The following is a 288,358-nucleotide window of genomic DNA, read 5'->3' on the forward strand; positions in this document are numbered from 1 at the left end:
AGCCCGGATCAGCCCGCACTCACCCCGCGAGCCGGCGCCCGGCCGCCGAGGTGACAGGCAGCGGGCACTTCCGGTGCGGGTCTCCCCGGGCAGTCGCACTTCCCGGCAGGTCAGAGAGCGAAGGCAGTCCCCGGATGCGCCGCGCTGCAGAGGCCTCTCCGTCGCCTGGGTGTAGGTCGGCTTTCGGTCGTCAGGCAGGCACCGCACTCGCACCCTTCGGCACCCCCCGGCTCCGGGCTCAGGATGTCTCCTCCTGGGGTAAAATATTTCACGGATGGTGTGCAGGATTACTGGAGAGGCCGCCTCGACCGTGGAGCTACTCCTTTATGCTGCCGCCATCGTTGGCTGCTAGCCACGCCCCATCGGAAAGACCTTTCTTAATCCTGTTCTCTATGAGCAAGCCTGTTGAGCGGCTTCAGAGAGATGAGGCAGAAGGGGGATAGTTTGCACCATCCAGGGCGTTCAACATGAAAAGTGCATTCAAGCAAGATATTTAACTCAACAGAGGCAATTGGACATTATAATGAGTACATGTCTGAGAGAGAGGAGAGGGAGAGGGAGAGGGGAGAGTACCAGAAAGAGAGAAACAATTCAAAACAATTAATGCATAACAAGTAAGCAGGTACTCAGCCAGCCATCTCATTCAGCAGGTGTCGGGGTGACGGATTCCAATCCTCTCTTCAGGTGTATGAGGCTCAATCTGCTACAGTCAGGATGCACCTTCCTTGGATGCGTTTTAGAGCGGAGCGTGACTTGTCCCTGTCGTGTTCCTGCGTGAGGGCAGCCACTGCCTGCAGGGCCTGAACTCTGTCTCCCAGGGAGCGGGCAGGTCAGTCCAAGTCTCTGCCCTATTGTGTTTCTATTTAGATTCTGTATGCATTTCCCGATTCATGCCCTTATGTAGGTATAATTCACATTGCCCTTATATAGGCATAGAAATCCATTCCTAATTTAGGCATAGTCCATGCTACCCAAATACAGTCATGGCTACTTACATCCGTTCATCTACGTCACAACGAATTCTTGGAAAACCAGACTCTTAAGCCGTTGGGACTTTCCCCTTGCTTGAATATTGATTTCTCCAAGTACTCATTTATTATGCATAAACATCTATTCCTTAGGGGTTCATTCACGACGTTCATATGCCTGACTTTTATGTCAATACTGACATTCCTAAACACCTTCAAGGTATGAATATACCTTCACTTGCCATGACAAGGCACAGTGCGGTTCGACTACCTACTTGCACGCGGCTCCCCACAGCAAGTCCAGAAGGAAGTCATCTCCCCAACTGACGCACTCACCAGACGCTGTCACTCCTCACCGAGAATCCAGCTCCAGTGTTTCTGACTCCCCTTGCGAGAATCGAGTCCTGGGAAAGAGATACCAGCCTCTCTCATTCTAAGGTATGGAGCTGATTAGAACCGAGAGAAACTTTTGGCAACTCTTGGCATAACTAAACCAGACTGAGACAGCACCTGCTTCTTCCCTCGTACTAGACTTAGGTTAGGTACACTGGGGTCGGATTATTTAGAAGCACCAGATGAGTATTTTAGCCTGTGTTATTTATGTATGTATTTTAACGAATATATGTCATAGCTACACGGCATGCTATTACAGTATTATTTTATCTTACTGCTAACACTGTACGTATTATACTTCGCATTCTGTCTTACGATTGTAGCAGTTCATATCTCTTGCATGAGAAAAAAGACTGGTCAAAAAACCCTATTTATTGAAACGCCCGTCTCCCTATTTCTGTACAAAAACTCTGTAGAAGCGAAGCATGCAGGATTGACTGAGTGAAATAATTATCTATTGTTTTCACGACTCTGAAGATATTGTTCCGAATGTAAGGGAAACAAAGTTGTCATGTTTATGCGGTTGTCAAAGACTAATCCCTTCTTGTTCATTCAAGAAAGTTTCTAGTGACCTCTGAGTTAGCTGGCGCACACAAGTAATTAAGTTTAATGTACTCGATAGAGATATACTGACCTAAGTCCTTTGTCAAAACTATAGTGTATATTATTCCAATGCGCAGAGCCTATTAGGGATATGGGAACTACACTAAATGACGCCCAATGGTTTGGTAAGGCACTAATTTAACGCTAGATTCTGAAGTAACTCAGTCGTGCTTTTCTCAGAGACCCCTATTCTTAATACTCCAATAGACGGCTGGAGTGGGTAGGGATAATATCCGCCATAGTTGAGTAGGACGAAAATCCTCTGTATTAGCTTTTTGGTTTGTTCAATGTTGAAGGATACAGTGTTCCAAAATATTGTGCACCTTATCTTTGTACCCTTGAATATTGCTCTGCAATTTTCATTAAACAAAAATGTCCCTAACCGGAGACAATAACAACAAAACCGGTAGAGCTGCTGCTATCCAAGCCGAAGTAGCTTTAAACTATACAGGTTTTAATGAAACCAATGTGAATGCTATAATCATTCCTCCAAATTGGAGGAGAGCCATCACTTTAAAACTTATAAAACATGGCCTTACACCAAGAGGTGGTAGAGCAGTTTTTGTGATAGAGGCACATGAATATCACCAGACAGAGGTATTCTTTCCATGGATAGTATTTCCAGAATCAAATTCAGTAACTAAAATGTTTCACTTCTACAAAGAAGATGATCTACCAGAGGAATATATTCCTTTCGAGTATATTCAAATTCCACTCACATACCAGGAGCATGAGCTTTGGTTTAAAGGCACCCTTAACCATTTAAATCACATTACCAGGCTCGGTCCACTAGGTAGACCAGGAGCAACATGGCCTATTTTAGCCAGCTATTCACCTGACCCTGACATTGAAGCAATGTCGGACGATGAATTACTTAGTGATATACAAAGATTAGTAGAATAATACAGTTAAACCAAAACTGTCTGAAAGTCCTGAAAAGGTCTTTACTAAAATCACTCCTACATCTCCTAAAAAGAAGTGGGAGAATAGCAAACAAACTTCTAAAGAGAAGCGTTCTCAATACCGAGATGGTTCTCCTCAAAAGGAGCCCTCGAAAAGGAGGTATAACCTCAGGAATAGGGATAATTTGAGAAAACCTGACAGGTATCAAGATACTGATACATGTTCCTCTCGTACCTTTCAGATATCGTCACAGACATCCGAGACGGTCAGATAAAAAAAAAAGAACGCGTGAAGTCCAAAGACGATCAACACGTTCAGAAAAGCAACCACAAACCTCAATTCACCAAGAGGAAGGTAGCAGGTCTAAAAATCAGACATGCCGAAGATCTTGAGGACACAACTCAAGAACGGAGAATGTGCTCAGACAATGTTGGACAGCGCAGCAGAAGTAACAATAGCTCGCCAAAACCTGAAGGGACTTCTGGAGACAGGGGACTTGAATGAGGACATTCAAGTTGAAACTGCAGACACCAGGGTTAGCTCTCCACATAGATTATATGAAATAACACTCCAGATGGAGGGAGACATACCAAGAAAAGTGAAAGCACTCGTTTTGGAGCGACTTTCAAAGGGTTATGATATACTTCTGGCAGAACAGGCCTGGCCACCAGAATTTGTCAGGGAGTGCCCACATGGCAAAGACATCATTATGCCAGCCTTCTCTAACTATGTTCCAGTACATTCAAAATATACAGTTGCCCAAGCCCCAGCATTATACAAACATCATGTAGGATGGGATGAGGATTCACCGCACCATAAAATCCAGTTGAAAAATCAACCAACTGCACAAAGACAGTACCCAGTTAAGCAAGAAGCTAAAACACAGGTCAGGGAGATCTTAGAACAACTTGAATATCAAGTGGTGATTGAAACTTGCACCCCATCAATGAACAATCCTTTGTTTCCTGTTTCCAAACCAGACAATACATATCGTCTAGTTTTGGATTACAGACACTTAAACTCATGTTGTAAAACATTTGCAGTGCAAAATGCACACAGTACAGCATTAATGAATAACATTGTGCGTAAAAAATATAAAACCACATTAGATATTTCTTTTGTCAAAATATTGCTCCTGAAAGTAGGTAATTGACCGCTTTCTCAATAATGGGACACAGGGTCAATTCTGTCGTCCCCCTCAAGGATTCAAGAATAGTCCTGGGTTATTCTCAGCAAGAGTAACAGAGCTACTACAAACTTATGATGACGAGGCATTGTCATATGTCGATGATGTCTATCTGACGGACGATGACCTGAATAAGCACTTGAACAGGGTGAACACCATTATACTTGGCTTTGCCTCTGAAGGGAACAAATTCAATTTTTAAAAATCAAGAAATGCCCATCTCAATGTCCTTTTTCTAGGTTATGAACTTTCAAGTGAAGGCAAAAGCTTGGCAGCCAACTTTTTAGAAAAGTGTGCGCTGCACCAACCTTCAAAAACGCTGAAGAATTTATAATTGATTCTATGTTTCCTGAATTTTGGAAGCACTTACAATCTAAACTACGCAGAAAGGGTTAAACCTCTCTACAAATTAATCAAACCTGATTTTAAAATCACACATTGAAAAAAAGAACACACAGAAATGTTGTGTTCACTCCAAACAGACATGTTAGCAACTAAACATTTACAAACACGCGTAAACAAACGCAACTTAGTGATCAGAATCATTTCGGGTCAATGCGGATTCACCTACTTAACTTTTAACGAAGGTGAAAAAATACCAATCGCATACAAATCACATTTATATACACAAGCAGAAATGAAATTCACTTCTACAGAAAAAACTTCTGACAACAGTTCAAACCGCTGTAGCAAAAGAAAGAGCCCTAGCACAGGGGAAACACATTATTGTCGTAACTCCTGTACCTGCCTTAGAGGCGGTGACAAAAGCGAGCATTCCGAATGCAAAGCTTTACATCCAAGATGGATACAATGGGTTAATTCTCTTGCTTAAACTGATGTTCAATACGTTTTTGATCCTTATTTAAAAACACAAGCATTACTGCAATACGAACAGGAATGTCCTCTGCCTATTGAAATTCTGCCTTTAGAAGAGTGTATACATATAAGCTATACTGACAGATCTGCACAACCCGCTACGGAGGGTAAACAAGCCTATAGTGCAGCATGCGTGATTGTTAAAGGTCGTATGCGCAATGGCAAAGTCAGACCTATGGTCAGGAAAACGCACACTGTTGGAGATTGTACAGCTCAGCGAGCTGAACTACAAGCATTCATAATGGCACTTGAAAATACGGATCGCAAAATCCCCACACCCATAGTGTGCGATTCCTTCTATTGTGTTCAATCTTACAATGAATTTTTACAGAATTGGCTTAAAAATGTTTTCAAAGATGCAAAAGGTGACACAATCAAGCATAAAACTCTTTGGGAACAAGTAGTTCAGTTGCAAAACAGACTACAAAATACTCACGTGATACACACGCTGAGTCATTAACGTGATGGCATTCACGTTGAAGGGAATTCATTGGCAGCTGGAGCCGCAAAAGGGGCTGTGCAAAAGGCTTCCGTAGCTGCAATCACTCGTTCAAAAACAAAAATAGACAGTGAAATAATGCTGGCTGTCAATGCGACATGCAAAGGCGGAGGTGCAGCGTTACCTAAGGGGTTCTACTCAAATACACATATATAATTGATACGAGCAGCATTCCGATTGCCTGAATCCCTGGAGTGGGGTATAGGGTAATTCCAAACATGGAACGTAGGACAGCTTTGATTTACGAAGCACATCTGGGAGAGGGTCTGATACATCAGAGGATCTCTAAAACAATATTAACATTAAAAGGGATGTACTGGTGGCCGGATGTATGACGTTACAACGCATATTTTTACAACGCATTTTTTACAACGCAACATCCATTTCAACGCATTTTTTTAACTACCTTTACAACGGATTCCATTACAATGCATACTACCTTTACAACGCATAACATTAAAACGCATAACATTACATTGCATGTATGGTAAGTATTGGATAGTGTAGCGGTAAAATGTATTATTCTAACTCCAGGGGGTGCAACATTAGGGTAAGTGTTGGATAGTGTAGGGGGAAAAATTACTATTCTAACTCCAAGGGGGTGCAACAGTAGGGTAAGTGTTGGATAGTGTAGGGGTAAAAATTACTATTCTAACTCCAGGGGGTGCAACAGTAGGGTAAGAGTTGGATAGTGTAAGGGTACTATGCGTTATAATGTTATGTGTTGTAATGGTATGTGTTGTAATGACATGCATTGTAGTGCTATGCGATGTAGTGTCATGCGTTGTAATGGTTGCGTTGTAATAGCATGCGATGTAATGGATGTTGCGTTGTAAAAGTTTTGTTGTAATGGTAGTGCGTTGTAAAAGTTGCGTTGTAAAGGTTGTGTCCCCTGGTGGCCAGGGATGAATGCACATATTCACATCGTTGTAAATAACTGCATAAACTGCAATACAGATCGCAGCACAGAACGCCGCCAGATACCTGACCACAGCGTAGCCAGCCCAGTACAGACACAATTGTTAGACAGTATTAGACTATTTACATGCAGGCATCCTTATGGACGAATGCAGTCCCTGAAACACTAAATCAAGGTTTCTTTGATGTGGCCTCAGCGGTCGGCTGACGCTCGAACTGTAATAAAAGATTTGCCAGTCTTTATCGGCACATACGCAATTGGCACATTACATTCTGACCAGGGCCCTGCGTTTAGCTCTCAAGCTTACAAAGAAGCCATGTCCAGTTTGGGCGTTGCATTGTGGTACTTTAGTCCATTCCATCCTGAGGGAAATTCTGTTAGATAAAAAAAGGGACATAAAGCAATCTATAACAGCTAGGGTATCAGGTTCGGGTGACGGGTGGGTTAAACATCTAACAAGTGTCCAACGTAGTCCTAATAACTTGCCAAGAAGTTCTCTAGGGGGTATTACTCCTTATGAGGTCCTATCTGGGACAAGAATGTTGGTCTTGGACCTTGATTGTCACACATCAGTGGTGGAAATTAAGAAATTTGATATCAAAGATCATTTTGCTGTTTGAACTAAGAACAAAACAAAGTAACGTGTTCCTGAAGCCAACCACCACTGGGGAAAAACCACCCGCCCAGCAAAATCTGTCTGGATCATAAAGCTTGGTGATCTAGTCAGAGAAAATATTGGGGACAAGAAGGAATTTGGGCCTTCTTACAGACAACCAGTACCTTTCCTAGCAATCCACCGATCAAGAACAGTGATATTGCCGCCCCTTGCTGCAAAAAAGAGTTTTGTGTGCCTCGACCTGATCAAACCACACTATGTGGCGGATACTAAGCAGTAGGCCAAGTGGACTTCGACAATGTAGCAGATGCACTCCACTAGCTACAATCCAAGAGGTTCAAGCTGAGAGACTCATCACCTTTGAAGATTCTACAGTGAGGAAAAAAAGACTATGCAATAAAGCCACGGAACTCGATCCTCTTGAGACCCAAATAACAGTTCGTCCTGATACAATTGTCTTCAATGAAGTAACAAGTGATCAAATGGTTCCAGCGAGTTCAACAAATGCTGATGCAATTCCAACAATTGACAGAACTGCCTCTGGTTATTCCATTAACTTTGATATGTTTTCTGAGGATCCCAGCGAATCTGAAACGACGCCAGCACAAAGAACTTTCAAAGAACAAGCAACAGACTTTTTTCATCACCTGAAAAAAACGTATCTGGTTTCACCATGGATTGAACTATGGATTGTTATGGGACTATTCTTCTTTCTACTTTGGTTAGCTCTGCTAATAACTCTGGCTATGCTGATAAATGGAAGATATATATTCAAATGGATACAGCAAGTCTAAAAGTCAACTTACTTCTCCAGCCACACCAATCAACCCATAGTGAACAAAGAGACTTGTCATCAGTAAACATCACAGCCGTTCCTCTACCGGATGGTATAGTTTGGGACACACCTGAATATGACATTTTTGGCCCGTCCGAGCTGTTGAAGATTCCGCACCAAATTCAAGATTTCATTAAGTGACTTTATTACCTCTAGTACCTTTTCTGATGATTGGGACTTCGAGACTGTTAATAAAATGATGTCTGATCTAGAAATGTCAGCAGCATTCATAAACCATGAATATTTAGAAGGTTCATCAGACTATGCACAAATGTATTTTTATAACCATTATTGTCACCATTTCTTGCTCAAATCTGCAATACCTAGAAATGTATATATGTATAACCAATGGGAACATTGTCCTTCGCCTCCAAAGAGTAGCTCAAAAACTTTTGCTATGAAATTTCCATATTTTTCAGGGTTCAATTTATCAAATGCTGAATCATTTTATTTTAAAAATGTGAACAAAACGGGAACAAAAAATATGTTGACCAATACAAAACAGATTTATTCTGCAACCTTTTATGCCCAACTGTCTAGACAGGGTGTCGACTTTTCGAAAGACAACATTGAGACAAAAACTGTCTGGGGGTCAACAGATTAGCAAGTGCTGGGGGTAAAAGCTTTGTTTAGAGCCTGTATTATCCTTGAGTAAATTATGTTTTTGAATGACACTGTCCAACAAACGTCTTGCCTTGGGTTAGCCAAGATCAAAGACTTGAACACACCAACCATACCAATACCTGCAAGTAATAGCACTACACAGGGGAGCTTGACGTACATTATATTTTGCATCACAACAGATCCAATCCTGAATGGGAAAAATGGTTGCTTTGGCCCACAGACCCAAACAACTGTAAAGATCTATTTCTGAACAAAACTCTACATTTCACTATCAATAGTCCAGACCCAAGATATGTTCAAAGATAGCATCCTGGGGTAATACCAACATATAGTGTAGGGAAGCTATGCCTTGATTGGCTACAGAAAGCTACACTACAGGATGTAAAACAACACTTATCTTTACTCAAAGATGGTGCAGATCTTAGGGAATTCTTGCTAGGACCAAGAAAACTGCATCACAAATGTTTCATATATGCCAGTATATATGCTGCATATAACGAATTATGGAAGATTACCCAAGCAGAGACTGCAGACCGAATATGAGAAATGGATCCTATTAATTTAGAGAAATCTCTCTCTGTAGTTGACAATGGGTCGACCAGGATATATTCATTGGACAGCATTGTATCGTCTGCCATGGACATCATGGAACAACACTTGGTCATGCTGCAACATGGTCAGTCTCGGTTACATTCTATCATGCTATTAGGCTGGACGTTACAAAACTTGCATGCAGGCTATGTGCCTTGGCGTTTAATCAACACTACGTCACTGTTTTCAGAATTCAATCTCACTGATAAACAGATCCATCTGGCACAAAGAGGAGCATTGAAGAACTGGAAAGATTACCATTCACAGTGGCAGAGAAACCAGCTACTGAATGGATAATACATGGTAAAATCACTCTGCCTGTTACAATTTTCCATTTTCAGTATTTCCTAAAACACATAACAGCAGGCAAATATGAAAGGTTGGGTAAAGAATACATCAAAACATCCTGGGCTTTACCATACACACACAGATGTTGGAGTGTGGGCGTGAAGTGTTTCTTGGTGGTTCAAACTGTGAAAACGCACTAAGCGGTTCTCTCCTTTGCCAGGGTATTAATTTACACAGGCCTGCAATGGTTCCTCCAACAACTTATCCTGTCACCTTGTTCTGCCTGGTTTCTCAGATTAGATAGGACCAGCTCATCAGAGCATTACTAACTCAGCCAGAACGTTACCATCTCCCCCTCCCTAGGGCCTATTTACAATAGGTAACAACATACATCTACCACCTAAGGACAGGGAATTCCTAAGATGCATACCATGTACCTCCTATAATATCAGCAATCGGCGGCCTCGCGGTCCCATACGAACCCAGACCTCTCTACCCAGACGGCAGTATCAGAATCGGTGGCCTCGCGGTCCCATACGAACCCAGACCTCTCTACCCAGACGGCAGTATCAGAATCGGCGGCCTCGCGGTCCCATACGAACCCAGACCTCTCTACCCAGACGGCAGTATCAGAATCGGCGGCCTCGCGGTCCCATACGAACCCAGACCTCTCTACCCAGACGGCAGTATCAGAATCGGCGGCCTCGCGGTCCCATACGAACCCAGACCTCTCTACCCAGACGGCAGTATCAGAATCGGCGGCCTCGCGGTCCCATACGAACCCAGACCTCTCTACCCAGACGGCAGTATCAGAATCGGTGGCCTCGCGGTCCCATACGAACCCAGACCTCTCTACCCAGACGGCAGTATCAGAATCGGCGGCCTCGCGGTCCCATACGAACCCAGACCTCTCTACCCAGACGGCAGTATCAGAATCGGCGGCCTCGCGGTCCCATACGAACCCAGACCTCTCTACCCAGACGGCAGTATCAGAATCGGCGGCCTCGCGGTCCCATACGAACCCAGACCTCTCTACCCAGACGGCAGTATCAGAATCGGCGGCCTCGCGGTCCCATACGAACCCAGACCTCTCTACCCAGACGGCAGTATCAGAATCGGCGGCCTCGCGGTCCCATACGAACCCAGACCTCTCTACCCAGACGGCAGTATCAGAATCGGCGGCCTCGCGGTCCCATACGAACCCAGACCTCTCTACCCAGACGGCAGTATCAGAATCGGCGGCCTCGCGGTCCCATACGAACCCAGACCTCTCTACCCAGACGGCAGTTTATCCTATGATTACCATTACATAAAGGAATCAGTCTCACTATTCATCAGGGGTATAGAATTACAGTATTACCGATCACACAACGGTTGCCAATTTGGATAATGTACAACTTATTCTCTAATTCAAGGGGCTCCTCTCTCCCTTATTCAGTTACCACTTACCTGATCAGGGTTAGCATCTGTTCACATAGCAGCATCTGACTAGAAGAACAGGTTACCCTCTCATACAAGAATACGCAGCACATGTCGGTTCACTAAGAACTGGGGTACTTTATTTCTCATTACAATAAACAATCATATAACACCACACTACAACACATAGCCTGCAAAGAGAAGTGAAAGATTAGGTTGTACACTCTAATAAGAAAGGGTCGACATCACCTTATTAATATGAAGTCTGCACTCAGCAGTCATCTGGGTTCCCTTCTCGTCTGTGCCTTGGTTCGTCTTGAAGTCACACCTCCGCAATCACGGGTACACGGCTGCACCGCTATGCGCTGTTCCCTTCACCCTTCTCCAAGTCACTGGAACCTTCCTCTCATCGGCTACTCTCTTTTCCCTGGCTGTTCTGCTAAGAGAGTATCTGTTTCTCGATTCTTCTCCGCCTTTGGAATGGCGCCTGTCTTCCCTGGAATAAGTAATAGCTTTACTGCTAACGGCTAGATGCCGCCTACGGACTAACTCCACAACTGTCTCGGGCTTTCACTAATATAGAAGCGTGTTTCTTCATGGAAAATTCCGGCCAGTAACCTGCCGCCCACCAAATTCTTGTACCTCCCCGTACCAAGGACACGTTCCCAGCCGGCCGGCCTGATGTTGTGTCTTTGGCATGAAGAAAAATACAATCCTTCGACAAGGGCCGGCCTGAACCGGTTCTCTCCAAGCGAACAACACCTCATAACTAAAACATTACACTTGACCTAGAAGCATCCCAAACTGCCGGAGCAGAAAGAAAGATGGAGTCTCTCCCGTTTGAGGCCTACCAGGCCCGAATTCAGCATAACTCCATGGAAAGTATAATAATACCCTAACTGAAGGACGGATTATCCCTAATACTAACGAATCTATCCCCTAGCCTATGTGTATAAGCCCTAATCTAAGGAGGAGAATACAGAATTATATCAAAGTGCCTTGTAAATAGGCTCTATTCACTACTCTAACCCTTGCACTGGAATGATAAGAGACTGAAGTCACCTTCAATCACCTTTCCTCAAAAGAGGGCCGGGAAAATCGAGCAGAACATTTCACCCTTGACTTCAGTCTATTATACATTCATCAAACAGAACTAACATCTGTGGACGAGTAATATGAAACAAAACTAACTGATCTATGTCTAGTACCAGGTTTGCAGTATTGAAGTAGAGAAGGAATACACTGAATGAAGCAACAGATAGCAATCAGAATGCTAATAGTAATCAAAATACCCCCTAATATTTGACGCAACATATGTAAATCAGGTAACCAATTAAAGAGCCAGTCAAACCAGCCCTGGTCAATGTGTTTTCTAACCTCTTCCGTCAAGTCATGAAGTTTGTCAATATGAGCCTGAATGGATTTCGTATGGTCAGACAGGTTAAAACAACAAAGACCCTCAAAGTCAGAACAATCATGTCCATGTTTAAGCAAAAGATAATCAATAGCCGCCTGGTTCTGCAAGATAGCTCTACGTTCACCCTGGGCGTCTAATAGTATGTCAGACAGAATTGTAGAAGTATGATTAATGGATTTTACCATCCAGCAGCCCATTTTCCCAATAGACTTGGCATTATAGACCGCCAAGGCAGGAACACCAACAATTGAGATAGCTAAACTAAGGTATTCAGATTTGGAATATAAATGCATAGACGAATCACAGTCCTCCTGTAGCATTACAGTATCTCGAATCACACGGGAATTGGCATTAGGATGCGATGAGAACATCAACAAGCTCAGTCTGGTAATGGCACAAGGGCCTCCGGAAATGTTCGCGGGAATATATGGCCAGGATGTATTACCACAAGAGAAAAGCCAACCAGAGGGTAGCAGCATTGTACGATAATGACTGGGGGTAACCACTAAACTCTTACAAGTCATATTATTCTGAACAGAAGTACATAATTTTGGTGATCTTCGGAAGCACAAAGTCCTTTCATGAGCTGTGAATGAAGTAGTACCTTTCAATTTTAAACGCACACACTCAGAAATAGCATTGGGATCACAAGTAAGGAAAAAACATAAATCACCCTGCGTGATATTATAAGTGATTATCTGGGACTGGATCAAGGGTGTCGGATCGGACAACTCAGTACATAAAGGGCAGTATTCGTGTGTAGCAAAATCTCCCAGAAGGACATTAGGACGGGCATTCGATATATTAAAAATATGGGCCAAAGTCTCTAATGAAGCAGGGACAGCAACTAAACAAGTCGCTAGAATGTCAGTCACCAAACGCATCGGTGTTAAACAAAAATGAGGGGCATTAGTCACTCGCTTGGCCAAAGTAGTCCAAAAGTTCGATGACGAATCCCACGCAGCAAAGGAACGCGGTACTCGGGTTCTCAGATCAGCCCGGGTCGATGGGTTCCCTCCTCTCTCGTCGTAGCAGTCCAAAAGGAGTCCAACGCCGAAACATCCTGCAGCAACAGTCCAGAGAATGATCTGAAAGAAAATCAGATACAGGCATTATTCATTCTCGTAGGTAACATTTGTCAGCCGGGACAGCTTCCCAGCTATCTTTCCCTGGTCTCATGACTAGAACAGTATTATCATGACCGGTTGCAATAATCTCAGCTTGTTCAGGGGGATTCTTAGGCGATTGCACCCAAACTCTAGCTCCAGGATTATCCGTGGAACCAAATCCTTTTTGTCCTCGTACAGTTAGCAACGTTGGGGCAGTGCCTTTTGTGATCTCACCACTGAAAACAGGCATTATCAACAATTGAGCAATTCGGTCAGTTTTATGTATCGGTAAATCAACCTCACTGCTATTCAGCAGGAGCACCTTAATCTCTCCCTGATAGTCACTGTCAATGACTCCTCCGAGTACTTGAACACCTTTCACAGCCAGCCCCGATCTAGGGGCGATTAATCCAAAATTTCCAGTGGGTATACAGACACCAACACCGGTTTCAATGATGACTCGATCTTTACTTTTTATAATAGTATCATTCATGGCATGCAGGTCTAGACCTGCCGACCCCGGGGTCGCTCTGCATGGAGCCAGTGCTCCGGGGGTAATTTCCCAGTACATCACAGTGTCACCAATAGAATTGGGCTTTGCATCAACATTCGGAGGAAACAAACGCATCAATGGAGATTCAGCATTTAGAAAGGGACGATTATTCAAAATTAACAGCGCCTGGAACAAACAATCCCTCCAATTCTTATATCTGTCATCGGTCAATTTACGCAGTTGATTTTTCAGCAAACCGTTCAATCTTTCAATCAGGCCCGAGGCCTGCGGATAATATGGTATATGAAACACCCATTCAATATTATTTTCCACACAAAATTCCTGCACCAATCTTCCACGAAAATGGGATGCATTATCAGATTGAATTTGGAATGGGACACCATAATAAAGCATAATCAATTCCAATGTTTTAATGGTATTCACTTGGGTAGCTTGTTTACAGGGGAAGGCCACTAACAGGCCACTGTACGTATCAACAATGGTGCAAATGTATTGACAATTTTTACTCATAGGAAGTGGACCAATATAATCAATTTGCCAAATTTGAGCGGGCAATTTTCCGCGATGTAAATGACCTTTAACAATTTGAGGCACTTTCCGCTGTCTAGCATGCTGACAAATGGGACAATGCAAACTAACGTCTTTGATTAAATCTAAAGGAATATAAATTCCTCGATCAGCGGCCCACCTGCTAGTGGCTTTCTCTCCATAATGTCCTGCTTTCTGGTGGGCCCATTTCGCCAATCCTTCCATATCAGAATCCTGCATGTCCACCAGTGCCTCAGCAATTTTAGATTTTTCATCTGCAATATTATGAAAGAATTTGTCAAGGGAGTCTATTGGGGTATGAGCATCCACATGAAAGATTGTAACAGTACTTTGCGGGAGCATTTCCCAAATCTCTTGCCATAATTCTTTTCCCCACAGTTCTTTTGAATGCAATTCCCAATTATGGGAATGCCAAGTCAGTAACCAAACTGCCAATCCATTGGCAGTAGACCAGGAATCAGTAAAAATATGACATGTGCCAGGTAACTCTTGTTTCAGAACTTGATAGACAGCATAAAGCTCAGCGAATTGGCTGCTCTTTCCCTCACCAGTTGTATTCAGCAATTTTTGTGTGATCGGATTATAGGACACTGCCTTCCAATGTCGTTTTGTACCTATGAACCTTGCCGAACCATCCGTAAACCAAACATGGTTTCTGTCCTCTGCGGACAGATCATCAAATGGTTTACCCCACTTAACAGGGGATTCCTGTACTAAAGGTACGGAACATTCACTCTCCGTCTCAACCGATGGCGCCCGCGCCACCTGCTCATGCAAGGATGCAACTCCTTTTGGTCCCACACGTGCCCTGTCTTGTATGTACCATTTCCACTTAATCACACTTGCCTCCTGAGCGTGTCCAATTCGGTGAGTTTTCGGCGAACTCAAAACCCACTGCATGATAGGAATTTCAGGTCGCAGGACCACATCATGTCCCAGAGTTAATTGCTCGGTATCCACCAGAGCCCAGTAACATGCAAGCAACTGTTTCTCAAAAGGTGTATAACGCTCACCAGCATTAGGTAACTTTTTGGTCCAAAAACCTAACGGTACTTTACTTTTTCCTTGTTTCTGCCACAAACTCCAATTTGCATAAAGGCCTTGTACAGACACATTCAAATCCACATCACCATCGCACACAGGCCATAAATCCAAGGCATACTGAATCGCTTCTTTTGCCAAACTAAACGCATCTTGCTGTGGTTTACCCCATTCAAACGCATTCTTTTTACGAGTGACACGATACAAAGGGGCCAATATTTGACTCAAATGTGGAATATGCTGGCGCCAAAAACCAAACAAGCCAATGAAGCTTTGGGCTTCTTTCCTACTCCTCGGAACTGCAAACTCAAGAATCTTATGTTTTACCTGTGGGATCACTTCTCGGTGACCTTCATGCCAATTAATACCCAAAAATTTTACAGTCTGGGATGGACCTTGTAACTTATCCGGGTTGATTTCCCAACCTTTCTCACGCAGACACTCAAGGATTTTATCTAATTGGGTCTGAACTTCATCTTGTGTTTCACCTTGAATCAGAACATCATCAATATAATGACATATCTGAATTCTCGAATGTACCGGTACCTCAGCCAAATGCTCTGCCACCAGCCGGTGACATATCGTAGGACTATGCACATAGCCCTGGGGAAGACTTCTAAACGTCATTTGACGTCCGTTCCATGTAAAACTGAATTGTTCCTGGCATTCAGGGGCAATCGGGATTGAAAAGAAAGCATTAGCAATATCAATGGACGCATACCATGTACCTGGATGCTTTTGGATTCTTTCAATTAAAGTAATAATATCCGGTACTGCAACAGTCAAAGAGGGTGTGTACTTATTCAATTCTCGATAATCAACAGTCATGCGCCAAGAATTATCACTCTTACGCACGGGCCAAACAGGATTATTCCAAGCAGAAGTAACCGAAGTTATAACTCCTGCATCCACCAAATCCTGAATAGTGGTACTAATCTCTTCATGACCACCTGGAATACGATACTGCTTCTGGCAAACCACTTTTGTCGCCTGGGGAATTTTTATGGGGGGCATTCTTAAACGACCAACCCGTACGGGTCTGGATGATATATAATGTTTAGTTCCAAATTGATAACATCCATCATCCAAATGCAAAGTCATTCCTTTCAGAATGTCAATTCCAATTATGTACTCTAAGAGTGGCACGACTAATACAGAATATTCTTTTCTAGGAATTCTGCCTATTCTCATTTCAAGTGTAGTTTGTACTGCGGGAGTTTCCTTTCCACCTAAACCAGTAATTGTAAAAAATTGGCCTTTAAATTTCTTCGATTTTCCATGAATAAGAGTGGCCTCCGCTCCTGTATCTACCAATGCTCGGGCCCTTTGGATATTACGATGTCTCCAAAAAATTTCAATATCTACATAGGGTCTATTATCTCGGTGAGCCCATCTGTGTACGGGAGCTTGACCTACTTCCTAGTCATTTTTACTGCGTTCTGTCAGCCAGGACAAATCAGGATAAATGTTCTCACGTTTCTCAGGTATCAATATATCATGTTCATATCCATCTCCATTACGAAATGGATTCCTGCCCTCTGTATTGTACCGCGAATTTAGATCGGAAAATCTGTGTCGATCCTCCCTCCTCCTCAACTCAGGGGACTGATCCCTTTCATCTCTACGTCTGCTGTTAACATAATCATCTCTCCCCCTTTCTCTTTCCCCCTCTCGCTCTCTCTCTCTTCCACGTCGAGGGGACGCATCACTTACATATCGTCGATCATCACGACGATCAGAACGCACACGACGGTTGTCATCACCGCTGTCATCAGAATAATCACGATCGCACTCATTTGTCCGCACACGCCGGGCACCCTCCTTTCGGTCTAAACCGCGTTTGCGAAACAAGTCCCACAAACGAGAAGTAGTTTCACCATCAATATCCTCCTTCCTCACACCATCAGCCAAAAGTGCAAGAAACATATCACGTCTAGTAAGCTTATTGTCTCCAGGAGAACGAGTGTCCGACCGGGACTGTCGTTCAGGTTTAAACCAATCACCCAACTCACCGAGCTGGCGTACAGATTCCAGTACCATAGACAATGCATTACCAGTCTGATTGATCAATAAAGTCATCATGACTTGCTTATAAGCAACCGGGGAAGAACGAATAATACGATTCCGCACAGAAGACGTCAACAAACCATCAAGCAATCTGTCAGCAGTACTCAGAAAAATCGCAGTTTTCATCACCTCCTCTTTGAGACGTTGTGCAGCATCGCGCAATGTATACCACGGCTTGTCATTCACAGGCCAATCAGATTCAGTAGGGTACTTTTGATTACAACCCTCAGTTGCCAACTGAAGCAAACTGATTTGACCAGCACCCTTATAATTACGAAAATGATCTTGAACAGTAGAATCCGAACTCAAGGAACAAAATTTCAAAGAATCGCCAGCATCCAACATAATGCCAGCAGCGCCCAGTTCATTAAGGCACACCATCCACGTAAGCAAGGTCTCACCTGCTCGCTGTCGAAATCGCTGAAAAATATCACTAATTTCCTGTTGAGTAAAATCCTCCAAAGAGTCCAAAGGAATACCGTTAGGATTACCGGGAGCCTGCTGCAACTTCCTACGAAAAACAGGATGTACAGAGACCGCAGGAAGAGCATCACAAGGAGCCCGATCAGTAAACTTAGGGAAACAATCTGTATGAGAAGTATCAACACAATGCAAAGAACGATCGTAGTCGCGGGACTCAACATCTGTAGCACAAGAAGCAGATTTAAAAGCCTGTCCGGAGCGAGAAGACTCGCGATTGTTAGACTCCTCATCCGAGGAACGAGAATCACTCGAATTCCAGATATTACCATCCCATTCATCAGGATTCCAATCCAGTCCGGCTTTCGCCACGACCAGTCGCACTTTCCGTTTAGAAACGCGGCCACGACGATTCTTGTATTTATATTGTGCAATCCGAACAGCCGCCCTTTCAGCGATAGTCTGATACGTTTCAAGTTTGTCGGCAAGCAATTTATTTTGACACCGCAACAAAGTATGAGCATTTTGAATTTCAACAAACTTCCGTTCCATTTCCACATGCTCCTTCTGCAATTTCAACAACCTCTCACGTACAAGCCTGTACGCAGACAAAACAATCCAATCTCTGCGACCTAAAATAGGAAGCTCCTCACCCTTCGCTACTGGCGCCTTCTGCAAACAGGAAATCACATCAGCCGGCTCCGCCAGCTCCAGACAAGAATTCCAATTTTCACTCAAACCAGTAGAATCAGCCCACTCGCGGGCCAAGGCCTCATAAGGCGTTGAATCCCAGCCGGGAATATCAACAGGCAACTTAAAAACAGATTTCGACTTTCTCAAAAACATCCTGACAAAAAAAAACTATACACACAATTATATACAAATAATATACAAATGAAACCACGTACGCGCCGAGTACAAACTCAAAAACAACCACAACGCACACAGGTTTCGTAAACGGTTCGTGACGCCAAATGTTCTGCCTGGTTTCTCAGATTAGATAGGACCAGCTCATCAGAGCATTACTAACTCAGCCAGAACGTTACCATCTCCCCCTCCCTAGGGCCTATTTACAATAGGTAACAACATACATCTACCACCTAAGGACAGGGAATTCCTAAGATGCATACCATGTACCTCCTATAATATCAGCAATCGGCGGCCTTGCGGTCCCATACGAACCCAGACCTCTCTACCCAGACGGCAGTATCAGAATCGGCGGCCTCGCGGTCCCATACGAACCCAGACCTCTCTACCCAGACGGCAGTATCAGAATCGGCGGCCTCGCGGTCCCATACGAACCCAGACCTCTCTACCCAGACGGCAGTATCAGAATCGGCGGCCTCGCGGTCCCATACGAACCCAGACCTCTCTACCCAGACGGCAGTATCAGAATCGGCGGCCTCGCGGTCCCATACGAACCCAGACCTCTCTACCCAGATGGCAGTATCAGAATCGGCGGCCTCGCGGTCCCATACGAACCCAGACCTCTCTACCCAGACGGCAGTATCAGAATCGGCGGCCTCGCGGTCCCATACGAACCCAGACCTCTCTACCCAGACGGCAGTATCAGAATCGGCGGCCTCGCGGTCCCATACGAACCCAGACCTCTCTACCCAGACGGCAGTATCAGAATCGGCGGCCTCGTGGTCCCATACGAACCCAGACCTCTCTACCCAGACGGCAGTATCAGAATCGGCGGCCTCGCGGTCCCATACGAACCCAGACCTCTCTACCCAGACGGCAGTATCAGAATCGGCGGCCTCGCGGTCTCATACGAACCCAGACCTCTCTACCCAGACGGCAGTTTATCCTATGATTACCATTACATAAAGGAATCAGTCTCACTATTCATCAGGGGTATAGAATTACAGTATTACCGATCACACAACGGTTGCCAATTTGGATAATGTACAACTTATTCTCTAATTCAAGGGGCTCCTCTCTCCCTTATTCAGTTGCCACTTACCTGATCAGGGTTAGCATCTGTTCACATAGCAGCATCTGACTAGAAGAACAGGTTACCCTCTCATACAAGAATACGCAGCACGTCGGTTCACTAAGAACTGGGGTACTTTATTTCTCATTACAATAAACAATCATATAACACCACACTACAACACATAGCCTGCAAAGAGAAGTGAAAGATTAGGTTGTACACTCTAATAAGAAAGGGTCGACATCACCTTATTAATATGAAGTCTGCACTCAGCAGTCATCTGGGTTCCCTTCTCGTCTGTGCCTTGGTTCGTCTTGAAGTCACACCTCCGCAATCACGGGTACACGGCTGCACCGCTATGCGCTTCACCCTTCTCCAAGTCACTGGAACCTTCCTCTCATCGGCTACTCTCTTTTCCCTGGCTGTTCTGCTAAGAGAGTATCTGTTTCTCGATTCTTCTCCGCCTTTGGAATGGCGCCTGTCTTCCCTGGAATAAGTAATAGCTTTACTGCTAACGGCTAGATGCCGCCTACGGACTAACTCCACAACTGTCTCGGGCTTTCACTAATATAGAAGCGTGTTTCTTCATGGAAAATTCCGGCCAGTAACCTGCCGGCCACCAAATTCTTGTACCTCCCCGTACCAAGGACACGTTCCCAGCCGGCCGGCCTGATGTTGTGTCTTCGGCATGAAGAAAAATACAATCCTTCGACAAGGGCCGGCCTGAACCGGTTCTCTCCAAGCGAACAACACCTCATAACTAAAACATTACACTTGACCTAGAAGCATCCCAAGCTGCCGGAGCAGAAAGAAAGATGGAGTCTCTCCCGTTTGAGGCCTACCAGGCCCGAATTCAGCATAACTCCATGGAAAGTATAATAATACCCTAACTGAAGGACGGATTATCCCTAATACTAACGAATCTATCCCCTAGCCTATGTGTATAAGCCCTAATCTAAGGAGGAGAATACAGAATTATATCAAAGTGCCTTGTAAATAGGCTCTATTCACTACTCTAACCCTTGCACTGGAATGATAAGAGACTGAAGTCACCTTCAATCACCTTTCCTCAAAAGAGGGCCGGGAAAATCGAGCAGAACATTTCACCCTTGACTTCAGTCTATTATACATTCATCAAACAGAACTAACATCTGTGGACGAGTAATATGAAACAAAACTAACTGATCTATGTCTAGTACCAGGTTTGCAGTATTGAAGTAGAGAAGGAATACACTGAATGAAGCAACAGATAGCAATCAGAATGCTAATAGTAATCAAAATACCCCCTAATATTTGACGCAACATATGTAAATCAGGTAACCAATTAAAGAGCCAGTCAAACCAGCCCTGGTCAATGTGTTTTCTAACCTCTTCCGTCAAGTCATGAAGTTTGTCAATATGAGCCTGAATGGATTTCGTATGGTCAGACAGGTTAAAACAACAAAGACCCTCAAAGTCAGAACAATCATGTCCATGTTTAAGCAAAAGATAATCAATAGCCGCCTGGTTCTGCAAGATAGCTCTACGTTCACCCTGGGCGTCTAATAGTATGTCAGACAGAATTGTAGAAGTATGATTAATGGATTTTACCATCCAGCAGCCCATTTTCCCAATAGACTTGGCATTATAGACCGCCAAGGCAGGAACACCAACAATTGAGATAGCTAAACTAAGGTATTCAGATTTGGAATATAAATGCATAGACGAATCACAGTCCTCCTGTAGCATTACAGTATCTCGAATCACACGGGAATTGGCATTAGGATGCGATGACAACATCAACAAGCTCAGTCTGGTAATGGCACAAGGGCCTCCGGAAATGTTCGCGGGAATATATGGCCAGGATGTATTACCACAAGAGAAAAGCCAACCAGAGGGTAGCAGCATTGTACGATAATGACTGGGGGTAACCACTAAACTCTTACAAGTCATATTATTCTGAACAGAAGTACATAATTTTGGTGATCTTCGGAAGCACAAAGTCCTTTCATGAGCTGTGAATGAAGTAGTACCTTTCAATTTTAAACGCACACACTCAGAAATAGCATTGGGATAACAAGTAAGGAAAAAACATAAATCACCCTGCGTGATATTATAAGTGATTATCTGGGACTGGATCAAGGGTGTCGGATCGGACAACTCAGTACATAAAGGGCAGTATTCGTGTGTAGCAAAATCTCCCAGAAGGACATTAGGACGGGCATTCGATATATTAAAAATATGGGCCAAAGTCTCTAATGAAGCAGGGACAGCAACTAAACAAGTCGCTAGAATGTCAGTCACCAAACGCATCGGTGTTAAACAAAAATGAGGGGCATTAGTCACTCGCTTGGCCAAAGTAGTCCAAAAGTTCGATGACGAATCCCACGCAGCAAAGGAACGCGGTACTCGGGTTCTCAGATCAGCCCGGGTCGATGGGTTCCCTCCTCTCTCGTCGTAGCAGTCCAAAAGGAGTCCAACGCCGAAACATCCTGCAGCAACAGTCCAGAGAATGATCTGAAAGAAAATCAGATACAGGCATTATTCATTCTCGTAGGTAACATTTGTCAGCCGGGACAGCTTCCCAGCTATCTTTCCCTGGTCTCATGACTAGAACAGTATTATCATGACCGGTTGCAATAATCTCAGCTTGTTCAGGGGGATTCTTAGGCGATTGCACCCAAACTCTAGCTCCAGGATTTTCCGTGGAACCAAATCCTTTTTGTCCTCGTACAGTTAGCAACGTTGGGGCAGTGCCTTTTGTGATCTCACCACTGAAAACAGGCATTATCAACAATTGAGCAATTCGGTCAGTTTTATGTATCGGTAAATCAACCTCACTGCTATTCAGCAGGAGCACCTTAATCTCTCCCTGATAGTCACTGTCAATGACTCCTCCGAGTACTTGAACACCTTTCACAGCCAGCCCCGATCTAGGGGCGATTAATCCAAAATTTCCAGTGGGTATACAGACACCAACACCGGTTTCAATGATGACTCGATCTTTACTTTTTATAATAGTATCATTCATGGCATGCAGGTCTAGACCTGCCGACCCCGGGGTCGCTCTGCATGGAGCCAGTGCTCCGGGGGTAATTTCCCAGTACATCACAGTGTCACCAATAGAATTGGGCTTTGCATCAACATTCGGAGGAAACAAACGCATCAATGGAGATTCAGCATTTAGAAAGGGACGATTATTCAAAATTAACAGCGCCTGGAACAAACAATCCCTCCAATTCTTATATCTGTCATCGGTCAATTTACGCAGTTGATTTTTCAGCAAACCGTTCAATCTTTCAATCAGGCCCGAGGCCTGCGGATAATATGGTATATGAAACACCCATTCAATATTATTTTCCACACAAAATTCCTGCACCAATCTTCCACGAAAATGGGATGCATTATCAGATTGAATTTGGAATGGGACACCATAATAAAGCATAATCAATTCCAATGTTTTAATGGTATTCACTTGGGTAGCTTGTTTACAGGGGAAGGCCACTAACAGGCCACTGTACGTATCAACAATGGTGCAAATGTATTGACAATTTTTACTCATAGGAAGTGGACCAATATAATCAATTTGCCAAATTTGAGCGGGCAATTTTCCGCGATGTAAATGACCTTTAACAATTTGAGGCACTTTCCGCTGTCTAGCATGCTGACAAATGGGACAATGCAAACTAACGTCTTTGATTAAATCTAAAGGAATATAAATTCCTCGATCAGCGGCCCACCTGCTAGTGGCTTTCTCTCCATAATGTCCTGCTTTCTGGTGGGCCCATTTCGCCAATCCTTCCATATCAGAATCCTGCATGTCCACCAGTGCCTCAGCAATTTTAGATTTTTCATCTGCAATATTATGAAAGAATTTGTCAAGGGAGTCTATTGGGGTATGAGCATCCACATGAAAGATTGTAACAGTACTTTGCGGGAGCATTTCCCAAATCTCTTGCCATAATTCTTTTCCCCACAGTTCTTTTGAATGCAATTCCCAATTATGGGAATGCCAAGTCGGTAACCAAACTGCCAATCCATTGGCAGTAGACCAGGAATCAGTAAAAATATGACATGTGCCAGGTAACTCTTGTTTCAGAACTTGATAGACAGCATAAAGCTCAGCGAATTGGCTGCTCTTTCCCTCACCAGTTGTATTCAGCAATTTTTGTGTGATCGGATTATAGGACACTGCCTTCCAATGTCGTTTTGTACCTATGAACCTTGCCGAACCATCCGTAAACCAAACATGGTTTCTGTCCTCTGCGGACAGATCATCAAATGGTTTACCCCACTTAACAGGGGATTCCTGTACTAAAGGTACGGAACATTCACTCTCCGTCTCAACCGATGGCGCCCGCGCCACCTGCTCATGCAAGGATGCAACTCCTTTTGGTCCCACACGTGCCCTGTCTTGTATGTACCATTTCCACTTAATCACACTCGCCTCCTGAGCGTGTCCAATTCGGTGAGTTTTCGGCGAACTCAAAACCCACTGCATGATAGGAATTTCAGGTCGCAGGACCACATCATGTCCCAGAGTTAATTGCTCGGTATCCACCAGAGCCCAGTAACATGCAAGCAACTGTTTCTCAAAAGGTGTATAACGCTCACCAGCATTAGGTAACTTTTTGGTCCAAAAACCTAACGGTACTTTACTTTTTCCTTGTTTCTGCCACAAACTCCAATTTGCATAAAGGCCTTGTACAGACACATTCAAATCCACATCACCATCGCACACAGGCCATAAATCCAAGGCATACTGAATCGCTTCTTTTGCCAAACTAAACGCATCTTGCTGTGGTTTACCCCATTCAAACGCATTCTTTTTACGAGTGACACGATACAAAGGGGCCAATATTTGACTCAAATGTGGAATATGCTGGCGCCAAAAACCAAACAAGCCAATGAAGCTTTGGGCTTCTTTCCTACTCCTCGGAACTGCAAACTCAAGAATCTTATGTTTTACCTGTGGGATCACTTCTCGGTGACCTTCATGCCAATTAATACCCAAAAATTTTACAGTCTGGGATGGACCTTGTAACTTATCCGGGTTGATTTCCCAACCTTTCTCACGCAGACACTCAAGGATTTTATCTAATTGGGTCTGAACTTCATCTTGTGTTTCACCTTGAATCAGAACATCATCAATATAATGACATATCTGAATTCTCGAATGTACCGGTACCTCAGCCAAATGCTCTGCCACCAGCCGGTGACATATCGTAGGACTATGCACATAGCCCTGGGGAAGACTTCTAAACGTCATTTGACGTCCGTTCCATGTAAAACTGAATTGTTCCTGGCATTCAGGGGCAATCGGGATTGAAAAGAAAGCATTAGCAATATCAATGGACGCATACCATGTACCTGGATGCTTTTGGATTCTTTCAATTAAAGTAATAATATCCGGTACTGCAACAGTCAAAGAGGGTGTGTACTTATTCAATTCTCGATAATCAACAGTCATGCGCCAAGAATTATCACTCTTACGCACGGGCCAAACAGGATTATTCCAAGCAGAAGTAACCGAAGTTATAACTCCTGCATCCACCAAATCCTGAATAGTGGTACTAATCTCTTCATGACCACCTGGAATACGATACTGCTTCTGGCAAACCACTTTTGTCGCCTGGGGAATTTTTATGGGGGGCATTCTTAAACGACCAACCCGTACGGGTCTGGATGATATATAATGTTTAGTTCCAAATTGATAACATCCATCATCCAAATGCAAAGTCATTCCTTTCAGAATGTCAATTCCAATTATGTACTCTAAGAGTGGCACGACTAATACAGAATATTCTTTTCTAGGAATTCTGCCTATTCTCATTTCAAGTGTAGTTTGTACTGCGGGAGTTTCCTTTCCACCTAAACCAGTAATTGTAAAAAATTGGCCTTTAAATTTCTTCGATTTTCCATGAATAAGAGTGGCCTCCGCTCCTGTATCTACCAATGCTCGGGCCCTTTGGATATTACGATGTCTCCAAAAAATTTCAATATCTACATAGGGTCTATTATCTCGGTGAGCCCATCTGTGTACGGGAGCTTGACCTACTTCCTAGTCATTTTTACTGCGTTCTGTCAGCCAGGACAAATCAGGATAAATGTTCTCACGTTTCTCAGGTATCAATATATCATGTTCATATCCATCTCCATTACGAAATGGATTCCTGCCCTCTGTATTGTACCGCGAATTTAGATCGGAAAATCTGTGTCGATCCTCCCTCCTCCTCAACTCAGGGGACTGATCCCTTTCATCTCTACGTCTGCTGTTAACATAATCATCTCTCCCCCTTTCTCTTTCCCCCTCTCGCTCTCTCTCTCTTCCACGTCGAGGGGACGCATCACTTACATATCGTCGATCATCACGACGATCAGAACGCACACGACGGTTGTCATCACCGCTGTCATCAGAATAATCACGATCGCACTCATTTGTCCGCACACGCCGGGCACCCTCCTTTCGGTCTAAACCGCGTTTGCGAAACAAGTCCCACAAACGAGAAGTAGTTTCACCATCAATATCCTCCTTCCTCACACCATCAGCCAAAAGTGCAAGAAACATATCACGTCTAGTAAGCTTATTGTCTCCAGGAGAACGAGTGTCCGACCGGGACTGTCGTTCAGGTTTAAACCAATCACCCAACTCACCGAGCTGGCGTACAGATTCCAGTACCATAGACAATGCATTACCAGTCTGATTGATCAATAAAGTCATCATGACTTGCTTATAAGCAACCGGGGAAGAACGAATAATACGATTCCGCACAGAAGACGTCAACAAACCATCAAGCAATCTGTCAGCAGTACTCAGAAAAATCGCAGTTTTCATCACCTCCTCTTTGAGACGTTGTGCAGCATCGCGCAATGTATACCACGGCTTGTCATTCACAGGCCAATCAGATTCAGTAGGGTACTTTTGATTACAACCCTCAGTTGCCAACTGAAGCAAACTGATTTGACCAGCACCCTTATAATTACGAAAATGATCTTGAACAGTAGAATCCGAACTCAAGGAACAAAATTTCAAAGAATCGCCAGCATCCAACATAATGCCAGCAGCGCCCAGTTCATTAAGGCACACCATCCACGTAAGCAAGGTCTCACCTGCTCGCTGTCGAAATCGCTGAAAAATATCACTAATTTCCTGTTGAGTAAAATCCTCCAAAGAGTCCAAAGGAATACCGTTAGGATTACCGGGAGCCTGCTGCAACTTCCTACGAAAACCAGGATGTACAGAGACCGCAGGAAGAGCATCACAAGGAGCCCGATCAGTAAACTTAGGGAAACAATCTGTATGAGAAGTATCAACACAATGCAAAGAACGATCGTAGTCGCGGGACTCAACATCTGTAGCACAAGAAGCAGATTTAAAAGCCTGTCCGGAGCGAGAAGACTCGCGATTGTTAGACTCCTCATCCGAGGAACGAGAATCACTCGAATTCCAGATATTACCATCCCATTCATCAGGATTCCAATCCAGTCCGGCTTTCGCCACGACCAGTCGCACTTTCCGTTTAGAAACGCGGCCACGACGATTCTTGTATTTATATTGTGCAATCCGAACAGCCGCCCTTTCAGCGATAGTCTGATACGTTTCAAGTTTGTCGGCAAGCAATTTATTTTGACACCGCAACAAAGTATGAGCATTTTGAATTTCAACAAACTTCCGTTCCATTTCCACATGCTCCTTCTGCAATTTCAACAACCTCTCACGTACAAGCCTGTACGCAGACAAAACAATCCAATCTCTGCGACCTAAAATAGGAAGCTCCTCACCCTTCGCTACTGGCGCCTTCTGCAAACAGGAAATCACATCAGCCGGCTCCGCCAGCTCCAGACAAGAATTCCAATTTTCACTCAAACCAGTAGAATCAGCCCACTCGCGGGCCAAGGCCTCATAAGGCGTTGAATCCCAGCCGGGAATATCAACAGGCAACTTAAAAACAGATTTCGACTTTCTCAAAAACATCCTGACAAAAAAAAACTATACACACAATTATATACAAATAATATACAAATGAAACCACGTACGCGCCGAGTACAAACTCAAAAACAACCACAACGCACACAGGTTTCGTAAACGGTTCGTGACGCCAAATGTTCTGCCTGGTTTCTCAGATTAGATAGGACCAGCTCATCAGAGCATTACTAACTCAGCCAGAACGTTACCATCTCCCCCTCCCTAGGGCCTATTTACAATAGGTAACAACATACATCTACCACCTAAGGACAGGGAATTCCTAAGATGCATACCATGTACCTCCTATAATATCAGCAATCGGCGGCCTTGCGGTCCCATACGAACCCAGACCTCTCTACCCAGACGGCAGTATCAGAATCGGCGGCCTCGCGGTCCCATACGAACCCAGACCTCTCTACCCAGACGGCAGTATCAGAATCGGCGGCCTCGCGGTCCCATACGAACCCAGACCTCTCTACCCAGACGGCAGTATCAGAATCGGCGGCCTCGCGGTCCCATACGAACCCAGACCTCTCTACCCAGACGGCAGTATCAGAATCGGCAGCCTCGCGGTCCCATACGAACCCAGACCTCTCTACCCAGATGGCAGTATCAGAATCGGCGGCCTCGCGGTCCCATACGAACCCAGACCTCTCTACCCAGACGGCAGTATCAGAATCGGCGGCCTCGCGGTCCCATACGAACCCAGACCTCTCTACCCAGACGGCAGTATCAGAATCGGCGGCCTCGCGGTCCCATACGAACCCAGACCTCTCTACCCAGACGGCAGTATCAGAATCGGCGGCCTCGCGGTCCCATATGAACCCAGACCTCTCTACCCAGACGGCAGTATCAAAATCGGCGGCCTCGCGGTCCCATACGAACCCAGACCTCTCTACCCAGACGGCAGTATCAGAATCGGCGGCCTCGCGGTCCCATACGAACCCAGACCTCTCTACCCAGACGGCAGTATCAGAATCGGCAGCCTCGCGGTCCCATACGAACCCAGACCTCTCTACCCAGATGGCAGTATCAGAATCGGCGGCCTCGCGGTCCCATACGAACCCAGACCTCTCTACTCAGACGGCAGTATCAGAATCGGCGGCCTCGCGTTCCCATACGAACCCAGACCTCTCTACCCAGACGGCAGTATCAGAATCGGCGGCCTCGCGGTCCCATACGAACCCAGACCTCTCTACCCAGACGGCAGTTTATCCTATGATTACCATTACATAAAGGAATCAGTCTCACTATTCATCAGGGGTATAGAATTACAGTATTACCGATCACACAACGGTTGCCAATTTGGATAATGTACAACTTATTCTCTAATTCAAGGGGCTCCTCTCTCCCTTATTCAGTTACCACTTACCTGATCTGGGTTAGCATCTGTTCACATAGCAGCATCTGACTAGAAGAACAGGTTACCCTCTCATACAAGAATACGCAGCACATGTCGGTTCACTAAGAACTGGGGTACTTTATTTCTCATTACAATAAACAATCATATAACACCACACTACAACACATAGCCTGCAAAGAGAAGTGAAAGATTAGGTTGTACACTCTAATAAGAAAGGGTCGACATCACCTTATTAATATGAAGTCTGCACTCAGCAGTCATCTAGGTTCCCTTCTCGTCTGTGCCTTGGCTCGTCTTGAAGTCACACCTCCGCAATCACGGGTACACGGCTGCACCGCTATGCGCTGTTCCCTTCACCCTTCTCCAAGTCACTGGAACCTTCCTCTCACCGGCTACTCTCTTTTCCCTGGCTGTTCTGCTAAGAGAGTATCTGTTTCTCGATTCTTCTCCGCCTTTGGAATGGCGCCTGTCTTCCCTGGAATAAGTAATAGCTTTACTGCTAACGGCTAGATGCCGCCTACGGACTAACTCCACAACTGTCTCGGGCTTTCACTAATATAGAAGCGTGTTTCTTCATGGAAAATTCCGGCCAGTAACCTGCCGGCCACCAAATTCTTGTACCTCCCCGTACCAAGGACACGTTCCCAGCCGGCCGGCCTGATGTTGTGTCTTCGGCATGAAGAAAAATACAATCCTTCGACAAGGGCCGGCCTGAACCGGTTCTCTCCAAGCGAACAACACCTCATAACTAAAACATTACACTTGACCTAGAAGCATCCCAAGCTGCCGGAGCAGAAAGAAAGATGGAGTCTCTCCCGTTTGAGGCCTACCAGGCCCGAATTCAGCATAACTCCATGGAAAGTATAATAATACCCTAACTGAAGGACGGATTATCCCTAATACTAACGAATCTATCCCCTAGCCTATGTGTATAAGCCCTAATCTAAGGAGGAGAATACAGAATTATATCAAAGTGCCTTGTAAATAGGCTCTATTCACTACTCTAACCCTTGCACTGGAATGATAAGAGACTGAAGTCACCTTCAATCACCTTTCCTCAAAAGAGGGCCGGGAAAATCGAGCAGAACACACCTGCAAGTTTCACCAGCTGCAGTGATTGATCCAATTTTTGGACAACTTTGAATTGGAAGTTACCTTATGTTGAACGATCACAACTGCTGTGGCATGTTGCCAAAAAATCCATATCTAGTCACTGTTTCATCCAGGGTCACTTGCTGTATGCATGTATTGTTTCCACAAGCCAAGACAGACAGGGAGTCACCTCTAAGGCCTTCACTGAACATCTCTTCTATACAACATGATACTCTAAGCAGAATGAAAGCCATTCTTTTGCAAAACACTGTGTCACTGACCTTGACCAAAGGAACCTATGATCTACAAGTCGCAAGGACGTCTGCCGAGATACATGCCCTTTTGAATACAAATGACCCTATACATTCCTCAGAAATGTTGGAACGTATCTTAAACATGTCTGATACGAGCAGTATTGTACACCTATTTAAGAACGTATGTTCAGGACTGTAGCACCTTTTCTAGCAGTCCTCAGAATATTTCCCAACTTTGTGCACTCTGTGTTTGGTGGACTGCCACTACTTTTTGGACTCATTACAGGGATACTATTTTTGCTCCTACTGCTACGATATGGCAAGCCAAATCACCAACGCCACTTCAAGCACCATAGAGAGAGCTCTATTGGAGATGAAGTGTCGTGAGCGCATCATTCAAATTCTAGGCTCTGGGATCAGCCTGAGGTTCCCCGGAGTCTGCCAGAGGGTGTTGGAGTGGTTGATGAGGGCAGAGGGGACCCTCCTTTGGGAAAGATGTGGCACAGTCCATACTTTGAGGAGTAAGGCTGTCCAGGAAATGGCGAAGATCATCTGGGTTGAAGAATTCTTTGGGGATTCCTTCATTGGTAACCCGCAGATGAGCAGACTCGAAGAGGCCATACTTGATGCCCAGTTGTCACACACGAGGCCTAATGGAGAGGAAGGCTTTGTGGCAATCATTTGTTTCCTTTGAGAAGTCTGCTGCCATTCTGATCTCATAGCCCTCAAATGGGTATAGTTGCATGTTCTTTCCTGCGCTTGGTGGTCCTATACGGTGGGCTCTCTGCATCTCTAATGCTGGGTCAAAAGTGAGACCTGTGGGTTTTGCAAACCTTCCACCTTTTCTGGAAATCCAAAGACGCAGGATTGCCCTTCTGGCTCCTGTCTTCCAAGTCCACCACTTTACTTCGAAGGAAGAGAAGTTCTTGATCCCAATCTGGTATGGTATTGAGGCGGTCCTCCACTGCAATAAAACGTGGGGTGAGACAGTCCACCCAGTTCTGGAATCTGGCGATGTCTGCACAAATGGATTTAGTCTCAGTTGTGAGAGCAGAGATGGATGTTTCCATGCCCTCCAGCCATCGGCCCACAGCAGAGATTTCCAAGAGTATCCGCTCAATGGTGGAGTCTGGTGAGGTTGCCATCGTAGGGTTAGGTGGTTTCAGTGCCGCGGAGGTTACACCCTGTGCACCTGAGTTGGATGTATCTGTGAAGAGAAGATGTCTTGCGGGCTATCCTGTCGCCTTGCCAAAAGACATCTCTGGCTCGTCAGTGGCGTTCTTCGAGCGCATGAGCACGTCCCTCCACAGGCATCTCTAATGCAGTGGTCAGTGGGAGTGAATGAGTGTGAAACGGTCAAGGGGGAGAGCACAAGTGTGGTGGACGCATCAGTCCTGGTATGCGGTTGCATCTGGTATTGGTCCGGTTAGGTGGAGGGAACTGGTAGATATTCTGCAAAGGGCTATGGGTATATGCCATAGATGCAGGAGAGTTAAGGAGAGTCCTCTCCCCTGAAGGATTCCAGGTGGTCCGCACTCTGCACCAGGGGTGCCTATGGTGGGCCCAGTCTTGCTGCCGGTTGAAGGTGGGGGCTGTCTTGAGAAGGCCCACAGGGAGGCACCTGGTAACAGTGCCTGGACGGGTCCTTGGCTGTGTCCTGTATCATACTTGTGTATTCAGGCCAATGGGGAGACAGCCTTTCCCGCCATGTAGGCCTGTCGTGGATTACCAGACCGTCAGCAGTGATGGCAGGCAGAGTCGTAAGGGCATCCCATGTGGCAAGCGGGTGTGGATGACTTGGGTAGTGTGGCACTACAGGCGGGCTGAATGATTGCTAGGCAGCCCAGTGGTGGCTGGTCCTTCCTAGGTACTGCCTTCCAGGGCAAAGCCCTGTGAGGAAGCATGTGTTAAGCCTGCTTGCACAAGCGCTATTGTGCAGTGTGCATGGGCACCCACTCTCTGCAGGCTTGCAATCTCTATGGCTCCAGGGGAGGGAGGGCTGTTTGCGGCTCCAGCCCAATCCGCAGTATTAAGTTTAGACGGGGCCACTCACCATGTAGATACTCGAGCCAGTTGTTAGTTCCCTACAGCAGAGGGTTATATCTCTCTGGCGTGTCAATGTACTTCTGTCCCGCCAGCCATCCCAGGGTCAAGTGGCAGCCTCGTGGTGGCCCATCAGGGCCAGCAGAAGCAAGCGAGGAGGAACTGCTCTGTGGCAGAAGGCCCCGCCTCGAGTGGCCTTGACCTGTACCACTGGGTTGTTTGCGCTTGCATTTCTGTGGGACCATGCAGCAGCCAGTCGGGTGGGGGGTGCTGCACGCCATGGGGCTTGGTTGCTCCTGTAGTCCTCTCCGCCTTAGCACTGCAATGAAGGAGGGAGAGTGAACCGGGGTGTCACTTGGTGTTGAGTCTTCATGGCCCCCACTTTCATCGGCTCAGTGTGGAGAGAGAGGGTGCTGACAACTCAATGTGTGGCCATCTAGGGCGGGCAGGGTTCTCTCTGCCCATCAGTTTGCAGCCCGCAGTCCTCCACCACAGAGTAGGCCTGGTTCATCTTGGCTGGGGTGAAATGTGGGCAGGGACACCTCTCGATGCTGTGTTGCTGTGAGGTGCTGGAGTCCACTCCTGAGTTGCCCTGGTGGGAGGTATAGGTCTTTGGCCTATGCTCCTCTGTCTAGCAATATCGTCGGCCCCCACTTCACACTGTGGCCACGGTCTGCGTTGAGTTAAAGGCCATGCTCGGCTCTCAGCCGTGAAGCTTCAGTGTAGGGGCACTTTGTGGCACTGGATTCACCGTTTCTCAACTCCTGAGCTTCACACTACTTTTTACAAGAATGCAGGGCTCGCAGATGGCTCCCAGGAAGCTCCAGCTGCCATCCTGGGCTCCTCACGACACAGAGGAGCCATTTTATTTGTGGCCAGACAATGCCCCCCAACACAAAGGAACGTTAACCCCCTTAGCTCCCGTATTGAGATATACTGCATCAATTGGCACAAAATTCTCCCTGTAGGATAGCAAGTTCTGCAGCTCAGGAAACATTAGTACCTGCACACCAACGCATCTACAAAAGATGTATACAAAAAGTATATATAAATATTTTTGGATTCAAGTTCAGTCCACAAACTGGCAATTGGAGAGGGGGATCTCTCGGGCCCCCTCCCATAGCCAGTGTCCCTGGGTCCCAAAGCCCTGGGACACCATCTATTTCCCTGCCGGAGAGCGTGGACAGGAAAAGAGAATTGTGATCCCACCTTTGGGTAAAAACATTTTCCCTGCCTCACTCTTTTTTTTAATGTTGTTGTTTTTTTTCGTAGTTTTATATAGCACAAACTTGACCCAAAGGTATGAGAGATGTTTACATGAGCACCAGTTGCGTTACACAAGGACACATTCATTTTTGTTAGGCACGGTGAGATTTAGGGATTTGCCCAGAATCACAGGATGATGAACGTCAATGCCGAGACTCGAACCCGGTTCCTCCCGATTTGAGAGTGACTGCCCTAGCGGTTAGTCTATATCCTCTCAGGCAGGGAATTACTTAGAACTATTCTCACACTGCAGGAGCAAAATAAATCTGCTCCCACAGGGCAGGAGCAATGCCAGGTCCTGCTGCACTCAGGATGTATGTATGAGGGAAGCAGGTGGGGCTGTGGGGGCTATGGGCCTCCCTGTGCAGCTTCAACGAGGGACCTTCTGTGAGGATCCCCCGGTGGACACCAGAGCGTGCTCCCAAAATAAAAATGAAAAATGCTGCCTTCTACAGGAGCAGGAAGCCAATGTGGCTGCAGGGGCCATGGAGCTCCACCCACAGTCCCCAACAAGAGCAGTTGCCTGGGTGGGCATTGAGCTTTAAATTAAAAAAGCAATTCCAGCTCCTACGTGGCCCTATAGAGTTTCTTGCACAGAGCCAACAGGAATGAGGGGGGCCCTTGTGCTCCCCAACAGCCCCCAAAGGAAAAGAAACACTGGGAGGCAGAATACAATGCGGACGTAAAAGGCTCTGACCCTCTGTTTACTTTACAACTGCATCATTACGATGGAGGTGGTCGTAACCTAAACCTGCCAGTCATTCTTGCTGACTTTCGACGGGTTTGGAGAAACCGTCGGCTAGTAGGAATCCAGCCTGTGATCTCAAGGGCAGGCATTTTTCACTTTTGAGATTACAATGCTGGGTTTCAGCAGGTTTTCTGTGCTGGCCTTTCTGACACAGAGAGGCTGACGGAACTCTACTTTGGGGAACCCAGCAGACCCCCTTTGGTGCACGGCCTACAGTTGGAGGCAAAGGGGGCACCTATGGCGCCCTCCTGTTGTCCCCTGCATCCCATGCTGCCTGCCACGTGGTGAAGGGATGAACTGCACATCCCTTTTCTCAATGGAAGCTTGTGTTACAGCCGGTTTCCGGCTCCCATTGAGAAACGTACAATGCGACCAAACCGTATTCGGTCACATCTGTAATGAGACAGTTGGGACAACCGACCGGGTGTTGGTCGTGCCCAGGACCGAGTCACGGACAGAAGCAATTCTGCACAACATCTAACTGAGGCCCTAGGTGTTCCGGTGGAAATTTATTTAAAAATAAAGTAAAATGTAAATAATATATGAAATCAATGACCGAAAAATTAGGAAATTTCGGAGACACTCAAGACTATAAACTGGGGGAAGTATACACATGGGCAGACGTGTATGCCCAACGCAGGAGAAATAAACCATACAACCCACAGACGGATACCTCCTCTTCAGGGAGTGATGCATCTAATCGCCCTTCAAGGAACGTTAACATACAGGACCGACCTCGAATCAATGAAACCGCTACCATCATGGATAGTCACACTAACCAACAAGCAGGCTCATCAACTGCGGAACCTTTTTTAGTCGAAGGACAAGATACCCGAGGCGACCCAGAAGGGGTCTTAGAAAAAGAAAAAGAGAAAGAAACAACACACCCCAGTACTCGGAGCACGAAAAAGGACAACAAGAAAAAGAACACTTAGTCATCAACATTTCTAATACGACCTTGAATGCGCATGAAATGAATCTATTATCCAGAGGAACTTCCTTCATACCCACCACCAGGACCAACCATTTGGAACTTCAAATAAGTACATATAAATTCACACACAAGCTAAGGTTGAGACATTTTTTTGATCATATGATAACCCCTACACCTAAGAAACCTGACCAACTCATGGGACTTAGACCGGATAGTACTTTTGAAGCCCCCACGAGCCACAAAAGTATAGATCTTTTCGAAACCCTTGTAAAACAGGATATTTCTAAACTCAACTACAACAGAACTTCGCACCGAAATATGACACAGAAGGATTATGACACCTTGAGGAGAATTGCAAGCAATGAGCATATCAAATGCATTAAGGGTGACAAGGGAGGAGCATTGATGGTAGTGAATTCCACTATGTATGATCAGAAAGTTTATGAACATATCCATGACGAACAGATTTATATGAAACTTCCGAATAATCCTACCATGCAATTCAAAGAGATGTCAACTAACATCGTCAATAAGGCTCATGATATGGGCACTATTGACGACAGAACTAGAAAATACCTATTGAAACCATTTCCAAGAAGTCCCACCATAGACATGACTCCAAAGATTCACAAGGGCCTTGAAGACCCCCCATTCAGACCTATAGTTTTGACCAAAGGCTCTCTTCATGAACCCGTGGGCACATTTATAGACAGGTACCTGCAACCTATAGTGAGACAAATGAATAGCTATGTCCAAGACACAACTGACTTTCTGATTAAATTGGCTCAAATTAATATTTCAGAAGAAGAACACTTGACATTATGTACAGCGGATGTCCGTTCTCTTTACACCTCGATCCCCATGATGGCGGGATAGAGGCAATAGAAAAAGCGATGCTTGAAAGCAACATAGAACCAGGGATGCAACAATTCCTGATGGAACTGATGATTTTTACGCTTTACCAAAGCTACTTTCAGTATAATGACAATTGGTACCTCCAGCTGTCCGGTACCTCAATGGGGAACTGTGCCGCACCGACATACGCCATCATTTACATGAAATATTTCGAACAAGAAAATATTTATGACAACCCTAACTGGACCGACAATATCAAAATGTATGCCAGGTATATCAACGACGTGTTTATCGTCTGGAAGGACACTGAAGAAACTCCTCTACAATCATTGACCACTCTGAACTGCGCTAATGAGCATATACAATTCACGTGGGAGACTAATAAAAATACCATAACCTTTTTGGATGTAAAAATAACTATCACAGCAACTGGTTTTGAAACTGATCTTTTCCGAAAAAAAACGGATTGAAACAACACCCTGCATTACGCAAGCTTCCATCAAGGGTCACTCAAACAGCATTTACCATTGTCTCAAATGCTACGAGTCAGAAGAATCATTTCCAATCAGAAACAGACCAAACATCGGCTTGACGAAATGGGAAGGAGGTTTTATGATAGAGGATACCCTGAACCCCTGATTAAACAGGCCAAAAAGAGTGCACTACAGACCAAGAGAGAAAAATTGCTGTCCAGCACTACAAGGGACAAGGAAGCCAGAATGGTTCTGGTGTCTAAATTTTCCACCCTAAGTGTAGCTTATAAAAAGATTATTTTACGACACTGGCCTATATTGAGTGCTGAACCTGATTTTGGAACCACATTTAAAGATCCGCCCATCTTTGCTTACACCCGTGGTGCAAATTTAAAAAAAATCCTTAATAAAAAAATCCCGACTCGAATAACCACAAAAGGCACAAGACCCTGCATTAATTGCGGGAATTGCAATAACATCATTAGAGGTAATTCTGTCAACCACCCCATGAAAGGAGCTGATATCAAACTGAACGTTAACGCTACATGTGATACTTCCAATGTTATATATTTGATTAAATGCCCATGTGGAATGATTTATATATGCAAGACTGAGAGGAAGGTCAAGACTCACATCAACGAGCATAAATCAAACATAAGGTTGAAGAACACTAAATCTAATGTCACAGTGCATTTCAATGAAACCAGACACAACATTTCCCAACTTAAGGTCATGATACTTGAGGTTGTCAAGAAACAAGAGGGTATGGACAATAATAAACATGTGTTACAAAGAGAGATTGCTTGGATCTTCAAAATGCAATCAATGAAACCGATGGGACTCAACGATCGTTTGGAATTTTCCTGTTACCTATGAAATACCCTCCTGGTATTACATGTCCTATACTGTACTTCCATTAGTGCTGCATTATATGATTCATCCTTTTTAGTACTGGTTATTATTGGTTAACATATTATGTCTTTTATTAATGATTGCTTTTCTCAGTATTGTTTAACAATCCATACCTTTCATTGATTGTCCTTTTCACTTATATGTGTATCGTCCTCTACTGTTTTGCTGATATGTATATTGTTTTCTAAAGTTTTGACTCACACCTCACACACTGCACGATTTTCTCCGTTCACCTAATATGGCCGCCGACTGTTGTTACACCGTAGTCCTTTCACACTGTTCACCACGGCGCCATTTTCATTCTCGACTTTCCCCTTCCGGGTTGAAACACCGACCGCTATAGCCGGACAAGATAGATTTCTGCTAACCACCCAGGCACCATGCCAGATAAACATTAAGTAAGTCGGCACCATGCCGCATTTTTGTTAATACGGTACGATATTTATATACTTTATGACTCTTGATATATTTTTTAACTCCGGGCATATTCCCTTATGTTTTCTTACGTTTAGATTCTCCCATCGTCAGATGACAGGTGAGTGCTAAAAACTCATACTGCTAACGTTTGTCCGTTATAGGCACCTTAAAATACCCACTCACGATATGAACCTGCACTCATATTGCTAACCTTTGTCCGTTTATAGGCACGTTAAAATACCAACACAGGATGTGAACCTGCACTGAGATCACTTCACCTTTAGCTCACGTATGCTTTTATCTTTATTTTTAGATGTCGGCCACCCGTTAGCACCCCCCACCGGTACCTACCTGCTTGCTACGCATTGCGTAATACCCACACAGTTTCATTTTGTTATTTTACACCTTTGTTGTCACCTTAGAAATGTAGTGCTATGTCTTTATATTTACATTGTAGAGCTCCCAGACGAAAGGCAAATGGCCCGAAATGCATTGGAGCAGTTTGCATTTTTGGAACTCGATGGAGTTGTGAACATTTGATACAATCATTGAAAACCACATTGAATAGAATGTTATCATGAAGATTAATGATGATATAAGAATAAATTGATAACGTCATCTTCTGTGGAGTCTTGCTTGACGAGAACCCAAGGTGTGCCCACATGACAGGGATGCTACCATTGTTTTATGGTGGCATATGAATAAGATTTATTCTACAGACGTGTTCGGACGGACACGCCACCTGGTTGGAGCACCCCACTTCTACTACATACGTTTTTATCAAAAACAAAAAGACTTTTGAAAATATAGCTGTGCGTCCTCCATTCTTCTTTTTGGTCACTCCTAACTTTTTTCCGCCCATAGGAGGATTGGACGCCACACTCAAATATGCAGTATGATAAAATTGCCAGATCTACTGATGCCAGAGCAGATACCCTGGCTTTTGACGAAAGTGAAACAGCTCGCATTTATGCTCTGATTAATGAAGATATAGCCTACAGCACTTATTTATTTATTTATTTCAATTTATATCGCGCATTATCACCCCAGGGTCTCTAAGCGCTTCTAGCCGCACTAAGGAACAATGTATTCGACAGTTACTTTATTTATCCAAATGAGAAGTAAATCAGAAGCTTCATGCCAGTACCCTACTTAGGTACCATCGCTCGATGCGGATCCCCAGCGGGTTACGTATAGCGCTCAATCCATCGCTACGCAAACATTTGAAGGCTTTCCAAGAGAAATGGAACGCCATTCTCAATAAATGTAGCTTGGATTTAATACTACTCATCGTCCAAAAGTTGTCTAGCATTCTTTTCGAACTCAACAAAGAAATCAAGGAAGTTGAATCTGAACTATCCAATATGGCATCTACTGAAGAATTGTCAAAAATCCTTGAAGATATTAAAGTTCAATTAGACAAGCACTCCAGAGAAATTAATGACCGAAAAATTAGGAAATTTCGGAGAGACACTCAAGACTATAAACTGGGGGAAGTATACACGTGGGCAGACATGTATGCCCAACGCAGGAGAAATAAACCATACAACCCACAGACGGATACCTCCTCTTGAGGGAGTGATGCATCTAATCGCCCTTCAAGGAACGTTAACATACAGGACCGACCCCGAATCAATGAAACCGCTACCATCATGGATAGTCACACTAACCAACAAGCAGGCTCATCAACTGCGGTACCATTTTTAGTCGAAGGACAAGATACCTGAGGCGACCCAGGAGGGGGCTTAGAAAAAGAAAAAGAGAAAGAAACAACACACCCCAGTACTCGGAGCACGAAAAAGGACAACAAGAAAAAGAACACTTAGTCATCAACATTTCTAATACGACCTTGAATGCGCATGAAATGAATCTATTATCCAGAGGAACTTCCTTCATACCCACCACCAGGACCAACCATGTGGAACTTCAAATAAGTACATATAAATTCACACGCAAGCTAAGGTTCAGACATTTTTTTGATCATATGATACCCCCTACACCTAAGAAACCTGACCAACTCATGGGACTTAGACCGGATAGTACGTTTGAAGCCCCCACAAGCCACAAAAGTATAGATCTTTTCGAAACCCTTATAAAACAGGATATTTCTAAACTCAACTACAATAGAACTTCGCACTGAAATATGACACAGAAGGATTATGACACCTTGAGGAGAATTGCAAGCAATGAGCATATCAAATGCATTAAGGCTGACAAGGGAGGAGCATTGGTGGTAGTGAATTCCACTATGTATGATCAGAACGTTTATGAACATATCCATGACAAACAGATTTATATGAAACTTCCGAATAATCCTACCATGCAATTCAAAGAGATGTTAACTAACATCGTCAATAAGGCTCATGATATGGGCACTATTGACGACAGAATTAGAAAATACCTATTGACACCATTTCCAAGAAGACCCACCATACCAATGACTCCAAAGATTCACAAGGGCCTTGAAGACCCCCCATTCAGACCTTTAGTTTTGACCAAAGGCTCTCTTCATGAACCCGTGGGCAAATTTCTAGACAGGTACCTGCAACCTATAGTGAGACAAATGAATAGCTATGTCCAAGACACAACTGACTTTCTAATTAAATTGGCTCAAATTAATATTTCAGAAGAAGAACACCTGACATTATGTACAGCGGATGTCCGTTCTCTTTACACCTCGATCCCCCATGATGGCGGGATAGAGGCAATAGAAAAAGCGATGCTTGAAACCAACATAGAACCAGGGATGCAACAATTCCTGATGGAACTGATGATTTTTACGCTTTACCAAAGCTACTTTCAGTATAATGACAATTGGTACCTCCAGCTGTCCGGTACCTCGATGGGGAACTGTGCCGCACCGACATATGCCAACATTTACATGAAATATTTCGAACAAGAAAATATTTATGACAACCCTAACTGGACCGACAATATCAAAATGTATGCCAGGTATATCGACGACGTGTTTATCGTCTGGAAGGACACTGAAGAAACTCTTCTACAATCATTGACCACTCTGAACTGCGCTAATGAGCGTATACAATTCATGTGGGAGACTAATAAAAATACCATAACCTTTTTGGATGTAAAAATAACTATCACAGCAACTGGTTTTGAAACTGATCTTTTCCGTATAAAAACGGACAGAAACAAAACCCTGCATTACGCAAGCTTCCATCAAGGGTCACTCAAACAGCATTTACCATTGTCTCAAATACTACGAGTCAGAAGAATCATTTCCAACCAGATACAGACCGAACATCGGCTTGACGAAATGGGAAGGAGGTTTTATGATAGAGGATACCCTGAACCCCTGATTGAACAGGCCAAAAAGAGTGCACTACAGACCAAGAGAGAAAAATTGCTGTCCAGAACTACAAGGGACAATGAAGCCAGAATGATTCTGGTGTCTAAATTTTCCACCCTAAGTGTGGCTTATAAAAAGATTATTTTACGACACTGGCCTATATTGAGTGCTGAACCTGATTTTGGAACCACATTTAAAGATCCGCCCATCTTTGCTTACACCCGTAGTGCAAATTTTAAAGAAATCCTAAATAAAAAAATCACGACTCAAGTAACCACAAAAGGCACAAGACCCTGCATGAATTGCGGGATTTGCAATAACATCATTAGAGGTAATTCTGTCAACCACCCCATGAAAGGAACTGATATCAAACTGAACGTTAACGCTACATGTGATACTTCCAATGTTATATCTTTGATTAAATGCCCATGTGGAATGATTTATATAGGCAAGACTGAGAGGAAGGTCAAGACTCGTATCAACGAGTATAAATCAAACATAAAGTTGAAGAACACTAAATCTAATGTCGCAGTGCATTTCAATGAAACCAGACACAACATTTCCCAACTTAAGTTCATGATACTTGAGGTTGTCAAGAAACGAGAGGGTATGGACAATAATAAACACCTGTTACAAAGAGAGATTGCTTGGATCTTCAAAATGCAATCCATGAAACCGATGGGACTCAACGATCGTTTGGAATTTTCCTCTTTCCTATGAAATACCCTCCTGGTATTACATGTCCTATACTGTACTTCCATTAGTGCTGCATTATATGATTCATCCTTTTTAGTACTGGTTATTATTGGCTAACATATCATGTCTTTTATTAATGATTGCTTTTCCCAGTATTGTTTAACAGTCCGTACCTTTCATTGATTGTCCTTTTCACTTATATGTGTATCGTCCTCTACTGTTTTGCTGATATGTATATCGTTTTCTAAAGTTTTGACTCACACCTCACACACTGCACGATTTTCTCCGTTCACCTAATATGGCCGCCGACTGTTGTTACACCTTAGTCCTTTCACACTGTTCACCACGGCACCTTTTTAATTCTCGACTTTCCCCTTCCGGATTGAAACACCGACCGCTGTAGCCGGACTAGATAGATTTCTGCTAACCACTCAGGCACCATGCCAGATAAACATTAAGTAAGTCGGCACCTTGCCGCATTTTTGTTAATAAAGTACGATATTTATATACTTTATGACTCTTGATATATTTTTTAACTCCGGGCATAATCACTTATGATTACTTACGTTTAGATTGTCCCATCGTCAGATGACACGTGAGTGCTAAAAACTCATACTGCTAACGTTTGTCCGTTATAGGCACCTTAAAATACCGGCTCACGATATGAACCTGCACTCATATTGCTAACCTTTGTCCGTTTATAGGCACGTTAAAATACCCACACAGGATGTGAACCTGCACTGAGATCACTTCACCTTTAGCTCACGTATGCTTTTATCTTTATTTTTAGATGTCGGCCACCCGTTAGCACCCCCCACCGGTACCTACCTGCTTGCTACGCATTGCGTAATACCCAGACAATTTCATTTTGTTATTTTACACCTTTGTTGTCACCTTAGAAATTTTGTGCTATGTCTTTATATTTACATTGTAGAGCTCTCAGATGAAGGGCAAATGGCCCGAAATGCATTGGAGCAGTTTGCATTTTTGGAACTCGATGGAGTTGTGAACATTTGATACAATCATTGAAAACCACATTGAATAGAATGTTATCATGAAGATTAATGATGATATAAGAATAAATTGATAACGTCATCTTCTGTGGAGTCTTGCTTGACGAGAACCCAAGGTGTGCCCACATGACAGGGATGCTACCATTGTTTTATGGTGGCAAATAAATAGGATTTATTCTACAGACGTGTTTGGACGGACACGCCACCTGGTTGGAGCACCCCACTTCTACTACATACTTTTTTATCAAAAACAAAAAGACTTTGAAAATATAGCTGTGCGTCCCCCATTCTTCTTTTTGGTCACTCCTAACTTTTTCCGTCCATAGAAGGATTGGACGCCACACTCAAATATGCAGTATGATGAAATTGCCAGATCTACTGATGCCAGAGCAGATACCCTGGCTTTTGACGAAAGTGAAACAGCTCGCATTTATGCTCTGATTAATGAAGATATAGCCTACAGCACTTCTTGCCGCACTAAGGAACAATGTATTCGACAGTTACTTTATTTATCCAAATGAGAAGTAAATCAGAAGCTTCATGCCAGTACCCTACTTAGGTACCATCGCTCGATGCGGATCCCCAGAGGGTTACGTATAGGGCTCAATCCGTCGCTACGCAAAAATTCGAAGGCTTTCCAAGAGAAATGGAACGCCATTCTCAATAAATGTAGCTTGGATTTAATACTACTCATCGTCCAAGAGTTGTCTAGCATTCTTTTCGAACTCAACAAAGAAATCAAGGAAGTTGAATCTGAACTATCCAATATGGCATCTACTGAAGAATTGTCAAAAATCCTTGAAGATATTAAAGTGCAATTAGACAAGCACTCCTGAGAAATCAATGACCGAAAAATTAGGAAATTTCGGAGAGACACTCAAGACTATAAACTGGGGGAAGTATACACGTGGGCAGACGTGTATGCCCAACGCAGGAGAAATAAACCATACAACCCACAGACGGATACCTCCTCTTGAGGGAGTGATGCATGTAATCGCCCTTCAAGTAACGTTAACATACTGGACCGACACCGAATCAATGAAACCGCTACCATCATGGATAGTCACACTAACCAACAAGCAGGCTCATCAACTGCGGTACCTTTTTTAGTCGAAGGACAAGATACCCGAGGCGACCCAGGAGGGGTCTTAGAAAAAGAAAAAGAGAAAGAAACAACACACACCAGTACTCGGAGCACGAAAAAGGACAACAAGAAAAAGAACACTTAGTCATCAACATTTCTAATACGACCTTGAATGCGCATGAAATGAATCTATTATCCAGAAGAACTTCCTTCATACCCACCACCAGGACCAACCATTTGGAACTTCAAATAAGTACATATAAATTCACACGCAAGCTAAGGTTGAGACATTTTTTTGATCATATGATACCCCCTACACCTAAGAAACCTGACCAACTCATGGGACTTAGACCGGATAGTACTTTTGAAGCCCCCACGAGCCACAAAAGTATAGATCTTTTCGAAACCCTTGTAAAATAGGATATTTCTAAACTCAACTACAACAGAACTTCGCACCGAAATATGACACAGAAGGATTATGACACCTTGAGGAGAATTGCAAGCAATGAGCATATCAAATGCATTAAGGCTGACAAGGGAGGAGCATTGGTGGTAGTGAATTCCACTATGTATGATCAGAACGTTTATGAACATATCCATGACAAACAGATTTATATGAAACTTCCGAATAATCCTACCATGCAATTCAAAGAGATGTTAACTAACATCGTCAATAAGGCTCATGATATGGGCACTATTGACGACAGAATTAGAAAATACCTATTGAAACCATTACCAAGAAGACCCACCATACATATGACTCCAAAGATTCACAAGGGCCTTGAAGACCCCCCATTCAGACCTTTAGTTTTGACCAAAAGCTCTCTTCATGAACCCGTGGGCAAATTTCTAGACAGGTACCTGCAACCTATAGTGAGACAAATGAATAGCTATGTCCAAGACACAACTGACTTTCTAATTAAATTGGCTCAAATTAATATTTCAGAAGAAGAACACCTGACATTATGTACAGCGGATGTCCGTTCTCTTTACACCTCGATCCCCCATGATGGCGGGATAGAGGCAATAGAAAAAGCGATGCTTGAAACCAACATAGAACCAGGGATGCAACAATTCCTGATGGAACTGATGATTTTTACGCTTTACCAAAGCTACTTTCAGTATAATGACAATTGGTACCTCCAGCTGTCCGGTACCTCGATGGGGAACTGTGCCGCACCGACATATGCCAACATTTACATTAAATATTTCGAACAAGAAAATATTTATGACAACCCTAACTGGACCGACAATATCAAAATGTATGCCAGGTATATCGACGACGTGTTTATCGTCTGGAAGGACACTGAAGAAACTCTTCTACAATCATTGACCACTCTGAACTGCGCTAATGAGCGTATACAATTCATGTGGGAGACTAATAAAAATACCATAACCTTTTTGGATGTAAAAATAACTATCACAGCAACTGGTTTTGAAACTGATCTTTTCCGTAAAAAAACGGACAGAAACAACACCCTGCATTACGCAAGCTTCCATCAAGGGTCACTCAAACAGCATTTACCATCGTCTCAAATGCTACGAGTCAGAAGAATCATTTCCAATCAGATACAGACCGAACATCGGCTTGACGAAATGGGAAGGAGGTTTTATGATAGAGGATACCCTGAACCCCTGATTGAACAGGCCAAAAAGAGTGCACTACAGACCAAGAGAGAAAAATTGCTGTCCAGAACTACAAGGGACAATAGAGCCAGAATGGTTCTGGTGTCTAAATTTTCCACCCTAAGTGTAGCTTATAAAAAGATTATTTTACGACACTGGCCTATATTGAGTGCTGAACCTGATTTTGGAACCACATTTAAAGATCCGCCCATCTTTGCTTACACCGTGGTGCAAATTTTAAAGAAATCCTAAATAAAAAAATCACGACTCAAGTAACCACAAAAGGCACAAGACCCTGCATGAATTGTGGGATTTGCAATAACATCATTAGAGGTAATTCTGTCAACCACCCCATGAAAGGAACTGATATCAAACTGAACGTTAACGCTACATGTGATACTTCCAACGTTATATATTTGATTAAATGCCCATTTGGAATGATTTATATAGGCAAGACTGAGAGGAAGGTCAAGACTCGTATCAACGAGTATAAATCAAACATAAGGTTGAAGAACACTAAATCTAATGTCGCAGTGCATTTCAATGAAACCAGACACAACATTTCCCAACTTAAGTTCATGATACTTGAGGTTGTCAAGGAAGGAGAGGGTATGGACAATAATAAACACCTGTTACAAAGAGAGATTGCTTGGATCTTTAAAATGCAATCCATGAAACCGATGGGACTCAACGAATTTTCCTGTTTCCTATGAAATACCCTCCTGGTATTACATGTCCTAAACTGTACTTCCATTAGTGCTGCATTATATGATTCATCCTTTTTAGTACTGGTTATTATTGGTTAACATATCATGTCTTTTATTAATGATTGCTTTTCTCAGTATTGTTTAACAATCCGTACCTTTCATTGATTGTCCTTTTCACTTATATGTGTATCGTCCTCTACTGTTTTGCTTATATGTATATCGTTTTCTAAAGTTTTGACTCACACCTCACATACTGCATGATTTTCTCCGTTCACCTAATATGGCCGCCGACTGTTGTTACACCTTAGTCCTTTCACACTGTTCACCACGGCACCTTTTTAAATCTCGACTTTCCCCTTCCGGGTTGAAACACCGACTGCTGTAGCCGGACGAGATAGATTTCTGCTAACCACCCAGGCACCATGCCAGACAAACATTAAGTAAGTCGGCACCTTGCCGCATCTTTGTTAATACGGTACGATATTGATATACTTTATGACTCTTGATATAGTTTTTTAACTCCGGGCATATTCCCTTATGTTTTCTTACGTTTAGATTCTCCCATCGTCAGATGACACGTGAGTGCTAAAAACTCATACTGCTAACGTTTGTCCGTTATAGGTACCTTAAAATACCGGCTCACGATATGAACCTGCACTCATATTGCTAACCTTTGTCCGTTTATAGGCACGTTAAAATACCCACACAGGATGTGAACCTGCACTGAGATCACTTCACCTTTAGCTCACGTATGCTTTTATCTTTATTTTTAGATGTCGGCCACCCGTTAGCACCCCCCACCGGTACCTACCTGCTTGCTACGCATTGCGTAATACCCAGACAGTTTCATTTTGTTATTTTACACCTTTGTTGTCACCTTAGAAATAATAGTGCTATGTCTTTATATTTACATTGTAGAGCTCCCAGATGAAGGGCATATGGCCCGAAATGCATTGGAGCAGTTTGCATTTTTGGAACTCGATGGAGTTGTGAACATTTGATAAATGAAAATATAACTGTGCGTCCCCCATTCTTCTTATTGGTCAATAATATATGAATGGCCACAGCCGCTCTATCATTATTCACTGCTCCTTCAAGGAGCACTCCGTAGTGCCTTGCAAGGACTACATATATCTTTTTTGGGGTATGTCCCTAGAAGGGGCAGGACACCATCAATTTTTTGTTATGTTGTGGCCATCGCGGGCACCGGGCATTTCCCCATAGGCCCCTGTAACAAAATTGGCCGAAACCGGCCCTCGCAAACTGCTCGGCTGCACTTCCCCCCACCCCAGGGGGGACCAACTGAGCAGTTAGCAAGGGCCGGTGTCTGTGTCTGTCCACAGACCGGCCCTGGTTGTGGGCTGACATGAGTTCTACAGTCGCTCAGCAACATTAGGAAAAAACATTAGGAAAAAACTGTAAGCCTCCTGGGTCATTGAATCAATGATGCGAGGAGAACTTACCCTACTTCTCTTGAATACTTCCCATTTCTATTTTTCCATTTTAAGCACTCGATACACCACACTTTCTACACCAACAATGGTGAATACAAATGACTTTCAACTGGAGTGAGTGTTTTAATGCACTTCATTTACCGCAATGCGCTTGGTTAATTGTGTTCTGGTATGCCAGGCAGTGTGCTCCCTCCTCTTCTGATTGACTGAGATGCACCAACGCTCTGGAAGTGGTACAAAAACCTGAGAAGACTGTAAGCAGTATTGCCAGCACCCCAAAATTTCACTTGTTAATATTTACTGAAGAATGACGGGCCATATTATCAAGAAAGGGCGAATCATCATCGCCGCTTTTATCGGCAGGAAACTGCCGCTAAAGCGGCGATAATGGGCTTGATAAAATGCCCTTGTGAATGCCCATAGAAGCCCAGGTTATCACCAGAACCTGGGATTCTGTGGGAATTCGCAAGGGCATATTATCAAGCCCATTATCGCCGCTTTAGCTGCAGTTTCCTGCCGATAAAAGCGGCGATAATGTATTGCCCTTTCTTGATAATATGGCCCGACATTCCTAAACCATGTGTTTGCGATGCACATCACTGGTCGCACCAATAATGGTGAATACTAAAGACTTTTAACTTAAATGAGTATTCTTTTTCACTGCATATACCACAATGCATCTACACTAACTGAGTGCAGGTATGCCAGGCAGTGTGCTTACCTTTGGGATGCACCTGTGCTCTGGGAGTGGTACAAAACTCTGAGAACACTGGGAGCAGCATTGCCAGAGCTCCCACATGTCACTAATTAATCTCTTGTTACGAAGGACAATTCTGAAACTTGTGTATTCCTTGCTTCTCCTAATTATGGCTGGTAAATATTGCTTTTAGCTGAGATAATTGCCTCTTTCTCAACTCTAATTTATACCTTAAGCTTGTAGTAGCACATTCTGCTCTACCCCGCACTCTCAGCCTTATTGTCTCTTCTATTGCATAGGTTATGGTTGCATTAAACAAGGGGCCGTAGCAGATTACCCTAACCTACTGCTTGTCAAAAGAACACTACGATGCGCTTTTTCTGCCTTGTTTGGCAGAAACTGGTTTAGGGGCCAATCACATTTTGGTTCACAGAAATTTTGATAAATATTTTGTAATACCATGTCAAAAGACCAAGAGGCATATTATCAACTAGCGATATTTATCGCTAAATAAGCTTAGCGACATTTCTTTTTTTCACTGCGCATCGCCAGATTTTATCGCAGAGATAACGTGCTATTAGCAACGTTTATCTCCAATGCGATAATATTTCCAGCGATGGTGGCAAAATGTGTGAATAATATCGCTGGAAATCCAGCGATATTCAGGCATTATCGCTAATAGGGTCTTAACCTGAATATCCACCTCCCATTGGATATACACCTTAAGAAGTGGTCTGAACAAGCGTTAGGTTTTTGCGATATTCGCGCTTAGCTCAACTTTTTGGATCGCTATACCTGCTTTGATAATGGGCGATAGCGACTGCTTTCAGTCGCTAAAAGGTTGGGTACGCCCACTTTGCATGTCATTAGCGATAATTATCGCTAACATGCAAAGCGGGCCCCAAACCGCTCGCTATCGCCTACAAGCTGTTGCTAACTGCTGTTAGCGACAGCTTGCTAATAGGGCGATAAAACTATTGCAGCCCGCCTTGAAAATATGCCCCCAAGTACTCTATGGATGTTCATCAACTCTCACTTTAGGAGTAACTTGATAGAATGGACACCTTTTTGAGTCATTGGGCCAGATCACATAACAATTTCAACTGACACGGTTAAGGTAGTGCTTGCTCTAATCACCTTTTACCACTGTATTATATAAACAGGATTATGGAGGTGGTAATCTGTGACAAAACGTTTGGGCACACTTGTCCTGTGAATTTTATTTGTAGAGGTAATCTGTTTTGTGCTGCAGTCTTTGTGTTGCGCTCTGTTTTGAATTTTTGGTGTGATTTATCATGTTATATTGTAATTATAGTGATATGTGTCCTTGTAAATGTTATGTGTTATTATGTATGACTCACTGAGAGCCATTAGTGTGAATGCCGCATTCTAAAAGTTGTAATTCACTGCAGTGACGTAGAAAGGGTGGATTACAGACCTCATAACTCACAGATGCCAGTTCAACAAGCATTAAAAATGCAATAGGTCTCGCCTTTCATTAAGTTAAAGCCATTTCCTTTGCTAATGGTATTGTATGGCAAAGCAAATGGCTTTAACTTAATGAAAGGCGAAACTTATAACTACCCTCTGGCGATATATATCTCCAGTCACAAAGGTTGCCCCTGTAGAAATGCCACACACAAGGGAGCGTTAAATCCTTTATTTTGTGAGTTGGCACACAGAAATAGCTCTCCTCCTCTTGTGCACATCAAATGGCCAAATGCGTTTCAGGCAGCACTCTGCCCTTGATCACTGGCAACAAAAGTCACGGCTGCAATGAGAAACACCAGATATATTCCTGGGTCCTGCCCCAGTAGGCGTGGCCACAAAGCCTCATGGTCCCTGTAGTTCCTCAATATTTATCCCCAGTGGATGCATCGAAATTTGTCAAATAAAATAAATGCCTTTTACTCAAGTCGGTCACATGATGGAGGAAGCCTTGCTGCTAATGCCTTGCTGCTCCCACAAAAACGGACTCTCCGTCCCAAGCCGTGAGGGAAATCCGGCACTGGCGGTCTGCTCGAAGAACAGGAGGGCATTTCTGCGGCTGGGCCAGCCACTACATATCCAGTCACAAAGGTTGCCCCTGTAGAAATGCCACACACAAGAGAGCGTTAAATCCTTTATTTTGTGAGTTGGCACACAGACACAGCTCTCCTCCTCTTGTGCACATCAAATGTCCAAATGCATTTCAGGCAGCACTCTGCCCTTGATCACTGGCAACAAAAGTCACGGCTGCAATGAGGAACACCTGATATATTCCTGGGTCCCGCCCCAGTAGGCGTGGCCACAAAGCCTCATGGTCCCTGTAGTTCCTCAATATTTAACCCCAGTGGGTGCAGACGAAATTTGTGAAATAAAATAAATGCCTTTTACCCAAGTGGTTCACAGGATGGAGGAAAGCTTGCTGCTGTTGCCTTGCTGCTCCCACAAAAACAGACTATCTGTCCCAAGCAGCGAGAGAAATCCGGCACTGGCAGTCTGCTCAAAGAACAGCAGGGCATTTCTGCGGCTGGGCCATCCGCTACAAATCCAGTCACAAAGGTTGCCCCTGTAGAAATGCCACACACAAGAGAGCGTTAAATCCTTTATTTTGTGGGTTGACACACAGACACAGCTCTCCTCCTCTTGTGCACATCAAATGGCCAAACGCATTTCAGGCAGCACTCTGCCCTTGATCACTGGCAACAAAAGTCATGGCTGCAATGAGAAACACCTGATATATTCCTGGGCCCCGCGCTGGCGTTCTGCTCGAAGAACAGCAGGGCATTTCTGCGGCTGGGCCAGCCGCTACAAATCCAGTTACAATATATAAAACCACTGAAATTCTCCAGTAATGCTTATGAGTGCAATTAAAAAACAAAGTATATCACTATAATTCACCATACACAAAATACTTATTTGCCTGCAGCACAGGCACACAAAAGTAGCTATCTAGTAAACAACATAAAATATTGAAGCTGTGATATCCCTTTCTTATTTAAAGACAGTTTGGATGGTGCAAATAAATTGCATTTATACATGTAGGTACAGATTTGTCTCCAGAACTTCTGATGTTACCATTTACGATGGAAGTGTGTTACCATCAAGGCTAAGTATTCTCAGATTTTATTTATTTATTTATTTATTTTGAAGGTTTTAAATCGCGCGGCTATCCCCGACGGGGATGTCCCGGCGCTGCAGACAGCTGCGCAGCAAGGACAGCTAGTGGGCTAGAAGTTGGAGAACAGCCAGGTCTTCAAGCTGCACCTGAACAAGGATTCAGTTTTAGTAAGTCGGAGACTTAAAGGTAAACTATTCCAGAGCTTAGCCATAACCACAGCAAATGCTCTACGGAGACTGAAGCTGGTGCACTCTTCCCGAGCTCTTACATCCAATCGCCTCCGCCTTCTGCCCCCCCCCCATTTCCAACGTTCCAGAATGGGGGGGAGCAGAAGGCGGAGGTGATTGGATGTAAGAGCCCGTGAAGAGTGCACCAGCTTCAGTCTCTGTCTAAGGTACGCCGGTCCCATGCCATTCAAAGCCCTGAAAGTCAGGACCAGGGCCTTTAACTGAATGCGAATGGGCACCGGCAACCAGTGGAGTTTCAACAGATGAGGGGTTATTGAATGGCGATAAGGGATGTTACATATCAGCCTAGCAGCGGCATTCTGAACAATCTATAACCGATTGATCAGATGTGCTGGGGCCCCCACGTAAATGCTGTTTGAATAGTCCAGGTGGGAGGTGATAAGGGCATGGATGACCGTCCTCCTAGAATCCATAGGGAGAAAAGAAGGATTTTGCTAATCATGCGAAGTTTGCCAAAGCATGTAGAAGTGACCTTATTGATTTGAGCCTTACAAAACAATTCATTGTCAACTTGGAAGCCCAAATTGCATGCTGATTTAACGGGAGAAGGGGGGGTTGAGCTCTGACGGCCACCACAGAGGAGGCGGAAGTGGGGCCCTTTGATTGAAAAACAGCACCTCAGTTTTGTCAGTATTAATCTTGAGGGTGTTGACGGTCATCCAAGCTAAACGTTGGAGAGGCAGCGTTTAAAGTTGGCCAGGCCACTGTCAGAGTGATCCCTGAATGAAAACACAAGCTGAGTGTCATCAGCATAGGCAACCACTCTGACCCCGCAGGCCTCAACTACCTCAGCCAGAGGTGCTAAGTAGACATTGAAAAAGAGGGGGCTCAATGCCGACCCTAACGGATTCCACAAATTAGTGTTTTTTTTCTTTTCAAACAAAGGGCCGACAGCAAACGTGCTGAGTTCTGCCACACAGAAACGATCTTATCCAGGCCAGGGGAGTGTCCCTTATCCCAAGACTGTACAGTCTATCGGGTAGAATGGTATGTGAGATGGACCAACCACTAACTTTACCTGATTGTATTTGCACTTATGGGTCTGCCACAGAGAATACTAAAGTCCCTCTAACATCGTACATGATATTTTAATTTTTGCAAATCTCATATGATAACATTGAATGCATTGTCTAATGCTCTCCTGGGTGTTTTTTGTTGATGTTTTCTTTAAAGTTTGTAGACCCTTTTATCTACTCTTCTTAATATTAATACATTTTACTTATTGTATGTTATCTGTTAAACTAACTAGTTTTGAAGTTTATCGTCCTTTATTTGTAAATGCTTGGGTACTTGTTGCTCATTTAGGTCAAAACAATCTCTGAAGAAGCTTTTTTTTCTTGTGTCAAGCTACCAAGGTTTAGTGTGGGACTAGAATCTCATTGTACTAAAGTATCCACTCCAGGAATCTATTTGACCTTATTGGCACAGATACAAATCCCTGCAGGAATACTCAGATAAAATGTTTACTATTGAGTTGGTTAGCAATAAACATATGTTTTTCAGATCCAATATGAACCAAGGAATGAACACCTTGCAAAATACTTTATTTTATGTTATGTTATGTTATGTTATGTTAAAGGACATCATACAATACATTATGTTTATTTAACCCTGCTCCTCTGCTCTAAAACTGATACTATAACACTCAGCAGTCAGGCAGCCGATTGTAATTCATTCAGGCTGCAAAATAATTATCTTATACTACATGAGGCTCCTACACTCACATAAGACAGAAATGCTACAGTTCATGTCCATCGCCCACTACTGTAGCAGTCCACAACAATAAACCACCCATCACCTCCTAAATAGTCATGGAATAACTGAACTGACCTGCCACACACCACCAGCCAATGGAGGATTCTAATTTAGTCTACTGCTGCAGGTGCAAACTAATTACATACTATGACCACTTCTGGACATCTTACGCTAACAATCATATATGGGATGATATTAACAAAGTCCAGCCCTGCAGACCTACCACCATTTCTTCTTCCAATATATGCCTGTTCAGGACCATACATGTTAAACAAACTATCTCAGAATGGATAAACCAGTAGAGTAACCAGCTAAGTGCACTAAATGTATAAGAAATACTACATTGGGATCTGCAGAGGTGTGCAAAGCTGGCTTCTTAGTGAAAACCGTAAACTACGTGTCTCTTTCCCACACTTCTTCATCCACCAAACTGTTAAGCACTGTAGGAAGATACCCGCACCTAAGTGGTCATTGCACACAACATGTAAACACTTCCCACATAGGATTAAAAACAGTAACACCACCCTTCCAACCAAACAGCTTATAAGGTGTGGAATGCTGCTCATGTAAGGAAGTGCTTCAGTAAACTAAACGGGGGAGTAAGCACTGAGTGAGTGTACAATAATTGTTTTTATATATTGGATGTATCTTGTCCACTTAGAGGTACAAACTTCCAGGGCAAGAGTGAATGACCCCATTTAGAAATGTGAAAGTTAGTCCTCTGCACTTATTACTGTGTGTTTGATCATAGAGGATGTCATTATTTGCAGTGTGCGTACATTTGTGCTTGTACCCAAGTATAAAATGTATATAAAATACCTTCTAACTATCGACTACTGGTACTGCGTACTAATGAAACATATGTTGTCTCATTGGGGTAGAGATTACGAAGCTCTTTCGTATACCATTTTTTAAATATAATTTTTGTGTATTGTGTCATCGTATGTATGGTTTTGAGTTGTTGTGGGCACGTGATTTTGTGTCTCTGTGTGAAGATTGAGTGTGAAAATGTGTGTGGATGTACAGAAAATGTATTGATCTTCGGATTGCTCTGGAAATGTATGACGTTTGGGTATGGCCAACACCTCCCTTCACAAGGGGAATTATGCCTTCATGTATAATAAGTAAAAAACGAATATCAATACTGGTAGAATATGGGGGGGCACTAGAAAGAAGATGGAATTTCTGTTATGTCGACTGCAAGCCTCGGAGAACAAAGCTCGCTATGGAGCGAGAATAACAATCGCTCTTCCTAGAGCCAATTTCCATCCACTGACAAATGTAAAGTGCTCCCTCCCCGCTACAGAGGTTTAGGCTTTCTTCCAGCAGATATTTCTTCTGAATATAGTCATTACAGTCTGTTCAAAAGCCTAAGTGCAGCTCCTCGCACTACCAATAGAAAAGGCGATATGAGGTCTGCTCTCCAGCCGATGCAGCACTCACGCAACCGTCGGGGCAGCGCGCGATGCTCACGAGGATGTAATCAGGCCTCATTATTGTCTGATGGTGGGCATCACAGAAGGCAGGAAAATAAACATATCTCAGAGACGGCTGTGGGAGCACCTGCTGCCATCAGCTGCCCACAAACACAATGCCTGCTTTGTGCTCGAATTTATATGGCGCCTTGATAGAAAGTGCTTGAGCTATAAATAGGGAAATTAGGAATATAGTAAGCCAGGGTTTTGACAGTGATGGCATATTGTTAAAAGAAAACAAACAAAATAGAATGCTGATTCAATGCAGCTCCTTCATTATATGACAGAAGTGGGCAAGCTTAGAAAGGGATCTCTGACAGGATATCGGAAACAAAAATATTATGTGGACAGAATATCGTGTCAAAAATATTGAGGGACAAAATATTGAAAAGGAAAGTGCAAATAGGTAAGTATCGATTGAATATTCTTAAGTCCACTTCTGCATACCTTGAAGATATATATATATATATATATATATATATATATATATATATATATATATATATATATATATATATATATATATATATATATATATATATATATATATATAATCATCAAGGTACATACATGTGGAGTTATAAATAATAAAACTTTGTTTACCTACCATAGAAACTTACCTTCACAATTTGTTTGTCGTCGATATTCTTGTCACAATATTTTGACCCACAATATTTCTGTTTTCGATTTGCTGTCTAAACCCAATAGAAAGCATTCTGCTAAGTCATCAAGATGTTTGCATTTGTCTTACTTGGTTCTGGTGATATTTTTCCATTCCACTCTGATGAGGTGATCTGTTGAGATGCTCTAACAAGCTTTCCATTCCAGCGGAGGCTTCCCAAACAGTTCGGCAGTGCTTCACTTCCCTAGATTTCCTGGAATCCAGTTCGACCCTTGACCTTATTTCCAGGCAGGTCGCTCCCCGCGCTGCGCAACTCCACCTGTCTGCTGCATCTGCTCTGTGCCCAGCTGCCGCTGCTGTTGACCAGGTTTGAGGCCCGCCTCCACCCACAGGCTACCACCTGCACCTCATCCCTGGTGGCCAGTGGTAGGCCGTAGGTCTGATTTTTGGTATTTGTACTGTTTTCTGTTTAAATTGCTTTCACTGTAATTTGTACTGTATTTTGCTTCAATTGTTGTTCTGTGATCATTTCTGTGCCTTTTGCCTTCTGTTTCCCTCCGCCGTCCCCACTCCCATTTTTCCAGCCGCTGCGTCCCCTGCGGCCTGCCCCCCGACCCCGGCTCACCCATTGCTTTTTGGTATTTGTACTGTTTTCTGTTTAAATTGCTTTTCTTTCTTTCACTGTCATTTGTACTGTATTGTGCTTCAATTGTTGGTCTGTGATCGTTTTGGTGCCTTTTGCCTTCTGTTTCCCTCCACCGTTCCCCCCTCCCGTTATTACTGCCACTGGTTCCCCTGCGGCCTCGCCCCCCGCTCGCCCATTCGTCCGCTCCCCCCTCCCAGCTGCTTCTCTTACCCCCTCCCCTACTTATGGCAGCCGCTGGGCGGCTGCGCACAGTGGGTGTCCCGCAGGTGTGCCTAAGGCGAGCCCGTCTGTGCCCGTCTGCCCCTGGACCGTGCCCAGTGCCAGAACCCTGGCCCCCGTAAACGACACGACACCTGACTCCGCTACAATGCCAGCACCCTCCAAGCGCTCAACACTGGACAGGTACACACCTGCTTCCAGGCCGCCCCGAGGCACACCCAAGGACCCTTCTCCTGCATGAACTGCAGCTTCACCAGCACCCGAGCTGCCAATCCACCCACCAGGACAGGACGCAACCACCTCCGATGCATACTCCTGACACTCACTCCGCTCGCAAACATGCTGTCGAACTCTGGGACCTGCTCGACACGACCTCCCTGGACATCGCCTTCCTGACAGAGACCTGGTTGACTAATTCCTCGGAACCTGACATCGTCATAGCCATCCCGGATGGCTACAAGATCACCTGCAGAGACTGCACCAACGGAGTTGGAGGAGGAATCGCCATCATCCACAAGTCCATCCTCAAGGTCTCGACCAACTCCGACGTCACCCACAACACCGCTGAACACCTGCACTTCCAGATCCACACCGATCCCAACACCACCCTCAGAGGAACTCTGATCTACAGACCCCCCGGACCCCGGCCACAGTTCAGCGACTCCATCGCAGGCTTCATCTGTACGCACGCCCTCGCCTCCACGTACTACATCCTCCTAGGAGATCTGAACTTCCACCTCGAGAACAACAACAACACCATCACAACCACCCTGATCGCCAACCTCGCCAACCTTGGACGCGGACAGCTTGTGACAACTCCTACCCACACTGCCGGCCCCACAATTGATCCCATCTTCTCCACAAGTGCTCTACTGGACCAACCACCGCTGCTTTCACTTCACCTTCCAGAAACCCACCACACACCACCACACCCAACAGATCCACCGCCGCTGCTGGAGCAAAGTTATCGAAGACCAGCTAACCACCACCCTTGCCCGGTCCCCACATGCTGAGGCCACTGACCCCGACGCCGCCTCCAGCAACCTCAGAAGCTGGATCGATGACTGTGCCAACACCCTTTCCCCGGTCAAGAATCACTCCAACAGATGCTTGATCAACCAATGGTGTTTAAAGACCATGCCACACAGGTTACAGGAACCTGTATGAGGGTGATTGCTTACTTAGAAGGGTTCTCCCTTATTTAGAAGATCATCATAGGAAAACACTTGTACAGACCCTAGTAATTAGCAGGTTGGATTATTGCAATGGATTACTTATATCTGCTAATGAGGACCAGTTGAGGAGGCTACAAGTAGCCCAAAATACGGCTGCTAGGTTGATACTCAACGCCCCTGCAAGATCTCCCTCTCGTCCCTTACTAAACAAGCTACACTGGCTTCCCATTCGCCAGAGAGTAACATTCAAGATATGTTGTACCATCCACAAATGCTTGTTTGGAATTGGCCCTAGATATTTAACTAAAATCTTCAAACTTTATCAGCCAGGCAGAACCCTACCTTCCGAAAACCAAGCTTTTCTCCAGATCCCCAGGATTAAAAGAGAAAGACAGGGAGGTCGAGCCCTTTCATATAAAGGCCCCACTCTCTGGAATTCATTGCCACTCACTCTTAGACTAAACTCCAATCTTGCTGCATTTAGGAAAGGTCTGAAGACTTATCTATTTTCCATCCAGTAATTCCAGCTATTGCAATACAGATTTCATTGTTTCAGCCCTGCCTTCGGTAACAAAGCGCGGAGATATCTCCTCGGAGATCACATTCCTGCGCTATACAAGAACTGAAAATAAATAAATAAATAAAAAAAAATAAAAAAAATGCACCAATAGTAACGTCAGCTGGTTCACCGCGGACCTCCAGACTTCCAAACTGCCAAAAATTGGAGAAGAAAAGGCGCCACGAACAGACACCAGAGAACAATTCATCCCACAAGAACGCATTGCGCCAACACCATCACCTCATCAGATCCGCCAAAAAGACCTCTTTCAAGTACCGCCTCGACAACAACGCACACAACAGCAAAGAGCTCTTCATTATGAAGAAACTCTCCAACGCCAGCTCCAACACCAACGACATCCCACCATCGCAAGTCCTGTGCAACTCCCTTGCCTCCTTCTTCCACTGCAAGATCGCAGACATCCACACCAGCTTCGATAACCAGACCATCAAGGCAGCCAACGACACCTTGGACCCCACGGCCACCACCCACAGCGACCCCTTGCTCACCTGGACCAACATCAACAACGACGACACCATAAAAATCATGATCACTATCCACTTCGGCTTCTCGTCAGACCCGTGCCCTCACCACATCTTCAACAAATCCAGCGCCACGATCGCACCCCACCTCTGCAAGGCCATCAACATCTCCTTCGAGACCGCGACCTTAGCGGAGAGGCAGACCCGTGGGAGCTCAAGAACTTCCGGCCCATCTCCCTGCGCCCATTCCCGGCGAAGGTAATTGAGAAGATCATCAACAAACAGCTGACCCACTACCTCGAGGAGAACAACATCTTAGACCAGTCCCAGTCCGGGTTCCGCAGCAACTACAACACCGAAACGGCCCTCATCGCCGTCACCGATTTCATCAGGACCCTGCTGGACAACAGCGAGACCGCAGCCCTCACCGTCCTGGACCTCTCAGCCGCCTTCGATATGGTCTTCCACTGCATCCTAACTCACTCACCTCCACGACGCAGGAGTCCGAGGCAAAGCACTGGACTGGGCCTCCTCCTTCCTCTCCGACAGAACACAGAGCATCTGCCTCCCCCCTACCAATCCAAAGCCTCCAAGATCATCTGCGGTGTACCGCAAGGATCATCCCTCAGCCCGACCCTGTTCAACATCTACATGGCCCGCTCGCCCGCGTCGACAGACTGCATGACCTCAAAATCATCTCCTACACCAACGACACACAGCTGAACCTCTCCTTCACCAAGGACCCTCGTTCCACCCTCGCTCCACCAAAACAAACCTCCACAAAGGAATGAAAGCCGTCTCCAAATGGATGAAGAACAGCCATCTAAAACTGAACTCGGACAAGACGTAGGTCCTCATCCTCGGCTCCACCCCCTCAGCCTGGGCCGACTCCTGGTGGCCGACTGCCCTGGGAGCAGCACCAACACCCACCGACCACGCACGCAACCTGGGATTCATCCTCAATCCAACACTCTCCATGACGTGAACGCCATCTCATTCTCCTGTTTCAACACCATCTGCATGCTCCAAAAGATCTATAGGGATCCCCACCGAAACAAGAAGAACAGTCACCCAGGCCCTAGTCAGCAACAGGCTAGACTACGGAAACACCCTCTACACGGGAGCCCCGGCCAAACTACTGAGGTACCTGCACTGGCTTCCCGTCAACAAGAGGATCACCTTCAAGCTCCTCACCCACGAACACAAAGCACTCCACAACACCGGACCAACATACCTCAACAGATGACTCACCTTCTACTCCCTGAACCGCCAGCTCCGCTCCGCCGACATCGCCCTCGCCACCATCCCCCGCATCCGAAGAGCAACCACCGGCAGCAGATCGTTCTCCTACCTCGCCGCCAGGTCCTGGAACACCCTCCCCATCCTCCTACGGCAGACCCAAGACCTACTAACCTTCAGGCGACTACTCAAGACCTGGCTCTTCGAGCAGTAGCAGCACCCCCGGAACCCCCTGCCCCGAGCACCTTGAAACCCTCACGGGTGAGTAGCTCACTCACCAAATGCCTGATTGATTGAAGATTAAGGTTCGTAATGTGAGGTGAAAGGGTAAACAAGAAGGGCACAAACCTAAACCTTTCATGGGTATTGATTTCAGGCTGAAGGGAATGTAATACTGGCAAGGAGGTAGTGAGGAAGAAACTATGAAAAACGAAAAAAAAATGTTTAAGCTATTCACCTGTATCCAAACATAGAGGGGTAGTTGTATTTTACAAAAATAGAAATACCTTTCCATTAAATAGGCGCCTAAACTGCATGCCATTGAAACCGTGTTACCTTACAAGCTCCAGTTCCTGCCATGTAGGCTGTTCATGTGTCTGTTGCTGTAACTAACAAGTCACAGCTCCCAATATAATCGAGATTGTTTGATGGGCACGCCTGCTGCATGCATTTGATTGTGTGTAATGTGGAGGTCTCTTATTTATAATAGTTATTTTATGTAGAGTGCAGACTTCAGGTACCACTGCTGTGCAACATAGAGTAACTATGTATGCCAGGAGGTGCATCTAAAAAAATAAAGGTGCTGCACGTGCAATAGCGTTGTGTGAGGGGTCCACTTGAAACCAGATCTCCACACCTAGAATGATATGAGAAGGTTAGGCATAGGACACGTTGTTTGGACATTACTAGACAGCACGCTGTGCAGCTACTTTCCATATTGCACTTCTTTTTGCAAAACATAGCCTTAGAATTTTATACACGGAGATTTACTTATTTGGCGCAATCATGACGTGTTTGGTCATGGCCCAGAACTAGGAATAAAACACAAAATGAAATTAATGCATTTCTATCTATGTGTATATGGTAGTTAGAACTCAGAAACTTTCAATTGCACTACTGTAGTTTCCTAAAAAAAGGGCAAATTTCCATATTCAGCAGAGTAGATTTTTAGAAGGCAAAACAATCTAAAATGGTTACATATTTACCAAATGCAACTCTGAAAGTCCAAGTCATCTTGCTAAAATGACAGAAGGAAGTATAGTGCACAAATTTTATTTGTATGGTTCCTTAATGTCGGACTCAAGCACAACGTAGACTATTATGATGATAACATAAACATGTAATCTACTTTTTTGAGCTCTGCTAGTCTACATCCTCAAAACCCACTCCCAAAAAGAGCTGTTAAGTAGAGAAACATTCGCATTTGCAGCTCCTCTCCATATCCCTACCACAGCAAATATATGTTGACTTTTTTGTTTTGCAATTGTATTTATATATCGCTAATTGCCACTACGAGACACGTAAGCTCATTGATGGATGAATAGCAATGTCGCTCATGGTTCACCATAGTGGTGTTGTTATCTTAACTTACAGCATTATTTAGAGTTTGGGGGATGGGCTCCTCCATTAAAACGTGATGGATGCGCTGTCCGTTGTATTATAAAGCACTTGTAATGAGGTGGACGGGACATCCACCATGTTTGTGATGGAGCATCATATCAGCTAAACTCTAAATAAGGCCCTTAGTTTGCTGTGCTGTTTCTTGTAATATAGGAAATGTGAGCATGGGACTAAACACACATGAACTTTACATTCTTTTATAGCTGTGTCAGCATAGAAAGCATGTGCGTTGTAAATGTGGCCTACAGCGGTAGCCGGCACAGGTAAGCGCAGTGAAGTGGTGGGGGCTGGGAGAATTCGACAGATGACAGAAAAGGTATAATTAAATAAAAAAATAACACCTGATCCAGCGCTGCTCAAAACCAAACCCCCAAACCATCACTATATATCCTAGGAGCTATCACACTTTACTCGTCGTTGGGGCCCATAACACCGCGAGTCACTCATTCACACTTTATCACCCTGCTCCCAAGATCAGTGAAAACCAGAGGATGAGCTGCTGGAATAGCAGAGTGTCCTACTTCATCTATTTAATCTAAATTCTGTACATTATATACATCTGCAGTTATTAGATCTTACTATGGTTTTAATTCTCGAGAAAAACATTAAGACACCCCACTGTTTGGTCAATGGATCAGCTAGTAAAAGTTAACTAATGAACAACAAGACCAGCTTAATTCTCCATTTATTTAATTTTTATTTAAAGATTTAATCTCCTAACATGACCTTATTTTATTAAACCTTTTAATTTAAATACCATTGAACATTTTATAAATTCACCTAAAGAAAAAGAAGATTAAATTCAAACAGTTTACATTTATTAGCAGAATAGTTCAGAAAAATGAGTCAAAGAATTATTACCAATCTTCTCGGCAATAGAAATCAAGGTTAAAGCAGAAGAGTTCCCAAAAACCGCCTCTCTATTCTTTCTCGTTGTTCACCTCCCATCAAGACTCCATCCCCATCAAAAGTTAAAGTCAGGAAAAATGTCAAAGTCTTTGCACCAAGGAAAAATCAATCAGTCCGACAGCATGTTGCGGTGCGAAACGTAATTCAAAAGCATGCTTTTTTCTTTCTTCCAAACAACCTCTTTTATACCCTTTTTCCCTAACTATCTATCTAAAATTTGAGACTTTTAGGGTCCACATTCAATTCTCATTGGTCCGTTCAAGGGGTGGATGAGGATAACCTCATCTCCTCATTCCCATATTTTCGCCTAGTCATTGCTCCATACACAATAAGGTTCCGATTGTTCATTATTACACTCTTTCACCCTTGTCCTTTAACTTGTCACTTTCCCAGGCTCATGACACGGACATCTTAACTTGGCATCATTCTGCTCTTCAGGCTACGCTGACCTTGACACCAGCCGCACAGGCACAGGCTGCTTGCACATCTCTCGAGCACAGTCACGCATGCGTAGAGAGACATTCACTCGGAGTCTGGCAAACCCTCCAAGTTTTACTAGGCTGCATGGGCCATAACGGGAACTATTATAGAAACAAACACAATTAAAGGTTAGATTTTGAAGTAAAACCATTCTGTTTACCTCCCCCCATTCTATGTTCACCCTGTTAGTGGTTACCGAGCTTTCAAGCCACAATTATGCATTGTTTTCTTACCATTCCAAATCATTTCTGCCACAATTATACATTTAGGAAGCATTCATGCATAGCCTTTCATTAGATTATAGCATTTCCGCACTATATTAGTAAAACAGTTTCACATAATTAATGGATTACGGTTTGTAACACAAGCAAATTAATATCCCACGTGTATTTGTGTGTGTGCTTTCTACTCTACGTTGGTTAATTTTAAAGCCACATGATTAATACATATTACAGTTATGGGAAGGCAACTTCTCGAGGGGTATACAAAAAATATTTGTTTTCACCCTCGCTCTATCAACTCCCCCGTTTGGTGATTTATCACCAAATAACACTCAACATTTTCATAACATTTTCAAAAACATGTTGCAAATTCTTTTCAATTAGTATGGGTTATACTCTAGTATCTTCTATTTTACTTCTGTCTTGATAAAGTTCCTCTTTAAACTCTTCCATTTCAATGTCCCCCTTGTCACATTCTCTTTCTTGTCTTTCTTCAAATTCTTTTTTTATAGACTTTTTAAGGTTTCTTCTTTTTCTAAGTTTACAACCTAATCTTAAGACTAAGAATATCACTATTATTATGGTTACTGGAATTAATACTTTCCCTATTATTGATCTACCTATTTCATATAACCATTTCTTAAGAGCTGAAAAACTTCAACCAAGTTTCTCAAGAACACCATCAACCAGTGGTATAATTTCTTTATGCAATTCTGTAAGGTTTGTAATATATCTTTCAATGTTTGGACTTTTATCAGGCATAAAGGTGCAACAGTGCTGTTCCTTCAAAATTCCACAGACTCCTCCCTAATTTGCCAAAATTATATCAAGAGCAAGTCGATTTTGCATCACCATAGCTCTCATAGCCATCATTTCTGTGTTTACCCAAAAAAAATCCCCCTGCAGTATCTGTTGATTAACGATCTACTATCGTTGACAACTTTTGAATTCTGTTTGCATTAAAAGATATACCCACTGCTGGTATCAATGTTCCAAAAACATCACCTATTATTTCTATCACACTTTCCCTTCTTCTACGACTTACCTATTTCATGAATTCCGTTAGTTCCTCTATCTACATGGAAACTTTTAGGAAAGACCAGGCCTACATAGCAGGACCCATACCAGTGATAAGGCAATCTATAATAAGCTTTGTTCCCACATACAAAATAGATACTGGGAAAAACGGGATCATTATCTCCTTTAAATCCCCAACCCCCTTTTATAATATATGTATCTTCACATTGACTCGCTCCCACAAAATAATTATCATACACAGTGTTGTCTCTTTGAATACATAGCTTCCCTAATAGTGGTGTATCTAAATTTATAGCCACATTCACATTATGTCCTTCTATATTATCATCCTCAAATATCCACATTGTAGATTTAGATTTCCTTGCTTTTTCATTTCTTTTATATTGGTTTATCCTTTCCTCTACCATGTCCAAAAAGGCATTCTCCTCATTTCTCATTTTACAAGTCAAATTATCTTTGAATGCATAGTCATGTGTCAGTTCGTGTGCTTCCAAAAAATATTCTCCAAAAACCTTCGCAGGCTTGATTTGATTCAATTCAGCTACGACTTTCAATTTTGCAAAAACATCATCAGAATTTGAATAATTGTACTCTAATTTACCTGTTTTATAAAACAAACTAGCTAACACATTACATCTAACCCCATATGTTAATGGGAGGTGGTGGTATGTCACACTCTCTAATACAGATGCTGGTAATTTCACACAGACATAACAGTCACTGGCGTCCATAGTTCTCACATATTCAGACAATAACTTCTAAAATGTATTCTTGGAATATTCACTTATTGAATTATCTTGATGTACTTCAGGTTTATACATGTGTTTTATTTCACCTTTTGACTCACAGGCCTTTTCCCTCATACTCTCATTTGCCTTTGATTTTTTAAAATCAGGCCTAAAAGGAATCACAATAGCTAATATCAACCATACCAACATTAATAACCCTGTACATATTAACCACATTCTACATCATTTTCTAAGAATAGTACATTTCGATCTTGTTACATCATTAGTAGCCATTTTCCTTTTTTTTACACAGCGTTTTTCACAATCTTGTCTGTCTTTATATTGTCCCTTTCAAATCCTTTTGCACTTAAAAGTGTCGTTATCATCAATAAAAATCAACAATCTTGTTCCTTCACCTTTCTTTCTTTGGTTTCCCAGTTTAAGTACTCCTTTTTCTCTCTCTTGAGTTTCAGTTCACTCACTTTCTTTTTTTCCACTCTGATAATTCAAATTTTCTTGACTGCTATTCACTTTCCTTATTGAAGGCAAAGCGATGTATGACCATTCAGGTGACTTGTATTTTTGATTTGGTCTTCTTACTCTTTTTGGCCTTTGCAAAATCTCTATCTTTTCTCCCAACAAATCCTTCTGACTGGTTATTTCATTTACTTGATCTTCTTGGATTTTAGCTTTGTTAACCAGTTTGAATCTCAGTCCATCATTCCCCTTAGGCCAATTATCTCCTTTACGTGGTCTTTTGTTCTCAGGTTCGACAGTGCTACATTCCACTCTCCAAGCTCTTTTTCTTGAGCTTCTCCTTAATTGAGTTTCATCCTCACTGTCATCAGACTCAGTTTCAGATTTCCCATCAGTTTCCTTTATGGTGAACTTTATAATGTCTGTTTTCTTCACTGAATCTGTTTTCTCTTTGGTCAGTTCTTTCACTCTGTTAGGGACCTCTCCATAGCTGGTACATGGAAGCTCATCCTTATCGTGAGTTATTTCCTTTTCACCAGTTTCAAGATTTCTGTTCCTGCTTTCAGAGATTTCAGACTGTCCTTCAGTACTTATCTGACTACCAGTTTTGTCTTCACTTTGATCGGTGTCCTCACTGGTATCAGACCTTACCAAATCTCGACTTTCAGGTCGATCTTCAGAATTTGGTATTTTGATGGCTTCACCTTCTCCTTCAGATGCAGAACTTGCATCTGATATTTCCAGATGTCGACGAACAGGTTGAGCTTCAGTTTCTGGACTTTTATCTGGTTCACCTCCGGAATCTGAGTCAGTTGTGTTTTCTGCTTCGTCCTGTGGATTCTCAGGGTCAGTCACACGGATTGTGTGGCTGGCGTGCACCCATCTCTTTACACCAGTACATTTAACTGCAGCCGTGCTAACCAAAATGACTTGTTTTGGCTTCTGCCAGCGAGGAACTAGGCAGTTTCTTCTACTGTGTACTTTTATCCGAACCCAATCTCCAGGGACTAGATCATGAGCTGGATGTTTCTCTTTTGAGTTTGCCTCAGTTTTCATCTGATGTAACACAGAAGTTACCACGTCAGACAGGTTTTTGCAGTAATCCAGTATGATATCATCATAAATGGTCAATAGTTTATCAACTGGCACAAATGCTTGTCTCATCACTCTTCCCATCAGAATCTCATGTGGACTCAATCCTGTCTTTTTATCAGGTATGCTCCTTGGGGTCATCAGAACAAGTGGCAAAGCATCAGGCCATTTCAGTCCAGTGGCCAAACAAATTTTTGCAATCCTGTTCTTTATTGTTCCATTTACTTGCTCAACTACCCCAGAAGCCTCGGGTCTGTAAGCACAATGTAATTTCTGACGAATGTCCAGTGCCTCACAAATCATCTGTATTAACTCATTATGAAAATGAGTCCCACGATCAGTCTCAATCGTTACTGGGAAACTAAATTGTGGAATGATTTCTCTTAACAATAGTTTTGCAAAAGTCACTCATTCATTTTGTTTGGTAGGGAAGGCCTCCACCCACCAGGAACATAGACAAATGATCACAAGTACATATCGAAGTCTATTACAGGGAGGTAACTCGATAAAATCCAATTGCATTCTTGTAAATGGACCTCCCTTCTGTCCTATGGTTCCCAAACTCACAACTACTTTTCTTCTTGTGTTTACCTGCTGGCAAACCAGACATCACTGACTAAGGCTCTCAGGGATCATTCTGAACTTGGGATTGTACCAGATCTGTCTAAACATCCTGATCATTGCGTCCCTCCCAATATGAGCTTGACCATGGTACATTCGGGCCATATTAGAGATCATACTATCAGGCATTACTGGTCTTTCATCTTTGTAAACCCAAATTTCATCCTCTTCTCTATGTCTACATCCTGATTTTAACCAAATGTCTTTTTCTTCCTCACTTGCTTCTTCCTGCATCTGTTTTTCCTCCTGCCAGGTCTCAACTACTGTTGTTAGCATTAAAGGACTTGAAACATGTTACTCTTTTCTGTCCCGATTTATAGATGCAAGATTTTTAGCACAGTACTTAGCAATAGAGTCAATAAAGCAGTTGCACCTGGTGACATGATCATCTCCTTTCTTGTGAGCTGCACATTTTACAACATCAATTTTCTCAGGTAACTGGATTGCATCAATCAACATTTTCTCAAACTCAGCATTTCTGATGGGGGATCCTGCAGAAGTTAGATAACCTCTTTGGGACCACAGTTGTCCATAATCATGGACAACCCCAAAGCCATACTGACTGTCAGTCACTATGGTGACTCTAATTTCTTTTCCCAGTTCACATGCTCGAATCAAAGCAAACAGCTCCGCTATTTGAGCAGAACAAATTCCCTTCAAGCAAGATGCTTCCAGGACATCTGCCACTGTACATACAGCTTGTGCAGCACTCATAGCACCCTCATCTGTTCTCAGGCATGAACCAACTATAAACAATACATAATCAGATTCAGGCAATGGCTCATCCTTAATGTCAGGTCTTGGTTTGGTACAATACTCGAGAACATCCAGACACTTATGACCGACTTCATTTCTCACCTCCACATCCATGGCATCAGGTAACAAAGTAGATGGATTCACATTTAAACATCGCGCTATGGTCACATTATCTGCACCCAGAATTACTTTTTCATACTTCGTCATCCTGTTATTGTTAAGGAACTGTGTTTTCGTCCTAGTGAGGAGAATTTCCACTGAATGAGGTACATAAAGTTTCAATGGGTATCCCATCACTATACCTTCACTCTGTTCCAAACTCACACTTGTAGCAGCTACTGCTTACAGACATCCTGGCAATGCCCTAGCAACTGGATCCAAAACGGCTGACAAATATGCAATTGGCTTTCTCAATTTCCAATGTCTTTTAATTAGAACTGATAATGCCCATCCCTCGTGTTCACTACAATTCAGTTCAAATTGTTTCTCATAATCAGGCATACCCAATGCTGGTGCTTCACACAGACTGGTCTTAGTTGTTCAAAGGCCTCCATTTCTATCTTGTTTAGCACTATGGGGTCTCTTACATCTGCTCTTGTCAGTCTCTGCAATGGCTTTGCTATCAGAGGTAATCCACTGAGCCATTGTCAACAGTAACCTACCATTCCTAGGAACATTCTCACCTGTTTCTGAGTTTTAGGAGGTTTCATTCCCTGTATCATTCTGATTCTTTCTATGGTAACTTGTCTGACTCATTGGGCAATCTTGTGACCTAGATACTGTACTTCTTTCTGACAGAACTGTAACTTTGATGGTGACACCTTATGTCCTCCTTCTGCCAAATGATTCAGTAATGGAATGGTATCTGAAACACATGCATCCTTGGTTCTTGATGCTACCAACAGGTCATCAATATATTGAACCAATACTGAATTTCCAGGCATGTTCAAACTCTCCAATGACTACTTTAACAGGTGATTAAAGTCAAAGTCAAAGTCAAATAAATCTTTATTTTGTGAAACATTTCATAAAAGACTAAGCATATATTTAAAAACAACGGCAATACCATTTTGATACAAGAACCAAAAATGGTCCATATACACTAGTTACAAAAGAAAATAATCACAACAGTCCTACTAGTTGATCTTGTCTTCTGATTGTTCCATACCTATCGGTTGTAAGTGTTTTAACATCATAAATATATTAAGAACAGAATGTACATAGTTAAAAGACATTATTTACAATACATTGGTCGTAATAAAAGATCATGAATAAAAACATCTAATCTATTTGGGCTTTTAATAATTTTAGTTTTTTCCTTCGTATTGCCCACATCCAGTTCAGGTATTGCACACAAATTCAATGGGTTTGCCTGACTTGAGCCGCACATCACAAAAGTTATGCCAATTATGATAAGAACATTGATTTATAACAGAAGGCAACTATGGCTAGGGAGCTCGTAAGGTATATGACACCTACCCACCAAAGTGTCAATCAGTCCCAGAATTCAAAAGAACCTGGGTCACACATATATACACAGAATACCTGAGCACACCAATATCATTATTTTCAAAATCAAAAAATGCAGATATTAATCCAAACAGTCTGTAATGTCTCAGTGCCCTATATGTTCTGGATCCGAAAATTATCAAGAAGAAGTGAATAGTCCAAACAAATCTTCATGGGTTGAGGTCTGTTTTTAATTTCACAGTTCACAAGAAGAAAACAGCAGCCGACGCGCGTTTCGCCCACAGGGCTTTTCCAAGGCTGCAAGTAAGATGTTTATACATATCCATCAAAAAATCGTTCGTTCCAATCTAGTTGAAACATTTATGTACTTCGAACGAGCATGCAGAATCCCTAGTGACTTAGAATAGTCAGCCCAATTGTTGTGCATGTTACAGACCGGATGACATTTTTATATATATACAGAACACCCTTGTGAATCAAGTCTCCCAGAGACCATCTATCTATGTTGGTGGAAAAACCATAAAAGTTCATCTATAGTTGGAGTTGGGGAAATACTATAGTGGATTTTGGCAAGATGTGAACTGAACTAATTAAAATACATATTGTTGTATTTCATGTGACTTAGTGCGAATTAATAAAAAAGTTTTAAGAGCACAATCCATAATACCCATCACCAGGTGCAGTCAGCATGCACCCGTATGGGTGATGTTTCTCACCTCGTTATTGATTTCTCCAAGCGTCTATGATTAAGAGTAATCCCTTGGAGGTGTATCTCATACGCGAATGGATGGTATTCCGAATATTGGAATGGGACTTTCTTTCCCGCAGATTATTGTCGCATGTGTGCGCTCCTATTTTTCACTCTGTAAAAGTGATATCATCTTGGTTAGTATATATGCTAGTCAGAGTAAATTCAAACTCCAACTGTGTTCTAGTCCATTATTACATTGTACGACATAGTTTCCTATCCCTATCATTGGGATTATGTCACAACCTGGAGAGCTATTGTGGGGAAAATGAATAATATTTCACAACCATAAAAACTAGTTCTCAGAAACAATTGTCTCGCATTGAGAAGATTTACTTAAAAGAAAAGGTTTCGTTCATATTAATGTTTAAAAAATTCACCTTACCAACAATATGATAGTTGTGGCCCCAATATGTAAGAACGTGTCCTCTTTCGAGTTCTACATTCCATCCTAGAGTCCAGTTCCATCCATTAAAGAATTTAAGGTTCCATTGAATCTTGATAAATCCAATGGTGTACTTGTATCGATATGCCGGGATTGCAAAAAAAGATAGAGAGAAAAGCCAGTGAGCAACAAGTGTCTGACACCGCAATGCTCCATATTATGAATTAAACTAATTTTATGGGCGCCCCATCATTTTGGAGGCAGTCAGGCCAAGCATTTATTACTTGTTTAGTGCCCAAAGAGTTAAGTTTTTTGGTTAGGAGCACATTGTTTATTCATCGGCCATATATGTATTAGGCCGAATTCAATATTGAAGTCACCCATACCGTATGTCCGTTCAATTCGTCAATCTTAAGACTATGTTGACAATGTGGCGAAATAAGAACCTCCGTTCAATACAGATTATATTTGTAAAGTTGGAACGGCAAAAAAGCCAATGTTTCATTATGTTTGTTACCAAAGAACGGGGTTAAACGTTCAGCACACATCTAAAGAAAAACAAGATAATTCTACTCGATAAACGCATCGTATCCTCACCTTTTCAACTTCTAAACGCTCAAAGCGTCGCGCCCACTCGTACTCCTTTTTCGAATGTGGTGCCGGCTTTCAAGTCCCACTTTTCATACGCAATACTCGAACGCCGAGCATGTGCGGTTACAAATAGACTTCTCTAAGTGGATTAATATCTACATTTTTTGATTTTGGAAATAATGATATTGGTGTGCTCAGGTATTCTGTGTATCCAGTTCAGGCATTTTGCGACGGCAAATATTAAGCTTTCAGAACAGTCCGTTTTAAAAAACCTTAATGCCTCTGTTCCTTTTTTAATGCCCTTCTGCGAACCTATAGGCCTTAACCACCTGTGGCGTGGAGTTTTATACTCGGGGCACATAAAAAGGATGTGGGCTATGCTTTCCAGTTGAGTAACACAAAAGGGACATGAAACGCCATTTTCATTTGACCATTTACCGGTAAAGGAATTAACTGGGAGGGTACCCACCCTGTACTGGTGGAACCGTTTCCTGTCCTCAGGAATTGTAATAAAATCCCAATAAGGTTCATAAGCCGGTACATGATTCAGCTCCAAAAAGTCACGTGTGATTGATGGGCCAGAACATCTTTGAAAATCTCGTGTTGACACCATTGACCAGTAAAGCTCTTTTAGTGTCTTGCTTGGAGGAAAGACATTTTGCACGGGTTTATCCCACAATTCGCCCAGGCCCAGGGTGTTATAAATCACCTTGACCTCTCTAAACCAGGGGATTCTGCTTGCTGTATCCATATCCCTGGCTTCGAGGAGTGCCTGGGCATACTGGGAGAGTTCTGGTGTAACCCAAATCCTCCGCCAGTATGCAACCGGTCTGAACCGTGCTATGTCCTCGACTCTCTGGCATCCCAGATTGAGATAGAGAGGCAAGAGCGGCGTCGATGGTGGGAGCCATACTAAACCCCTCACAAACTTATTTTGGGAAGTGACCAAAGCTGAGATGTTACAAGACCCCCATAGTTCAGCCCCATACAGTCCAGAAGCCCGTGTTTTGGTACCATAAATTTTTAGTGCTGGAGCTATAGGTTTAGTGGCCGAGGAACGCAGTTCTCTTAGGAGTACTCCTGCCAGCTGGGCATGTCTGACAACTAAGTGATTGATGTGGTGTTTCCATTCGCGCCTAGAACCCAATGTAATGCCGAGATAAGTAAAATATTGAGTCTGCTCAAGCAATTCCCCGTTCATTATTACTATCCCTTTCACAAACTTATGTCTCTGCATGTTACTATCCCTTTCACAAACTTATGTCTCTGCATGACCATGAATTTTGTTTTTGACACGTTAATAGTGAGGCCATAATCTGTGCAAAAAGTTTCAAAGCGCCCAATTGCTTTCTGGAGCCCTTGTTGAGTCCTGGAAATTAGAAGAGTATCATCTGCAAACATTAACAGGGGTATCGACAAACCATTGAGCTTCGGGGCATCCGTAGGAAAATCCTTGAAATAGTCAATAACCCTGTTAATGTACAGAGAAAACAAAGTTGGTGCCAGGACACACCCTTGTCTTACCCCTCTCAGGGTTGGAAACCTATCTGTGACCTGGCCTTGTTCGCCCCACCGGACCGGAGCAAAATTATTGTTGTGTAGTTTAATTAAAAATAGCGAGAAGTTCCAGCGGCATGCCTTGTTTCTGGAAGACCTTCCACATCTTCATACGCGGTACTAAGTCAAAGGCTGATTTTAAGTCGACGAATGCCGCGTATAGCGTGCCACCTCCAAGAACTACCCACCTCCAATAGATAACAACAAATCTAAAAACCTGATCCACAGTACTCGTGTGTGCACGGAACCCAGCTTGTAGAGGTGTCAAACCCTCAGCCTCATCTATCCAATTTAGGATCCTAGACAACACGAGCCTGGCTACCACCTTCTGGATACAGTCTCTCAGGCTAATTGGCCTATAGTTTGCGGGATCAGAACGATCCCCCTTCTTAAACATGGGGATTATCTCAGCTCCCTTCCAGGTATCTGGGATTGGGGAGCCTTTGGCGATGGCATTTACAAGGGACTTAATGTACGGTGCCCATACCTCTTTTCCATGTATAAAGAGATCCGCGGGTATGCTGTCCAACCCAGGTGCTCTGCCCTTTGGGACAGAATTTAGAGCATGTTCAACATCTTTTATGCTAAAGTGTAATGGCGTGGTATTTGTGTCAGTGGAGGAGATGTTAAAGCTTAACCCCATATCAGAAACCGGGCATGCAAACTGCATCTTAAAATGCGACACCCACAATTCTGGGGGGACATGGTTTTGCGGATGAACCCTGGGGCACCCCTTGCCCCATTTAACCTGGTCCCAAAATCCTGCCATATTTCTAGTTTTGCTAGCATTGCATAACTCTAGACAGTAATGTTCGTCCCAAGATTGTTTTGCTTCCCGCTGGGCAAGCTTATACTTACACCTGGCATCTTGTATTTGGTCCCTATTCTTTAATCTTACAGCATCAGCCAGTGATTTATATACATCCCTACAACTTTTGGCATACCAAGATTCTGCCTGCTTTTTATAACTCCGTTTTGATCCAGTAACCTCTTTCATAAAAAAGATCTTAAGACTATTAAAAAGAGTTGAATGGATTGGAACAACCTTAGACATAAGATCCTGATTCAGGAGACATTCTGATCATTTCACCCTCCTGGTGTCATTTGTAGGAAATATATCAATAGTTGTTAAGCTAGGGTTAGCCTGCTTTCCTCTGTGCAAGTCCAATATTAAACTCAAAGGATTGTGGTCGCTCTCCTCTCTTTTTACAATGACCATATCTTTGATTGATGTCCAAAACTCTAAGTTCAGGAGTATATAGTCTATCCGACTGCTGCGCACCCCATTATCAAAAGTTGGTTCCCCTCGCAGCCCCTAGTCCCTGCTCCAGGCATAGGGCTTTAAGCTGTAGTGCAGCCTGAATCCATTGTTTAATGGGAGGAATAGTCATCTGCGGGATATGCCATGTAAGGTCTTCCTCCATTGCTAAGTCGATATCATTTTGATCTAAAGGTTCAAAACAGCAATTGAAGTATGCCGCTATCACCAAATTCCCTTTACCGTTATAATTACCAAGATGGGAATCCAGCTGGGAAACTATCTCTGAGGGTTTACCCCTTGCGTATACATTAAAGATATACAGGTCTCTGCAATTCGGGCTCTGTAGCCTAATAATAAGGATATCACTACAACTAGAGTCCAACTGAGTAGCTCTATATCTGTCATTCTGTTTGACCCAGGTTATCAGGCCCCCCATAGGCCTACCTATTGTGCTTTGGGTTGCAGGGATAAAGAAGTTCAGATACCCCTGCCTGTACTGAGGCGCCATCTGCCATGTTTCCTGGAATAATATGACTGTATGTGTGTCTATAAATGCTAACCAGTCTAAGGACATTAGTTTGCTCTTAAGTCCTGCAATGTTCCAGGAAACCAATGATTGTGCTATTGGAATATTATTACTGCACTCAGTCGCCTGCGGCTGACTGCCTGGGGGGAGTTACCAGGCATCGCTTGGGTCACTGTTGGAGTAACAGATACAGTGCACTCGACAGAAGAGCTTCATTCTAACCTGTGATTCCCATAGGGAGTCAGATTCAGATTCAGATTCAAAGAACTTTATTCGGTTAAAAGCAAGTAACCATAAAAGTAACAAACATGAAAAACAGATTACAATAATTACAGCTCTTAAAGTAAGTTCAGTAAGGAGGACCAAAAAGACAGATACTTAAGACGTAAAAAGAAGTAGACATTTAACAGATTTCTGTTACCATATATTTCTGTGATTTAAAAACACTCTTTAGGAATTTTAAAACCACAGATACAGATAAAATCGTATCCATTCTCTGGAGCTCTAAAAAGGCGGGGCGACATCTGGTAAAATTCAATTCTTTTAAAAAAGGGACTATGATTTCTCTGCGTAGAGCACTATATAGTCTGCAGAAGAAGAGGATATGGATATCCGATTGTTGTGAGGTGGCATCGCACGGGCAGAGGGGCAGAGTACGTGTCCATGAGTTCATTCTAGGAAAAGACACCAATCTAAAAAATATACAAAATCTAAATCGGGTTAAAAGGAAACGATCATAGTTTGTCATAGGCAGGGATAGATATGGCTGTACTGACTTAGTCTCACATAAAATCACGAGGTGTGACTGTACTGAGTTTTTTAGAGATTCAGCTCTCCTCCTCTTGTCTTCAAGGTGAACCAAACAGAGGGCCTTCAGTGAGCTCCTTGAGATGCTATCCATTGTAGATGGATCCGAATAGTAAGAATAGCACCCAATCTCAGTCAGAAAGCACTTAACATAGCCCAGCCATTGTGATCTCTCCACGTGATCCAAGTTGAGGGTGTCCTGTAATAGAGCCCGGTTCATAACACATTCGTTTGTAGTCCATACCCTGTGCCACAACAGGATGGGTTGAATTTTAATAATGTCAGTTATGTCCGCGCCCCGAGGCGCCCAGGGGCCAGTACCCCTGCTCCATCTTCAGATGCCCTACCCACTCGAATAGGGTATGCCCCTGAACAGCTAAAATCCCTCATGCCCAATCCAAAGGCTTTATGTTTCCACTCTTTGGACCCGGATGTGCCAGGGGCAAAATGCTCCCACTGTCATTTTGCTCCATGTCCCTCTCTTAAGCGACCTGAAACCGGTAGCCTCTTTAAATTTTTTCTCCTAAACTGCCGTTCCTTGATCAAACATTCAACTGAAATGTCAATTCTTCTTGAGGAAACTAACCCGGATGCTATTTTTCTTACCGAAACTTGGCTTAAAGATGAGGTTAACCCCGATATTTCCGCCATATTACTTAAGGGATATGGACTACAAAGGGTTGACAGGGCAGAGGGCAGAGGAGGAGGACTAGGCATACTTTTCAAAAACTGCTATCAATGCAGAACCAGTCCTACGACTATTCCATCTTGTGAAAGTATGTCCTTTGCTCTTGACCTCTCCCCCACACTAACCTTCTCTGGCCTACTTATTTATCGCCCTCCAGGCCAAATGGGCAATTTTGTGAACCAGCTTCCTTCCATGATCGCTGACTTAGCTGTTTCTGCACCTCATTTTACTGTTCTGGGTGATATGAATATTCACCTGGACAATCCCTCGGACCCCCTAGCCAGCACCTTTCTGAGCGGTCTGGCAGCCCTCCAAATCATTCAGAAGGGGTTTGAACCTACTCACATCAAAGGCCATCTGCTGGACGCAGTTCTTAGCAACGACCAGAGACTTATTACTGGCCACCCTATCCCCCTGCCTTGGACCGACCATTTTTTGGTCCCTCTCCTCTGGCTGATACCCAGCCTTTGCTTGGCGCCCGTCCGAGCCACACTTAAAGGTAGGGACTGGTCGAAGTTGCCCTCTGACCTATGGGTGAGTTTATTATCCTCTACCCCCCGCCTGACCGAGGGTGATGTAGACACTCTCTACACTCACTATATCAACTGGCTACAGGCCACCTTAGATATAGCCGCCCCTCAAAAAACTATCAAGGAGAAAACTAAGTTTAAAAAGTCTCCTTGGTATACCCCTGAGCTAAAAGAGTTAAAGCGCGCATGCAGAAAACTCGAAAGAACGTGGAGATTTATTCTCAAGGAAGAAGACAAAACCAGCTACCGAGAGGCCATTAAGAAATACAAAACAAAGACCACACTGGTACAAGCTCGGTTCTACGAGGAAAAAATGACTAACTCCGCCAACTCCTCAAAAGAACTATTTCAGATAGTAAAAACCCTAATCAATACCCCCTCTTCCCTGCAAAATCCTCTCGAAGCCCAAACTCGCTGTGACGGCCAAGCTGAGTATTTTTATCAAAAAATACAAAATATCTCTTCTTCTTTTGTTCAGGCCACCCACCAGTCAGTGGTCAATGACACAGCTTCTTCTTCTTCTACTGATAGTTCACTGGCTGAATTTCCGTTATTAAATGAAGAATTGCTTGACTCTCTCATGCTGAAAGTCACATCAGGCTCTCCACTAGACCCTGCTCCCCCACGACAGCTTATGAAAATTGCTAACACCATCAGACCAGCAATTTTAAACATTGTAAATAAGTCAATCAGCTCAGGAAGAGTCCCAGGTACTTGGAAATGCGCGCAAGTCAAAGCCTTGTTGAAAAAACCTAATCTTGACCCTAGCAATATGACTAATTACCGCCCTATTTCACTTCTCCCTTGGGTGGCTAAACTGCTTGAGAGACATATTAACACCAGCCTGATGTCTTACTTGGAAACTAACCATTTGCTTCATGACTCACAGGCAGGGTTCCGTCCTAAACTGGGGACAGAAGCGCCACTTCTGACGGTGACTGAATTAGCACGCAGGCACATGGATCAAGGCGGCACCACAGCAATAATGTTGCTAGACTTAAGTGCCGCCTTTGATACCGTGAATAGCAACATCCTTCTCTCCCGTTTAAAGCTCCTTGGAGTAACGGGCAACGCCATTCTATGGCTTCAATCCTTCCTGGAAAATCGCACATTCCAGGTGGTAGAGGGTGAAGTCCACTCAAAAACCTGGCCTCTCAACCAAGGCGTGCCTCAGGGCTCCTCCCTGAGCCCAACGCTTTTTAATGTTTACATGCAACCTCTGGCAGAAATCGTCCGTCCATTTGGCTTTGACATTGTGACCTATGCTGACGACACTCAGCTGGTGCTAGCTTTGAATCAGCCAGACCACACTTTTTCGAACTTGAGTAGCTGTCTGATAGCGGTCACAAATTGGATGGCTTCCTCCCATCTCAAATTAAATGGGGATAAAACAGAACTTATGTTTCTGGGAAACTCAGCCCTCCCCAGCCCCATCCTACCTTGGCCACCTTGCATGGGTTCTCCCCCTGAACCAAAAAAGCAAATTAAAAGCTTGGGCATGTGGCTAGATAACACCCTTACTTTTACTCATCAAGCCACCACACTTTCCGCCACCTGCTTCGGACTGATGCGCATGCTGCGGAAAGTCCTGCCTCTCCTCCCCTTCCAGGCTCGCAGGATACTGGTCCAGGCCATTATCCTGTCTCGCCTGGACTACGGGAACGCCCTTTATCTGGGTGCACCGAGTAGCACACTTAAAACACTACAGGTCACCCAGAACGCTGCCGCGCGTCTGCTGCTGGGCCTTTCCCGTAGCCACTCAGGCACCATGGCTCTGAGAAACTTACACTGGCTGCCCATTCAAGCCAGAGTTAAGTTCAAAGCAATGTGCATCTTGCATAAGGCCATGAGGAAAAATGCTCCCGCCATGATCTGCGCCTTGGCCACTCCCTACCACCCCCATAGATCTTTGCGGTCAAGCACTGCTTTCCTGGCAACAGCGCGGAAAATTAAACGAGCCAGGTGGGGCGGATGCTCCTTTTCCCTTAATGCTGCCACTACCTGGAACTCCTTACCTCCTGCCCTCCGTAATGAGCCCAATCTGTTAAAATTCCGTAAATCCCTTAAAACTTTTCTTTTTTCCACATAATTCAGTAAGTCTCCCCAGAAGTAAGCAATTTTAGCGCTACGAGGCCTTCGGGTAGATTTGCGCTCTATAAAACCCCTTTTCATTTTCATTTCATTATGTGTGGCAGGGCGAGTTCAGCGTGACAATTAAAAGTGGCAACACACTGTGGAACAGCAAGGACTTCCCTCAAGAATTTATTTTCCACGACCTGAATTGGATCAACATTTGAGTACCCCCACAAGCCTGAGCCATACATAGCCACCGATACACATGTTGCTTTATAGATGGTTATCATTTCTTTTATCGGCTTCCTGCCCAGTTTTCTTACAAAATTCTTTAGAGCCATGATGGTTTTCATAAATAAAAGAGTTCTCGCCTTGATTGCACTTGTCCAAGAACCTGACTCATGGAATAAAATGCCTAAGTAAGAAAAAGTTGGGGTGTTGTCTAATGGAACATTATTTAAAATCATCCGATTCATCGGTTTACCTGATTTAGGACCACAGTTCATTGTAAAAGTTTTGCTGCAGTTAACTAGCAAGTCTAGATTAAGCATAAAATTCTCAAAGCTTACTACTAGTTTTTGCAGAGCCCGGGGAGTGCGGGCCATAAGCACGGCATCATCTGCATACATGAGTGCAGGGATTGCCCTCCTCCCCACTCTGGGCATGTCCCTGCACTCATGCAGCAGGTGATACTCAAGCCCATTAATGTAAAGTAGAAAAAGAAAAGGTGCTAAAACGCATCCTTGGCGCACTCCACGACCCACACTAAATTGTCTGGAGCATTCACCCCCCTGCCATAACGGACAGAAGCTGTGGCTCCACTGTACAGGTCCCTCAAGAAGGAGATGATGGTGTTGTCCACTCCCAAAGTTTTCATAACTGCCCACAGTTTGGTGTGCGACACACAGTCGAACGCTGATGAAAGGTCCACAAAGGTAAAATACAGACGTTCCGACTTGATCCTTATATATTTGTGTTGCAGTAACATCAAGTTTAGGCCTTGTTCAATTGTGCCAATCCCTTTTTGAAAACCAAATTGCAGGTCACTCATAATTTTGTTTTCCTCCGCCCAGCTTTGGAGTCTTGCCAACACTATTCGACCCAAAATTTTTATTGAGGAATCAAGAAGGGACATTGGCCTATAGCAGGCGCAGCTGTTTCTATCCCCCTTCTTATAAATGGGAACGATGACAGAAGTGAACCAAGACTCCTTTGGGCCCCTTGATAAAGCCGCATTAAAAAGTTGTACCAACATTGGGCCCCAGATTTCAGGGTTTTCTTTGAATATATCCGCGGGGATCCCATCAGGACCGGCTGCCTTTCCTCCTTTAGTGGCTCTTAGGGCAAGCAGTACCTCATCAAGTGAAACAACCAGATTTGGACCTGATTCCAGGTCCCAACTGGTCTGAGGATCACTACTGCGAGTATCAGCCTGTGCATTGTAAAGGTTGGAGAAATGATCCACCCAATTGTCTTCAGTAATAGCGATCTCCATTCGCGCCGTATGGGTTTCATAGGGGAAAGGGGTGTTAATTACTTTCCAAAATGCAGCGGGGTTTTTTGTCTTTGAAGCCTCGCAGAGTGAATCAATGGCCTCCTTGTTTAGCGCAGTTTTCCTTGCTGTAAGGGCCTGATTATATGCCAGCCTACATGATCTTATTTCACCTATAACCCTGGGGCTTCTGTGTACTGCATGTTTTAGGTTTTTCAGAGCCCTGGTGCATGCATTATCAAACCAGCTCTTGGGGCCCTTACCTCTACGTTTCGACTCCACCCTTAGGCTGCTTTTTATGTTTGCAGCTATTATGCCAAAGTGCTCAATTATTTGATCACTACTAGAATTATGTCCCAGACAGATCGAAAAACTAGTAGAGCACGCCTCCCAGAGTTCCTTGAAAAAAGTCGCGGGGATTACTTTACTCCAGTTAAGTGAATAGCCATTTTGTCTCCCAAGAGCCACATCAACCGCTGCCTCAACAAGTGGGGCGGCCGTAGGTGGATCCTGGAATAAATCTGCAATCGTAAGGCATTGGGGAAGATGATCACTTATAGGCAATGGAATATTTGTAACCGTCGAGACTCTGTGACCAAGGTTACTGGAGGCGATGATAAAATCAATAGTTGATAAGCCTCTACCAACAAAGGTCGGGACAAAGGGTGTGGGTTTTAACGCTAATTCATTGGCAAACCCTAAGTCAAACATAAACAATAATTCGTTCAGCAAATCCCCCATTAAAGTGTGATCGAAGTGGGTCAGATTCACATCTCTCTCTGTCATTAGGCCACATAGGCCCTGGGTCCCTTTGGTGCAAAGCGAACAGTTAAAATCCCCCCCCCATAAAATTACTAGTTCTCTGTCATTTTTGTCTACCTCTAATTGAACTTCCTCCTTGAGCTGCTTAATCGCAACCACAGTTTCATCCCTCGGGACATTATTGTAAAAATTGATAATAATCACCTTTGCTCCTTTAAGGTCTCTTAGAATTATTAACTGGAAGTATTTGGAGTTTAAGTGACATTGGACCTGTTTTGTTTTAAGGTGGTTAGAAACAAAAGTAGTCAGACCACCTTTTGCCCTTCCAAAGTGGCCTCCAACTGCGGGGGTAAAAAAGGTTCTAAAGCCATTTATATGGATTGGGACCTGGGTCCATGTTTCTTGTAGGGCCACTATATCCTTGCCTCCTATTACAGACTCCCAGGCTGGGTTGATGATTTTTTGCTTCAGTCCAGCTACATTCCAAAAGAGCAGTTTGCAGAAAGCACTCTTCGCCTGCCTTAAACCAACACCTATCTTTCCCCTACTCCCATTATTAACACCTACGAAGGAAAGTACCTGATCCAGGGAAACATTGTTACAAGGTGTCAGCCCATCGAAGGCGCAGGTCTTATTTAATATGGGAGGTTCTTGTAATGGCTCACTAGGGGCCTCTATACCATTAGGAGTGATATTAGAAGAAGAAACTCCATCCCTAGTGCTCATTTCAGAAGCTGGAGTAGGGGGCTTATTCCCATCCAGGAATTCTGTGGGGGACTGGGCTTGTTGTCAATCTACCCCATCCAAACCAGAGAAAATCTGATATCGGTTTTGGATCGGTAAATTATACATGTTTGGTAGAGAGTCTCTATTGTTCCTTGGTCTACGTTGGAAAGGGTTGGGTTCCAGATGTAGTGGATAGTGATTACTGGGAAGAGAGTGTTGGTGGGGATGATACTCATTTCTAGGATAGTAGTCCTCCGGCCTCTGGGTGTAAAAGGAGGAACCTTGACCATTTACATAGCCATAACTACCCAGCGGGGGCGGTGCTCCCTCCAACTCATTCATATCCCATAATCTTACATTTCCAAACCTCCGACGTTGTTGAACAGGGTTCCTAATAAGTTGCCTATCCCTGCCCCAGTTATTAGAACTTTTTGGGGGTGCATAGGGATAAAAATAGGAAAGGAGATGTGTGGAGATTGAATCACTGCTACTAGCATCAAACCAGTCCCCGATATGCCTCACGGCCCTATAATCCTTAAAATTGATGATTATAACATCACCATTTTTGTCCTTTGGCCTAGCTCCTACCCAGTTGGCACGCCTTAGGCTTAAAATTTCACCATTTATTGAGGCAGGTAACGGTCTATTATCACGGAGCCAGAACACCACCTTGTTCCGTAGCGCTCCCTGATCTTCCCATTTACCTGTGGGCAGTTCCGGTACCCCTGCCATTACAATAACATAAGGGGCTGAATCAGGGGTTAGATCTATAATATGATTAGTTTTAGTTTTTTGAGGGGCAATGGGGTTATTGTTACCTTTATTTGACTTAGTAGGTGCCAGGTCCTTACTACCATCTTTAATTTGACCTCCCCCTGCCTTAGACGGTTGCTCCTTAGTTGCGGGAGCCGCCGATTAAGGTGTGGCCATCTGGGGGGTCGGGGTGATTAATGTGATCGCCGGGCTAGCCAAACTTACTCCCTCTTTCACTGGTATCTGTTTTTGCTTAGACACCGATATTATTGGTGCTGGTGTTTTTATTACTTGCAGTGGAGGGGGACCTATTACTGGAGGTTTTACAGGTGGATTGGGTTTTAATAGCGGGTTTACCTTATGTTTTCCTATCCCCTTTACCAGATCAGATAAGAGAAGGGAATTCTGTTCAACCTTCTTCTCAATTTGGTCTAGATGTGCACTCATCTCAGAAGTCTTATCTAGAAGAGGTTGCATCACTCCCCTGATAAGATCTACAATTTTGGCCATCATAGCTGCCTCACACCCTGGGGTTTCACCAGATTCAAATGACTCCCCCCCCCCTTTTTTTATTACTTGTCATGATGAGGGGGGATGTAGGGGACATGGGGGATGGCTCAATGGGGAGTTTCGGAGAACCTGATAGCCTAACACTATCATTCCCGGTAAGTAGGTCCAATACAGATACAGGTGACTGTCAGGTCAATATTAAGCAATGGAGCCTTTTCTATGTGGGTTGTGTATTCTTCCCTATCCCTGCACCCTCTCTTTAGGCCGTTTGGTTTGACGGATTTTGATTCTACCGGGGATATACTGTAATCCATCGATTTAATTTGCTCCCCATGGAACACTCCCTTAGGGGCCACTAGTGTGTCAGTATGCTTAGGTGCATAATGGCCCCTAAATGACCCTTTAGTAAGTCAGTCCACCCCTTCCAGACCAGACAGCATAGTGAATCGATTAAAAGTTGGGATGTTAAAAAGATAGGGCCTACTGCGTTGCCCAGAAATGGGTTCCTGGGTCTTGATGGATTTGTCAATAAAGATTGGGGGTAAAAATAACTTAAATCACGTGTAGATATTCCTCCCCCACCACTTTCAAGATACCAGTCTCTAATGTGGGCAATTACCCTACGATCCCTAAAGTTAATAATGATAACATCCCCCTGTATTTCTTTTGGTCTGTGCCCCACACAGCCTAATCTTCTTACATGCAAGATTTTGCCGTCTATGTTAGGGGGTAGTGGCCTGTTATTTCAGAGCCAGTGGACCACCTTGTTTTTAAGTTCTGCGTAACCTTCTGTTTTTCCAGCTGCCAGTTCGGGAACCCCGGTGAGAACTATAACATATGGTGCCGCTTCAGGCGGTAGATCTATTTGTTGCGAAGTTCCTCTTACGTTCTTAACTAATGAATGCACCCTAACGGTATTTCCGAGACTATTATCAGGTTTACTGGCTTGTCCTCCATCTCTTCCTTCCCTAATAAGTGTATGTGCACTGACTAATTTCATAGGGGCCAGAATATTCTCGTGTGATGCAGATGTTATGTCCATGCTATTCGCTGGGTCGGATGTTTTCCCCCCTATTGGTGGCACGCAGGGAGTCAAATTCTGCTTATATGCTACCAAGTCCCTGAGTAGTTTAGTATTTAATGCTGTCGCTTCCTCTATAGACCCCAATTGTTCAGTCATTCTTTTTACTCTCTCCACAAGTGGTAGTATAAGGGATTTAACTAAATGTTCAATATTTCCCATTAAGTCTTGTGGAAGGTTAGAAGATGAGGGTAAATGTTCAGGCTGTGTTGTCTTGGCTACTTTTCCTGGGCCCTTCGAGGGGCTCGAGAGCATTTTAGGTGTTTTTGCACGCCTACCCGTATGGCAGTTCCCACCACGCTTCCATTTTTTTTACCTGCCCTGACCCTGAGGAAAATTGAATTTTGCCTTGTCATGTGTCCCTACGTGTTCCCCATTATATGTTATATGTGCATGATCGATATGCATATGTTCCCCCTTGACCGAATAAAGACGCAATTATAGTTGTGTCCAACGTTAGTATGCCAGTTTTCCAGTCCTCGTGAAAGCAACGAGTATTAGGCCTATGTTGCCAACGTTTTACATTGTGCACGTTAATTCATCGAGTTGTCCCCGTTTCTAGGCCTCATAGGGCCCGGACACCAGATTCAAGCTCCAGTCTCCAGAAATCACTCCGAGGAGCGATGCAGCCCCTCCCGTATTCCTGACCCTTCGCTTACTTCCTGCTAAGCAGCGCGGTGCCCGGCCTGGCCTGCCTGCCTGTCTGCCAAGAATATGTTATGCCTCTAGTTATCAGTTCAGCTCCCCGGCTTCACATTCCTAAGCTAACGAACCGCATAAACATCTTCAGCTATAGTCTAGTCTTCCTGTCTCCATGCAAGAGAATTACTGAATTAGTATCCATAGAAGATTCATAGCACACGCAATACATGTAGAATATATGCATGCACCAGCCTTAGTGTCAAGTAGCCTTTGCCCTGATGACATTTAGATTCTATCAACATGTACTCCAAACACAAGATACCAGATATGCTATAGGTACATGTCGTCCTGACATCCCAGACTTTAGTCTCCTCTTCTAGTGCAGAAGTCAGAGCCCCCAGCTCTCCCTAGTTACACGTCATGGCCCGTTTGCGCGCACCAGTAGGTTAAAGGTTCCAGCTGCCCAGGTAGCCCCCTCCATGTATCCACCCATTTATGACACTTCTGTGACACTTCTGTGACGTTTTCATCACATGCCTCCGTGCACGCCCTGTGCACGCCTTCTTTGTACGCCCATATGTTCTTATCTTACGTTTGTCACTTGTTACGCCTACTGTATGCAATGCAATTATACTGTTTTACTATATATACTGTATGATGTTAATATGACATTGCGGCTTTACTTCCCTTTGTCCTGTGTCTGTCTCTTCCTGAGCCTTTGCAGGTGATGGAACCCGATGGTCCATTGGCTCGAGCCATCTGATTAAAGCCCATTCTGACTCAGATATCACGGATCCTGCCTCTTATTTATTGAGCTATCTGTTTTAGTTAATGCATAGAAAAATAGTACCGGTAATTAATTATTTATTTACCATATAAATGGCGCCCGAATAGGGACGAGCCCCTTCCCCACGCGCCGGCGATGTAACGCAGGCCCCCTGACCCTTCTACAGCCGTGACGGACCTCTACTGCGCACCTGCAGATTTTTCTGCTCAAGTCTCCCTCAGGCCCACGGAGGAGCTGGAGACTGCGGTCCGGCATCCAGACGAGGCGGTGAGGAAGGCGGGTCGTTCCGACCAGAGCCCAAGCCGAGAGAGCAAGGTCCGAGGTATCCGGAGGCCCACCTGTAATCGAAGCCCGAAGCCCGAAGCGCATGCGTAGTGCGTAGCAGTAACCAGTCGTCGTAGCAGTCCAGTCCAGTCCGAGGCCTTCAGTTTTGCTTCCCGGTGAGTACCGTTGCTGGGGGTATCTAGACGGGTGTTCATTAATTTTTGCCCGGTCCGACGGGTTTGGGTACACAGATCCGGTCCGACGTGTTCACCTAGGTGGATACGGTATGACGTGTCTCTTTAGGAGACCGGTATGTTCTGTACTGTTTTAGCAGTGCATCCAGTAATTCTAGTAAGTCCGTTCTCGAGAAATTCAAGTATTATGTTTTCAATGTATCAGGTAGTATTCTGTTCGAACTGTTATTAATGTGTTCTTGATGTCGTGGTATGAATGATTGTTTTGCTGTTCATTATTGTGTTCATTGTGTATTGTGTTCAAGTTCAAGTACGGTTCAAATATGCCGCTGTTTTCGAAATTACGTCAGATAAAAACGAGAAAAGGGTTACTCGAAGAATCAGTTCCTGTCCCTCCCAGGGACAGTCCTGGACATTTCATGTATCATAGGCATGGCTTAGATGCCATACTGTATCTAGATTTATGGGTGGACTACACCAAACATCTCGAAGAGAAATATAGATGGCCTGTTTCAGGAACATGGGATGCCGAGTGCATCATGCGAGTAGAAGAAGCATTATGGAAAAAGAAAGCCAGACAGTCCCAGAAGGATGCCATAGAATTATGGCGTAAAGAATCTCATAAAAGAACCGAGAAAGAATTCAGAAAAGCAGAATTAAGTAGAGAATCCTCCGAAAAAGCCCAAGAAAGGGAATTAATCGAAGAAGGTGAACGAGTTAGAGCAGAACAGTCAGACAGACAGAGAAATGCCCTTATTAAAGGTATGTATCCTCTTCTCGCCGAGGGTTTGCCGAAGGCGACCCCGGAAATATCCCGTAATTTACCGCCACCCTTGGTCCCGACTAAGCTGCGTCATAAACCGACTGCAGCTGAAATTTTTCTTTCTTCCTATTTAGACGACACTGTCCCCGATTATGCTAATACAGATCCTACTCCGCCAGTCCAAGTTCAAGTCCAGCCCCCTGTTAATAATGTAATTCCTGTGCCTCCAGTCGTTGGTCCTGTCCATGAGCCAGTTCCCCAGGATCAACCCACATTACGTACTCCTACTTTACCAGTCACGTTACCAGCACCCGCACATTCAGTATTAGTTGACGATTCCAGTTCAGGAGGAGCAGGGGGAGGTATTCCTATCACCCCGCCTCAAACAAGGCGACGGACGCTGAGAGATGTAGCGTTACAGCGTACGCCAAAACTGGCTACGTATGACGCCCTCAGAAAGTATCTTACAGAGTGCGGACCTGATTGTAGATATGATCCGGTACCAGGCGAAGATAGCATGTTAATATATTCCATACGTTTACGTCGAGTTGCAAGCTTCTTGGTTACCATATCAAATATGGAACAACATCTAGACAGAATATATCATTTTATCCAAACAGGGGACGAAGCTATGGCACACAGGAAAGTCGAGATTCAAGGCATGATTTTGCAATTTCTGATAAATTGTTTAATAAGAGAACAAGATTATCCTGATAAAAACAAGGAAGATATGAAAGTCCTGACAAGATGGAGTGACAATATAACAGAAGGAAAACACAGAACACAAAATTGTATAGAATCCATGTACAAAAAGATTCGTAAAGAAATTATAAGTATACACCAAAAGGAGGAAGAAATGAGAGTAGCAGAGAAAGAGAATGACTCTTCAGCCGAAGAGGTAGACAGCGAGAATACCACCAGAATAGCGTATGTAGGTAGAACAAGACTTTCTGATAGACACACACGCCTAGATTACAAGAAAGCTTTTCCTCCTCCCGTACCAGAACAGTGTTCTCTTGAACAAGTATTCCAGGCTACTGATAAAGTTCTGAAATTACGAATAGGTTACAGTGAGCTTAGTACCATGCATGAACAAGAACTAGCCCGATCAGCAGTCCGATGGGTTAGTGATTCTGCCACGTTTCCAGACGAAGTAGTGGCCCAAATGTTTCTGAAACTGCCCCCAGGCGAGCAGCGACTGGTGGGTATGTACATGATCCAGCACCTCATTACACTGTACGAGAGTCAGCATTCTGATCCAGGTCCCTTATATAATGTATTGAACAAGTTACTCCTAAACAGATGGAAAGGTCTAGGTACCGATCTAATTAGCGTCATTTTAGAACAGCGCCACAAATACAGAACGTTCATGACTCCGCATTTTGTTCCTGTTTCACCCCCGTTCTACATAGACAGACAGAATCCGTTACGAGAAGTGCATCCAGTTAAGGGAGCGGGGGGTAATCTCGAACGAGTATTTGTTTACACCCCTATAACGAAAATAGAACTACTAGAAATGAAAAAGTTAATACCCTGTCACGATAAAGATCCAGCAGGGTTCCATCGAGAATTAAAAGACATGCTCCGTATGGGAGAATACACGTATCCTGATATCATCAAAATGTTAAAGGTCCTGTTGCCTGCGGGCATATATGAAAAACTTAAAGAAAAAGAATGGGAGGTGGGAGAGAAAAAGATAGACTGGACTGCGTTAGAGAACGAAGATAATGTTCGAGTCCCAGGTACTGGTCTTGGGGATAGAGCCAAAGAGTTGCCCGAACTGTTAATACAAGTCTTACCAAGATTACTAGCCACGAAAAAGGAGGATTGGGATGCCATCTCAGCCTGTAAACAGAAACAAGACGAAGACACTAGTGATTTTTATTCCAGACTTGAGAAATGTTTCATTATTAATAGCGGTCTGAAAACAAGTAGTGAGTCGTATCCACATCTTTTCGTTACCAAACTAGTTGAGAATTCCTTACCACAAGTTAAGAATAGAGTATTGAAGGTCGAGAGTACTTGGCAAGCTAATACCCCGTCCCAAATGCTCCAGATGTTACAGTATCCCCAGAACCGAATTAGGGAAGAGCAAGAACACGAAAGGAGACGTATGAAAGACACGAAAATGAAAGTACTAGTTGCACAGTCTGTTCAACCAGATAGTCAGAAGAGGGGTCCGAACCAGACTAGTCATTCTGCAGCTCCTGTTAAAGGGACATGCAATTACTGTAAACAGCCAGGTCATTATATAAACGAATGTGCAGTTCTGAAACACAACATAGCTACAGGTAAGACGAAAGAGAGACCACGTCCACCTAGACAAGAACATGTTCCGCAGAACACGCAACCACCGCAGAACGCACCACAGACAGTTACAGTACCGCAGCCTATAGCTGCCACACAACACGTTACACAACAGATGTACCAGTATGCACAGTCAGATTATCCAGAATATCAGCAGTATTCATGAAACAGCCTAGAGAGGGAGGTTGGCTTGCCTCTCATCGAGGTTCCTGTAGATCAAGAGGGTCCCTATGTACACAGTCAAGTATTAGGGAAAGACAGAAAGTTTCTGATTGATACAGGGGCAAGTAGGACTACCATCAGTCATGACGAGGTTCCAGGGGCTCCACTCTCAGGCTCAAGAAACGTTTCCCTGGGATTTTCAGGAAAGCCTATTGTTAATGAAATATCGAAACCAGTTTCCCTAGAAGTTGGTCCATTGTCCCGAACTACAGACTTGTTACTTACGAAATCATGTCCTGAAAATGTACTAGGTATTAAAACATTGAAAGAATTAGGAGCGGTAATATGCTGTTCCCCAGAAGGAGTGAGATTGTTTTTACGTGATTTTAAAGGTCATTATGTGTTACGAGATTTTGATCCAAGATTACTGAATGTACCACAGCATTTATGGGCGCAAGGTCCAACTGATGTAGGTTGTATGCACATTACACCATATCGTGTCACTCTGAAACAAGGTGTTGTATTACCACGACTCCGACAGTACAAATTGCCACCTGAGGCTGTAGCAGCCTTATCGAAAATTATTGACGAGCTCATTGCTCAAGGAGTGGTTGTGGAAACTGACTCCAATGTATGTAATTCTCCTATCATACCGATTCTTAAACGTACTGATCCAAATGCACCTCCAGTATATCGATTAGTGATTGACCTTCGAGAACTTAATAAATGTATCATACCCCAGTACCCTGTGGTTCCAGATATCTCTTCCCTATTGACTGCCATTGATTCTGAAGCTATGTTCTTTACTGTTATTGATCTCAAGAACGCATTCTTTAGTGTCCCCATTCATCCAGACAGCCAGTTTCTTTTCGGATTCTGTTTAAATGGAAGAAGCTATAAATTCACACGCGCTCCTCAAGGTTTCACAGAAAGTCCTAGTATTTACAGTCAAGCACTTAAGAGACAACTAGACAGCATTCACCTGCCAACTGACACTGCCTTGCTTCAGTATGTCGATGATCTATTAATCACAGCCCGTACAGAACGTGACTGCGAACGTGCGTCACTTACAGTCTTGTATTTTCTGGCCGAGATGGGGCACAAGGTGTCCCCCTCGAAACTGCAATTCTGTGTCCAGCAAGTGGTATACCTTGGACACTTACTGTCCAAGAGGGGTAGACAGTTGACACCTGACCGTATCCAGTTAATAGCACATCTTCCACAGCCCAAGACACAGAAGGAGGTACGAGCTTTTATCGGCCTCACTTCTTACTGCAGACAATGGATTCCTCAGTATGCATATCTAGCTAAACCACTGATACAGTTAACGACACAGGAGGCAGCCACATCGACTGTCCTCCCTTGGACCCAGGAACATACACTTGTTTTTAATGAGTTAAAGAAAGCTTTATGTAATGCACCTGTGTTAGCGACACCAAACTACAGCAAGCCTTTTACACTTTTTGTCACTGAACGTGATGGTACAGCATTGTCTGTTCTCACGCAAGATCAAGCAGGACAACACAAGCCGTGTGCTTATTTTTCTAGCACATTAGATCCAGTAGCCCAGGCTCTGCCTGCGTGCCTCAAGTCAGTTGCAGCCACAGCTCTAGCTATCAGACAAAGTGATTCCATAGTGTTAGGACACTCCCTGACAGTACAAGTTCCACACTCCGTGGAAGTTCTTTTAAACCGAACACAGACTCAGCACTTGACAATTGCACGTTTAACAGGATATGAACTGACACTGTTTCAGCCACACATAGAAATCAGACGCTGTAATATTTTAAATCCTGCTACACTATTACCCTCGATTACATCAAATCCTGCCACACATGACTGTGTGGAAGGTGTTAACATCATGACAAAGCCAAGACAAGACTTGACGGACATTGCATTACCTGATCCAGACCTGACACTTTATGTGGATGGTTCATGTATGAGAACAAGTACAGGAGAACTAGTAGCCGCGTATGCAGTGACTACTGAAACTGAAGTTATAGAAACACATCGTATTGACACCCTGTCTGCTCAAGCAGCAGAGCTCATTGCTCTGACCCAAGCCTGCATACGAGCCAAGAACCTGAAAGTAAACATATATACAGATTCACGTTATGCATTCGGAGTCGTACACGACTTTGGAGTACTCTGGCAAGAAAGAGGTTTCATGACCTCTCATGGAGCCAAGATTAAGCATGGCCCCCTCATTCAAGCTCTGTTAGAAGCAATACATTTACCGAAAGCCATTGCCATTATGAAGTGCAAAGCACATACAAAAGCCACTGACACCATTTCTCAAGGTAACGATCTAGCAGATCGAACAGCAAAGCTTACAGCTCAGGCTCCAGACGTTTCAGTTAACACGACAAAGACAGATATTCCAGATCAGACTACTTGTATGACAGTTAAGGACCCTACACGAGATGTACTAGACATACAGTCACATGCTACCCCAGACGAAATCAAGAAATGGTCTGAACAAGGAGGGGTCCAGACAGATCAAGGATGGTTGATGAAGGGAAAAGCCACATGGTTTCTCCCCGACTCTATGGTTCAAGTCATTATTAACACCGCACATAATCCAGCACATTTAGGAGAAAAAGCCATGTTAGATAGCATCCAGAATATTTGGTTTAACAAGCATTTACGAGCAGCAGCCAAACAGAAAGTACGTACCTGCATGATCTGTTGTCAATTCAATCCAGGTAAAGGTGTTCCGGTGGAACAAGGTGGATTCCATCCTCCTGACCACCCTTTTGAAGTCCTCCAGATGGATTATATTCAGATGGATCGATGCCGAGGTTTCAAGTATGTCCTCGTAGTAGTATGCGCTTTGTCCAGATGGACAGAAGCATATCCAGTCCCAGATTACACTGCCACGACCACTGCCAGGCAGTTGGTTCGTGAGTATTTTCCCCGCTATGGTTTACCCAGGGTCGTGTATTCAGACAACGGCCAGCCATTCTCATCCGAACTCATGAAACAAGTATCTCTTCTGTTAGGGTACCAGTGGAAGTTCCATTGTGTACGACATCCCGAGGCAGCTGGCCTCGTCGAGAGACATAATCAGACTCTGAAAATCCGCATTGCAAAGGTTTGCGCAGAGAAAGGCGTAGATTGGATGGTAGCACTGCCAGTCGCCCTTTTTTACATGAGAATGGTCGCTCACTTTCGTTCAGGTCTGTCCCCTTTCGAAGTTGTTTTCGGTCGTCCCCCGAATATGTGGGGTACACCAATGCCACGTAAAATTACCGATGTAGACAGTAATATGCTGAGAGATTACCTAGCTTCCTTGATGTCTGCACTACTCTCTTGTCGTTCACAGGTTGCGGCTGCCTTTCCAGACAACACTCAAGTGAAACCGCACGAGGTCATACCAGGCGACCTCGTACTCGTAAGGAACTTTGATCGTTCAAGTCCGCTGGAGCCCCGCTGGAAAGAGCCGAAACTAGTTCTGATGACCACAAGGACCGCCGTAAAAGTGGAGGGCCGCAAGGGATGGCTCCACTCCAGTCACATCAAGCATTTTCATGGACTCCGTCCAAAGACTTTTTTCAAGGACTGCCCAGATACTGACTCTAAACTCCCCCTGTTAGAGACAACTCCGCAGCAGGAGTATAAACTTAAGCTCCGATCTAGTAAGTCAGACAGTTTAATTGTTTAAGTCCCTCTCGGGTGAAGCGGTTAGACAGGTTCCTGACATGTATGAGATAGACCCCCATAGTGAGAGAGTTAGTCAAAACTCCAAGAAAATACGTTATTGTAAAAATCTGCGCAGCAGATGTATAATCACGTTATTGTTTATGTTATTTCTGAGTCTTATGGTTACATGCATAAGTTATGTTTTACATGTATATTTTCCTCCTATTGATTCACATGTACATCTTTCTTCTAATGATACAGTAGAGCACACTTTTAGTAAACTACCTCCTCACGAGTTATCCTACAGACTTGCCATGCGCAACAATACTTTTATCCGAATGTTACACTATTCACACCAGACTAGCAATGCCACTAATTGTTGGGTGTGTGGTCGACTCCCCCCTTTCCAGACACCGAAGGGAGTTCTGCCACTCTTTCCCTATCCGTTTTCACACAATGGTTCGTGTGGAGCATGGTTTACGTTAACATCATCCTCAGACGATAAGTCCCTTTTGAATAGAACATGTTTCCCAGACAAGGAAGGTCTTTCCCATAGAACAGGGTTAGATCTAGAAAATGAAGTATATGATCTAGGTAATTATTCCTCGAATTTCATGGTTTTGAATGTTCAGTCCGAGACTACTCCAGACTTGCCTGCTATTACAGTCCTACCAGTGAAAGGCGAATTATGTGTTAGAAAGAATGGTTCAGTACATCTAGGACATAGTGATTGTACTACTGTGGTCAAGTATAGTGACAGTGGGAAGTCTACTTTCAAAGCCTCACGTCATTCGTATTTTGTATGTGGTAAGACCGCATATGTTCGTCTGCCCCTAGATTGGGATGGAACATGTTACATTGCCTTCCTACTGCCACCAGTTTTCCTAGCCCCATCCGATTATCACAGAAATACACATCTAGTACACGTCAGACATAGAAGGGAGATCGAGTCCCCAATTGTCGATCAAACTGAAACTGCCTTAGAACAATATACTGACTTCAATAAAGGTTTCTTTTTCTTCATAGGTCCTGTCCAGAATAGTAAGCTAATACGTAGGCTAACCAGAACCCTTGAAGCAGTAGTGAATGAGACTACTTCCGCTCTAGGTAATTTAACCGAAGAACAATCTGCTATGAAATTTGTTGTCCTTCAAAACCGCCTTGTCCTTGACGTCATACTGGCCGATAGGGGCGGAGCTTGTAGAGTCATCGGATCTAGTTGTTGCATTTTCATTCCTAATAACGCACCGTCTGTTTATTCAGCTATAACCAGACTTCATAAAATAGCCCATCAGTTACACCAGAATCCAGGCACCTGGACATGGTCCGGTTGGCTCTTGAGTATAATATCTGCCTGGGGATGGAAAGTATTGTCATTCCTAGGAATAGTAGTAATGATCATATTCAGTTGTTGTCTATGTTTACAATGTGGCCCTGCGATTTGCGGCTTGTGCGCTACCTCTTGTATTCCAAGTCCTAAGTCCCGTTCCAAGAAGATTCGAGACGAGCAAATGATGCTATATGAACAGATAGATGGTATCATGAATATTGATGTTTCCTGAAGGAAACGTAGGGAACAAGGAGGGAATGAGGAAAATTGAATTTTGCCTTGTCATGTGTCCCTACGTGTTCCCCATTATATGTTATATGTGCATGATCGATATGCATATGTTCCCCCTTGACCGAATAAAGACGCAATTATAGTTGAGTCCAACGTTAGTATGCCAGTTTTCCAGTCCTCGTGAAAGCAACGAGTATTAGGCCTATGTTGCCAACGTTTTACATTGTGCACGTTAATTCATCGAGTTGTCCCCGTTTCTAGGCCTCATAGGGCCCGGACACCAGATTCAAGCTCCAGTCTCCTGAAATCACTCCGAGGAGCGATGCAGCCCCTCCCGTATTCCTGACCCTTCGCTTACTTCCTGCTAAGCAGCGCGGTGCCCGGCCTGGCCTGCCTGCCTGTCTGCCAAGAATATGTTATGCCTCTAGTTATCAGTTCAGCTCCCCGGCTTCACATTCCTAAGCTAACGAACCGCATAAACATCTTCAGCTATAGTCTAGTCTTCCTGTCTCCATGCAAGAGAATTACTGAATTAGTATCCATAGAAGATTCATAGCACACGCAATACATGTAGAATATATGCATGCACCAGCCTTAGTGTCAAGTAGCCTTTGCCCTGATGACATTTAGATTCTATCAACATGTACTCCAAACACAAGATACCAGATATGCTATAGGTACATGTCGTCCTGACATCCCAGACTTTAGTCTCCTCTTCTAGTGCAGAAGTCAGAGCCCCCAGCTCTCCCTAGTTACACGTCATGGCCCGTTTGCGCGCACCAGTAGGTTAAAGGTTCCAGCTGCCCAGGTAGCCCCCTCCATGTATCCACCCATTTATGACACTTCTGTGACACTTCTGTGACGTTTTCATCACATGCCTCCGTGCACGCCCTGTGCACGCCTTCTTTGTACGCCCATATGTTCTTATCTTACGTTTGTCACTTGTTACGCCTACTGTATGCAATGCAATTATACTGTTTTACTATATATACTGTATGATGTTAATATGACATTGCGGCTTTACTTCCCTTTGTCCTGTGTCTGTCTCTTCCTGAGCCTTTGCAGGTGATGGAACCCGATGGTCCATTGGCTCGAGCCATCTGATTAAAGCCCATTCTGACTCAGATATCACGGATCCTGCCTCTTATTTATTGAGCTATCTGTTTTAGTTAATGCATAGAAAAATAGTACCGGTAATTAATTATTTATTTACCACAACCCCAATGAGTCGTTATATATGTTCTTCTTCGGGATAGGCTTAGGATAGTTGGACCCCTTGAGCTAATTTCTAGTGGGGGTTCTATATTTGAATCATCGGTATTAAGCTCCCTAGTTGTATCAGATGGTGCAGTTAGGTCTTGCAACTGTAAAGGAATACCAATGTCGCTATTTGAATCCTTTTCCATGCCTATTTTCGGTGGGGTGGTCGTTAGCTGGATAAGACCGAGCATTTATTGTACAGGGGTTCTGAAGACAAGCGACGCTCGGTAATAGCTATCTCACGTTCTAATACTGTAGCGGCCCATGTTATAAACTGATCTAATGTCCCTCTAACAGACCCTCCCACCAGGGATTTCCTGCTTATGCCTGAGCGTGAATTCATGTTTGAGAGAGGTATTTTACCAAGCTCGGGAGCAGATACAGAAATAGTATAAGGTTCAGGGAGAGTTATATTAAATATACTGTTACACAGGTCAGCTAATACAGATCATGTCATGACATAGGAGCCACTGGTGAAGAGTTAGTGTCTTACTTGAAATATCCCACAAAGCCGTTGTAAGCGGGGGGCCCAGCCCGGCCTCCTCTGGCCTCGGACGGCCATAGACGGCCCGCCCTTTGCCAGGGCTTAGCCCGGCGAAACCCGCGCGCGATCCCACGACGCGGGGGCTGCGCGATATTTAAAGCGCCTCCGGGCGCAGGAATGACGACGTCAACCAGCGCTGCCAAGGAGCCTGGGATGTTAAGTCCTCCACTCGGCGGCCGCAGGTGTGGAAATGTGGCAGCGGGAGGATAGGCAGGGCAGAGCGACCAGCGCCAGGAGCAGCAACAGGTAGGGAAGAAAATGCCCCCAAAAGTCAAAAGCAGCACCCGCTCCCCTGGGGCTGCGCGATATTTAAAGCGCCTCCGGGCGCAGGAATGACGACGTCAACCAGCGCTGCCAAGGAGCCTGGGATGTTGAGTCCTCCACTCGGGGCCGCAGGTGTGGAAATGCGGCAGCGGGAGGACAGGCAGGGCAGAGCGACCAGCGCCAGGAGCAGCAACATGTAGGGAAGAAAATGCCCCCAAAAGTCAAAAGCAGCACCCGCTCCACCGGGGCTGCGCGATATTTAAAGCGCCTCCGGGCGCAGGAATGACGGCATCAACCAGCGCTGCCAAGGAGCCTGGGATGTTGAGTCCTCCACTCGGCGGCCGCAGGCGTGGAAAATGCGGCAGCGGGAGAGGAGGCAGGGCAGAGCGACCAGCGCCAGGAGCAGCAACACGTAGGGAAGAAAATGCTCCCAAAATTCAAAAGCAGCACCTGATTAAAGATAGAGGGACTCTCAGTATACCCCTGAGGAATTCGACATCATGCCAAAATACAGTCTCCAAACCGGAAAGCAAATATTGGCTGCCTATCAGGGTGTAATGGAACTGTGAAGAACGGATTACATAGATCAAGGACTGTATACCATTCTGCATCATGTGGAATTTGTAAATGGATCACTGCTGGATTTGGAACAACAGGACAGCATGGGACAACAATTTTATTAACTCTTCGTAAATCCTGCACTATCCTAAATGTTCCATTAGGCTTTTTCAATCTCATTATAGGTGAATTACTTGGACTGCTTATTTTTTCTCTCAAATTTCCCTGTTTAATCATTTTGTTTATCACCGGAGTTATTCCTTCAATTACTTCTGCTGTCAATTTATATTGAGGAATATTTTGGTAGCTCACTCCTTCTTTTACAGAAACTTTCACAGGATCCACACCTTTCATTAATCCAATATCCTCTCCTGTGAAATTCCACACCTTTACCGTTAACTGTCTCTTTTAATTCACCAGGTATCTTTTCTTCGTCAAATACAGGAAACATGCTATTTTGTTCTCAATCTATCAGTGACATGGTCGTTTTATACAATCTATCTTCATCTGGAGTTTGGAGTTCAATGCCATCTGGCGAAAAGTAAATGTCACAGTTCATTTTGCACAGTCTGTTCCTTCCAATAAGGTTAACAGAACTACTTTCACACACTAAAAATCGATGCTTATCTTTGAAATTGCCAATTTTCACTTGAACTGCTTCTGTCAGGGATGCTTTAATCTGTCTTTTTGCTACGCCTACTACTTGGATGCTGTCTCCTGAGAGAGAATGATTTTGAACTTCTACTGATCTAATAGTAGAACGGGTAGCACCTGTGTCCACTAGGAAAGTCACATTTACATCATTCACCTTTCCATTCACAAATGGACCGGATTGATCTACCTCTAGATTTGCGCCAAGTACGCACTCTTCTCCCTCTCCTAGGCACCGTCAATAACTCTCATTGGACTCATTCCCATCGCCCTTCAGCCAATACAGTGGACTCACAATCACTCTAGGTGATCTTGTTACCTGTTCTCCTCCGAAGAATCCTGTCTCTGCACTGTATTTCTGTAGATTTACACTGCGTGGAAGTGGTGGTTGTGGCACCTGACTCTGTAGGGTAACTACCTGTTGCTGTGGGGATGACTGCTGAATTACCTCATTCTGCACCTGTGGAGTCAATGATGTATTGTCGGGATTACCTCTTGGTGGCAACTTACACTCGTTTTTCCAATGCCCTAACTTGCCGCAATTGTGACATGTAAACTTTTTCTTCGCCTCTTCCAAATTTCCCATTCCTTTTCCTTTATTTAGGTTTCCTTTTATTGTCACTTGACCTCCATCATGACTTTTGTTCTCCAATTGAGCTACCTGATGTTCAGCCACTTTCACTTGTGCCCACATGGCTTTATCTTTCAGCTTTCTTTGCTTAACCTCAATCTCATCACTACAATATTTTGCATGCCTCAACACTTCGTCGACAGAACTTGACTGCCAACCCATCAAGTTATGCTTGATTATATCCCCTGTCTCTGGTCTTAATTCAAAGACAAAACAAAACACAAAGTGACTCATATCTTTTTCGCTCAACTCCTCATATCCACTGTACTGCTTAAAGACTAACAACAATCTTTTATAAAATGAATGTACTGATTCTTTAGGTTCTTGCAATGTCCTGTCAATCTTTACCCAATCTGTTTCGTTTGGAGGGATTTTATTCTTCAAGAATATTAATACATGTTCATATTTCCGCATTACCTCAGGTCCAGGAGCACCTGTTCTAGTATCTCTTGGATACTCTGCTTTTGGCCAATCTACAGTAATCTTACATTCAGAACATAAGTCTGCTGGTACTACTATGTCAAACAACCCATCCAAATCTTCCCATAACACTTTTGAGACTTTTACAAACTGATCCACTTGTCAGTACCATTCCACTGGTTTCTCTCACAACCTAGGGAAATCATTTGTAAATGACAATGTATCCTGTCTAGTCCAAGGAACATGCACATACGCTCCTCCTGGTATTTCTCTCATAATTAATTCATTCGCTACCGGCTCTTTTTCTCTAGCTGGAAACGATGTTTTGTCATTGATGTCTTCCCTTTTCTTTGTCCATTTACTCTTCCACCATTCCACATCTCCCCACTTCCTCAACAACACAATTATTTTATCTGGGTTAATTTTCCGGCAGTATTCATATTGTCAATATCCTTTTCAGTAAAATCTACTCCATAAGGCTTTTGTAATATTTTAGTCTTTGCAAAGTCTATATTGACTTAATTTGCAAATCCTTCTAGTTGGTCATGCAGATTTTTAGCTCTCCATCTAATGCTTTTACACATGAACATTAATTCATCACCTTGTTATGCTTTTAACCTATCTGTTCCAATTGTTCCAATTATGAATTCTTCCATGTCGATTTTCAATCTGACCACATCTAACGCTTTAGGTTCTTGATCGTTTAATTTTAACGTTTTAAGCCAATCACTTAATTCCTTTTCTGTCGGTCCTACAGGAGTTTGTGATAAATCAATTTTCTCTATACTTCTCTCGGGTGTTTCAGAATCTGACTTCGCACCCGTTGGAAACTTATATGGAAGACTTTGATTAAATGTCAAATCAGGCGGTGTCATCTAACTAGTATGCCTAACTTCAGACAAATCTGGATAAACCTTTTCTCTTACTTTTTGTAAACTTTGGTTCAAAGGGATAGGTAACAATGGTTCTTTTATTTTATGATTTTTAAACACCGGAATCACAGGGAATATTGTTACTGGGACAGTCACACCTTCTTTATTTTTTGTGAGTTCCTGTATCTTTTCAGTCAATTCATTAGTAGACCGCACATATTCGGATGTACTTGGATTTCCTTCAAATCTCCTTTCTGCTCTATCCATACTACCTCTAATTTCACAATTTTGTCTTGGAGTACCAGTAAGTCTGGTTTCTATTAATGGGGCATTAGAATCATATCTCAATTCCTCTCTCTTGGTACTGTCTTTAATTTCAGAAAATCATTTTGGTGTACCAGTAAATCTTGTTTACATTGGCGGAGCATTTGGAGTCACTGTCACAGGACTTGGTTGATATGGAGGGGGTCTTCTATTTAATATCTCTTCCAGCACTTCATCCTCTGTCTCATAATCCCCATAACTCTTTCTTTCTGATTCCACATTATTTCTCTTTTCTGTACACTTCCATCTTACCATTTCATCAACTGTTCTGACCGGATACATTCCATCATACATATCAGCGTTTCTCCATCTCCGCATTCTACTCTCATGAGTCGTTCCCCATAAACCTCGCAATCTACTCCTAGTTCCTCTGAACTCCTCAAACCTTTCTCGTTCCAATTCATGCATCTCATCTTCCCACTCGGTCAATGCCTCAAATTGAGTTGGTCTAGGTCTTGGTTCAAGCTTAGTCATCTTTTCTCTCAAATTTTGTAATACAGCAGTACTAAAAGAACCTACTTCTGGAAATGCCAACACTCCGTCATTCTTAGTGTATCTAGCCCAATTTTCTAACCATATACAGGTATGATAGCCATATTTTGTCATCATGTACGATGCAGGCGTTTTAGGTGGAGGAAGCAATTTTCCCTCTCTTGTTACTATTTCCTCATCCTTCTTAAACACATTCTTCAATTTCTTAAACCATGCAGGTTTTTCTCTTTCTTGTCCATAATAGAAACTCATTTTTTTTATTGTTTCCTGACTTTCAAACAATTGCGCACTCTTCCACAAACTGCTTCGCTGCACCAACTATCACTGCGCGGTTCACACTAACGCACCAATCAGAACAGAATATGTTACAATCACTCTCAACCAATGCTTGTACAGCTTTTGCTAGCGCATCAATCAGTGCTCACTCCGTTCTAGTCACGCGGAGCAATCCCAGCGCGACACCTCTGACTTCAGTCCTGCTGCAGCTTTGGCTGACCCCTCCTTTACAAAATTTATCGACGCACTATATTTACACCTTTATACACTAAAATCGGTTAGTAACCACATAAAACATTCCCATTCGTCTGTTTCGCTAAAACCAAAGTGATAGTTTCCTCAAACTCACAAGTATTCTGTATTTCCAGTAGACAGCACTTACCTCTTCTCTACCACAGAATTTTAGTTTCGCCGATAAAGTAGCACTTCCCTCTACCTTACCCTTCTCTCAAGCTCCTGTTACTCTCTTAGGGCTAAGTTGTATTCAGAGTACATTTGACTCCTGTGCTAAGAGCCAAGATTTTACAGGTGTCCTTCGCTATACATTCATCACTTTTACACGTAAAATGTCCCTAACTTTGAAACAGACTATGTAATGTGCGACTTACTTGACACACTTTCCTCTTCCTAGGCAGAGTAACCAGCTTCCTACTTGCCAGAAGCCTCACAATTCCGACTACACATAACGTAATACAGACTCAACATATAATGTTAGTCATAATTTCTGTACATCAAAACTGTATATACATTACCCTGCTAAATCTATACATTACATGACCAAGTTAATCTATAGCAACCATCCTCCTGCTACCAAGAAAAACTGATCTAGTGCTGCCCAAAACCAACCCCCCAAACCATCACTATATATCCTAGGAGCTATCACACTTTACTCGTTGGTGGGGCCCATAACACCGCGAGTCACTCATTCACACTTTATCACCCTGCTCCCAAGATCAGTGAAAACCAGAGGATAAGCTGCTGGAATAGCGGAGTGTCCTACTTCATCTATTTAATCTAAATTCTGTACATTATATACATCTGCAGTTATTAGATCTTACCATGGTTTTAATTCTCGAGAAAAACATTAAGACACCCCACTGTTTGGTCAATGAATCAGCTAGTAAAAGTTAACTAATGGACAACAAGTCCAGCTTAATTCTCTATTTATATAATTTTTATTTAAAGATTTAATCTCCTAGCATGACCTTATTTTATTAAACCTTTTAATTTGAATACCATTAACCATTTTTATGAATTCACCTAAAGAAAAAGAAGATTAAATTCAAACAGTTTACTTTTATCAGCAGAATAGTTTAGAAAAATAAGTCAAAGACATATTACCAATCTTCTCGGCAATAGAAATCAGGGTTAAAGCAGGAGAGTTTTCAAAAACCGCCTCTCTATTCTTTCTCGTTGTTCACCTCCCATCAGGACTCCGTCCCCATCAAAAGTTTAAGTCAGGAAAAATGTCTTTGCACCAAGGAAAAATCAATCAGTCCGACAGCATGTCGAGGTGCGAAAAGTAATTCAAAAGCACACTTTTTTCTTTCTTCCAAACGACCTCTTTTATACCCTTTTCCCCTACCTATCTATCTAAAATTTCAAACTTTTAGGGACCACATTCAATTCTCATTGGTCCGTTCAAGGGGTGGTTGAGGATAACATCATCTCTTCATTGTCCATATTTTCGCCTAGTCATTGCTCCATACACAATAAGTTTCTGATTGTTCATCATTACACTCTTTCACCCTTTCCTTTAACTTGTCACTTTCATGTACTTTCCCAGGCTCATGACACAGACATCTTAACTTGGCACCATTCTGCTCTTCAGGCCACACTGACCTTGACACCGGCCGCACAGGCACAGGCTGCTTGCACATCTCTCGAGCACAGTAGCGCATGCCTAGAGAGACATTCACTTGGAGTCTGGCAAACCCTCCATGTTTTACTAGGCCGCATGGGCCATAATGGGAACTATTATAGAAACAAACACAATTAAACGTTAGATTTTGAAGTAAACCCCCTCTGTTTACCTCACCCCGTTCTATGTTCACCCTGTTAGTGGTTACCTAGCTTTCAAGCCACAGTTATTTCTTACCATTCTTCATCATTTCTGCCACAATTATACATTTAGGACGCATTCATGGATAGCCTTTCATTAAATTATAGCATTTCCGCACTATATTAGTAAGATAGTTTCACATAATTAATGGATTACAGTTTGCAACACAAGCATATTAGTATCCCATGTGTATTTGTGTGTGTGCTTTCTACTCTACTGTTATGTGGGAATCTAGGACCCTATATTCATGCCCATATATTGGTATAATTCACCCAGTCCTTATATAGGCATAAATAATCATTGCCTTATTTAGTTATAGCCTGTGCAGCCCTAATATGGCATGGCTACTTCCACTAAACTCCGAGAATCCACATTGATTTCGTGGTAAAACCAGCCTTCAGCAGTCAGGAACTTCCCCCTGCTTGAATACTAATTTATCCAAGAAATCCGGGAGTTTTCCTGGAACTGAGGCACTAGTGACGATATTATGTCCAATCTTATGTCAGACTCGGCACCTTCAGGGGTATAAATATGCCTACATTTGCTCAGTCAAACAAACGGTGGTTCAGGAGCAGATCGACTAACTACTTGCCCGACGCCCTGCTGCTGCAAGTGCTGAAGGAAGCCGACCCTCCAACTGACGCACTGAGAGACTCTGTCATTTCTCCTGCAGAGAAATCCAGCTCCGGTGTTTCCAAGCTGCCCTTGCGGGTTGCTGGGAGATCGAGTCCCGAGAGAGAGATACCTGCCCTCTATCATCCTAAAACCAAGGTACGGAGCTGATTAGATCCCTAGAGAATTCTTGAACAGATTCTTGGCAGAGAAATACTAAAACTTAAACTACTCCTCACTTACTTCTTCCCTTGTACTAGGCTTAGGTTAGGTACACCGGGGTAGGCGTATGTTAGAAGCACCAGTTGAGTACTTTTAGCCACTCTTTCATTATTGTATGTTTTTTATGCATTTTATGTATTCTATGTTTATGGCTTAGAAACCATATCATGCTTTTACAGTACTATTTTATAATACTATTCGTATTATATGCATTGTACTTCTTAACTAGCATTTCAATTGTAGCAGTGCATTTCTTATGCTTAAGAAATAAGACTGTTCAATAAATACTTTTACTGAAAACGCACTTCTCTCTATTTCTAAGCAACTCTGGTGAAACGAAGCATGCACATCTGAATGAGTGAAATAGCCGTCTATTGTTTCCGCGACTCTAGAGATACGTTTCATTCTGGAGAAACAAAATTGTCATGTTATATGGTTGTCAGAGACTAATCCCTTCTTGTTTATTCGAGAAAGTTTCTAGTGACCTCTGAGCTTGCTGGCACTCACAATTAAGTCTAATATATTCGGCAGAGACCTAGTCGACATAAGTCCTACGTCTAAGCTGCAGGGTATATTATTCCAATGCGCAGAACCTATTGGGAATATAGGAACTACACTACGTTGGTTAATTTAAAAACCCACACAATTAATACATATTACAATTATGGGAAGGCGAGGTACAGCATAGATGTTTGGCAAACTGCCCGTTATCAGTAATGGTATTAGAAGGCAAGATTATTTGCAGGCAATATTTATTACCATGTAAGGAATCTGTTTAACAGAATGTAAAGCGGTTTATGTGGAGAGTGAACCCAAAAGTTATGATATAACTGCGTCTGCGTTAATACACGTTTAATAGCACAATATAGAAAATAATTCCGACATGCATAGTATTTTTAATGCACGAATGTACTTCATGAATGTAATAGTAACATTTAGCCATGTACAAACAGTAATAGTCGTATTGTTACTTTACAGTGCCCCCTGACGAAGGGCGTATCCCGCCCGAAATGCATTGGGATATCAATAAAACACTGCTTGGAAACGAACCTTGGCACCTGTCATGTTTAAACAAGAGGCCTGGATGGGCACAGTTTGTGCATGAGAAACCTGGAAAAAAAGTCGAATGAATCCCGCATGTAGAGCGTTGAACAAATACAGAAAAACATGAGTGAAAAAATCTTTTGGATTAGCTTGTAAATATGGATTAATTGATGGATGTACAGTGGAATGAATTGGCCAAGCAGGCATTTACTGCAGTGCAGTTGGTTTGGGGCGTAAACTCGCCTCACCTTGTTACATTGTCACAAATACAAGTGCCATCAGGGCAAGGCACTTCACCAACGCTGCACGCATCTCTTATTGAGTCATGGATTAGTTTGCAAAAATAGATTAAAATGGTATGCATCCCGGTTTTCCTCACTGTTTGCCACAATATTTTGTCCTACCAAGGGGTAGCACCCGCAAAGCAAAGAACGTTAAAAGTGGAAGTAATTCGAGTTAGTTATCTACATGAACGGAGAAAAGATCAGGTTCGGGTAACGAGCAGCGTTTTTTAAACAAGAAAAAGAAGGAATAACAGCGGTTACAAAAACGACCTTAGGAATCAATTGACACTGTATTGAATCACATTGATTGAAAGACTATGGACATTTTTTCAGGATCTGCTTGAAACTAGATGGGTACAGATATAATGCATTGTGGGTAGTTGAGGTTGTTAACATAGACAGGAGGGTTCAGTTACCACGGGGTGGGCTAATTATGTTTGGAACACCAATCAGAGTGTAGCAGGTCACATGAGCATGATTTAAACGTGATAATGAAAAAATGCAGTTAGATTCTGTTTGTGAAACGGGACAACGCAGCAAGTTCACAGCTTCTGTAGCAGGTACGGCAGTTAGCAGAGGATTTAAGTTTGTTTTGGAAGGAGAACGGGGCATTTAAATGAGGGTGTTTGAACTGACTTTTTTAACAGATGGAAGGGGATAACGGCAATAGAAGGAAAGTGCTTGATGCACGATGTGAAAAAACACTGTAAATCGACGAGTGGATTTGGGTTGATAATGGGAGAGAGGAGGTATCTAGGGGCGGATTTGTCAGAAGGTGAATGACAGTAGAGTGAGGGGATACATAGAGGGATAAGGAGATTGGACTGCAGGTACAGCATAGATGTTTGGCAAACTGCCCGTTAGCAGTAATGGTATTAAATGGCAAGGTTATTTGCAGGCAATATTTATTACCATGTAAGGAATCTGTTTAACAGAATGTAAAGCGGTTTATGTGGAGAGTGAACCCAAAAGTTATGATATAACTGCGTCTGCGTTAATACACGTTTAATAGCACAATATAGAAAATAATTCCGACATGCATAGTATTTTTAATGCATGAATGTACTTCATGAATGTAATAGTAACATTTAGCCATGTACAAACAGTAATAGTCGTATTGTTACTTTACAGTGTCCCCTGACGAAGGGCGTATCCCGCCCGAAATGCATTGGGATATCAATAAAACACTGCTCGGAAACGAACCTTGGCACCTGTCATGTTTAAACAAGAGGCCTGGATGGGCACAGTTTGTGCATGAGAAACCTGGAAAAAAAAGTCGAATGAATCCCGCATGTAGAGCGTTGAACAAATACAGAAAAACATGAGTGAAAAAATCTTTTGGATTAGCTTGTAAATATGAATTAATTGATGGATGAACAGTGGAATGAATTGGCCAAGCAGGCATTTACAGCAGTGCAGTTGGTTTGGGGCGTAAACTCGCCTCACCTTGTTACATTGTCATGTGGCAGCTGGCCATTTGAGGTGGGGAACACTAGTGGGAAAAACTATTTGTGACTAGCCTAGGTAGTGCAGTTGCCGCTAACCCTGCTGCTGTTGGGGCATTTTCATTTCACATCCATTAGTTTTGTTGAGCTAATCATAGATTGGTGACATGAGACTTGACAGTACAGTAGAGGGGCAGTTTTTTGTAAATTTCTCACTCGCTGCTCCTCCCTTTTTCCCCACCTAGTTCCCTTTGTCTCCCACATGTGATCCAGCGCTAAGTTTGATTACATTTTTTAATTTTCAAAGGAATCGCTTTCAAAGACGGGTGCTACAGATCCAGCATGTATGCACAGTCAGCATCTTGAAATGTATTTTCTAAATGTTAGAATTGGGGGTCTTTAGTTGGCAATGGTTTGCACATTTCTGCAAACAGGGGGCCCTTCCTGATACTCAGGATAAGGGGGATACACTCCTGAAATAACCCCTGCTCACCCCCTTGGTAGCTTGGCACACGCAGTCAGGCTTATCGCAGAGGCAGTGTGTAAAGCATTTGCACATGCACATAACCAACAGGTATGCAGTGAAAACACTACAAACGAATACCACACCAGTTTAGAAAAATATCCAATACTTTATATATGCAAAATGACCAAAAGGATAAAAATCCAACATAAAGTACTTAAAAATATGCACTTTGCAAGAAAACCCTTAAAAATGCAGTTCCTTGACGATTGTAGCTTCGCCCGGTGCTACCACGGTGCTGAAAACAACAGAATCCAACAGTTCTGTCTGACCGCGTCAGTCATGGTATCGGCAGACTCATAAACTGTACCTTTTCATTGCGGCTGATCACGCTGGTGAAGGCAGGTCATGGCAACCGTCGCGGTTGTGATGTGAAGTCTAGTGGTGCGGCGTGCGGTGCCCTCAAAGCGTAGTGAAGGCAGTGGCTCGGTGATGGTCGTCCAACGGCCTTGGTGATACCAGGGCTGCGGTGCAGAGTGAGGCGGTGCTGACATATCACGGTGCAGGTGACAGAGCCAGTTGCGGGCAGCTGCCGTTGGTCAGTCTGGACTTCAGTGTGGGATGAGGTAGTGTGTCGTGAGACTTACGAACAGTGCCCCAAGCCAGTGTGCGGTCACGAGTGTCGAAGCTAGCGGGCAGCGAAGGCATCGGTGAGGCCAGGGTAGCAAAGTGAAGTGAGGAGGTGTGCAGTGCGGTGCTCACAGGTCACAGCACAAGCAGCGGCTTGGTGGTGGCAGCAGGGGTCATCGTCATCGTGGAGACCTGGGTTGCGGTAGAAGAAGTGGTGGTGCCTTCTATTGTGCCTTCATGGCACGGAGCCAGTGACGGAGTTGGTTACTTTCCCCCCTCTGTAGCAACTGAAACCACAGTTCCAGAGGTGGTACCCAGAGGTCGGTGAAGTCTTTGCTGTCCCTGAGACTTCAGAACAGGAGGCATGTTCTACTTCAAGCCCTTGGAGATACTCAGCAACAAGTTGAGAACGTTCAGTCTAATCCTTTCACTGCCCCAAGGCAGAAGCAGCAACTGCAGGCCAACCCAGCAAAGCAACAACACAGCAAAGGGGCAATACCCTTCCTGGCAGTTCTTTCAGCTCTTCTTCCTTGCAGGTTCCTTGATTCCAGTGAGTTCTAAAATTCTGGGACCTGGGCCCCAATATTTATTCACAGTTGCTCTTTGTTCTTTTGGGCAGAGAATGTCTGTGCCCAGCCCAACCCAGTCCTGTCCTCTCTGGCCCAGCCACCTTGCAGGAGGTGGAGACAGCATTATCCAAGGCAGACCAGGCTCATTCAGGTGCAAGGAAACCTCCTCCCACTACTCTAAATGCAGCCAGGTCTATTCAGCCCAGTCCTGCCTCATCCAGGAAAGGCAGGACACACCTCGACCCCTCCCCACTGGCTGTCAGAAGAGAATACACATCCCCAGCCCTTGTCACTCCAAAGCCAGAGAGTCAATCCACTAACCCAGCAGAGGCACACACGCTGGCTAACAAGAAAATACCTACTTTCGAAAAGTGGTATTTTCAAACACAGACACAAAAATCATCTTTACTAAAAGGTGCACTTTTATATTCTGAGTTCTGACATGCTAAACCCCATTTCCCTATCTTGTCCCAATGGGAAGATATGCTTATAAGATGTTGTAAGTAAACTCCCATTCTATCATACGGGACAGTTAGCCTTTCCATAGTGAAAAACGTAATACACTGTAATTCACTACCAGGACATGTCAGAGACACCAGTACGTGTCCTGCCTTTAATATACACGGCACCCTGCCCACAGGGGTACTTCTGGCCTACCTTAGGGGTAACTTACATGTAAAAAAAGGGAAGATTAGGGCCATGCAAGTGGGTGCACTTACCAGGTCGACATGGTAGTGACAAACTGCGTGCAGACACTGCAGTGAAAGGTCAAAGAACCCCTTACAGAGCTGCTTGTGTGGGTGGCACAACCAGTGCTGCAGGCCCACTAGCAGCATTTGGGTTACAGGCCTTGTCACCCACAGTGCACTTTACTAGGGTCCTACTAGTAAATCAAATATGCCAATGATGAAAACAGAAATCCACAACATAATTTACAATAGGAGCTCTTGCACTTTAACACTGAACAGCAGTGAGAAAATGCACATAGACACTAAACCAGCAAAAACAGAGTCAATACCAGGATGTCAGAAAGTAGAAAAACAGGGGAAACATGTCAAAAGTAGCCAGGTCTAACACTAACATATTTTAATAATTGAAGAAACCCCAAACAGAGATGGTCGCCTTGGATGTGCACATATCCACAGCTGCCATCTAGATAATAAAAAACATTAGTGAGTCCCAAAAGTGTCACATCTGAGATCTATTGACTTTGAGAAAGCTTGTTCTTGTTCTGTAGGGTGTGGTTGTTCTGAACAAACTGTTCAAAGAGTCAGATGCCATACAGCTGGGCTCCAGTGAGGGTGATCCGAGGGGAATACCCAATACAAATTGTCATCCCTGACTCAGTCTCCTGACCTATCCACGAACCTGAATATGAAATTTTAAGGAATTGCCCCCCCCCCCCGCAAAGATGCACCCTTGTAAGCATTCTGTAATGTAGTCCTGTGGTCAGCAGTTGCTACAATGTTTTACAAACACTCATGCACACAGTCACAAAAGCACACACACATGAATAGATAGATGTTTTTGCCACTTATATAAAATACAGCGACATTAAATACACATGTTTTATAGGAAACTATGAAATGTGGAAAGAAAATCATGGTTTCCTTTGTAAAATGGATTGCATCATCAGAATGAAAGCCCCAAATCATTCTGCAAAGCTTTACCATTGTCTGCGCTACAAGGAGGATGCAGCATGGGGTACACAATTATGCAGCAAGGTGTTCTAAATTATACAGCAAAAATGGAAATTATGTTTCAAATTCTCTGGCAGCATTATTTTCACCCATTTTGAGCTAGAAACCATTTTGCTTGTGAAATCTGTAAATTTTATGGCAAATGCAGTAAATCCATAATTATGTTGTAAAAACTGCAGCAACAGAAGCACATAAATTCACTTTCATGCACCATTTTCCATGGGTTTTATCAATAATTTATTCTTGAAAGGTAAACAAAACCTAAACATCCTAATTCCAGTTAGTGTTCATTGCTGGTTGCAAATTGAAGACAACAGGATTTGTGAGCTAAGTACCCCAAAATAAAAAAAACAAAATAGTATAGAAAATACATAGCAGGATACATATAATATGGTTCTACAGAGCCATCTTGGGGTTCTAGAATATATTCAACACATGGGGAGTTTGGCACAGGGCCTGCTCAGAACATTTAATATGTCATTATTGATGTAATATGTGAGGTTCGAAGCATGCATGAAAAGGGTACAAGTTATAGTAAGTTAACTAAACTATAACTGACACATTTCAGTGGTATGTCTGTTTTTAAAAACTAGCTCTTATCCCATTTCAGAACTTAATCAAAAGTTGACTTGAATCTTTATTTTTTCAGCTAATTTCTTTTAAAAAAATATAAAGTACGATCATATTAACATACTTATATGCAATGTAAACTTAACGTTTGTTTTTTTCAGTGGAATTTTTTTTTTCACACAACACTTTCTTATACATATATATATATATATATATATATATATATATATATATATATATATATATATATATATATATATATATAAATATGACGGCAAAGAACCCTCCAGCACCTCCCGAATGGCGAGCTGAGGATAAACAGACCACCGGGCCCTTTTCAATGGCAGATTTTTATTTTATTCGTTCCTTGTTTCCACGACGTGTTTTGGGCATCAAGTGCCCTTGATCACATAACAGGTAAGCAGTACGTCATTGCTATTTATACAATTAGTCTTTTTTTCTCTTTTTTACATTTTTTTCACATTGCACACCACGTATCATGGGAAAGTGAAGAAACACTATAGCATATCAATGACAGTGAAATACCATGAAAGAAAAGACTTGTTCATAACATTGTGTTAAGCTAACCGTCAGTACAGTATATTTTGCGACAGCAATTTTAGGCTCATTTAGCTCGAATGTATTCTTCTCATTATGTTGAGCACATATCTGTGATATAAATAAATAAATAGATAAATATATAAATATCATTTAGTTTTTTTAAATCACATTAAGACTGCATAAATATAATAAAATATACAATTTATCACATATGTGCAAATTTCAATACAATGTGCAAAATACTGCAAAAATTATGACTTATTTCAGCATGAATGCTTTTATCACTTTATGACACAAGTATTAAATATCTGCATAATGCAGTTATTAACATTCCTTCAAAGTAAGTCATACTAAAGTGCATGGTGCTTTTCAGTATCCTTTATGTATGTATGTATGTATGTATATATATATATATATATATATATATATATATATATAATTACCTACTGGCGGTCGCCAGTATTTTTTTGAATAGGGATTTCTGAAAATTCTATTATGAATAACTTTGGCGTTGATGGACAGAATTGGCTCAAATTTTCGGGAAAATGGCACATTTTGTTTCTGAGCGTCCCCTGGAAGTTTGGGGGGGGGGGTTTCGTCAAGCGGGGGCCGAGAAAAAAGGGGGGTCCCAAAACGTGTTTTTAACACTGAGTTTTCCATAGGGCGGTAGGACTCACTTTTAGCTCGAACGGCTGAATGGATTTCTATGAAACTTGGCAAAATTGTAGAGACTGTTTGCCCGATGCGCCTTTGCTAGGTCTCAAGATATGTGCTCAAGTGGATTTTGAAAAATTAACGTTCAAAAAAATATATATATCTGTGACAGCGTCCCGGTTAGCGTCCCGGTTTGCGTACCAGACGCGTAACGGAACTTCGCGAGGAGAAGCGGATTGGCTCTCCGGTGCCTGTCAACATTCCAAACAGTCCGGAGCGGCCGCCATCTTGTCTCTCTGTAAGATCGAGAGACAAGAGGTGGCAATAACGAAAGGGGAAATGAATAAAAGGGGGCAGGGTAGACACCCCCTGACCCCCTAGATTTGAAGTGGGTGGCTGAAAAGGCCCATATAAAGCAAAAAAAATTTTTTTTAATTTTCGCGGGTTAAGCTCCCGGTTCGCGCACCGGATAGCGAACCGGGAAGCGTGACCGGCATCGCTACGGGAGTCCACCATCTTGTGTTTCGATAGAATTTATACACAAGATGGAGGGCAAAGAATGTTGGGAATGGGTAAAAGGGGGCATGGTAGACACCCTCTGACCCCCTAGGTTTACTGAGGGTGGTTGAAAGGGCCCATATAAATTTTCACGGGTTAAGCGCCCGGTACGCGAACCGGGCAGCGCTCCGGGAAGCGCAACAAAGAGAAAAAAGAAAGACAGGATATAAAAATGTTAGCAATTTTGTTATAAATGGAAGGTAGTTCTGAAAAGAACTGTTTTTTTATTCTTTTTCTTTTCTTTAATTTTTTTAATTAATTTTCTGAACAATTTTTTGATTTTTTTAGGATTTTTGAAAACTATTTTGTGTTTTTTTAGTGTTTTTTAGGGGAAATAACAAAAAAGCAGGGTTTGAACATGTCTCAACAGGAGCAAAAAAAAATAAAAAGGATTCATTGTTTTCTCTTCTTGTTGCATTCATGATTTTCTCCAGCTCGGTTAATCAAAGTAATACTCTTCTCTCCATAACAAATAGTTCCTCCACAATATATACAATCTATTTTGTAGTTTTCAAAAGGAGTTTGAATATTGTGGATCATATTTCGGCCTTCTGGTCCGGCGAATGAGCTTTGTCCACTGGAGGTGCTGAGGATGACATTTGGGGGGTTGGCAGCAAGAGCCCTTACTTGTGCTTGGGAAAGATTATTAGGAGGCCACCGCTCCATGTGGCGAATCATTGTATGATTCCCAAAGCTGTATTTCTTGTTGGGGTTGCCACGAGAAAGTACATGTTTACATATCAAACAAGACTGTCATGTCATTTGAGATGTCATCAGTGATATCATCAGTGATGTCACTGACCAAGTCATGAATGATGTAATATGTGACATCATCAGCAGTGGATTGCGGGTGCGCGGAATATATAGTTAGTGCAACTAACTATATATGGGAATTTCAATGGTTTTGTATGATTAAATTATCCAGCTAACTATATATGGTTTCAAACCTATGGTTTTTTCAGTGAATTTTCAAGGTTTTGTAAATGCAAATTCCTAACTATATATGGTCTCAAACCTATGGTTTTTTCAGTGAATATATATATATATATATATATATATATATATATATTCAAAACATGGTTACCCACAGGAAGTAGCCATCACGTAAGTACGAATATTCCAACTTTTATTTCAAGGCAGCTGCATCAAGTGGCAAATCGGAAGAAACAATCACAGAATTCAATCCCCCAGACCGGTTTCGGGAACTGCTTCCCTTCCTCAATGGCACGCTGTGGAAGTCAAACTGCTTTACACGTGCACCAATTATTAGTAGAGCCTGCCTCAGTGGGCGTGGCTGTATTCACAGCCTGCTGGTTCTTGTAGTGCTATGTAGTTTTCCTCCAATGAGTTCGTCGGAAGTCCCAGCATTTCACACAATGAAGTAGGACAAATGTTTAATACTGTGACCAAGACCTGCCGGTCGAAACGCGTAGGTGGAGGAGAGTGCTGTTACTGGCAGTGGATTTTTTAAATTAAACATGTTATTTACAAATCTGGGCGAGTGCAAGCGTAATTTTTCGATGGTGGATTATTTTTCGGGGAAAGTCCGTCCCTGCCGCTTGCACCAGCTGTGCAAAGACGCGCCCTCCGTATTTGGACTACTTTGGTGATGAATATATATATATGTGTGTGTGTGTGTGTATGTTTGTGTATATTACATGGTGATGGACAGTGGGAGCTATGTTTTCCGGGGTCCAGCGCACAAGCCCCGATATAATTGTCAACAATGAAGGGTACGCTGTTCCCCAAGGTGATAAAGTGAGTGAACCAAGCAATGGGTGAAGGCCCCAACAAAGGAAGAAAGGGAGGGGAATCCTCCCTTTCGGAACTAAAACCCTCACACACCCAGCAAGCTAGGTGTCATGCTTCATCATCTGGGTCTGCTCCTCATCAGGCCGGCGGTGCAATGCCTAATGGGCACCCATAAAGGGGCTCTTTACCGGAGATGTTTTGTTCCTGCTGTTGGTGCGGTGAGTGTGAGGGCCCTAGGGAAGGTGTAGACGTAGGGAGAAAGTGGATTAAAAAAGGTTAGATTATTCACTAGGTAATTTTAATAGTGTGGTAATCTACCTTATTAAAAGTGAGGAGAGAGTGCTCACTGGTGCAATGATCCAGGAAAGTACGCTCTTCTTAATGGTTGACATGTTTCATGCTGTTGTTCACAAGGATACAGTGCATTTCATAAGGACCTATAAGGAGTAACTATCTACACGCTGTGGATGGTGAGGATTCTACCTACCACAGGATTCTGGGGGGCAGGCAGGGGGTCCTGCCATATCTTAGTGGGACCTAGAGAAGGATGACAAGAACAGTGGGGTAATATAAAAACAATTGTAAGTATCATCATCAACCTGGTTCACATAAGCAAGGTTCAGCTAGGTAATGCAAGTCTATGTATGCAGTTCCTCCGGATTCGGAGGAATTGTTCAAGCATGTCAGATTACAGGACAAAGGCCCAACTATTACAATGCAAACTGCAGGATAGAGGCTATCCATCTAGGCAAATCCGACACTCTTACAAGAGAGCCATGAACAACCCTAGAGCGGTGTTGTTAGAAACCAATACAAAGGAGCCCACCAATACACTAACCTGTGTTACATCATTCACGAGGAACTTAGCCTTCATCAAGAAGACAATTAATAAACACTGGGGTATAGTGACCTCAGGTGAACTGACCGTACCTCGCTCTAGGTTTGCTTTCAAGCGCACAGCTAATCTGAAAGATAACTTGGCCCACACCAGACCGAGAGAGCGAACCAGGTGCCCAACGAACCCTCTGGGACTCACCTCCTGTCACCGGCCACTATTTATTTATTTATTTATTTATTTATTTATTTATGCGTTTTTATATAGCGCGGACTTTACCCGAAGGTGTCAGAGTGCTTCACAATAGGAACAGAACTGATACATGAGAACATTACAAGTGCACAAAATACACAAGCAAACGTTACATTAAATGAAGCAAAAATGACAATCGTGAGCCGACAAAATACAAGAGGTAGCAAACGGTGCATTACAAAAGTGACAATCGTGAACCAACAAAATACAAGAGGTAGCAAACGGTGCATTACAGGAGGAAAAAGTGACGTGTGCAGGTTACAAAAGCGTACAAAGTAAACATAGAGGTATAATACTGCAATATATGCAGGACACTCAAGCACAATAACAAACGTTATGTAGGCAATGGTGGCACATGTGCAGGTATCGAAAACAAACAAATGTAAGAGGTAGAAAACAGTGTGTTACAAGAGAAAGTGACGTGACACTACCCGTGTGGGGGTTGCTCTGTGTGCAAACAGACCAGCACCAGCAAAGAGATCAGACTCTCTGAGACCTTTATATGACACCGCAAAAGGCACACAAATTGTAACATGACTAGATGTATCTATCTCCTTTCATGTCCTTGCAACAAAAGATATGTTGGGATGACCATGAGGTAGGTGGAACTGTGTATTACGGAACATAAGAGCAATATATATAAGATGCTTGAAAACTCACACAAGACTATATACGCACTACAAAGACATGAATCACAGTGTGGATAGCCTAAAATGGACGGTGCTCGAAGCACACCCACATATCACACACCAGGCCCTATTCAGGATAGAACAGAGGTGTGTGCAACGTTTGGGCACAGACAGAGATGGCCTTAATGACTGCATTCCATGAGGATCCCTAGCTAGGGCTCCTTGATGGGTAGCTGTATCTACACCAGTGACCTGTCTCTCACCTTCCATAGCACAAACCGGTGAACAGAAAATTCAGGATTGATGCACACCCTCTATTTTCCTTTCCTCCTCACCAGTGCCTGACCTAGACTCTGCACTGTGCACTGGCGTGTTTTATAACTGACCTCTGAAAGGGAGACTCGAGTCTGCATCATAAGTGTCATTGCAGGCACTAAGAACCATGCCTGCCCCAACCCTTGACTAATTCGCCTCCAAGAGCTGGGTGGTAGCTTGGTAGCCGTATTTTACAGTTGCCTTAACATACGATGCCTTGTTATGCATGTTGATCCCGGATCAACTACCAGGTATCAACAAACCCCTAATACAAACAACCTACCCCCCCCCACCTTGGCAAAAGGCCCCCCGCTCTCAACCCACTTCTACGTGGATACCATTTACACTTCGAGTAGAACCAGGGTCTCACTATTATGTGTAATCTGAGCCATCCTATAGCTCACTACTCAATTCAATTCAATAGAGACTTTATTTCGGTTTTGATTCAAACCATAAAAGTACATAGACAATATAGCAATTAAAGAGTACATTATAAGAACGATAGTAAAGTGCCAGTAGTGCAAGGATCAAATATGTACATACAGTAAAAAAGATAATTCATGAAAGGTTTAAATCAACATAAAAGCATCACTGATCTAAACAATTTCGCAGCTTTATACAAAGTTTTAAAAATTCGGTAACTTGAAGGATACTGTCCTTATGCAAAAGTTGCAAGTACATAAGGGCTGGTCTGATCTGGTTAAAATTGAGGCTTTTTAAAAGAGCAACCAAATAGCGTTTGCGAGGGTATTCATAAAAACTACATAAAAATATAAAATGCAGCAATTCCTGTGGAGACTTTCCGTCGCAGCCACAGGGTGCTGCAGATTTGTTAAAAATGTCACTTTTTGGTCTAATGAGCAGATGATGAAACAAATTCAACCTAAATCTGGTTAACAGAAATTTCTCATGAGAGGACAGTCAGCCAGACAAATATGGCTCCATTGATACACATGTTTGAAGCATGACAGATTTTCTTACAGTTGGTTTTTGGAGCTCCACACATTCCCTTTGTGAGCTCCTATCCATAAAGAAAGCCAGTTTGATCGCCTTCACATCCCCTTTAACAACCCTGTTTGGGGAATCAAACAGTTCCAGACGACCAAGCCGGGAGAAACTAATTTTCAAATACTTTAACCATGGGGTGTCCAGTATATTGTCCTGAGATAAGAAATCTTTCATAATCAGATGAGTTAGTGGTATTTCCTCGTTTAGCCACCAGTTTAGCCAGCATGTTAGAGGACGTAGGGAAAAAATGTCACATAAGTATTGTGCCCCCAACTCATCACGAACAGCATAGTTTGAGGTGCCAGCTGGGACACACAATAGACGCTTCATAAAAGTATTTTCGGCAGTCTGCAACTGCACCCCACTGACATATCCCCTCAATTCACTGCCATAGACAGCAGTGGCCACTGATTTTGCGTTATATAATTTCATCATTGCACTAGTAGTTTTTTTTCCTAGTTTGGCCACAAACTTAAAAATCGAGACATTCACCCTAGCCAATTCACCTTTCTTCTTGGCAAGATGAGGTCCCCAGCTAAGTTTATTGTCAAAAGTAACCCCAAGATACGTAAATGATTTCGTTACAGGGATCACTACATCATCTAACTTAAACAGGAAATTTCTGCTTGGCTTTTGACCAACCTGCATTATAAATGATTTAGAATTGTTAATTAGTAAATCTCTGTCAGACATAAACAAAAGCATTAAGTAAAGATTGCAATCCCCTCTCAGTTCTAGAAATTAGGAACCGCATCATCTGCGTATAAAAGAACAGGAATACCCGCCTATCAACTCTAGGACATTCCGCATGTATGTTCTGCAGATCACTGTCTAAATCATTGATATAAAAATTAAAAAGAAAGGGGGCAAGGATACAACCTTGACACACACCCTTTCTAATAGCAAATTTACTGGTTACGCCCAGATCCTGAGAGTACCTTACATTGGCACTGGTATTACTATGGAGGTGTTCAAGGAAGTTAACAATCCCAGTATCAACCTCCCTCTCCCTCATGGACTGCCAGAGCCTTTCCCTGTTGACACAGTCGAAGGCGGATGACAAATCCATGAAGGCAAGGTGTATTGTACCCCTCCTTGCTACAGTGTACTTACTTAAAATTAAGAAAAGATTAAGGGACTGTGTTATAGTTGAGCGCCCTCCGCAGAAGCCATACTGAGCAATAGACATAATGTTATTTGTAGTTGCCCAGTCGGACAGTCTCTACAGTATTATTCTTCCTGCTATTTTGACCATAGAATCTATTAATGATATTGGCCTATAGCAGAGTGGGCTGCCCCTGTCCCCTTTCTTAAAGACCGGGACAATTGTGGAAACCCCCCATGAAAATGGGCAGCCAACTGACGCAGCCGCATTGAAGACCGCCTCCAAGATGGGTGCCCAAAAACTAGGATCCGATCTATACAAATCAGGCGGAATCCCATCCGGACCCGGCGCTTTCCCAGCTGTCAGACCTGATATTCCGTCCAAAATCTCACCTCTTTCAAATTTAATAACACTGTCCCTTTCGCAGGGTGGATAATTGGGGATTTCTGACGGCGTGCAACTATATAGGCTTTTAAAGTGGTTTACCCACTCCTCCTCAGTTATACAACATTCCAGGCCATCCCCAGGGACCTGTACCAGGAAAGGTTTCTTTACCAGGGCCCAAAATCTGGAACTGCACTTTAAAGTATCAGGGTCAAGGATCTCTGACCAAGCTTCCTGTCTTAGAGTATCCTTGCGCGTAGCAATAACAGATTTATAGTTTTTCCTACTTTCTTGCACAGTTGCTTTAACTCTGGGAATAGTCCCCAAGGCCAACCTTAAATTCCGCGCTGCTTTAGAGCAGTCCTGGTCAAACCATCTAGGTCCCTTGTTATCTACCTTTTTGGCAGGGGCCGTCAGCAGCTGGGAGACCTTAAGCGACAAATTCTGAAATGCATCTAGGACTGTAATTGATTCACTCCCAGCTTTAATACAATTCTGAATTTCATCTGTACAAGTGTCTGTTATATTTTTGTACAGCTGCTCGGCATCGATCGTCGACCAACTAAGGCGACGTCTTCCGTCGGTTGTGCTAAGTCTACCTGGGACACCGTTCCGTGCTTCCTTAGCTATCCAGGGTCCATTCAACTGGATGGTAAGGGGATTATGATCACTAAATTCATTATTGCTTATGGAAAACGAATCCACAAAGGACTGCATTGACAGTGTAAGTAGCATATCGCTCGTCCATGCCCTTTAAAAGTGGGAATATCAAAACACTTGGTAGGGTCCCTCAATTCCATAGCTACTGTTAAATTTAGGTCATTCGAAAGATCATTAAATAAATCCCCTTCAGTAGTGTGTTCCATATGTAAACCCTGTGAACGTATACATTGCACATTCGCAATACATTTTAGCAGAAGATCACCACAAGGGTGAACATTAAAGTCACCCATAATCAAAAGGTTGTGAATACATTCAATCATAGAGGATGAAATAAAAGCATTAAGTGCCGATACTCGACTCAAAGCTGAGCATAAGTTAATACCATTATAAAAATTGACCAGACCTGCCAAACAGTTATCTTTAGTTAACATTAGACCAATAATGCCTGGATCACAGTTTGAACTCTACGTATGTTACAGGTTAAGTTAACAGAAATAAATGTCACTAAACCCCCCTTTGGTCTACCCCTGCTTGATGGAGACGCAGGAACATAGAATGATTTATAGCCTTCAAGGAAGAAGTCACAGTCAACTGACCAGGTCTCTTGAAGACAAATAATCTGATATTGTCTGATGAAACTGATCCAGTTACAGTCTCCCATCTTAGAGGCTAAGCCCACGATATTCCAGCAAATTACATTGCTATCATTCCCTATGTTCACAAGAGGCACTACATGTCCTTCGTCAGCCATTAAATCATTGTCCTGCCCCACACACCCCTTACGTCAGTCACACGCCTCCAGGCCAGACAGCAAATCAAATCTGTTTCGAGTATCCACATTGAAACCATTCCCACAGAGAGTACCAGCATTATAACTAGTGAATGATTCCACATTAGGGACATTCCTTCGATGTGCATTAACATTATACAGATAAGAAGTCTTAGCTGCCGGTATCAGAGACAGAGGCCGTGATCTAATGTTCCTTGGGGCTGAGTGAGCTACATTCAAATGGGCATAAAAATGACCAAGAGGCCGGACACAAACACTGTTCGTGTTATACACGAGAGAGGCCGCCCTTAATAGTACTGTTGCCACATGTTGCGGGTACCTGAAGTTAACCACAATACAGTCCCCGCTAGTGGTCTTACTAGACGGCCCAATCCAGTTCACCCTACGCGTTGAAAGGATTTGATCAGAGAAGTTAGGTGGAAAGCCACAATTTTGACTCAACCACGCAACTGTTTTATTTTTTAAAGAGTCATGAGACTCCCCATATGGTTGGGCAGAAAGCTCATTCATAGGCGGGACGTTCGTTAGAACCACCACATAGGGAGCACAATCAGGTGGCACGTTAATGTAGCGACTTTTCCTTGTATGAGAAGTCAGGCCTACCAACAGGCTCAGCTTGTGGTTGTCTCCACTGTTCAGTTGCTAAGGGTAGGGCAGAGGAGACAGTTTCATTAGCAGGTGTTTGATTACTGATCTGCTGCACTTTCTCTCTCACAACACTCTGGCCCTTATCTGCTGCCTTAAGTGGGGCAGCTGTGGCAGTAGTTGGAAATGTTGAAACTAATCCTCCCAATCTATCCACTTCTAGCGACACAGCGTCCAGCTTGGTAGTAAGTGGTCTCAGCATCTCTTCTATTTTAGCCTCTATTTTTGCTAATGTTGAGCTCATAAGTAGGGTAAATTGTTCCAGATCTATAAGCGTACCCCCCTCTTTATAGCCATTCTCAGGGTAGGAAACAGGAATAGGGCCATTACAAGCAGAACGTGGAAGATCAGCTCTCTTTTTACTATTCTTCCCCCCACGTTTAGATTGCAGTTTTCTGCATTGTCTCACAGGTCTAGTAGCTGATAGTGTCTGCTCTATATCTTCCAGGGAGGTATCAGACAGAACATCCGGAGTCTCCCTGTGAATCTGTGCTACTGTAGATATAGTAGCCCAGTCACTTGCAACATCGCTGTTTCCCAATACAGAGACCCCGGATGGTGACAGAGCCACATCTAGTAACCGCGGTGGGCTTACTAGGCCAAGTGAGGCCCTTCTTTCGTTGTTAATTTGGTTCACTTTTTTAACCAGAAAATTTTCCATAGTGCCCACACCAGGGACAGGCTTGTCTGGCTTAGATTTAGACATTACACACCCTTGTCCTTGCGCGAATAAAAAATATATATAGTGATAATATAACCAACAGGTTAAGGCTCCTTACACGTTTCTTAAAACAGTATTAAACACCAAATACCTAAGTCTCATATAAAACATACAAATGATATTCAAGTCCATACCAGGGTCTATGGCCCAGCCCAGTCTCCTCAGGCCTCTGAGGGCCACAGAGGGCCCGCCCTTTGCCCGGGCTTAGCACGGCGTAGCCCGCGCGCGCCCCGCGGTGGCGGGAGGCGTTCCCTGCAGTTATGGCGCCTCCAGGCGCATCGATGGTGTCACTGCCGCTGCGTGGCGCCGGACCCCCGGGTCAGCTGGATGTTGTGGTGCCCTCGCTGCGTGGAGCTGTTTCCCTCACGGCGGAGCAGGCGGTGCAGGCTGGCAGGTAAGTGAAGGTGATGGCCGTTTCCCTCACGGCTTGATTACTGGCCCCCAGGAGCGTTCGGCGTTCCCTGCAGTTATGGCGCCTCCAAGCGCGTCGATGGCGTCACTGTCGCTGCGCAGCGCCGGACCCCCGGGGCAGCTGGATGTTGTGGTGCCCTCGCTGCGTGGAGCCGTTTCCCTCACGGCGGAGCAGGCGGTGCAGGCTGGCAGGTAAGTGAAGGTGATGGCCGTTTCCCTCACGGCTTGATTACTGGCCCCCTACTCACATTTTACGGCTCATACATTTCCACAAGATACAAGTGGGAATCAATAATAGGCACGGCTAACTCTGGCTCTCTCCGGGCATGCCATTCAGGGCAGCCCGCGACTCTCTTCAGACACCCCAGCATTTAATCTATGTCAGTAGAAGTTTTCCTATTCACCGCATGCCCAATGACATTTCGTAGAACACACTAAAAGATGGCCGCCGGCTTTACTAGACTCAGGCATACTACATAGCAAGTTACCGTAACCTCTGTTCTGTACCCCATGCATGTGCAGCATCGCCAGGGCGCCCCAGCACGTGATGGGGGTTTTCTAGGAAGTACGGTCCACTTCATAAAAGTGGACAGCAACATAGGGAAACCGCTCCGGCTTCTTTACACCCTGACTACGTGCGGGTAGGTCCTCTGGCGGTGTCCGTTCGGCAGACAGGTAAGCGCAGCACTGAGGGTAACTACAATTATGGGTATGGACATTTTCTACAAGCTGCTCCCTTCCTAAACAGCCCGATCTTTATGTGTATGGCTGACAGGGTGTGCTGAGGTACTTACGCGGCTAGCGATCCCCCACGTGTATAATGCTTCGCCTTTAATTAACAGCAGCAAGCACTGATTGACTATGGTTGATTGTGAAGTTTCGTATGGGTAGCTTCTTGGATTGCCACAATAGGGGCTCGCACTCATCGGCCCCGTGGGCCTTGGAATACTCTATGCAAACTTTATAATGACCATCGTTGATCTCACCAGTGCTAAAATGTGGCGGGGTCATGGTTGCCTACTCGGACGATGGCTATAACGCTGGGCACAGTATGGAAATGGGCTTAACCACCCCCTACTGGGTTACATAACTTGGAAGGGTTGTTTTGTATCGAGGAGGCTACCTCACTTGAGCCAGCATAGCCTTGAATCTTCACTTGCTTTCCCCCTCTTAGGGTACCTACTTCCCAGGTGCCCAGCACGGGGGAAGACCGTTGATGCCGTCACTTCACCTTAATAGGGTGAGACTTACAAACCTTTTTCTCAACCTTTCTCCACTGTTGATAGGTTTGATACTTTTTGATTGTCTTGATGCTGTTACCTGACCTAGTCCATGTCGTTTTTAATGCATTTTTAACACACTTCACTTTGGCTAAGTTTGTCTAACACTATTGCCTACATAGACTTGCACTAGCTAGCTGAACCTTGCTTATGTGAACCAGGTTGATGACGATACTTACAATTGTTTTTATATTACCCCACTGTTCTTGTCATCCGTGTCTAGGTCCCACTAAGATGTGGCAGGACCCCCTGCCTGCCCCCCAATATCCTGAGGTAGGTAGAATCCTCATCATCCACAGCGTGTAGATAGTTACTCCTTATAGGTCCTGATGAAATGCACTGTATCCTTGTGAACAACAGCATGAAACATGTCGACCATTAGGTAGAGCGTACTTTCCTGGATCATTGCACCAGTGAGCACTCTCTCCTCACTTCTTTTAATAAGGTAGATTACCACACCATTAAAATTACGTAGTGCATAATCTAACCTTTTTTAATCCACTTTCTCCCTACGTCTACACCTTCCCTAGGGCCATCACACTCACCGTACCAACGGCAGGAACAAAAGATCTCCGGTAAAGAGCCCCTTTATGGGTGCCCATCAGGCATTGCACTGCCGGCCTGACGAGGAGCAGACCCAGATGATGAAGCATGACACCTAGCTTGCTGGGTGTGTGAGGGTTTTAGTTCCGAAAGGGAGGATTCCCCTCCCTTTCCTCCTTTGTTGGGGCCTTCACTCATTGCTTGGTTCACTCACTTTATCACCTTGGAGAACAGCGTACCCTTCATTGTTGATATTACATGGTGATGACTGTTGCTGTGTAGTTATGGTTCATCCATATTTTTAATTGAAATTGCATTTTTTTTTTGTTTGCTATTCCTTTTTTAAACCCCCTGGATGGATTTGCATGACATTTTGCAATTGCTTTGCAGACTCTGCTAAACTCTACCATAGCAATTAATATTTGAGTTTGTGTTAGAGGGAGAACGTTCTGGGGTAAAAAAATAAATGTTTTCTAATTTTAGCTCCAATAGTAATTTTCCTTGTGCCAACATTATCAGACCATTTAACAGTTTTATTTCAAAAAGGGCCTGGCCAATACCACCTGTGCACTGCTGAGGACCCTGTGCAGCAGGGGTTGCTGGTCACAGAGGGTTGGGCACAGGTCCTGGCCACTGGCCAAGTCCTGGGACAAACACCTGATGGACCAACGGCAGATGGTGTTGACTGCCATCACAGCAGATTGCGCTCAGGACCTGGTCAGAGGTCAAGCCCTTCAGCCAATGTTTGCTTCACATAGTCAATCAAGATTGGATAGATTGGAACTTGGTTTGATGACCAGGTGTCTGTTCACCAAAACACAGGTAAGGAAGGGCAAGAATCCATATCCTTTCATTGTATCGGTTGAGTGTTAAACCCACTATCGGCATTAGGTATAGATTTATGTTAACTCCCTACCGGGAATGAAAAAGTGAAGTCTTAATACTGTGAAGTGATGCACATGTACAATCACAGACTTGTAGCTAAATCTGACCACAGTTTACCTCTATTAGAGATTTTAGAAGTTTAATAAAAATGTTTAGTCTTATCGAGTTTCACTGTAGTTGTTTAAAACTTTTTAAACATATTTGTAAAGACAAAAGTGGGTCTTTTCACTCTCTCTTTTCCAGAAGCAGCAGAGCAAAACTGCGCTCACTTGCCAAAATCATTCTCCCTTTCTTATGCGGGGATATTTTGTCTTGATGCAATTAACGGTGATTGACTCACTTAAGTGTACCCTGGATAATTACCACTATGTTATGGACCATGATTTCCATGGACGGTTTTGATGCAGGAACTTTGAGGATATGTAATTAGATTTTGGAAACCATGGTTTTGTGATGGTGAAAGTATGTGGTACAAAATAATTTGAATTGAACCCTATTCCACATGTTTACATAATTCAATGACAAACAGTCACAACTTAAGTACAGTTTAAATTACACAGAGCAAAAAATACTCTCAAAGATTCGAGACCGAATCGAAACTTCACAAGGTGTCAAACTGCATCTTCATACATGTATTTCTAAACTATAATATTTTTCAACCAATGTGAATAAAAATGCGACATTTTCCATGCATTCAAAGAAAAATCTTGAGGGAAAATACTACCACAATCAAAAAATACAAATAATTGGAAAGTGCTGAAATCCCAACAACATATTTCAGCATTGTTTCCATAACCATTCCCCTGCGACATCGACCAACACTGCAGGTGAACCCTAAGGGCCATATTTTTCATGTAGTTGTGTTACTTTTGCACCACGCAACGGGTGCATGTGCGACGCAACTTCTATGTGTGATTTATCAAGCCACGCAAGGCCACCTTGAGTGGCCCTGAGTGAGTGGTAATCTGGAGTAAAGCAACACTGTGCAAATCAGTGTGTTGCGTTACTCTACCACAGGGAGATATTTCAAGATTGGTGCATGCGTGTTTTGATGCAACACCCATAAATTTTAATGCATTTCCTGATTTACCATAAGTGGTAGACCTGGGAATGCTGTAAAACTACAAAGCATCCCCAGGGGAGGTGCAACAAAGAGAAATACGTTTATTTCCCCTAATTCTTTTCCTTTTTTCATGTATGCTGCAGTCTGCAGCAGACATAGAAAGAGAAAAATGCCTCTGGGGATTGTTTTTGTGCAGGAATGTGTCCCTTCCTGCACACAAAAAAATCCTGATTACAACACAGGCACCCTTGCAACATAGTGCAAGGGTGCCTGCTTTGGCTCTATTCAGAACATTGTGCACCAGCGCAGGGAAATGGTAGGAATGTGCCATATTATGTTAAATACAGCTCATTCCAGCCCGTTCTGTGTTACGCAGCACAGACAGGCGCGGTGCGTCCATTGGGGCATGGGGGCATAGCCCCCCCCCGCCCGCAGCTCCCTCGGCGTCTTTGAACTTAATTAAACTCTCAGTTTACTTAAGTTCAAAGACGCCGAGGGAGAACTGACAATCATGTCTGTCAACATGACCCCGGACCGCCCTCCCCGAAGGGGGTGGGTGGTCCGCGTCATGTTGACTGACATGATTGTCAGACCAGTGGGGGGCAACAGGCATCAGCACAACACAAGTGCGCATGAGTGGGGATGGAGGGCGAACTTTTGCACCGTGCCCACTCATGCACACTTGTGTTTTGACTTGTTTGCGCATGCCCATGAGGAACCCTTTGGGCTCCTAATGGGCATGCAGCGGGCGAAGAATAGCCATGCCCTGGTGCTGCTGGCAGCACCAGGATTGGCTTAGAGGGGCTGTAGGCTGTAGGCACCAACGGACGGACTTGGGGCGGCGCGGACCTGCTCAGGACCTCAGGTACGATTTTTAAATTGTATTTGAATACCCACCTTCCCCCCAACCACCCGCGCCACCCCCTCACCCCGCGCGACATCCCCCTCCCTACGAGCCGCCCGTGACAGCAGTGCATCTGCACGCACAATGTTTCTGCTGACTGGATTCAGGGGTGGCACTGGGGTCCGGTGGGGTGGGTGCTTGCCCCTGTGCCCCCTGGGCATGTCACTTTGATTTACTGCAGGGAAGTGTTAAGCCGGCTTTGTGCGAGCCACCGACATCCTGCGAGCTGCACCGTCCGCGCTTTGAAGTTAGAATGCTGTCTTAATTTTTATCATTTCTTTTTTTTTTTTTGCTTTCGCCATGTGTCGGTATTTTGGGAAACATTCAGTGCGGAGCAGAGTTTCGTTGGCGCTCTTTCTAATCCCCCGGCCCCGCACCGCCAGCTGCCCCCCTTTTTATGTCACACGGATGGTCTTTGCAATGCATGCAATGGACTCCACCAGAGGGGTCAAATAAAGCTGCGCAAAGGAGCTGTGTGAAAAGCGAGGACGCCGCTGGGTCTGCTGGGGCCTACAAAGTCCATAATGCAAAGCGTTGCAGGCCGTGACGCAAGGGCATGTTGAATCTGCCTCAATTGACACTGCGGCACCCGCTGGTGGGTATCAGGCACAGCAACCTGCCGGGGATACTGGTGGATGGGGGGAGGGAGAGGGGGGATGGTCATGGATGCTGCGAGAATGGATGAATTGAATTCTATTGATGAAGGGTAGATGGATGAATGTCATGTAGGAGGGATGCATTCATGGCTGCAGGATGGATGGATGAATGTCATGGATTCAGGATGGATGGATGAATGTCATAGATGCAGGATGGATGGTTGAATGTCATGGATGCAGGATGGATAGATGAATGTCATTGATTCAGGATGGATGGATGAATGTCATAGATGCAGGATGGATGTATGAATGTCATAGATGCAGGATGGATGGATGAATCATGGATGCAGGATGGATGGATGAATGTCCTTGATGCAGGATGGATGGATGTCATGGATTCAGGATGCATGGATGAATGTCATAGATGCAGGATGGATGGATGAATGTCATGGATGCAGGATGGATGGATGAATGTCATTGATGCAGGATGGATGGATGTCATGGATTCAGGATGGATGGATGTCATTGATGCAGGAGTTGGATGTATTGGGATTCCAACCTGTGACGTTTGCTGCTTTGGCGGTGTCGGCTTAGAGCTGGGGTGCGTGTTTGAGACACTTTGTACACAGCCGGGCTGGGTGGATGCCTGCCGTAAAGCTGACCAGGGGGACTAGGGGACACCTGCTGCACGTGGGCGTCTGGTGTACAGCAGGCTGCCTGACACACTGATGCACAGATGGGATGGGTGGGTGTCTCCCCTAAAACTGAATTGAGTGGGAGTCTCGTGTACAGCAGGTTGCTTGAATCACAGCTGACTTGGGGTGTGACTGTGTGTGTGTGTGTGTGTGTGTGTGTGTGTGTGCCTGGTGTAGAACCAGTGAAGCGCTGGATCCACAGCTGGGGTTGTGTCACGGAAGAAGGAATAAAGCATCCTTGTGTTGTGTTGTGTGTGGTGGAAGTGTAATTAGAAGGTATGCTCCGCTCGCTCGCTACATGCTGCTCATCCTGAACTTTTACGCCTACCACTTTCAAATGTCACCAGCCGCCCCTGAGCACAGAAAGGTGGCTTGCTGCATTGCGCTGCGTCACATATTGATAAACATTCCCCTTTGGTTTTTTTCCTGTAAGCTGTGGCCTTCACAGGGGCCATGCCCACAAAACACAAAGGCCCTGATGGAAAGTATTTTCAAATATATTTCTTGGATCAAGCGCTTTTTGAATGAGTGAGCTCCCATATACAAGAAGCTCATGGAAGAATTCAAGAGCTTCCCAAGTGCAAGCAAAGACATTTTGAAATATGGGTTTTTAAGAACAAAGCAGTTAAGAGTAAACTTTGAACAACATATTGCCATTAATGAGTCTAGCAAAGAAGTGACTAATATCCCTATTAATGTGTGTGCTTACGTTTCCTGTAAAAGGGACCATTTCCCCCATTGTCACTGGAAATTGTTACAGGAGCCCAAAATCAAAGCAAGACTGAAATGAGTGCATTTATCTGTTGCAAGCACATTCACGTCAGCTGCACCAACACCAACATCATCGGTGTGGACCAAAAGAGGTCAATGAACTCTGCAGAGGGCCTTAACCCCTTTTAGTGCTCCCAGAGAATTAACCTGTGTTAATGATCTGTGTATTTGGCAATAACTCACACATATGTGATTATTAGGAAAACCATGCACGTTAGTAGTCATGACAAAATATTTATTTATGCATTTATTTTTATAGGGGCATCCGCAGCTAGAAAGCAATAGACAGCAAGTAGTAGCAATATCTATGTTTAAGAAAGTGCCCTAAAACATACACATTACAAATCATAAAGCACACTGTTAACACAGATTATTACAACCTCACATGTGCTCAGCTACACCCTAACAGAATTTTAAAAAGTGCCCAGTACCAGCTGCCAAATCCAAAAATTTCATATGAATCCTTCGGTGTTTAAGTGCACTTCTATTTAAAATAACGTCACTGTAATTTAGACGACCCTGAAACATTTCCAAATCTAATAGCAACTGTTCTACAATTAATTTAACCTCATAAAACATTGTTAGTTCTCACCATTCTGTTTTATTGCGTGCATACAACCCACTGTTTGCCTACCTGTGTTGGTGCCAATTTAATACTTAAATATTTCATTACAAGTTCTTACACGCAATTCAAACAGCTGAAAATCACAGGGTGTTCTAACGAGCGTTTTGTCATCCATACAGACTTTTCATTAAAAGGTGATCCCTCTTGGGAACACGTGACTTTCGAATGACCCAAAACCTTTCAGAATGCAGTGAAAGAAGTGGTGATCAAGGGGCAATCTTTTCGCAATGTCTAAGTGCAGTCAGGTGTTACTGAGCTCCAAATAGGACAATTTGTGGTGTTTACCACAAGTGTGCTGGGGCCACTGTGCATTTTAACTCAAATTAAAGCATTGGAATGTTGAGCGCTCCATTGAAGACTATGGAGTACTCTAGGCTTCTAATGGCTGTTTGAATCCCGGAGCGTCAACATTCCAATGTTTGATCACACCTGTTGCTGTGAGCAAAGGCCTCAAGGAGCCCAAGGGGATTTAAATCCTGTAGTGACAATGTCAGGTGCCTCCAGATAGGTAAGGAAGATCTTTATTAACCCCTTCGATGCTGATGACGGAGCGGTTCCGTCATCAGCATCGGTTGGGCTGTGCTGATGACGGAACCGCTCCGTCATCAGTACAGCCCTGGGGGAGAGTACAGCCCTTGGGCAAGGGTCGCTTCCTCTGGCTGGCATATATGTTTTTAGACTTTTCTGCCCCCCCTGGGGCAGATCGGCCGTTTTTTTTGGCCGATCTGCACCCAGGGGAGGGGCAGAAAAGCCCACTAGACACCAGGGATTGTTTTGGGGCATATTTATTTGTCGAGGAAGCGACCCCTTGGGCAAGGGTCGCTTCCTCTTGGGGCCAAATAATGTTTCTGACTTTTCTGCCCCCCCCTGGGGCAGATCGGCCGTTTTTTTTGGCCGATCTGCACCCAGGGGGGGCAGAAAAGCCCACTAGACACCAGGGATTGCTTGTGTTTTTTTTTTTTGTGCAGGAAGCGACCCCTTGGGCAAGGGTCGCTTCCTTAGGGGGCCAAATAATGTTTTAGACTTTTCTGCCCCCCCTGGGGCAGATCGGCCGTTTTGTTTGGCCGATCTGCACCCAGGGGGGGGCAGAAAAGCTCACTAGACACCAGGGATTGTTTTTTATTTATAAAGGAAGCGACCCCTTGGGCAAGGGTCGCTTCCTTAGGGGGATAAAATATTTTTCAGACTTTTCTGCCCCCCCTTGGGGCAGATCGGCTGTTTTTTTGGCCGATCTGCACCCAGGGGGAGCAGACAAGCCCACTAGACACCAGGGATTGTTTTTTATTTGAAAAGGAAGCGACCCCTTGGGGAAGGGTCGCTTCCTAGTGGCCCTAATATTTTTTTAGACTTTTCTGCTCCAGGGGGCCCACGTTTATAATGATTTATAATCCTTCCCCCTTGGGGACAGACACCCCATTTGGGAGATTCCCATGTGACATAGCATGTTGTAATGTGTGTTGTTTTTGTTTCTTCTAATGTGTTTTTTTTTTTTTTTCTCTTTAGATTGTTGCAGTGCGCGGTTCTGTTACTGGTGGTTCTGTTGTGCTGCTGTTTCTGTAGTTGCATGTGTTTGGTAAGAGACCTTTTTTTTGTTCAATTGTAATGTAATTGTTTATTTTGCAAAGTGTGTAGTAATACGAGTATGTGTTGTTGCTGTTTGTTGTGATTGTAAAACATGTTTTGCATTTGTTTTTGATGTGTCCTTCTGTAGATGTAAGTTTTTTTTTTTCTTCTTTCTAGTGGGATATCGTTGCCTATTTGCTGTGTCTTTGCAGAGTAGGTGCTGGTGAGTGTAGTTGTGTCTTGTAAGTGAATTGAATATTTTTTCTAAATCTATTTTTTGGTGAAAAAGTCTTACATTTTTATCTTACTTTGCGCAGTGTTGGGGTTGTTGAGTTGTTTGTGCAGACTCCTTTATTTGTAAGGATAATGGCTAGCCGCCGGATTACTGCTCAGCAAGTTGTTGGAATGCTTTTTGATTCTTCCTCTGACCATGGTCCAGAGTCTGACTCTGATTCTGAGCCAGAGGTGGGGGTGAAGATTCAGGTAGTAAGTTTTCTCTACGCATGGCTTCATCTGATGATGAAGACACTTTGAGTGCTGATGAAGCTACTTTTGGTGTGGATGATGTGCCTGTGGTTGGGGAGGACATTGCTGTGTTTACGGTTTTGGAGGACATGCTTGTGCCTGTGGTTGCGGAGGACAGTGATGTGCCAATTGTGCGGCAAGAGACATCTGGGCTGCAGCCTGGGGCTGCTAGACTTCCAGTTGGTGTTGTGAGACAAGGGTTAGCTGGGCGGCGGCCTGCGGCTGCAAGACTTGACGATGAAAGTTCTGACCTCTGGGTTGCACCAGGCATGGTGCAGCCGGCATTGCCTGAATTTACTGGTGTTCCAGGGTGTAGGGTGAACACTGAAAACTTTTTGCCTATTGATTTTTTCAAGTTGTTTATGGATGATGTGTTTTTGGCAGAGATTGTAGAGCAGACTAATTTGTATGCTGAAATTTTTTTGAGGGTGAACAGTGCCAGCCTTTAGCCCCACGCTAGAGCTACCCGGTGGACTCCCACAAATTTGGAGGAGATGAAAAAGTTTTTGGGTTTAACTTTTTTGATGGGCTTGCTTAGGAAACCATCAATGGCTTCATATTGGTCTACTAGTCCCTTGATGGCAACAGCTATATTTCCGGCAGTCATGAGTCGTGATAGGTATTTGCTTCTGCTGCGGATGATGCATTTTGTTGACAATAGTCTTGCTTTGCCACGAGATCACCCTGATTGTGACCGTCTTTTCAAGATTCGGCCTGTCCTTGATCATTTGGTTGATCGATTTTCTGAGATCTTTTATCCTGGGAAAGAAATTGCAGTGGATGAGTCTTTGCTGTTGTTCAAGGGCCGCTTGGTATTTCGGCAATACATTCCTAGTAAGAGGGCACGCTATGGAATCAAACTGTATATGCTGTGTGACAGTGAGACTGGATATGTCTCTAATTTCAGGGTGTACACTGGTAAGGAATCCAGGATTAACCCCCCTGGTTGTCCGTCGACTTTTGGAGTGACTGAGAAAATTGTGTGGGAACTTGGTCGTGGATTTTTTAACAAAGGCCATCATTTGTATGTCGATAACTTCTACACTGGTGTGCGGTTGTTTAGGGAATTGGCCAAAGTGGACACTGTTGCTTGTGGCACAATCCGCTCAAACCGTAAAGGTTTCCCAAAAGAACTTGTTTGTCGAAAGCTTGCTCGGGGACAGTGCAGTGCTTTGCGTTGTGAGGAGCTTCTAGCTGTGAAGTTTACCTACAGGAGAGATATCTACATGTTGACTACAATACATGATGAAAGCACTGAACCGCGGAATGTTTGGGGTCAGGTTGCAGAAGTGCGCAAACCTGTGTGCATACTGGACTACAATAAGTACATGGGTGGTGTTGACAGAGTTGATCAGAGGTTGGAACCGTATGCTGCTCTTCATAAGGCTTACATTTGATACAAGAAGTTGGCTATCCATCTTTTCCACTTGGCAACCTTTAATGCTTTTATTGTGTTCCAGAAATCTTGTCCCCAGTCAAAGTTGACTTTTGTAAAGTTTCAGGAGTCTGTAATAGGCAGCCTTGTTTTAGTGGAACAGGCAAGTGTTCCTAGAGTTGGAGTGGTGGAGGATGTTGCCAGATTGAAAGATCGCCACTTTCCTGATACAGTTCCTCCTACAACCTCAAAAGACTTTCCCAGTCGGAGATGTAGAGTCTGTTGGCGAAGAGGTTTGCGGAAGGAGGTTCGCATGTACTGCCCCGACTGCCCTTCAAACCCCGGGCTGTGTGTACCTGCTTGTTTTAGATTGTACCACACGCAAAAGAATTTTTGGGAGTATCAATGAGTGGTAAAGTGAACTGGTTGGTCTTTATTCTGTAATAGTTATTGTTCAGTTTCAAAGTGTGTATTTGTGTAGTCTTTTTAGATTTAGTTGTCGAGTTAGTAGATTTGTATCAATTTGCAATTTGTTTTTGTTTCTCTTTTATTTAAAAAAAAAACTAAAGTATGATGTTGGTTTGCGTGTAGTGTCCATTGTCTGACTGTGTGCATGGTTTGGCGCTTGACTGCCGGTGTCTGTGGACTGGTGCTTGTCTGGCGGTGTCTGTGGACTGGTGCTTGACTGGCGGTGTGCGTGGTCTGGTGTTTGGTTGGCGGTGTGCGTGCTCTTGCGCTTGCCTGGTGTTGTTTGGATTTGTCTTTGGCTGGTGGTGTTCGTGGAGTGGTGCTTGACTGGTGGTGTGTGTGGAGGGGCGCTTGGCTGGTGGTGTGCATGGAGTGGTACTTGGCTGTCTGTGCATGGAGTGGTGCTTGGCTGGCGGTGTGTGTGGAGTGGTGCTTGGCTGGCGGTGTGTGTGGAGTGGCGCTTGGCTGGACGGTGTGCGTGGAGTGGTACTTGGCTGTCTGTGCACGGAGTGGTGCTTGGCTGGTGTTGTGTTTGTGGAGTGGCGCTTGGCTGGTGGTGTGTGTGGAGGGGCGCTTGGCTGGTGGTGTGCATGGAGTGGTACTTGGCTGTCTGTGCACGGAGTGGTGCTTGGCTGGCGGTGTGCGTGGAGTGGTGCTTGGCTGGCGGTGTGTGTGGAGTGGCGCTTGGCTGGACGGTGTGCGTGGAGTGGTACTTGGCTGTCTGTGCACGGAGTGGTGCTTGGCTGGTGTTGTGTTTGTGGAGTGGTGCTTGGCTGGTGGTGTGTGTGGAGGGGCGCTTGGCTGGTGGTGTGCATGGAGTGGTACTTGGCTGTCTGTGCACGGAGTGGTGCTTGGCTGGCGGTGTGTGTGGAGTGGTGCTTGGCTGGCGGTGTGTGTGGAGTGGCGCTTGGCTGGACGGTGTGCGTGGAGTGGTACTTGGCTGTCTGTGCACAGAGTGGTGCTTGGCTGGTGTTGTGTTTGTGGAGTGGCGCTTGGCTGGTGGTGTGTGTGGAGGGGCGCTTGGCTGGTGGTGTGCATGGAGTGGTACTTGGCTGTCTGTGCACGGAGTGGTGCTTGGCTGGCGGTGTGCATGGTCTGGTGCTTGGATGGTGGTGTGGGTGGACTGGCGCTCGGCAGGCGGTGTGTGAGTAGTTACTTTCTGTTGGTCACTACACACACTGCTAGTTGAGTGACACTCCACACAGTCCATCATTTTGTGTAGTTGCAGTGTCCGAAATGTCGGCGTGTGAAAGTGATGGGCCCTTGAATGGCGCTGTTTGCTGGTGTGAGTGTTGGAATGTGATGGGTCCGCAGCTGGCGGTGTGAATGTTTTGAATGTGTCACGCGTACCAAAGGTGTATGAATGGCCTGTAAAGAGGTTGGTGCCTTGACGTGGCTTTACAGCTCACGAGCTGTGAGTTAGTGGTTCAGTTTATCATACTTTCAATTATACACAGTGTATTTCATTTTTGTGAAATTACTTGCGTATACAATTGTATGTACTGAATCATCACTCACCCTCGTGCCAAATCCAACCAGTATGTGTGTGTGCTTGCGGATTAGATGGGTGTGCAGTAATAATTGTTTTTTTTCTCTTTCTGCAGTAGGGTGTACCTTGCCCCTTATTGTGATTGTTGTTATGTGTTGCTTTTCCATTCGGATGGTGTCAATGGTCTGGTTTGTATCAGGTATGAAAGGTGCGTGAATGGCCTGTAAAACGGTTGGTGCCTTGTCGTGGCTTTACAGCTCACGAGTTGCGAGTCACTGGTTCAGTTTTCATGCATTTATTTATTGACAGAGCATTTCATTTTTTTGAAATATCTTGTTAATAACATTTTATGTACTGAACCATCACTCGCCCTCGTGCCAAATCCAACCTGTATGTGTGTGTCTTTGAGGAATAGATAGCCGTGCTTGAATGTTTGACTTTTGAGTAACTCTGTTAAGGTGTGGTATCCTTTTACTCGGGAGAACAAGGGGAACGCAGGGTGGTAGGACTTTTTTGCCGGCACGGCGATCCCACGCCAAAATGTTTGGAAAAGTGCTATTTTTACCTATTTTTAAGGTTTGCAAGGAGTTCTGGGTAGGAAAACATTGGTGGACCCACACATGCCATACCTCCCTGGACTCTCCCGGGTGTCTAGTTTTCAGAACTGTTTGGGTTTGCTACTTTCCAATGAATACCACCCACCCCGGGCCAAAAACTCAGGTGCCTCCCCCCCAAAAAATCTAAGTTATATTGCTTCAGGGTATTTTATATTCACCACCGTTAGATTTGGACCTTTTCCTGTTGCAGCCACTATGGCTACCCACGCAAGTGAGGTACCGTTTTTATCGGGAGACCTGGGGGAACGCTGGGTGGGAGGTAATTTGTGTGAGCCCAGTGATGCCACGCTTTCCCAGACTACAACGTGTGAAATAATTGATTTTTGTCTGCTAAAATTGAGGTTTGCAAGGGATTCTGGGTAAAGGAACGTTGGCGGATCCACGCAAGCCATACCTCCTTGGAAGCCCCCGGGTGTCTACTTTTCAGAAATGTGTGGGTTTGGTAGGTTTCCCTAGATGGCTGTCTCGCACGGGGCCAGAAACCCAGGTAACCCATCTTGCAAAAGCTGGAAAATTCATGTCCACCAGCTTTTGCAAGAGGGGTTACCTGGGTTTTTGGCCCCGTGCGAGACAGCCATCTAGGGAAACCTACCAATCCCACACATTTCTGAAAAGTAGACACCTGGGGGCTTCCAAGGAGGTATGGCTTGCGTGGATCCTCCAACGTTCCTTTACCCAGAATCCCTTGCAAACCTCATTTTTTGCATGGAAAAAATCAGTTTTTTCACACGTTTTAGTGTGGGAAAGCGTGGCATCACTGGGCAAACACAAATTACCTCCCACCCAGCATTCCCCAAGGTCTCCCGATAAAAATGGTACCTCACTTGCGTGGGTAGGCATAGCGGCTGCTTTAGGAAAAGGCCCAATTCATACTGTGGAGACGAAAACATTACCTTTAGCCAAATAATCTTATTTTTTGAGGGGGTCACCTGAGCTTTTGGCCCGGGGCTTGGCAGGCATCTTTGGAAACTACCAAACCCAAACAGTTCTGAGAACTAGACACCCGGGGGAGTCCAGGGTTGTATGGCATGCGTGGGTCCCCCAATGTTTTCCTACCCAGAAACCCCTGCAAACCTGAAATTTTGGTCAAAAAACCCACTTTTCCATACTTTTTTGGGTGGGATCTCGCTGCCGGAACAAATGTCCTACCACCCAGCGTTTCCCTTGTTCTCCCGAGTAAAATGATACCTCACTTGTGTGGGTGGGCCAAAGGCATGTGACTTAGGCTGGGGTGCTTAATTTGTAAAACGTAAATATGAGTAAAAACTACTTTTTTCAAAATTCATTTTTGGCGTGTTCTGCTTTGGGGCACCCACACAAGTGAGGTATCCTTTTACTCGGGAGAACAAGGGGAACGCAGGGTGGTACGACTTTTTTGCCGGCACGGCGATCCCACGCCAAAAGGTTTGGAAAAGTGCAATTTTTACCTAATTTTAAGGTTTGCAGAGAGTTCTGGGTAGGAAAACATTGGGGGACCCATGCATGCCATACCTCCCTGGACTCCCCCGGGTGTCTAGTTTTCTGAACTGTTTGGGTTTGCTACTTTGCAAAGAATACCACCGAGCCCCGGGCCACAAACTCAGATGCCCCCCCAAAATCAAGGTAGTTTTGCAATAAGGTAATGTAAATTCACCACCGTACGATTTGAACCGTTTCCTGTTGCAGCCACTATGTCTACCCACGCAAGTGAGGTACTGTTTTTATCGGGAGACCTGGGGGAACGCTGGGTGGGTGGAAATGTGTTGATCCACGCAGATTCCAGAACTTTCCACCACAGAAATGTGAGGAAAATGTGTTTTTTTTGGTCAAATTTTTATGTTTTCAAGGGATTCTGGGTAACAAAACCTGGGGGTAGGCAGATGAGTCACCCCATCCTGAATTTCCCTGCGTGTCTAGTTTTAAAAAATGTATAGGTTTGTTAGGTTTCCCTAGGTGCTGGCAGAGCTACGGCGCAAAAACAAAAGGTAGTCTTTTTGTCCGAATCGTGCTAAATTTCACTGGGAAATTGAGGTGCGACCATGCTGCGTTTTGCGCTGTTTCATGTCGCAGCCACTATGCCTACCCACGCAAGTGAGGTACCATTTTTTTCGGGAGACCTGGGGGCACGCTGGGTGAGTGGAAATTTGTTGATCCACGCAGATTCCAGAACTTTCCACCACAGAAATGTGAGGAAAATGTGTTTTTTTGGTCAAGTTTTTATGTTTTCAAGGGATTCTGGGTAACAAAACCTGGGGGTAGGCAGGCGAGTCACCCCATCCTGAATTCCCCTGGGTGTCTAGTTTTCAAAAATGTATAGGTTTGCTAGGTTTCCCTAGGTGCTGGCAGAGCTACGGCGCAAAAACAAAAGGTAGTCTTTTTGTCCGAATCGTGCTAAATTTCACTGGGAAATTGAGGTGCGACCATGCTGCGTTTTGCGCTGTTTCATGTCGCAGCCACTATGCCTACCCACGCAAGTGAGCTACCATTTTTTTTGGGAGACCTGGGGGCACGCTGGGTGAGTGGAAATTTGTTGATCCACGTAGATTCCAGAACCTTCCACCACAGAAATGTGAGGAAAATGTGTTTTCTTGGTCAAGTTTTTATGTTTTCAAGGGATTCTGGGTAACAAAACCTGGGGGTAGGCAGACGCGTCACCCCATCCTGAATTCCCCTGGGTGTCTAGTTTTCAGAAATGTATAGGTTTGTTAGGTTTCCCTAGGTGCTGGCAGAGCTACGGCGCAAAAACAAAAGGTAGTCTTTTTGTCCGAATCGTGCTAAATTTCACTGGGAAATTGAGGTGCGACCATGCTGCGTTTTGCGCTGTTTCATGTCGCAGCCACTATGCCTACCCACGCAAGTGAGGTACCATTTTTTTCGGGAGACCTGGGGGCACGCTGGGTGAGTGGAAATTTGTTGATCCACGCAGATTCCAGAACTTTCCACCACAGAAATGTGAGGAAAATGTGTTTTTTTGGTCAAATATTTATGTTTTCAAGGGATTCTGGGTAACAAAACCTGGGGGTAGGCAGACGAGTCACCCCATCCTGAATTCCTCTGGGTGTCTAGTTTTCAAAAATGTATAGGTTTGCTAGGTTTCCCTAGGTGCTGGCAGAGCTACGGCGCAAAAACAAAAGGTAGTCTTTTTGTCCGAATCTTGCTAAATTTCACTGGGAAATTGAGGTGCGACCATGCTGCGTTTTGCGCTGTTTCATGTCGCAGCCACTATGCCTACCCACGCAAGTGAGGTACCATTTTTTTCGGGAGACCTGGGGGCACGCTGGGTGGGTGGAAATTTGTTGATCCACGCAGATTCCAGAACTTTCCACCACAGAAATGTGAGGAAAATGTGTTTTTTTGGTCAAATGTTTGTTTTCAAGGGATTCTGGGTAACAAAACCTGGGGGTAGGCAGACGAGTCACCCCATCCTGAATTGCCCTGGGTGTCTAGTGTTCAAAAATGTATAGGTTTGCTAGGTTTCCCTAGGTGCTGGCAGAGCTACGGCGCAAAAACAAAAGGTAGTCTTTTTGTCCGAATCGTGTTGAATTTCACTGGGAAATTGAGGTGCGACCATGCTGCGTTTTGCGCTGTTTCATGTCGCAGCCACTATGCCTACCCACGCAAGTGAGGTACCATTCTTTTTGGGAGACCTGGGGGCACGCTGGGCGGGTGGAAATTTGTTGATCCACGCAGATTCCAGAACTTTCCACCACAGAAATGTGAGGAAAATGTGTTTTTTTGGTCAAATGTTTATGTTTTCAAGGGATTCTGGGTAACAAAACCTGGGGGTAGGGCTGACGAGTCACCCCATCCTGAATTGCCCTGGGTGTCTAGTTTTCAAAAATGTATAGGTTTGCTAGGTTTCCCTAGGTGCTGGCAGAGCTACGGAGCAAAAACAAAAGGTAGTCTTTTTGTCCGAATCGTGCTAAATTTCACTGGGAAATTGAGGTGCGACCATGCTGCGTTTTGCGCTGTTTCATGTCGCAGCCACTATGCCTACCCACGCAAGTGAGGTACCATTTTTTTCGGGAGACCTGGGGGCACGCTGGGTGCATGGAAATTTATTGATCCACGCAGATTCCAGAACTTTCCACCACAGAAATGTGAGGAAAATGTGTTTTTTTGGTCAAATTTTTATGTTTTCAAGGGATTCTGGGTAACAAAACCTGGGGGTAGGCAGACGAGTCACCCCATCCTGATTTGCCCTGGGTGTCTAGTTCTCAAAAATGTATAGGTTTGCTAGGTTTCCCTAGGTTCTGGCAGAGCTACGGCGCAAAAACAAAAGGTAGTCTTTTTGTCCGAATCGTGCTAAATTTCACTGGGAAATTGAGGTGCGACCATGCTGCGTTTTGCGCTGTTTCATGTCGCAGCCACTATGCCTACCCACGCAAGTGAGGTACCATTTTTTTTGGGAGACCTGGGGGCACGCTGGGTGGGTGGAAAATTGTTGATCCACGCAGATTCCAGAACTTTCCACCACAGAAATGTGAGGAAAATGTGTTTTTTTGGTCAAATTTTTATGTTTTTAAGGGATTCTGGGTAACAAAACCTGGGGGTAGGCAGAGGAGTCACCCCATCCTAAATTCCCCTGCGTGTCTAGTTTTCAAAAATGTATAGGTTTGCTAGGTTTCCCTAGGTGCTGGCAGAGCTACGGCGCAAAAACAAAAGGTAGTCTTTTTGTCCGAATCGTGCTAAATTTCACTGGGAAATTGAGGTGAGACCATGCTGCGTTTTGCGCTGTTTCATGTCGCAGCCACTATGCCTACCCACGCAAGTTAGGTACCATTTTTTTCGGGAGACCTGGGGGCACGCTGGGTGAGTGGAAATTTGTTGATCCACGCAGATTCCAGAACTTTCCACCACAGAAATGTGAGGAAAATGTGTTTTTTTGGTCAAATTTTTATGTTTTCAAGGGATTCTGGATAACAAAACCTGGGGGTAGGCAGACGAGTCACCCCATCCTGTATTTCCCTGGGTGTCTAGTTTTCAAAAATGTATAGGTTTGCTAGGTTTCCCTAGGTGCTGGCAGAGCTACGGCGCAAAAACAAAAGGTAGTCTTTTTGTCCGAATCTTGCTAAATTTCACTGGGAAATTGAGGTGCGACCATGCTGCGTTTTGCGCTGTTTCATGTCGCAGCCACTATGCCTACCCACGCAAGTGAGGTACCATTCTTTTCGGGAGACCTGGGGGCACGCTGGGCGGGTGGAAATTTGTTGATCCACGCAGATTCCAGAACTTTCCACCACAGAAATGTGAGGAAAATGTGTTTTTTTGGTCAAATGTTTATGTTTTCAAGGGATTCTGGGTAACAAAACCTGGGGGTAGGGCAGACGAGTCACCCCATCCTGAATTGCCCTGGGTGTCTAGTTTAAAAAAATGTATAGGTTTGCTAGGTTTCCCTAGGTGCTGGCAGAGCTACGGCGCAAAAACAAAAGGTAGTCTTTTTGTCCGAATCGTGCTAAATTTCACTGGGAAATTGAGGTGCGACCATGCTGCGTTTTGCGCTGTTTCATGTCGCAGCCACTATGCCTACCCACGCAAGTGAGGTACAATTTTTTTCGGGAGACCTGGGGGCACGCTGGGTGGGTGGAAATTTGTTGATCCACGCAGATTCCAGAACTTTCCACCACAGAAATGTGAGGAAAATGTGTTTTTTTGGTCAAATTTTTATGTTTTCAAGGGATTCTGGGTAACAAAACCTGGGGGTAGGCAGACGAGTCACCCCATCCTGAATTGCCCTGGGTGTCTAGTTTTCAAAAATGTATAGGTTTGCTAGGTTTCCCTAGGTGCTGGCAGAGCTACGGCGCAAAAACAAAAGGTAGTCTTTTTGTCCGAATCGTGCTAAATTTCACTGGGAAATTGAGGTGCGACCATGCTGTGTTTTGCGCTGTTTCATGTCGCAGCCACTATGCCTACCCACGCAAGTGAGCTACCATTTTTTTTGGGAGACCTGGGGGCACGCTGGGTGAGTGGAAATATGTTGATCCACGTAGATTCCAGAACCTTCCACCACAGAAATGTGAGGAAAATGTGTTTTCTTGGTCAAATTTTTATGTTTTCAAGGGATTCTGGGTAACAACACCTGGGGGTAGGCAGACGCGTCACCCCATCCTGAATTCCCCTGGGTGTCTCGTTTTCAGAAATGTATAGGTTTGTTAGGTTTCCCTAGGTGCTGGCAGAGCTACGGCGCAAAAACAAAAGGTAGTCTTTTTGTCCGAATCGTGCTAAATTTCACTGGGAAATTGAGGTGCGACCATGCTGCGTTTTGCACTGTTTCATGTCGCAGCCACTATGCCTACCCACGCAAGTGAGCTACCATTTTTTTTGGGAGACCTGGGGGCACGCTGGGTGAGTGGAAATTTGTTGATCCACATAGATTCCAGAACTTTCCACCACAGAAATGTGAGGAAAATGTGTTTTTTTGGTCAAATTTTTATGTTTTCAAGGGATTCTGGGTAACAAAACCTGGTGGTAGGCAGACGCGTCACCCCATCCTGAATTTCCCTGGGTGTCTAGTTTTCAGAAATGTATAGGTTTGCTAGGTTTCCCTAGGTGCTGGCAGAGCTACGGTGCAAAAACAAAAGGTAGTCTTTTTGTCCGAATTGTGCTAAATTTCACTGGGAAATTGAGGTGCAACCATGCTGCGTTTTGCGCTGTTTCATGTCGCAGCCACTATGCCTACCCACGCAAGTGAGGTACCATTTTTTTCGGGAGACCTGGAGGCACGCTGGGTGGGTGGAAAATTGTTGATCCACGCAGATTCCAGAACTTTCCACCACAGAAATGTGAGGAAAATGTGTTTTTTTGGTCAAATTTTTATGTTTTCAAGGGATTCTGGGTAACAAAACCTGGGGGTAGGCAGACGAGTCACCCCATCCTGAATTCCCCTGGGTGTCTAGTTTTTAAAAATGTATAGGTTTGCTAGGTTTCCCTAGGTGCTGGCATAGCTACGGCGCAAAAACAAAAGGTAGTCTTTTTGTCCAAATCGTGCTAAATTTCACTGAGAAATTGAGGTGCGACCATGCTGCGTTTTGCGCTGTTTCATGTCGCAGCCACTATGCCTACCCACGCAAGTTAGGTACCATTTTTTTCGGGAGACCTGGGGGCACGCTGGGTGAGTAGAAATTTGTTGATCCACGCAGATTCCAGAACTTTCCACCACAGAAATGTGAGGAAAATGTGTTTTTTTGGTCAAATATTTATGTTTTCAAGGGATTCTGGGTAACAAAACCTGGGGGTAGGCAGACGAGTCACCCCATCCTGAATTCCTCTGGGTGTCTAGTTTTCAAAAATGTATAGGTTTGCTAGGTTTCCCTAGGTGCTGGCAGAGCTACGGCGCAAAAACAAAAGGTAGTCTTTTTGTCCGAATCGTGTTGAATTTCACTGGGAAATTGAGGTGCGACCATGCTGCGTTTTGCGCTGTTTCATGTCGCAGCCACTATGCCTACCCACGCAAGTGAGGTACCATTCTTTTTGGGAGACCTGGGGGCACGCTGGGCGGGTGGAAATTTGTTGATCCACGCAGATTCCAGAACTTTCCACCACAGAAATGTGAGGAAAATGTGTTTTTTTGGTCAAATTTTTATGTTTTCAAGGGATTCTGTGTAACAAAACCTGGGGGTAGGCTGACGAGTCACCCCATCCTGAATTGCCCTGGGTGTCTAGTTTTCAAAAATGTATAGGTTTGCTAGGTTTCCCTAGGTGCTGGCAGAGCTACGGAGCAAAAACAAAAGGTAGTCTTTTTGTCCGAATCGTGCTAAATTTCACTGGGAAATTGAGGTGCGACCATGCTGCGTTTTGCGCTGTTTCATGTCGCAGCCACTATGCCTACCCACACAAGTGAGGTACCATTTTTTTCGGGAGACCTGGGGGCACGCTGGGTGTGTGGAAATTTATTGATCCACGCAGATTCCAGAACTTTCCACCACAGAAATGTGAGGAAAATGTGTTTTTTTGGTCACATTTTTATGTTTTCAAGGGATTCTGGGTAACAAAACCTGGGGGTAGGCAGACGAGTCACCCCATCCTGATTTGCCCTGGGTGTCTAGTTCTCAAAAATGTATAGGTTTGCTAGGTTTCCCTAGGTTCTGGCAGAGCTACGGCGCAAAAACAAAAGGTAGTCTTTTTGTCCGAATCGTGCTAAATTTCACTGGGAAATTGAGGTGCGACCATGCTGCGTTTTGCGCAGTTTCATGTCGCAGCCACTATGCCTACCCACGCAAGTGAGGTACCATTTTTTTTGGGAGACCTGGGGGCACGCTGGGTGGGTGGAAATTTGTTGATCCACGCAGATTCCAGAACTTTCCACCACAGAAATGTGAGGAAAATGTGTTTTTTTGGTCAAATTTTTATGTTTTCAAGGGATTCTGGGTAACAAAACCTGGGGGTAGGCAGACGAGTCACCCCATCCTAAATTCCCCTGGGTGTCTAGTTTTCAGAAATGTATAGGTTTGCTAGGTTTCCCTAGGTGCTGGCAGAGCTACGGTGCAAAAAACAAAAGGTAGTCTTTTTGTCCGAATCGTGCTAAATTTCACTGGGAAATTGAGGTGCAACCATGCTGCGTTTTGCGCTGTTTCATGTCGCAGCCACTATGCCTACCCACGCAAGTGAGGTACCATTTTTTTTGGGAGACCTGGGGGCACGCTGGGTGGGTGGAAAATTGTTGATCCACGCAGATTCCAGAACTTTCCACCACAGAAATGTGAGGAAAATGTGTTTTTTTGGTCAAATTTTTATGTTTTTAAGGGATTCTGGGTAACAAAACCTGGGGGTAGGCAGAGGAGTCACCCCATCCTAAATTCCCCTGCGTGTCTAGTTTTCAAAAATGTATAGGTTTGCTAGGTTTCCCTAGGTGCTGGCAGAGCTACGGCGCAAAAACAAAAGGTAGTCTTTTTGTCCGAATCGTGCTAAATTTCACTGGGAAATTGAGGTGCGACCATGCTGCGTTTTGCGCTGTTTCATGTCGCAGCCACTATGCCTACCCACGCAAGTTAGGTACCATTTTTTTCGGGAGACCTGGGGGCACGCTGGGTGAGTGGAAATTTGTTGATCCACGCAGATTCCAGAACTTTCCACCACAGAAATGTGAGGAAAATGTGTTTTTTTGGTCAAATGTTTATGTTTTCAAGGGATTCTGGGTAACAAAACCTGGGGGTAGGCAGACGAGTCACCCCATCCTGAATTGCCCTGGGAGTCTAGTGTTCAAAAATGTATAGGTTTGCTAAGTTTCCCTAGGTGCTGGCAGAGCTACGGCGCAAAAACAAAAGGTAGTCTTTTTGTCCGAATCGTGTTGAATTTCACTGGGAAATTGAGGTGCGACCATGCTGCGTTTTGCGCTGTTTCATGTCGCAGCCACTATGCCTACCCACGCAAGTGAGGTACCATTCTTTTTGGGAGACCTGGGGGCACGCTGGGCGGGTGGAAATTTGTTGATCCACGCAGATTCCAGAACTTTCCACCACAGAAATGTGAGGAAAATGTGTTTTTTTGGTCAAATGTTTATGTTTTCAAGGGATTCTGGGTAACAAAACCTGGGGGTAGGGCAGACGAGTCACCCCATCCTGAATTGCCCTGGGTGTCTAGTTTTCAAAAATGTATAGGTTTGCTAGGTTTCCCTAGGTGCTGGAAGAGCTATGGCGCAAAAACAAAAGGTAGTCTTTTTGTCCGAATCGTGCTAAATTTCACTGGGAAATTGAGGTGCGACCATGCTGCGTTTTGCGCTGTTTCATGTCGCAGCCACTATGCCTACCCACGCAAGTGAGGTACCATTTTTTTCGGGAGACCTGGGGGCACGCTGGGTGGGTGGAAATTTGTTGATCCACGCAGATTCCAGAACTTTCCACCACAGAAATGTGAGGAAAATGTGTTTTTTTGGTCAAATATTTATGTTTTCAAGGGATTCTGTGTAACAAAACCTGGGGGTAGGCTGACGAGTCACCCCATCCTGAATTGCCCTGGGTGTCTAGTTTTCAAAAATGTATAGGTTTGCTAGGTTTCCCTAGGTGCTGGCAGAGCTACGGAGCAAAAACAAAAGGTAGTCTTTTTGTCCGAATCGTGCTAAATTTCACTGGGAAATTGAGGTGCGACCATGCTGCGTTTTGCGCTGTTTCATGTCGCAGCCACTATGCCTACCCACACAAGTGAGGTACCATTTTTTTCGGGAGACCTGGGGGCACGCTGGGTGCGTGGAAATTTATTGATCCACGCAGATTCCAGAACTTTCCACCACAGAAATGTGAGGAAAATGTGTTTTTTTGGTCAAATTTTTATGTTTTCAAGGGATTCTGGGTAACGAAACCTGGGGGTAGGCAGACGAGTCACCCCATCCTAAATTCCCCTGGGTGTCTAGTTTTCAGAAATGTATAGGTTTGCTAGGTTTCCCTAGGTGCTGGCAGAGCTACGGTGCAAAAAACAAAAGGTAGTCTTTTTGTCCGAATCGTGCTAAATTTCACTGGGAAATTGAGGTGCAACCATGCTGCGTTTTGCGCTGTTTCATGTCGCAGCCACTATGCCTACCCACGCAAGTGAGGTACCATTTTTTTTGGGAGACCTGGGGGCACACTGGGTGGGTGGAAAATTGTTGATCCACGCAGATTCCAGAACTTTCCACCACAGAAATGTGAGGAAAATGTGTTTTTTTGGTCAAATTTTTATGTTTTTAAGGGATTCTGGGTAACAAAACCTGGGGGTAGGCAGAGGAGTCACCCCATCCTAAATTCCCCTGCGTGTCTAGTTTTCAAAAATGTATAGGTTTGCTAGGTTTCCCTAGGTGCTGGCAGAGCTACGGCGCAAAAACAAAAGGTAGTCTTTTTGTCCGAATCGTGCTAAATTTCACTGGGAAATTGAGGTGCGACCATGCTGCGTTTTGCGCTGTTTCATGTCGCAGCCACTATGCCTACCCACGCAAGTTAGGTACCATTTTTTTCGGGAGACCTGGGGGCACGCTGGGTGAGTGGAAATTTGTTGATCCACGCAGATTCCAGAACTTTCCACCACAGAAATGTGAGGAAAATGTGTTTTTTTGGTCAAATGTTTATGTTTTCAAGGGATTCTGGGTAACAAAACCTGGGGGTAGGCAGACGAGTCAGCCCATCCTGAATTGCCCTGGGAGTCTAGTGTTCAAAAATGTATAGGTTTGCTAAGTTTCCCTAGGTGCTGGCAGAGCTACGGCGCAAAAACAAAAGGTAGTCTTTTTGTCCGAATCGTGCTAAATTTCACTGGGAAATTGAGGTGCGACCATGCTGCGTTTTGCGCTGTTTCATGTCGCAGCCACTATGCCTACCCACGCAAGTGAGGTACAAATTTTTTTCGGGAGACCTGGGGGCACGCTGGGTGGGTGGAAATTTGTTGATCCACGCAGATTCCAGAACTTTCCACCACAGAAATGTGAGGAAAATGTGTTTTTTTGGTCAAATTTTTATGTTTTCAAGGGATTCTGGGTAACAAAACCTGGGGGTAGGCAGACGAGTCACCCCATCCTGAATTGCCCTGGGTGTCTAGTTTTCAAAAATGTATAGGTTTGCTAGGTTTCCCTAGGTGCCGGCAGAGCTAGGGTGCAAAAACTACAGGTAGGCACTTTGCCAAAAAAGGGTCAATTTGTAACTGCTAAATTTAGGTGTGACCACGTTGCATTTTGCGCCGTTTCCTGTCGCAACCACAAGGCCGACCCACACAAGTGAGGTACCGTTTTTATCGGAACACTTGGGGTAATTCAGATTTGTAAATCAACTGTTATTACCAATCGAGCTTTCATGCATTTCTCCCTTTCAATGAAAGACATTGTGTAAAAAAAAAATCTTTATGAAAAATGACCAATAATTCTCATGCTAGTATGAGTATTCCCAACTTTGAAAATGTGCAATTATATACTGTTTCTGAACTCTATAATTTGTACCCAATTCAGAAATACATAGGTGTCTTTCATACAGATTATTCCATGTATACATTTTCCAAGACAAAGTGCACTATACCCAGTAAATGAAAAAATACCATTGCAAGTTGCTGCTCAGTTTTTGGATCTGGGTTCGTCGGGTTCTTGGTGAAACTACAAGTCCTATATATCCCCACAACCTGGAAGGTCTAACGAATGTAACGGTATATTGCTTTCCAAGAGCTGTCAAAATTAGAAAAAGTTATAGGTGAAAACGTTGAGACAAAAGGCTGTTTTTTTCAACAAAATTTCAAATATTCCAATATCTAACTGTTAGTTTCTATAACGAAACCTTCATGGATTTAGACAAATGACCCCTTTCTGAATTCAGAATGTTGTCTACTTTTCGAAAATGTAAAGCTTTCCAGGATCCATTATTGCTTTCAAACTCATTTCTACCATTAACTGGAAGGAGGTGGAAAGCTCTAAAAATAGCAAAAATAGGCTATGTCCCAGAAAAATGCCAAAACTGAGTGAAAAATTTCGGTTCTCTGACAAAAGTCTGTCATTCCCTGAAAGCTGAGAAAATGGAGATTTCAGCCCCACAAACCCTTTTGTGATACAATTTTCAGGGAAATACCCAGAGGCTTTCATTTGCAGCCCGTTTTTCCCATTTTTCTGAAAAAAACAAAAAAATCACTATATTTTGGTTAATTTCTGGGACCCCTCCAAGGGAATCCACAAACCCTGGGCGCCTTTAGAATCCCCATTATGTTGGAAGAAAAGGACGCAAATTTGGCGCGGATCCCTTATGTGGTCAAAAAGTTACAAGGGCCTAAGCGCGCACTACTCCAAAACGCCAAAAAAAGGCTTAGCACAGGAGGGGAAAGGCCTAGCAGCGAAGGGGTTAAAGTTAGTACATGGGTTGAGGAGGCAGAACACCTATTTGCTTCCTGGCAGCCTGGCTCCATCTGTCAACTGGCTAAAGACGAAGGGGCAGATTTACAATAACTGGCGCATCCCCAGGGATGCACCAGTTATTGTGCGCCGCAGCTCCGCCACCCATCGTATCGTATCGTAAGGGGTGCTTATAGAGCGCACTGACACCATGGGTTTCCTGGCGCTGGTTGGAAGTAGAGGAGACAGAGAGATTAGCCAGATTGGGGAAAAAGCCAAGTTTTTAAAGATTTACGAAAAAGTGTCAGAGAGTTGGAAATTTTAAGGGAGAGAGGGAAAGAGTTCCAGAGCTTGGGGGCCAGGTATGCAAATCTCCGGCCTCCAGATCTGCAGAGCTTATAAGAGGGAACAGTCAGGAAGTGAAGATGGGAAGATCTCAAATTGCGGGACGGGCAATAGGGTTGGATGAGATATTTTACAAAGGTGGGACAGAAACCAGCCAGAGATTTGAAAGTGAGGCAGCCGATCTTGAAGGCTGCCCTAGAAGCAACAGGAAGCCAGTGGAGTTTGACGAGAAGGGGCCTGGCAGATTGCCACTTCGGGATCCCTAAGGCCAATCTCGCCGCCTGATTTTGGACCACCTGTAGTCTGCCCATCGATGTTTTAGGCAGACCATGGTAGATCGAGTTGGAAAAATCTAGGCGGGAGAGGACGAGGGCCATGATGACCTGCAGGAGGGCATCAGGTGTCAGAAGATATGCCACTTTCCTGATCCTGCGCAGTTGGTAGATGCAGGACGAGACCACGGTCGCCACCTGCGGCCCTAGGGATAGGGCGGAGTCAATAGTGACCCCTAGGCTCTTCACCGAAGCCACAGGAGTGGGAGAAGGGCCCAATTCCACCGGCCAGAATTGGGGCCCCCAGAAAGTGGAGCTCCTACCAGGAAGGAGGAGCTCCGTCTTACCGGGGTTCAACTTTAGCTGGTTATGGCCCATCCACTGGAGGATATGGGACATAGCTGACTGAAAGTTAGAAATAGCAGAGGGGGAGTTAAGAGAAAAGATGAGCTGCAGGTCGTCCGCGTAATTAAACACGGTAACGTCCCACAGCCTTAGGGAGAAAAGAAGGGGGCGAAGATAAAGATTGAAAAGGAGAGGGGACAGAGAAGAACCCTGGGGGACCCCACAGAGCGAATGCTCTCTAGGAGCCCTAAAAGCACCCAGGCTTAGGGTCTGAGACCTGCCCGTCAGGAAGGATCTGACCCAGGCCAGAGCCAGGCCCTGGATACCAGCCTGCTCGACACGGCGGAGAAGGATGTTATGATCCACCGTGTCGAAGGCGGCTGACAGATCTAACAATACCAGGGCCTGGGGGGTACCCCTGTCAACACCGTCCCTCAGGGCATCCAGCACGGCCAAGATCACTGTCTCCGTAGAGTGGCCGGGTCTGAAGCCAGCTTGATTGACCTCGAGGAAGTTGGAGCTCTCGATAAACTGTGAGAGACAGGTGGTGACGTGGGCTTCCAGGATTTTTGAGAAGAAAGGTAAAAGAGAGATGGGGCGGTAGTTTGCCGGAGCAGCGGGGTCAGCCCCCGGCTTCTTCAAAAGAGGCACCAACACGGCCTCCTTGAAGGAGCCCGGCACCGTCCCAGAAGAAAGGGAAGAATTTAGCAGGGGGAGGATACAGTCAGGTAGAGTATGACAGATGTCCCTAAGAATGGAGGGAGGGCAGCAGTCATCCGGGGATCCCGACTTGATACGGGTGGCAAGAGTGGCCAAAGAGGTGGGGTCTAGAAGAGGGAATTGTGTAAAAGAAAAGGTGTTGTGGGGGGGGGGGAACAGATCCAGCGCCAGGAACCGTAACAGGGATGGTGTCCTTAATCAGTGCGATTTTTTCAACGAAAAAAGTGCTGAGGGCATTGCATGCTTCCTGTGTAGGGGCCTGAGTGGGAAGCGTCCTGGGGTCGGAAGAGAATTCGTTAAGGATTTTAAAGATTTCCTTAGACTGGCCAGGGGCAGATAAAATTTTACCCGAGGCATAGGTTTTCTTGGCAGCCAGAATAGCAAGTTTGTACCCATTGCGGGCAGCCACGTAGGCGTCTCTGCTCACAGGGCTGTAGTCTCTCCTCCACTTGCGCTCAAGCTGGCGAAGTTCCAGATGGAGGGCTTTTAGGTGGGGGGTAAACCATTTGTGGGAGTTACTGTGCCGGGATTGGGGGAACTTAGTGAGGGGAGCAAAGATGTCACTGGCTGTAGTAAGCCAGTCTGCCACGAGGCCGTGGAGCTCGTCGGTACCAGTGTCATTAGGTGGCAGAGGGTAGGTTTGGGACAGGTGAACCAGTAGTTTGGAGGAATCGACAGCCTTCCACTTGCGAGCCCTGCCATTCTCCCGTGGGGGGACCTTAATCTGGCCGACCGCTGAAAAGGTGGTATCAATCAGGCAATGGTCCGACCACACACAAGGTGTTATTAGTGGGCAAGAGGACGTGACTCCGTGGGTCCAAACATGGTCGAGGATGTGGCCACCCTTATGGGTGGCAGACCTGACTAGTTGGATAAAATTCAGGTTTGAGAGACCCTCGAACAGATCGGAAGCATGTGGGCCAGCGTCCACATGTTGAAACCAGTAGTTAAAGTCCCCAATGATGATGATACGGGGGGAGCAGGTAGCAATACTGGTTAGCTGATCGATAAAGGATGAGGGGAAGGACGGCATGGAGTGGGGAGGACGGTATAGTAGCACAAGAGTAACTGCACCTACCTCGGTCCCCAGGCTAAGAACCAGGGTGTCTACATCCGGTAGAGTCATGGCCGCAGAAGCAATAATCTTACGATCCTTGCGTATTACCGCTGCCACCCCTCCCCCGGTGCGGCCCCCTGATCGGTTGTTGTTCAGTAAAAAGTAGTCAGGGGGGAACGCAGCCAAGATGTCTGAGAGAGAGTCGTCGGTAAGCCAAGTCTCAGATAGCAATAAGACGTCGGGGCTTTCAGACATGAGAAGATGCAGGATGTCGGTTTGGTGCTTAACCATTGAGCGGGTGTTCAGGTATAGGACCCGGATGGCCGACTCGGGAGGAGCCGGAACGGTGAATGATGGTTTTGGAGCAAGCTTAGGGGTTGAAATGCCTGCAATGCCAAGTGAGGTAATGCGGGCCCAGGTGTCGGAGGAGAGAGGGCAGGCCGAGGCGTGTAGGCGCCTAAGGGCGGAGGACGAGTAAGGATGGGAAGTGACAGCACTACTGGCCCCTGGGCCCGTCCGGCCGCGGACGGGCGCAGAGGGGCTTAACTCAGGCGCAACTCCGGCGCGCCTGCGTCGCGCCCGCTGCGCTCGTCCGCTGCGCTGACACATAGTGGGCGTTTAAATAGAGGAGGGACTAGGGGGGGGTGCCCAGATCCTGATCGGCACTCAACCCGACCCAAAATGGCGCCCGCGGCTGCCGAGAGCCCGCCCCAGCGATCAGCCCTCAGCCGGCCGCCGTGCCCCTGAAAAGAAAAGCAGGTAAGAGCCTGTCAACTTTGAAATAAAGTTAGTTACAGCGTTATAGTTGTGGCGATTTTTAAAACTGGGATTCCAGGGGAGCCCCCGCAGCTCGCAATCAGCAGGGGGGGGGGAGTTAAAAACTCAGCCAAACAAAACACTGCTCCTCAGCTACTGCGCGCTAGCCTACTGCCACCGGGCAGCGTCGCAATCACTGGGAGGAAAAGGAACTCACTCCTAAATAGAGGAGGGACTAGGGGGGTGTGCCCAGATCCTGATCGGCACTCAACCCGACCCAAAATGGCGCCCGCGGCTGCCGAGAGCCCGCCCCAGCGATCAGCCCTCAGCCGGCCGCCGTGCCCCTGAAAAGAAAAGCAGGTAAGAGCCTGTCAACTTTGAAATAAAGTTAGTTACAGCGTTATAGTTGTGGCGATTTTTAAAACTGGGATTCCAGGGGAGCCCCCGCAGCTCGCAATCAGCAGGGGGGGGGAGTTAAAAACTCAGCCAAACAAAACACTGCTCCTCAGCTACTGCGCGCTAGCCCACTGCCACCGGGCAGCGTCGCAATCACTGGGAGGAAAAGGAACTCACTCCTAAATAGAGGAGGGACTAGGGGGGTGTGCCCAGATCCTGATCGGCACTCAACCCGACCCAAAATGGCGCCCGCGGCTGCCGAGAGCCCGCCCCAGCGATCAGCCCTCAGCCGGCCGCCGTGCCCCTGAAAAGAAAAGCAGGTAAGAGCCTGTCAACTTTGAAATAAAGTTAGTTACAGCGTTATAGTTGTGGCGATTTTTAAAACTGGGATTCCAGGGGAGCCCTCGCAGCTCGCAATCAGCAGGGGGGGGGAGTTAAAAACTCAGCCAAACAAAACACTGCTCCTCAGCTACTGCGCGCTAGCCCACTGCCACCGGGCAGCGTCGCAATCACTGGGAGGAAAAGGAACTCACTCCTAAATAGAGGAGGGACTAGGGGGGTGTGCCCAGATCCTGATCGGCACTCAACCCGACCCAAAATGGCGCCCGCGGCTGCCGAGAGCCCGCCCCAGCGATCAGCCCTCAGCCGGCCGCCGTGCCCCTGAAAAGAAAAGCAGGTAAGAGCCTGTCAACTTTGAAATAAAGTTAGTTACAGCGTTATAGTTGTGGCGATTTTTAAAACTGGGATTCCAGGGGAGCCCCCGCAGCTCGCAATCAGCAGGGGGGGGGGAGTTAAAAACTCAGCCAAACAAAACACTGCTCCTCAGCTACTGCGCGCTAGCCCACTGCCACCGGGCAGCGTCGCAATTACAATGCGGCGCACCATGGGGCAAAAACGGCAGAGATGCGTGACGCATCAGTGCCATAAAGGCGGCGCATTGCTGGAGTTGCGTCGCAAGCACGACGCAGCTCCAGCAATTGGGGCCCTATCTGTCCAATGCTGCATCAAGCCTTACACCTGCTACAAGCAGGCGCAGGGTTTTGACGCAGCATTGGCCTATAAGTGCCTGCGTGAAATCTTGTAGATTTCATGCAGGCACTTTTGCGAGGCGCACCTGCCCCGGAACGCCCACATGTGGCGCAGGGCTTTACAACGTGACGCATCTGCCTAGATGCGTCATGTTGTAAATGGGTTGCAGGGATGCGCCACGTTTACGCCGCTGTTGCGTGACGCAACGACGGCGTAAACGTGGCGCAAGTCCGACATAAATCTGCCCCCAAATGCTGGAATCAGAACACCAGAAAGCAAATGACAAAATAGCATTCTCGAGCAGAAGTGCAGTCTCGAGTGGAAGGTGCACAGGCACTTACATTCTAAGGATAACCCAAATCACCATCAGGCTCCGTGAGGCCTTTGTTTTACAAATTAGGACATTCTACCCTCAGAGGGGTGGCAATTCTGGGGAGAAATAGAGATGTGGTGGTCCATAGAAAAAAGGAGGATCTCTGGGGTAGGTGGGCCATTGTGGAAATTTGTTACAAAGGGGTGAAATTTACATTAGTCACAATTTATGGGTCTACTGATGACGACCCAGATGTATGGCAGTTTATGGATACTGAACTTGCCCTCTGGCCTGAGCCATTGTATGCTGCGGGGATTTTAATATTCACGACCCAGAAAGCTCATTTATGGTACCGGGGGGTAGATATATGGGGAGGAAGAAAAAGACACACAGGGCGTTAGCCGACATGGTACAACACAATTCTTAAGCTGATCCTTGGAGGGAGCAACATCCTCATTTGGATAGCAGCACTTTTTATTCGGCCCCTCACAAAATCTTGGTCAGACTGGATAATTTTTTAGTCTCTAAAACATTAATCACTGGGGTGCAAGTGGAAAAACATCCTAGGATTGTCTCAGATCACAGTCCTTTGGTGTTAACCTTTAAGATGCCTATAGCTGAAACTAGTAAAACACGGTGGACTTTTGAACGTATCCTCCGAAAGGATGGGGCATATCAGAAACATATGGAAGCCTGGATAAAATTTTATTGGGACATAAATAGAGGCTCAGCATCTCCAGGGGTGGTTTGGGACTGCTTTAAAGCTGGCATAAGAGGAGAGACAATGAGCTATGTACTAGCTAAGCGAAAGAGGGAAAGAACTAGAACGGAAGAAATCCGACAAAGGTTGGCTGTAGAGGAAGAGATATTAGCTGTAGCTATAAGTCAGAATATCGCAGTGGAATCAATCTTACTTAAAATCGTAGCCCTCAAAGGACAGGCCATAGATAGTTTCAGTAGGAAAACGGCAGAGAACTATATGGCCAAAAAACAGGAAGTGTATGAACTAAGTGAGAGGGTTGGACACGTCTTAGCGGTTCGAACTAGGCAGCGTACTGCTGCAGCTGATATAAAAGAGATTCATGATCCACAGGGGGTGTCTGTTACAGATCCAGATTTGATAAGGGAAGTTTTTAGGAAATTTTATGATGATTTATACTCCTTGGATGAAACAATAAGTCAGAATCAGATAGACAGCTATCTCTGTGATATTCCTCCCCCCCGTCTATCACCGGAAGAAAAGGAGAGGTTAGATGTCCCTCTCTGTCTGCAGGAGTTTACTTGGGCTTTGGGGAGTCTCCCCTCAGGGAAAGCAGCCGGGCCTGATCAAATTCCGATTGAATTTTATAAAGTATTCAAAATGTTCTCCTGGCTGATATGTTTGAAATTATGGATTATACACAACGGGGAGGGATACCTCCTGAGTCCTGGGGCGGGGCAGATATTATTGTTATTGCAAAAAAAGGTAAACCTACAACACTTCCCGGCTCATATAGACCTATTACTCTTATGAACGCAGATGTCAAAGTTTACTCCAAGATTCTAGCAAAAAGACTAGCTGGGAGCATCGAACATCTGGTAAGCACATCACAGCATGGCTTTATACCTGGGAAGGGCACGACCCAGCATGTTAGAATGGTGATTACGATGTTCGATGCTGCTGGGCGTCTAGGCGAGCCTATCGCGGCACTATTTTTAGATGCCGAGAAGGCCTTTGATAGGGTCGCCTGGAAATTCTTATGGGCAGTACTGAGGTGGAGTAGTATTGGAGAAGGGTTTTTAAAAGCCATACAAGTTCTGTATAATAATCCTACTGCCAGCATCAGAGTAAACAGAGGGCATTCAAATGTAGTAAAAATCTTAAGGGGGACAAGGCAAGGGTGCCCCGCATCCCCACTGCTGTTTGCATTATATTTGGAGCCATTTTTACGAAAATTAGAAAGAAACGGAGGGATTCCACCAATGACATTGAATGGATCTACAGTTAAATCGCTAGCCTACGCAGACGATGTGGCTATATTAACCCCAAATCCAGATATTGCTATCAGGGGGGTGGAAATGGAAGCCCAAAGATTTGGTCAAGCCTCAGGATACAGGTTAAACAAATCCAAGACGCAAATTGTTATAAATCAATTCACGAGGTGTGCCGATAATAGGGTGGTTAGATCAGCAACATATTTGGGGATCATAATCACCGCAAATTTGGACACAGTGGTGGAGGTAAACACGGCTCCTATATTGGCCAAAGTTAAGAAGGATTTGGAGAGGTTGAATAATCTGCATTTTTCCTTGGTCGGTTGTACAAATGTGCTAAAAATGTTGATCCTACCGAAGTTTCTTTATTTATTTCGCTCAATCCCCCTTCTGTTCGATGCTAAATGGTTTAACACATTGGAAGGCACTTTAAAAAGGTTTTTGTGGGCTCATGGAAAAACTCGGAGGGCCTATAGATTTATGTCGTTGCCTAGAGAAAGAGGGGGTTGGGGAGCGCCAGATTTTAGGCTATATTATTTGGCGGCGGCACAACAATATATGCAGGGATTGATTGGAGGGTGTGGTCAGCTACAGAAAGTAACAAATATGTCAACAGAAATATATGCAGTAGTGTTAGGACAGGAGGCAGAAAACTGTTTCTTATATCATACTGACCTAGGATATCTGAGACGGAAAAAATCAAAGACCGTAAATGCCGCCCTCAAAATTTGGAATATCTTTTTGAAGACGTCAGATATGGGGAAAAATAAAATAGATATATTAAAATTTGCAACAATAAATCATTTCCCCCTGAATTATTCTCTGACTCGGTAATGGTTGCCTGGGAGGATAAAGGAATCAGACAGATAGGGGACTTAAGGAATCAGGAGGGAATAGTACAATTTGAGGACCTTGTAAGGAAATATAGCATAGATAGAAGAGATTTCTTCAAGTTTCCACAAGTCAGGAGTTTTCTGGGTAATAAACAGGGGGACCCAGCAGGATATAATGGTAATGATCTTATGGAGAATATAGTTGGTGGTGGTGAATTAACTATTAGGTCAGGATATGCTTTCTTGGTGAGGGGCAAACCGGATGATATGGCTAAGTATAGCAACAAATGGATGGAGAAAATAGGTGTGGATCCTGAAGCCTTCAAGGCGTCACTGGATCTGGGTCGCACTACTCTGTGCTCAGCTCCACTACAATCTCAGCATTACAAAACTTTATATTCGCTGTACCACACACCAGCTAGAATTGCTAAGTGGGGGGGCTCTGAGGGGACCACGTGTCCTAGGTGTAATTCACCTAATGCTGATATCGTACATATGTTTGCTATTTGTCCTCAGTTGCACACTTTAACTAAAGATATTGAGGGCTTTCTGGATATGTCATTAGGGATACATATAACTTTAACCCCTACTTGGATTTTGCTGGGAATCGGTCCAGAAGGGAGTAATCTTGGGCAGGCCGACTCCTTCATGTTTATTAGCTATGGCAGTTTTTCGATTAATGATAGCAAGGGCCTGGTTGGACAACAAGACTCCTCCAGTGATGCAAGTCTGGTTGGCGAACTTAATAGCTGCGCATAACCTAGAGAAACCTATATATGCCAGAAAGGGAAGGATCAGGAGAGCACAAGGAGATAGAATCTGGGAACCCTTAGCTCGCTGGAGGGATGGGATAGGGTAATATCTTTAGGATTGTTACTCAGTATTACATACGATTTTGAATCATAACAGAGGGACCTTTGATTCATGTAAAGTATTATGATACGTTTTTTTAATTTTTAATTTTAAATTAAAAAAAAAAATATTTTCTGCTTTATTTGGCTCTTGTTTTGCCTTCTGATGACAAATTACCTATGTTCATGTTTATGTATATTATTAATGTCATAATATTATAAGACTACCTTGAAAAGAAAAAAGAAAAAAAAAAAAGGAATGTTGAGCGCTCCATTGAAGACTATGGAGTACTCTAGGCTTCTAATGGCTGTTTGAATCCCGGAGCATCAACATTCCAATGTTTGATCACAGCTAAGCATGGGCGGATTTTGCGGATCCACGATTCACGGATTTGCGTATTCACGGATCGTGGATCCGCAAAATCCGCGGATTTAGCGGATTTGCGGATCGGCGGATTTGGGGCGGGGCTTCCATGCCAGGACCGTCGTGCCAGAATGAACCCTGCCCTTCATATTTATTCAAGAAGACGCCACCGTTTTGTGCCATACCTCTACTCAACTGGAGTACTTTCTACTGGATAATCAGTAAGTGCTACCTCGTTGGGTAAATGTATAGTGCTTTTACTACACTACAGCTACCTAAAGTGCCAGAGAGTTGTCTACAGCGACCAGGTGTGTGTTACTATGCAATCGCGCCGAAGGGCGCAGGGGTCCCTTGAGTGAGCTATCATAGTGGGTAAATGGCGGGAAGACGGTGCACACCACGAGTGTGTGGGCGGGGCCAAACGGACGGGGCTTCCATGCGAGTGCACATGCCTCTTGTGTGTATAAAAGGTCAGAGACCGATCAGAGCAGCAGATGAAGATACAGAAGCTCCTGGCCACAGGAACAGCACGAGGATTGCGCTCGTGAAATTCAAGGATACAAAGGCCTCTGTCCAGCATCACAGCTGATTTTCGATGGTATATTTGGGAAGAAGGCACATCTGCCCAGCCTTGACAACGCTCACGATTGTTTTTTGGGCCGATGAATGAGTCACGGAATTTAAGCTTCAACTAGGGCACATGCTTAATTGGTATCTGTAAGTGCTTCCGGTTGAGGTTTAATTTTTGTGCCAGGACCGTCGTGCCAGAATGAACCCTGCCCTTCATATTTATTCAAGAAGACGCCACCGTTTTGTGCCTGTTGTAACTATTTTACGATGGCGCCGGCAAGCTGCCAGCGCCATCCTAAAATAGTTACTAAATTAGCTACAACAGGAAGCTCTAATAGATAAAATAAAGCAGGCGCTCGAGCACCTGCTTTATTTTATCTATTAGAGCTTCCTGTTGAAGCTAATTTAGTAACTATTTTAGGATGGCGCTGGCAGCTTGCCGGCGCCATCGTAAAATAGTTACAATAGGCCAGCAAGGCTTGAACTTTTGCCCCGGAATCCGCCGCTCGCGGATTTGCGAATTCGCGGTAAATTCGCGGGAGTTCGCGGATCGCGAATTTACCGAAAATTCGCAAAATCCGCGAGCGTAACGGATTTTGCGCTCATACTTAATCACAGCTGTTGCTGTGAGCAAAGGCCTCAAGGAGCCCAAGGGGATTTAAATCCTGTAGTGACAATGTCAGGTGCCTCCAGATAGGTAAGGAAGATCTTTATTAAAGTTAGTACATGGGTTGAGGAGGCAGAACACCTATTTGCTTCCTGGCAGCCTGGCTCCATCTGTCAACTGGCTAAAGACGAAGGGGCAGATTTACAATAACTGGCGCATCCCGAGGGATGCGCCAGTTATTGTGCGCCGCAGCTCCGCCACCCATGGTGCGCCGCATTTACAATGCGGCGCACCATGGGGCAAAAACGGCAGAGATGCGTGACGCATCAGTGCCGTAAAGGCGGCGCATTGCTGGAGTTGCGTCGCAAGCACGACGCAGCTCCAGCAATGGGGGCCCTATCTGTCCAATGCTGTATCAAGCCTTAAGCCTGCTACAAGCAGGCGCAGGGTTTTGACGCAGCATTGGCCTATAAGTGCCTGCGTGAAATCTTGTAGATTTCATGCAGGCACTTTTGCGAGGCGCACCTGCCCCGGAACGCCCACCCTGCACCGGAACATCCACATGTGGCGCAGGGCTTTACAACGTGACGCATGTGCCTAGATGCGTCATGTTGTAAATGGGTTGCAGGGATGCGCCACGTTTACGCCGCTGTTGCGTGACGCAACGACGGCGTAAACGTGGCGCAAGTCCGACATAAATCTGCCCCCAAATGCTGGAACCAGAACACCAGAAAGCAAATGACAAAATAGCATTCTCGAGCAGAAGTGCAGTCTCGAGTGGAAGGTGCACAGGCACTTACATTCTAAGGATAACCCAAATCACCATCAGGCTCCGTGAGGCCTTTGTTTTCCAAATTAGGACATTCTACCCTCTAGGTTGGAATGTTCTATTAGCCATAGAGCCCTCCATGTTGGGCTTTACTGGCCATTAAAGGCCCGCTACCTTGTTAACGCTGGAGCGGGCCTTTAATGGCCAGTAGAGCCCACTAAGTCGGTCTCTAAGGCTGTATTGGATAAACAAGTATTCTTTTTTTAGCACTTTAATGGTGAGAAGCATAAGACTTACTCAAGCCACAGTGCACTTCGAAACAAGTCCAAGTGTCATGTACTAAAAGCTAGAAATGGTACCAATAATGTAGCCTTGTGATTAAGGGAGCTGTGAACGGGGAACAACCACCTGTCCGCAAACGCTAGATTTAATCAAAAGTGTTAACACGCGTTCCACACACCACAATATAGGATTTCTTACTGGATTCTTAGTTATGAAGTATCTGCAATTTTGGCGATATGTGACATAGTCCTGGGCATAGTCTTGTGTACTGTTGACCTTTAAGACCGAAATGTCGGCAATGATTCCACTATAGTCATGGAGACAAAGATTTTGATGGACACTTTACATATGACCAACTGGTCATATGTAAAGTGCACTGTAAAGTACACTGATGACTGTCACTTATATATGAATGGACTTTATATAGAGGAACTGTGTGGGATCTATCAGCGTGTGTGACTCTTCTGACCTTATGGAAAGATATTCTTGTAATTTTCCTAATTCTATCTGTTGAATACCTACTATAGCGTTCACCATTTCCAATTTCATGGATCCTTCACTGATAAAAATGAATTCAGTTTAGTGATTTGGATTCATTTGGTTCTAACCTCCCAGCATTTATCTTGAAATATACCTTTAACTATTTCAGCTGGAACTCCCTATGAACCTATAATTTCTTACCCAATCTCCTGGGAGGCCATTGGGTTGCCCTAGCTGTGTTGAAGCTGCACATACTGAAGGCAGTGGTCATATGGGATGGCCTGGTTGAATGCCTTGCTGTGTACTAGTATCCTTTGTGCATGGCCACATAGGCTATGCACAGCAGGCACATATGTATTGGCAAAGATAAAGCAGGCACATATGTATTGGCATAGGTCATGGCCAAAAGTTATAGCATGTTTCTGTTAATGGCGCAGGCACTGCTGGCACGGAGTTTTGAGGTGGGTACTGAGCACAAGCTGTGTCCAGAGAACTATATCAAAGAGCAAGACCTCTGACCTCCTGGTCAGAATCACTGCTTTCCCCCCACGCAGCTCCACCGTTAAGGCTCTGCCCTTAGCGCCGCTTGAACTCCTTGCCAGGTAGGTGTTCGACTGTCTCCTCCACCCACAGGCTTCTGTCATTTCTTTCTCTCTTTCTTCTATTTGCCTTTTTTATTTGCCCTTCTACTGCCTTCTTACATTTCTCTCTCCTCGCCTCTCAGCTACCTGTGCTCCCCTCTGCTGCTGCCCAGTGGCCCCTCCCCCTAGCATGTCACTCCCCCTCCCACTTCCCACTTCATAGCCGATCGCCCTCCCCCTGACCCCTACTTATCGATGCCCCAAAGGCATGGCAAAGGCCAGCCCATCTGCACCAGTCAGCGACCCGACTGCGACCAGTGCCCCCCGACTCCCCGCCGCCACGACCATAGCACTCTCCTCACACTCAACCCCGGACGCAACAACAACTGCCAGCTCTCAACCCTGAGCAACCCCCAAGGCCCGATCTCCTGCGGACACTGCAGCCACACCTGCACCAACCTCCAGACCCTGGCAGAAACCCCAACCAACCAGATGCCACGGCACACAAACCAGTGCACTGTATTCTCCTCAACGTACGCTCCCTGCACAGACACGCCATAGAAATCTGGGACCTCCTCAACACTCACATGCCCGACATTGCCTTCCTTCACAGAGCTGGACCAATACCACCTCCACACACGAATTCTCAACCACCATCCCAGACACAAATTCCTGAAAAAGACGGCCCCTACTGCCCAGGAGGAGGCCTCACCATTATTCACAAATGCTCCCTCTTACTGACAACCACCAACTCGGATGACGCCCCCACGGAACACATACACTTCCAGATGCAGCCCAACCCCAGAACGACTCTCTGCAGAACACTCGCCTTCAGAACTCCTGGGCCCTGCACTTCTTTCACAAGCGTCATCGCCGACCATATCACACCCTACACCCTTGCCTCTACAGATTACAAACTACTTGGAGACCCAAAGTTCCACCTGGACAACCACATGGACTACAACACCATCGCCCTCCTGGAGAACCTCACCAACATAGGACTGAAGCAACTTGTCTCCTCCCCCACTCACACAGCAGGACACACACACAACCCTATCTTCTCCGGAGGAAACAACATTCTCTTCAGCCACACCACGGAACTGCTCTCGACCAACCACCACTGCATCAATTTCTCCTTTACAAAATACACCGCACACAAGCACACGCACCACCTGCCATGCAGAAGCTGGATCAAAGTCTCTGAAGAGCACCTCACCTCCACCCTCTCCTGCACTCCATCCCCTACTAGACAGACGCCAACACAGCTGCAAGCAACCTCCACCAATAGATCGCCAACTGCTCCAACACTCTTGCCCCCTCCAGAACACCACGAGATGAGACAACAAGAAAGCCAACTGGTTCACCATGGATATCCAGGAATCCAGGCGCTCATGCCGACAACTGGAGAAGGAATGGAGAAACAACATAACCCCAGTAACACGCTCCACCTACAAAAAAGCCATCACAACACACCACCAACTCAGCAAATCAATAAAGAGAAACTTAATCCAAGACAGATTCCTTTCCAACATCCACAAGTCCAAAGAACTCTTTGCCATCATACAGAAATTCACAAATCCAACAGCGAAACAACCAACTTCCCTCCCTCCCAAGACCTCTGCAAGAAACTCATCTCCGTCTTTCACCTCAAGATCACGACGATCTACGACAACTTCAGTGACCAAGAGCACGGCACTGCCTCCACCCTAACCCCCAGCGACACCACCAAACTGAGCCTTCTCACCTGGACCCCACTCACCACAGAAAACACCTTAAAGACAATGAAGAGTATCCAATCCGGAGCACCTTCTGACCGCTGCCTGTTGCACATCTTCCACTGGGCTGCCACTGCCATCACACCCGATCTACACCAAACTATCAACTGCTCCCTCGAGACAGCCACATTCCCTGACAACTGGAAGCCTGCCAAAGTCAACCCCCTCCTAAATAAGTCCCCGCAGACCCAGTGGACCTCAAGAACATCAGGCCCATCTCACTGCTTCCTTTAACTCCCAAACTCATTGAAAAGGCAGTCTACACCTAGCTAGCACACCTCATAGAAACCAACATCCTAGACACCTCTCAATCCATATTCCGCAGCAACCACAGCACAGCACCGAGAACGCCCTCAGAGACTGACAACATCCGCGCCCTCCTCGACCAAGGCCACATGGCAGTCCTCGTCATCCTGGATCTATCAGCTGCATTCAACACTGTGTCTCACCACACGCTAGCCACCAGGCTCCACGACGCTGGCATCCAAGGAAAGGCCTTAGACTGAATACGATCCTTCCTCTCAGGCAGAATACAGAAAATAAGACTTCTACCCTTCCTCTCAGAATCAACAGAGATCAGATGTGGAGTACCCCAAGGATCCTTCTCCAGCCCAGCACTCTTCAACATCTACATGGCCCCCCTAACAACCATCACCAGAAACCACAGGCTCAACATCGTCTCCTATGCCGATGACACCCAGCTCATCCTCTCCCTCACCAAGGAACCCAACATCATCAGGCACAACTTCCAAGAAGGGATGAAAGCTGTAGCTACCTAGATGAGGAACAGCTGCTTGAAGCTCAACTCGGAAAAAACAGAAGTCTCCATTCTCGGGTCCACCCCCTGTGTATGGGATAACATCTGGTACCTGCCTCCGAAGCCCACCCACCCAACAGACCATGCCCGCAACATCGGCATCATACTCACCTCATCACTCACCATGAATCGCTAGATCAACACCATATCCTCTGCATGCTTCAACATCCTCTGCAAACTTTGAAAGACATTCAAATGGATCCTCCCCAACTCCAGGAAATCCACCACTCACGCACTCATCACCTGCAGACTGGACTACGGCAACACCCTCTATGCTGGAATCAACAGAAGACTCCTCTGCAAACTCCAGACCGTCCACAACACCACATCCAGACTCATCCTCAATATCCCACAGCACAACCACATCACCCAACACCTCCGCAACCTCCACTGGCTCACGGTTGAAAGAAGAATAACCTTCAAGCTGCTCACACATGCATACAAAGCCCTCCACAACACTGGACCCTAAAACGTCAATGACCAAATCTACTTCCACGCCCCCAAGAGAAATCTCCACTTAGCCGACTTCACCCTAGCCACTGTCCCACATTTACACAGGATCAGAGCAGGTGGAAGATCCTTCTCCTACTTTGCCACCAAGACCTGGAACGAACTCCCCCTTCACCTCCGACAAAGCCCGACACTGCACCAATTCAGGAAGGACCTCAAGACCTGTCTCTTCGAATGACCTCAACGGAGCTGCTCACACACCCCGCACCTAGACCCTCACAGGTGAGTAGTGCGCTTCACAAAAACCTGATTGATTGATTGAGTCTAATGTTACCTGTTGTTAATACAACCTAAATTGAGGTTGTCAAAATGTACATTGGAGAGTTTGGTCAGCAGGGTCTGGATGCCCAATTTCTTGTCACAGACCTCTGTTCTCTCAGTACACATCGGCTTGTGGATGTATCAAACTGCCACCGTTCACTGGACATGCAGAGATTTGTATCTCATTTTCTCCTTACTTTCTGCGAAGTTGAGTTAGTGTTTGATCTATGGGTCCATTGATATGATATGTCCCAAACCCTGCTTCTCCTGTTTGGGATTTAGATCATAATGATATTTTATAAATCATTTTTTAATAGAAATTTCTAGAACTATTGTTGTCACTAGTTCAGACTCAGTGAGTCCTAAGTATACTGACTTTGGTTGATGCCTGGCATCCAAATCACACAGTTCTTTTAGAATTAGACAGATATACGAACAAAAAACTGTGATGATAACCTAAATTAGCCTCTGCCATTTTTCTCTGTTTTATTCTATAATTTTGGATTGACAGTGCCGTTGTCTGCAGACCTATTGCTACCAGTTCATTTAAAAATACATGGCGGGGGCTATAGTTCCACACAGAGGATTAATACTCTCTGGTCTCAAGCTCTTAGGTACTTGGGACAATATTTACCATCATTTCGTGCTACAAAATTCAATGCAATGCAGCAAGACACCCTTCTGAACTGCACTGCATGAAAGGGAGAAGGCAGGAATGTGCCATTCTATCAAGCTATCGCTCAACTCTACCTTCCTGCACAAAACTAACTGTGTAAGGCTTTTTTCTCTTTCTACGCATGCTGCAAAAATATTTCTCCTTTTTACACCTCCTCTTTGAAGGCTTAGCATTCTGACACACTCCCAGGTCTACCAGGATTGGTAAATCTGGGAATGCTTCAGAATCCATGAGTGAATGCGTGGATACACCCACGCTCCACTCATGGAACGTCTCTCTAGTACTGTTGTGCATTACTCTCAATTTACCAAGCCACGCAAGTTGGCCTTGCGTGGCTTGATAAATATAATTATAGGTTTTGCTTCACCCTATGCCCCATGGGTGGTGCAGTGGAGACACAAAACCCTTGATAAATTTACCCCATGGTGAATAAGTACCTCTCATATGAAGTGCTTGCACTGCAATGTATTAGAGTACATTTCACATCTCAAATAAACTGAATCATCATAACTTAAATCATTTTTCTTATGAGTGATTTTGTACACAGAAAGAACGTTTTTAGTTAGTTTTTTTAATTGCAGCAGGCTTTGTTTAATCTTAAAAGCACTAAGGTGTCTTACTGCTATTGTGACTGGGCCACACCACAAGTTTGCATAAACCAGTACATTTCTGTTTCCTCATCAGTTTACCAGTAGGGTAGCAAATGCTCAAGACAGACAGGGCCAGTGTCATATATGACACCGTCTGCTAGTAAATTATGTAATTTGGGGAATTTCTGGTTAGAATTGTTATTCGAAATTTCAGAAATTATTATTATTAAATTATTTCTTTAGTTATGTGCCATTTGCTTTGAAAATGTACACTGAAGGCATGGGAACAAGAGAACACGGGCAGCTGTTGTTCCAAATTCATGTCTTTTTTTTTTGTATATTTTTTCAGCACAAATAGGTTCCAGCATTCAAACACTGTGATTAGGATTCATTTTGTGCTACAAAATAGCACTAACTGATAGATTTGTAGTTCAAATAATTACGCGTAATATTGTGTTACGTTGCTGAAATTTCTCTTAGTTACACAAAAGCAAATTATGCAAATTTCACCCATCCCCTCTTTTTAGCCAGTTGTGTACTGGAACCTGTAGTTTCTCTTTAAACATTGTGTTCAAGATTTACCATAGTATTACACTGCCTTTGCCTCATGCATGGTGTCACGAGGGCAACATATTACTATAGACAGATTTACCAAGCAATGCAAGGTCACTGTTGGACTGAGCCCTTTCTGTGGGGTCATCCCCAAAGTATTTGCTGTTCTCCTCCCCTTTTTGCTGAATTTGATTTGTTGGCTTTAGGACTCTAGGACTTTAGGACTTCCAACCAGTGCTAAAGTGGATCTGCTCTCTACTTAAAACATGGTGACAGTGACTTATCCACAATTGGCATATTTAATTTATATAAAAGTCCCCAGTACATATTCCTAGGGCCTGTAAATCAAATGTTATTATTGGGCCTGAAAGACTGATTGTGCTACCATGAAGTAGCCCTTTAAACCTGTCTCAGGCCTGCCACTGTGGGCAGTTTTAAACCGTCATTTTAACCCACTTGCCAGGTCCAAACCTTCCTCTTTAATACATATACATTACCCCTAAGGTAGGCCCTAGACACCCCTTTGGGCAGGGCGCACTGTATTTAAAAAGTTGGGCATGTACATTTAAGCTTTCCATCTCCAGGTAGTGAAAAACAATTACATTTGTTTTTTCACTATTGCAAGGCCTATCTTCCGATCAGGTTAACACTGGAATTACCATATTACATTGTATACATGTAATTTCCAATTTGGATAATACAGTTCATTAATTAAAACAAAAAATGTTTTAACCTAGTAAGCTAGATGTACAAGGGAAAGTGTAAAGTTTAACGTTAAAGAGAAATGCATTCGAAATGTGCTGATTTGCAATAGGGAGTCATACTTGTTAGTGTAGGCCATGTAAGATTATGAAGCAGAATTCCTTTAACTAGAAGCAAGCTTAATACTGCAGAAATGTGCATACGTGATTTAGGAGCTTGAACTTAAATTGCCATGCCTAGAAATGTTGTGCAGAATATACCAGGGTTAATAAATGTATCACTTTACAGGCAACATTTTATTCTTGAATGTCATGAACTTACTATTGTCATATGCTTCATATAATATTTGAATAGAATAACTTGGTCATCTTTAAACAATAATTTTTGATTTGTATTAGAAAGAATGCATTACCTCACAGTGATTATGCATTTTAGCTAGTAGTTCATTGTTCTTCAAATTAAAGAAGTTGAGATGTTGAAGGTCAATCTCTGTTTTAGGCCTGTTTGAAGCAAGCCTAATGTTTTCACGATCTAACTATGTAAGACTGTCTGTAGCTAACCTTGTGATAAGTAGTACAAGCCGCCTGCATTTATCGTTGGAATAAAGGAGCTGAACCTGCTTAATGAAGATCCCTGCCACCCTATTTGTCCAAGAAGAAAGAAGGCTGATCCAATGTTTTCAACATGTTTTCTTGAGTTTTATATTATGTGTATATTTCTAGCTAGACTCATGGCTTTTGAGCTTTAGCTTATCCCCTTCTCCCTGCCCAGACCCTGATGAGTGTGGCTACTGTTGCTATTGCCTTTTCTCTCACTTTGTAATTTACTTTACAGATTGCTATTTCAGCTGTATGCTGATCCACCTAGATTTATTGAAGCTTGGCCAAGTCTTTTGAACTACTCTTTATGTGAAGTTCTGCCACTCTAATTTTGTTTTGAATCTTTATGCTCCTTTAATTTCACTCTTCCTTGAAATCAAGCTCTTCACAGGTTCTTAAAATCTAAAACCCTGACCCTGATCTCTAGAAGAGGAACTTAGGGCCCGATATAGGTAATAGTGAAATACCGACTTCTAAATACCGAATTTTACCGATTCGGTATTTAGAAATCGGTATGTCAGATGTAGGTAAGAATTTGGTAAAAAAATATACAGAATCCTTAACATTCGTTATTACTGAATCGGTAATTGAGATTCGGTAATAACGAATACCTACCCATACATTCCTAAGGGCTTGGAGGCCCACAGATATGAATGTGAAGGCATTCAGTATTACTGATTCGGTATTACTGAATCGGTAATGCCGGGAGGTATTTCAAGGGTGCCAGGGTGTCCAAAGGACACCCTGTTGCACCCCTGAAATGTGCATGTATGCACATGTGGCACACATGCATGCCCTAAGGGCATGGATCTGTGCCACATGGCACTTGAAACGAAGCAAGAAAGTGCTTTTTTAAAGTAATTCGGTAATTACCAGCATGGTGGTAATTACCGATTTCTTAAGGCCCATAAGCACTCTTTTATGTGCTTTCTACATTGCATTTAAGGAATCGGTATTACCAATTCCTGAAATGCAAGGCCAATAAGGAATCGGTAATAAATAAGGAATTGGTAATAAGGAATCGGTATTTACAGATTCCTTATTACCGAATCCTTCCCGACATCACGAATGCCTAAATACCAGTCGGTAATGGTGAAATTTACCGAATTTCAGCGTTACCGACCGGTATTTGGGCCACCTACATCGGGCCCTTATTCCTTTATGGAACTCGTTTCGAATTTCTGTTTGTATGAGAAAAGCCAGAAGGTGTAGAACCTTTAATATTCTGTTTTTTTAATTGCTATTGTTTTCCTTTAGAAAAACACACAAGAATTGATATATGTTTTGTTTTATTGAAAGTGTTGTGGTTTGTGTAAGTACACGAGAAATTGTAAAGAAGGGTGCACTGCTACATGGAGCGAGATTGAACGTCATAATGGTTCGTGCTGAGATTGGTCTGTTTGTGTGCTTTTGCACTGAGATTGGTTGGTGATGTCAAGATGCCGCACTGTGATAGGTCAATCATTTTGTGAATGCTGCATTGGGATTTGTTAACAAGGTTTTGATAAATAACTGAGACAGCTTTGGAAGGAAAAATGTACATTTACAGAGCAGAATTATAACATTGAACTGTGAATTGTTTACTTGACGAGTCCTATAAAAACAATTTGTTTTTAAAGGATTTCAGAGTTTTGTGAGTGGAGATGTTACAGTTCTGATATTGAAAGGTCAGGAGGCACCTCTTGAGGGTACGCCTGCACAGTTTATGTTGAGTGGAGCAGAAATAGATACCTGCTTATGGCTTCATCAATGGTGCAAGATTACTGAGAAAGAGGGTTTGTTGTGGTTTTCAAAATATGGGAGTGTTGAAATAAGAATAATTGACAAATTAAAGGAGAAATGATGTGAGATGAAACCACCACCTAGACCTACAACAAGAAAGGAAAAGAGGATAAAAATGAGACAGATAGCAATTCAGGAGACTATATATTAGAGGAGATGTTAGCTGCACGACTCCCACCTAATGAAACTACAGCTGATAGTCTTGGAAGTAGAGCCACGGCAAGAAGCACAATAGCTACTGCTCCTATAGAAACTAGAGTGATACAAGTCGAGAGACCACTTCAAATACTGTAGATTGCCCCACCACAAGTTGCGCAAAGACACATTGTTCCTCCAACTGTGGTATGCCATCTGTGATACATTTACTGGTGCAAGCACCACAAGTAGCAGCTGAACAAACAGTGTCTAGAGCAGCTACAAGTGCCCTGGAAATGTAAATTTGACTCCAGAGATAGAAGGAGCTGTAGGAGGATTGCTTGCGACAGGATTTGTCCTGACGTCTCAAGATTCACAGATTGTTATGTGGAGAACACCTCAGACAGTTCAAGCAGCGAGAGATGGGGGAACAATTATCTTTGCGACACCAATGATGAATGAGGAACATAACCTGTCCAAAGATGGAAATTTTCCACCATGTTTGGAGGAAGCTGCAAGCAGGGCTCCAGAATAATGCAACTGAGCAGCCACAGCGATTTTTGCATAGTTATGGATTTGCCACATTTACCACAAATCCACCACCAGGATCAGGTGAAAGTGAAATAAATAAATGAATAGAAGGGAAAGACACCCTATTATCCTATGATACCTCTTTTCAGGTTAGTCCTTCAATGCATCAGAGACTGCACAGAGGGGATTGACTAGATTCTCCCTCAAGCCCATGGGGATAGCCGCCTTTTCAAGGGGTTGGAACACGAGAGAGGTGTTCTTCTCAGCACAAGTGACACATACTAACCTGACAAGAGGTATGTAAATGTAAATGTAAATGTAAATGTACAGGAATTTATATAACGCAAATCACCGAGCGGTTTCTAAGCGCTTGCTTGGGGAACCCGTCCTGGTATTCCCCTGTGAGATAACCCCGGCAGGGTATCTGCAAGGTGAAAGCCAGGCATACCGCCGCGAGGGACCGTTGTGGAGATTAAGCAAGCTATTGTCCAGAGTCGCAGAGTGTGAACCCGTGAATCGAGTAGGCACCGGAGCGAGAATTGTCGAGTCCATGGACATTTTAAGACTCAAGACCCCGCTGAGCCGGGAATTGAACCCTGGTCCCGGGCTGACCTCTGCTTCCAGGTCTACCTCCTCTAACCAGTGAGCCACACTTCTCCACTATCATAGGATAATAGGGTGTCTTTCCCTTCTTCTATTCATTTATTGATTTCAATTTCACATGGTCCTGACGAAGCGCACAGGGATCCTATATGGACCCAACGACAGCTCAAAACATGTTGACCAAGATGCCCACTCACAATCACACACGGGCACTAGGAGCAGCAGAGTAATACCCTGACCTCTATTTTATTTGTCCATAGAGGTGCCCCAACGCCTCTGTATAATTCTTTTATCCTTACCTCCCGGACCAATGAATAAAATTATCCTCACGGCACCGGTGAGGCAATTATAACACACTAACACTTATCTTTTTAGGCCCACACACCCACATGCACAATTGCTGCGTCTCCTAAAAAGATCTCCAACAAAGAGCCCTCTTGCGGGGCCCGTGTGGGACAGCAGCACCACCCCCATGAGGAGCAACGCCCGATGATGAAGCATGACACTCTCAAGGGTGTGTGAGGGCACTAATTCCAAAAGGAGAAATTCCCCCACCTCCATTCATTGGAAACCGGATTTAGAGACCTCTTATTTTCCCTTTGTTTCCCTTCTCTCCCACCAACATAACCAAATTGGTTATTGTTTTTCTCTTTAGGAACAGTTAGCACACAGTGATTACCTGTTAATTTTTAGGAGCAACGGTACTGCACCTAGTTTTCTATAAACTGCTCCTTGTCCCTCATTCGTTAGTGTCACACAAGAAAAATAAAGAGCCAGACATAGGAGGAGCTTCAGCTTATCCAGGTAGGAACACAGTAGGAGGAGTGTATGCTCCTATGCCATGGAGCAGAGATGATCCTGCAGCATTTTCAAATTATTTCCTTAAAATTGAGTGACAAACCTGTGTAGTGGTAATCAGAAGTTAATCAATTTGTGAAAATTTCAAAGGTGTTGTGGTCTGATTTAGATGCATAATATAATAGTGTGGTGCTAAGTGATTTATAGACTGAGTGTAAGACTACTGTGCAATTGCCATGTGATGAGCCACCAAGAGATGTATGCTCAAAATGCACCATCTCCTGCATTTATGGAAAAATATGACGCACTGATTACCTTTCTGAAATGCAGAGTTCCTCCAAAAGACTAAGGGGCCGATTAGGATGGAGGATTTTCCGCCTCCTCCGGGCCGGCGGAAGCCACCTCCGGCCCGGAGGAGGCGGAAAATCCTCTGCGGAGTCACCAAAGACCCACCGCCGCATTACGATGGCTGGTGGGTCTTGGTTTCTGTCCGCTGCTTTTCCGCCGCGGTCGGATTACAACCGCGGCGGAAAAGCTCTCATTTGGCTGGCAGTGTCTATCAGACACCGCCAGCCAAATTAGGAAAAATTTGTAAACATGCTTTTCCGCGGCGGTTTTTCCGCTGTGGAAAAGCATGTGTACTTTTGATTTTGGGGGCCCGTTGCGGGCCCCCAGGGTGTGGACGGGTGGGGGGTGCACATGGGGGGTACCTATGGTACCCCCCAGCATTTACATGCACAAAGCGGCAGGCACCGCGCGGTGCCTGCCGCTTTGTGCATGTAAATGTAAAACATGCACTTTTAACATTGCGGCGGGTGCTGCTTGAAGCAGCACCCGCCGCAATGTTAAATATCCAGGATGTGACCGCCAGGGTGGCGGTCACATCCTAATTTGCACGGAGAGACCGCCGCAGCCCATGCGGACGGTCCCTCCACCTCTGGGATGGCGGACGGACGCAAATCCGTCCGCCATCCTAATCGGCCCCTAAGATTGGTTGAAAATAAATCAAACCACACGAGAAGCAAAGGAATTAGTTCATGAGTATTATGAACATTTATTTCAGGTGTTTTAGAAGCATAGTGGAAGAGAATACCCTGAGGAAAAGGAAATGGGGATTTTTTTTTCTCAGTTTATTTTGGGATTAAGACCAAAGACCAGTTCCCATCTAACTCCATTTTTTTTTTGCGTTTATTGTTTATTGCAAGCAAGTCAGAATACAGTAATATTTCAAGATATTCAAATTAGGACATAACTAAAATATACAATTCACTCAGAGAAGTAAACAAAAAGTAAAAAAACATATTAAGACAGTCTGGTACATCAAACCGAGCAATAACAAACTTTTCCATATAAGATCTCGATATCAAAGAGAACACTGAGAGGAGAGAAAGAAAAAAAACAGTGTCTTAAAGTATCTGAAGAGTTTATCAAAACAGCCAGGTTAGACATAAAGATTAGCTCAGTTCCCCCTGAATCCATTGCTGAACCGGGACCCAGATTTTCCTCCCCAAGGCGCGTTTTTTCCTCCCCTTTGTTCTATAGATGGCATTTTCTATGTTATGCATAGCGAGTAAACAAGCTCCCTCCAGGTGGAAAAAGACGGGGGTTCGGGACTAATCCATTCTTGTGTAATACACCCCCGCAAAGTTGCCATGGAAATAAATATCAGACTTCTCTTCTCCACAGCCATTATATCGGAAGACACCCCTATAAGTACTAACTTTGCTGTCAATTTAATTGAAAAGCCCAGTAATAAAGAAAGAAAGGATTGAGTTGCGTCAAGTAGAGATTTTAACTGTGGGCATAGAAAAAACATGTGGGCTGCATCAGCAGCGGGGAGACCACATCTACCACATGATGTGCCAAGTCCTGAACTCCATTTTGAGATTTTCGCTGGAGTGTAATAAAGATTGAAAAGAACCATAAAATGCTGTGTACAGGTTCTACCTGTCAGTAAAATAGAGTTAGCCAAGGAGATAGAGTCCTCTATCAAAATATTGTCAGAACCCAACTTCATGGCCCAACTATGTTGAACCTTCTGTAAATCATTAGGACACAATGAAATTAGTAAATTATAAAAAAAAACAATCCTTTGTTTAGTATAAAGGCTCTCAACCAGAGGAATCTTCTGTAGCCCAGAACATTCAAAAGGGGTTAAAGTGTTACAAAAGCTGTGCACCTGTAGGTTCTTAAAATAGTCAGTTCTTGTAAGACTGTGCCTAGCCTGAAGTTCTAAAAAAGATATAATATGGTTATTCTGCCGTATATCACCCAGAGAGTTGATACCGTAATTGCGCCATTTCTTCCTAATATGGTCCCTAAAGACAGAAGGAAAAATATGTAGAGAAGAAAAGAGAGTATATCGGAGAATTTTTGCAATCCCCACATGACGCCTGACTAACTGCCAGACATGATATGCTGCTTTTAAGATTTTATATTTTGTTTTTTTGTAGTAGCGGGGTTCAATGTTTTTTAGTAAGCACCCACGAGCCTCAACCCCTAACCCAAATTCGTAAATGGATGGCGCATGAGAATCTAACATTTGTGCCTTTGTTCCGCTAATCAAAGGAGTAATAAACTGTAATACACACGCAATGTAATAAAACAGAAAATGTGGGGTGCCCCACCCGCCCCTTGCCTTGGGGAGTATCATCTTCTTATAAGCTCTGCGTTGGCGCTTGTAACTCCACAAGAACCTGGCGGCCATCCTCTCCAATTGTGTAAAGAAAATACATGGGAATTCAAGGGGAACTGATCTAAATAAATATAAAAATTTCGGCAATATTACCATTTTCAACACGTTATTCCTTCCAACAAGGACAAATGTAGGTGTTCAATACGGTCCAAAGTCGAAATAGCCTTTTTGAGGATTGGCCTAAAGTTCAGTTCCGGGATAACCGACACCGGAGTTGTGATCTGAATACCCAAATAAGTCGCCACGGGCACGATGTTAATATGTGCCGGGGGATTCTGGCCCACAAATAGTGTTTGGGTTTTAGATAGATTCAAATTATAGCCCGGAAAGGTACCGAACTGGATTGCAAGGTCTTCAATCTTTGGCATTGCCATTGCAATATCTGTAGTGATCACCACCACATCGTCCGCATAGGCGAGAGCTCTGTAACTCATGCCCGCGACCTCTACTGGTGGAATATCCGCCGCTTGGTTAAGTTCATTAAGAAAGAGGTCGATATAGATGCCAAACAGGAACGGAGAGGATGGACAGCCCTGTCTTGTGCCACGATGGATAGAAAACAGGGCACATTTATTAACACCAAGTTTGATGCAGGAGACTGGTGAATCATAGAGAGCTTTCAGTGCCCTTATCATGCAAGGACCAAACCCTTTCAAAGCAAGCAGATTCCAGAGATAGGGCCAGGCCACCCTGTCAAATGCCTTCTCGGCATCCAACAGGGTGATCCCTATAGATATGCCCGAGGCCAGTGCCCATTCCATCAGCGCAATAACCCTACGGATATGATCCGTGGTGTCTCGCTGAGGAATGAATCCGTGTTGCCAACGTGACACTATGGAGGAGATTATCCCTGAGATTCGTGTGGCTAAAATTTTCGAGAAGACTTTACTATTGGCATTAATTAATGAGATCGGCCTATAAGAGGCCGTATTGAGGGGAGATTTATCTTTTTTATGAAATGCCATTATTGTCGATTGCCTCCAAGAAGCTGGAGCAATCCCCTTCTGCACTTTCATAAACGTTACCAGCATATCTTGTTTTAATATGTGCCTAAATAGTCTATAAAATTCCAAAGGAATGCCATATGGCCCCTTTGCTTTGCCAACCGCAAGGGAAAGTAGAGCAGACTCAATTTCATCCCATATAATGTCGGCATCCAATTTCTGTGCCTGAGAAATGGTCAGTTTCGGAGTATTATCAAGGGTAATAAAATTCAAAACAGATTCGCTAGAATACCTTAAATTACCCTGCTCATAAAGATTAGAGTAGAACTGGCGGAAAACCTCGAGAATTTCCTCAGGATTGTTATGAATCTGACCAAAATCATCTTGAATTGCATTCACAGCATTAAAAGCCTTCTTTTGTTTTATCTTGTTTGCCAAAATCATACCCGAATTTTCTCCCATTTCATAAATCTGTGATCTAAAAATTGCCGCCTGTTCTGCTAATTTGGTTGCAACTATTTCATATAGCCTTCCTTTGTGTATAGCAAGAGTTGTTTTAATATGCTCTGCTTCTTGTGATAGACTAATGGCCGTCACTAGCTTTCCTTCCCATTCTTTTACCGACTGGTAATATGCCTCAAGTTTATTCCGAATGATTTTTTGTTTGTTAATCGCGTAGGCTAATGTCTCTCACGCACGCCAGCTTTGAAAGTGTCCCAAATGATTTGAGCCGAAGCACTTCCTCTATTCACCTCGAAAAAATCACTGATCCACTTAGCCATATAGTCTAAATATGCAGGATCCACCAGCAATTTCCGGTCAAAGGACCAAGGTCTCACAACTAGATTTTTAACGGCGTCTGTTTTCAACTCTATCACCACCGGATTATGATCTGAAATTATTCGAGGATAGATCTCAAATAGAATGTTATGGATAAGGCCAGCAGTAACAAAAAAATAGTCCAAGCGGACACATTTCTGATGTGGAGCAGAGAAAAATGTAAATCCTGGTGACACCGGATTTTTCTCAAATCCCACATCACACAAACCAAAATCCACTACTAGACCTTTTAAAGCCTTAAATGTCTTTTTTTTAAGCCTGAATATATCAAGGCACCCCGTATATCCATCCCCCCTTCCAAATGGATGTTTAAGTCCCCGCAGAAGATTAATGGGGATGGCCAGTCAGCTAACTCTAAACTTAAAAAGTTCAGAATATCCGGATCATCAGAATTTGGGGCGTAAATTGAACAGATGGTCCATACTTTAGTATCAACACTGACCTCTAGAATTAGCCATCTCCCATACTGATCTACTTTACTACGTTTGAGACATGCCACTCCTCTTCTCATAAGAATTGCCACCCCCTTTGTCATCGTCCCTTGGCGAGTACACCGTAAGATTTGCATTTCAAGATCATTGAATAAATGCTGATCATTCCATGTAATATGCGTTTCCTGAAGACACAGTAAGTCTACTCGCATATTCTGGATTATTTGTGTACACACACACCTTTTTTTCTTGTTATTAAGACCACAAATATTCCAGGTACAGATCCTCAGATTACCCATCTTGATAATTTAATCAACACACACCACATTAACTTCCCCAAAACTTCAGGTATCAGTAACTCCCCTTTAAAAAATTTTTTTTTTTGATATTTCAATTTTGATTTGAATGTCCTCTTCAATTTTGAATTTCTGAACATGCTTGCCCCCTCCACACCATTCCCCTGCCACCCGTGTCCCCTACTACACCCCCCCTTTCCCCCCTCCCTGACCCCAACCCACACTGGGCAAAGGGACAGACTAGTCCCTAACATTGATGAAGTGAGAAGCATAGTGTGCCTCGCGAGTCGCTTCCGCCATTAGGTTTTTTACAATCCCGCAATGAAACATACTGAGCAAAAAAAAAAAGTATACCATATGCATAAACTCCTACATATTTATCACTTAAACAAGAGAAAAACCCCACCCAGCAACGTCAGACAAAAAGAGAAAAAAAAGAAGAAAAAAAAAGGCGAGCCAACTAACACCCCAACCAGAGAAAGATTTTAAAGAAAAATCTAAGTGAAACTAATAAGTCTTTAGCAGCCCCTTCAGACAATAGAAAATATGTTCTTTCTTTATAAATCACTTTCAGTTTGGCAGGGTTAAGGAGAAAGGCCTGGGCCCCCTTGGCCTGAAAGGATGGAATTAGCTGGTGGAACTGCCAGCGCTGTTGGACAGTAGCATGGCAGTAATCAGGGCGAACAAAGAAATCCTGGCCTTTTCCTCTCCGTTTTCGGTCCGGTCTGGCAAGATCATAAAGAGCCTCTCTGGCCAAAAAGTTATTTAGACGGATCAATATGGCTTTCGGTTTAGCATTCATGCCCCCCCTAATGTTATTCTGAAAGGGAAATCTATGAGCTCGTTGCAGTTCGACATCCCATTTCCAATGTGATAGCTCTGGGAAGGCCTCTGAAAATAACTCGCTGACATACTGCCTGACATTCCCTCCCTCACTCCCCTCGGGAATGCCCAGAATCCGTAGATTATTTCGCCGGGATCTATTTTCCAAATCCACAAGCTTAGAGTTAATGTCATCCCTTAAGCTGTCCAAGAAGGAGAGTTGTGTTTTTTGATGCGTCAATGAATCTTCAATCGCCGATATCCTGCTCTCAGCCTCTACAACTCTAGCAGCCGTTTTGTTGCAAGATTTAGCCACACGCCTTAATTTATTCTGCAACCTGCGTACAGCGTCCTGAGTATGCAAATTCCCAGCCCTTGTCTCCTCCCGGTGCTGAAGCATTACTTGATAAAGCATATCCAATGTGACTCCTGACATCTGAGGCCCACCTGTAGCCTCTGTAGTATTTTCTAGGAGAGGTTGTGAAGAACCATCAGTGTCACCTTGACTCGTGACTACTGTATTTTCCTCCGCCCCCCATTCTGGCCATCCTGGGGACCCATCCATATCGACGTCATCTTACCCAGCCGAACTGCGTAGATCCTGTGTTAGACTGCTCGTGCTTTTAGCACTTAAGTCATCCCTTCACTCCGCATCTCCATCTAGACTCTCTAATTCAAGAGCATTAGACAAATCTGACATGGAATAAAAATTCCCAGCTGAGTCAACAGAGTCCGAGTCAGCCAAGGGTGTCGACGCCTCCTCAGATGTAAGCCCGACAGGTAGCAGTTCGGAGGGTGCTTCCGTAATCAGAACATCAGAGACATGGGGTATAGAAGGAAGAGGTCATTTTAACACAGCTTCTCCAAGAGATGTATTTGATCTTTCCTTCGCAGCACCAGAACACCCCATACTCTTAGAGTTACCAGCATTGCTATCAAAATCCACCTTCTCTATTTGCGGAGGGGCAGGAGTGTGTCTAGATGATCTAATCTGGGACGTATTAGTATTGGTGTTGTCAGAAAGTGTCCCGTTATTATCTTTATCCAAGTTTTCTTTATTTACGTTTTTTTTCCTAAACATCCCAGGTATTTTAGGAATCGCGCCCGAACTACAAGTCCCAAAATCCAATAAGACAGTTGATAAATGCACAGAAGCCAGTTCAGTAAATTTAGGGACGGATTTTGTACCAACATTCATGCCTTCTTCAAGTATATTATGTGCAGAAATCTGAATTTGAGTGTTTAAAGTGTCACCTGAATTTTGATTAGCGCCAGTCTCACTGTGCCCAGAAATCTGTCTCGATTCTGTCACCGTAGCTGCCGTGACTGCTCGAGTCTTCGGCTTCTGAGTTTTGTAAACAGTGCCGGTAGTCAGATTCTTAGGAGCCATCCTCTTTCGCCTCCTCGTCCCCGGATTCCGCCGTGCATAGAATTGTGCTCCCCTACAAGATGATTGATGGCAGGGTGATAGCCGTTTGCGGCTCCGCTCGTAGGTCTTTCCGAAGCACCTTTCCGAGGTCTGGCTCGTCGAGAACTGCTCCGCCCTCAAGTGCCTCCAATCCCGCCGAGAAGCAGCGGTTGGAAACCGCCACAGAAGATGCAATAAGCAGCAGAGGCTACTCCATAGATCAAGCCTCATCCCAGGTACATTCAGCTTAAGCTTTAGTTTACTCCACGTAGCATAGCTCCGACAAAATCAGAAGAAAACAGGGAAAGCGAACTCAGCGAGAGCACCGCTGCTGCTGCTCACACGAACGCCGCTGCGTCCGCCATCTTGGCCACTATTTACAATCCTCAGTTCCCATCTAACTCCAAGTGCAATCTGTTGACAGAATAAGACATTTGATGAGATCCTGGAATATGCAAAGTATTGCAGTGGTGAGTTAGAAATGAATCAGAAAATGATTGAAGAGAAATTTATGTTGGTGTAAATGGTATTCTGTTGGCAGAATAAGACACTAGGGGCCAGATGTAGGTAATTCTATTTTACCGATTCATAAATACCGAATTTTACCGATTCGGTATTTATGAATCGGTAAAATAGAAGGAGGGAGATTTAGGTAAAATCGGTAATCGAATTACCGAATCTGTAAAAATCGGTATTTACCGATACCGATTCGGTAAATCCCGAATTGCCCATTGATTCCAATGGGCCTTGAAGCCCATAGGAATCAATGGGCAATACCGAATCGGTATTTACTGATTCGGTAAATACCGAATCCAGCAAGGGTGCAGGGGGTGTCACTTTGACACCCTCTAGCACCCTGAATACAGGCATGTGTGCCATGTGGCACACAGACATGCCCTGAGGGCATGTGTGTCTGTCACATGGCAAAGGTGTGCATGCACACATGTGCATGCACACCTGGATTTGGTATTTTACCACCCAATTGGATTGGGTGGTAAAATACCGAATCGGAAAGGCCTTTGGGACTCAGAAGAGTCCCACCTACATCTGGAAGTTACCGAATCGGTAAAAATACCGATTCGGTACTTTACCGATTCAGTAAATTTACCGATTCGGTAAATTTACCGAATCGGTAAAAATTGCCCCCTACATGCAAATTCCTAAATACCGGTCGGTAACGGCCGAAATCGGCCGTTACCGACCGGTATTTGGGCTCCTACATCTGGCCCTTGATGAGATCCTGGGATATGAAAAGTATTTCAGTTGGAATTAATAATGAAATAGAAAAAAATTTAAGTGAAATGTATGTTGGTGTAAATGGAATTGGTTCAGAAAGGTTTCCAGAATTCTTCTTTTGCAGGAAATCCATAAGGTATGCAAGGTGTTGTTGTTCCACAGACTGGTTTCCAGGGACAATCCAGAGGTTTTGTTTTTTCACAAGTTAGAAGTGTACCTATTGATCCAGGTTCCTGTAAAAATAGACTCATTTGAGGAAAATCATCAACTTGACGTTTGCAACACAAGTCCTGTAAATTTGTTAGGGAGACATTTATTGTCCAAATTAAATTGTACAATATACTGCACACCGGATGGTATGGAGTTACAGACAGATGATGAAGATGTAGGATTCAAAATGATTCAACAAAAGACAGCTGTACGCTTGTTCCCATTAATGAGAATTGAAGAATTACCTGTGGAGTTGAGAGAAATTGTGAATCTAAAAGTGTGGGATCTCACAGGAAAAGACATTGGGTTGATTAAAGGATTAGAACCAGTCCAGATTACCATAAAGGCAAATGTGGTGTTTCCAAGAACCCCACTGTATCACTTGTCCCCAAAAACCATTGCAGGAACTACGCCTATCATAGAAGACATGATACAGAAAGGAAATTTGAGGGAACTAATTGGAAGTCCAATGAACTCTCCAATCATCTGTTTGCAGAAACCCAATGGAAAATATCAGACTGTGCAGGACCGGAAAAAAATTAATGAGATAGTTGCCCCATGCTGTCATGTGGTACTGAATCCATCCACAATATTGTTTCACATTTCTTGAACTGCAGATTGGTTTATGGTCATTGATCTCTGCCAGGAGTTCTTCTCATTGCCATTGCATGAAGATAGCCAGTTCCTTTTTTCTTTTGTGTTTTAGCAGAGAGTTTTGGCATGGTGCCAAGTTCCACAAGGGTATACCGAGAGTCCATCGATTTTTAACCAGATCTTGAAAAAGAATCTGGAGTCATTACAGATGCCCTATAGGTCTGTACTAATGCAGTATATTGATGACCTACTTGTGGCATCAGAAACACAAGAAGCTTGTAAACAAGATATTATTGCCTTGTTAAATAACCTAGCTGAGAACAGACATAAAGTGTCACAAGGTAAACTGAAGTACTGTCAGAAAGAAGAATCCTCAACATACCTTCGATCCAAACCCAAGTACCCTATGAATGAAGGAAACCTTTGGGTATACCTCCAGGTATTTGTAACAGTAATCGTTCATCTGGATCCCTGCTTATCCAGCTTTGATTTAATCTAAGAACTCCCATTTAATATTTGGTTGAGCCCACCAGGGTGTGGATATTTGCCAATGAGGAAGCATGTCACGATAAGTGAATGAGGTGTCTACTGCAATATCTTTGGATATCCAAGAGATTAAAAGAGGACCCCCCCTTCTTCTGGTAATGGTCCAGAGATATTTTTGAAAACACTCTTTAAAAAACTTTCTAAACATTAAAGATGCTTTTAATTTCTCAAAATCTCTTGGCCCCGTCACTGCAGGTCTGCCTGGCTGTATTCAAGCCGTTGTGGCAGTGAACAGTCTGGAAAAGAGTGAGAGCATAGAGATGGGATGTTCAGTAACTGTATTGGCCCCTCATTCTGTGGAGCTTTTATTGACAAGAATGAAAACACAGCACATGACCCGTTACAAATATGAAGAAATATGAGGAGAATTTTATTATCTTCTGAGAACGTTGTCATTAAAAGTTGTCAGATTTTAAACCCTGCTACATTAATTCCTGTAAATGATGATGTTTGTGATGAAATTGAACATGCTTGTCTAGATGTCACAGATTTATGTACAAAGCCTAGACCTGATTTTAAGGATGAACCCCTGTTTGAGCCAGACCATGTAATTTTTGTGGATGGCTCATGCTTGAGAAACAACAAAGGTACCCTGAGAGCAGCTTATGCTGTATGTACAATAAATTATGTTGTTGAAGCTTCATGTAATGTTATGTTATGTTATGTTATAATATTTATTAAGACTTGAATACCCAAAAGGGTGTCCTAGTGCAACAGGGTTAGTAGACCTATAGTGGGAAATTAAAAAGCAAGGTGTTGAGGGATTTTCTGAACCACATGTGGTTGGAGGAGGCTTTGATATGAAACGGACGCTCATTCCATGCACGAGCAGAAGCCTGCTTGAAGCGGTAGCCTCCAGAATCCCGCATTTAAAGCTGGGTAATAAGACTGTTTTTGCTGCACAGGATGTTAGTGACCTAGAGGTAAGGTACCATTTAAAACCGTTTTTAAGGAATAAGGGTCCTTGGTCATTAAGGGCCTTTTGGATGATGCTGGGAGCATTGAAGTTGACTCTTTGCCATATAGGCAACCAGTGCAGTTTCCTCATGGGTTTAGCAACCAATTGGTATTTAGGAATTTTAAGGAGGAGCCATGCACCTGCATTTTGCAAGGTCTGTAGCCTATTTAGTACATGTTTGTGGGAAGCTAAATACAGACTGTTACCATAGTCCATTCTGGAAAGAGCAAGGGAAGTCACTAGCATCTTCTGACGCTGAGGTGAAAAAAAGGGAGTACCTTTTTTATGAGCTTTAAGGTGTGAAAGACCTTGGAGGCAACTGCATTGACTTGGACAGTGAGGGACAATTTATTGTCGATCAGAACACTTAGATGACAGGTTTTGTCAACAAGGGGTGGCAGGGAACCTATATCTTGGGGCCGGATGTATGACGTTACAACGCATACTTTTACCACGCATACCTTTACAACGCGGTTTTTACATCGCAAACCTTTACAACGCATAGCGCTTAGAGGTGCTGGATAGTGGTAAGTATAATTTTCTATTCCAACTCCAGTCCCCGTGGACACTAGGGAAGGTGTTGGATAGAAAATTAAACTTATTCCCTATCCTAGAGCGCCCCCCAGAACAATGCGTTGTAATGGTTTGCGTTGTAATGCCTGCGTTGTAATGGTAGTGCGTGGTAAAAGTTTCGTTGTAAACGTTGTTTACCCTTGGGGCCACCAAGTGGGTGTCCCAAAAGATTGGTCGGCCACAAAAAGTAGGACCTCTGTCTTTCCCGACTTCAACCGGAGGTCGTTTTCCGCTTTTCATTGGTTGACGTCCTGCATACAATTGCATACATTGCATACTTTTTCTAATGAGTCATTGGCCATGGAGACTCCAATTTGTGTGTCATTGGCGTAGGAGGTAAGGGAAAAACCAAATGACTTGATGAGTTCCTCAAGAGGGGTAACATATATGTGAAACAGGGTAGGGCTGAGTGAAGACCTCTGTGGAACTCCACATGAAAGGGAGAATAAGTGAGATACAAATGTTTCCAATCAAACCACTCATTCATGGCCATAAAGAAAAAAACTGAGAAGTTTCCAAGCCATGCCAGTGACACCGATATTCTTTAGATGATTTAACAGTCTGTCGTGATGTACTGTGTCGGATGTCGCTGACAAGTCCAAAAATATCAGGGCAGCTTTGCTGCCTTGATCGAGGAATTTTCTGATTTCCTCTGTTGCCTTAATTAGCGCCATCTCCTTACTGTGCCTGGATCGAAAGCCAATCTGAGTTTCATCTAGATGATTGTTATTGAGGATAAACTTAACTGGATCTTGCAGATTTAATCAGTTTGGTGATTGTTTCAGTGGAAGGGGGAGAGAAGAATTCAAAAGGAAGTTCGATGAGGTGGAGTTGGAGGTGGTACAAATATTGGAAAGCAAAATAATGGGATTAGAAGAGGTGTTGTAGATGTTGAATACTTTTTGTAGACAGAAACTAGCTAGAAAATCACAGAATGATTGATTAGCAACTGTAGGGGATCAAGTTGGCTCTGTTGTGAACTTAGTCACTGTTAGAAAGAGTTCCAGGGAAAGTTACTGGCTACTGCAATTTGATTTATAAAGTAGGTAGCTTTTGCAGTAAAAATCATGGTCCTATAAGTACTCAGGCAGATTTTGTACTTAATTCTTGACTGAGCATTGAATTGGAGATACCAAATCTTCTCTTGCCTTCTACAGCTTTGTTTAAAAGTTCTCTGGGTCATATTATCAAGAACGGCGTTAAAACTATCGCCGCTTTAGCGGCAGGAAACTGCAGCTTAAGCTCCGATAATGAGCTTGATAATATGTGGTCAGTCAATGTTAAGCGCAGAAAATTACTTATGGTCAAAGAGGGGTTATTGGAAGAACATCCACCTAGGGTATGGTCAGCAGAATGTGTAGGACTCGTTATCAGCTGAGAGGCCCAACAAAGCCATAGTCTGAAGAAGCATTGAGGTGGCAGGGGCTGCCTGGGCTTCCAAGTGCAAATGAAAATCCCCCAACACAGTGTAGTCTTTCAGGAGAATATAATCGCCTATAATATGCTGCTGATATCCTGGTTGAAAGCTGGGCGAGGGCCTGGTGGGCGATAAATCAGTATCCTCTTAAAAGCTCAAGTTTTAGGCAATGGAATACTGAAGGAGAGCACCTTGCAGAAGGAGACAGGCAAAGGGTTGCATCAAATGGATAGAGTGGATAGATATATTATTGTTAGGCCACCCCCCTGTTATCGGGCCTGTCCTGACGATGGTTCGAGTAGCCTGCAGGGATATCTCTAAGGAGATTCAGGGCTGATATAGAGTTTGGACAGGTTTTTGTAATACATTAAGGAAGGATTTGTGGGTTTCGATTACAAGGAGGAATTCTGTGTTGCGTCTGACCAATAACCTAGCATTGGCGAGTTCACAAGAAAGGCTTCAAGGGATTACCTCAGTTCAAGTTGCAGAATTGATTGCCCTTCCCAGAACATGCAGTTTAACTACTCAAATTAGAGTTATTATTTTAACAATTAGTCAGTATGGCTTTGGCATTGTCCATGATTTTGGGCAATTATGGTCACAGAGAGATTTCATGACCTCCTCAGGATCACTCATTTAGAATCCGGATCCAGGTGAAAGATTTGTTGGATGCTCTTCAATTGCCAGTTGCAATTGCATTGGTTAAATGTGCAGCTCATCAGAGTGGGAATGGCTACAGTGCCAAGGGAAATAGGCACACTGATTCAGCAGCTTTGTTGGGCAGCACATTTAATGTAGCTCTCACATGTGAGTCTGAGGAAGACACTTCATTCTCTGTGCTCATGAAGGTGACAGATACCTGGGATAAGGTGAAAAGGGTACAAGAAAATGTTGCAGAAGCAGAAAAACAGTGTTGGATTAAAGCAGGTTGTGGGAAAAATGCCAATGACATTTGGATATCCATTGATGGAAGGCCAATGTTACCTGATAGTTTGTTGTTCCCAATGTATCGATATTTGCATGGATGCAAACACTTAGATAGGGATGCCAAGAATATACTTTTCTGCGAGAACTGGTTTAATCCAGATTCGTGGTTGTTAGAAATGGGGGTCTCTAGTTGGCAACGATTTGCACCTGTGTTTAAATAGGGACCCTTGCATCTAGTCAGTCATTCCCAAAATAACGCCTGCTCACCCCCTTGGTAGCTTGGCACGAGAAGACAGGCTTATCTCAGATGCAGTGTGTAAAGAATTTGTGAATAAATACAGTAACACAGTGAAAACACTACAAATGGACACCACATCAGTTTAGAAAAATAAGCAATCTTTATCTAAATAAGACCAAATGGCAAAAATTCACAAAACAGTATTATAAATACGCTCTTCAATGGTAGAAATAGTTCAATTCAATGCAAGTTGTAAATGCAACACTCTCCCAACAAAGTACCTTAGATGCGTCACGCAAAATAAACAAAACAATTGCAGGGAAGGTGATGCGCTGTTCCATACATTCAGGGGAGTGGATGCATTGATTCCTTACTGCAGCGCAGGGGAGGTGATGCTTCGCTTGCTTACTGTGTGGGGAGTTGATGTGTCTTTTCTTACTGTGGTCCGTTGACAATGCGACAAGATGGTGCCTCAATGCGATGCGATAAAATAGTGGCCTGATGCGATGCGACAATCCGGGCCGATGCATGAACTTTTGCAGCCGCACGGGAGGTGCTGCATGATGTTCTTTGTGATGCGTCGGGACTCGGTGTAGATACAGCACGCTTCTTCCCCGTGGCTCGGCGATGCTCTCTGTCTCGGTGCGGATGCAATACGCTTCTTCGTTGTTGCGTCGCGCTTCCAGCTACCAGCGAAAAACTGTCTCCAGAGGTCCTAAACAGCAGCAGCACCTCTCTGCAGGTTAGAATTCCCAGCAAGGACATTCAGGGTAGCTGGTGGTGAAGTCTTTGTGTTCCTGAGACTTCAGACAGGAGGCAAGCTCAATTTCAAGCCCTTGGAGATCTTCCTCAAGATGACAAAGCAAACAGCAAAGTCCTTTTCTTCTTTCCTTGGCAACATGTAACCACTGCAGGTCAACGCCAAACAGCAAACAGCACAGGAGACAGCTTCTCCAGTTTCTTCTCCTTGGCAAAGGTTCCTCTTGATTTCCCAGAATTGATCTAGAGCTCTGGGGTCTGGGTTCCCCTTTTTATTGACACACATCCTTTGTCTCTGGAGTGTCTGTACCCAGCCAAAACCAGTTCTGTCCTCACTGGTTCAGCTTCCTGACAGGAGGTGGAGACAGCATTGTTGAAAGCAGACCTGGCCCAGGCAAGGGAAAGGAAATCTCCTCCCCCTACTCTAAATTCAACCCAGGCCCCATTCAACCCAGCCCTGACTCATCAGACTGCCGGAGCAGCTGCTCTCTCCCAGCCCCTGTCACTCACAAGCCAGATATGCAATACGCAAACCTAGCAGAGGCATACTGGATGGTTAGGCAAGAAAATACCTACTTTCTAAAAGTGGTATTTTCAAACACATCTTGTTCCCTGGGGTTAGTTATGTTTGTAAGATGTTATAATCAAACTGCCCATTCTGGCCTATGGGAACACTGAGCCTTGCACTAGTGAAAAACTAAATTGCCTGTAATTCACTATCAGGACATGCCACACACATCAGGGCATACCCTAACTTTCACATACAATGCACCCTGCCCACAGCGGGACCTTGGGCCTACCTTAGGGGTGACTAACATGTAGAACAGGGAAGGTTTAGGGACTGGCAAGTGTGTGCACTTGTCAAGTCGACATGGCAGTCCCAGACTGCACACAGGCTCTGCAATGGGAGGCCTGAGTCACATTTTACAAGCTGCTTCAGTGGGTGGCACAATTAGTGCTGCAAGCCCACCAGCAGTATTTGATTTACAGGCCCTGGGCATATATGCTGCACAGTGCAGGAGTCTGACAAATAAATCAAATAAGCCAATCATGGAATCACTCATTTATAACATCAATTTACAAAGAGAGCATATGCACTTTAGCACTGATCAGCAGTGCTAAAGAGCCCAGAGTCATCAAACCAACAAAAACAGGTCAGAAACAATACAGGAGGAAGGCAAAAGATGTTGGGATGACCCTGCAAAAAGGACCAAGTCCAACACAACCCCCTTCCAGCCAAAACACAGGGTAGACCAATCAATGCCTTGATGGGTTTCCCTGCTTGGGGTGATAGAACATGGACCGTGGCCCGCAACTGCAGGGGCATACTCCAGTACTATGCCAATCTGAACCCATTTGGATGCCTGGATACTCTCAGGGGCCACTAAGCTAACCCATGAAGAACCCTTTTCCTCACCTGTGGACACCATCTGTGAAGCACCTAACCTTAGCTTACTCCAGGTGTGTCCCAACAGACAGACAATACCCACATGGCCAACACAGAGGTGTGGCCCAGTCCACCTCTGGGGTGTGACTCCTGTCCCCCTCCCAGGGGCAACTCTGTCCACCAAGACAGCAAGCCACAGTGGCCACTGACAGCTGCCAGTGTTGAGAGCCAGACCCCAGGCTTTCATGGTTCTCCAACCTCTGTGGCATCAGAGAGTGGGGGGCAGTAGCCCCCATGCAGGGCACCTTTTGTCCCCTCTCCCTCCGGTCAGGTCATGGATGATATCCTGACTCTGACCCTCCAGCCTAGGGTCTGTACCCTGAGACTGGACAGGGGACCAGGGTAGATCTCCCATACCCGGTCCTCCTCCCAGGCGCTCTGTACCCTCCTACCTGGAGAAGTACCCCCTTCCAGAATCATCAGGGCACCTGGGACAGGTGTCCTGCACAACTCGCCCACCAGTTCAGGGGTTCTATCCTGCAACTGGGATCTCAACATAGGGTCTGTACCCTTAGACTGGTCAGAGGTCAGGGGTGAGACTGGCCTCTCCCTGCCCCCCTTAATGGGGCCCTACACCCTCACACCTGGTGCAGTGCCCCCAGAAGACAAACCGGTAGGGGCAATATTAACAGTTGCCCTTCCCTCCAGGTCAGGCAACACCTGAACCTGGTTTCTGAACCCAGGGACTAAACCCTGCAGCTGAGCACCCGCCTGGCACACCAGGACTTCCTGGGGAGCATGCATGCACCCCAAGGGTAACCCATGACTCATGTGTTGTGTTACTGTCTGCCTGGTGCAGATCTCCCAACCCCTGTCCATCTGACAGTGCGCAAAGATCCCCAGGACAGAAGTGGTGTCACCATGGTCACTCCTAAGAGGCTCAGCCCTTATGGCTGGCCCCTGACTGACCGGTTCTTCCCCTGGGGAATGCATCCCCCTCTCACCCCTCCATCTGGACTTCTGCACCCTCCACTAAGGAGTGGCACTGCCAGGCACCAGAACTGATGGAGGTCCGCTTACAGACACTCCAAGTTCTACTGACAGTAGGAGATCCCCTTCAACGGATGGCCTACCAGTACAGCCTAGGCTCCCTACCTGGTGTTCCCTTAAGGAACCCTCCAGGCTATGAGACTGAGTTTCGGGCACCTTGGGACACATCCCATTCTCACTCCTTCTCCGCAGAGACAGGATGTGAGTCTCTACACCTGTCCCACTACACCGGGACCTAGCTGGGCTACTGTGAACCTCTCACACCACTCTGGGAAATACCTGAGCCACCCATCTTAGGGTCACTCTCCAGTGCATCTTCAGACCCTCTGGAATCCATCAAAAGGTGTGCCTCCCGGGTGAGCTCCCTGGTGTCAGAAAACTCACACTCCAACAGGTGTTGGCATAGCTATGGAAAACAGGGACTTATAAGATGCTCTCCCGCAATTGAATCACACAGCCCCACACAGGTGTTAACCAAACTATCCTTCACCTCACCATCCAGTGCCCCACACCACTCTCCTGAGATTGGCAAGACAGTATCTGACTGTCTCTGTCACTCAACCCGCACTCTTCTGGGCCGTCTTCACACTCACACACCAGGACTTCAACCATGGGGGAACCCAACTCCCTGCACCGCTCATCTAGAGTCAGTAGACTGTTTCACCCACCACTAGGACTATGAACCCCTGTGCCAGTTCCGCAATCCATCTCAGGGACACTACACACCACTGGAGCTACCTCATATCCTTGAACTGCCTGGTGTATATTAACCCCCTCCTTCAAGTCAGGCGCCACATCTCTGGGTATGTATACTGCTCCTTCAGCACTAGATAACTCAATTCTGTTGCCACCATCTGAGTTGGACTCGACCTCCAACCCAGCCAAGCTTACTTCCTGAGCTACACACATTTATTCTTTTTGGGTTAAGGCCCTCTTGTCCTCAGCCCTCTCGAGCTCCTCATCAAGCTCTCTCTGCCACTGCTCACAAGCCAGAAGCCAGCCATCTTTTTCTGTTTCTCCCTCACTTTCAGAGAACTCCTCCTCCTAAGATTCAACTGGTAGTGTTGGCCACCAGCGAGGAAACTCATTATGAAATAAGGATAGCTCTGGATCCTCCCTGAACCTTCTCCTCATAGGCAGCCCCCTTTCCTTGCAGAACACACATAGCTCCTTCATTGTATAGACGAACATTTGCCAGAAGTTAAGTTCCATTTTGCAGCAACTAACCAGAGTCCTAGTATAAAAAATACTTCCAGGCGGACACCAGATAACAGAAAAAAAATAGTATGTGCTGCTCTCAATAGTAGTGTACACCAATCACTGTATGTAAATTAAGTATGGGCGAAATTTGCGAATTCGCGGTACGCGAATTCACACGAAAGCGAATTTGCGTTCCGCGAAATCCGCAAATTAGCGATTTTTTTTTCATGTGTTCGCGGGGCTTTTTGCGTGTTCGCGGGACTTTTTGCGTGTTCGTGGGATTTTCTCAGCACGGCTACCGCGAGGTTACCCATGCGGTCGTACATGGGCTAGTTGCATGCTCGCATTGTGCAATTGCGTGTTCGCGTCCGTTTTTGCGTGCTCACAGACAAAAAGTCTTGCGACCAAGCAAAAAAATTAGCAAGCTTGCGAATTGCGAATTTTTTGACAAATTCGTGCGATTCGCGGAACACAAATTTATCAACAATTCGCAAATTCCGCGAGCGGAACGGATTTTACGCCCATGCTTAATGTAAATCACAAATGCAAGTCCAGGATCCCACAGCTGACCACCAATGTTAGAAATGGGGGTCTCTAGTAGGCAATGGTTTGCACCTTTGTTCAAATAGGGACCCTTGCTTCTAGTCAGGGAAAGGGGGATAGACTCCTAAAATAACCCCTGCTCACCCCCTTGGTAGCTTGGCACACGCAGACAGGCTTATCGCAGGGGCAGTGTGTAAAGCATTTGTGAACACATACAGTAACAGAGTGAAAACACTACAAATGGACACCACACCAGTTTAGAAAAATAAGTAATCTTTAAACCATACCAAATAGCAAATATCCACAATACAGTAATAAAAATAGGCTCTTCAAAGGTAGAAATAGATCAATTCAATGCAAGTTGTAAATGCAACACTATCCCAACAAAGTACCTTAGATGCGTCACCCAAAATAAACAAAAGGGTCGCATGGAAGGTGTTGCGCCGTTCCTTACACTCAGGGGAGATGATGCATCAGTTCCTTACTGAGTGGGGAGTTGATGCGTCTTTTCTTACTGCAGTTCGTGATGGTGCGTCAAGATGGCGCCTCGATGCGATGCGACGATCCGGTGAGATGCGATAAAATGGCGGCTCGATGCGATGCTAGGATCTAGTTCGTTGCGTGAACTTTTGCAGCTGCACAGAAGGCACTGCGCTGATGTTCTCGGTGATGCATCGGGACTCGGTGTAGATGCAGCACGCTTCTTCCCCGTGGCTCGGCGATGCTTTGGGTCTTGGTGCGGAAGCGACACACTTCTTCGTCGTTGCGTCGCGCTTCCAGCTCCCAGCGACAAACAGTCTCCAGAGGTCGTAAACAGCAGCAGGCACCTCTCTGCAGGTTAGAATTCCCAGCAAAGAAATTCAAGGGAGCTGGTGGTGAAGTATTTGTGTTCCTGAGACTTCAGACAGGAGGCAAGCTCAATTTCAAGCCCTTGGAGATCTTCCTCAAGATGACAAAGCAAACAGCAAAGTCCTTTTCTTCTTTCCTTGGCCACAAGTAACCACTGTAGGCCAACCCCAAATAGCGAACAGCACAGGGGCAGTAATCTTCCTTCAGTTTCTCCGGTTTCTTCTCATTGGTAAAGGTTCCTCATGATTTTTGAGAAGTGATCTAAAGTTCTGGGGTCTGGGTCGCCCTTTTTATACACAAAATCCTGTGTCTCTGAAGGCAGAGAGTGTCTGTACTCAGCCAAAACCAGTTCTGTCCTCACTGGTGCTGCTTCCTGGCAGGAGTTGGAGACAGCATAGGGGAAAGCAGACCTGACCCAGGAAGGTGAACGGAAATCTCCTCCCCCTACTGTAAATTCAACCTAGGTCCCATTCAGCCCAACCCTGACTCATCAGACTGCCGGAGCTGCTGCCCTCTCTCATTCCCTGTCACTCACAAGCCAGACATGCAATACACAGACCTAGAAGAGGCATACTGGATCGTTAGGCAAGAAAATACCTGCTTTCTAAAAGTGGTATTTTCAAACACAGAAAGTTAAAATCACCCACACTAAAAGATGCACTTTAACATTCTGAGTTCAAGCACACTAAACGTTATTTTTCTATCGTATTCCCTGGGTCAGTTATGTTTATAAGATGTTATAATCAAACTGCCCATTCTGGACTGTGGGAACAGATAGCCTTGCAATACTGAAAAATGAAATTGGCTGTAATTCACTATCAGGACATGCCAGACACATCAGGGCATGTCCTACCTTTCACATACAATGTACCCTGCCCACAGGGGTACATTGGGCCTACCTTAGGGGTGACTAACATGTAGAAAAGGGAAGGTTTAGGGACTGGCAAGTGTGTGCACTCGCCAAGTCGACATGGCAGTCCCAGACTGCACACAGGCTCTGCAATGGCAGACCTGAGTCACATTTTACAGGCTGCATCTGTGGGTGGCCAATTAGTGCTGCAAGCCCACCAGCAGCATTTGATTTAGAGGCCACGGGCACACATTGTGCACTGTACAAGGGTCTGACACGTAAATCAAATAAGCCAATCTTGGAATCACTAATCCATAACATCAATTTACAAAAAGAGCATATGCACTTTAGCACTGATGAGCAGTGGTAAAGTGCCCATAGTCATAAAACCAACAAACACAGGTCAGAAACAATATAGGAGGAAGGCAAAAAGTTCTGGGATGACCCTGCAAAAAGGGCCAAGTCCAACAATGCTGCTAGCGAAAGAAGTATGTCACAGATGTGTGGCATGTCAACAAATGAATCCAGGAAAAAAGATCACATGTCACACTGAGTCACATAGAGAGATCCTTATCTAAATGTCTGTTTGTAGTGGGCTGAGATATGTCCTAGTCACAGTATGTGTCTTCCCAAGATGGGGGAAAGCCTACCTAACTAGAAGAAAAGACAGTCTCACAGCAGGAAAACTGTTATTCCGAGATTTGATACCAAGGTATGGAGTGCTGGTTTCTTTGGAATCAGATAGGGGATGTCACTTCAATAATGAAGTCCTGAATATGACTTGCACAGCTTTACAAGTTGATTGTAGATTACATTACAGCTGTCGACCTGACTCCTCTGGCATTGTTGAACAGATTAATGAAACTATCAAATCTTGTGTACCAAAGGTAAAGGCTATCAATGTCGCTGGATCCCTTACCATTGGTGCTGATGAATAATTGAAGTATTCCAGATAGGAAAACTGGTCTTTCAGCCCATGAAATTCTGATGGGACGGGCATTGTGGTTGCCTACTGTACCTGCAAATGCATTGTTCAACATCACAGATAATATAAAACTCGACTTGTGCAAAGGATTGACTGATGAGGTTTATTCTGTTTCTGGCCAGGTTGCAGCTGCCACTAAATATCCACACCAAGAACAGTACTAAGAACTCAGTCCTGGTGATTGGGCTGTGATCAAGAAGCACATTTGGAAGAACTATTTGGAGCCAAGCTGGAAAGGCCCCTTGGAGGTCATTCTAGTGACCAATACTGTGTTGGAGTTGAAAATTGGGTGCAAGTATCGCACACCAAGAAGCTGAGAAATCCCAAAGAAGAAACTGTGCTCTTTCATCCTGAACCAAGAGCATTGGTGACTGAACCACCGCAAGCTGTGGGACCATTTGGAGCAGTGATATTGGGATCCTACCAGCAGTAAGGTGAAGAAAGGGGTGACAAACTGCAGCTAATTGCACCAATTCAAGTACCTGTCATTGAACCAAGTGGCAATGAAGTCTCTAATAAAGTAGAAACAGAGACTGATCCTCAATTTGGAAAGGTGACTGAAATAACATCAGTACAGCAAGAAGACCCTGGTGAAAGAACAAGCACTGAACAGAGAATAATCACCTGTGAAGCTCTATGGACACAGACTTCCAATCAAGGACAACTGAAACAGATCTTGTCAATTGATCAAATTCCATTGTCAATAGCAGAAGAATCTGATCTGAGACAAGTGATGAAAATGATTCAGGAGAAAATCAACAAAAGTTGGGAAGACTAAAAAAAAGTAAAAGTACTTTGTCAGAGGTATTGAGCACATGAGTGGACTTACTATCTGGAAAGAGTATTTAATGTCGCCATTGATGACCTGTGTGAGATCTGACCTATTTGAACCTCCGTGATACCATCACAATTAGCTGTGCTGGATAAATGATATTTGATAGAAATGAACTGTGCATTTACAAATAGACTGTGTAAAGTGAAAGAAAGAGATACGAAGAAAAAAAAGTCTGACACCGATCAATTACTATTTTTTTTATTTCACAGGCAATCAACCTAGTCCAAAGTCTGCAGTAGAAGAGTAGGGATAACATTATTAGAAGAACACGGAGTAGAGTTTAGGATTGGCTGAAAGAAGATTTGATTGTTGAAAACAAATCATTTAAATGACCTAGTTCAGCATGACAAGATAGCCCTGGTTGGCGTTTTATGACTCTAAGCACAATATTTCTAGATATTCATTTTAGTCTGCTTTTGTTAATCAAATTAAGCTCTATGTTTCTAACCTGGTGTGGGTTATTTTCGTGGGGCATTTTCACTGTTTTACTGTATTAAGTGTTGCACAAATACTTTCCACATTTCCTTTTAAAGTTATGCCTGACTGTTCTGTACCAAGCTACTAGAGGGTGACCACAGCTTAATTTAGGGTGTGTATCTGAACTTCCCTGACTAGGATTGTAGTTCCTGCTTGGACAGGGTGCATACCTCTGCCAACCAGAAACCCAGGGCCTCATTTACAAAAAAATGTGGTGTGGACCATCGCTGCAAGTCTTTTTGCTGCGCTGCCTTACACCAATTTTAAAGGGCTGGAATGCAGCGTAGTTGCTAGATACAACATATTTCAGTCCTTTACATCTGCGCTGGGGCAACAATTGGTGCCTAGAGCCAACACAGGCCCCTTTGCACCATGGTGCAAAGGTGTCTGCATTGTTAGCAGGATTGTTTTTGTGTAGGAAGGTGCCCATGGAGGAGTTTTCCTCTTTGTTCTATGTTTGCTGCAGAAAGCAGCACACATAGAAAGAGGAAAAACAAGGGTAACTGAAAAAATGTGTCCCCGTTACGTCTGTTCTGGGGAGGCAGAAGGTGTTGACTCTGCCCCATGTTTATGTGATTTTGTAAATCTGTGGCAGTGTCAAAATCCATGGGTGTTGCATGGGAACACCCACTGCAACATCCAGGGTACGCTTCTTTGATGCAGACTAAGGCAATGCAGTGCTTTGCACTGCCCTATCTTACTCCATATCTATGAAGCCATGCAAAGCCATCCAGGGTGGGTTTGTGTCACCTCAGAGATATGATTGAGAGGCCTGCGCTACTGGAGCATTAACAAATTTGACACTATGGCTGTGCAGGCCTCTTGTAAATAAGCCGCCTGTGAAAATAAAAACAAACTACATAGCAGAGAAGATATTTTTAATAATTTTTTATCCCAACATGCTTCCCATTCACAACTAGCGCACACTAGACAGTCTCCCTCCTGGTGGACGATGATGAACACCTAGAGAACAGGGCAATCAGGTGCCAAGACCCTATGATGATTCACCCCACTTAATCAAATAAGCGGAGAACCAAGATATATCGCTGACGTGACAGTGCGGCTGAGGGTCCTCATCAAAAATTTCCAAGAGACTCTGGAAAATGACCTAATTGATGTGTGAAGACTGCGAGGGGTACATGTCTTTGAGATAATTTATGACAATAAGATAGCCCTTATCTGGGGCTTTGATGTGACTAGAATCATTGCCTTGTAGCCTTGCTTGAATTAAAGTGTTCAGAAAGTCAGGTCAGTGAGACTTTGGTAACAGGTGGCTATGTGCTTCATTCTGAGCTGCCTGGGCCCTTCTACTGAACCACACCATCTGTCTCTGCTCTGCTCAATTTTTCAACTGCATTAGTAGTGGTGCTGTTAGACTTGGCAATATTGACATGTTTTTTGACTCTACCTCCTGTAATTTTGATGCTGTGCTTTATTTTGGTTTTCCTGGCTTAGATGCTTTGGCCACTTTCCCACTGCTGATCAGTGTCAAAGTGCAAGTGCTCCCTGTGTAAATTGTGATACAATTTGGTTTCCCTGATTTGGCATATTTGATTTACTGGTAAGTCTCTAGTAAAGCTCACTGAGTGTTCCAGGGCATGTAAATCAAATGCTACTATTGGGCCTGCGGCACTAATTGTGCCACCCACATGAGTAGCCCTCATAAGTAGACCTGAAAAGCTATCTCAGATCTGCCACTGCAGTGCCTGTGTGCATTTTGTTAACAGCCATGTCGACTTGACAAGTGCACCCACTTGCATGGCCAGACGCTTCTTACATGTAAGGCACCCCTATGGTAGGCCCAAGGTAACCCCTTGGGCAGGACACAGTGTATGTGAAAGGTAGGACATGTACTGATGTACGTGACTTGTCTTGATAGTGAAATATTGCTAATTTCGTTTTTCACTATTGAAAGGCTATCTTGCCTCATAGGACAGAATGAGAAATGTTTTGTAACATCTACAAATAGAACTTCCCACTGGGACAAGATGGAGAAATAAAGTTTAGGCTCTCTGAACTCAGAATTTGATAACACATCTTTTAGATGGTTTTTCAATTGTGTGTTTGAAAAGGACACTTTTAGAAAGTAGACATTTTCTTGTTTCTCCAGTCTTTGTGCCTCTGCCTGTTTGGGTGTTGACTGTCTGGTTCAGGAGTGATAGCGGCTGGGGATTTGCATTCACTATAGACAGCCACTGGGGTGGTTGAGGTGTGCCTGGCACTTCCTGAATGACTCAGAGCTAAGCTGAATAGACCTTGGCTGAATTTAGAGTAGTGGGAGGAGATATCCTTGCACCAGAATAGGACCTGTCTCCCTTGCATAATGCGTTTTCTTTCCCCTGTGGTCATAATGCACCAGTGAGGACAGAACAGGTTTAGACTGGTCTAAAAGAGAACAAAAACATTTTAGGATATAAGTTTTAGAGCTAAAACTCCAGAACTTTAGATTACTTTTTAACTCAAGAGGAACCTTTGCCAAGGAGAAGAGCTGAAGAGCTGAGATGTACTACCCCTTTGCTTTGTGCTGTTTGGGATTGACCTGCAGTTGCTGTTTCTGGCAAGGAAAAGACAAAGACTGGAACTTTGCTATGAAACTGCTTGAAGAAGATCTCCAAGGGGCTGTGTGGGCTGGCCTCCTATTCTGAAGTCTCAGGGACACAAAGACTTCCCCTCCAGCCCCCCTGAACTCGGCTGCTGAGCGTTCTGACCTACCAGGAGGGGCATGTTCCAGTTCTGGGCCTCTGGAGATTATGCTTGCTGCTGAGAGCTGGAAGAAACCTGAAGAACTAAGAAGATCAATGTATCGCTCTTCTTGTGGCTTCTTTTCCGACACAGCACCACTGTGTGAGAAGAATCTCCACGCACCGCCGTGCCGCTGCCAAAACCGCGCCTGAGCGGCAATTTTTTCCCGATGCATCACCCGCGAACCAGAACCGTCTTGGAGTCGACGCATCACTTCCCCCGACAGACCTTTTTCAATGCATCACTTCTCCTGCATGCAGCAGAACTGTTGCATAGCCTCCCCATGGTCTCAGGAACTGACGCATCTCTTTGTTTCTCGATGCTTCCAATCACTGCGGCTGTTTGGCCTTGTGAATTTTGACGCATCTACAGGTACTTTGTGAGAAATCACGCATCCATAGCTTTCTATGGACCAAGTTGTTTAAAACCTTTTTAAAGTCATATTCTTATTTAGATAAATGTTGGATTTTTTGTCATTTTGGTCTTGTTGAAGTTCAGATAAAGATACTTTATTTATCCTAACCTGGTGTGGTGTCCATTTGTGGTGTTATCACTGTTTTACTGTGTGTTTTGAGTTCAAATACTTTACACTTGTCTGTCTGCTTGTACCAAGCTACCCAGAGGGTGAGCAGGGGTTATCTAAAGTGTGTATTCCCCTTACCCTGACTAAAAGCAAGGGCCCCTATTTGGATAAAGGTACTTACCTCTGCCAAATAGAGACCTCCATTTCTAACAGGTGCACTGACTAACTCAAGTGTTTTTGTATGGTTATGCCACTCACCGAGTTATAGCACCGCCTCTGATGGACAACAACGATCTCCCTATCACTGGGGAAGCTTAAAATAAATTACAGCTGCCTGCTTAGCTGTGACCAATGACTCCCACTCTCCGCTCTCCAATGCAGCCTTGCTTACTGCTCATCTTGCCGACGGCAGTCCAGTGAGTCTTTGAGTCACTCAGCTGATTATAATTAAATTATGAATGTCTTCTAGACCGCTGTATCTATGTTCTGCAATTTTGGCTCGAGTCTCAAAAATGAAAGTCGTTCAACAATTATTTCTTATGCTTTGCAGCAGTTGACTTAGAGTTTCTGTTTGCTCAAATGGGTGTAATATCTGATATTTATTTGTTTCCCTCATCTTCATTGTTTGATTTTGCTCGCAAGAGAGTGTCACTCATAGTCGTTGAAATGTCACTCACAATTACACCGGAATTATCCAAATATCCCACAAAGTAATCTGAAACCTTGGCAGCTATGCAAAGGCATTGGCAGCACAATGTGTTTGTAAGTAAGCCCCACATATGGTTGGATTTGAAAAATGGCATGTTTCTGGTGGAAAAATTAAAATACATTTGCTTTCGATTCATATAATGTTGACCTTCAGTGCTGAATTTTAAAGCAGGACACCGAATGGTAACGTGGGAAATCCCATTTTATAGAAAGTCCGCAGGATCCTCGCACACTACATAGGGATATAATGAGGGTATAAAATATAAACGCTGTAAAATAATAGAGAGTGAAACGTCATATGTGAAACCTAGAAGTATCATCAGACACAACGGAGAGTGGGTTCTGCTCAGTGGAGCAGAGATGGTCTCTCCCATTGATAAATGAACGGTGACTGTGTTCTCTGTCACATTTAATACTGTTTGATAGAGTTCTATAGACAGATATCAAAACGGCTCCTAAATTCATCGACAGCACACACCTGCGGATCTGCAGAAATAATTTTAAACAGGCATACCATGCAGGTGCGTAATCTAATCTCCCCTTATACAACACTGTCACCAAGTGTCTTTTTGAAGTACTGTACAACAGCAAACGACGACAATTATTCTCTACGCCGTCGCTTCAAGTCCATGTTTTTCAAACAGCGACAAAAGCGGATATTTAGAGGCAGCGGCATGTTTAGTCCTTTTTTTATCCAACAGCTCCACCTAGTAGCTAGTTCAAGACTTGCAGAAAATTACAAAATACTTATTTGAAAGTGCTTGATACTCACCATAATATGTAGGAAATGTACATTTAAAAAACGTGTTTTGTACTGTTGAAATCAGAGGCAGTACCTCGGACTATAACCGTAGCACCCACGTGTTCAGTTCCCTCATGTCTGACATTCGTCTGACTGCAGGGTTCTTATATTGGACATTTGTGTGCCATATGAGTGACACTGCGAGTGCACCTGATCAAGTGTATAAAAATACATTTATAACGAGATAACTTACAGGTATAATACCATTTTCTGTAATGTAACATTCTAGAAACTGCTTCAGAACATCTACTGATATGAACCGTACTTGACTGGAAGCGTGAGCAACAAAAATAGCAAGGTAGTTTGACAGATGTTATATGACCCCACGCGTATATTTGTGTGTGTTGCACTGTTCTTACACCTTTTGTAAAATAGTAAAAATACGTAGGGCCATATTTACCAAAAGGTAACGCTGCGCAGCAAATCATATTGCTGTGCAGCGCTGTGTTACACGGAAAGGGCAGGAATGTGCCGTATTTATATCACAATATGGCGTACTCCTGCCTTTTCCCAGCACTGGTGCACAATGTGCTGCCTAGTGCCAACGCAGACACCCTTGCACTATTTGCAAGCAGGATTGTTTTTGTACAGGAAGGGGCGCCTTCCTACACAAGGACAATCCTCTGAGCCAATAAAGATATTTCTCCTCATTATGCCTCCTCTGGTAAGGTGTATATATATATATATATATATATATATATATATATACATTTCTTTATTCGGTTTTTCACAAAGGAAAACCATAAAAGCAACATTTAAAATACAGTTAGATGTTTAAACAGATGAACAATTTAAGAAAATACAGTAAAATTCATACATAGACAAGTTTATATGTTTTAAAACAGAGTCTCAATTTATTTCATTTGATCAGCTAGATCTAAATCCAGAGTACTTTTTACAGGTTTTTCCTGTGCTTCATAACGCATTTTAGGAAATTAAGGACAAAATAACAGACATGGTAAGGTGTAGCATTTTGGCACATTCCCAGGTCTAACAGTAATGATACATATGGGAATGCATCAAAATCCATGGTGGTTGTGTGGGAACACCGACACAATGCACATGGAATGCCTCCCTGGGGCAGACTAACATATCTCAGTGGTATGTGCTGTGTTGCGTTACTCCAGATTTATAGAGTGTAGAGAACTGGGCTATTGTTGCAGCCCCCCCCCTACTTGTTAACCCCTTTTCAGGTATTGGATGCAGAATGTTTACTTCGGCAGTGCACTGAGGCCTGCTAACCAGACTTCAGTGCCCCTTCCCTAAAACAAGGTGTTGCCGTCATCTCGGGCAGCGGAGAGCTGGGGTCCGGGTTTGCTTGAACCTGTGCTTCAATATTGAGGGGCCTATACAGGGGTGAGGGTGGTGTCTGGGTCCGAGTATAGACGACTCGGGTGCTGCGCCTCTCCCACAGAGGTTCATCTCCTCCGCGAGCCTGGGCTCTTCCTACTGACCGGGCGTCTGTGGTCCTGCGCCTGTGGCAGAGATGGGTAGGGACCGTGCCCCTAAGACATCCGCTCTGCAAAGTCAGACTAAGATGGGCCAATACACCACCGCGGACTGCAACCCAATGGGCGGGACGCCTTGGGGCTCCTCCCTCCCTGGGACTGACATCTTGACCATCCTACAGGCTATCAACGCCTCCCCTGCTTCGGTAGAGAGCAAGATCAGAGAGGTACGAGTGGACATGGCCCTTATACACCAGGATCTTCGCAACGCCACGCCCGAATCTCAGAGCTGGAGTCCCGTCTCTCCATGGTTGAGGACCAGCTTGGGCAGCAGAAGACCCAGGTGTCCCGCCTGCAGACTCGCATATCGGAGCTGAATCGTCGGGCGGAGGACCCCGAAAACTGCTTGTGGTGAAACAACCTGCGCCTGTTGGGGTTCCTGGAGGGGGTCAAGCAGGGTCACATGGACACCTTTATAGAGACTTGACTGAAATCCTGGATGCCCAAAGATGCCCTGTCAGTCTGGTTTGCAATTGAGCGCGCCCACCGTTCTTTGGCGCCTAGACCTCCTCCTGGTGCCCTGCACCATCCCATCATAGTGAGGATACTCAAATTCCGGGATAGAGATTCCATCCCCGGCGCGGCCCAAGCCCAGGGCTCCCTGAAGTACCACAATAACACCATAATGCTCTTCCCTGACTACACGAGGGAGGTGCAAGCCCAGCGCAGTTCCTATGCTGAAGTTAAACGGAAGTTCCGCAATCTAGGGCTTAGACATTGCTTCCTCTTCCCAGCTCGCCTCAGAGTTATCTTTCAGGGCAAAACAATCTTTTTTGACACCTCACAGGCAGCCTGGACCTGGCTCACCGAGGATCGGCCCTTGCGGACTTGACCTGCTTCCCCCCAGCTCTGTCTGACCCTCAGCAAAAAAGTCTGTCTCCTCCCAAGCAACAACAGAGACGCACCCAGTCTCGTTGGATGGGGGTCGGAAGCATTACAGTCAACGGGCCTCGGGACCCAGTTGTTGGAAACCAGGGGGGCCTCCCTCGCTCTTTATGACCGAAGCCGTGCCAGCTCCATGGACAACCTGAGCCGAGATCCAGACCCATCTTGGCCCTTGCGACCTGCCTTGTGGGACTCAGACCTTTCTAGGAGCCCCTCGCTTCAGGACATTTATTTATTGATTTTATTTATTATTTAGTTTAAGGTTTTATAGAGCGCGAACATGACCTGTGAGGGTATCAGAGTGCTTTACAGATACAGTAGAGTAATACAGGGTCATATCACACGATAAACGATAAAAACTTGGTACAAAGGAGGGCTTACGGAGAATCATGGGGATGAAGGTGGGACAGGGTAGCAGACGGGAACTGTACCTGGGGGATGTGAGAAGCTATACAGCAAGGATAAATAAAGTACAATGAATATTATACAAAATAATAGAAAAAGTCAAATACAGTGATGTACAATGGCGCAGGATAGGGCAACAGTCTCTCAGGTGGCTGACGGAACGAGTTTAGCCATCCCCATCAGTGGGGATGCGGCAGTCTGATCTGCAAAAGCCCGTCAGGCCAGTATTGGTGTAGATCCCCCGTGAACACTATCCACTTAGTCACAGGCTGATGATCTTTCACATCTCTCACTATGGAGGACTCCCCTGTCGCCACAAACTCCCCTACTAAGCGTTTTAGCTTGGCAGCCTGTTATTGTTAACTTGTTTCCTTTTCAGGGTGACAGATGCTTCAGTTCCAGAAGTATAGGGAGGGGGACGGGGGAGGAGGGAGGGGAGGGAAAAGGGACCGTTGTTCCAGTTTTTTGTTGACACACTTGTTCATTACACTAGCATCTTTGACCGGCAGCATGGCAAGCGCACGTACAGCTTACACTACAACAATGCATGTACTAACTTGCATAGGAGGAGCATTCCTCCCTCGCCTGCAGCCCGTTGCGTGAGTCTCACCGCACACTCATACTCCCCCTGACTGACACTCATAGTGGGAGGGGAACGCTTCATATAATGTCCTGGAATGTTAATGGGCTGTTAGACAGAGTCAAGCGAGCAGCGGTCCTGAAATACGCACAACTCCACGCAGTTGACATACTGACACTACAAGAAACCCACCTTGCAGGCAACAGCTGCCCCTTCCTGGCAAGGTACAGCTATGGCGGGGTCTGGCATTCCGGCTTTAAACATGGGTTGAGGGGTGTAGCATCCTTGTGCGCCTCACCCTCCCATTTATACTACGCAAGGCCTCTACTGACCCTTTGGGTAGCTTTGTGGCCTTAGAAGGTACCATAGGCGGCCCTGAACTTGCTGCCCCTGTACTCCCCGCCATCCTTGATGTGGTCTGACCCAGCATACAGACTGGAACTACATGTCCTGGGCCTGTCCAGCATCCATGGGATGCTGTACGGGAGCACTATCCCCAGAACCCTGCCCACAGTCATGCATGGGGTGCTTCTGGCTTGGCAGGCCTCTTTGCACCACACGTGCTGGTCGGGAAAATGGACTCAAAATACCCCACTTTGGCAGGGCACCTGGCTCCAGGCGGTCACTAATCTATCGGGCTTCAGACTGTGGGATATCATCGGGATCTTGCAGCTGGGAGACGTATGGGGAGGGGACCCCCTGCGCCCTATCCAAAACCTGCAATCCCGGTATTCCTTGCATCCTTCACAGTTTTATCGCTACTCGTAGTTGCACCACGCCCACCACTCCCACATCTCAGATGGCACCTCCCTACGTGAATACAGCCCACCGAAGCCCAAATCATGACTGGCAACCTGGAAAAAAGGGGTATTTTCCGTCATCTATCGCTCCCTCAGGAACCACACTCCCAAAGCACTGCCCCCCCTCAGAGATTGCAGTAAAGGATGGCTCGGGACCTTGGAGGACGACGACTGGAGAGACGCGCTAATTTCACCTAAAACAATCACAGCTTCAGCAAGGCTCCGTTTAGCCCTAATAAACTATCTCCACGCCACCTACCTGACACCGCTGTGCCTCCACCACACAGGGCTCAGGTTCGACGCGTCATGCCCCCATTGTAGTCAACCACAAGCTGATTTTTACCACATGGTATGGCTTTGCTCAGTAGTCACATGCTTTTGGGAATCAGTGGTCGGAGAACTCACTGAGGTCCTAGGCTGGGAGGTTCCATTTAACCCACTGAATGTACTCTTGGGGGTCAGCGAGGGGCTGCATGGATCCCGGACTGACAAACTCTTTCTAAACACAGCCATGATGGTGGTCAAGAGAGACATAGTGGCTGAGCCCGACGGCGCCCACCTTGGTATGATGCACAGGGGGGGTGGACTGTTGTGCGGTGCAGGAAAAGCCATTGTGCGAAGCCAGGGGATGCACAAAGATATACCGTAAAATGTGGGGCAAATGGGTGGGGGTGATAGAGAATTGAGGTTTCTCGCTGTGGTTTGGGCCACGGTGGGCATTACCCTGTTCCCCCTTATGCTTATGAATATCCAGGACATATTTTCTGTCATAATGTCGTCATGTCTCCGATGTGCACTGCTGCTTGTACTTGCTGCTGGTCTTATGTTTCTGTTTTTGTTTTCCTTGTGCTCGCTTTTCCACTAAAATCAATAAAATTGGTTATAAAAAAAAAGATATTGTCTAATTGTGCTTCAATTGGTGAAGGATTGTCAGGGACACAAAGATTTCCCCTCTGGCCCCCCTGAACTCGGCTGCTGAGAGTTCTGACCTGCCAGGAGGGGCATGTTCCAGTTCTGGGCCTCTGGAGATTATGCTTGCTCCTGAGAGCTGGAAGAAACCTGAACAAGTAAGAAGATCAATGCATCGCTCTTCTTGTGGCTGCTTTTCCGACGCAGCACCACTGTGTGAGAAGAAACTTCATGCATAGCCGCACGGCTGCCAAAACCGCGCCTGAGCGGCAATTTTTTACCGATGCATCACCCGCGAACCAGAACCGTCTTGGAGTCGACGCATCACTTCCCCCGACAGACCTTTTTCAATGCATCACTTCTCTTGTATGCAGCAGACTGTTGCATAGTCTCCCCATGGTCTCAGGAACTGACGCATCTCTTTGTTTCTCTATGCTTCCAATCACTGCGGCTGTTTGGCCTTGTGAATTTTGACGCATCTACAGGTACTTTGTGAGAAATCACGCATCCATAGCTTTCTATGGACCAAGTTGTTTAAAACCTTTCTAAAGTCATATTCTTATTTAGATGTATGTTGGATTTTTGTTATTTTGGTCTTGTTAAAGTTCAGATAAAGATACTTTATTCATCCTAACCTGGTGTGGTGTCCATTTGTGGTGTTATCACTGTTTTACTGTGTGTTTGAGTTCAAATACTTTACACTTGTCTGTCTGCTTGTACCAAGCTACCCAGAGGGTGAGCAGGGTTATCTAAAGTGTGTATTCCCCTTACCCTGACTAAAAGCAAGGGCCCCTATTTGGATAAAGGTACTTACCTCTGCCAAATAGAGACCTCCATTTCTAACAGGTGCACTGTCTAACTCGAGTGTTTTTGTATGGTTATGCCACTCACCGAGTTATAGCACCGCCTCTGATGGACAACAACGATCTCCCTATCACTGGGGAAGCTTAAAATAAATTACAGCTGCCTGCTTAGCTGTGACCAATGACTCCCACTCTCCGCTCTCCAATGCAGCCTTGCTTACTGCTCATCTTGCCGAAGGCAGTCCAGTGAGTCTTTGAGTCACTCAGCTGATTATAATTAAATTATGAACGTCTTCTAGACCGCTGTATCTATGTTCTGCAATTTTGGCTCGAGTCTCAAAAATGAAAGTCGTTCAACAATTATTTCTTATGCTTTGCAGCAGTTGACTTAGAGTTTCTGTTTGCTCAAATGGGTGTAATATCTGATATTTAATTGTTTCCCTCATCTTCATTGTTTGATTTTGCTCGCAAGAGAGTGTCACTCATAGTCGTTGAAATGTCACTCACAATTACACCGGAATTATCCAAATATCCCACAAAGTAATCTGAAACCTTGGCAGCTATGCAAAGGCATTGGCAGCACAATGTGTTTGTAAGTAAGCCCCACATATGGTTGGATTTGAAAAATGGCATGTTTCTGGTGGAAAAATTAAAATACATTTGCTTTCGATTCATATAATGTTGACCTTCAGTGCTGAATTTTAAAGCAGGACACCGAATGGTAACGTGGGAAATCCCATTTTATAGAAAGTCCGCAGGATCCTCGCACACTACATAGGGATATAAAGAGGGTATAAAACATAAATGCTGTAAAATAATAGAGAGTGAAACGTCATATGTGAAACCTAGAAGTATCATCAGACACAACGGAGAGAGGGTTCTGCTCAGTGGAGCAGAGATGGTCTCTCCCATTGATAAATGAACGGTGACTGTGTTCTCTGTCACATTTAATACTGTTTGATAGAGTTCTATAGACAGATATCAAAACAGGTCCTAAATTCATCGGCAGCACACACCTGCGGATCTGCAGAAATAGAAATAATTTTAAACAGGCATTCCATGCAGGTGCGTAATCTAATATCCCCTTATACATCACTGTCACCAAGTGTCTTTTTGAAGTACTGTACAACAGCAAACGACGACAATTATTCTGTACGCCGTCGCTTCAAGTCCATGTTTTTCAAACAGCGACAAAAGCGGATATTTAGAGGCAGCGGCATGTTGATTCCTTTTTTTTATCCAACAGCTCCACCTAGTAGCTAGTTCAAGACTTGCAGAAAATTACAAAATACATATTTGAAAGTGCTTAATACTCACCATAATATGTAGGAAATGTAAGTTTAAAAAATGCGTTTTGTACTGTTGAAATCAGAGGCAGTACCTCGGACTATAACCGTAGCACCCACGTGTTCAGTTCCCTCATGTCTGACATTCCTCTGACTGCAGGGTTCTTATATTGGACATTTGTGTGCCATATGAGTGACACTGCGAGCGCACCTGATCAAGTGTATAAAAATACATTTATAACGAGTTAACTTACAGGTATAATTCCATTTTCTGTAATGTAACATTCTAGAAACTGCTTCAGAACATCTACTGATGAACCGTACTTGACTGGAAGCGTGAGCTAGAAAAATAGCAAGGTAGTTTGACAGATGTTATATGACCCCACGCGTATATTTGTGTGTGTTGCACTGATCTTACACCTTTTGTAAAATAGTAAAAATACGTAGGGCCATATTTACCAAAAAGTAACGCTGCGTAGCAAATCATATTGCTGTGCAGCACCGTGTTACAGGGAAAGGGCAGGAATTTGCCGTATTTATATCACAATATGGCGTACTCCTGCCTTTTCCCAGCACTGGTGCACAATGTGCTGCCTAGTGCCAACGCAGGCACCCTTGCACTATTTGCGAGCAGGATTGTTTTTGTACAGGAAGGGGCGCCTTCCTGCACAAAGACAATCCTCTCAGCCAATGAAGATATTTCTCCTCATTATGCTTCCTCTGGTAAGGTGTAGCATTTTGGCACATTCCCAGGTCTAACAGTAGTGATAAATATGGGAATGCATCAAAATCCATGGTGGTTGTGTGGGAACACCCACACAATGCACATGGAATGCCTCCCTGGGGCAGACTAACACATCTCAGTGGTATGTGCTGTGTTGCGTTACTCCAGATTTATAGAGTGTAGAGAACTGGGCCATTGTTGCAGCCCCCCCCACTTGTTAACCCCTTTTCAGGTACTGGATGCAGAATGTTTACTTTGGCAGTGCACTGAGGCCTGCTAAATAGACTTCAGTGCCAGTGCCCCTTCCCTAAAACAAGGTGTTGCTGTCATCTCGGGCAGCGGAGACCTGGGGTCCGGGTTTGCTTGAATATTGTGCTTCAATATTGAGGGGCCTATACAGGGGTGAGGGCGGTGTCTGGGTCCGAGTATAGATGACTCGGGTGCTGTGCCTCTCCCGCAGAGGTTCATCTCCTCCGCGAGCCTGGGCTCTTTCTACTGACCGGGCGTCTGTGGTCCTGCGCCTGTGGCAGAGATGGGTAGGGACCGTGTCCCTAAGACATCCGCTCTGCAAACACAGACTAAGATGGACCAATACACCACCGCGGACCGCAACCAAATGGGCGGGATGCCTTCTGGATCCTCCCTCCCTGGGACTGACATCTTGACCATCCTACAGGCTATCAACGCCTCCCCTGCTTCGGTAGAGAGCAAGATCAGAGAGGTACGAGTGGACATGGCCCTTATACACCAGGACCTTCGCAACGCCACGCCCGAATCTCAGAGCTGGAGTCCCATCTCTACATGGTTGAGGACGAGCTTGGGCAGCAGAAGACCCAGGGGTCCCACCTGCAGACTCGCATATCGGAGCTGAATCGTCGGGCGGAGGACCCCGAAAACTGCTTGTGGTGAAATAACCTGCGCCTGTTGGGGTTCCTGGAGGGGGTCAAGCAGGGTCACATGGACACCTTTATAGAAACTTGACTGAAATCCTGGATGCCCAAAGATGCCCTGTCGGTCTGGTTTGCAATTGAGCGCGCCCACCGTTCTTTGGCGCCTAAACCTCCTCCTGGTGCCCTCCACCATCCCATCATAGTGAGGATACTCAAATTCCGGGATAGAGATTCCATCCCCGGCGCGGCCCAAGCCCAGGGCTCCCTGAAGTACCACAATAACAACATAATGCTCTTCCCTGACTACACGAGGGAGGTGCAAGCCCAGCGCAGTTCCTATGCTGAAGTTAAACAGAAGTTCCGCAATCTAGGGCTTACACATGGCCTCCTCTTCCCAGCTCACCTCAGAGTTATCTTTCAGGGCAAAACAATCTTTTTCGACACCTCACAGGCAGCCTGGACCTGGCTCACTGAGGATCGACCCTTGCGGACTTGACCTGCTTCCCCCCCAGCTCTGTCTGACCCTCAGCAAAAAAGTCTGTCTCCTCCCAAGCAACAACAGAGACGCACCCAGTCTCGTTGGATGGGGGTCGGAGGCATTACGGTCAACGGGCCTCGGGACCAAGTTGTTGGAAACCAGGGGGGCCTCCCTCGCTCTTTATGACCGAAGCCGTGCCAGCTCCATGGACAACCTGAGCCAAGATCCAGACCCATCTTGGCCCTTGCGACCTGCCTTGTCGGACTCAGACCTTTCTAGGAGCCCCACGCTTCAGGACATCAGTGGGGATGCGGCAGTCTGATCTGCAAAAGCCCGTCAGGCCAGTATTGGTGTAGATCCCCCGTGAACACTATCCACTTAGTCACGGGCTGATGATCTTTCACATCTGTCACTATGGAGGAATCCCCTGTCGCCACAAACTCCCCTACTAAGCGTTTTAGCTTGGCAGCCTGTTATTGTTAACTTGTTTCCTTTTCAGGGTGACAGATGCTTCAGTTCCGGAAGTATAGGGAGGGGGACGGGGGAGGAGGGAGGGTAGGGAAAAGGGACCGTTGTTCCAGTTTTTTGTTGACACACTTGTTCATTACACTAGCATCTTTGACCGGCAGCATGGCAAGCGCACGTACAGCTTACACTACAACAATGCATGTACTAACTTGCATAGGAGGAGCATTCCTCCCTCGCCTGACGCCCGTTGCGCGAGTCTCACCGCACACTCATACTCCCCCTGACTGACACTCATAGTGGGAGGGGAACGTGTCATATAATGTCCTGGAATATTAATGTGCTGTTAGACAGAGTCAAGCGAGCAGCGGTCCTGAAATACGCACAACTCCACGCAGATGACATACTGACACTCCAAGAAACCCACCTTGCAGGCAACAGCTGCCCCTTCCTGGCAAGGTACAGCTATGGCGGGGTCTGGCATTCCGGCTTTAATCATGGGTTGAAGGGTGTAGCATCCTCGTGCGCATCACCCTCCCATTTATACTACGCAAGACCACTACTGACCCTTTGGGTAGCTTTGTGGCCTTAGAAGGAACCATAGGCGGCCTTGAACTTGCTACCCCTGTACTCCCCGCCATCCTTGATGTGGTCTGACCTAGCATACAGACTGGAACTACATGTCCTGGGCCTGTCCAGCATCCCTGGGATGCTGTACGGGAGCACCATCCCCAGAACCCTGCCCACAGTCATGCATGGGGTGCTTCTGGCTTGGCAGGCCTCTTTGCACCACACGTGCTGGTCGGGAAAATGGACTCAAGATACCCCACTTTGGCAGGGCACTTGTCTCCAGGTGGTCACTAATCTCTCGGGCTTCAGAGTGTTGGATCTCATCGGGATCTTGCAGCTGGGAGACGTATGGGGAGGGGACCCCCTGCGCCCTATCCAAGACCTGCAATGCCGGTATTCCTTGCATCCTTCACAGTTTTATCGCTACTTGTAGTTGCACCACGCCCACCACTCCCACATCTCAGATGGCACCTCCCTACGTGAATACAGCCCACCGAAGCCCAAATCATGACTGGCAACCTGGGAAAAGGGGGTATTTCCTGCATCTATCGCTCCCTCAGGAACCACACTCCCAAAGCACTGTCCTCACCTCAGAGATTGCAGCAAAGGATGGCTCGGGACCTTGGAGGACGACGACTGGAGAGACGCGCTAATGTCACCTAAAACAATCATAGCTTCAGCAAGGCTCCGTTTAGCCCTAATAAACTATCTCCACGCCACCTACCTGACACCGCTGTGCCTCCACCACACAGGGCTCAGGTTCGACGCGTCATGCCCCCATTGTAGTCAACCACAAGCTGATTTTTACCACATGGTATGGCTTTGCTCAGTAGTAGGTAAACAAAACTGGGTAGCTGAAACGTTCCTAGAGAGGGGATAGTGTATGTCTGGCGTGACCGAGGGTGTAGAAGTAACACCTTTGGGCATCCATTATGTTGGATGTATTTGCCTCACACACCCATCTGGGTGTCATGCTTCATCATCGGCGTTTGCTCCTCGTCGGGGAGGCGGTGCAATCCCCGATGGGCTCACCTCAATGAGGGGCTCTTTGGCGGAGATCTTTTGTATCCAACAGCCTTATGGTGAAGTGCGGGTGTGTGGGTACTGAGGCAAGTAGCCTAGGGGGTGATTTAAAATGTAGGGGGATTGCCGGAAACTATTTTATTCTGGGGGTATCCCGCTGCAGTTAAAAGCGTGAAGCGAACTCGCTAGGTGCCAACCAGTTAAGTGAATTGGCCCTAGATGAGCTTAGGAGGGGAGTTGGTCAACATGTTTCTCGCGTAGGGATATTACCCGCGATTCATCAGGACCTATCAGGTGTAGAAAATAAAGAAAATACTTAAATTAAACAACATGTTACTGTCATGTGTCTACCACCTTACTTGTGGGGGTCAGTTACCTCTGTGGTTCAATCCTATGCCTAGATTGGAAAAAGGAAATTATTACAAATACAATAGCATTAGATTCTATCTGAAAGACAGATATGATCAGTGCCAGATTACCATACAGTGTGTCATGCTAGTGACATGAAAAATTCACCTAGCTTGCATACAACATACTTGTATTGTAGCACCGTGCAGTGCGGGCAACACACCAGACCTCTGTATGTGAAATGGTGCTGCCCTTTTTAAAAACAGTGTATAAGTGCAGTAAATCTCGAGAATAGCAATCAAAGCAGCAGCCTCACATGAAGAACAACAAAGTTATAATACATATTTTATGAGTAAATCACATTTCTTATGGGTGAAACAACATCATGTGAACAGGTGCTTCACTCGGTAGGTGGAGTGTATTAACATGCATCAACCCCACTCACCTAAAGGTCAGGGATGATGTGCCACATGGGCATTCGGCGGGTTAGGTACCACGGGGGTGAGCCTTCAGGTTTGGCTAAGGAGGGAGGAGGAGGAGACGTGTAATCTGTCAGACCAGGGCTATGGGATAGTACATTAAACCTATTCCCTATCCTAGAGCGCCCCCCAGCGCAATGCGTTGTAATGGTTTGCGTTGTAAAAGTTGCGTCGTAAAGGCACTGCGTGGTAAAAGTTGCGTTGTAAAGGATGTTTACCCTTTGCACCACACGTGCTAGTAGGGAAAATGGACTCAAAATACCCCACTTTGGCAGGGCACCTGGCTCCAGGCGCTCACTAATCTATCGGGCTTCAGAGTGTGGGATCTCATTGGGATCTTGCAGCTGGGAGACGTATGGGGAGGGGACCCCCTGCTCCCTATCCAAGACCTGCAATCCCGGTATTCCTTGCATCCTTCACAGTTTTATCGCTACTTGTAGTTACACCACGCCCACCACTCCCACATCTCAGAGGGCACCTCCCTACGTGAATACAGCCCACCGAAGCCCAAATCATGACTGGCAACCTGGGAAAAGGGGGTATTTCGTGCATCTATCTCTCCCTCAGGAACCACACTCCCAAAGCACTGCCCCCACCTCAGAGATTGCAGCAAAGGATGGCTCGGGACTTTGGAGGACGACGACTGGAGAGACGCGCTAATGTCACCTAAAACAATCACAGCTTCAACAAGGCTCCGTTTAGTCCTAATATACTATCTCCACGCCACCTACCTGACACCGCTGTGCCTCTACCACACAGGGCTCAGGTTCGACGCATCATGCCCCCATTGTAGTCAACCACAAGCTGATTTTTACCACATGGTATGGCTTTGCTCAGTAGTCACATGCTTTTGGGAATCAGTGTTCGGAGAACTCACTGAGGTCCTGGGCTGGGAGGTTCCATTTAACCCACTGAATGTACTCTTGGGGGTCAGCGAGGGGCTGGATGGATCCCGGACTGACAAACTCTTTCTAAACACAGCCATGATGGTGGCTAAGAGAGACATAGTGGCTGAGCCCGACCGCGCCCACCTTGGTATGATGCACAGGGGGGGGGGGTGGACTGTTGTGCGGCGCAGGAAAAGCAATTGTACGAAGCCAGGGGATGCACAAAGATATACCGTAAAATGTGGGGCAAATGGGTGGGGGTGATAGAGAATTGAGGTTTCTCGCTGCGGTCTGGGCCACGGTGGGCATTACCCTGTTCCCCCTTATGCTTATGAATATCCAGGACATATTTTCTGTCATAATGTCGTCATGTCTCCGATGTGCACTGCTGCTTGTACTTGCTGCTGGTCTTATGTTTCTGTTTTTGTTTCCCTTGTGCTCGCTTTTCCACTAAAATCAATAAAATTGGTTATAAAAAAAAGATATTGTCTAATTGTGCTACAATTGGTGAAGGATTGTCAGGGACACAAAGATTTCCCCTCTGGCCCCCCGGAACTCGGCTGCTGAGAGTTCTGACCTGCCAGGAGGGGCATGTTCCAGTTCTGGGCCTCTGGAGATTATGCTTGCTCCTGAGAGCTGGAAGAAACCTGAAGAAGTAAGAAGATCAATGCATCGCTCTTCTTGTGGCTGCTTTTCCGACACAGCACCACTGTGTGAGAAGAAACTCCACGCATAGCCGCGCCGCTGCCAAAACCGCGCCTGAGCGGCAATTTTTTACCGATGCATCACCCGCAAACCAGAACCGTCTTGGAGTCGACGCATCACTTCCCCCGACAGACCTTTTTCAATGCATCACTTCTCTTGCATGCAGCAGACTGTTGCATAGTCTCCCCATGGTCTCAGGAACTAATGCATCTCTTTGTTTCTCTATGCTTCCAATCACTGCGGCTGTTTGTCCTTGTGAATTTTGACGCATCTACAGGTACTTTGTGAGAAATCACGCATCCATAGCTTTCTATGGCCCAAGTTGTTTAAAACCTTTCTAAAGTCATATTCTTATTTAGATGTATGTTGGATTTTTGTCATTTTGGTCTTGTTGAAGTTCAGATAAAGATACTTTATTTATCCTAACCTGGTGTGGTGTTCATTTGTGGTGTTATCACTGTTTTACTGTGTGTTTTGAGTTCAAATACTTTACACATTGCCTTTGGGATAAGTCTGTCTGCTTGTACCAAGCTACCCAGAGGGTGAGCAGGGTTACCTAAAGTGTGTATTCCCCTTACCCTGACTAAAAGCAAGGGCCTCTATTTGGATAAAGGTACTTACCTCTGCCAAATAGAGACCTCCATTTCTAACAGGTGCACTGACTAACTCAAGTGTTTTTGTATGGTTATGCCACTCACCGAGTTATAGCACCGCCTCTGATGGACAACAACGATCTCCCTATCACTGGGGAAGCTTAAAATAAATTACAGCTGCCTGCTTAGCTGTGACCAATGACTCCCACTCTCCGCTCTCCAATGCAGCCTTGCTTACTGCTCATCTTGCCGACGGCAGTCCAGTGAGTCTTTGAGTCACTCAGCTGATTATAATTAAATTATGAACGTCTTCTAGACCGCTGTATCTGTGTTCCGCAATTTTGGCTCGAGTCTCAAAAATGAAAGTCGTTCAACAATTATTTCTTATGCTTTGCAGCAGTTGACTTAGAGTTTCTTTTTGCTCAAATGGGTGTAATATCTGATATTTATTTGTTTCCCTCATCTTCATTGTTTGATTTTGCTCGCAAGAGAGTGTCACTCATAGTCGTTGAAATGTCACTCACAATTACACCGGAATTATCCAAATATCCCACAAAGTAATCTGAAACCTTGGCAGCTATGCAAAGGCATTGGCAGCACAATGTGTTTGTAAGTAAGCCCCACATATGGTTGGATTCGAAAAATGGCATGTGTCTGGTGGAAAAAGTAAAATACGGTTGCTTTCGATTCACATAATTCATATCATGTTGACTTTAAAGTGCTGAATTTTAAAGCAGGAAACCGAATGGTAAGGAGGGAAATCCCATTTTAGAGAAAGTCTGCAGGATCCACGCACACTACATAGGGGTATAAAATATAAATGCTGTAAAATAATAGAGAGTGAAACGTCATATGTGAAACCTAGGATTATCATCAGACACAACGGAGAGAGGGTTCTGCTCAGTGGAGCAGAGATGGTCTCTCCCATTGATAAATGAACAGGGACGGTGTTCTCTGTCACATTTAATACTGTTTGATAGAGTTCTATAGACAGATATCAAAACGGCTCCTAAATTCATCGACAGCACACACCTGCGGATCTGCAGAAATAATTTTAAACAGGCATTCCATGCAGGTGCGTAATCTAATCTCCCCTTATACAACACTGTCACCAAGTGTCTTTTTGAAGTACTGTACAACAGCAAACGACGACAATTATTCTGTTCGCTTCAAGTCCATGTTTTTCAAACAGCGACAAAAGCGGATATTTAGAGGCAGCGGCATGTTTAGTCCTTTTTTATCCAACAGCTCCACCTAGTAGCTAGTTCAAGACTTGCAGAAAATTACAAAATACATATTTGAAAGTGCTTAATACTCACCATAATATGTAGGAAATGTAAATTTAAAAAACGTGTTTTGTACTGTTGAAATCAGAGGCAGTACCTCGGACTATAACCGTAGCACCCACGTGTTCAGTTCCCTCATGTCTGACATTCGTCTGACTGCAGGGTTCTTATATTGGACATTTGTGTGCCATATGAGTGGCACCTGATCAAGTGTATAAAAATACATTTATAACGAGTAAACTTACAGGTATAATTCCATTTTCTGTAATGTAACATTCTAGAAACTGCTTCAGAACATCTACTGATATGAACCGTACTTGACTGGAAGCGTGAGCTACAAAAATAGCAAGGTAGTTTGACAGATGTTATATGATCCCACGCGTATATTTGTATGTGTTGCACTGATCTTACACCTTTTGTAAAATAGTAAAAATACGTAGGGCCATATTTACCAAAAAGTAACGCTGCGTAGCAAATCATATTGCTGTGCAGCGCTGTGTTACAGGGAAAGGGCAGGAATGTGCCGTATTTATATCACAATATGGCGTACTCTTGCCTTTTCCCAGCACTGGTGCACAATGTGCTGCCTAGTGCCAACGCAGGCACCCTTGCACCATTTGCAAGCAGGATTGTTTTTGTACAGGAAGGGGCGCCTTCCTCCACAAAGACAATCCTCTGAGCCAATAAAGATATTTCACCTTATTATGCATCCTCTGGTAAGGTGTAGCATTTTGGCACAATCCCAGGTCTAACAGTAATGATACATATGGGAATGCATCAAAATCCATGGTGGTTGTGTGGGAACAACCACACAATGCACATGCAATGCCTCCCTGGGGCCGACTATCACAACTCAGTGGTTTGTGCACTGTTGCGTTACTCCAGATTTATAGAGTGTAGAGAACTGGGCTATTGTTGCACCCCCCCTACTTGTTAACCCCTTTTCAGGTACTGGATGCAGATTTTTTACTTTGGCAGTGCAGTGAGGCCTGCTAACCAAACTTCAGTGCCAGTGCCCCTTCCCTAAAACAAGGTGTTGCCGTCATCTCGGGCAGCGGAGAGCTGGGGTCCGGGTTTGCTTGAACCTTTGCTTCAATATTGAGGGGCCTATACAGGAGTGAGGGTGGTGTCTGGGTCCGAGTATAGACTTCTCGGGGGCTGTGCCTCTCCCACAGAGGTTCATCTCCTCCGCGAGCCTGGGCTCTTCCTACTGACCGGGCATCTGTGGTACTGCGCCTGTGGTAGAGAAGGGTAGGAACCTTGCCCCAAAGACATCCGCTCTGCAAACTCAGATTAAGATGGACCAATACACCACTACTGACCGTAACCCAAAGGGCGGGACGCCTGGGGGCTCCTCCCTCCCTGGGACTGACCTCTCGACCATCCTACAGGCTATCGGCGCCCCCGGGCTTCGGTGGAGAGCAAGATCAGAGAGGTACGGGTGGACATGGCCCTTATACACCAGGACCTTCGCAACGCCACACCCAAATCTCAGAGCTGGAGTCCCGTCTCTCCACGGTTGAGGACGAGCTTGGGCAGCAGAAGACCCAGGTGTCCCGCCTGCAGACTCGAATATCGGAGCTGCATCGTACAGCGGAGGACCTCGAAAACTGCTCGCCGTGAAAGAACCTGCGCCTGGTGGGGTTCCTGGAGGGGGTCAAGCAGGGTCACATGGACACCTTCATAGAGACATGGCTGAAATCCTGGATGCCCAAAGATGCCCTGTCGGTCTGGTTTGCGATTGAGCGCGCCCACCGTTCTTTGGCGCCTAAACCTCCTCCTGGTGCCCTGCACTGTCCCATCATAGTGAGGATCCTAAAATTCCAGGATAGAGATGCCATCCCCGGCGCAGTCCAAGCCCAGGGCCCCCAGAAGTACCACAATAACACCATAATGCTCTTCCTGGACTACACGAGGGAGGTGCAAACCCAGCGCAGTTCCTATGCTGACGTTAAACAGAAGTTCCGCGATCTAGGGCTTAGACATGACCTCCTCTTCCCTGCTCGCCTCCGAGTTATCTTTCAGGGCAAACCAATCTTTTTCGACACCTCACAGGCTGCCTGGACCTGGCTCACTGAGGATCGGCCCTTGCGGACTCGACCTGCTTCCCCCCCAGCTCTGTCTGACCGTCAGCAAAAAAGTCTGTCTCCTCCCAAGCAACAACAGAGACGCACCCAGTCTCGTCGGATGGGGGTCGGAGGCATCACGGTCACCGGGACCCAGTTGTTGGCCACCGGGGGGCCTCCCTCGCTCTTTATGACCGAAGTCGTGCCAGCTCCATGGACAACCTGAGCCGAGATCCAGACCCATCTGGGGCCTTGCGACCAGCCTTGTCGGACTCAGACCTTCCTAGAAGCCCCGCGCTTCAGGACATCGGTGGGGATGCGGCAGTCTGATCTTCAAAAGCCTGTCAGTCCAGTATTGGGATAGATCCCCCGTGAACACTATCCACTTAGACACAGGCTTATGATCTTTCACATCCGTAACTATGGAGGGGTCCACTGTCACCACAAACTCCCCTACTAAGCGTTTTAGCTTGGCAGCCTGTTATTGTTAACTTGTTTCCTTTTCAGGGTGACAGATGCTTCAGAAGTATAGGGAGGGGGATGGGGAGGAGGAAGGGTAGGGAAAAGGGACCGGTATTCCAGTTTTTTGTTGACACACTTGTTCATTACACTAGCATCTTTGACCGGCAGCATGGCAAGCGCACGTATAGATTACACTACAACAATGCATTTACTAACTTGCATAGGCAGAGCATTCTGCCTATGCAAAAAAAAAAAAAAGGCAGAGCATTCCTCCCTCGCCTGCCGTCCATTGTACAAGTCTCACCACAAACTCATACTTCCCATGACTGACACTCATAGTGGGAGGGGAACGCTTCATATAATGTCCTGGAATGTTAATGGGCTGTTACACAGAGTCAAGCGAGCAGCGGTCCTGAAATACGCACAACTCCATACAGTTGACATTCTGATGCTCCAAGAAACCCACCTTGCAGGCAACAGCTGCCTCTTCCTGGCAAGGTACAGCTATGGCGGGGTCTGGAATTCCAGCTTTAATCATGGGTAAAGGGGTGTAGCATCCTTGTGCGCCTCACCCTCCCATTAATACTACACAAGACCACTACTGACCCTTTGGGTAGCGTTGTGGCCTAGGAAGGGACCGTAGGTGGCCGGACCCTGAACTTGCTGTCCCTGTACTCCCCACCATCCTTGATGGCCTCCACTCTTAAGCGTATTGCAGACCTGGTTGCCGCATTGCCCCCGGGAATGACTGTCGTTGGGGGGGACTTCAATACAGTCATGAACCCTGACCTTGACACTGCCGGAGCCCTCTCAGCCTCTAGAATGACCCACTCTAATCTTTTGACGAACTCGGCAGCCACTTTAGGGTTATGCGATATCTGGAGACTTTGGCATCCAACGACCAGACAGTACACACACACCCCGGCATCCCAGCGCATGCACTCACGTTTGGACTATATTTTCATGCTGGCCATGGACTGTTGAGTAATTAAAGATATCACCATCCTCCCCAGAGACATTTCCGACCACTCACTCTTAATGATGGAGACTGGCGACCTCCCAGAGTCTTTGCGCCCGATTTGGAGGCTAAATGCCTGCTTTCTCCAGGATAAAAATTTGAGGGAATCGATGGGTGACGAGCTCCAACGCTACTTCGGCACCAACCATGGCTCAGTCTCCTCACCTGGTACTCTGTGGGAAGCTCGTATGGCCACCATTCGTGGCTTCGCTAAGGGCCAGCTCAAACTCTAATGCACTGCGCAAGACTTCCGGCTTACGCTACTGGAAGCTCAAGCCACCTTCATCGAGGGACAGCCGCCTAAGGGGAGATCCGAGGACCAAGCTAGACAATTGGCATTTTTGAGAGATGAGATTCGGCAGACTTCCTTGGAGGCCGCCAAGCTGTTGTGGTGGTCCTCTGTGGCAAGAGTCTATGGATGGGGAGACAAAATCGGGTAGCTCCTCCATTGCTTGGCCACGTACTCATTGGCCAACTGCATTATACCGGAGGTGATAGCCCCAGATGGCTCGACCCACCACTCCCCGGGAAAGGTAGCTGAGTGCTTTGCCACTTACTACGCTGCCCTCTACTCCACTCAACCTCTCAATCTTTCACTCCCAGAGCTGCTTCCTCTGGAGAAGATCTCTCTCCCGTGGCTTAGTGAGCCAGAGGTGGAGGCTCCGGACCTCCCGATTACTCTGGTGGAGAACCACAACGCTTTTTCTCACATGGCCTCAGGTAAGACCCTGAGGTCTGATGGACCCCTGCAGGAGTTTTATGCTGCCTTCCGAGACACGCTAGTGCCTCATCTTCTGGAGTTATACGCAGAGGCAATGGACAGGGGTTCATTACGTAAGGAACCCGATATTGCCACCATTGTGGTGATTCCCAAGTCTCAGCCCCCTTCGAAGCACTGCTCCGAATACTGCCCAGCACCATCTCTCTGATTAACTCGGAACTCAAAGTATTTGCCTCTGTCATAGCCAACTGCATGAAATGGCATTTCACCAAGCTGGTCCACCCCGACCAGTGTGGCTTTATGCCCTCTTGGGGTACCAGGCACTGTCTCAGGCACCTCCACCTCGCTCTGGAGAATCGCCAGAGATTGACCCCATATTAGTCGCTCCTTCTCATTGATGTCGAGAAAGCTTTTGATTCAGTGGCCTGGAGATATCTTGAGGCGGTGTTGATGGAGATGGAATTTGGGGAATACTTCCGCAACCTGGTAAAAAATCTATACAGTTAGCCACGGGCCCGGGTGCTGGTCAATGGAGCACTGTCGCAGCCCTTCACCATCGGGAGAGGCAGGAGGCAGGGATGCCCCCTCTTGCCCCTCCTCTTTGCATTGGTGATGGAGCACTTCACTTGCCTTATACGGTCGGACATGCCTATTATGGGGTGAAAATGGCCCGGGCTGGGGGAGGACAAAATTGCCCTTTACGCAGATGGCGTTCTGCTCTTTCTGGCGGAGCCAGTGCAATCGGGTCCCCGGTGGCTTTGTGCGTTGAGTCTCTTCAAGCAGGTGTCTGACCTCCGACTGAACTCTGCTAAGTCTGTTCTGGTCCCCCTTCATCTTTCAAGGGAGTGCTTTGACTGGCAGACTATGATACCCCTTCGGAGATAGTCCTTCAAGTACCTCAGGATATGGGTGGCCCTCCTCCCAGACCTTGTCTGGTCGCTCAACCTACCCAGCTAATAAAAAAGGTCTGAGTTGACCTCAGATTGTAAGCACTGTCGTTGAACCCTAGGGGCAGAATGACCTTATTTAAAACGATGATCTTTCCCAGGTTATTATATGTGCTTCAGGATGTACCCTTGCTCTTTTCATGGACAAGGTTCAGAGAGCTAGACAGTCTAGCTACCAAGGTCCTCTGGAGAGGTCGGAGGCCCCGGTTGGCTCTCACCCAGTCCCAGATCCCACCCTTCGATGGTGGTCAGGGGATGACAAACCAGTATCTTTATTACTTGGCAACCCGTCTCCTCACTATACATGACTGGTTTAACGGTGACTGGTCTGACCCAACATACAGACTGAAACTACGTGTCCTGGGCCTGTCCAGCATCCATGGGATGCTGTACGGGAGCACCATCCCAGAACCCTGCCCACAGTCATGCATGGGGTGCTTCTGGCCTGGCAGGCCTCTTTGCACCACACCTGCTGGTCGGGAAAACGGACTCAAAATACCCCACTTTGGTAGGGCACCTGGCTCCATGGGGTCACTAATCTATCGAGCTTCAGAGCGTGGGATCACATCGGGATCTTGCAGCTGGGAGACGTATGGGGAGGGGACGACCTGCGCCCTTTCCAAGACCTGCAATCCCGGTATTCCCTGCATCGTTCACAGTTTTATCGCTACTTGTAGTTGCAACACGCCCACCACTCCCACATCTCAGAGGGCACCACCCTACGTGAATACAGGCCACCGGAGACAAAATCATGATTGGCAACCTGGGAAAAGGGGGTATTTCCTGCATCTATTGCTCCCTCAGGAACCACACTCCCAAAGTACTGCACCGCCTCAGAGATTGCAGGGAGGGATGGCCCGGGACCTTGGAGGAGGACGACAGGAGAGACGCGCTAATGTCACCTAAAAGAATCACAGCTTCAACAACGCTCCGTTTAGTCCTAATATACTATCTCCACGCCACCTACCTGACACCGCTGTGCCTCTACCACACAGGGCTCAGGTTCGACGCATCATGCCCCCATTGTAGTCAACCACAAGCTGATTTTTACCACATGGTATGGCTTTGCTCAGTAGTCACATGTTTTTGGTAATCAGTGGTCAGAGAACTCACTGAGGTCCTGGGCTGGGAGGTTCCATTTAACCCACTGAATGTACTCTTGGGGGTCAGCGAGGGGCTGGATGGATCCCGGACTGACAAACTCTTTCTAAACACAGCCATGATGGTGGCCAAGAGAGACATTGTGGCGAGTTGGCTTAGCCCGACGGCGCCCACTTTGGTATGATGGCACAGGGGTCTGGACTGGTGTGCGGCGCAGGAAAAGTCATTGTACGAAGCCAGGGGATGCCCAAAGATATACCGTAACATGTGGGGCAAATGGGTGGGGGGTGATAGAGAATTTTGGTTTCTCGCTGCGGTCTGGGCCACGGTGGGCGTTACCCTGTTCCCCTTTATGCTTATGAATATCCAGGACGTATTTGCTGTCATAATGTCATCATGTCTCTGATGGGCACTGCTGCTTGTACTTGCTGCTGGTCTTATGTTTCTGCTTTTGCTTTCCCTGTGCTCGCTTTTCCACTAAAATCAATAAAATTGGTTATTAAAAAAAAGATATTGTCTAATTGTGCTACAATTGGTGAAGGACTTTAGCACCCCTGTAAGCCTCTAGTAAATGGTACCCCAGGTACCTAAGTCATGGGTACTAAAGAGGATCCCTAAGGGCTGCAGAATAACTTATACAACTCTAACGTGCATGCTGATTTTTTATTTAATTTTACATTTTATAAAGCACTCGAATACCATACGGCATCTTAGCGCTGCTTCTGAAGAGGGAGGAGTATGAGACATTTAAAACGTGTTAGTTATTTAAAAGTCAAGTTTTTAGTGCTTTCCTGAAGGACCGTAGATTAGACCTCTCTTTTAGTGTGATGGGGAGCGAATTTCACAATTTTGCTGTTCCAGCTATTAAGCTTTTTCTACCCCAGTGGGCTTTTAAATTCTGGGAATCACTAAGAGCTTTGCAGTAGTTGATGTTACTTTCCTAGATTAAGTGTACCAGGTAAAGTGACGTCTTTAATAGTCAGCCAACATTGTGCATCACTTTAAAAGCTATGCATAATGATTTTAACTTGATCCTTTTGTTGATTGGGAGGTAGTGTAGTTTGACAAGACTCTGGGAGACAGATTGATGTTTAGGAAAGCCCAAAAGTAGGTGTGCCAAAGCATTTTGTAACATTTGTAATTTCTACAGGAGCCTTTTTTGAATGTTTAGGAATAAGGCATTTCAATAGTCAAGTTCAAGCAAGGCCAAATCAGTCAAAACTGTCTTCTGTATGTCGTGGAATAAAGGCACTGATCCTCCTAATCATCTTTAGGACAAAAGAGACTGATAAGACCAAGGCATTGATACGATCTTTGAAGGTCAGCCTGTTGTCAAAGATAATTCATAAGTTTTGAACCTTATTTACCGATGAAGGAAGAGCACCCATGTCAGTGGGCGACCAGATGGATGACCAGAAAGAAGAGTCATTTCCTAGAAGTAGAACCTCAATTTTACTGTAATTTAATGTTAGGCAATTTAGTTTCATCCAGTTATTGATCTGAGTCATACAGATGTTAAAGCTTTCAATGGATTCCTGAATATTGTTGTACACCGAGACTATGATCTGGGTGTCATCCACGTAGGAAACGACTGAAAAGCCAAAAGATATGATGAGCCTCGCCAGTGGGGTTTGGTACAGGGTTAACAGGGTAGGACTCAATGAGGAGGCCTGCTGAATCCCACAAGGTAACTTGAAACTGACAGATGTAGATTTGCCTAGTTCAATGCGTTGTTCCCTATCTGACAGGAAAGACTTAAGGACTTTGAGGGTGGTATCCTAAGTTCTAAGCTCAGAGAGCCAGTTAATTAGTATGTGGTGGTTGACCGTATTGACGGCAGCCGAAAGATCCAATAGGATCAAGTCTGCCTTCCCTCCCTCATCCAGGGTTGAGCTCAAGTTTTCGGTTGCTGCAATCAAGACAGTATCTGAGCAATGAGCTTCCATGCAGCAACATTTAGTAGAAACCAGGAGTTTGTTATAATTAATGAAGGAAGTGAGTTCAGTATTTAATGCCATTTCAAGGACTTTTGAAGGGAATAGCAGTCTGGAGAAAGACCTATAACTGCAGGGTTCCGGTGGTACTAGATTTGATTTTTTAGTGGCCATGTTTCTTTGCTCACTCCCGCCCGCAACTGTTTGTAGAATGCCCTGGCGCGCAGTCTGGCTAATGTGACCTGGTTCTGGGGAGATGTAAGCAATGTTTACTACACTCTTGTGACCCTCTTGCTTTGCTGGGTGAAAAGCATAAATTAGCCGGAGGCCCTGGTGAGGCACATAAATGAAGGCCACCTCTCATGGTCTCAGCTGACGTTTCGCTGAAAGGTGGTCTTGCAGGTAGGCACAGCGTAACTCTACAGAGTGCATCTTTTTGCTCCCCCACATCAGACATCTGCAAGCACTTCTCCTTTCATTCCTTTTTATTTTTTACAGTACGTAGCGCGAATGAAGGTATCAAAGCACTTTACAGAAGTACTAGTTCTATTACAGAAATCTGCCCGGTGGGTGATAATGTGCTGCATGGCTAAACACTTTTAAGGTCCCAAAGGCGAGACCTATTGGCTATGCCAATGCTTGTTAATACTAGAAGTCACCACTAAGGTAGGTCCTAGCTGCTCCTCATGCAGGACGCATAGTATTAAAAAACTAAAAGACTTGCTTAAGTTTTACATATCCTGGTAGTAAAAAACTCCTCAAATAGTTTTTCACCGTTTAAAAAAAAAAATCTTTATTGGACTGTATAAAAACAATAGAGCGATCACATTAGTTGGGGCATATACGTTTACAACAGTGGTTCAGGATACATGCCCTTGAGCCCTACAACTGCAAATCTATTTGTATTAACATTAGGAAATACTTGTTTCAATGTAGCAACTACCATGCAACATGCACGGTTGCAATCAGAAATGAACATGTTAAGTATACGCATTCCTGTTACACAGTCTACCCCAAGGAATCTGAGTGATGCATCACTTCTGGCGTGACGTCAAAACATACCTGCGGCAGGTCATTCTCGGACCTTGGTGCTTTTTAAATTATTTTGGGCACCTCCGATTTCAATTGAAGAAACCTAGAGTGTGTAATTTGTCACACCAGGTATGTTTTGACCCTCAGGGGTTTAGTCATCACGTCTCCGAACGTGAAAGTAGCCTTTCTTAGTAATTGAGAGAGTCCCATAATTTCTTTAGGAATGCTCCTGATCCACTGAAGAATTTCTGTCTACTTCAAGTAGATAGAGGGCTGGTTCCAATTCGGTGAGTTAGCCACAAACCCCACGGGAGTTGGCACTCCTTAATACTTTCCCAAACACACTCTCACCCACATATATTTTTCTTCTGCAGGCTGACTGTACTACCCCACTGTTCTGAAGAAGACCTGTTCTTGATATCCTCAATGAGACCTGCGATAGGGTCAAAACGTTGACGGCTAATTGTCCATACTTGGTTAGGTCAATAAGCTGTGAAATCAATTGCAATTTAATTACAAAGCTTGTGAAACGTTATTACTTGATGAAATTGGACCCTCTTTTCCTTTCCCTCACCCCAGAAAATGTACCACTTGTAAATATTTGTACAGTATCTTGTCACCCAATTGTATAATACACTTAACCTGTCACATTCACTATATCCACTTGTCGCTTTGAGTCACTTATTCACTTACGCCAATATATATTTGAACATAACTGACAGCCATGTGATTATTCAATATTACCATTATTTTTTGCTAAGTAAAAGATGACAGCTTTTTTGCATTTTGATGTATGTGTGTTCACCTATAATTTGGTTTTCAGTTCTTGTTTGCCTCAAACTAAATATGGCATCTTGCAAAAGAATGTATTTATTGTTACAAAGAAATTGTGTAACCTGACAGAACCAAGTGTTACACATTGCATCATTTCTGTATAATGAACTACCTGATTGTCGTATGACGCATTGCCTTGTTTCTGCATAACGAACTACCTGATTAGCGTATTGCACATTGCATTATTCCTGCATAACGAATTACCTGATTAATGTATACGCATTGACTTATTTGTGCAGAACGACATATCTGGTGGTTGTATTAAGCATTGCATTATTTTACCTTGCAAGGCGCCTGATTGTTGCGTTACGCGTTGCATTCTTTTCATTGCAGTGTCTGATTGCTATGTTACGCATTACAGTATTTTTACATTGCAAAAGTGCCTGATTATAGCATTACAAACTTTATGACATGATATTGGGAGTACATGAGAATGTTTAGAAGTTCTCATTGACATCGCCAGAACTTTCAAGGGCTGGCCTAACAACTGGCCAGGAGAAATATTACACAACTTCATTTGTTGGTTCTATGTCGTGTGGTCTTATCGTACATCTTTTTACATAAAGTTTATACTCATTTTATAAAACTTGTGTGGAGTCTATTTGTGGTGTCATCATTGGATTATTGTGAGCATGGTTGCAAATACTTTACACATTTGCCTTAAAGATAAGCCTGGCTGCTCGTGCCAAGCTACTGAGGAGGTGAACAGGGATAACTAAGAAGGTGACCTTCCTTTCCCTGACGTTGGAACGCGGATCCCTACTTGGCCTAAGATACCTACCACAGCCAACCAGCGGTCCTGGGTCTAACAGTGCCCATATTTAAAAGGCCATGAAAAGTAGGCCTGGGCGGAGCTCGCAGAATTCCACTCTATGGAATTAAGCGAAGCTACCGAGAAACTCTGCTAAATTCAGTGGAGTTCCGCAACCAGGCAGAAGATTACACAACCACCATCCAATTTGGCTGCAGAAATCCCCTCACACTTGTGGGCTGCTGTGCCATAGCATCAGTTGCACTATTAATGTATGTGCCCCTCTAAAAGGTCCAGGGTTTTAGATTTTAAGTTAAACGTAGTATGCAACACTCCCACTCAAGCCAATTACCAGGAGGAAAGGATCATAGATAAAAACTACAACACCGTACAAGGCATGCGAGGACAGGGATAGAAAACTATATTGGTTTGCCAGTATATTTTCTACCTAACAGCAAACACAGGCAGCGGGCATGCTTTGCTAACTAGTCATAGAATAGAAATCTAAGCAAATCAACGCCAGGATACAAAATATGTTTAAATTTCAAAAGTATTTCAACAATTTTAAGTTTACAGCTGCCAACTGATTGCTCCAACGTAAAAGTCCAAGCTGAACCAATCTCTGTCAGTTGTTTTCCACAAATCACTGCGGTCAACCTTCAAGTACTATTAATTCCAGACAGTAACTCATTGCAGCATTATGAAGGTGTGCAGAAGACCAAACACAATTCCACCAATCTATACAATTGAAGGTTAGTGAAATCAGAATGTGTGAAAATGTGTAATTTGCAAACGTTGCCTAAGCGATTCAATGAAGTGCCTTTTCATGGAACACTTCCTGAGTCATTTATTATCCACGCTTCAAACATGCTACGAAATAAATTGCATAAAAAACAGCCAAAGGTCAACCAAAGATGTGCTGAAAAGGGTTACAAGTGCTGTGGCAACAAATGAAGGGCGGAATGCTGAATTAGTAAAACATTCACCCTCAATCAAGAGATCTGGGTTAAATCCATTGTTTTTTTGCTCCCCATGCCATTCCAGTTTAAACCAGCCATAGGTAAATCAGTCTTGACCGTGCTTCGCATGGGAACAGTCCAGCCCAAACTGCCAAATTGGGTACTCCCTGGACCAGAAACAAGCATCCTGGGACTGGTTTAGCAGTAGCAATCCTCATCAGCCAGGCTAGCTTGAATCTAGTATCAAAATAGCAAGACGGTTATAGTATATTTTCGCCTGCACACTGTTTGTCTCTGGTGTTGTTAGATGTGCTCACTCTTTTGAGTCAACCGCAAAAACCCAAATCTATACATATAACCAAACTAAGTGAGGAGCACAACAAAAAATGTTTACAAGAGTCTAAAAGGATCTCTTAGACATCATAATGTTGGTAACCCAATATGTAACACAACTCTTGCCAGCAAACAATCATAAAATACACTCCATTCTTCCGGATTACTTTTCATAAATTCTTATTCATAATTTTCAAGTAAAAACAAGATGACATATCCCATATGAACAACCTATGTGTTTCGTCCCTATTCACTATGGGACTTCTTCAGGGCTGTTAGACATAAAAACATAGAAACAAACAATACATTAGAAAAAGCAATCAAACAAAAATCTCTTCGCAATAACAACAATTCCCCTAAAAGGAGTTATCATTCACATCTGTTCCTTATAGTTCATTGCGGAAGTAAAAGATATATTTCTAAAAGTTATATAAATATATATATATATTCACTGAAAAAACCATAGGTTATAGACCATATATAGTTAGGAATTAGCATTTACAAAACCTTGAAAATTCACTGAAAAAACCATAGGTTATAGACCATATATAGTTAGGAATTAGCATTTACAAAACCTTGAAAATTCACTGAAAAAACCATAGGTTATAGACCATATATCGTTAGGAATTAGCATTTAAAAAACCTTATTTTACTCACACAAAACCATTGAAATTCCATATATAGTTAGTTGCACTAACTATATATCGCGCACCCGCAATCCACTGCTGATGATGTCACATATTACATCATTCATGACATGGTCAGTGACATCACTGATGACATCACTGATGACATCTCAAATGACATCACTGATGACATCACTGATGACATCATCCAGTGATTATGTGTTTCTGTAAAGTTTAAATATGTTTTACATATTGAAGAATGAGTGGATGTATAAGTGTCTGAATGAAGGTTTTAGCAGGTGCGTGATTGACTGTATGAGTGAGTGATTAAATGCGTCTTACTGAATGCACGGGTTAGTGACTAAACTGTCTGAAAGTGTGCATCAGTATGTCTGTTGTTGTGCAAGCTGCTGCATGTGTTGATCAGTAGCTATATGAGTGGCTATATGGGTTATTGATTGGTTGCACAAGTATTTGTATGGGAGACTGAGTGTGTGTATGGCTGGCTGGGAGGTGTGTGACTCTGTGCAGATCAATGTGTACTTGTATCAGTGATTGTATAAGAGAGTAAGTATGTGTTAGTATATGTTTAAAAAATGTAAGGTGTTCTGTGTTTAACTGTATAGATGAGAAAATGGAAGTGTGATTGATTCTTTTCAGGACTGACTAGGTGTGTGAGTAACTCCATGGATGAGTGGCAGAGTGTGAGTGTCTGTATAGGTGTATGAGTGCATATGATAGTGTTGTAAAGATGAGTGATTGTATGTATGAATGATTGTATGGGTGAATGAGTGAATGTGTGTGTAGACATAGGAATCAGTGAGTGCGTATGTAGTAACTAGTATTGGTGTGTCAATGGTTTAAAAAATTATACTCTGTATTTAACACTGGGTGTAACGGAGGTTATATTAGAGTGTGAGGAGATGCATTGTATTATCACATGAATGATATCATCAGTGATGTGATCATTGATGTCAAATGAGATGTCATCAGTGATGTCATCAGTGATGTCATTTGAGATGTCATCAGTGATGTCATCAGTGATGTCACTGACCATGTCATGAATGATGTAATATGTGACATCATCAGCAGTGGATTGCGGGTGCGCGATATATAGTTAGTGCAACTAACTACATATGGAATTTCAATGGTTTTGTGTGAGTAAAATAAGGTTTTTTAAATGCTAATTCCTAACGATATATGGTCTATAACCTATGGTTTTTTCAGTGAATTTTCAAGGTTTTGTAAATGCTAATTCCTAACTATATATGGTCTATAACCTATGGTTTTTTCAGTGAATTTTCAAGGTTTTGTAAATGCTAATTCCTAACTATATATGGTCTATAACCTATGGTTTTTTCAGTGAATTTCAATGGTTTTTTAATAGCAAATATCATAAGCTGTCGAATGTCAAGTACGTGGTAAGTAAAAACATTTTCGTGTTTATGCACACTGATCTGCTTTGAATGCTGCCCCCCCCCTCATTTCTATTAGGAGTACTCTCTCTTTGCAGATAGTGAAAGGTAGTTAACGCAGGCCTTTGCCCCCGTTGTAATACGTCGTGCCTGCTTCTCTCTCCATTTGATTGATTGTTATCCAAGCATTTACTGTTTTAGAATTGGTTCTCTTTGGTTCATTCTCTATTTACAAACAAACACAGAGTCGCAATACTCTGTTTAGTCTTTGCAGATAACGAAAAATCGTGTAAAAAAACAAAAGGAATCGAGCAAAATCAGTAGGCCACTAATGGGATCTCTTTTTGACCTCGCTAAAATAGAAACATTAGGAACAACCCCTCATGACAAATACGAAACTAGTGAGATGAACTAAACTCCACACCATGATGGCTGCAATACAGCTCGGCTCCGCCACCCACCCCGCCCAAAATAACGATAAAGAGCGGCTGCCATGATTGCTCGCGGAATGGCCACGACGGAGCTACGAAATGGTGGTGCTCTCATGCTAACCCCAGCTTCAGTCTGAAACATCCAGAAACACTGTAGACTACCAATTCGATCAGTTCCGGTAGCGCCCCAACGTAACCCGGTAGAGAAGAACTAGCCCTCCCCTCTTTGACTGATGGTTCTTGTTGCCTGTCCCTTCTGTTGTCATTTAACGGAACTATTTAGCCTGCTGAAAGGGGTTGTGTTCCGACCGCTGGTTGGTGGAGACATTTCGACTATATTCTGGACCTGCGTTGTCGCGTAATGCGTCATATGATGCGCCGCGTTAGCGCATCCGGAAGTGATCCGGGGCGCGACGCGCAGCGCGTAACGTAAGCATAACAGGTCATGTGACTTGTTAATAAAACTTTTCATTGGATCATTTTACTTTTCTTATTCTAATGATGAAAGGCTTGGTCATATGACCTAAAAATTACGCTTTTTATTACTTCCGAACATTATTTATTCTTAAACATATATGTTATAATGTTCCAGGCTAATGTACTTTCCCGGAAAATTTACAACTGTCCTGCAAGTAAAATATATTCTTTTTTCGAGAAAAAGGGCGTTTCTTCGTCCCATGACGGAGCCGTTGAGCAAAAGAGGGTCGACCTGCTGTCTTAGTTGCCGATACGCCTGAATATGAGATTCTTATCGATCACTTTATGTTGCAGGAGTAGAAAACACAACAGCCCTTGACCATTTATCTTTACTGCGTTCCTGCGTATTATACCTTTTACCCTTCATGTAATTGGTCTGCTTTATTTCACTTGCCTTTTACTGATTCTAAAACAGTGACTATTATTAAAAACTTTACCAATGTAAATACTACTACCATGTTTTCTTTTAAAAACCTTTATTGTGAAAATGTCAGTATACAAATACGGGCCTATAACCACGTGCGCCGGCCACGGAGCAAACTGTAATCGTATATGATGAGGAGACATTTACACTGTAGAGGAACGTAACGGGCGGGCCATTAGGTTGCAAGAACTAAGGTGTCTAACAGTTGCGGAATCGGTGGACGTACATTTTATAATTAAAATACGACAGGGCCAGTTACAATAAAATTATCTAGATATACATTTGCGGGCAAGTGCCATGGGTGGCGTTAATTCGAACTTTCAATAGTACAGTAATCAATAACACATCACAACTTAATATCAATAGAGATGTCGAAATATTCAATCTATTCTCGTCCCCGCCCGCCATGTGCTTCAAAACTGCATACGTATCTTGTGATATCAAGGTTGTACAACAAGTACACAACAAGGAGTTACGAGTCCCATTTATTCCGGCGCCATTTTGGGCGAGGACGGGCAGGTCCAGGATATAGTCAAAATGTCTCTACCAACCATCGACTATCATGATGTTCATATGCTGTATTTATTAGAGTAACACTCATCTGTCCACATGAAATTAATTTGCCACAATCTAAACATGTCATTTTAATCTTTCCAAAGTTCTTCTAAATATTTGGGACCGTTTCCCTTGCCTCTGATACTGTCAGTGCCACTTCTTTGATGAATGTACTGGCAGGTCGGGGGTTCTTCTCTAAATCTCTCTTTTATGCAGCACTATAATTAATCGGTGCCACCCCTCCATATGACGATGCATGGTATAGTTACCATAACTATATTTTTTTTCGGTTCCTCTGGAGAGTACATCGTGGCAGATGAAGCGTGTAACGTACCGGGCATTTACCTTTTTTTGCATGTAGAGGAAAGGAAAAAAAATTCAAGCGTCCGAGTTCTAAGGTGTCCCAGGGCCATTTTAGTGGACCAGGCCCAAATCCAAAGAACAGGCCGCCATTTTGAGAGTCCTGTTGCAGCCGCCTGTCGCTGTAGCATCAAGAGTGGCCGAAACTCAGCTGAATGGCAACTGAAACGGTAAAGGGGCGCCCCACTACAGCAGACGAGCCTCCACCTGGGAAGGCCCGTTCACGCCGCCTCCCCCCCCCCTTCGAGCACCCCACGCCGTTATTCGGAGCAGTATTGTAGGATGGCCACACCAGTGCAGCAACTTGCTAGACACCACCTCGGTGGTAACCGAATCTCAGCGCCTTGTGGTGTCTTCTATTCAGAAAATATTGTTGCGCTGCCTTTGGCCCCATTCGCACATCGGTCCGCTACTGACGCCACCTCACAGGCCAACGGGGCGCCCCACGCCGACTTTCAGCATTGTAGGATGGCCACACCAGTACGGCAACTTGCTAGACACCACCTCGGTGCCATCCGGATCTTGGCATCTCAGCGCCTTGTGGTGTCTTCTATTCAGAAAATATTGTTGCGCTGCCTTTGGCCCCATTCGCACATCGGTCTGCTACTGACGCCATCTCACAGGCCAACGGGGCGCCCCACGCCGACTTTTACCATTGTAGGATGGCCACACCAGTGCGGCAACTTACTAGACATCACCTCGGTGCCATCCGGATCTTGGCATCTCAGCGCCTTGTGGTGTCTTCTATTCAGAAAATATTGTTGCGCTGCCTTTGGCCCCATTCGCACATCGGTCCGCTACTGATGCCATCTCACAGGCCAACGGGGCGCCCTACGCCGACTTTCAGCATTGTAGGATGGCCACACCAGTACGGCAACCTAGACACTACCTCGGTGCCATCCGGATCTTGGCATCTCAGCGCCTTGTGGTGTCTTCTATTCAGAAAATATTGTTGCGCTGCCTTTGGCCCCATTCGCACATCGGTCTGCTACTGACGCCATCTCACAGGCCAACGGGGCGCCCCACGCCGACTTTTACCATTGTAGGATGGCCACACCAGTGCGGCAACTTACTAGACATCACCTCGGTGCCATCCGGATCTTGGCATCTCAGCGCCTTGTGGTGTCTTCTATTCAGAAAATATTGTTGCGCTGCCTTTGGCCCCATTCGCACATCGGTCCGCTACTGATGCCATCTCACAGGCCAACGGGGCGCCCTACGCCGACTTTCAGCATTGTAGGATGGCCATACCAGTACGGCAACCTAGACACTACCTCGGTGCCATCCGGATCTTGGCATCTCAGCGCCTTGTGGTGTCTTCTATTCAGAAAATATTGTTTCGCTGCCTTTGGCCCCATTCGCACATCGGTCCGCTACTGACGCCATCTCACAGGCCAACGGGGCGCCCCACGCCGACTTTCAGCATTGTAGGATGGCCACACCAGTGCGGCAACTTACTAGACACCACCTCGGTGCCATCCGGATCTTGGCATCTCAGCGCCTAGTGGTGTCTTCTATTCGGAAAATATTGTTGCGCTGCCTTTGGCTCCATTCGCACATCGGTCCGCTACTGACGCCATCTCACAGGCCAACGGGGCGCCCCACGCCGACTTTCAGCATTGTAGGATGGCCACACCAGTGCGGCAACTTACTAGACACCACCTCGGTGCCATCCGGATCTTGGCGCGTTGTGCTGCCTTCGTCCTATTCGCACATCGTTCCGCTACTGACGCCGCCTCACGTGCCAACGTATTTTCTCCGCATTTTATACCCTATGCCGCATAACAGGTCATGTGACTTGTTTATAAAACTTTTCATTGGTTCATTTTACTTTTGGTTTCCTAATGATGGAAGGCTTGATCATATGATGTTTCAGACTGAAGCTGGCATCAACATGAAAGCACCACCATCTCGTGGCTCCGTCGTGGTCATTCCGCAAGCAATCATGGCAGCCGCTCCCCACCAGAAGCCTGCAGGAGTCGGGGGCCCCCAAAACTTTTGTTGAATCCTCAAGGCGGAGGGGACGCTTTCGAGAATGGGGTCCAAGACCTAGCAGACAAGCGTGCGATTTCCAAGGTGTCCCAGGGCCATTTCAGTGGACCAGGCCCAAAAAGGAAAGAGCCTGCCGCCATTTTGAGAGTCCTGTGACAGCCGCCTATCGCTGCACCGCAAGAGTGGGCGCAACTCAGCTGAATTGCGGCTTTTGACACAGTGGACCAAAAGGGGACGGAATGGCAACTGAAACGGTAAAGGGGCGCCCCACTACAGCAGACGAAACTCCACCTGGAGAGGCCCGTTCACGCCGCCTCCCCCCCCCCCCCGGGACGCCCCACGCCGTTATTCGGAGGGCGGCAACTTACTGGACATCACCTTGGTGCCATCGTTCTGCTGCCTTGGAACTATTTGCACAACAGACCGCTACTGATGACCCACCCCCCGCGACGCCCCACGCCGGATACCGAAATCAGTGCGGCACCCAGGCAACATCACCTGGGTGCCGTCCAGAAATCTGGACGTTGTGCTACGTTGGGACTATTCGCACAGCCGACCGCTACTTCCTTCATTTTCCCTAAAAATGTTTAAATGTTTTTACTGTTTTTGTTTTGTTGTATATATTTATAAGTTATTAAAGTTTTATAATCTTACTACTTTGTTGGAGTGCTATATATTTTTAATGTGACACATAATTGTAAAAACTTTGATGTACAAAGAGTCATCCCTGGAATCTTCCGCTTCAGGCTCGGTCCCCTCCCCAATCACAATACAGGATGGTTTTCAGATAGTAGGAACGCGTGTGCTGTGACGGATCTCATCGGGTGTGGGCCTTGATCTACTATAACTCCTTTGAAGAGGGGTGATTCTTTACAGCTGGGGCCATAAACTACATCTGCAGGGCTAGCTGATAGCCTAGGACCGGCCTGGACAATCGGACACAGAGGAAAAGGAGTGTCAGAGGGTGCGGTAGTGAATAGGGCGAAAGGGAGGTGTCGGGCGGGCACAGGGTGTGATTCTCAGGGAAGAGCAGCGCAGATGGGGGGAGGTTTATTACCCATGCATAAGACAGAGAGCGGGGGTGACCAGTGCCTGGGGGAGATGCTTGCGAGGGTGGGGAGCCATGCTAAGGATCGACAGCGTACAGAGAGTGGGTCTGGTCAAGGCATCTAAAATGGCTGCCGTGCACGACAAAAGTGTGGCATTTGAAAAAAGGCAAGATGGCGCAGACAATGTTTTTCAACACTTCCTGATTTCCTTCGAATCGAACGTTAACAGACGTTCGGGCATATTACCAAAGTTAAGCAATATTTATCCCTAACGATGCTTAGCAACGAATTTTTTACCGCTAAGCATCGTCAGAAATTATCGCAGATAAACCTTGCTATTATCAAGGTTTATCGCAAATGCGATGAAAAACGACCGCAATGCATTAATATCGCTGAAAAGTCAGCGATATTCATGCATTACCGAGCTAATGCTCTTAGCCATGTTATCCACCTCCCATTGGATAACATGGCTAAGAACTGCTCAGGGCAGGTGTTACTTTTTGGAGATATTCGCGCTTAGCGCGAATATCTCCAAAAGTTGGTAATAGGAGATAGCGATGTTAGCGACTGTTTCCAGTCGCTAACATCTTGGCATGCCCACTTTGCATGTCATTAGTGATAAATATCACTGACATGCAAAGTGGAGCCCAAGATGGTCGCTATCTCCTACTAGCGGTCGCTAACTGGTGTTAGCAACAGCTAGGTAATACAGAGATAATTTTATCTCCGCGAAGCGGAGCGCTGTTACAGATATATATCTTTTTTTGAACGTTAATTTCTCAAAATCCACTGGAGCACATATATTGAGACCTAGCAAAGGCACATCGGGCTACCAGTCCCTACAATTTTGCCAAGTTTCGTGCAAATCCATTCAGCCGTTCGATTATTATTATTATTTTTTTTTTGCCCCGCGGGGCCCTTTTAAAACCGCCACATCAAACCTAAGAGGTCAAGGAGGATCTACTATGCCCCCTTATGGTCATTTGCCCCTTCGCTTTGGCCTCCTCTTGTCTCTCGATCCTACCGAGAGACAAGATGGCGGCCGCTACGGACTGTTTGGAATGTTTACAGACGCCGGAGAACCAATCAGCTTCGCAAAGCTCCGTAACGCGAAAAGTACGCGAAGCGGAGCGCTGTTACAGATATATATCTTTTTTTGAACGTTAATTTCTCAAAATCCACTGGAGCACATATATTGAGACCTAGCAAAGGCACATCGGGCTACCAGTCCCTACAATTTTGCCAAGTTTCGTGCAAATCCATTCAGCCATTCGATTATTATTATTTTTATTTTTTTTTGCCCCGCGGGGCCCTTTTAAAACCTCCACATCAAACCTAGGGGGTCAGGGAGGATCTACTATGCCCCCTTATGGTCATTTGCCCCTTCGCTTTGGCCTCCTCTTGTCTCTCGATCCTACCGAGAGACAAGATGGCGGCCGCTACGGACTGTTTGGAATGTTTACAGACGCCGGAGAACCAATCAGCTTCGCTTCACAAAGCTCCGTAACGCGAAAAGTACGCGTAGCGGAGCGCTGCCCGGTCCGCTGTTACAGATATATATCTTTTTTTGAACGTTAATTTCTCAAAATCCACTGGAGCACATATATTGAGACCTAGCAAAGGCACATCGGGCTACCAGTCCCTACAATTTTGCCAAGTTTCGTGCAAATCCATTCAGCCGTTCGGGCTAAAAGTGAGGCCAACCGCCCTATGGAAAACTCAATGTTAAAAACACGTTTTGGGACCCCCCTTTTTTCTCGGCCCCCCCTTGACGAACCCCCCCCCCAAATTTCCAGGGGCTGCTCAGAAACAAAATGTTCCATTTTCCTGAAAATTTCAGCCAATTCCGTCCACAAACGCCAAAGTTATTAGACATAGAATTTTCAAAAATCCCATAGAGAAAAAATCCTAACTATATATACCTACTGGCGACCTCCAGTAGGTAATATATACACACATTTCAGAGAAGTTGCACCATATGCTCTCTTATGTACAGAAAAGCAACATATTACATTTTTACATAATACCTTCACATTGTGCACGTGTCATCAGAAAAGCAAACTTTATATGTTCAAAAATTTTGCACGATTAATTTATTTTTTGCACTTTTCTGTTTAGTAATATCCACCATTGTTACCTAATCAAGTACCTCCCCTCATTTTTATAACCAACATCTCTCCTAATTTAAAACCTCATAATTAGGCTACAGTGGACATACGTTTGCTGTCATTTGGTTCACTGATCACACATTTCCTAATTCCTCTTTGGGGCATATCTCTAAAGTTCCCTATGTTCTATACCCACACATCTTTTGTCTTGGTAGTGCCACAAGAGTATACTCCAATTTTTCTAGATCCACATTCCCTTAAACATAAGTAGGATAACAGCTTACCAGCGCTCTGTTTTGTTAGAAGCCGTATCCTTAGACACCAATTGTCTGCACAATATTCTTCATATACTCTTTCAGACCTATACGCGGAGTCATAGGGAGTATTCTAGTTAGCATTTCAAACCCACCCTTTTGCTTCAACCACAATTTTGCAACATGACATGACTCCATTGCAAGATCTCTTACCTCCTGCAATTCCTCCATTGGTTCAAGATCTGCTCTGCGCGTCAATAACGCAACCTCTTTCCTCCGTGATTTCTCGTTCCTTTCAACACTGTTGATGAAGTACAACCATATCAACCACGTGTACATCTCCAAAAATAAAGTGCTTGAACTGAAACCGACATTCCACTATTGCTCACCTCTTTTAACTATGGTACTCCTCGTCTTGTGATTTTAAGTATATTTAAGTGTTGAGGTCCTCTGTTATTTAGGCCTCCCTTCTATAGGCCCTATCACGCATGCCTGTTACCAGTAGAGCGAGTAATGTCTCCTTCAACGGAGAAAAACACCCAGATTAAATGTGTCCTCAAAACAAGTCGCAGTCTACCGATACACCTGTAACTTCCTCACCATTTTTGCCAAAAGGATAGTCCCAATTCTATCATTCATTCAGAGAGCCAAGTTAACCCACTATAAATTATGGCATGTGCCCCGGGGATGCGACTGAAAGCCAGACTGTCAATACTACTTCTCCACGCTGCCTTCATTTTAGTTTGACCCGACAAAAAACTGGGGAATGATTCTGTTCGGGAGTACAGAGGTGGGAATCCTAAACTGTATTCAAAGCACAATACCTCTGACACCATGGATCTGAGGGGTATATTATCAACAACTAGTGATATTTATCGCTAAATAAGCTTAGCGTCATTTTTTTATCGCCGTGCATCGCCGGATTTTATCGCAGTGATAACGTGCTATTAGCAACGTTTATCTCCAAAGCGATAAAATATCTGGCGATAGCGGCGAAAAGCGTGAATATCACTGGAAATTCAGCGATATTCAGGCATTATCGCTAATAGTGACTTAACCTGAATATCCATCTCCCATTGGATATACAGGCTAAGAAGTGGTCTGAGCAGGCGTTAGGATTTGGCGATATTCGCGCTTAGCGCAAATATTTTAATCGATACGCCTGCTTTGATAATAGGCGATAGCGATGTTAGCGACTGCTTTCAGTTACTAACAGGTTGGGTACGCCCACTTTGCATGTCATTAGCGATAAATATCGCTGACATGCAAAGCGGGCCCCAAGCCACTCGCTATCACCTTTTTGTCGTTTTGGTGTCATTTTATGTTTTATATTTTTTTCTATTTTTCTGGATATATTTGGGATTGTTCTTGTGTTGTGTTTTCACTTTATTACTGTTTGAGTGCTGCATAAATACCTTACACATTGTCTCTAAGTTAAGCCTGACTGCTTTTATACCAAGCTGCCAGGGTCAAGCACATGTTTTATTTAGAGGCGATGGTAGTTTAACGATTGTGTTTATTATTTCAGTCGGGATTCCACCTCTCTCATTTAATAACCCAAATGTAACATGCATTTCCGGAAATTGCGCAAATTACCCCAGCATAATTTAGATTTTGGCCAGGCCTGATATCAATGGAACAAACATTGCAAAGTCTTATCACACAAAAAATCCAACAGGCATACTTCTTGGAACTTTCCACATTAACCCCTTGCGTGCCGTCCGACATCACGGTCGGCGTGTGCAGAGGACGGCCGGGGGACATACGAACACCGCCCACGCAATAAAACGGCCGCCCGGCCCAGGAAAGGGTTAATAGTCCCAAACTACAATTACACCTAGCAAAATTATTTTGTCTTTTACATCAGATACAAAGATGAATACATGCATGTTTTTGCTGAATGAACAGTGATTAAAGTAAAGTTTGAGCAGTGTGTTTAACCCCTTGGCCGTGGCGGATAATTCCGCCGCGGCGCTGGGGGGAGGAGGGACAGCGCTGCACTGCCATGCTCATGATGGAACCACGCCGTCATGAGCCACGGGCAAGCTGTGCTCATGACGGTGTGGTCCCGTCACGACTCCGCCCACTCACTAATTCGCCCGCACAGGTGGGTAATCAGTGCCGCGTGGGCGGAGCGGTCGCAGCATGACGAAACCACCCCGTCATGAGCACCCACCGCCCGTGGCTCATGATGGCATGGTCCTGTCATGAGTAGGGAAGGTGTTAAATAAAGTAAAAACTAACCTTTGAAAACTAAAAACAAAATCGAAAATGTACCAGTTATGGTTTACTGAGCAAGTTATAACTTGTACCTCCACCATGCTCTGCTTATGACCTCCCATATTACATCACTGATGGCTTGAATAAGGTCATCACTGATAACATAATCCAATGAATGTGACGGTTTGGTATACACTTATAACACTGGAAGGTATTCTGGGAGGGTTATCTATATTACATTTTTTAATAGTCTCTACTTCTAATAGATGTACGTTTCTTCAACATGCCTGACCTCCTAATGGTTCTTGAGTGTGTGAAGAGAATGAACTCTCCTTGAATGACTGTGCAGACTATAAAAACTGCACAGCAGAGGCTTGGCAACTCGTGTAAACAATGTGCACTCATTTGGGTCCTTCATTAGCCATTCCTGGGTAGTCCCTAAACAGAATTTACTATGGCCGTGTTTCTGCTGTGCATTCCTCTGGGTTACTCCTCGAGTCTATATAGGAAGGTCTCAGACATTTCATCAGGTCTGGTTTTGTTTTCCTGCACTTTGTTTGCTTGTTTAATTTGGTGGGTGTTATAGGGCATCTTCGTCCTGTGCTTGCTTTGGACTCCTCCCTGCCACTTCTTCGTGGTTGCTATGAACAACCACTCACTTATTCAAGCACAAAAATAAATCCCTTTAAAGTGAATACACTGTTTACAATTGCTGGCTATATAAGTTGCAAGTCTGTGTTGTGGGTCGCCCAGTTTTTCACTCGAAGCTGAGATGGGGCTTTATAAAGCCAATCTGTCATGAAGGAATTTATTCAGCCCATGCAGTGGGCTGCTACTCAGTTGTTCCTGGATGAAGTCAATAGACCCCTGCTCAGTTATTGGGGCACAGCTGAATATTACTGAGAGGTGCATGTTTCTATGTCTCACTTCTCTTCAGTATTAGAGCACCACACTGGTCTCTCACACATGATACCAAATTATTCTTCTATAGACCAGACGACAGAAGAGTACTCAACCAACCAAGCACTCTCCCATGGTGTAACATGCCACACGTCTGCTACTGAACTTCATTTCCTTGACAGGGGTAAATTAGTTTGGGGCCTTATTTATAATTTTGTGGATGGGATACCCTGCCAGAAATGTGGCAGACATCCTGTCTACAGTATTAGGAGTGCCATAAGCTCTAAGACACTTGTAATATAAAAAATCAGGGGCCTTATTTGGAGGCCTTGCGTCACCTTTACGCCACCAGTTCGTCACATGTTGTGACTCACCGGCTGTGTAAAAAATAATGCGCCATGTTGTGCCCTATTTACAAAGTTGGACATCTAGGCAGATGTGTCACTGTGTAAACCCCTGTTCCACATTATACCTGCGGCAGATATAATGTATGCAGGGTGGGCATTCCCCTGCATAAAGCCTCGTAGATGTGGTGCATTGAAATCTATGAGATTTCAGTGCGCCACTTCTAGGACGCCATTGCGTCAATATATTACTCCTGCCTCACAGCAGGCATAAGACTGACACAGGCTCTTTTACATGAGGCTTGCCCCATGTGAAAGGACACATTGCTGGAGTCACCTCTGTTTTCAGATACACCCCAGCAATGCGTCACTTTTGCTCCTACAGATACGTCAGAAATACTGACGTATCTGTAACTCCTTGCGACATGATGCGTCATACAGCAGACATGACGCATGCATTATGTCGCAATTAGGGTGCACTGAGAAGTGACGCATCGCTGTTTTAACGCAGCAATGCGTCGCTTCCCATAATTGAGGCCCCACGTCTCTACCACGTTTGTGGCAGAATAGCCCATATACCAAACTGCATATACGGTCCATCCTTAGTTTTAGTGATTGTATGACAAACTGTTGTTCACAAAATTATCAAGGCAAATACATTTTGAGTCAAAAATGTAGCTCTCCTTAATATCATCCGTCCTATACTGCAACAAAATTAGATATTTTAAAGCTTGCACAACCCCAAATGATAACTAAAACCTAATTAGGAGCGAGCTCAGTCTTTTTTTTATCCAACAGTGCCGCCCAGTGTCCATTTGAGAACTTGCAAAGCACCACTGGATAAATGTTTTAAAAGTGTTCAATAATCACCATAGCGAGGAACGAAGGTTTAAAAAAATAAAAATGCCACTCTCGAAACCAGATGTACTAACCAGATGCCCGCTGTATTAAATAACAATCCCTTGCAAACAGATAGCATTACAATCAAACCGTGCTAATTTGTTGACTGAATAAATGCCTGGCTCAAAATGCCAAGAGTGCATGGCCCGTGATTCCACCTCATACCCCTTTAACCTGTAGAGTTTGAATTGATGTGCACAAACTCTAGATTTAATTAAAGTATTCTTTATTGAGCCCGGAGCGCCGGGAGAAAGTCCGCTCTTGCAGCGGTCGGCGCCGATAAACAATATGGCCGCCTAAAGCTTCCTTTAACTTAACTTCCCCTTCCGGTGACGGGGAACTAGACCATCACCACATATCTCCCCCCTTTATGCAACAACAACATTAACCAACAAAGTTCTTACTTCCAGTCCATTTCATAGTCTTTGAACTTCTCTGGTACCTTTACCGCTCTCCCAACTCTGGTTCTCATTACTTCGGTTCTACCTTCTTCTCCCGATCCTCTTCTGTCTAAACTTCTTCTTGCGCTTTCATTTTCTCTGTCACGTGCCTCCTCCTTGCTTTCAGCTTTGCCCCCGCTTCTCATCTCTTCACTCGCCTTTCCTTCTTCTTCGCCGTCTTCCACTTGCCGCTCTCTTTCTTCTACATCCTCGTTTTCCCTTCCGCTACGTTCTCTACCACCTTCATCTTCTACTTGCTGTGTTCCTTCTTCAGTTTCGTTACCCCAATGCTGCATTTAGCCATTCTGTCCTGTGACCATACCTTTCCGTCACTGAGCAGGGCAGACCGGGTGTAGGGCTCCAGCACCTGCAATGGTGGTGAAAATTTGCTTTCCCCTTTCTTCTTGAGGATGGCCAGCTTTACTCTCACCCAATCACCCTTTTCCAGTTCTGCACCCTGAACATTGCGTTTCTTGTTAAAGTGCGCTGTATACACTTCTTGTGCTTTCTCCAAATTCCTTCTGACAACGGCCGGTGACCACTTACTTTGCACCACCAACTTCCTCCATGCCATGTTGTCCTTCGTAAAGGCTTCTCTTCCTCTCAACACCTTAAATGGGCTGTATCCCGTGCTTCCCGGAGTGATGCGATAGGCCCAGATCATTTTCTCCAATTCCTTTTCCCAGTCCATGCCATCGTTTATGGCCGCCTGAATGGTGCCCATGATCACCAGATTGAACCTTTCCACTTGACCGTTCCCGGCAGGATGGTAGATGGGAGTGTGTTTTACCTCTATGCCGTTCCTGGTCGTGAATGCGGTCCATTTCGCAGAAGTGAATTGCGGGCCATTGTCACACGTGATAATTTTTGGGATGCCTTCTCTGACGAACGAGGTACGCAGGAAGCGTATCACTGCCTCCGTGTCCACTTTCTCCATTATCTCCACCTCAGGCCACTTGGAATATTTGTCTATTAGAACTACAGCGTACTTCTGTGTTCCTTCTTTGTTGAGGACAGGGCCCATGATGTCCACCGAAACCATTTCCCACGGTCCATCCGGGACTGGGAATTTTCCCAAAGGTGGTCTTAACATGCTCTGCGACTTGTCTGCCTTGGCGCATGACTCACAATTCCGCACATGTCTTTCTATCTGGGCATCAATGGCTGGCCACCAATATGCTTGTCTGGCCATGGCTTTTGTCTTGGTGATTCCCTGATGCCCCTCGTGCATTACATTCATCAGGTGTTCCGGTATGCCTTGTGGACAAAGGTTTGTGGTCCGTTCGGACCAAGAATTTAGCTCCCCACAGATATTGTCTGAATCTCTCCATCGCCCAAACCACTGCCAGCATCTCCTTCTCCACCACACTGAACTTCTCCTCATTGGGTGCCAGCGACCTTGAGGCGAAGCTGACCGTCGATACTTCTCCGTTGTCCGATTTCTGCATAAGGACTGCTCCTAGGCCCCGGTCACTGGCGTCAGTGGTGAGGATGGATTCCGCATTAGGGTCAAACCCCTTGAGGGGTATGGCCATGCCTATTTCTCCTTTCAGTGCTTCAAACTCCGTTTGTTCCTCCTGACCCCACACGAACTTGTTCTTCTCCTTCAGGAGTTGGCGTAAGAGATGCGTTTTCGTGGCGAAGTGTGGAATGAACTTACTGTAATATTCGGCCATTCCAAGAAACGACCGAACATCCTCCTTTTTGGTTGGTGTGGGAGCGTCTTGAATCGATTTCATGTTAGCCATTTTCGGTAGTATCCCGTTTTCGCCCACTTCATGCCCTAAGTACGTGACGGATGTCACTCCGAACCTGCATTTTGTCCATTCGGCCGTCAGGCCATTGTCCTGCAGTGTCCGTAGTACTATGTGGAGTTTCTCGTTGTGGTCTTGTTTAGTTCTGCCCATCACCATGATGTCGTCTTGAAAAAACTGCATGTTCTCTACTCCTTTCAGTAACTTGTGCATCAGCTTCTGAAAGACTGCCGCTGCGGATGCTAGCCCAAATGGCATTCTCACAAATTCATAGCAGCCAAACGGCGTGACAAAGGATGTAAGATGGCTGCATGATGAGTGTAGTTTTACTTGGTGGTAGGCCCATGACAAGTCAATCGTGGAAAACCACTTGATGTCTTTGGTTCTCGCTAGCATCTCATTGATTCGTGGTAGGGGGAATTTGTCGATTACAATGTTTTTATTCAGTTCTCTCAAGTCGACACACAGCCGCACTTTGCCATTGGGCTTCTGGGCTACCACTAGCGGGGAAAGCCATGCAGCACTCTCAATAGCTCTGATAACTCCCTCTTTCTTCAGTCTGTCCAATTCGGATTGTACCGCTTCCCTACTGCGGAAGGGAATGTTTCTCACCTTGTGCACCACTGGTTTCGCTCCCTCCTTTAGCTTTATGAGGTGTTCGTATTTCGCTAGTTCTCCAATTTGTCCGTTGAATACTTTGGGGTACGCTCTCTGCCATGACTCCACGTCATCCTTCCCTTCCATGTCCATTAGTAGTATTTTCTCAATGCCCCCCTGGGTTGAGTTGTATTCCCAACGCTCCTTGGTCCTTCCAACTCAACACTGAGGGGCCTTTCTCAGCAATGTATAGCTTGCATTGCGCATGGCGACCACGGAACTCAAACAGGAGGGGGCAATACCCCAACATGGGAATTCTTTGTCCCGTATATGTGACTGGCCTCAAATCCATCGGGTGCAGCGTCTCTTTGATCTTGGTAGCAAACTTTTCTTCCCACACTTGTCGTTGCACGATGGAGATGGGTGCTCCACTGTCTGCGATCATTTCCAGGGGTATCCCACCAATGTGTATCCAGTCTGGGTTTGTCTGTTCCTTCCCCTTCCATTTCCAGCACCTGGACATCGATGTACAAGAACTCTACCTGGTCTTCTGCGTCTTCTTGGTCTTCTGCCTCCTCGCTTTGTTCCTGGTCTACATATCTGACTACTGCTCCTTTGGGCTTGCGGCGGCACACCTTCTCATAGTGTCCGAACACGCTGCAATATGAGCATTTTGCCCTGAACGCCAGGCACGCTTTGTCATTTCCCATGTGCGTGGTACTGCCACACCTGTAGCAGCTCGGCTTACTTCCTTTACTTGATCTGTTGTCTGTTTGAGCGTAGTTGTTGCTGTTGGACCTTCTTCCTTCTTAATTCCTCTGTGGTTCTTTCTGCCGCGGCCGGTCATTTCTCGCCTGCGTCATGATCTTGCATACCGTCTGTGTTCCGCCTGCTTCTTTCTTGGCCGCTTGTGCGCAACGCTTTGGCATTTCCGCCTTTTTGACCATGGCCCATATCTCTTTGAGAGAAGCATCTCCGTTTACCCAAAGTTTTTCCTGGACATGGGAGCTGGTAGTGTGCATGATAATTTGGTCTCTAATTAGGTCGTCATGCAACCTGTCAAACTTGCACGTAAGGGCCAACCTTTGCAAGGCCACGACATACTCGTCCACTGTTTCTCCACTCCTTTGCTTCCTTTGAAAGAAATTGTATCTGTCTATTGCGACGCACACTACTGGTCTGTAATGTGCATCGAGATCCGCGATGGCGTGACTGAATTCGTCCGTGTCTGTACCACCCCTCTCTCTTTTGACGATAGTGTCGTAGATCCTGATCCCTTCCGGGCCCAAGTTGTGCAATAGTATCTTTTTCCTTCTCTTACTTGAAAACGGAGTGTCTCCTTCCTCTTCCAGGGCTTCCAGATAATTGAGAAAGTACCTCTTCCAGTCTTCCCATTTCATCTCCGGTTCCCCACTCTTCGTCAGGAATGGCACCAATTGGGTGAGGGAGGAAGACTTGACCGCCATCTTGGATGCACCTCTCTGCCGAGCTCTAACGGGGACTGTCTTACCCTGTGGGCTCCCCGGTGTGAGTTGCTCAGTGGTGTCGCCTTCGCTGAGGTCGCTAGCGCTGTCTTCTCCTCTTTCCCTGTTCGAGGGACCAGGTAACACCTGTTGGGCGTCCCCTGTGGCTTGGGTCGTCGAGCTGGGTGTTTCTGTGCTCTGCCGCTGCTCCGCCAGGTTGCCTTGCTCTACTGACACAGCTGGGGAAGGAATACTCCCTTGCGGGCTGTGAGTAGCCACAGCTTGTTTCATAAATTCCACAGCATTGGCATTGAACAGTTGTATTGCCAAGTGCTTGTTTGTATGAAAGTCACTTTTATTTTCCAGTAGCTCGCAAGAGCAGAGCGACATCCAGAGGACTCACTTGTGTCACTGGGTTCGTTGTTGGACGAACGGTGGGGCGCCCTCTCGTTTGCGCCCTTTATGATGCGCAATCTGCTCCTCTGCCACACTCCGGGCTGCAAGTGGTGCTGAAACGACACCACGTGGTCGCTCCGCGGTCCGCCGTGTGCACGCGGATCACTCCGCATCTCTCGTCGCCATTGTAGAGTTTGAATTGATGTGCACAAACTCTAGATTTATTTAAAGTATTCTTTATTGAGCCCGGAGCGCCGGGAGAAAGTCCGCTCTTGCAGCGGTCGGCGCCGATAAACAATATGGCCGCCTTCCGCTTCCTTTAACTTAACTTCCCCTTACGGTGACGGGGAACTAGACCGTCACCACATAACCCACCACGAAGCACTCTCTGTCTCTTTATTTCACTTTTGCAGGTTCTTTATCGTCACTGCTTTAACATTTTATCGTGTTCTTTCTGTACCTACTTTTCCCTCTTGCATGTTTCTATCTCTTGGTCTGTAACGGGTGTATGTGTTCAATGTTGCAGGTTCTTTTTCGTCTCTGCTTTTCATTTTGTTGTGTTCTTTCTGTATCTACTTATCTCTCTTGTATTTCTCTCTCTTGGTCTGAAACGGGTGTATGTGTTTTGTAAAGCATGTTCACCAAAAGGTATCTTGGTGCTGATTGACAGATTTTTATTGCTACCAAACTCAATGTTACTCATTTTATCGATCTCAGAAGGATCAAAGGCCAAGGACCTCTGGATTTGAACCTGTGACCATGAGGTTGAACACAGTCCCCTACCGTGGATGTATTAGTCCACTAAGCCCCAAGACTCGGTTGGCTGAAAGTAATGAGGGAAAATAAGTGCTGTTCACCACAATTAAGTGAGAGTGGGTGCTATTTGCATCCACAGACTCAAATAAGGCACTGCTAGCATACAGAGATGCAGCAGTTCCTCGCCTCCCCCATGCTCTTCCTCCGCCCTTCCCTATGGGCAGACACCCACCCTCTCTATCTTTGGATGGTGACAGAGAGTAAAAGGAAGCAAGTTTGCCTTACAGTCTTTGCTCTACATTACAGACTTGAACTCTATTGCAAAAGGAGGGGACTGCTCCCCCAAGACTTTTTTTTCTTAATCTTGGCTAAAGTTTTTGCCCACTGTGACTTGCTGGTACTTAAAATAGTAATCAATGAATGGAATGTACGATGAGTGACTGCTGTAAATGTATTTTATTCCCACACATTGCTAGACATCCTTTATATTTTAAGGCATTCCTGGCTCTAGGAGTCTGAGGGCCTTTTTCATGAGGCCGTTACATCGGCGTTGCATTACTTTTTTTAATGCTTCAGTGGCGTAAAATATACACCACACTACACCATTATGTACAAAGCGACGCATCTAGGTAGATGCATCAATTTGTAAACCCCTGTGCTACATTATACCTGTGACAGGTATAATGTATGCAGGCTGGACGTTCCAGTGCAGAAAAGGCTCGTAGAAGTGTCACAGTCAAATCTATGAGATTTTACTGCAACACTTTTGTGATGCCACTACATCAAATCCTTACACCTGCCTCACAGCAGGCGTAAGGAGTGACACAGGCCCTTTCACATGGACACATTGCTGGAGTTGTTCCTGTTTTCATACACTCTCCAGGAATGTACCACTTTTGCGCCCACAGATACGTCAGGAATACTGACGTATCTGTAAATCCTTTTGACATGGTGCACCACACAGTAAATATGTTGCATTCATGGTGTCGCAAGGAGGGCGCACTGAAAAGTGTTGCACCGCTGTTTTTTAATGCAGCGATGCAACACTTAATAAATGAGTCTCTGAGTCTGGGAGAGCTATGAAGAATCCTGAGTGGGCCTTGATAATGCATGGGGTAAGCTTGGATATAATCAACATATGGTTTAGGCAAATCTGCTGATTAGACACATTTAAATAATATGGACATGTCGAAAAAGAGAAAGAGACCTTTCTTTAAATATGTTGGATTTAATGCATACTAACCTTAACCATGCCCTACTGCCCATGTTACTGTTTTTGACTTGTAATTACCTTTTGACGAGAACCTCCTTTCTATCTATGTTTTAATAGTGCGATGGATGTGTTAACTAGGCAAAAGCAAAATTTCCATTATGAGTGCGTAATCATGCATAAGTTTGGAAATTTGGCGTTCTGCTTTTTTAACAAAATTCCTGAAATTATGAAATTTTGTGCAAACATATGGGAGCAACATAAAGGACCAGAGCGTGAACATATGCTGTTTTTGGCACTTGTGTTATTTGTGCAATTTTGTAGCATGAAACCACATGTCCCCGCATCCAAAATGGATGTAAGGACTTATTTCATACTGAAATAAAGTGCCAAGTGAGGGTTTCGTATTTTGCATAACTATCCGTAATGAAACACATTTTTTAAACATTTTGCATACTAACCCTTCTCGCACAGATATATTTAGAATCCTAAGTCTTAGCTTATTCTCGTGCATTTGAGTGAATTAGGCTGCTAGGCACAGTGTACAGGCTGCAGTCACATGTGAAACATTAAGAAAAAACACAAATGGATGCTCTTCCTGTTACGGATGGGTTTTGGGTGGGTTATGGGGATTCCTTTAGGGCGCCTGTCCTCCTACCCCGTGCTAGAATGTGGCCTGTTTGAAGGGCAACAGGGATACATTAGAATGCACTAGCGGGTCAGGGCCTTTCCACATGGAAATTGGAAAGAGGAAGGGGCATATTATCAAGGAAACGCGATAAATATCGCATATCCCGCTTTGTGCAATTCTGTTTACCGCCCCATATCGCAGGATTTAATCGCCGAGATATTGCCTTATTATCAACGCATATCTCCACGGCGATATTAAATCCTGAGATAGCGGCGAATTCTGCTCCCATCGCTGGAAATCCAGCATAAAAACGGCAGCGATAAGCTATCCTTGGTGATAGTAAGATGTTGCCTCAGCCGTACAATCCACCTGCCATTATAAATATGGCTAAGTCGGTTTCAAAACAGGTGTTACAAGCCAGCGATAACCGTGGTTAGTGCGGTTTATGTTATCGCATCGCGGGTTTGCTCGAGGCTTGCTAATATTGCGCTGCCGTGTCAGCGCGCATTTCCATGGAGAAATGGTAAGGATCGCCTACTTTGCATGACATTAGCGATATTCATCGCTGACATGCAAAGTGGAGTTAAAAGGGCTGCTTACTCAAGGAAACACGCGTTAGCGTGTCCTAGATAATTGAGCGTAAAAGAAATCGCAGTTTTTCAGCTGGAAACAGCAGCTAAAGCGGCGGAATTCGGCTTGATAATATGCCCCGGAGATTTTAAAAGAAAATTAGAGACATTTATTTTTCCAATTGAGTTGCATTCAAATGGAGAAAATTTTAGATGGGTGACAGCTAAAATAAAAGTATTTTTTCACTTCAAAAGACAGGAACCTCCTGCCTGAAGCAGGTGTGCTGTCGTACATACATAAATCTTGGGCTTGCTTTCTCTTAACCACCATCTTGGGTTGGTGTGGCCTTTCACGTCCTGCTCGTATCTTCATACGTCTCATCACAAGCCATCCAGCTCTGATGTCCAGGTAAAGGGCGGAGAGGTTAAGCTCCCACTGTGACGTTTTCTCTGTCTGAGCCTGTGTGATGAAGAGCATAGGTCCTGAACCTCTGCACTTGACCTTCTCATCTCTATGCACCCTTCTCCATTAATTGACATAGCCTTCTAATTCTTTTCTTCCAAAGCCTCACATTACTACCAATAATATCAATCCCTGGTGCACCAGAACCATCTATGTTGTTGCCACCAGGGAGCTTATTGATTGTCTCTATTTAACGCATACTGCCTGTGCCTTTCACTCTTGAATTTGCTCCAAGTTGAGTCTGTTTTCCTATAACAAGTGCAAGCCATGGCAACTCTTCCATGTGGACCACACTGGGCTTGATCCTTGCTGTGCATAACCAGCACATGCTGTGTTCTATGCCTCTGTGTCATTCCTGGGTGGACCCTCACAAGCAATATCTGGAAACTGACTAGTGGTGCTAACTCTCTCTGACAAAGGGATAAATGCTATTTTGAAGTCATGCCTGGGCAGCGCATGTGCTGCTCTGCAAGGCATGCTGTATTGAGGTATGGTATGGAAGCTCCGCCCATTTCCCACCCATCTTTTCAATTGGCTCCTGTTACTGTCCTTGCTAAATCATTGCTTTTCGTTTGTGAATAGGCTTAGTAGTCCCTCCTTATAAGCGCCGCCTTGTCTGCATTTGTAACCTCCCATTAATGACAGGACATTTACTTGTGCTGTTACAAGGTCTGCATTATTTAGTCGATGAGCGCTATTTCTTTAATAATCTTCCTCTATTCCACCCACCACATCGCAGCATGCCACACACTTTTATATTATTAGTAATGTATTTATGTAAATTACAGCGTGGTCTGCTTTAACTATAGCGGCCACGCGTATTTAATGATTTAATTTACGGCGCAGTCCATTTTCACTTTAGCCGGGGTCACTTATTTAATGATTTAATTTATATTGCAGGCCCCTTTCACTTTAGCGGCCATACTTATTTATTAATTTAATTAACAGCGCCGGCTGCTTTAACTTTAGCGGCCGCACTACAGGATCTTTCTTAATTAACTTTTTTTCCGCTTTGGGCGCTTTCAGTTTAATGTTGACTACACCCCTTTCTTTAGACAAAGCTCTCTGTAACCTTAATAAAGTCAGCAGCATCTAAAGAAAGGGGCGAGGCCACCATTAAAGTGGTCTCACATTTGCAAGAGATAGAGCTATTGGCATTAGAAGTAACAATACCTGATATAATGATATATGTGTTGCTTTTTAAAAAACACATAAATAAAAGGCATTGTCATTTAGAATGCCAATAGCTTAAACACTCGCAAAACGAGAGACCTATTGCATTGAAAATAATTGTTATGAGCTTAGAGCTAGGTTATTACCAATCTTGTTTGTGACTTGCCATTTCTTTTGTCTCCGTAGTCTTTTTCTTTATAAACCTGTACTTTCAACCGTGACCTTTGCTCTTGGCTCCTTGTAACCTTTACACGCTGGAGGATTTCCCCACTATTACTTCTAAGTAGCAGCACTGGGTGACATGCTGCAGGACAAAAGGGCTTGAGAATCATTCACTGACCTATGAAAAAGGCTGAAAATGTGCATGAAAATTCTTCTTATCTCTGTTCCTGGAATAAACAAATCCCAGAAAGCATCTCTTACTGTTTGTTTATACTACATATTTAAGTTGTTCTGATTCTGTGAAAATCGTTTTTCCCCTTACATTTATTTTAAACATTTGGGGGCAGATTTACAAGCCCCTTGCGCCACGTTTGCGTCACTTTTAACATTGGGAAAGTGACGCAAAAGTGGCGCAAGGGGCTTGTAAATCTGCCCCTTGGTTTCATATCTGCGTTACCACGAAAAGCTGCCATGAGAAGCTTGCTACACAGCTAGAGATTTCAATTCTACTGCCCGTATTCCAGCAAAATGACATTCAGGAGTATCTGATATATGTTTTGAATACAGAATGTTAACACTCTAAGGGCCAGATGTAGGAGCCTAAATACCGGTCGGTAACGGCCGAATTCGGCCGTTACCGACCAGTATTTAAGAATTGGCATGTAGGGGGCCAATTTTACCGATTCGGTAAATTTACCGAATCGGTAAATTTACCGAATCGGTAAAATACGGAATCGGTATTTTTTACCGATTCGGTAACTTGCAGATGTAGGTAGGACTCTTCAGACTCTCAAAGGCCTTACAGATTCGGTATTTTACCACCCAATCCAATTGGGTGGTAAAATACCGAATCCAGGTGTGCATGCACATGTGTGCATGCAAACCTATGCCATGTGACAGACAGACATGCCCTCAGGGCATGTCTGTGTGCCACATGGCACACATGCCTGTATTCGGGGTGCTAGAGGGTGTCAAAGTGACACCCCCTGCACCCTTGCTGAAATCGGTATTTACCGAATCGGTAAATACCGATTCGGTATTGCCCATTGATTCCTATGGGCTTCAAGGCCCATAGGAATCAATGGGCAATACCGAATCGGTATTTACCGATTCGGTAAATACCGATTTTTACAGATTCGGTAATTCAATTACCGAATCTACCTAAATCTCCCTCCTTCATATTTACCGATTCATAAATACCGAATCGGTAAAATTCAGTATTTATGAATCGGTAAATACGATTTTCCTACATCTGGCCCTAGATGTTTGTGAGAGCTTTGACGTGAAGCTGAAATATATTTGAGAATTTAAAGCAGGGCGATTTTGTTCACCATCACAATGTAGCCAATTTCTAATTGGCTAGCAAGGCTCTTTTATACTGAAAACACCAGTAAGTAAAGTGCAGGCAGCAGTCAGCACATGTAAAACGTGTTTGTTTAGCTTTGCAAGCCGAGATTATTCTTATTTGGTCAACTTGTTTCTTTTACACAGAAGAGACTAGTAAATAGAGGGGAAATCAGCTCCAGGAATGGGGTTCTAGGGTCCTTGCAGAGGGTTGGTGACGAGGGAGTCTCGCGCCCCATCCCCATTATGAATGAATCAGTCCTGGGTATGAGGTCCCGGGGCCTTACAGAAGCTCACGGAGGGGGCTGCAACCCCCTCCCTCCCAAAAAATAAAAAAGATATAGGTGACAACTGTAGCCCTCCCCCCATTCTCCAGGGGCTTATTTTTTGAACAACATTGCAGATCTGTGGGTTCTCTGCAGATCCATGGTCCTGCTAAAAACAACTTTTTGGCCTCCTTTGGACCTTCTGGCATCACTCCCCCCTCCAGCCTAAGGGGTCAGGGTATCCCTACCCTACAGTGCCCCCATATTTTTAATACTTTTTCTAGGATAGGAACTGAGTCCCCAAGCCACAACAACTGCTGTCACATCTTGGTTTACGCGGTGGTAGTCAATCATAACATATCTCATAATCTCTAGGACCTGTGGATGCTCTGCGTCTCTGTACGTACATATAGAGAGATGGTGGTAAGTAGTAATAACTTTTATTGTTTAGGTTAATTAAAACCATTACAAAAAATACATTAAAACAATCTCCACAAGAAAAGTTTAAAAGAGAAAATTGTAAAAGCAAGAAATTTTAGTTAAAAGGTAACATTACTAAATCAATAAAACGTGAGTGGCATATTGTTCATAGCAGCTGGTCACAGCCCGAGATTTCCTCTTTAGCCGACTGCCTGGTATGGTAGTTTCCGTTCTGCTAATTTCAGAAATTTCACCAGCTTCCCATTTAGCGGTGGAAGACCAGGATCAAAACAAGCAAGAACTGCTTGTCTGCGTGAGCGGATACTTAGTTCGTTAAAGGCTGTTTTTAGCAGAACTGCTCTCTCCTCATTCAGCCTCGAGCAAGTACATAGTAAATGTTCTAAATCTTCGACCCCTGTTCCGCACAGCCGGCATCTATTCCCATAGTTCGTTTTCAACCACGGTGGTAGATATGGAATGACAGGTAGGATCCCTAGCCTATGTTTTAAAAAGGTTTCTTTTGTTTTCCAGCCATATCCCAGACCAAAATATGCTTGGAGCCCCGTTGTTTTGTATGTGCACAGAGTCATCCAGGCATGACGCCTGTGAGAAAAGGTGGCTTTGTCCTCCACATGTGAGTGTCTTTTTAAGCTCTTGTTCACTGCATGCTTAAATTGCGCATGCGATAGAGGAATCTCCCATAGCTCTTTTAGACCTGTGATGCTCAAGGACTCCTCTAAGTGTTTTTTCGCCGGTGTTCCAGAGGAGTTGGTCAGGTATTGCCAGAGCTGTTTATTCAAGGAGTTTTCCGGTGAATTCTTTATTTTGTGCCAACACTTTATATATGACCCTCTACGTGCAAGCATTTGGCTCACCAGACCAAATTCTAAACGAATCTGAGCTTGTGAGGTTTAGGATGGCAGATGGAAGAGATGTCTGTAGGCCTTTGATATGGTTATATCAAGAAGTTTTGCATCAGTACCTCTTAGGGCCTCACTGCCATACGTGATTGATGACTCTATTTTAATTTTCGCCACTCGAAGCAGTGGCAATAGAGTCTCACCGCTCAAGTTGGATTTTAGCTGTTTCGGTGTCATGGTTATTAGCATCCCTTTCCTCTTTATGGCTTCTAATTGGTTTTGGTAGCGGCCACCTTTATCGACTAAGATCCCAAGGTATTTATGTTCCGAGCAGTTAGAAATTACTTTTGCGCCAAGGGACCAGGTGTGCAACGTTTTGTTCCTAGTTATGGACAACACTTTGGTTTTATTGATGTTGATTTCTAATAGATTGTCGTCGGCGTACCCATGGAGCGTGTTAATCAGACTTTGAAGGCCCACTTTCGTGTGGCTAACCAGGACCACATCATCAGCATAAGATATGCTGGACAGCGCTTTTCCCCCTAACCGGGGGGCGTGGGAATTGCAGGCCTCTAGTGCGGGTAGCAGGTCCGCTGTAAATAGATTGAAGAGGGTAGGAGCTAGCACACACCCCTGCTTTAGGCCTTTTGTAGTTGTGATATGCCTAGAGAGGTGCAAGCCATTTCCAAAATTTACCTGGACCCACGTGTTTGTGTGCAATTCTATCAAAAGACTTAATAAAGACGAGGGGATCCCCCAGGAGGCCAGTTTTCGCCAAAGGATTCCTCTGTGACATTATCGAAGGCCGCCGTAAAGTCCACAAAGCCGAGATGGAGAGCCTGTTTAGTCGCTCTTGCCTTATCGATGAGTAATGAAATGGCCACCAGGTTAGTTGTTGTTCCGGTGTCTCTGCAGAATCCTGTTTGGCTAGATGGTATTAGGCTATGGTTTGTTGCCCATTCTCGCTGCTGGATCAGTAAGAGGCCCGCAAAGTATTGAGCCTCAATGTCTTGGAGTGCAATCAGGCGGTAGTTTTTTGGGAGTGTTCTATCCCCTGCCTTGTAAATCTGTGAAATGATTGAACCCCTCCATGACGCAGGCAAGCGCCCCGAATTATTAACAGACATAAAGAGGGGGGTCAACGTATCAGCCCAGTATTCTGGTTCGAGTTTAAAGAGGGCCGGCGGAATTCCATTAGGCCCGGCTGCGCCGTCTTTCCTGCCCTTGGAAATTAATTTCCTGATTACAACCGCAGAAGGTTCGGGTATGGCATCTTCACATGATGAGACTGTTGGAAGTGGTCGGCTCTCCAGCTGAACCTGGGGCTCGCTTGTTTTTGCGACCTGTTTATTGAAGTGTTCGTCAAGAAAAGATTCCCAAGACGATTTGGTTATATAAGATGTTATACCATTATTTCTCGGATTTAACATTTTGTTTATAATAGACCAAAATTGGGCGCTGTTATTAACCGCATCGCTGCGGCACATTTTCCCGCTGTGCGCTGAAGCTTTTAAAAACCCGCGGTTCATGACGAGCTCAGCTCGTCATGAGCGTACGAGAGGTGTACCTCATGACGAGCTGAGCTCGTCATCAGCGTCGATGTGGTTAACCTTGGAAGCATAATGAAGTTTTGCCCAGAAGTCTTCATCATTGGTTCTTTTGATTACCCATTTCAGCTTTTTGAAATTAGCACGATGCTTACGAAGCTGCCCTAGAAGTATTCTGTCTCCCGGGCTTTTCTTCAACAGTCTTAAAGATTTGTTAATCATTTTTTTGTGAGATTTCATGGCCAGTTTCTGGGTGCCTGAGATCTTCCCTACGACACCAGATGCAGATGGTGGAAAATGCCTTACAGTTGTAGAATAATTGTTTGCAAACTCAGTCGTGAATTTTTCCCAACCTGCTACTGTATTGCCCGAAGGGTAGTTTGAGCTGTTCAATTGCGTTTTTGCAGCTTGAAGTACCTCCACAGTATTTGCTACCGATGTTTTGATTTGTTTGTAATTATGATGTGACTGTCCTGCGGTTCTATTGCGTTTGAGAGTATGGCTTTACGAAGGGCTCCTAGGATGACTTCTTGGGGGCGATGGTCACTGTCACCCTTGTCCCCTAAGTTGAAACCCAGTATATGATGGAACAATGAAAGGGAGACTAAAGTGTAGTCAATAGTAGAGGTTGTTTTGTCTGAGGTGAATGAGGCCACAGATGGTGAATCATCAGGAAATCTACCATTTAGAGCCCTTAGGCCCATATGTTCCAGATCTTCCAGTAGTGATTTTGCAAGCTTGGATGTTTTACATTGGCTGCTAAATAATTGAGTTGGTATATTCCAATGGTATGACTGGGCCTGAATATCACTATTTGCGGAAGAGCCTAAGATGCATTGGTTAAGGTCTCCAGATAGAATTAGGTTTGTTGATGTTTGAGTAGTGATAACGTGATGTGAGTCTTCCATTAAGAGTTTCCCCTCATGTCTCTTATTTTTTGGGTTAATGTAAGTATTGGTCAGTTGGATCTCTTTCTTTATGCCCCCAAAGTTAAGTGATATCTGTGCTGTATTTGTGGCCGAGGAATTGGTGCTTAAAGCCCGTGCGTTACCAATGGTTGATATTTTGAGGTAGGTTGCTAGGCCTCCTGACAACCGACCAAACTTGCTTTTTCTTGTTGCTGCAGAATGGTAACAGGTATAACCCTCTTGTTAAACCGGCTCTTCCAGCCATGTTTCCTCGAGAAGGATGATGTAAAATTATTTCACGTATTGTACGAAATCAGTGTCCTCTACTTTGTTTTTAAGCCCGTTTATATTCCACGAGCATAGTTCCAAGTGTGGTGCTTCTATGGACATTTCCGGCTCTGTTGGATATCCTTGTCATTGGGAAATCATTGTTGTATTACTTATTCTGAAGAGCCGATGTTCAATCGTGCGATTCATGTCGGTAGACCTTGAAATATTCTCCGCAGATGTCGCCTGAACTACTGTAGGAGAGCGACCCAGAGCGCCCCTCAGCACAGACCTTGTCATTGGAGTTGTTTTGGGTGGTAGCTGCTTGGGCCTCTCGAGCAAGGGCAACGGGTATCCTGTATCGTGGTGGATGGCTATGCTAATCCCCCATATTTTAAGGAGACCTTGCTCTTCGATGATTTTATTAGCGATTTCAGGCGAAATCCATGTGGCTTTTGTCACCTCGTTCCCATCCACCCTATCAGTTCTTATAAATTCTATAGAAAGTAGATCTGCTGAAGATAAGTCTTTTAGCGCTGGTATGGTGCTGAGTAGTCGTAGTAGATTCCCTCTATTTAAGATGTTAAATCGCCCCCTTGATTGGTACTCAGGAGTGAAAATGATGATGCTAGTCGGAAACTTCGTCGGAACATGCGACAGAGCAGTTAACTGGATGTTAGGGACTTGAGTTCTTGGATTGTTATAGTCACACTGAGGCAATGTTCCAATAGAGCTGTCTCCAGAGGCGAAAGTTATTGAAACGGGCACAGAAGGAGCTGCGGTGATGCTTGCTTTAGTGGAAGAGAGCTTAGTTTGGGGGCTTGGGAGCCGTGGTTCCGTCAGTTCTTGGAGGCGGGGCCTTTCACAGGGGGACATAGTTGCATCATCCCGTGCAGGGTCTCTGATCTGATTTTCCTGTACCGCTCTAGACTCAGATATTCGAAGTGAAATGAGGGGGCTCCCCTCTGTTTCTTTGTTAAGGACATGCTTGTCCGTCGTGTTCTGCTTCCCGATGTCCCCTCCAAGTGAGACTCTGCTGTCCTCCAACGTGGAGTCTGCTGCGCTTACTGACGCATGTACTCCATTGGTGGAGAGTCTTGAGCCTGTAGAAAGTTGGTCTCTTCCAGGGTTGCTTGCTGTGTTAGGACCCATGTCCTGCTGCTCATGTCTTTCCCTTGGCTGAAAGAGTGGGTAAACTTCTGGCTTGCTTGTTAGTGTTTGTTTTTTGCGGCCTTTCCTTTTCAGTTGTCGCTGCCCTTTCGCATTGAGGGGCGGCTTGTTGACCTTTAGAGGAGGAGTAGAACAAGTTGACGTGTGAGCCGGTTCCGGCGCCAGAGACCCCACAGGCGACACCAATAAAACTTTTTCAGAGGTGCTTGATGTAGTTGACCCTCCTGTTGGCGCTGCATGCACGGCTGTTTCGGCCGGATTGGTGCACCGGGGCCTTGCGATTTTCCCTTTAGGCAGCCCTTCTATTAAACAGGAAACAATTTCTGGAAGTGCTGTAAGTTTGTCAATTATGGGACCGCAACTGCATGCCAGCTTTGCCTCCTGCTGAGCTCTTCTGTTTAACGAGTTTAGTTGTCCGAATTTGTCATCTATCCGCCCGACAAAAACAGCCAAGGTGTCGAGTAGGTTCAGCTGTAGGTCCATTTTGTCTGATTGAAAATGAAGAGTATCAATGGTTCGTTGCATAGTATTAAGCAGGATGTCCCACGTATTTGATACTTCAGTCACTTTGGATCTTGATGGTGGTCCGGTACCATTGGCCCCTTTTTTAGGGGTTGAAGACTGAGAAGAATTCAGTAAGGAGGTTGAATTCGAATAGGCACCCTCACAGATTGGGCCCCGTTCAGTAGCCTGGATGCTGTTAATTGATTCCGCTATTGGCGAAGATGGATTAATGCCTGTGGTCGGAATATATGCGGCTACTAGATCGGCCCATTCTTGTGAACTTAAGTAGGTTGTATTAACGGGACCGTCGCTCCCAAGGTTTGGTACATTTTCCACGTCCTCCTTGCTTTGTCCTAGCTGATCTTTAGCAGCTCCTTCAGGGGGCTGTGAGTGGGGAACTATACTGTCCTGATGGGCTGGACAGCTATTATCTGTGATCGGCAAGTTGTTTAAATTGCCTGGACCTTCGCTGCTTAGGGCTTCTTGCCATTGAAAACCCTCCCTGCACTGCTGGAGGAAAAATTGGGCAGAGAATGTTTTTGTGTCTGACTGATTCCGCGTGGGGATTTACCTGTTAGTGCCGGTGGAAAATTGAGATCCGTGACAGATGAAGATGGATGAAGGAAAGACGTGGCCCCACTGTCGCCTTCCAGGGGCACTGAAGGTGTACAAGTGTCCATATAAGAAGGCTTGCCTTCAACCGAAGCCCCTGTTTCCCCTGCTGTCACTGAACTCAATGCAGGTTGGCCAACCAGTATAAGAGAATTGGTTGAAATACAACTGGCTTGGTCCAAGGATTGATCAATATGTGGATCCACCGGAGATAGGGGAAGAAGTGAGTCCTGGAGACCCAGGATTTTGCCGCTGGTCGAGAAGATGGTAGAGAATGGATCCTTCAAAAAGTTGAATTTTGATGTAATCTTTGGTTGTCAAAGAGTAGAACGAGGAATCGCTACTGGTGAGACTCGATCGCTTGATACTCGGGGCTCTCCTTCGGAGCTTCCTTCTTGGGCAATTTCTGTTTCATTAACTGTTTCATTAACGCTCGGTGCGATCTCCGACTTTGTTTTCGAATTGGTTTCAGTTATAGGCTTCAGCTTTGGTTTGCGCTCGAAGTTGACCCTTTTCTTGCCTGACCTCATGTTGAGTTTGGTGGGTCACTGCAGGGCTGTCGCAGCAGGGGACTCACACGTCGTGAGAGGCACTTTCCCACTTCTCTGGCTCTACACCTGTCACCAATCCACCCCGCCGCTACTCACAGCCCCACTCCAGGGATTCTACTCCAGGGCTCCGCTCTGGTTTACAAGCCCAACGCCGGCTGCCGGCTCGCAAATCCCGCAGCCTTCCCCGGCTACCAAGCGAGACCAACTGATTGAGATCAGGCAATCCTGGGCAATCCTGGGCAATGTGTTTCAAGCCGCGTCCCGCAAGGGGGACCCGCCGGTCGATTCAGCGCAGCTTAGCGCGGCGCCCCATGGAGTCCAACCAACTTCCACCAACCAGACCAGATCCTCAGGTGGGTGGAGTGCTCAGGGACGCTCAGGGATGCTCCAGATGCTGTTAGTGCTGGGCGCTGGATGCTGGACGTGACACCCAGTGACCCGATGATTCCCTGATTCCCTGATTCCAACACTCCTTGCTTCCTAGTCAGAGCCCCGCTGCACCAGAGGGCACCTGGCTGCTGGCTGCTGTTTTCACTCGCAGCCTCTTCGCCCAGCACGAGACTGGCTCCATACAGCAACACAGCAACACAGCAAGAGACCGCCTCGCTGCGCCAACACTGCTTCAATTCCGGAGGCGAGTCCGATCCACCCCCTCGGCTCACACGACCACCTGGCGGCGGCGGCTCTGCTCTGCTCGGGAGCCGCGGAGAAGGCGCTACAGCAGACCCGTTGACCCCAGCAAGCCCCCGGTCCACGGCAGTCTCTCAGTGGACTCCGATAGGCTTTTAACGGGGCTATCTCGGCAGATTAGTGATAACCCGCAGCCGGCAGCCCGATTTCCCACAGCGTCTTGCTGAACTGAACTGCTCGGAATGGCGTTTGCTGGCGTTCTGGCGTTCGGCATCCACTGCTCTCTGGCACTCTCTCTAGAGAGATGGGCCATACAACCCCTTCCCCATATGAATTCATTGGCTCTGAGGGATGGAGTCCATGGGGCCCTATTGAGACTCATGGAGGGTGGCTGCATGCCCCCTGTGCAAAAAAGAAAAAAAGATATTGGCAAGCCCCAGGGCCCAGGTCCAACCCCGGGGTGCTTTTTTTGGTATTCAGCAATGATTGATTGCTTTTAAAACATTAGTCCTGTGGTGTTCCACAAGTCTTAAGTGCCACTTGATGACGCTGTTGGATAAGTGCTTCGGTTAAAGTTATCATTTGGGGTAGCTTATTTGCGCAAGTGGAAAAATGGGGACTTGAAGGTATAGCTGCACAAGGAAGGTATTCTTTGTATTTGTGCAAGACTTCATAAACTCACTTGAAGTGACATTGGATAAATGGAGATTAAAATGGATGAATGATATACCAGAAGGCATATTTTATAGAAAACATTTCTGTAAAGTGGCTACACACATCTTCATAAATACCTTAATTTGCTTGTATGCTAACAGTTTGGTGGATGCCCCAACACATTTCTGAACCATTTTTACGAAGTATATTCTATTTAATGAGTCCTTGAATAGTGAAATGAACAGTCCCACAACTCTAACATATTGCTGACAATATCAATTATGACAATCACGCTAGCGAAGGAGGTAACAATTAAATTATATCCGTGCCACACACTGAACCTCCCTTGTGACATCCGAGCGCTCTTTAGGTTTAAACTTGCTTAAATACAGCACACACTGATTTAAAAAAAAAAAACACATAGATGCGGCAGGGACGTTTTGATGAATTATTTTCCAAGTCAGTTAATCCTGCACAGGCATCAGTATACACTGTTAATATGGCATGGACACAATTCATGTCCACTTACCTGTACCAATTAGCGCTGGCACACAATGTTACTGCTAAGCAACTGCAGGAAACATTTTATGTTGCTTATAATTCAAACAAAACGTGCACATTTAAGTTTGATCTTGACTTGGAAAGTAGCAAGTGGATCTATTTTGGAGAAACCATGTAAAAGATCCAAAAGTTGAATTTTAATTAAAGTCGCCACAGGGAATTCTAGGAAAGTGAGAACACAAAACAATCACACTCATTGGCTACTATGTGTAGAGTGCCATCCGGCCTCTGTAGTACAATGTATCTCTTCACCACCCCTCAAAACCGGGCTCGCTCCGAGTAAATAAATTAAAGGGCCCAGGTCGCACGTGACCTTTGGCCGACACCGTACCTGTGTGTGTTGTGTGTTCTTTGTGCGCTAATAGTAGGCCCATGACAGCGCCACATGTGAGGCCCTTACACTGGCGACGAGGGCATGTATGCGGCCCCACAATGTGTGTTTGCCACCCAATGGCTCCGCAGCAGCTGGTCTAGCGCAGCCCAGCAACATAGCGACCGGCTCTAGCCTCTTGCTGGCGCAGCACTTACCGCTGTCGGCGCTCCCTGACTCCTGCTAGCTCCCTGCGATTGAGATTGGTGAGCCGGATCCAGTTTCCTGCAGCATCCTGCCGGCGCTGTGCCCTGTTGGAGCTTCCGGACCCCCATTGGCCACTTGCGGGTGTGGTCGTTGAGTCCCTGCTGAAGCTGCGCATTCCCAGGCCCAGAGGGAGCTGCGCGAGACGAAGTCTGTTTCGCTCCATGTTGGCAACCAAAGTAAGGAGAGGCATGCTGCGCGCACAGCGTGACTTTAGGGCAGGCACTCTAGGCCCAACCATGAGGAGATTCCAGAGCATGCTGCTCTGTGAGAGGCACTGCACCCTGCCCAGCTGGTGGCTGTAGATGTTGGTAGCTGTTCTCCTTGTCCTGCCCCCAGCATAGATGCCAGGAGGAGAGACGGGCACAGGCAGCAGTGAGGAGAAAAAAGAGACTAAAGAAAAATAGATAATACAGCAGAAGGAAAAAAATAGAATACAGGACACCAGCACAGTGAGAAAAGGAAAAAGGGCACAGAAGGAACACCTACAGGTCATCAAGAGACGGGCTGCGCAAGTCACTGCAGGCTTTCAACTTATGGGTGAACACAAAGTCTAAACACAGAGCAACTCAAACAAGTCAAGATTGGTGACCCACCACCACCCCAAAAGGTGCAGGCACCACTGGCACCACCCATGCATCCGTCACGCCCATACCGCCCGTCAGTCTCATGCGGACCCGGCCACCACAGCCCCAAGATGGAGGCTATGGGTAGGCTGCCTCAATCATTACTGCACAGGGGCACGAGAGAAGGATGGAATGGTACAACGCTCTATACTAATGCACTATGAGGGAGATGAACTGTACGAGCTATTCGAAAGTTGCCGGACACGGGCACTGCGCACGAGTATGATGCAGCTATCGCGGCCCTGAACAGGTACTTTGACCTGCAACTGAACCTCGACTTCGAGCGGTTCAAGTTACGCCAGGCCCTACAGACAGAGGCGGTAGACATGTTTTACGCCTGGCTCCAGCTCCAAAAGTTGGGGATGACATGCACGGGGATTGATCAGAATGAGGAAATCAGGGCCGAAATTATACAGGGGTGTAAGTCAGTAGCTCTGGGCGCCAGATGCTTCGACAACCAGGGAGGTCGCTCGACGACATTCTAATTCACGCCCGATCCCATGACTTGTCAAACAAGCGGGCAGATGAGATGGAGGCGGTTTGAGTGAGAAACACACCATCTGCGATAGTGCCAAGATCGTTGCACGTGAAGGAAGAGACCGTAGAGGTCGTGCAGAGGCGACCTGCACCCAACCAGAGGCAAGGCACAGGAGGACGGCCCAGTAGCAAGTGCGGTCACTGTGGATTCGATCACAAGGAACAAAACAGGTGTCCTGCCAGAGGCCAGAAGTGCTTAAAGTGTGGCAAAGCCAACCACTATGCCAGTGTCTGCTGCAGTGGATGGGGAAGACCCTGAGGAGGCACCACCAGAGTGCGCCAGACAACTCTCGGTAACCTGATATTAGAAGAGTAGGAAACCCCAGAGACGCTGCCCAAACAATGTGCCGCCGCCTACTATGAGGACGACGATGACACATTTGTCATTTCGTTTGCTGGTATGCTGGGTTGAAAAGGGCGTCCTCCCCGTATGTGCCATGTCAAAGTGAGCAGATTCTCAGTACAGGCCCCCATCGACACTGGAGCATCAGTCAATGTAATGGACTCCGAGCATTATGAGGAGCTGTTGCCCAAACCAAAATTATCACCCAGCGCGGCGAAGATATACAAGTATGGCGGCACTGAACCCATACCACTACGGGGGATGATAGAGGTTGAGATCTTGAATGATAAGTACTCCGTGAGGACCACCTTCTACATCACCAAAGGAAAGAAAGGAACGCTGATGAGCTGTCACACGGCGGAAGATTTAGAGTTGGTGTTTTTCGCCAAACAGTTTCACAAACACCATGCAGAAGACGTGATGAATGAATTCCCACAATTTTTCCAAGGACTTGGCAAGCTCAAAGGTTGTCAAGTGAAATTACACATCAACCAAAGTGTCCAACCGCGTGCACTCCGACACCGGCGCATATCGTTCCACCTGCGGCTCCTGGTGGAGCAAAAACTACAGAACTTGGCGTAATAGAGAAGGTGTTGGGACCCACTCTGTGGGCATCCCCCTTGTGGTGGCACCCAATCCGAAGCAACCAGGAGTGATCCAATTGTGTGTAGACATGAGGCTCCCAAATCAAGTCATCCGCAGTGAGCGACCCGTGACCCCGACGACGGATGACATCGTAGAGGACTTGAATGGCGCTCAGTGGTTCTCAAAACTTGACCCGAACTCCGGTTACCACCAGCTGGAGTTAGCGCCCGAGAGCAGCTACATCTCCACATTCTCGACGCACGTGGGACAGCGAAGATACACCCAACGCAGTTTCGGAGTGTCGTCTGTGGCGGAGGTCTCCCAAAATGCCATCAGGGAAGCCCTTTCTGGCCTGGTCGGGGTAATAAATCTCAGCGATGATATGTTGATCTACTCGCAAAGCCTGGAGGAGCACCACGCCAGACTGAGAGCCCCGCTACAAAGATTATCCAACTGCGGACTCACCCTCCACAAGAAAAAGTGAGTATTCTATCAAGGATCAATAGACTTTTTTGGCTATGTGTTCTCCAGTGAGGGGCTTCCCGTTGATCCTCGCAAGGCTGAAGCCATCCGCAATGATTCTGTGCCACAGAACCCCACCAAAATAAGTAGCTTTCTGGGGGTGGCCACATATTGTGGAAGGTTTATACCAAACCTCGCCACAGTGTCCGAGCCATTGAGACAACTGACCAAGACTAGAACACCCTGGGAATGGACACCCCGAGAATAAACATCGTTCCAAGGGATCAGGAAAGCGCTCTTAGACTAAACAACAATGGCCTACTTTCAGCCTAAAAGGAAGTCAAAACTGGTCTTACTGCAAGAAGACACCATAGGAGCTTACCTCCCAGTAGCGTATGCCAGCCATGCACTGTCTCCAACTGAAACAAGGTTCACACAAATGGAGCGTGAGGCCCTCGCCATAAGATGGGCCTGTCAGCATCTCCAGCTGTTCTTATGCAGCCCCCCCGTTCAGGGTAATAATGGACCACAAATCCCTCATACTACTATTTAACAGATCCACCAGACTGGGCCCCCCGAGTATCGAAAGGTGGGCAGTCCAGCTTCAGGCATACTCATTCCAGCTGCTTTATTGACCTGGTGTGGACAACCCAGCCGACGTCCTGTCAAAGCACCCAGCGGAAGCAGAGGGTTGTCAAGTCCTGGATGACTCTGCAAGCACCGAGGTCTTCATCTGTATGGTCGAAGACAATGTCTGCCCTCTTGCAGTCACCAAGGATGACCTATGCACCGCCATGGAGATAGACGACACCTTGCGAAGAGTCAAAGAAGCCCTAAACAAAGGGCGATGGCATAGGTTTCTGGAGTGTCTCTCCCTGCTCACAGCTGAAGAGCAAAACTCCCGGCGACACCTATGGAGAGTCAGGCATGAGCTCAGCATCAGAGGGTCTGGGCTAGTCCTCCGAGGACAGAGAATAGTGGTGCCCAAAGACTTACACCAGTAGGTCGTCACCCTGGCTCATCAGGGTCATCAAGGCACTGCCAAAACAAAGGCACGGCTCCGAGAAAAAGTGTTGTTCCCCGGCATGGATAACTTGGTGGACGAAGAAGTACGGAATTGCCATTCCTGTGCCAACACCGGCGTGGACCCGGCACTGGCATCTGTGATCACCGAAGAACAGTGCCTCGCGCCATGGCTCAGCGAAGATACACCCGACTCAGCTTCTGAGTGTTGTCTGTGGCGGAGGTGTTCCAAAACGCCACCACGGAAGCCCTTTCTGGCCTGGTAGGGGTAATAAATCTCAGCGATTATATCTTGATCTACTCGAAAAGCCTGGAGGAACACCACGCCAGACTGAGAGCCACGCTACAAAGATTATCCAACTGTGGACTCACCCTCCACAAGAAAATGTGCGCATTCTATCAAGGATCAATAGACTTTTTTGGCTATGTGTTCTCCATAGAGGGGCTTTGCTTTGATCCTCGCAAGACTGAAGCCATCCGCAATGACCCTGTGCCACAGAACCCCACCGAAATAAGTAGCTCTCTGGGGGTGGCCACATAATGTAGAAGGTTTATTCCAAACCTCGCCACGGTGTCCGAGCCATTGAGACAACCGACCAAGACTAGAACGCCCTGGGAATGGACACCCCGAGAAGAAACAGAGTGTCTCTCCCTGCTCACAGCTGAAGAGCAAAACTCCTGGAAATAACTATGGAGAGTCAGGCACAACCTCAGCATCAGAGGGTCTGGGCTATTCCTCTGAGGACCGAGAACAGTGGTGCCCAAAGACTTACACCAATAGGTCATCACCCTGGCTCATCAAAGTCATCAAGGCACTGCCAAAACAAAAGCACAACTCCGAGCAAAAGTGTGGTTCAGCGGTATGGATAACTTGGTGGACGAAGAAGTACGGAATTGCCATTCCTGTGCCATCAACGGCCTAGACCTGGCACTGGTATCCGTGATCACCAAAGAACAGTGCCTCACACCATGGTCCAGAGTAAGCGTGGACTTTGGAAGTTTCCTGGATGGGAGATACACCATGGGCGCCATGGACTCCTTCTCCAAATTTCCAGTGGTTGAGGTGGTTCCGTCCGTGGTGTTCATACATGTTCAACCGGCTCTAGAAAAGTTCTTCACCACTTTTGGATTGCCGGAAGAAGTAAAGTTCAACAATGGGCCGCCCTTCCAGGGTCAGGAAATCCATGATTTTCTAGGACGGCGAGCCATCCAACACCGCCAGATCACACCTCAATGGGCACAAGCCAAAGGCGAGGTTGAGAGGTTCATGAGGTGAATAGGAGCAGAAAAGTGACAGGATCCAGAAACCTGCCTTCACCAGTTCCTGCTTGCCTACTGGCAGACACCCCACTCAACCATGGTGTGTGCCCCGGCTACACAACTGCAGAAACGCTCCCCTAGAGACTGGATGTTGAACGTACTCAACAGAAATGCAAAACAACCAATAACAAGGCAACAGCCAGCAGAGGTGCACAAACTCTGTGTGATCCAAAGTTGTACTCAAAGATCATCACCCCCGCTGGAAGTTCCGCACACCCTGCGAACTGGAGGTGTGGATTCTTACCAGGGTAGATGGCACTATTGTTACGGCTTAGCGGGGCAGGCACACAGTGGTGCGTAATGTATCTTGGTACAAGGATGTCACTGGGGCCCCACACACCAACCGGGCGTCCTTGGAGGAAGAATACGATCACATGGACCTACCCATGGGACCGACAGCCAACCCACTGGCGAGTCCCGTGCTGGGATCTGGCTGTGATGGAAGGGTCATGCCAAGGGAATGTCCTCAAGACTCACCCGGGACTGGAGAGACAGCCAGACCCCAAGGGAGTCTCACAACGGATCCGGGCGAAGTGCCATCTCACAGCCAACGGTACCTGCTGAGGCCCAATCCCGCACCCAGCCAGAATTTAAAGGACTATGCATGCTCAGCCACCGGGTATCGAGTGTTCTACGACAGTTACCTCTTGCTCTTTACAAGTCCAGAGGTGGTGGAACAATGTTTTGCTCCTATGTTTCTTTTCACGTTCTTTGTTACTGGTTATCTAAAGGAAAGGAGGAATGTTGAGTACCATCCGTCCTCTGCAGTACAATGTATCTCTTCACCACCCCTCATGACCGGGCTCGGTCCGAGGGTATAAATAAAAGGACCCAGGTCGCATGTGACCTTCGGCCGACACCGTACCTGTGTGTGTTGTGTCTTCTTTGTGCGCTAATAGTAGGCCCATGACAGCGCCACATGTGAGCCCCTAACACTATGCAGTGGTACAGCCTGCCCCCATTTGGGCAGAGGAGTGTCACCACCCTGCTGCTAGTGCAGCAAACGTAAAACATAAATTGCCCATAAAATGAATTAGCATATTATTTTTCGCTGCTCCCAGCCCAAGCAGTGTTTGGGGGTGGGACTGCTGCTGACAGGAAGCAGAGGAGTGGTGCTCACTCCAGTTTACATTGCGCATGTCTCTTTGGCCAGCTGACTTACATCGGCCAGCCTGACATGTGCAGTGTAAACCTCTCTAGCCAGCTGTCTTAGACAGCTGGGTGGAGAGCAGGGACAGGATCCCTGCGACTGCTGGAGTGTTGAGGCAGCCTGCTCCAGCCAATCCTGGTGCTGGTCTCATGCTGCTCATCTGCATGCATGAATGAGTTACCACCAACTTGAAGATGGTGGTAACTGTGAATGTTTTGCGACCGTATTCCCAGTTGCAAAACATTCATACATATTAGTGCTAATCAGTATTAGGAAGGCACGCCCTGAACATGCCCCTTCCTAATACTGAATCACAAAAGCCAAATGCGATTCAGTAACAACTTACTGAGTCGCATTTTGCCTTTTGTACTCGTCAAAATGCATTTTACCAGTCGCAAATTGCCTGGCGGCAAAATGCTCCGCACATCTGGCCCATGGAACGTTAAAAGAGAAACTGCAAGGATCAGAATGCACCTGCTATGTGTTAAACTGACAACACTGTAACATATATTGGCTAGTTTTTACAAACGTGTGGCCTGGTGCAGTCATTACTTCAGAAATGTGCTTTATTACTTTTACTTTCAGAGTTCTAGCTAAAAGGGAAACCTCCTGCAGTGAAAAACAAAACAAAATCAAATGGTTTCCCTATCCATTGCACCCAAGTGATACACCATTTAACCTATGATACATCAGTGTAATTTTGAAATGTAGTCCCTAATGCATTTCAACGCAAGTAGTTCTAAAGGGCAGCCATATTACACTAAACAGCCAAAAGCATGACGTCAAGGAGTATTACTCCTCTGGGTGGAGCCAAAGCCCTCTCCAAGTGCATTTAAACCAATCGAAAACAATAAGTCAATGACACAGCTGTGCTGCCAAGACAGGCTTAAAGAATGAAATAAATGAATAAAACAGAAGCGCAGAAGCCAACCTAGACTAAATATTTGTATGCAGATTTGCTAAATTTATAAAGGACTAGCAGTGCTTAGCAATACAATTGTGTGCCAGTGCTAACTAGTGCTGGGCAGCGGGCAAACATTTTGTCCATGTGCTGAAAAAAAATCGTTTTGCTTTGTTTATTTCGAAGCACAGCAGGTCTTCATCAACGAAATCAGCCCCCACCGCAGTGAAATCAGCCCCCCCAGCTCGGGAGCATGCCAAAACGCCCGGTAGCCATGTTTAAACCTAAAGGGTGCTGGGACGTCACAAGGGAGGTTCAGTGTGTGGGCATTCTCAAACTTGAAATTGTCAGCAATATGCCAGAGTTGCGGCACTGCTCATTTCACAATTCAAGGACTCATTACATTGAATGCACTTCATAAAAACGGTTCAGAAATGGGTTCGGGCATTCCACCAAACTGTTAGCATTCGAGCAAATTAGGGTATTTATGAAGATGCATTTATCCACTGTACAGAAATTATTTCTAAAACAAATGCCCTCTGGTAGACATGCCATTCATCCAGTCTATGCAGATGCGCGTTCTAATTTCCATTCATCCAACGTCGCTTCCAAGTGAATTTATGAAGTACCCCACATTACTTCATTGTGCAGAGACTTGTGCCCATTTATCCAACAGCGCCAAAAATCTGATATTTTAAGGCTTGCACAACCTCAAATAATCCAACAGCGCCATCATGTGGCACTTGAAGGCTTGTAGAACATCACGACCGAATATCAAGGTGTATTAGACGTGATTCTAGCTCATGTGCCCTTTAATCCGCTACTACGCACTGCACTCTCCGCCCCTTTATCTAACACTTGCAGGATGCCATTCGTCCCTGCTTTATTCTTTTGACAGGTTTTTCCTTTATTTCTCTCTCTACTTTTCCTCCTTGCACTGCCGGCCTCAACATTTTGCAAAGGTAGAAGAGCACCTCGGCTGAGATTACACAGCGTATGGTGCATGAACATTGAAATCGTTTTTGAAGTTCGTGGCACCCGCCCGGCTGAATCAGTTCTGGGGGAAATGAAAGGCTGCACTTGCTGCTTTTTGCTAAAGATGGAAGCTTGCTTTGCTACTGCCATGATGTAACCTGTTCTGCGAGTAAGTAAAGCTTGTACTGCTGCTTTTACAAATAGTTTATTTCAGGATAAAATCCATCAAGCCAAACATATAAAACAGTATATTACTCCATGACTACAAGCCGGTATATGGTGATATTTGGAACTTTAAAACCAAACGTCAGCATATTTTCTTGAAAAAAAAAACGGGGAGCCTAAAACCATTAAAAAACAGTATTGCCCATAATCTCAACTCAATCCCCCAGATTCATCATGCTCCTCTTTTGCGAGTCCTTAATAGCGATTATTAAGGAATCGCTATTAAAGACTCGCAAAACGGGATGCATGTAGAAATCGCAAAAATTTATAGCGATTTCTACAGCTTCCTTATTTGCGATTCGCTAATTGCTAATCGCAAATAAGGAATGACTCCCCATTCATTCCTATGGGCCAAAGGCCCATAGGAATGAATGGGGAGTCATTCCTTATTTGCGATTAGCAATTAGCGAATCGCAAGTAAGGAAGCGATTTCAAGGGTGCCAGGGTGTCCAAAGGACACCCTGTAGCACCCCTGAAATGGTGATTTACACTGGTGTTGCGCACACACATGTCCAAAGGACATGTGTGTGTGTAACATACAACTTAGAAAAATGCACTAAGGTGCATTTTTCTAAGTTTTCGCTATTTACCACGAAGTCAGACTTCGCGGTAAATAGCGGCCCAAAATTGCGAATTCGCAATTCTAAAATGGTTCATGAATTGCATTTAAGGAATCTCAAATAGAGATTCCTTAAATGCAATTCCTCACAATTTAGCGATTTCAAAATTTGCGATTTTTGCATTTGGGATGATGAATCCCAAATGCAAAAAAAGCGCTCGCAAAGGGCCAGATTCGCAGATTCTGGCCCTTTGCAAGCCGATTTTTGCTTCATGAATCTGGCTGAATGCCTTTAAAGGTCCACATTTTTAAGACTGCGAGGTAGTAGAATGCAGTAAGTCACCTTGTCGTGCTGTACTGCATGACAGGGAATGTGCAGGAATGCGCCATCTTTAAGACAACACAGTACATTCTTGCCCTTTCCCTTCCCCTGGAGCGCTTTTGACAGCCTAGTGCAAACAGAGGCACCCTTGCAGCAAGGGTGCCTGTGTTGGAGGCAAGATTGTTTTTCTGCAGGAAGGGTCACCTTCCTGCACAAAAACAATCCTGGGAGACATATTCTTGTTTCTTCATGTGTTGCAAAATGCACCACCTAGAAAGAGGAACAAAACAAGGATAAATAGAGATATTTGATGATTATGGCACACTCCCAGGTTTCCAAGTTCTTGTAAATCTGGGGATGCTTCAAAATCCATGGGAGTTGCGTGGGAACACAGTTAAGTTCTCTTGTCCAAATGAATCCACAACTCTACTGGTAAGTTCTCAAGTGCTTTTATTATTACAAGTACAGGACATCGACAACCAACCCATTAAGGCAGATTGAACCAACTGACAACATTCAACCACCTACTGGTGTTGACATTCAGATCATTGTGTTGTCATCACTGACTCAGGCATGACTCCAGTTTCCTAGACCACGTGTGATCTTGAACAATTCTAAACACAGAATATTGCAAATATCCAAGCCACAACATATCTTTACCCTCACAATATTTACAAAAAGAAAAAAATTGGAATAATTCAAAAGATAAAGTATACTGGTTAATCATAATTCATGGCGCTACGCTGGTCTGACCGTTGCCCTCCAAACAGGATTAACCTCAGCAGACATATCACTTGCTCTTCCTTATACCATATCGGAGTTCTTTTTTTTTTTTTTTAATGCAAGATTTTATTGAAGTTAAAAACATCATACATTTCACGCCTACAACCCTGAGGCCGGCTATTATTGTCACATGATTCTCAGTGTGTTCGGGTACCACATGCCTACGGTCGTGAAGCATTTAGTGACATACCTCTGTTCTCATCTTGCTTTTTCTTATTTATAATAACAGGAACTTAACTTGTGGCTCTACAAAGGTTCACACCTCCACATATGTTACACATCTCTTACAGTTTAGACTGCTAGGCCTTTTCTTATCGTGGGATATATGCGCCCCTCCCCCACCCGGGTGTTCCTCCATCCTAGTCCAAACAGCAGTCAAAGTATCATCGGTTTCTGAGCCCATCCCCAGTTCTGAACGTACAGTAATCAGTTTTCTCCCTCTTCATCCTCCGAGCTATCTACCTCATCTTCTGATAATGGGTCACAGATGTCCCCCCTGTATGTGTTCCAGGGTTGCCATATTTTGTTCCATTTACGTGGGTTAGCTCTTGCTTTGTAAACTGCTCTTTCCGTCACCATAAGTGTGTCCATGTTCCTGCACCACTGTGCCAGAGTGGGAAGTTCCGCCGCCCCCCACTTCTGCGCGATGTCACGCTTGGCGGTCATGAGGCCAATCGTAGACCACAACCTTCCGTGGTATGATACATCTGTCGGCCCCCATATGTTCAGTAAGCAAACTCGGAGCTCAGGGGTCAGAGAGACCTCTAAAGTCTGGGAAATTGTGCGCAGCACCTGTTGCCAGTAACCCTCAATGGCTGAGCATCCCCAAATGGTATGTATGAAGGTACCTTGTTCTCCGCATCCCCTGAGACAGTGTGGATGGTCTGCTCTCTGTAGTTTGTGCAATAAAGTGCGCGTGTAATATATCCTATGTAGGATTTTCAGTTGTATTAGACGGAACCTAGCCGACACACCAGCCTCTCTAGGCGACGCTAACGCTGCGTTCCACTCGGTGTCATCTATCGCTCCCACGTCCTCCACCCATTTCTCTCGCAACTTCTCTAATGCATCGGGCAAATTATTCAGTAGTTTTCGGTACGTGAGGGAGGTCGCGCCTTCCTGTAGAGCGTCTGTAAGTAGGCGATCCTCAAGGGGCGAGGATTCTGGGAGACGTGTCCCTGTCGGGATAGCTGCCTGTAGAGCGTGTGTAATTTGGATATACCTAAATCTTTCTGTTGCACCCATCCCGTAATGTTGTTGGAGATATGTGAATGGGACTACCCCACCCTCCGACCACAAGTCCCCAACTGTCGAAATCCCTATATTGTCCCATCGGGTGAAGCCTTTAGAGCGTCTAAGGTGTCCCAGTGCTTTTGCATCCCATAATGGGGTCATTTTCGTTATAACTCCTCCCCACTTAAGTCTCGCCTGCGCCTTATACCACAGTGTCACTACATGTTTGGTGGGTCCTCTTAGTTTACCAGCAGCCCCCTTGTGATACAGCGGTGTCAGTATGCTCTGCATCCCTAGTTGTGTCCTGTCAGCCATGAAAGCCGGGTCTGTCTGTGAGGCGTGGAGCCATTGATTAATGATTTTAAGCTGTGCCGCCCAGTAGTATAATTGTATATTGGGTAGCGCAATCCCTCCTTCATACCATCCCCTATTTAGTTTTATATGTGCTATGCGCGCTGGGCGATCGTCCCACAAGAGACCCGACAGCACCGCCGCCACTTTCTGAAAGTAGCTCTGAGGTACCGGCAGCGGTGCGTTTTCGAGTATGTAGAGGAAACGAGGCAACGCCATCATTTTGAACAGGGCTGCCCTGCCCAAGAGAGTCAGTGGAAGCCCCTTCCAATGCTTCACGTCGTTACAGAATTGCGTAAGGGGAGGCAACAGGTTGAGCTCGTAGAAGACCGCTGAGTCTAGTGTGACGTACACTCCCAGGTATTTGAAGGCTGTGTTGGTTACTGCCAGAGGGCAGGTGGTAGGAAGCACCGGGGCGGGGCCCCTCAGTACATAGATGATTGATTTCGCCCAATTAATAGTGTAGCCCGACGCTTGACCGTGTGTATCACATACTGTGAGAAGATTCGGGATACTTCTCTCTAGATCCGTCATATATATCAGCATATCATCTGCATACAAGGAGACCCTGTCCTCCCAGTCGTTATTCCAGCGTATCCCCTTGAGCAGAGGCGATGTCCTGATGGTAATCGCCAATGGCTCCAGTACTAGCGCGAACAAGAGAGGCGATAGCGGGCATCCCTGCCTCGTCCCCCTTGCCAGGCTGATATCTCGCGATATGTGTCCGTGCGCCACCACTCGTGCCATGGGGTCAGTATACAACCATATCGGAGTTCTTATTCATAAGAGATTTTTCAGATGGTCCAAGTTGATCGTCACAGAATTTTGTCAGCCAGGACATATTCCACACATCACCTGAGTCCAACACAACCACATTTTTCCTCACTTTGGAGATAATGAAAGGTCCCATGCCCTTTGAATACTGAAGTATTTCCATAAATAAATCCAAGATACAGGAAGGCAGATTAATGAAGTTTAATCCAAGAATAAAGATCCCATCCACATACAATGCCATCAGACATCAACTGACTGAAATCAGAACATTTCTATGTCAACATACAGTGACATAGCTATTGACATCCTTAGATTCTATTAAAGCTACAGTGTTAATTATTACACATCTCCTTCCCTCCAAAATAACAAAAATAAGTTGTACAACATACATGAAATTATACAGATACATGAACTATACAAAATCGGTAAGATAAGAAGGCTTTCTGGACACACGTATAGAAGACCTAATTTTTCCAGAATTAATTGCTTTACCATTAACCAAACTCTTTCCCTTGGAATCCAAACTCTCATTACCTTGCAATTTCTTTCTAACAACGACAACTCTATTTAGATTCCAAATGCGATGATCTTGAGTTTGCACTGCATTGTTAAGAATTTTGATCACTTTGATAGGGTTCAAAAACTTTGTTTCTGAACTACCCACTATGCCAGGACGTTTGACCATAATCATATCACCAACACAGACAACAGTTTTTTTAACACTATTTTTAACATCAAAATATGCTTTTCTACGTTCAGCTTTATCCATCTCATTTTTAACAATGTCATCTTTGTTGCACACACATTCTTTACCCTTCAACATTTCATACTTATTAACCCAAAAAGGTTCCACATGGGTGTTAGGGATTCTCCCACGAAACAACAAAAATGGAGTCTTACCAGTTGTCGTATGAGGAGTATATCGGTATTCTTCTACCTTTTCCAAAACACATTTTTTCCAGTCAGATGACAAGTTCTTTGCTAAACTAATAGTGTCTTTGATTACTTTGTTGAATCTCTCGACCATACCATTGGCCTCAGGGTGGTAGAGAGAACAAGTCTTATGCGTAATACCCTTAGAAGATAAATAGTGAGCCATTTCCTTGGAAACAAATTGCACACCATTATCTGACAAAACGGTTGCGGGAAAACCTTCTTTATAAAATAATTCACTTAAACATTGAATAATTTTACTTGAATCAATTCCTGACAAAAAAAAATTTCTGGCCATCTTGAATACATATCAATGACCACCAGTATAAACACCTGAGAATCCCTATGTTGTATAGGACCCACTAAATCCAGAGCTATGTCCTGCCAAGGACCATTAGGTCTTTTTCTTAAAAACATGGGTTGCGTGTGCGTATTATAAGACTTGTCACTAACATTACAGTGTATACACTCTCTAATTACCCTTTCAACCATTCTATCCATGCCTGGCCACCAATAAGACATGCGAAGCCTCTCTTTGCTTTTGGATAAACCTGAATGAGCAACATGAACTAAATCTATCAAATCTTTCCTGAGACTAGATGGAGGAATCAACCTTGTTCCTCGAAACAACAATTCATTATCAACAGATAATTCACTGCGTACCGTCCAAAAAGGCTTAGTTGAAGCAGAACCTTCCTTGCTATTAACCCAACCATTTTTCATCAAAGACATGACTTCACATAAAATATCATCTTTTCTTAATTCTTCAGACCATTTTTTCTCTGATAGAAATTCGTAATCCACAGCACAAACCAATTCATCATCTAACTCCAAATGGTCATCATCTCCCAAATCACTTTTAGAAACTAGGCATGAAAGAACATCTGCTATACCATTATCAACTCCCGGAATGTATTGAACACCAAAGCTATATTCTTGTAAGCCAATAACCCACTTTGATATTCTCCCAGACACAAGATCCAACCCTTTCCTACTAAAAATTCCCACTAAGGGTTTATGATCAGTATGGACATCAAAAACCAGACCCCAAAGAAATTTCTTCAGTTTTTTCATGGCCCAAAACACAGCCAAAGCTTCTCTCTCTACAACGGAATAACGAGTTTCAGCATCTCTCAAACTTCTGGATAAAAACATTATGGTTTGCATGCCGTCAGGACTATTTTGCTTTAATACGGCACCTAACCCTTTTTCACTTGCATCAGTAACCAAAATGGACTTGATCTTAGGGTTGAAGCTTTTTAACGCAGGAGTACTGTTTAACTTTCGTTTAATTTCAATGAACTCATTCTCACATTGATCAGACCAATGAAATTCCACACCTTTCCTCAACAAACACCTCATGTTTACTGTTAATTCAGCAAAACCTTTGACAAATTTTGCATAATATTCAATCATGCCTAAAAGCTTCATGAGTTCAGTTTTATTTTCTGGTGTCACCATATTGTTTATTGTTTTCACCAATTCAGATTTTGGTTTCACACCCTCCCCAGAAATATTATGTCCTAAGTAGTTTATAGAGTCAGATCTGAATCTACATTTGCTTGCTTTTACCGTGAGATTGTGTTTGCTGAATCTTTCCAATACCATATTCAACGTCACATCGTGATCAGATACATTTTCTGCAAAGATTAATACATCATCTTGATATATACAAACACCAGGAACATTTTTTAAAACTTTTTCCATTATCCGTTGAAACACAGAGGAAGCAGATACTAATCCAAATGGCATCCTCCTGAATCTGTACGTGCCAAATGGTGTAATAAAGGACGTAAAATCTCTGCAAGACTCCTCTAATTCAATCTGGTGATATGCAGAAGTAAGATCTATTGTACTAAAAACTTTGGCATTCCCTAACAATACCAACAACTCTGCAATATTGGGTAGAGGATATCTGTCAACAATTACACATTTGTTAAGTTGCCTGAGATCAATGCATAGGCGCAAATCGCCATTGGGTTTTCGCGCTGCGACGACCGGAGCCATCCATTCACTACCCTCTATTTCTTCAATTATGCCATTTTCAATGAGTTTTTCAATTTCTTTTTTCATATCTTCTTTTACTGCTAAAGGTACACTCCGAACTTTACAACTTACAGGAATAGAATCATTTTTTACCTGTATCCTATGTTGATAACCTTTAAGACAGCCTAGAGTTTCTTTAAACACATTAGGAAAATTCATTTTTAATTCACATGAAAATTTTTCTTCCAATGGCTTCCCTTCAATTGATTTTTCTTTCCCATTAACAACATTAAGAATATTATCTTTCAATTGTATGCAAGGACTAGCATTAGGGTCTAAATATACTCCTAAATCACCCTGATGTATCCAGCTGATAATGCTGTCTCCCTTCTTCGAGACATATATTTTGCCAGACACAAGTCTAGATTTATACTCTATAAGACCTATAAAATAACCGTGTAACTTTATAGGTTTCTTATCATACCCTAAAGGAATGATGTCAGGTTTTAAAAGAGATATCTTACCTTTCAATTTCTTAGTGAAAAACTCATCAGAAACAATTGTGATTTTTGCACCAGAGTCAAACAATACTTTGGTCTTTTCACTCTCAACTGATATTTCATCAATGGGATCAGGTCTTTTACGCGGGATTACCCCACCATCGCCAATAGCTTGAACCACTTCAATATCACAATCAGATCCTGAAGAAGTTCTCTCAAAGATTTCTACCTCTTTCACCTTAGATCTAATTTTTGTTTTACACAAAGCAGTGACATGACCTTTCAACTTGCATTTAGAACAGGTTTGTTTGAGAGCAGTACATTTTTTATCATTAGCAAGATGACCAGGTTTGCCACATCTAAAACATTTGAGTTCAGAACCACTCTTTTTAGGATCTGGCCTAGCAGAATCCCTAATATATTTATCACTTTTAGACCTTACTATTTGAACCTTATTCTCTTTTTCAGTACTTTTTTTTATTATAGCCACACATTTAAGAGAATGCTCAATACGCTTGGCAACAGATAATACTTCATCAAGTGAAGGCTCATCTTTTAGCCACAATTCATCTCAGACTTTCTCTATTCCACAACCAAACATAAATTGATCACGAATACGTTCATCAATTAAAGCCCCAAATTTGCAAGAAGATGTAAGTTTTCTTAAGCGAGTTACATAGGATTCAATAGTTTCTTCATCATTTTGCATGCATTTGGTGAATTGGTACCTTTAAAGGATAGTACTAACCTTGGGTAAAAAGTGTAAGTCCAATTTCCTTATACTAATCTCATATTCATTTAAGCCATTTGCTTCTGAAGTAGGAAGGTCAGGCAAATCATCAAAAATATCCTGGCCTTCAGATCCTAAACAATGAAGCAATAAAGAGCATTTTCTCTCAGCACTGAGAGAAGTCCCACAAACTTTGGCATAGCGTTCAAAAACTACTTTCCATTTTTTCCATCTGATTGGAGGTTCACCAGGACAAGATAAAAAAAACGGTGCAGCTGTAACGTTTTGCATTTTCTTACCTTCTGAAAATAATGAATAAACAAAAGATTCAATTAAGGTAAATAAGTAGTTAAATGATAATGAATACTAAAAACCTGCGAGAAAAATACAGGAAATATAACTACCAATCAAATTACTTTAACCAGGAAATGAGTATGAACCAATCAAAATCGTTTTTTAAAAATTCCTCTGAATAGGATTTGATTGAAGACACATGACAGGACCCTTTTGACTGAAGGAGTGAAAACTGTAATGTAGAAAGAAATCCTTTAACATTTTTTTAGTTTAAATGTGAGTAAACAACCATACGTTTATTTCATGTAAAAGTGTAGTAATGTTTAAATGTGCGATAATTGTTTCTTTCAAACGTGGTTGCACGTGATGGTTGCTCCTTTCAAGTTTGGCTGCAAAGTGATCAAATGCGCGATAACCAAATGCGTGATAATAACTTCCTTTAAGCCTGGCTGCTCACACTCTTGTCACTCGGTAAATATTTTATTATAAAACAAAAGATGCGACTTGAAGTCTCTTCAAGCTTGGTTGCACACGCTCTTCAGATTCTGAAGCTTGATTGTACAATCAGGAAGATGACGCGCTGACAGGCTTTCAACGATTTGTTCGTGTTCCAGGAAATATAACGCGCTGACAGGCTTTCAACGTTGAACTCGTGTTCTAAGTTTATTTACATTTAGAAAGAAAGCACGCGAAGACAGACTCTGCTCGTGTTTAATCAAAGGTTAGGCTCGTGTTCAAGACTTGTCCATATTTCATCAGAGAGAGCAAGAGATGACAGATAACATTGGGCTGCTCACGCACAAAGTTTGTTTACATTCGATTAAAGAGCACGAGAGCAATGACAGATGCTATTGGGCTGCTTGCGCTTAAGCAGATTGTATATCTTCAATTAAAAACGGTAAGATTTGCACTGCTGATTGCAGAGGCTAAGTTCAAACAGTATAGAAAGTTAATTCACTGTGATTTAGTCTACAATTATGTTTCTGGCATTTAGCCCACAATTATGTTCAAAAGCACCCAGTATATGAAATAAACACGAGATGTCTTGGCTGTAGGCAACATTAATCAGGCTGCTGCGTGAAGATTTCAAACGCTTGCTTACAGATAAAGTCAAAAGCCAATAAGCTTAACACAAGGACTGTCAGATGATAAATGAAGCGCTTGAGTAGCATAGAATGTTGGCGGATGTTTTCAAGCTTGATATAAATGTAGAGGTAAAAATAATAACAGTTCTTACTCACGAAGATTATTGTCAAGGTTGTTGATGTTGAAATCTGTGTAGTAACAAATGCTGGTTGCCAGTTAAGAAAGGATAAGTTCTTCAGTTAGTTTTTCTCCTCGCAAAACTGATGTTGGGATCTTTTCATTCCTTTTTAAAGTTTCCAATGCCGACTACCCCAGTGAAGTATTTCCATAAATAAATCCAAGATACAGGAAGGCAGTATAATGAAGTTTAATCCAAGAATAAAGATCCCATCCACTTACAATGCCAGCAGACATCAACTGACTGAAATCAGAACATTTCTATGTCAACATACAGTGACATAGCTATTGACATCCTTAGATTCTATTAAAGCTACAGTGTTAATTATTACAAATACCCTTTCTTTAAATACCCAGGCTTCCTAACTAACACTTTTCCCATGTTATGAATGACGCAAAAGTGGCGCAAGGGGATTGTAAATCTGCCCCTCCATGTTTGCTCACACAGTGATTTTTTCTAACAAATTGATCTTTATACTTTTCTCGGTGTACTGTTCTGTGAATACTCATATCTTCCTCAGATTTAAATACATCTCTTTTCCCAGCATTTTGATTCAACAATGCTGGATTGGGTTTATTGTGTGGCTTCCTGCCTCTCAATGCAGTAAATCGAGACACTATCATAATAACATTTGGCATGTTGCAGTGAGCCCACTATGTTTCTCTTTACACATTTTTAAAGAAGCTATCTTTGGTTAGGAAAGCTCTTTGTGCACAGCTTTTCACTATCTTGTTCATACTATCTGCTAAATCATTGACTTGCTGTGAGTACAAAGCTGGCTTAAAGTGTACTTTAGACAATTCTTTGAAAAACACACGTTTCCTGTGGTACAAATGGTACACCATTGTCCGTTATCAACCATTGTGGTACACCTTCAGGAGAGATTTCCTCTATAGGAAACTCAATCACCGTTCTAGTGTTCACAGAAGCAACACACTTTGGGCTACATGCATCAAAATTGTAAATTGCGATTACCTAATTGCGAATTCCTGAGAATCGAAATTAAGTAATTGTAATTTACAATGTAGGAAACTTAAAGAGTTTCAGATGGCGCTTCCTGTGGTGATGGAGCAAGGATTTGCATATAAGCAACTTGCTGGATGAATCTTCTCGTATAATCATAAAGAACTAATAGTTGCTTATTATACTAATCTACACGAAATTCGTACACAATGTAGAAGCAGGGAAGCTTGCCTATGTGTCTACTAACAAGTAACTGGACTGATACTAAAATGGCCCCTAAAAAACGCAGGAAACAAATTGTGCATGCACCAACTGCATGATGTCATAACGCTTGGAGGGAAAGCTTTGCTTCTGCGCACGAACAAGCAAAATGGCCGCTTCAGAACTCATATGCTAAGTATCTGCTCTGCTTAAAACTTAACTGTGTTTTATACTAAGTGCTATTCCATATAGAATTATTTTAATTACATGGAATTAGAGTGACATAAGTGGTATACAGTGAAACCATTTTATTTGAATCTAACATCTTGTATTTTTGACTTCTCTGTTAGTTCGTAATCAGGCCTAAAATTGAGAGACGAGGTTAAACCCACATGGCTAAAGCGTGCAGTCACAGTAGAAATCAACCCTGGGGTCGTGATCACAAGTCTTGGAACCTGATCAAGGACAAACTTTTCTCATAGGCAGAAACATGACGGAACATCCTGAAGACTCAATGAACAAATGTATAAATGAAACACAATGTTGATATTAATATGAGAAACTGGTGGGAATAAAGCTTGGGTGAAACAAATTAAATGGGCGGGAACATAAGACAATGCTCTTAAGAAAAGTAATAAACTTAGTATGGTGTGACGATCATCCCCTTGGCCTGTCCAATCAGAACACACAATTCACACAAGTTTGAAACATTTGGGGGTGGAACATACCATCAAAAAGGTATAATTGGGATAGTTAGCTAAATGAAGTATCCTGATTGCTGCCAGAACGCTGAGAGATAGAGATGCTGTCCGATTGTTGAACAACCCACTTGAAAGCAGACTTAGAATTTGTCAAATATAACTTAGGAAAAAGATTTCAGAAGAGGACCGAGAAGGCAAGGGAACCAGGAATAAGATGCAAAAGATAGTTGAGGAGGGAAACTAGTATCAGAGAGGGGTTTGACGCTGGTGTTAAATCCAGAAGAGGTGACTCGTCCTGTCTTAAATCCTGTCCTGAACCTGTTACCTGATATTTTGTGGGGTCCAAACTCTTGGCCAGAGGGATCTGATCTCACACCATTCTAGGTAAATATAAATGTGTATTGTGTCAGTGTGCCTTTTCTCTCTGTTCTCTCTTCCTGAGGAACTCATCATTAAAATGTATAGTCTAATTTTGGTAATTGAACCTTACCTTTCCACAATGATGGAGTTAACACTGTAATTTGTAATTGATTCTCTAAATATTTCAGATACAATTTTAAACTTAAACTGAGCCTGTGGTCATTCAATGAAATAAATAGGTAAATGTTTTAATGTCATTAATCCCGTCGATGCGTGCGTCGGTCAACAGCCATCATGAGCACTACCTCCGTAGTGCTGCGCATGTCCGTTGGCCGACGCGGTTCCGTCCACTCCTTTAAACCGCTGCACCTGTCAAATTACCAACTCTAATTCAACTAAAATAGATCCATGAGTAAGGAAGGGCTTAGTAATCAATTAGGTTTAATTCTATTGGTAAACAGACATATAGAAAAGCCCCAAAATTGATCTCCGGAAGGGTTTTCATCAACCGGATACTGTAAGTGAGAGTGGTTTATGGGCACAAATGTGTGTATTTTAGTGATACTTGTCTGCAGGTTGGTGTCCCGCTGGATCAGTTTGCTGGTAGCAGAGGTATGGTTTTTATTGATTAGTTTGGTGATTATTGGTTATTGATTTAAGTATTAACAAAGTTGTTTGTATAATGTTTAAATGTTGTGTGGAAATTCCTGGGAAATGTATAGTGGTGATAAATGGAAATCACACTGCAGGGAGGTTATTCGTCGATTTTTGGAATTTTAGTTGTGAAACAGTGAGAGTAATTGATAGTAAAGGGTTCGCTGTTGAAACTTTTGTGTTATATCACCTAGAAAGGGTAACACTAAAAGAGTAGTAAGTTCTGAGCTTATGTGAAGAGTAAACAGAAGAGTTTTGCTCGTAGTGTCTGAAGAATAAGCAGAAGGTTTTACTCCTAGTGAAAGAAACTAATCATTGATTTTGTGAAATCGACAGATTAGCGAATGTTTCCATGTTGTCATCTAATGAAATTTTGTAAAAGGTGTAGGAAAAAAAGTTTTCGCGCTACCTTGTAAAGGGAGGGTCAAATGCCGGAGTTTCAATGACGTCACAAAGTGCTGCAATGGGATTAGACAGCGGGCGTGGGTGAGATGACAGGTAATTGTAAAGGAGGGGTTGGTTGCTGCACTGACCTCATTAAGGTCCGCGCTGGGATTAGTTGAGACAGCAGGCGTGTGAGTTAAAAAGGAATTGTAAAGGAGGGGCAGTAGTGAGGAGCGAATACTGCAGTTTCATTAGAAGCCGCACTAGCATTGGACAAAATATATTTGTAAATTTAAACCCGATTGGAGTAACAGAAAAGCGTCAACAAGATTGGAGCATGAAGAATAAACAAAAGGGTACACATTATTAAAAAGGTAAAATAAGAAATGTATGTGGAAAAACAAGCCAACTTTAATAGGGAATTGCCCGGATAGGAGACATGTAAGTTTTGTTAGACAAAGTTCAAAGTTCAAAAATTTGTATAGCGCGCTACTCACCCAGAGGGTCTCAAGGCGCTTGAGGGAGGGGGGGTACTTTACCTATCGAATATCCAAGTTTTTAGTTGTTTTCTGAAGGAGAGATGGTTCTGAGTAAGGCGTAGGTGGATGGGGAGAGAATTCCAGGTTTTGGCCACTAAGTAGGAGAAGGATCTTCCTCCCATGGTGGATCTATGGATGCGCGGAATTGCGGCGAGGGCTTGATTGGACGATCTTAGTTGGTGGGAGGGGGTGTAAAAGGACAGGCGCGTGTAGAGGCATTCTGGTCCTAGGTCGTAGAGGGCTTTGTGTGCATGGGTGAGGAGACGGAACGTTATTCTCTTGTTGACGGGGAGCCAGTGGAGGTCTTTCAGGTGGCCGGAAATGTGAGCTTGGCGGGGGATGTCTAGTATGAGTCTGGCTGAAGCGTTTTGGATGCGTTGGAGTTTTTTCTGAAGTTTGGCTGTGGTTCCGGCGTAAAGGGTGTTTCCGTAATCCAGTCTGCTTGTGACCAGTGCGTGGGTGACCGTTTTTCTTGTTTCGGTGAGGATCCAACGGAAGATTTTTTTGAGCATACGTAGGATGTTGAAGCATGAAGATGAGACGGCGGTGACTTGTCTGGTCATCGAGAGGGAGGAGTCCAGGATGAAGCCTAGGTTACGTGCGTGGTCCGTTGGTATGGGTGCGGTTCCCAGGGCCGGTGGCCACCATGAGTCGTCCCAGGCGGAGGGGGATGATCCTAAGATGAGGACTTCCATTTTGTCCGAGTTCAGTTTTAAACGGCTGTTCTTCATCCACTCGGCTACTTCTTTCATCCCTTCGTGTAGGTTGGTTTTGGCGGTGTTTGGGTCTTTGGTGAGGGAGAGAATTAGCTGGGTGTCGTCTGCGTAGGAGATGATGTTGAGGTTGTGTTGGCGCGCGATGGATGCGAGGGGACTCATGTATACGTTGAAGAGGGTGGGACTGAGTGATGATCCTTGTGGTACGCCGCAGATGACTTTGGTGGCCTTGGATCGAAAAGGGGGGAGGCGGACTCTCTATGTTCTTCCAGCGAGGAATGCGGTGATCCAGTCCAATGCTTTTCCTTGTATTCCGACTTTGCTGAGGTGTTGTATGAGAGTGCTATGACAGACTGTGTCGAAGGCTGCGGAGAGGTCAAGTAGGATGAGGGCAACTGTTTCTCCGTTGTCCAGTAATGTTTGAATGTGGTCTGTTGCTGCGATGAGGGCGGTTTCGGTGCTGTGTTTGGTTCGGAAGCCGGACTGTGAGGGGTCGGGGGATTTGTTGGATTCGAGGAAGGCGGCGAGCTGACTGTTGACGGCTTTCTCAATGACTTTCGCAGGGAATGGGAGGAGCGAGATGGGGCAGTAGTTCTTGAGTTCAGTGGGGTCTGCTGTGGGTTTCTTCAGGAGGGCGCTGAGTTCGGCATGTTGCCAGCTTTCCGGGAAGGTAGCGGAGTTGAGGGAGCAGTTGATGACGTCTCGGAGATGGGGTGCGATAATGGAGTCTGCTTTGTTGAAAATGTGGTGAGGACATGGGTCGGTTGGCGATCCTGAGTGGATGGAGTTCATCAGGCGGATGGTGTCTTCAGTGGTGATTGTGTTCCAGGTGTAAAGGTTGTTAGAGGGGTGTTTTGGTTCGGAGGTGGACTGGTCTCCAGGCTGGTTTTCAAAGCTGTTATGTTTGTCGGCGATTTTGTTGTGGAAGAATGAGGCTAGGGAGTCGCAGAGGTCTTGGGAGGGAGTGATGTCGTTGGTGCCGGCGGTGGGGTTGGTGAATTCTTTGACGATGTTGAATAGTTCCTTGCTGTTGTGGGCGTTGTTGTCAAGTCGATCCTTGAATGCTGATTTCTTGTTGGATCGGATCAGTTGGTGGTGTTTGCGGGTGGCGTTCTTGAAGGTGGTCAGGTTGTCAGAGGTAGGGTTTTTCCTCCAGGCTTTCTCGAGGGTGCGACAGAGCTTCTTGGATTTCTTAAGGTCATCGTTGAACCAGGGGGCTTTTTTGCTACCTTGCTTGATGTGATGGTTTTTCAAGGGTGCTAGTTCGTTGGTGCTGTGGGTGATCCATTGTGTGAGGTTGGTGACTGCTTGGTTTGGGTCCGATGGTTTTGCAGGAGGGTTTTGGTGAAGCGATGTGAAGAGCTGTTCGGAGGTGATTTTATTCCAGTTTCTCCTGGGAATGTGTTGTGGGTGGTTGTGGGTTGTAGTCTTTTTGTAGTTGAAGTGAACGCAGCTGTGGTCCGTCCAATGGAGAGCTGTGGTGTGGTTGAAGGAGATGTGTTTGCTGGAGGTGAAGATTGGGTCGAGCGTGTTACCGGCATAGTGGGTGGGGGTGTCAACAAGTTGTTCGAGTCCGAGGTTGGCCAGGTTGTCCAGAAGGGTGGAGGTGTTGCTATCGTTTTTCTTTTCCAGGTGGAAGTTGAGGTCACCCAGTAGAATGTACTCCTTGGAGGGGAGGGCGTGTGGGCTGATGAAGTCAGTGATGTCTTCGCTGAATTGTGTGCGGGGTCCTGGTGGCCTGTAGATGAGGGTGCCTCTGAGTGTGGTCTTGGGGTCAGTGTGGATCTGGAAGTGAAGGTGTTCGGCGGTAGCGAGGTTATCGTCTGAACAGGTCATGATGCGGGTGGTGTTCTTATGAACGATGGCGATGCCTCCTCCAGTTTGGTTGGTGCGGTCCTTTCGGATGATCTTGTAGCCGTCCGGGATGGCTATGGCGATGTCGGGAGCTGATGAGGTGTTCATCCAGGTTTCCGAAAGGAAGGCGACGTCCGGCGTTGTAGTGTCGAGTAGGTTCCAGAGGTCAATGGCGTGTCTGTGGACCGAGCGGGTGTTGAGCAGGATGCACTTCAGGTGGTTAGTGTCAGATCTCTGATTGGAGTTAGTGGAGTTGGTGTGGGTCTTGGTGCAGTCGAGCTTGCAGGAGCGGCAGGTGAAGGGTCCATGGGTGTGACCTGGGGCGGCTTGGTAGCAGTTTGGGAGTCGGCCGGGGTTAAGTGCTGAGAGGGTAGCTGCGTCGTATGTTAGGCGGGCGGAGTGGGTCTTGCGGGGGCCAGGGGGTCTGGCTCTGGGCGCGGTCCAGGCGCGGACGGGCGTAGACGGGCTTACCTTTGGCGCACCTTCGGCGCGCATTGGGCGCGATCGCTGCGCGTGAACGTAGCGCGCAAAGTATCTGTCATATGTGGATAGTGGAGTGGGGAGGGGCGAGGGAGGAGCAGCTGGGAGGCGGGAGCGGGGTGGAGAGCTGGGCTGGGAGGCACAACAACAAACAACAAAATGGCAGCAAGCCAAGAGCCTACCACGACGATATTGGGGCACAACCTGAATAATGGCTAGGAAATGGGCAATGGCACCAGCACAATCAGGCACAAACCGATTAAACAGGCAAAGGCAGCAAAGCGCAGTTGATTATTAATTAAAGCGCACTTTGGCAGTATAGCGCTATGATAAATTTCTTCAGCAATATAGCGCTATGATAAAATTTAATCAGCAATCAGGCACAAAAGAAACCAGAAGCAATTCGAGCTAAGCGCTATTGATTTCACAAGCAAAGAGCAAAGATCAGTCTGGCAGTATAGCGCTACGATACCAGATTCCAGGTCAGAGCAGGGAGCAACATGGGGAGCGACCACTTCTGAGGGGCTCAGGACGGTCAGACAAGAAATAATAACGAGAAGAACTTATAACATGCACGGTGAAAAGAGAAAACTGTCTTTGATACAGAAAATAAAGAAATATTTCAAAAAGATAAACCTGTTAAAACTAGAGAAGGAATCCTTATCCCACCACCCCAGAAACCAGCTTCATTTATGATGATGAAACAGGGGTATCATACTTGTGTATGGTTAGAAAATTGGATTGAATATGGTGATGGAATATTCGCTTTTCCAGAACATGGTACATTTAATGGCAGAATCCTTTAAAATTTAAGAAATAGGAGGAATGAATTAGAACCCAGTATGAAGCACTAGAGGAATGGGAAATGTAGGCATTTGACTGAGACAGAACTAGGAGTGCAAAGGGACATAGATGATTCTATCCCAAGACATTGCATATAAAGCGTGAAGATCAATTAAAACAGTGGAGACAGGCAATGGTTGCAGAAGGATTGAATCCTGTATTAATGTCAGATGAGCAATCAGGAAGCAAGTGCATGAGGAAAACTAAAAATATGATAGCTTTGTGGTGAATCTGAAGATGTGTTTATGGAAGATATCTTAACAAAGAATCCTCCGCAATATCAGGAAAGACCCAATAGAAGTATACCATGTGCACCAGCTTTAGAGACTCCTTTGGTTCTACAAGTATTGCATGATTCATTAAATGAAAGAATTTTACAAGAAAAGGAAATGGAAGCCATAAATAAGAATACATATGAATTAATGAAGAAAAAAACCCAATTGAGTGTAAATCCAGAAGCAATAACTATACCAGTGACTATAGGTCCTGTTGTACCATTACATGGGGATAAAATAAATTGTCCTAATCCACCAGTTATGACTACTTCTGTAAAAGAGCCACGAAAAGAAAATATAATAATTGAAGATCAAGCTAGTGAATGCGTGTCAGTAATATTATTAATGGATTTACCAATCAGAGAACAAGTAAATGAGACTCCAAAGAGAGTTACCCCACCAAGGAGGTGACACCTGAAAAAATCAGAATAATAAAACAGATGCAGATACTCCAGACCTAGAAGGAAATTAGAATGTTTCTTGGTGTTGTAGGATATGTTAGGCAGTAGATTGCAAGGTTTTCCGTACTGGCCAAGCCTCTGATACAGTTAACAAAGAAGCGAGCAAAGTATCCTGTAGAGTGGGATGATGAAAGCATGAAAGCTTTTGTAAAATTAAGTCAATGTTTATGTGAAGCTCCTGCTTTGGGAATACCAGATTACACAAAAGAATTAGCATTATATTGTTGTGAATGAGATAATTGTGCCTTGTCAGTATTGACCCAAAGACATGATTTGATGAGACGTCCAGTGGTGTACTTTTCTGCCACCTTGGACCCAGTAGCTGCTGCATTACCTGGTTGTTTGAAAGCAGTAGCTGCTATTTGCACAAGTCTTGAACAGAGTAAACCAATTGTGATGGGACATCCTGTTAAAGTATATGTTCCACATTCAGTTGTAATTCTTTTAACAAGAACTCAAACCCAATATCTCACACCAAGTCGAATGACAAAATATAAGAGCGTTATTTTGGGAGCAGAAAATGTAACCGTAATCTGGTGCACAGTTTTAAATCCAGCTGCTCTATTACCTGATGTATACGGAGAAGAAGTGAGGGATGATATTGATCATGATTGTTTAGATGTAACAGAATATTGTACAAAACCTCGCCCAGACATTCAAGAAGAACCATTGATCAATTGTGAAAATGAATTATTTGTAGATGGCTCATGCCGGAGGCATGAAGAAGGAGGATTGAGTGCTGCTTAGGCTGTGTGTACATTGGCTGGAATAGTCAAAGCATCCTATTTACCTGGAGTCAGGTCTGCACAAGTAGTCGAATTGATTGCTTTAATTAAAGCATGCAAAATTAGGAAAAGTTGGAGAGTAACCACTTACACTGATAGTCAGTATGATTACGGGGTTGTGCATGACTTTGGCCAACTTTGGATGCAAAGGGATTTCATGACTTCTTCAAGGACCCCTATAAAAAATGGACAATATGTGAAAGATATTGTAAAAGCCATATAGTTGCCAAAAGAAGTAGCTGAGGTCAAATGTGCTGCACATCAGTCAGGAAATGACTATGTGACTGCAGGAAATCGTTATGTTGACCAAGTTGCTCAATATTGTGCTAAAAGAAAGATGGCAGTAAACAAGAAAATTGAAACTACAGCAATCAGATGCCAATTTATGGTTATTTCAGCATTAGAAACATGGGATGAAGTGAGCAATTTACAAAATGAGGTAGAAGTAAGCGAAAAGGAAGAGTGGATCAAAATAGGATGTCAAAGAAGAGAAAGTAA

Source organism: Lissotriton helveticus, chromosome 3_1 (genome assembly GCF_964261635.1).
Source record: "Lissotriton helveticus chromosome 3_1, aLisHel1.1, whole genome shotgun sequence".
Taxonomy (NCBI): Eukaryota; Metazoa; Chordata; class Amphibia; order Caudata; family Salamandridae; genus Lissotriton; species Lissotriton helveticus.